Below are 288358 nucleotides of genomic sequence, written 5' to 3' on the forward strand. Positions count from 1 at the left end.
AAGCATCTGCACAGTGAAGGAAACGATCAACAAAACTAAAAGACAACCTACTGAATGGGAGAAGACATTTGCAAATGACATGTCTGATAAAGGTGTAGTATCCAAAATATATAAAGAACTGATACAACTCAACACCCAAAAAACAAATAATCCAATTAAAAACGGGCAGAAGACATGAACAGACATTTCTCCAAAGAAGACATTCAGATGGCCAACAGGTCAATATCACTCATTATCAGGGAAATGCAAATCAAAACTGTAATGAGATTTCACCTCACATCTATCTGTCAGAATGGCTAACACTAACAACACAAGAAACAACAGGTGTTGGCGAGGATGTGGAGAAAGGGGAACCCTCTTGCACTGTTGGTAAGAATGCAAACTATTGCAGCCTCTGCAGAATTTATTGCAGCATTACTTACTACAGCCAAATTATGGAAACAGCCCAAGTGTTCATCAATTAATGAATGGATAGAGATGTGGTATCCATATACACACACAGGTACACACACACACATTGGAATATTTTTCAGAAATATAAAAGAATGATCTGCCATTTGCAACAACAAGGATGGAGCTGGAGAGTAACTGAGTCATAAAAAGACAAATACCATGTGATTTCACTCATATGTGGAATTTAAGAAACAAATAAGCAAAGGAAAAAAAGAGAGAGAGACAAACCGAGAAACAGACTCCTAACTATAGACAACAAACTGATGGTTACCAAAGGGGATGTGGGTGGGGGGATGGGTGAAATAGGTAAGGATACACTAATGAGCGCTGAGTAACATACAGAATTGTCAAATCACTGTATTATACACCTGAAACTAACATAACACTGTATGTTAACTCTACTGGAATTAAAATTAAAAACTTCATTGAAAAAAGTTTTGATGCATAGGAGGGATTATCTACAATACAGCCAACTGAAGAAACGTTGGCTTCTCTGATAAGGGCTTCCTGCTTCTCTGAAATCACAGTAATGAAAACATGTAAACCACCAGAATGCTTCACACATTTAAAGCTTTTATTTTGAAAAATAAAATACAAAAGTCATTAAGTTGTAAATGTATACGGTAATTCCTCAACTTCTCAAAAACAATACAATGAATTATTTAAATAATTAAGATATTTAATATTATCCACATCAATACATTTAAACAGGAAGTGTTCTACAAAACATTAGAACATGTACAGACAACCTATTCCAAGATGAAACTGCCCAATTTTTGCTTATAGAATCCCATTTTAAAACCCTCCCCTTGAAACAAAAGTTTGGAATCTGGTAAGAAAAGACGAGGACCAGAGCAGTTTTAACAGAAAGCACACGTTCCCTCTGGACTTCGTATCCACAGGGTTGTGCACGTAATTAGGATCAAGAGCACTGTACTCAGGGAGCAGATCACTCAGGAAGGCCCAAATGTATACCGACTTCCCACCCTCTCAGTGGGGAGAGCCTGGCAAGTGAACAGGAGATGTGGGCCATGGTACATACGCTCCACTGATCTCAGCAGGGGACGGCCAGTCCTAGAAAATTCCCTTCTGTTGAAAAGGCAGCAGTCTCCCCTAGGGCAAACAAATAGAATCTGGTTATAGGTGTGGAGTCACGCTTTGTCTCCCCTGCACCATACTGCTTCCTTCCCAGTTGTGGTCCTGGTGTAAGCCAGGTAGACAGGGAGGAGGACAGATAACTACAAGAACAGCTGCCTCAGAAGGACGACCAAAGAGGCACACTCTCCCTCAGTCTGCGATGCTTTTAGATGCCTGCCAGTAGCTTGGGTACGTGAAACAAGCAGACGGCAGCCAAAGCAAGGGCTGCTCCTGCCCATTTCTAAGTGACTGCAACTGTCATCTGCAGTTGAAGCTACTGCGGGGGCACTGGTAGGGATGCATGTTCAGGGGTCCAACATGCTGACTCTTTGTTTTAAAAAAGTGGAGACCAACGTTCTTTAAAGGAAGATTTAGAGAACACAGTGACTGTCATATTCAAATGCCAAAAGGTTTCAAAAGACAAGAAGAAAGACTATCATTTGTCCTGAGATGCTTTGTCTTCCTCGCTTCTTCTGAGTCCTTCTCGCATTGTATATGGGCACCTACAGGCCACACTGAGCAATGCAAGGATGAAATGATGCTGTGGAGGCAACTCGAAGGCTGAAGTCAACAGACATTGTATTCTGTCTTGTAAAACAGCTGATCAATAAACGAATCCCTGTGTGTGTATTTCAGGGAGGGAATTTATAGATTTTTAAAGTATCTTGGATCAACAAAATTATCCAAGGCTTGATAACTGCAGTTATACAAGTCCATAGAGTATATGTCTAACATTTAGCATTTGCTCCTTAGCAAAAAGGCATTCATAAATCCTGAAACTCATTAATATTACTAGCTCGCTGCCATCCATGATTTTGACATGGCTTAGCAGTGTTCATGTGCTTTTTGTCTATTATCCACTAACACCTGGCAAGTCATAAAAATCTCTTATTCAAATTATTCAATCTCAATTATCTCATCAGTACAACAGGAATAATACCACCTACTTGCCAGAGTGGCTTGAAACCTGAAAGAACGTATCATATTATATAAATTATATAGTATATGTCATATAATATGTCATTTCTATATTACATACATAAAATGCTTGATACTTTATGCCTGGTATAGAGTATGCACTCAATCCACTGTTATTATATAAATAAAAATAAAACAACAAGTAAGACTGTAAGAAAAAAATCACATTTTTAAAGAAGTTTTTCACGTTCCAAATGAAAGCACCACAGGGTGGTGGAAGAAGCCTTGGCTTTCACCTTCACCTGCTCTCTCTCTAGGATCAGTTTCCTTATCTGCAAATAGGCGATTGGGGTTAATGGTCTCCAGATTCCTTTCATATTAAAAGAAAATATTATTTTTATCATCTTAAACTCCTTTTATTAAAAATAACGGCTAACACTATTTGAGCGCTTACTAGGTGCCAAGCTTTTTGTAGACATTGTTGTGGTTAATTCTTACTATTACTGTCTTATTTATTAATAATCTTATTTATTAGTCCTCATTTTACAGATGAGGAAGGTAAGACACAGAGAAGCAATTTGCTCAATGCCACAGAACCAAGATTCCAACCCAGGCCGACTGACTCCAGAGCTGTGCTCTCCACCCACCCCAGCCACACCTCCTCCTAAGAGAGCTTAAGCAGGGAAACCCAAAGACCCAGGAATGTCCCCCAACCCTCACCTCATATATGTAAGAGGTTCCTGGCTCTGCTACTCCACTTCCTCAGTCTGTCAAAGGAAGCAAAAGATGTTTTAAAGTCCTTGAAGTTGGTCAGCATGAAAAGTGACTGCTCCCATTGAAATATCAGGTGTAGTTTGTAGGCTCTGATCACAGATTTTCTAATGAACTCAGTCTGCAACTGTTGTATAATAAAGAATTTGACTGGCCTTTGTCCCTGGTTGCTGGTAGGGAGGCTAAATTCTTGGATTTTCCCAGGTAACAGGAATGTCTTTGTTAATTCAGGAGCTCCTTGGATCATACTTGAGTTATGCTAAGAGACGACATAACTCAGGATGGAAGATGGTCACAGAAAGACTAAACCTTTCACCAGAGAGCTGGGACTCTGAGCCAGCCCAACCCCTGGGTAGTGGACATTGACTGGGATTGAATTCAATCACATGACCAATGATTCAGTCAACCACATCTATGTAGTGAGATATCGATAAAAACTCTGGATGCTAAAGACCAGTGGAGCTTCCTGTCTGGTGAACACATGTACATGCTGTTGGGAAGGAGAAGTACCCAAACTCCACGGCGAATGGGCAGAGCTCTGTGTTTGAGACCCTCCCAGGCCTTGTCTTACATGTCTCTTCATTTGGCTGATCCTGATTTGTATCCTTTAAAATCAAACTATATTTGCAAACACAGTGCTTTGCAGAGTTCTGTGAGCCTTTTTAGCTGAATAGCAAACCTGAGGGTTCTGTGGGTTTCAGTTTTCTCATTTATGATTAGTTAAGTCAAAGTCTTTTACAGCCCTTTGTCTAAGTATGTGTGTGTGATGCATTAAACTAACCAGAATAAGGTGAGTGAAATGCTTGTAAGCCTTTTGTGCAGTTTTTTCTTTTTAAACTGATTTGTAGGTACCCTCCATATTCTACAGAGGAGTCCTTTGCTTCAATTATTTTATCCCACTTAAGGCATACTTTTTTGCTCTTTTTATGATGCTTTTTAATAATAAGTAAATATGATCAATTTTAATGGAGTCCAAGTTATCCATTTTAAAATTAATGATTAGTGTTTTCTATGATTTAAGATATCCTTCCCTCTTAAGGTCATGAAGATGTTCTCCTTTATTGTCTCCTAAAACTTTACTTTTTGCCTTTCACATTTAGGTCTACAATCTGTCTGGAAATGATTTTTGAGTATGCTGTGAAGCAGAGGCATCCCTTTTAGCCTCAAATTCCCTTTCTTGACTCCTTCAAACTTTTTATGCAAAACAGTCTTTGGATTTGACATTCTTTTAAGACTTGCCTCTTGGATTATTCTCTGGCTCTAAACGCCACAGCCTGCAAGTGAGTGATGGCCTATTCATGAATCCATCCAGGTTTCTGGGACATCATGCCCAGCCCAGGCTCAGGGCCCTGTGCTCCCTTGTCTGCAAAAGTTGGTCACAGTCTTTTGGGGAAATCAGAAGTTCCTTGAGAAAAATTTTTTTTTCCTCTGACTCCTGAGGACTTTTCCAACTTCTCCCCATAAACAGAAATTTAGTAAACATCTGTTGAATAAATAGAATGAATGCATGGGTAGATTAAAACTAAATAGATGCTAATAAGAACATGCCTTGAAAGTAGTTTGAAATTCTCAAGTAAAAGGTATCAACTATTCATGGCTGACTGTTATTAGACAAGGATTTCTTTCTTGTCTAAGACAGCTTTCTTAGAGAGCCCAGCCCATTCGCTCCAGGCTTGCTCTGGGCGACACGACTTCACACAGTCTGTGAGGTGGTATGTTTCCCTCATCAACCCATATCTGGAAAGATATTAGAAACTAAGTTCAGTGCTGAGTCTTCATTTCCTAATTCCAAGCTAATTACTGAGAGCAGAAGCCTGGAGGCAACACATATTATCACTAGGCTAGAAAGGGAAGTCTTCTGCTGGGCTCATGAGGGAGTTAACAATTTTTCCCCCACCACGATATAGGAAGGCAGATGATGTTCAGATGCAGGATACTCTGGGTTACTTCGGGTACATTGTGTCAGCTGCAACCATGCCTGTTTCTCTTCAACTCAAGACACGATACTGAAACCCAAGTAGGTGAGGGCATGACATTACAAGGATAACTCTGGATCTGTTTTACTAATCTTTTAAAAAGGAAAAGTTAGACTCTTCAAATTCTCACCATCCTTTCCCAACTTGGGGGCTTTGTAGTTGAGGGCTGATGGATGTCTATATAACAAATTCACAAATCTTCAATAAGACAAGTTAAAAGGCATGGATGTATATAAGAACAGAGTAGATTTTTATTTCAACTTAGATATCAGAAGGCTGGAGCAGATTCACCAAGGCAGGCTCCTTATATGTGGAATACTATATAGCTTGTAAGTGACCTCAAGCATTTGGATTTTAGTTATCGATAAAGCATTTCCCTAATTTTGGAAGACACTATCTGAAAGTAAGACTGTGTTAAAAAGTAAGACTGTTAAAACCAACAATTATCAGAGGCCAATCTTTCTATGACCAGCACAGCACTCTTTAAAAAGATCACTTCAGGGGCACCTGGGTGGCGCAGTCGGTTAAGCGTCCGACTTCAGCCAGGTCACGATCTCGCGGTCCGTGAGTTCAAGCCCCGCGTCAGGCTCTGGGCTGATGGCTCAGGGCCTGGAGCCTGTTTCCGATTCTGTGTCTCCCTCTCTCTCTGCCCCTGCCCCGTTCATGCTCTGTCTCTCTCTGTCCCAAAAATAAACGTTGAAAAAAAAATTTTTAATAAAAAAAAAAAATAAAAAGATCACTTCAACACAAGAGCTCATCTATCACATTAAGAAGAGGAAGCAGATACAGTACCTGAGGTTTTTCTTTAAGAAATTCAGGTAGCTGAAATTCTCCTTTATAGACCTGGAAAAACAAAGCCAAATGTGAGTTTAAGGAAACAGATACTGTCATCCTCACTTCAGGATGCTGGCAGCGCTTGATGGTGGATGAATTTACTGCTTCAGTCCTGGTCAGTTTTAGAATGGGAGGAAGCCTGTCAGTTCAAAAACAGCTAGCATTGAAGGACTAACTGAAATTCCCATTTACTCTGGCCCCACCTGTTCTACATTTTGCCTGAGTGCTGGCTGGGACAGGGAGGGTCAGAGTATCTGAACAAGAAAATAAGCACCCAACATTCCAAGCTCCAATCATTTTAGCTGAGAGAGAAAGCAAGCCCTGGGCCATCTCTCTCAAGCAACCAACACAGAATTCACACAACTTAAGAACAGGCTCCTCCTGATTTCCTTTTGAAATCCCCACCCTTACAAACTCTAGATTTATTCCAAATTTGCTTTTCTTAATGTACCCTATACCCTCATAATATTTTGAATATTAGATGATTCTGAAATCATACACACTTTTAACCTCAAAAATCTCAATTAAAAACTCTTATCAATATGTAAAATTACGTTTATGGAAATAATTTTTAAAAAAGACAATACCAGGGCTCCTGGGTGGCTCAGTCAATTAGGCGTCTAACTTCAGCTCAGGTCATGATCTCATGGTTCATGGGTTTGAGCCCCACACTGGGCTCTGTGCTGACAGCTCAGAGCCTGGAGCCTGCTTTGGATTCTGTGTCTCCCTCTCTCTCTGCCCCTCCCCCACGAGTACTCTGTCTCTGTCTCTCTCAAAAATAAACATTAAAGGGGTGCCTGGGTGGCTCCATCCGTTGAGTGTCCACCTTCGGCTCAGGTCATGACCTCACGGTTCATGGGTTCCAGCTCTGTGTAGGTTCTGTGCTGATGCTCAGAGCCTAGAGTCTGCTTTGGATTCTGTGTCTCCCTCTCTCTCTCTCTCTCTCTCTGCCCCTTCCCCACTTGTGCTCTTTGTCTCTCAAAAATAGACGTTAAAAAAAATTAAAAATAAATAAACATTAAAAAATAAAAATAAAAACAGTATCATTTATAACAACATCAAAAAACTCCCTAAATACCTAAGAATAAATCTAAAAAAAGATGTATAAGATCTTTACACAGAAAGCTATAAAACATTATTGAGAGAAATTAACAACCAAATAAATAGAAATAGCATTCTCAGGGACTGGAAGATTCAATATAATAAAGATGTTCATTCTCCTCAACAAAGGAATTCCGACTAAAATTCTAGCATACTATTTTGGGTGGAGGGGGCAGGGGTAATTTCAAACCGATTATAAAAGTTCTAAGGAAATGCATAGGGCCAAAAATAATCAAAGTAATCTTGAAAAGAACAAAGTAGGGGACTTATTCTAGTTATTAAGATGCTATATTATACAGCTATAAATAAGCCAATTATACAGCTAACATATACACATATACAGCTATAATTATTATATATATTTTATTATATATATATATATATATATATATAATTAAGTTAAAGGCAGGCTTTGGTACAAGTACAGACAAACATATTAATGGAACAGAATGAAGAACGCAGAAACAGTCCCCTGTATACAAATACTTGGTTTATGACAAAGTATATGACAATTGCATTGCAAGCAATGCAATTGGAATGAATAAATAAATAAATAAATAAATGTAGTATATAATGATACACTGAGTAGCAATTAAGAAAAATTAACTACTGCTATGAAAATAACATCAATGATTCCCAACACATAATGACAAGGGGGATAAAAGCCAGATGCCTAAAAATGATATACATATCTCCATTTAAAGTACAGTAAAACCTTGGTTTGTGAGCATAATTCATTCCGGAAACATGCTTGTAATCCAAAGCGCTTGTATATCAAAGCAAATTTCCCCATAAGAAATAATGGAAACTCATATGATTTGTTCTACAACCCCAAAATATTCATATAAAAATGATTACAATATGGTAATATAATACAAAATAATAAAGAAAATACAAAATATAAAGAAAAGTAAACAAATTAACCTGCACTTACCTTTGAAAACCTTCGTGGCTGGTGTGAGGGAGACAAGGGAGAGGGGGGTTATTGTGTAGGACGACTTTCACTATCACTAATGGAATCACTGCTGTCTCTTGGTTCAATGGAATCTTTTTCTGCACGGGGGCCATTGTATATGCTCGCATGGATGTTGACTACAGTACAGTACCAAGCTCTTGTCATGGACTGTATTTAATGTAACTGGAAAGGGTCTAGATCTGCAGGCAGCCTGACTTAGAATGAAGCCAAAGCATTCCCAAGCCTACTCTTGTCTGGAAAAGCAAAGGACTGTCCACAGGTGCTTTGAAGTGGCAAAAAATACACTAGTGCCAGTTGTGGGCACCTTCCAATGTTCTGAAACATCACTGATTTCTGCCAAACTCTGCAGCCTGAGACTGAGCATCTGAGCATGGGAGATGATCACCCACAATCCCACAGTGACGGTGAGAGAGAGAGAAGAACAACTGGCTCAGTTGTGATCACGTGATGTTTGCAAGACATCGCTTGTTTATCAAATTAAAATTTATTAGAAATGTTTGCTCATCTTGTGGAACACTTGCAGAACAAGTTACTCGCAATCCAAGGTTTTACTGTATTTTAAAGTTTGTAAAAAGGCAGAAACAATTTCATGATGTTAGGAATCAGGATACTGTTCACTCTGGGGAGGAGGGAGGGAGGGAGGGAGGGAGGGAGATGAAAGAGGCTTCCAGGGTGCTGGGAATTTTCTGTCTTGATATTATGAGTAGCAACTATGAAGCTACGTTCATTTTGTGATCATTTATAGAGTTATGATTTGTGCACTTTTCTCTGTGTATGTTATATTTCAAGAATAAAACTGAACAAATTAAGTCAGTAACTTATTGCTAAAAATCTACTGCTAACACACACACATGTACACAGTCTTTAAATATAAAGATGTTTGTTTCAACACTGCAATAGCAAAACAAAACAAAACAAAACAAAACAAAACAAAACAAAACAAAACCTGGGAGCTATTAGTGTCAATCAAAAGTAAAAAAGGTCTCCAGTAGCCAAAGTTAGGTAATTGCTGAACTTGACAAAGTATGGCAAGAAACTACAGATGGTTCTTAGGAAGAGAGTCCCTGAGTAGCCCCTCAGAACACAAAGAAATCTTCTAAATGGTGAATCCTAAAGCTCACAGACCTAAAGGATTTTTACTTGGTGAGGACTGATCCACTGCTAAAAGTAGCAGCATTCCTTCTGAAATTCAGAGAATCAATGTACTTTTTGCCTTTTCTCTGCAATGTCTAAAACCTGCTTCATTCTTTGGGGTTTCTGCTACAGTCCTAAGAAGCCTAAATTAAAACAGAGATATCAGAGGTGCTTGGGTGGCTCAGTCAGTTAAGTGTCTGACTCTTGATTTCAGCTTAGATCATGGTCTCACGGTTCCTGGGTTTGAGCCTCAAGTCAAGTTGGGCTCTCTGCTGGTGGTGAGGAATCTGCTTGGGATTCTCTCTCTCTCCCTCTGCCCCTCTCCTGCTCATGCACTCTCTGTCTTTTTCTCTTTCAAAAATAAACATTAAAAAAATTAAAACAGAAATATCAGACTTTTGGATAAGGTATTTCCTCAGAGATGCATCACAATGGAAGATACAGTGGGTGCCAGATAACAATACTGCGTCTACCAGGACTGTTTCAAAAGCTACCATCGCCTCTTTCATACCCTCAAATGGTCCCAGGTCACGGGATGGGTGGGCAGGGGCCGTCGGGCCTAGATGCTCCCTGAAGTATCTGCATGTAAGAATCCTGTTTGTTCTACCCTAACACCACAGTCCATAGATTGTTCCAGCTTCCTGCACCATGTCCCTCCCACCCCCATTTTAGTGAGATATAACTGACTATAACATTGTATTACTGTTCCAGATTTCTGATGTAGGAAGTGTTTAAGCCCCTGGAGCTGTGTGCAGCATGTTAATGCTGACTTCCACTGTGCATGCCTGCAAACACCCACTATATCTAGCACAGGGGCTCAAGCCAATAGGATGGGGTTTTTTCTTTGTTTGTTTGCTTTTGTTTTTGTTTTTTACCAGACTCCCAGGTGTCTTTCCTTCTTCCTCTATTCATGGAACTGTGTCCCACAAACTCCCTGGGGCATAAGCTACTCAGGCTTAGGGTCTGTGCCCTGGCTGCTTTACTGAACCAGAACAAGTCTGATTTGCCCCAGTCCCTCTTCCAGTTAGTGGGTTAGTTACCCAAGAAACTTTTGTTACATTCTTCATATCCTCTGACTCAGAAACTGACTCTCCTCTCTTTTAGCTAGCCTCCTCTGCTAGAATTCAAGCAGGAGGTTCACTGAAAGCCCAGGGGGTATATAGCTAGTCAGTGGCAGAGTGAGGCTCAGAGGGCCCTACCCAGCACTGTCTCATTATAACATGCTGTTTGTATTTTATTATCATTAGCAAATCTTATGGTTGAATATTCCCTTCCCTTTTCAGTTCACTGTAAAAACCAGCAAGGCATGACAGAAAACAGGAGTGGGAACATCAAGTATTATAAGTGTCTTCCAGGAACTGACAGTTCCAGAAAGGTAAGGCTTGCATGAAAGGAGAAAAAACACCCCAAATATATGATGTCACAAATGTAATAAAAAACCAAAAAGCGGTCAGGATAAGACATCAGATAAAAGGCTCAATCAAAAAGTTACGTGGGAAGATGCCTCCTTTGATTATCCTTCAGGGAACAAATGCTTCAAAAGACAGAAACTTTAGGGCTGACAAAAAGAACACTTTTACTGACAAAGTAATTCCATTTAGTGCAGAAATGAAGCACCACATTGCTTATAAAAACAGAAAAGTTAGGAATGGAATTTCCTTTGGTTAAATGAATGGTGTTTCTGGACATACTATTCTCTGGTACTAACAGAGTGAGGACTGCACTTGACAGCAATGAGCTAGGCACTCAGATCCAAACAATCCTACAAAACCCTCCCACCTCAAGCCCTGAAGGAATGATGAGACAAAAGTAGGCTCCTGATTGCAGGGTGCACTGGAAATAAAAATACTAAGAACAGCAGGTAAACATTATTGTCTCAGGTTAATGTTAAGTAAGTGCTTCATATGTATGATCTCACTGAATCCCACAATCTCTTGAGGGAGGTATTATTTACTCCCTTTTTACAGATGAAGCAATTAAGGCACAGAGAAATTAAGTATTTTGTCCAATGTAGTGAAATGAGAAGCTAATAGGTACCATGATTCACTTGCATTTTAAAAGGATCTTCCTAGGGCACCTGGGTGGCTCAGTTGGTTGAGCGGCTCTTGATTTCAGTTCAGGTCATAATCCCAGGGTCGTGGGATCAAGCCCAGAGTTGGGAGCTCCATGCTCAGAGTCTCTTTCTCCCTCTGCCCCTTTTGAAACCCTGCTTGCACGCTGTCTCTAAAATAAAAATAAAATGAAATAAAGTAAAAGGATCATCCTAATTGCTCTGTTTACATTGTCAAGGGCCAAGGATAGAAGTATGGAGGTTACAGTAGTAATCCAGACAGGAGAGGATGACAAGGAGGTGGTGAGAAGTGGTGGGTGTGTGGATTTTTATTTTTCTAATTATGTCTAATTACACAGACTCGATGTAGGGTGTGAGAGAGCAGAGCGGAGTCAAGGATAATTCCAAGGTTTTTGGCCTAAGTAACTACCAACGGGAAATATGGAGTTGCCATTAACACAGCTGAGAAATGTTCTGACTACAGAATATTTTCAGAGGGAAGATCAGTAGGTTCAGTTTTGGATATATTAAGCTTGACATGTCTATTAGACAATAAATGAAAATGTCAAGTCACCAATTGGATATATAGCCTGGAGTTCATAGAAGTCTGGGTTGGGATATATAAATTTGAGAATTATCAACTTACAGATGGCATTTAAAGCCTTGATACCTGATATGATAGCCTGGGGCTCAGGGTAGAGAAAGAACAGCAGAGGACTTAAGACTGAGATATGGGGGCATTCTAACATTCAGAGGTCAGGAAGAAGAAGAAGAACCAGCAAATAAGACTGTGAAGAAGCAACCAATGACACAGAAGGAAAACTTAAAAAGTGATGTCCTTAAAACCAAGTGAAGGAAACCTATCAAGGAGGAAGTAATCAATTGCATCAAAAGATGCTGGGAGTTCAGATGGTAATCGACTACTCGATACAGCAACATGAAAGTCACCATCAACTTCACAAGAACGAATAGAATGGTAGCTGTAAAATTCCGAATGAAGTGGATGTAAGACAGAGAACGGAGAGGAACCGGAAACGGAGTACAGAAAATTTCAGTTTTGATGTAAAGGGAACCAAAGAAAGGAATGGCAGTGGCAGGGCAACTGGAATCAAGAAGTATGTTGTGTATGTGTGTGTGTGTTAAGATAGAAGAACTAAGGGCATATTTGTTTGTTGATGGCAAAGATCCCACTAGAGAGCAAAATCTGATGATGTAGGATATATGAGGAGATGGACTTGGGTGCCAAAGGGGAGGAAATGCCTTCAGATAGGATCACGGATGTAAACTTCTGTTACGCAGACTTTCTACTATGAGAGATGAGGATATCAGACCAGTAATACTTCCTTTCCTCTAGTCTCTCAAAAATTACATAATAATTTTTGGTTAAAGTCACATTCTGTAAGTTTCCATTATTGTGACACTATAAATATCACCTATTTACATTTTCTTACACAAATGTGTTGTCTTAGAGTTAGTAATTACCTCATCTTTCTCTTAATTAGTAGACTCTATAATTTTTAGAGCAGCTTTAGCTTTATAGAAAAACTAGCAGAAAGTAAAGTCCCCATATATGTCCTCTCACATATGTCCCCCACAGCTCCCCCTATTAAAATCTTGCATTACTGTGGTACATGTTATAGTTAATGAACTAGGAATGACACCCTGTTATTAATTAAAGTCTTTAGTTTGCACTAGGATTCGGTCTTTGTGTTGTAGTTTCTATGGGTTTTGATGATTCCATAATGACACATATCCACTATTACAGTAGATACAGAATAGTTCCATTATCATACCCCCTGCCCCGCTCCACTTATTTACTCCTCCTACCTTCATGCAATCTTTCTACTGTCCCAGTTTTGCCTTTTTCAGAACATTATAGACTTGGAATCACATAGTATGTAGTCTTGTCACATTGACTTCATTTAGCAACATGCATTTAAGTTTCTTCCATGTCTTTTTGTGGCTTGATAACTCATTTATTTTAATCACTAAATAATGTTCCATTGTCTGGACATACAGTAGTTTATTTATCCATTCTCCTACTGAAGGCCATCTTGGTTGCTCACAAGTTTTGGCAATTATGAATAAAATTGTTAGAAACATTGTGTATAGGTTTTGTGTGAACAGAAGTTTTCAACTCATTTGGATACATACCAAGGAATGCAACAGCTGAGTGATACAGTAAGAATATGGTTAGTTTTATAAGAAACTGCCAAGCTGGGGGTGCCTGGGTGGCTCAGCTGGTTAAGCAGCCGACTCTTGATTTTGGCTCAGGTCATGATCTCACAGTTCGTGATACTGAGTCCAGCACTGGGCCCTGTGCTGACAGTGTGGAGCCTGCTTGAGATTCTCTCTCCTTCTCTCTGCCCCTCCCTTGCTCTCTCTCTCTCAAACTAAATAAACAAACATTTTAGGGGATGCCTAGGTGGTTCAGTCGGTTAAGGGTCTGACTCAATTTCGGCTCAGGACACGATCCTGAGGTTTGTGAGATGGAGCCCCGCATCTGGCTCTGTCTTGACAAGGTGGAGCCTGCTTGGAATTCTCCCTCTCCTCACTGCTTCCCCCAACTCTCTCTCAAAATAAATAAATAAATAAACATTAAAAAAAAAAAACTTGCCAAGCTATCTTCCAAGTGGCTGTACCATTTTGCACTCTTACCAGCAATGCATGAGAGTTCCTGTTGCTCTGCATTCTCATAATCTTAGGGTGTTGTCAGTGTTTTGGATTCTGGCCATTCTAGTAGGTGTATAGCGGTATCTTGTTTTAATTTGCATTTCCCTAAGGACATATGATGTTTTCATATGCTCAGTTGTCAGTGATATATTTTCTTTGTCAAATTGTCCATTCAGATCTTTTGCCCATTTTCTTTATTAAAAAAATTTTTTTTAACATTTATTCACCTTTAAGAAAGAGAGAGAGAGAGAGAGAGAGACAGAGCATGAATGGGGGAGGGGCAGAGAGAGAGACACACACACAGAACCCGAAGCAGGCTCTAGGCTCCGAGCTGTCAGCACAGAGTTCGGCTCAGGTTTTGAACCCACAAACCATGAGATCATGACCTGAGCCAAAGTCAGACATTTAACCGACTGAGCCACCCAGATACCCCTTTTGCCTATTTCTTAATTGAATTGTTTCTAAATTTTAAGAATTTGCTTATTTTGTATGTCAGTCCTTTATCAGATGTGTTTTGCAAAAATGTTCTTCCAATCTGTGGCTTTTCTTTTTCTTCTCTTAACAGTGTCTTTTACTTTGTCTGAAAGCTCCTCCAGCTGTCTTTTATTTGTGCTATCATGGTGTATCTTTTATTTATCCCTTTGCTTTTAATCTATCTGTGTCTTTATATCTACAATTTCTTGTTAAAAGAAAACTGGGGCGCCTGGGTGGCTCAGTCTGTTAAGCATCCAACTCTTGATTTTGGCTCAGGTCATGATCTCATGGTCATTGAGTTGGAGCCTCTGCATCAGACTCTGCACTCTCTCTCCCTCTCTCTCTGTCCCTCCTGTGTGCTCTCTCTCTCTCTCTCAAAAAGTAAATAAAATAAACTTAAAAAAGAAAACTAGTTTCTCTACTCAGAGTCCTTCTGATACCATTGTAGGGTTTTTCTTCACACCAAGAAATCCTAACTTTCAAGAGTTAGCACAGATCTCCACAGGTTAAAGATGCAAGTCCAGGCCTCCTGTGTAGTGTTTCCCACAATCCCCTCCTCAGGTTCAATAATTTGCTCAAATAATACCCAGAACTCAGAGAAACACTTCACTCATGATTACTGGTTTATTATAAAGGATACAAACAGCCAGATGAAGAGGAATGTAGGATGAGGTCTGGAAGGGTCTTGAGGGCAAAAAGTTCTGTCTCTGTGGAGTATGGGGTATACCACTCTTCCAGTCCATGGGTGTGTTCACTAACCTGGGAGCTCTCTAGACTCCTTTGTTTTCTTTTAGGGTTTAGGGTTTTAATGGAAGTTCCATTATTTAGGCACAACTGATTAAATCACTGGCCAGTGGTTGATCAACTCAGTCCCCAGCCCCTCTTTCCTCACTGCATCTAGAGAAGGTAGGGCTGGAAATTCCAAGCCTCTAAGCACACGGTTGGTTCCTCTGGCAACCAGCTCCCATCTTGAAGCTATCTAAGGGCCCATAAAGTAACTCAATAATCTAAACTCAGTTGTGCTTGGGGCGCCTGGGTGGCTGAGTTGGTTAAGTGTCCAACTTTGGCCCAGGTCATGATCTCACAGTTCGTGAGTTTGAGCCCTGCTTCGGGCTCTGTGCTGACAGCTTAGAGCCTGGTGCCTGCTTCAGATTTTGTGTCTCCCTCTCTCTCTCTGCCCCTGCCCCACTTGTGCTCTGTCTCTCTCTCAAAAAAAAAAAACATTTATGGGGCGCCTGGGTGGCGTGGTCGGTTAAGCGTCCGACTTCAGCCAGGTCACCATCTCACCGTCCGTGAGTTCGAGCCCCGCGTCGGGCTCTGGGCTGATGGCTCGGAGCCTGGAGCCTGTTTCCGATTCTGTGTCTCCCTCTCTCTCTGCCCCTCCCCCGTTCATGCTCTGTCTCTCTCTGTCCCAAAAATAAATAAACGTTGAAAAAAAAATTAAAAAAAAAAAAAAAACATTTAAAAAAAATTAAAAAAAATTCTTTAAACTCAGTTGTGCTTGAAAAGGGCTTACTATGAATAACAAAAGATGCTCCTTTCACCCTTATCACTCAGAAACGACAAGGGTTTTAAGAGCTCTGTTCTAGGAGCTGGGGACTGAATATATAGTTCTTATATCACAGTATCATACCTGCAGTAACTTATATGTAGATAACACACTTGTAGATACAATATAGTTGGGTTTTGTGTTTAATGCACTCTGGAAGTATCTGTCTCCTAATTTAGACCATCCATATATATATATATATATATATATATATATATATATATATTTTAAAGTAATCTCTACACCCAACATGGGGCTCGAACTTACAAACTTACAACCCTGAGATCAAGAGTCGCACACTCCACTGAGCCACCCAGGTGCCCCTAGCCCATTCACATTTAATGTGATTACTGACACAATTGGTTTAATACCTATGATATTTGCGACTATTTTCTTTTTGCTGCCCTTGGACTTTCTCGCTTCTACTCTTTTTTACCTTCTCTAGTTTTAATTCAGCATTTTATGTGATTCCATTTTCTCTCCTCTCTAAACATGTCAACTATACTTCTTTTTTAAATGTCTTCAGGGGCACTGGGGTGGCTCAGTTGCTTAAGTGTCTGACTTCAGCTCAGGTGATGATCTCGCGGTTTGTGAGTTCAAGCCCCACATCGGGCTCTGTGCTGACAGCTCAGACAGAGCCTGCAGCCTGCTTCAGATTCTGTGTCTCCCTCGCTCTCTGTCCCTCCCCCACTCACACTCTGTCTCTGTCTCTCAAAAATGAATAAATGTTAAAATAAAATGTCTTCAGTGGTTATCCTAGAGCTTGCAATATACATTTACAACTAATCTAAGTCTACTTTCAAATGACACTGTAATACCTCACAAGTAGTGTAAATAAATAAGATTACTTCCAGTTCCTCCCTCCCTATCCTTTGTACACTCCTGTCATTCATTTCACTTATCTAGAAGTTATAATCACTGACTATATTGTTGCTATTATTTTAAATAAAATGTTATCTGCTAGGTCAATTAATGAGAAAAATTAAAGATATTATTTTACCTCCATTTATTCCTTATCTAACGTTTCTTCTCTTCCTTTATGTACCTGAGTTTTTCTTTTTTAGAGAGAGAGAGAGAGAGAATGTGAGCGGGGGAGCTGGCAGAGGGAGAGAGAGAGGGAGAGAGGGAATCTCAAGCAGGCTCCATGCTCAGCACAGAACCCTATGTGGGGCTCGGTCCTGAGCTGGAATCAAGAGTCAGATGCCCTATCGATTGAGCCATGCAGGTGCCTCTAGATCTGAATTTCTGACCTGTATTATTTTCCTTCTCTCTGAAGAGCTTATCATCTCTCACAAAGCAGGCCATTGGTGACAAAGTCCCTCAATTTTGTCTGAGAAAGTATTACTCCTTCAGAGGATAATTTTGCTGGTTGCAGACCTGAGGTTGGTGGACTTTTTTCTTTCAATACTTAAAATTTTTTTAAAATGTTTTTATTTATTTTTGAGACAGAGAGAGACAGAGCATGAGCAGGGGAGGGGCAGAAACAGAGGGAGACACAGAATCGGAAGCAGGCTCCAGGCTCTGAGCTGTCAGCACAGAGCCCGACGCGGGGCTCGAACTCACAGACTGTGAGATCATGACCTGAGCTGAAGTCGGACACCCAACCGACTGAGCCACCCAGGCACCCTCAACACTTTAAATATTTCACTCCACTCTCTTCTTGCTTGTATGGCTTCTGTGGAGAAATCCAATATTATCCTTGTTACTCTACAGGTAAGGTGCTTTTGTCTTCTGGGTTCTTTCAAGATTTTGTTTTCGATTTCCCATAATTTGACTATGATAATGCCTATGTGTAGATTTTTTGGCCTTTATCCTGCTTGGTGTTTTCTGAGCTTTCTGGATCTATGGTTTGATGTCTGTTATTAATTTTGGAAAATTCACAGCCATCACTACTTTAAATGTTTCTTTTGTTGCTTTTCTTTCTTTGCCTCCTGGCATTCCTATTATACATATATTACGTCTTTTATAACTGCCCCACAGTTCTTCGATAGTCTGTTCTCTTTCATTCATTTTTCTCTTTAAATTTCAGTTTTGCAAGCTGATTCATTTTCATTACTGGGCTGTGTCCTGTCTACGATAAGTCATCAAAAGCATTCTTCATTTCTGTTACAGTGGCTTTGACTTCTAGCATTTCCTTTAGATTCTTACTTAGTTTCTATCTGTGCCTGCATCCAGGTATTCTTGCATGTTATCGACTTTTCCCATCAAAATCCTTAGCACGTTCATCATAGTTATTTTAAATTCCTCGTATGATAATTCCAAAATCTCTGGCATGTATGAATCCAGTTTGAATGCTTTCTATGGTCTCCTTCACTGTGTTTTTGACTTTTAGCACACGTTGTAACCTTTTGGTTAAAAGTGGACATGATGGGGGCGCCTGGGTGGCGCAGTCGGCTAAGCGTCCGATTTCAGCCAGGTCACGATCTCACGGTCCGTGAGTTCGAGCCCCGCGTCAGGCTCTGGGCTGGTGGCTCAGAGCCTGGAGCCTGTTTCCGATTCTGTGTCTCCTTCTCTCTCTGCCCCTCCCCTGTTCATGCTCTGTCTCTCTCTGTCCCAAAAATAAATAAACGTTGAAAAAAAAAAAATTAAAAAAAAAAAAGTGGACATGATGTACTGGGTAAAAGGGACTGTGGTAAATACGCCTTCAGTGTGAGGATTTACACTTACCTGGCTAGGAATCAGCCTATGTTTACTGTTTGTTGAAGGAGTACCTATCAGAGGCTAAAATTTCTTCAAGTGTCCTTGTTTTTGTACTTCTTGTTGTTTTGAGGTTTCCCTAGAGACTTCCTTTAAAAACAGACTCTGAGCATTGCAGCTCTTTTAGTAGTAATCCACTGTCATTATACAAGATATCGACTGGTGTGGTGGTAGCGTGTGTGTGTTTGCAGGGTGGAGGAGACTATTCTATAACCCCATAGTTTGCATCTAAGTATTTTAGTGAGTCTGTGTGCCTGGGCTGGAACCAGCACAAGGGCTTCTCAGCTTCCCCTCCCACCCCTTTAGGTAAGACAGAAAAACTAGAGGGGGTTGGAGCTGGGTATTTCCTTTCCCCTAAGTGGCTTAGACTTTGGTAAAATAGTTTACTTTGAGGGCAAGCCGTTGTTAGAGAGTATCCCCCAAGCGTATTTTAAGATGGTTACTTTTCCCTTCCCTCTGTCGGAGCGCCAGGGGATTTTTCTCTTATCTTTACCCTGTGGGGCTATGGAGGAAAAATTCACTAAGCCTCTGGCAATTCATCATTTACAGTTTATGTATTCCTAGCAGTACTGTCTTTAGTGGGAGACTTGTGCTCTTGGTAATCTATGATTCTTGGCATTTACGTCTCCCTCTTCCATTTTTTTCCCCCTTTCACAAGATATCCTTTCTGAAACACTTGGTTTACTTCCATCTGGACTACTAGTTCTCTAGGTCTCCTGCTCAGGTGCTATCTTGGAATTTTCCTTTGCTGTCATCTGGTATATTCTCCATACCTCTCTGGTTTTCATTCCCATTCCCTTGCCCAGGTCTTCCCTTTACTTGGTTAATCCTTCATCTTTGGTGGAGTATACCCCTCAGTATGCCTCCTGAAAAGGCATATATAAGAAGCAAATCTTTTGTGATATTGCATGTCTGAACATGTCTTTAAGATTTTATTTTTGAGTAATCTTTACACCCAGCGTGGGGATCTAACTCACAACCCCAAGATCCAGAGTCACAAGCTCCACTGACTGAGCCAGCCAGATGTCCCTGAAAATACCTTTATCTTAATACTTGATTGAAAGTTTATCTGGTTATATAATTACAGATAAATAATTTTCTCTTTGAAATTATGGCATTGCTTCACTCTCTTCTAGCTTCCCACGTTTGGGTTGACAAGGCTTATATTCTTTTTTCTTTTCTTTCTTTTCTTTTTTAACATTTATTCATTTTTGAGAGAGTGTGAGCAGAGGAGGGGCAGAAAGAGAGGGAGACACAGAATCTGAAGCAGGCTCCAGGCTCTGAGCTGTCAGCACAGAGCCCGACGTGGGGCTGGAACCCATGAACCATGAGTCATGACCTGAGCTGAAGCTGGACACTTAACCAACTGAGCCACCCAGGTGCCCCTCTTTTTTCTTTTCTTTAAAGTTTTTTAGTGTTTATTTTAGAGAGAGACACAGAGCATACATGGGGGAGGGGCAGAGAGAGAGAGCGAGACAGAATCCAAAGCAGGTTCCAGGCTGTCAGCACAGAGCCTGATGCAAGACTTCAACTCATAAACCACAAGTTCATGACCTGAGCTGAAGTCAGAGGCTTAACTGACGGAGCCACCCAGGCGCCCGCAAGGCTGATACCTTCTAATTCCTGGTCCTTTCTATGTGACCTTTGTTTTCACACTAGAAGCTTTAAGAATTTTCTTTTTATCCCTAGTGTTCTATAACTTTATGATAATGTGCCTGGATGAGGCTCATTTTCTTCACTCAGTGGTACTGGAGATGCATGTGCTTCTGTTCCTGGAAATGTCCTTTTATTACAACTTTAATAATTTCCTCCTCATCACTCTTTCTCTTTTGCTCCAATTAGTCAAATGTTGGACCACCTGAATAAAGCCTCTAATTTTTTTTTTCTCTCCAAGACATCTGTTGGTCCTTTTATTTTACTTCTAAGAGATTTTCTCAACTTTGTTTTTCTAATTCTTTTACTGATTTTAAATTTCAGCTCTCATATTTTTAGTTTCCAAAATTTTAAATTCTCTGTTCCTGTTGTTTTTTAAAAACCCCCATCTTGTTCTTGTTTCTTCATCTTATTTCTACAAGAACATTAATTATAGTCCATTTACATTTTCTTTTTCTCATTACATTGTTTTTATTTCCTCTGAGACCCCTTTTTCTCTTTCTTTTGGTCTCTCTCTTTCATGTTGGAGAAGTTCTGCAAACATCCAGTGCATCTTGGTTGTGAAGAACAAAAAGTTGATGGGAGGGGCGCCAGGGGTGGCTCAGTTGGTTGGGCGTCTGACTTCAGCTCAGGTCATGATCTCACAGTCTGTGAGTTCGAGCCCTGCATCAGGGTCTGTGCTGATGGCTCGGAGCCTGGAGCCTGCTTCGGATTCTGTGTCTCCCTCTCTCTCTGCCCCTCCCTCACTCATGTTCTGTCTCTCTGTCAAAAATAAATAAACACTAAAAAAAATTTAAAACAAAAAACAAAAAGTTGACTGGAGTTCTGTATATGAAGATGTGCTTCCTTAGCTGGCTTTTTTTTTGGTCAGGGTTCTCCATGTATGATGGTACACCCATAGTATGCACATTCTCTGAAGTCCACGTAAGTATCTTATGGCTGGAGGCTGCAAACTACTATTTATGGAATTGTTGAATAGAGGAGCACATCACTACTGGAAAAGAAATTTTTTTTTAATTTTTAAAGTTTATTTATTTATTTTGAGAGAGAGAGGCAGAAAGAGAATCCCAAGCAGGGAAACAGGAGGGTCAGGAAATTGGCCGAAGTACAAGCAATACACAATTCTTATTATTTGTCCTCAGGTCATTTTCAGCTTTCTTCTTTTTTTTTTTTTTTTTTTTTTTTAAATTTTTAACGTTTATTTATTTTTGAGACAGAGAGAGACAGAGCATGAACAGGGGAGGGTCAGAGAGAGGGAGACACAGAATCTGAAACAGGCTCCAGGCTCTGAGCTGTCAAGCACAGAGCCTGACGCGGGGCTCGAACTCACAGACTGTGAGATCATGACCTGAGCCGAAGTCGGACGCTTAACCGACTGAGCCACCCAGGTGCCCCACTTTCAGCTTTCTCATAAAATTAATTAGGAACTGAACATCTAAGCCCAATATGACTTCAGCTGTTACCACAGCCTCACCTATATATATATATATATATATATATATATATATATATATATAAAACAATTTACAATTAAGATGTAAGCAAAAGTCTGCAAGCAGCTAGCAGCAGTTAAGGCTTGCAGACTGCAGATTCAACCCTCCACAGGTCCCTTTTCCTTCACACACAGTTTTATTCAACCTAAGTTATTTGGTTTCAACCTATAGCGGTTAGATACAGCAAACAGGCAGGCAATGCTGGGAAGTGACAAATAAAAGAAGACAAATTATAAAAAGGCAGACAGGAGGATGCCTGGGTGGCTCAGTCGATTAAGTGTCCGACTTCAGCTCAGGTCATGATCTCATGGTGAGTTCAAGCCCAACATCAGGCTCTCTGCTCTCGGCACAGAACTGGCTTCAGATCCCTGTCTCCTGTTCTCTCTGCGTCTTCCCAACTCATGCGCACCTACTAGGTCTCTCAAAAATAAACATTAAGTAAATAAATAAAGGCAGACAGAAAGCCTTGAGTCCTTTAAGAAAGAGATCAACAATTCTATATTCTATGGAGAAGGCCAGCATTTTCTCTTTATAACACATACAATGATTTTTTATGAAATAAAATTTCATATTATCATCAGTAATTTCTTTAAGCAGGTAAGGAAGTATGTGATCAAAAAGAGAAGGACTTCTACACCAAACTGTTAATTAAGATTTGATCTGTAATGGGACAGCTCTATCTAGAAACTTGCCTTTCTAGAATGACTGGCTCTTCAAAGATTTCATTCAGATAGTCAAGTTTTTACAAGTTATAAGAGAAACTCTCTATGAAGCCAAATTCTGAATGTGGGTTGATCTTACGGAGAATATTAAGCTTTCTCTAAGTTGTTTTCACCCTGAAAGTGTTTGTGGCACATTCTGAGACACACATGCCTTGTTATCTGTGTTAAGCAACCTCTGAGGCTGAGCCCCTATGTTCCCTGCCTGGTATTCATGACCTGTGGAATCCCCTTCCTTTAAGTGTGAACTGGACCCAGTGACTTGCTTCTAACAACTAGAATATGGCAAAAATGATGGCATGTTATTTCTGAGATTAGGTCACAAAAAAGTCTGTTTCTTCTGTCTTGGGGAATCTCTTGCTCTCTGCTTCCTTGCTCTGAGGAAAGCCAGCTGCATGTCGTGAATAGGCTTACGCCAAAGTCTCTGTGCCAAAGAACAGATATCCCCAACCGATTTGGAGACCTGTGGTCTGCCAACAGTGACAGGAGTGAGTTTGGAAAGGGAACCTCTTCTCATTGAGCCTTGAGAGGACTGCCGCCCTGGCTGACAGTGTGACTACAACCTCCTGATGAGCCTAGACCAGAGGCATCTAGTTAAAATGAACCTGGATTCCTGATCCTCAGAAACTGTGAGAGAATATGTTTGCTGTCTTGAGTGCCTAACTAGCCTAAATTTTAAAGTGCCAGAGATAACTAACAGATTCTGGTGTCACGAGTGGGGTTCTATTATCACGAATACTTAAAATGTGGTAGCAGTTTTGTAACTGGGCAGTAGGAGGCAGCTATAAGGACTTTAAGGAGAGCAGTGATAAAAGCCTAAATTGCCATCAATTGAAATTGACAGGTTTTGGACTTTGAGGAGGCTCCCTGTGAGGTTTTAAGGAGGGTAGGAACATCTGATTAGAAACTGGAGGCAGGGGGATCTTTGTTATGTAGAAACAAAGTTCAGTAACCCTGTCACTTGCAGTTATACACAAAGTAGAAAATGAGCCAAATGAACTGGGTGGTCCGGTAAGGGGATTTCCAAGCAAAACACTGAAGGTGTCATGGAATTTCTTCTTGATGATTATAGTAAAATATAGCAAGAGGAGAGAGAAATTGAGGCAAGGATTGTTTAAAAAAAAAAAAAAATCCAGGAATTTATGGCTTTGAAACTGGGTGTGAAAATTCTTAGCATTGCCATCTTCAATGACAGCAGTGATGGCACTGTCACATTTCTCTCACTGATTATCACCTTCTCTGCTTTTACCTCTCTTGCCTCCCTCTTACAAGGACCCTTGTGATTACATTGAGCCCATCAGATAATACAGGATACATTTTTAATTCCTTAATTACATCTGCAAAGTCCCCTTTGCCAGGTAAGGTAACATAGTCACAGATTTCATGGATTAAGACATGGAAATCTTTAGGGGGCCATTCGTTATTCAGGCTACAAGTAAGCAATAGATAACTAATACTTAGAATTTCTACAGTTTATAAATGGGAACACAGAGGTGAACAAGGTGCTATAGAAAGACAGTTGTATAGGCCTTACACACAAACAAAAAACCCATACATGTGTCTTTAAATTTTAAAACAGTAGGTTATATAGTGGAATGCTCTTACTCTTAGAGGGGTATGCTGAAGCACAATATCTGTAACTTTCAAATAAGTCAACAGCAGCAGCAGCAGCAGCAGAAGAAGAAAATGCATGTATGTATAATGTACATGGAGAGAACAGATGAAGCAAATATGGCAAAATTTTAACTAATGAAGCTACATTAAAGGTATAAGAAAAAGTTGGGGAAAATCAGGGGCTCAAAACAATGTTCAACACAACAAATATATTAACCTTACAAAGCTCAGTGGATCATAAGAAATATACAGTCTCTGTATGGGGCTGAAACTGAGGATTCCACTGAGGGGTTGGCAACCCACTCTGTAAAAGCCAGCAAGTAAACATTTTAGGCTTTGTAGGCTATACAGTCACTTTCCTAACTACTCTATTCTGTTGCTGTAGTGCAGAAATAGATGTAGACAATATATAAATAAGCATAGTGAGTTCTAATAAAAGTTTATCTACAAAGGCAGATAGCGGGCCAGATTTGCCGTGCAGGCTGTAAAGTGCCAACCAATCTCTGCTTTAACTCAAAACCTTCTTTCAAATGTAAATTAAAAATATAAAAATTTTTTTAAAAAAGAAAAAAAAAACCTTCTTTCAAAATAAGAGAATTTAAACAATCTCCAAAAACATGTAATAATGACCATGTTACGTGCCAAGTAAGCACTGTAGTAGGCAGTGCACACTTTGTGTTGCTTCTGTTCATCATTTTCTTCTCAGTGTGTGTGTGTGTGTGTGTGTGTGTGTGTGAGAGTGTGAGTGCGTGCGTGTACGCACAAAGCAAGTTTAGTCTCACCATTTGAATTGTGAATTCAAATTTCACTATAAACTCAAATCTAACTTATTCCTCCTTCTTTCTAAAGTAAACCCACTGTAAACTCTATAATATAATCCATCCTTCCTTTTTTTCTTCTTTCTTTCCATCCTCCTTCTAAATCTACTCAAATGTGCAAAATTAATCACAATCCTTCCTTCATGACAAACTTTCATCATTGGTCTATGCTTTGCCTTCTATTATTTATTTCATAATGTAATTCATTGTTTTTAATAATGTAATAAGCATCCCTCTTGAGAAATTTCACATTCAGAGAAAACACAACTCCAGCCAGATATGATAATACAGGAAGGAATCTAGATTTTGAAATTTATATCTTTAATCCCACTGGGCTCTGGTGGCTCATTAGAAACTTATTATCTCTAAAACACAAATATAAAACAGTTGATAACATGTATGTTTATATATTCTCATTTGTCTTAAAATATTTTGGCAGTTTGGAAAATCTCAGACTGGATTCTTGGAGAGTTCAATAGTCTTGTGCTGCCTAGAAACAACTAGATAAATGTTATTAATATTTTCTATATCAAGAAAAAAATTAATCACCTCAAAGCATGATCTTCTACTCCAACAATGTTTTTAAGAAAAAGAAATGTTTCAGAGTGCCTGGATTGCTTAGTTGGTTAAGCATTTGACTCTTGATTTTGGCTCAGGTCATCATCCCACAGTTCATGAGATGGAGCCCTGCATCAGGTTCCGCACACACAGCCTGCTTGGGATTCTCTCTCCACCACCCCCTCCCCCCCCCCCCCCCCCCCCCCCCCGCCTCTCCCCATGCTGGCTCTCTCTCTCTCTCTCTCTCTCTCTTAAAATAGACACTAAAAAAAAGAACTGTTTCAGTCTATTGACTTAACTGAAGTTTGATAAGATGGATTGGAATGTGAATTGAACTGGGAAAGCGTAGTAACTGTAAAATAGGAACCCACTTCCATTATACAAAGCTGTATAAATACAGCAAAGTTAGCATTAAGGCTTTGATTTCCTGGGGGAAAATTTTTAGCTTGCAGATTGCTTAAGAAATTGTATCATTTCACTATAGGACACCTATCAGGCAAACATGCTAATCATTTCCATTCAAAGGTAATGGTACCAACCAAGTTTTCAGGGACACTGAATGATAATTGATGCATACAAGTACAGTCAACACTGTGCCTACATGGCACCCTAAATGCCCTACTTTTATGACAGTTATCACACTGAATTACAGCTAATTACAAATCCATCTTCACCATACTTCTTAGGAGAGGGACAGAGTCAATCATCCTTATATCCTGGATAGAGGTACAAATGGATAGTTGGATGAAAAAGTAATAAATAAATGAGATCCTTTCATAGTGGTCTCCATTTTTACAGATGAGGGACTTAGAATAGTTTCTGAGGCCAACTTACAGTTGAGATTGAACACAGAGAGGTAGAAAAAATAACTGTAATGGGACCTTCCTGATTTGAACCTGCTGAACCATCAAGGCTACGTATTATTACTTGATAGAAGACTGTCATTCATTGTGTCATGCTATTCAATCCTACTCTTCGAAATAAAAGAATTTAAGCATCTAACATTACAATTTGATAAAAACATTAGATAGCTTAATAACAAAAGTATTCTCTTTTGCTCAATTACATTTAAAAATGTTCATAAAGGAACACATTTGGTGACAGGTAGCAAAGGGAAAAAATGGTAGAAAATCTAAGAAATTCTCCCTGGCCCCAATATTAGCAATGCTTCGATAAGAGAAAGATGAGAGTACATCTTCCAAAACTTCTAATCACAATATTTTTTTCTTGCCTGGAAGACCATTCGAGAAAAAAATCAAATTACAGATATAAGAGCTTTGCCTCATTTTCCTTTTTTATTTTTTTATTATTTTTTAATGTTTATTTATTTTTGAAGGAGAGAGAGAGAGTGGGGGAGGGTTAGTGAGAGAGGGAGACACAGAATCGGAAGCAGGCTCCAGGCTTTGAGCTGTCCCGCAGAGCCCGATGCAGGGCTCGAACTCATGAACTGCAAGGTCTTGACCTGAGCTGAAGTCGGATGCTCAACTGACTGAGCCACCCAGGGGCCCGCCCCCCTTCTTTTTTTTTAAATGGTCATGATAAAAAAGGAAAGCTAAGCTAGGACAGTGATATTCTCTAGAGAGAAGAAGCGGCCCTATAAAGAAAATGGGAGATTAAGAATAAGGCAGTATGGCACACCTTCACTCTGTTAAGATGTTCAGTTAAACCAGATTTAAGAGTAAGATATCACTGTTGTGGCAGAAAGATAAGGTTCAAAGTTTCCTTAAAGCCAAAAGTAAAATCTGGTTTAATTAAATGGAGATCGAGAACTGCTGAGTTCAGTGAAAAGGAGTCTAAACCTTGTGTGTGTGCGTGCATGTGATGTGCACAATTTTCTCCCCTAAGTCTCCATTTAGAGGTATTTGTACTCTTTTTGGCTGCCGGATCTGAATCTCTTTTCTACATCTGGGAAATGCCTTACCTCATGAGACTTGTTGGGAGATAAATCTTCTCTATAGGTGAAGCTAACAGACACTTGCCTTTGCTTCATTATCTCTTTCAGCATAATTATTAATATTTTTTTAAGTAGGCTCTGCATCCAACGTGAGGCTTGAACTCACGACAAGAGCTGCATGTTCCATCAACTGAGCCAGCTAGGTACCCCATTCATAATAATCTTTAAAAGGGGATTACTTCATTAATTAAAAAATATTCATGGCTATATGCTGGTCAAATTTTCCTCTGGTGTGGATTCCTTTTTGATGTATTACTCATTATTGAAAGAGAGGAGTTGTTCATATGTCAAATATTTACAAGAGATTCACATTAGGGAAGGTCCAGGGCCTTATGACACAGGTTGTACTTGAGAATTGGGTTTTTTACCTTCATTTCTCAACAGCTAACCAAGATCCGCACTGTAGGGCTGCTTTCATTGCTGACTCTTTCCTTCAACCTACTTCACAACAGACAGTATTGTACGGAAATAGCTTATAGTCTGTGTTCAGTCTCCACCTTCCCTGCTTCATGACATTTCCTGTCAAGTCCCGACTAGGGAAGTACTGGCCCTTGGTTGTGTACTGTTCTTGTTACAGAAAAGGGACTGTTGGTTTTGCCCTCAGAGCTTCCAATTCTGTGGAAACACGTGTTCTTGCCGAAAGTGTCCACACCGAGTGTCCCCCTCACCTTTACTTGACCTTCACTGCATCTGTTGATCATCTTCAACGTCTTTTCCCAATGTGTCCCTCTCATTTCTATTTGCTCTCCCTTGCATTTGTTGCTCTTCCTCTGTGTCTTCTTAGTTGGGGCAGTGGATTCCTTCAAGTGTCAAACCAAGCACCTGTGTCTCCATTTCTTGTTATGGTTATTATTTTTAGATGATTCCAAGATGAGGAGAAAATGGCTATCTTTTCAGCCTTTAAAAGCTGAACTCTTTTCTTTGAGGAAGACATAGTGGTAGCTACTGCAGAGCTCTGAGTGCCTAGCTCTTGCCTCCCCGCTGTTTTCTCCCAGGAACCAGTTGGTCAGGAAGCTGTGTCATAGCCATGGCTTCTAAGGACATGGGAAGATACCCGTGGAAGCGGAGGTGGTGATTCACAGAATTAGAATCACTCTAACCAGCTGCCAATGGAAAATCTCTGGAGAACATATGAGCCAACTTGATCAGAGGTGCAAAGGAAAAGAACCTCAAAGTGAAAGGATCGGTTTGGAAGTCTTCCAAGACTCTGAGAATCACTACAAGAAAACCTCTTCCGGTGAAGGTACTAAGACTTGGGATTGTTTTCAGATGAGGATCCATAAGTGACTCACTGATCTGTACAGTCCTTCTGAGACTGTTAAATAGATTGATTCCATCAGTACTGAACGAGGAATCAAGGCCGAAACCATCAATGCACGTGCTTAATCAAGTCAACCTTTTTAATAAATTATTAGTTGTTAAAAAAACTCTGAAATACAGATATCTTTTTTCCCCAATTTTAAGTAGACTTTAATTAAAGTATAACCTATCAAGGGAAATGTGCAAATTATGGCTGAACAGCTCTTGACATTTTATAGAATGAACACAGATTGAGAAACAGAAAATGACTCAGCAGCTCCTCTTGTGCCACCTCTAGTCATAATGTGTCTCTCTCCCCCAGTAAGAGTAACTTTGAATTTTATGGAAATGAAATCATAGCCCAGCCCCTGATAAACTCTGTTACTTTCTATTTCTATGAATTTGCCTGTCCCATCCATCTCATAAGTAGAATCATATAATATTTGTTCTTTTTTTTCTTTTTTTTTTTTAACATTTATTTATTTTTGAGACAGGGAGAGACAGAGCATGAACAGGGGAGGGTCAGAGAGAGGGAGACACAGAATCTGAAACAGGCTCCAGGCTCTGAGCTGTCAGCACAGAGCCTGATGCAGGGCTTGAACTCACTGACCGCGAAATCATGACCTGAGCCAAAGTTGGCCGCTTAACCGACTGAGCCACCCAGGCGCCCCCATATAATATTTTTCTTTTGTGTCTGGCTGATTTTCCTTAGCATAATGGTTTCAATTTTTATCCAAGTTGTAGCAGGTATCAGAATTTCATTCATTTTTAAGGCTGAATAATATTCCATTGTATGTATACACCACCTATTTATCTATTCATCCATTAATGGACATATAGGTTGTTTCCACCTTTTGGCTACTGCGAATAATGCTGCTTTGAACATTGGTGTATAAATACCTGTTTTGAGTCGTTGCTTTCAATTCTTCTGGGTATATACGTAGAAGTGGAATTCTGGGTTATGTGGTAATTCTATGTTTAACTTTTTGAGGAACTTCAAAAGTGGCTGGATCATTTTACATTCCCATCAGCAATGCACCAGGTTTGTAATTTCTCCACATCCTTACTAACACCTGTAATTTCTTTTCCTTTTCCTTTTTGTAATAGCCATCCTAATGAAAGTGAAGGGGTTCCTTGTTGTGGTTTCGATTTGCATTTCCCTAATGACTAGTGATATTGAACAGTCTGTTATAATTATTTTTAATTTCTGCATATTATGATATTTTGGCACCATAAAAACAACAACAACAACAACAACAACAACAACAACAACAACAAGCAAAAAATCCGCCCCCCAAACAACTTTCTGTCTGGAAAGAGATTGCCCCTCCAGGACTAGCTAGTTCTTACAGACAGGAAAGGGCCGAGCCCGAAGCATGTCTCTGATATACAAACTAGTCAATCCAGGGCCATGTCTCCTCTATCTGGTCCTGGTGCCCCAAAAGACACTATTCCTCTGCCTTAATCTTCCTGGGGCAGGTGCCAGATAAGTGGGACCACCCCAAGGCCCAAATACCACTGAAGTAAGTTAAACTGGCTAATCCTAAACTGTTCACCCTGCCCTTTCTTGCCTTTCATTTACAAACCTCAATAAAGGCTCTGGCCTAACCCTCCCCCCCTCTAGTCTCCTAACCACCCTGGTAGCCTTTCCACAAGGCCCTGCATGGGATGCCATGCCTTCTCTCTCTAGGACCTGTAAGCACCTGTAATACACCTAGTTTTCCCCAGCCTCTCCTCAGGCTTCTCTTACGGACACACCTGATTGTCTCATAAAAGAATTCAAAGCAAGCATCTTTTCATATGCTTATTGGCCATTTGGGTTAATCTTCTTTGGAGAAATATCTATTAAGGCCTTTGTCCATTTTATGTTTAATTTTTTGAGGAAATCCCAGCCAGACTGTTTTCCAAAGTGACTGCACCATTTTACATTCCCACCAGCAGTGTATGAGGATACTAATATCTCCACATACTTGGAAACACATTATTAAATATTTTTTTTGTTTTATTGCGGTAAAATATATATATAATAACATTTCCCATTTTAATTCCAGTGTAGTTAACATACAGTGTTATATTAGTTTCAGGTGAACACTGTAAGTGATTCACCAGTTCCATACCATTTTAACCATTTTAAAGTATATAGTGTAATGGCATTAAGTGCATTCACACTGTTGTGCAACCATTACCACTATCCATTTCAAGAACTTTCCGTCCTTCCTCCAGCCCCTGATAACCACTGTTCTACTTTAGTCTCTATATTTGACTATCCTTGGTACCCCAAATAAATAGAATCATACAATATTTGTTCTTTTTGTCTGGCTATTTCACTTAGCATAATGTCTGTCTTCAAGGTGGTAGCATGTATCAAATTTTATTCCATTTTAAGGAATTTCATTCCACTGTATGTATATAGCACATTTTATCTGTCTGTTCATCTGCTGATGGACAATAAGTTGCTGTTCACACCTTTTGGCTCTTGTGCATAATGCTGCTATGAACACTGGCATACAGATATGAGTACCTGCTTTCATTTGTGTATATTCCCAGAAATAAAATTCCTGGATCACATGATAATTCCATGTTTAATATTTTGAAGAACTACCATACTGTTTCCCATATATTTTCATTACAGGTATCCTAGTGGATGTGAAGTAGTATCTAATTGTGCTTTTGATTTGCATCTCCCAAATGATTAATGATATCAAGCATCTTTTTTTAAAAATTTTTTTTTAACGTTTATTTATTTTTGAGACAGAGAGAGACAGAGCATGAACGGGGGAGGGTCAGAGAGAGGGAGACACAGAATCTGAAACAGGCTCCAGGCTCTGAGCTGTCAGCACAGAGCCCGATGCGGGGCTCGAACTCCCGGACCGTGAGATCATGACCTGAGCCGAAGTTGGCTGCTTAACCGACTGAGCCACCCAGGCGCCCCATCAAGCATCTTTTCATGTGCTTTTTAGCTACTTCTGTATCTTTTTAGGGAAATGTCCCCTCAAAATCTTTGCCCATTTTTATATATCTATTTTTTAAAATTATTTTTGAGAGAGAAAGAGATAGAGAGAGAGACAGGGAGCAGGGGCGGCGCAGAGAAGGAGACAGAGAATCTGAAGCAGGCTTGGCATGGTCAGCGCAAAGCCTAATGTGGGGCTTGAACCCACGAACTGCAAGATCATGACCTGAGCTGAAGATAGACCTTAACCAATTGAGCCACCCAGGCGCCCCTCTTTGCCCATTTTTAAACTGAGTGATGTGAATTCTTATTATTGAATCATAGAGTTCTTTATATATTCTAGATACTAGTATCTAGATACCATTCTGTGTGTTGTCTTTTCACTCTTTTGATGATATCATTTATAGCACAAAAGTTTATAATTTCAATGTAGTCCAATTTTCCTATTTTTTCTTTTGTTTTCCTTACGCTTTTGCTGTCGTATCTATAAAACTAGTGTCAAATCTAAGGCCATAAATATTTATTCCTATGTTTTCCTCTATGAGTTTTACAGGCTTAGCTCTTATATTTAGGTCTGTAACTCATTTTGAGTTCATTTCTGTGTTATGATATTAAAGAAGGGATCGGGGCGCCTGGGTGGCTCAGTCAGTTGAGCATCCAGCTTCATATCGGGTCATGATCTTATGGCCTGTGCATTCAAGCCTGGCGTCGGACTCTGTGCTGACAGCTCAGAGCCTGGAACCTGCTTTGGATTCTGTGTCTCCATTGCTCTCTGCCCCTCCCCTGTTCATGCTCTGTCTCTCTCTCTCTCAAAAACAATTAAACATTATAAAAATTAAATTAAAAAAAAGAGAATGGATCCAACTTCAATCTTTGTATGTTGGCATCCAGTTGTCCCAGCACCATTTGTTGAAAAGACCATTGAATTGTCCTGGCATTCTTTTTGAAAAACAATTAACCGTTAACCATAAATGGCAGGACCTACTTACGGACTCTCATGTCACCTTACACCTTTTTTTTTTTTTTTAATTTTTTTTTTCAACATTTATTTATTTTTGGGACAGAGAGAGACAGAGCATGAACGGGGGAGGGGCAGAGAGAGAGAGAGACACAGAATTGGAAACAGGCTCCAGACTCTGAGCCATCAGCCCAGAGCCCGACGCGGGGCTCGAACTCACGGACCGCGAGATCGTGACCTGGCTGAAGTCGGACGCTTAACCGACTGCGCCACCCAGGCGCCTCTACACCTTTTTAATAAGTTATCTTTCTGCTTAAATCAGCCTGAGTTGGTTCCTGTTGCTTGAAACTAAGACTATCATATCAGGAATGAGAAACTGTAATATAAAGTTAAGATCTCTGAGGATCATCAGAGAGTAGTAGGGACCCACAAGATCAAACAGGGAATTTGAGAATTCTTATAGTGATTTCAGTCCCTTTAGCTTAAACTATCAAATACCGTACCTTTGGGACACTGATCATGGGCCTATGGAGGCCATATACAATGTTAGGGAAAACTGTAAGTTAAAGTCCAGATGTTGGTATATGTTAACTAAATTTTTTAGCCTTCAGTAAATCCTATAATCAAGAAATTTTTGAAAGTAAATACAGCTCTGTTAAGAGCAAACTGAAACTGACTGAGGGTACACTAATTTGTGCATTTTTAGGATTGAAAAAGTCAAATTCTGATATCAAGCTAAAGTAAGTGTATGCAGAGACAGTGAGGTGGAAGACCTGATAGGAGATAAAACTGAGCAAAGGAAAAACAAAAGCCTAATGTAGGCCTTTCGAGGTACTGTTAAGAATTCTCCAATAAACAAAGAGAGAAGCCTGGGGACAAAGACTAAATTATGAGTTATGCCTTTTCAACCTGACGCTGTTACTTATTTTTTTTTTAATAATTGTTCACAGAATTCTTTGATTTTTAAAAACCATTGTGTATATGTTTTTATTATTTTTTAATGTTTATTTTTGAGGGCAGGGGAGGGGCAGAGAGACAGGGAGACAGAGAATCTGAAGCGGTTCCGGGTGAGAGTCACAGAACCATGAGATCAACACTTGGCCTGAAGTCAGATGTTTAACTGACTGAGTCATCCAGGTGCCCCCTGAAGCTATTTTTAAAAAACTGTCTCAGAGCCAAGGGGATGGACAGGAATTTCCATGACAAAGAGACTAGACCAGAACTGTCCACCTAGTGACTAGAAGCAGAGGCTGGAGGTTGACTCATCTAATCTCTCTGATTCACTGGCTCTACTCCACCCACATGTAATATACCTCAGACAAAATAGGTGTTCTCCTGCCTGAAAGCCTTTGCACAGACTACTTCCTCTACCTTGTATAGGCTTGCCCCCAGGTATCTGGATGGAAATTCCCTTACCACCTTGATGTCTTTGCTTAGACACATTTTTTTTAAAATTTTTTTTTCAACGTTTTTTATTTTATTTTTGGGACAGAGAGAGACAGAGCATGAACGGGGGAGGGGCAGAGAGAGAGGGAGACACAGAATCGGAAACAGGCTCCAGGCTCCGAGCCATCAGCCCAGAGCCTGAAGCGGGGCTTGAACTCACGGACCGCGAGATCGTGACCTGGCTGAAGTCGGACGCTTAACCGACTGCGCCACCCAGGCGCCCCTCATTTTTTTTTTTTTTAATAAGAGTTGCTCGGATTCCTCTGTGTGTTACTGTAACCTGTTTCCTCACCATTCAACTCTCTCAATCCCCCTAACCTTGCTCTATTTTCCCCAAAGAAGTTATCATCTAATAATATATAGTTTCCTTATTTGCTATAATCATTACTATTTTCTGGGGAAAAAAAGCAAAGATTTTTGTCAGTTTTGTTTCCCAATGTTCTCAAAAATTTCTATTGATTCAATGATTGAAATGTGCTACACTAGCTAAATTTCATATTTTGAGAAGAAAAAAATAGTGGGAGAATGAAATCATATGGTAAATGGTAGCATAGATATTATAGCATGTATATCAACCTTTTATTTCTATAAATGACAGACTTAAAAATGCTAATTCATATTTTTTGACTATCCACTAAAAGTTTAGTCCATTGCAAAGGAAGAATTTGGCATGCTATTATTAAACCATCCAAATTTACCAAAGATTGACCATAATAAACTGCTAAGTATAAGAAAAGCAAATGGTTTCTCATCAGAGGTAAATTCAATGTGTACTCTTTTATATCTATAGCCAATTAGAAAATATTACTGCTTACTGTATTGGGGAAGTTTAATGTCTTCCTCTCACTTACTTGTTCAACAAGTATTTCTTGGTTGTAAGAGATATTGACCTAGGTGCTCATCACACTGTGGTGAACAAGGTCCTTGTGCTCAAGGTATTTATATTAATGTTCCTTAAAAACATCATTTCAAAGAGAGTGGTAAGCATTTGTACTGCTCACCAATATATTCAGTCCTCCTTTCCTCTGTCACATGAGAGGACTGTACTTCCTGATCTGTTGAAGTTAGACAGGACCACCTGACATCAGGCATGGCTTTTACTAGCAAACATAAAGAGGAATTATGTGTGACATTTCTAAGAGGAAGCACTTAAGACTTTATGCACGGGGGCGCCTGGGTGGCTCAGTCGGTTAAGTGTCTGACTTAGGCTCAGGTCATGATCTCATGGTTCGTGGGTTCAAACCCCACATCAGGGTAGTGCTGACGGCTCAGAGCCTGGAGCCTGTTTCAAATTCTGTGTCTCCCTCTCTGCCCCTCCCCAACTTGTGCTCTGTCTGAAAAGTAAAGAAACATTAAAAAAAAAAAAAAAAAAAAAAAGACTATGTGCGATTCTCCACGCTCAGTCTCTCTCTTCCTCTGCCACATGTTGCTATAGAGGGGCCATGAGATCAAAGAAGTCTGAATGTTGAGACAACACATGGGACATGCCTGAGAGTAGCCTAGACTCCAGAAACACTTTAAAAGTGACAAACTTGGGGCACCTGGGTGGCTCAGTCGGTTGAGTGTCCAACTTTGGCTCAGGTCATGATCTCACAGTTTGTGGGTTCGAGCCCCGCATCAGGCTCTGCGCTGACAGCTCAGAGCCTGGAGCCTGCTTCAGATTCTGTGTCTCCTTCTCTCTCTGCCCCTCCCCCACTCACGCTTTGTCTCACTCTGTTTCTCAAAAATAAATAAATGTAAAAAAAAAAAAATTAAAAAAAAAGTGACAAATTTATTTTGGTTAAGTCTCCTGAAGTCTGGAAGGGAGATTATACAAACTTCTTTCCACTTTAATATCTACATCAGAAAAAATACTGACATCTGCCAGACATCCTTTTTAATCCAGAATAAACTAACACTTCGTGGTTGCTTGAAATTGACCAGAGGTTCTCAAACTGGTTTTGAGACCCTTTCAGGGATTTCATAAAGTGAACACCTAATTCTCTCTTTAGTGTTATAGTACAGCTCTCCAGAAGGTACCTGGAAAAGGTACCTGATATTGAAAACACTGAATACAAAGATATGAAAATCCATGTATCAAGTTAGATAGTGAAGAGATTTTGCAAAAATGTAAAATATTCTTCTAATTCTGTTACAGAAAGTAGTTATTTTTCATAAAATTAGGCTATGTTTATATATAATAGATTTCTTGTTATTTCTAAGTGAATTTAAAATATTTTAAAAATTTTCAGTTTTAGTTTCTAATAAAATACTGGGATATATACACAGATAATGTAAACAAAAGCTCTTTAGAGTCTGATAATTTTTAATAATTCCGGTCCTGGCATCAAAAATTTTGAGAATTATTGGACTAGACTGTGCTTCCATCAGTGAAAAGCTACTATTTTTAATCTTTATCATTCATCCCTTTCCTTCACTAGGAAATAATTACTTTCCAGATAATACCAGAGGCTTCATAATAAATATCAATATATGTCACCAAATTTCTGATCAAAAGTACTTTAAATTAGAATGTACACTTAAAAGACATTTTAAGAATTCTGAAATTTGTATCTCTTTGAACCTAATCTGGAAAAATTATTAAAGAAAGTAGAAAATGCTTTTAGGGAATACTAATCTCATGACAGTATTGAAGAGAAATTCTACAAAGTAATAATTGATTATGAGGTCACTGACCACTGGATTCTAGTTAATGGTAACTGTTTCCATACTGCAGCAACAATACTACACTGCTTTATAATTTAAGAGCTTAACTGAGATTATCTGTAATGGTTGCATAGTAATTAGGACATACAAACAGAAGATTTGGATTGTTCAAATAATTTAATTCAAATTGAATAACAATGAAGACATTTATTGATGCGCAAAGCCCTATGTTTGGCTTTACAGGTATCAATGATGATGTAAAGAAGTCATCTCTCAAACTAAATTACCAGGAAATCCATTCTAGTGTTGGCCAAATGCCAGTCAAAACAGAAAATAAACTTGATGTTTTTATGGCTAATCATTTATTTTCTAGCAACACAAAGTCTTGAAAATTAAGCTCAAGTATTTCTGTGTTTTCAAAAGAGCCTTTTACTGCTTCACTTAAAAAATTTTTTTTGATGACTCCAAAAGAAGTACAATACATATTTATATAAAACTTAACAGAATTCCAATTCTGATGGTTGTAGCATACCGTTCTATATATTTTTTTCTCCTGTCACCTGTTGCATTCTGGGAATGGTATATAACAGAGCCTAACACAAGAAAGCACTAACGAGGAAACAAGAGGGAGAGAGGATTGAAAGGAAAAGAAAAAAAATTTAAAACCAATAATAACAGTTATACTATAGGCTTGAAATATATGTTTTTAAATCTTGTTTACAGCCTCTTCTCATTCTAATCCATATGGCTATAGTGCATATATGAGCAAGTGACTGCCTTGCTGTATATCTGTCATACCCAGTCTGAAGGCCCAAGCATGGTACACAAGGCCATTCTAACTTCATTCAACCTTACCATCCAGCTTCCCCTCCTACAACTCCTTGTCAAATCTCATCACCAAACAACAATCTGCCATTCCCAACATAGCTTCATGTTCTCCTACCTTTTTTCTGGCTGTTCCCTCTGACTGAAATCCCTCTTTGGAGCCTTGTCTTGGCTGGTGAACCTCTATTTAACTCTTAAAACTCAGCTAAAATAACAGCACCACTGTGAAGTCCAAATTGAATTAAAATTCCTAATCTTCCAGAGTACTTAGTTACCCTTTTTATAGTATCAATCACTTTACTTTTGGAATTATTTTTTTCCATGCCTCTCTCCGCAGTGATACTACCTTAATAGGAAAGACTATATTTCATTTATTCTTAGCTCATCTCATATGGCACCTAGTAGGTTATACACTTCTGCTGAATGGAAAATTAGAGCAACAACACATGATTATCTCCATAGACTCAGAAAAAGTATTAGAAAAAAATTCAAGACTTTTCATGATAAAAACACTCAGTAAACTAGAAGTAGAAGTAACATGTATCATTACTTGTATCATTAACATGATAGAGGGTATTTATGAAAACCCAACACATCATATTTAATGGTGAAAGACGGAAAGATTCCCATTGAGATCAGGAATAACACAAGGATGCCTACTTTGTTTTTTTAATGTTTTATTTATTTTTGAGAGAGCATGAGCAGGGGAGGGGCAGAGAGGAAGGAGACAGAGAATCTGAAGCGGGCTCTGTACTGACAGCAGAGAGCCCAATATAGGGCTCGAACCCATAAACCGTGAGACCATGACCAGAGCCAAAGTTGGACGCTCAACCCACTGAGCCACCCAGATGCTCCAAGGATGCCTACTTTTGTGCTTTTATTCAATCTCTACGAGAAGGCTTAGCCAGAGCAATTACACAAGAAAAAGAAACAAAAGGCATCCGATTTGGAAAAGAAATATAACTGTTTCTATTTGCGGATAACATATTTCTACATGCAGAAAATCCAAAAGAATCCACATATACATAAAGTAGCTACTAGAACAAACAAATTCAGCAAGTTGCAGGGTAAAAGATCAAAATATGAAAATGAGTTGTGTTTAGATGCACCAGCAATGAATAATCAGAAAGGAAATTAAGAATCCATGTATAGTAGCATTAAAAAAAAAAAACCTACGTTAAAAAAATCTAAAAAAGAAATACCTAGGAATGAATTTAAAGGGAGTAGAAGATATGTATAGTAAAAACATCCAAACACTGATGAAAGAAATTAAAGAAGACATAATTACTTGAAAAAACATTTCATGTTCATAGATTAGAAGACTTAATATATTTTTTTAATATTTATTCTTGAGAGAGAGACAGAGTATGAGCAGGGGAGGGGCAGAGAGAGGACACACAGAATTCGAAGAAGGCTCCAGGCTCTGAGCTGTCAGCACAGAGCCAGATGCGGTGCTTGAACTCACGAGCTGTGAGATATGACCTGAGCTGAAGCTGGACGCTTAACCGACTGAGCCACCCAGAAACCCCAGAAGACTTGATATTCTTAAATGGCACTACACCCCAAAGTGACCTGCAAATTTAATGCAATCCCTATCAAAATCTCAATGGCTTTGTGTGTAGGGGTGTGTGTGTGTGTGTGTGTGTGTGTGTAAATGGAAGAGCCAATCATCATATTCATTTGGAATCCCAAAATATTGAATGCCTGAAAAGCCAAAATATTGAAAAAGAAAAACAAGGCTCAAGAATTGTTGGGGTCCCTGGATGGTTCATTTGGTTAAGTGCCGGACTCTATATCAGCTCAGGTCTTGATCTCAGGGTCATGAGTTCAAGCCCCACATTTAGCTCCATGCTGTGCATGGAGCCTAGTTAATAAAAATAAAATTAAAAAATTCTAGCCATCCTAGCGAATGTGAAGTGATACCTCATTGTGGTTTTGATTTGCATTTCTTTAATGACAAATGAATTTGAATATCTCTTCATGTACTTGTTTTCCACTTGTATATCTTTGGAGAACTGTCTATTCAAGTCCACTGCCCATTTTTTATTTTTTTTGTTGAGTTGTAAGAGTTCTTTATTCTGGATACCAAACCTTTATCAGAGGTACCATTGCAAATATTTTTCCCATTCCATAGGCTGTCTTTTCATTTTCTTGATAATGTTTTTTGATGGACAAAGGTTTTAATCTGTGTGTATCCAGTTTGTTTTTCATTTGTCACTCATGCTTTTGATGTCAAATCTAAGTAAGAATCCATTCCCATATCTGAAGTAATGAAGATTTACTCCTGTGTTTTATTATTTTTTTTTTAATGTTTATTTTTGAGACAGAGAGAGAGTGTGAGTGGGGGAGGAGCAGAGAGAGAGGGAGACACAGAATCCAAAGCAGGCTCCAGGCTCTGAGCCTGACATGGGGCTCGAACCCACAAACTGTGAGATCATGACCTGAGCCGAAGTCGGATGCTCAACGACTGAGCCACCCAGGTGCCCCTACTCCTGTGTTTTCTAATGATAGTTTTTAATTTTAATTTACATATATTGGTCTTTTATCCATTATTAGCTAATTTTCATATATGTAATGAAGCAGGATTCCAACTTCATGTTTTTTTACATACCCAGTTGGCCCAGCACCATTTGTTAGAGAGCTTGTTCTTTACCCCATTGAATGGTTTTGGTACACTCGTGAAAAATCAATTGGCTGTAGTTGGTGGGTTTATTTCTCAAGCCACAGTTTCATTCCATTGGTCCATATGTTTGTCCTTGTGCTAGTACCAGTGTTTTGATTTTTACAGCTTTGGAGTGAGTTTTGAAGTCTGTGTGAGTTCTTTATTTTTTTAAATTTGTTTTTTTTCAACGTTTATTTATTTTTGGGACAGAGAGAGACAGAGCATGAACGGGGGAGGGGCAGAGAGAGAGGGAGACACAGAATCGGAAACAGGCTCCAGGCTCTGAGCCATCAGCCCAGAGCCCGATGCGGGGCTCGAACTCACGGACCACGAGATCGTGACCTGGCTGAAGTCGGACGCTTAACCGACTGCGCCACCCAGGCGCCCCTCAACAATTTTTTTTTAACGTTTATTTGTTTTTGAGAGAAAGAGACAGCCACGAGCAGGGGAGGAGCAGAGAGAGAGAAAGACACAGAATCTGAAGCAGGCTCCAGACTCAGCTGTCAGCACAGAGCCCGACGCAGGGTTCGAACCAACAAACCATGAGAACATGACCTGAGCCAAAGCTGGATGCTTAACTGACTGAGCCACCCAGGAGCCCCTCAACAATTTTTTTAAAGGGAAATAACAAGCACCGATGAGGAGGAACTCTTGTGTGTTGCTGATGGGAATGTAGAATGCACAACCACTGTAGAGAAGAGTTTGACAGCTCCTCAAAAAGTTAAACATAAAATTCCCAAATTACCCAGGTATTCCATTTCTAGGTATATATCCAAGAGAAATGAAAATATATGTCTACACAGAAAACTGTACATTAATGTTCATAGCAGCATTGTTCAGAATAGCCAAAAGGTGTAAACAATCCACATGTCCATCACTGGACAAATGGATAAAGTGTGGTAGAAATGTACCCTGGGGCGGTGCCTGGGTGGCTCAGTTGGTTAAGTGTCTGATTCGATTTTGGCTCAGGTCATCATCTCACAGTTTGTGAGTTTGAGCCCCGAGTCAGGTTCCGCGCTGTCAGTGCAGAGCCTGCTTCGGATTCTCTGTCTCTCTGTCTCTCTGCCCCTCCCCTGCTCTCTCTAAAAAATAAATAAATAAACTTTAAAAAAATGTACCATGGAATATTATTAAGCTTTAAAAGGACACATGAACCGCAAAACATACTAACAGAGACAGAAAGCAGATTAGTGGTTCCCAATGAGATGAGAGAAGGAGGAATGAGGAATGATTACTTAAAGGTTATTTTGAGGCTATATAAAATACTAAACCAGAAAGAGTTGGTAACTATAACCCTGTGAATGAACTGAATGCCACTGAATTGTACACTTTAATAATGTTAACTGTGGTCTGAGTTTCACCTCAATATTTTAAGAGGTAATTAAGAGGTTATTACGGATTCCTTTTGCCAATAAATTTGCAATATTAGAAGAAATAGACAAGCTCTTGGAAAACACAACTTAAACAAACTGATGTAAAAAGAAATATATATTTAGGGGCACCTGGGTGGCTCAGTTGGTTGAGTAAGCGACTTTGGCTCAGGTCATGATTTCACAGTTTGTGAGTTTTTGAGCCCTGCACTGGGCTCACTGTTGTTAGCACAGAGCCTGCTTCGAATTCTCTGTGCCCTCTCTGCCCCTCTCCCGCTTGCACACATGCTCTCTCAAAAATAAACATTTTTTTTTTTAAAGAAGAAATCGACAAGCTCTTGGGAAAACTAAACAAACTGACATAGAAGAAATAGATATTTAGGGGCACCTGTGTGGCTCAGTTGGTTAAGCATCCAACTCTTGATCTCAGCTCAGGTTATGAGGTCACAGTTCATGAGACTGAGCCCCGCATTGGGCTCTGCACTCACACCATGGAGCCTGCTTGGAATTTTCTCTCTCCCTCTCTCTTTGCTCCTCCCTGGCTCTCATTCTCTCTCTCTCTCTCCCCTCTTCCCTCTCCTTCCCTCCCTCTCTTTCTCAAAATAAAATAAACTTTAAAAAAGGAGGAATAGCCTGTTATAGAAAAATGATACATAATTTGAAATCATCCCCGTTGTAGACTGCAAAAGTGGCCTTGGTTAGTTAGAAAAGGCTTGTGAGGTCCTAGATATTCTAGCTGGGCTGACTGATAGTGAAGATCTTCCCCTACATGAAGCCCATCCATAAAGAATGGGAGAGATGATTGTTTTTTCAAAATTACAAATGTCAACAAGACCATGAAGCATACAAAGAAACAAGGAAATAAGGCCCACAAAGGAACAAAATAACATGCCTAAAGAAACCTAGGTATTTACAAATCATACATCTGATAAAGATTTAATATACAGATCATATAATGAACTTCTAGAACTTGACAATAAAAAATCAAATAACTTTATTTAAAAATAGGCAAAGGACTTGGACATTTCTCCAAAGATGATATACACAGGACCAGAAAGCACATGGAAAGATTCTCAATATAACTACATATTGGAGATATACAAATCAAAACCACAATGAGCCATAACTTCACATTCATTAGTAATCCCATTATTATTACTAGAGAAAAACAACAAGCCAGAAAATAACAGGTGTGGGCAAGGATGTGGAGAAGTTAGAACCCTTGTATACTGTAATGTAATTATGAAATGGTATGACTCAGCTATGGAAAACAGTATGGCACTTCCTCAAAAAAATTAAAAAGAAGATTACCATATAATCCAGCAATCCTGCAGGGTCTCAAAGAGATATTTGCACCCATGTTCATAGCAGCATTATTCACAAGGTGGAAGCAACCCAAATGTCCATCAATGGATGAATGGATAAACAAAATGTCCTATGTAGATATAATGGAGTATCATCCAGTTTTTTTAACGTTTATTTTTACTTATTTAAAATAATTTTTTAATGTTTATTTATTTATTTATTTATTTTTAATTTTTTTTTTTCAACGTTTATTTATTTTTGGGACAGAGAGAGACAGAGCATGAACGGGGGAGGGGCAGAGAGAGAGGGAGACACAGAATCGGAAACAGGCCCCAGGCTCTGAGCCATCAGCCCAGAGCCCGACGCGGGGCTCGAACTCACGGACCGCGAGATTGTGACCTGGCTGAAGTCGGACGCTTAACCGACTGCGCCATCCAGGTGCCCCTGTTTATTTATTTTTGAAAGAGAGAGAGAGAGAGAGAGAGAGAGAGAGAGCAAGCAGGGGAGGTTCAGAGACAGAGGGAGACACAGAATCCAAAGCAGGCTCCAGGCTCTGAGCTGTCAGCATAGAGCCCGACATGGGGTTCAAACTCACAAACCATGAGATTATGGCCTGAGCTGAAGTTGGACGCTTAACCGACTGAGCCACCCAGGCGCCCCTATTTTTACTTATTTTTGAGACAGAGAAAGAAAGCATGAGTGTGAAAGGGGCAGAGAGAGGGAGCAGGAGATGGAGAATCCAAAGCAGACTCTGAGCTGTCAGCGTAGAGCCAGGTGTGGGGCTCGAACTCACGAATCATGAGATCATGACCTGAGCCAAAGTTGGATGCTTAACCAACCAACCATCCAGGCGCCCCTGCCCTTTTTTAAATGTGTCATCCAGTTTTTAAAAGAAAGTCCTGTTATGTGCTACAACATGGATAAATCTTGAGGACATTATGCTGAATGAAATATACTAGTCACGAAAAAGACACAACTGTATAACCTACTTATATTATGTACTTAAAGTATAGTCAAATCCAAAGATAGAAAGTGGCATGGTGGTTGCTAGGGGCTAGGGGCTAGGGGGCTACAAATGGGGAGTTGTTGTTTAACGGATAGAGTTTGTTCTGCAAGATGAAAAAATTCTGAGTATCTGTTTCTTAGCAATGTCAGTATACTTTAAAAAAAATTTTTTTTAAATGTTTGTTTGTTTTTGAAGGAGAGAGAAACAGAGTGTGAGTTGGGGAGGGGCAGAGTGAGAGGGAGACACAGAATCCGAAGCAGGCTCCAGGCTCTTGAGCTGTCAGCACAGAGCCTAACTTGGGGTTCGAACTCACAAACTGTGAGATCATGACCTGAGCCGCAGTCGGACGCTTAACCGATGGGGCCACCCAGGTGCCCTACGGATTTTAATTTTTGTTAATGTTTATTTATTTTTGAGACAGAGGGAGACAGAGCATGAGAGGGGGAGGGGCAGAGAGAGAGGGAGACACAGAATCTGAAGCAGGCTCCAGGCTCTGAGCTGTCAGCGCAGAGCCTGATGCGGGGCTCGAACCCACAAACTGTGAGATCATGACCTGAGCCGAAGTCGGACGCTCAACCGACTGAGCCACCCAGGCGCCCCAGCAATGTCAATATACTCAATACTACTGAACTGTACATTTAAAAATGTTTAAAATCATAAATTTTATGTTATGCATTTTTACCACAATAGAAAATGTCAATTCTAGGTAGGTTGTGACCTTAATTAGAAAGGTAAAGCATTAATGTTTTCAGATATAACACAGAGAATATCTTCATGGCCTTGGATTATGAAAAAGATTTATTCAATGATATAACAAAAACACTAAACTAATGGCAAAGACACCAGATTAGGGATTAAAATTGAGAACTTTCATTCTTTTTAAAAAAGTGTTTATTTATATATGTTGAGAGAAAGTGCAAGTTGGGGGGGGGGGGGACGGGGAGGCAGAGAGAGGGAGAGAGAGAGAGAATCCCACGCAGGCTCCAAGCTCAGTGAGGAGCATGGCATGGGGCTTGATTCCACCATGGCCAAGATCAGGACATGAGCTGATGTCAAGAGTCTGATGCTTAAACCGACTGAGCCACCCAGGTGCCCCAAGAACTTTTATTCTTTTTTTTTTTTTTTTTTTTTTTTTAAATTTTTTTTTTTTTTTTCAATGTTTATTTATTTTTGGGACAGAGAGAGACAGAGCATGAACGGGGGAGGGGCAGAGAGAGAGGGAGACACAGAATCGGAAACAGGCTCCAGGCTCTGAGCCATCAGCCCAGAGCCTGACGCGGGGCTCGAACTCACGGACCGCGAGATCGTGACCTGGCTGAAGTCGGACGCTTAACCGACTGCGCCACCCAGGCGCCCCCCAAGAACTTTTATTCTTGAAAAGACTTATGAGAGAGAAAAGGCAAGTCAGGTAAGTGAGAGAGGATTTGTGAAATACATATTAAACTGTACATAAAAATATGTACAGAATTCCTAAAGATCATTAAGGGAAAAGCAAATAATTCAGTAGGAAATCGGGTAAAAGACTTAAGTAGGCATTTTATAAAACAGTGCAGTTGCAAATACCATATGGAAAAGTGTTTACTCTCATTAGTTTTTAAGTACATATGAATCTTAACCATAATGAAACATCACTGTGCATCTACAAGAAAACACTAAAATTTTAAAAGATTGATTCTAACAAATACTGGCTGTGGGGAATAAGTTTAGGAATTCCCTGAGCCTGCACTGATGGGCTAACAACCTTTCTTTTGTTAATCAGCTCTGCTCTGGGCAGCATCACCCGCAGCACAGTGGTCTATAGCTCTATTTACCTGTTTACCTAATTTGGTCCTTCCTTCCTCTGAAAGCAGCTTTCTGCTATAGTACTAAATTGGGGGGTGCTTTCACCCTGAACACTCTGAATCTTGCTTACCTCATATACCTTTGTATTGGGTGCCTTTGCCCCCCCCTTTCTATTCTGGGGGACTTTCCCCCCCTTACTTTATTCTGGGGGGCCTTTGCCCCCCCCCCTCTATCTGGGGGCCTAATCGTGTTTACCCAAGCTTGGGTGTAAGCATCCTATGGCTCTGTAATTCTTTATGCCTTGTTAGCCCAACGGTGCAGGCTCAGGGAATTCCTAAGTTTATTCCCCACAACTGGCAATGTGCAGCAAGGGAAATTCTCATACATCCATTGGTGAGACAATAAACTGGTATAATCACTTTGGAAAACTCTTTGGCATTATCTCCTAAATTTAAACATACAAATACCCTTTGACCCATCACTTTTACTCTGTGAAGGAAAAGATTAACTCAGCAGGCCCAGGTTGCTCACATGGTGCATACTCCAATGAAAGGTCTGTTTTCAGGACTGGCTATTGGTTGGCTCTTGGGTCTGAGTTCTGAGTGTTCTGTCTATAATGTTTGTGCACAATTGGACCAGGATGTACCAGTATGAGCAGATACTTTATGTTAATAATTTATTTATGGTGAACACCTGCTTTTTCTCTGCGGGGTCTGGAGCATGAGAAACTGAAGCTAGTCATGTAGGCACTACATGCCTGTGACCAATCCCCAGTAAAAACCCTGGATACAAAAGCTCAAGTGAGCCCCCTGGTTGGCAACAATCGGTATGTGCTGTCACATATGTTGCTAGGTGAATGAAGCATATCCTATGTCACTCCATTAGAGGGGACATTTGAAGATAGCACCTGGTTTCCTCCGGAGTTCAATCCTAAGTGCCTTTTCCCCTTGCTGATTGTACTTTGTATCCTTTTTCTGTAACCAATTGTAACTGTGAGTATAAGAATTATGGATTACTGTGAGTAGTCTTGGCAACTCCTAACATAACTCTCAGGAATATTCTCAACAAAAATATATATTCATTTTTACCTAAAGAAATTCACAAGGATATTTTATATCAATATTAAAACATTCCTAAAACTACAAACAACCAAAATGTCCAAATAGTTATATAATCAAAGTATAACATCAAATAACAAAAATGAACCACTGTGAAATCCAACATGAATCCCATAAATATTACATGAAAGAAACCAGACAAAAATGAATACTGTCAGTGCTCTCAAGCAAAAGACTACCAGAAATATAGCTGTAGTTGAACATGCCGAGTTTATTACTCATTTCAAGCAAGGACAAACCCACATCATGGGGAAATGTGGGGTGTCTCAGTAAAAGAGCACTGGAAACCATACATGATTAAGGAGTTTGCTCTGGATTGGGTGCTGCCAATAAGAAGGGATGATTCTATGACTTTATCGTACCTAGAGGAAGGCAGACAAGAAGCAAGACTAAAGCGATTATTGGTAAGAAAGCAGTAGTCACTCATATTAGACAAGAGGTGGATATTTGATATTCTGTGGTTTGCAAAGTAACCGTAATTTTCTCCATGCTTAGACAAAAGTATCAAGGGGTCTTGTCTTTTCTCAGTTCATTATGGTTAAAAAGTAATACTGTCCAATGTTGGTATTTTGTGAGATCATTTATATCAAATAGGAGACCAGCATGTCCTAGTGGTGGGCACAAAGCCAGCTTTTAATAAACTGTTGCCTAGATGCTGTGTGTGATCAGTTCCTGTTTGCACAGACTGATTTTTCTTTCCTCAATATGTATTGTGATGATTCCATTTATATGAAACTTAAAGCAAGCAAAAGCAAATCCATTATAAATTCAGGACAGAAGTTATGGTTAGAAAGGAGGAGGGAATGATTTGGAGGGGCAGGAAGGAGGCTGTTGGGGGTACACTTACTGTCTCCTTGAAAAGGAAAAGAAGCATCTCTGGGTTAAAACATGATCCCATTTACAGTTGTACCAAGAACCACAAAATACCTAGGAATAAACCTAAGCAAAGATGTAAAAGATCTGTATGCTCAAAACTATAGAAAACTTACGAAGGAAATTGAAGAAGATACAAAGAAATGGAAAACATCCCATGCTCATGGATTGGAAGAATAAATATTGTTAAAATATCAATAGTACCCAAAGCAATCTACACATTCAATGCAATCCCAATCAAAATTGCACCAGCATTCTTCTCAAAGCTAGAACAAGCAATCCTAAATTTGTATGGAACCACAAAAGACTCCGAATTAGCCAAAGTAATAGTGAAGAAGAAGACCAAAGCAGGAGGCGTCACAATCCCAGACTTTAGCCTCTACTACAAAGCTGTAATCATCAAGACAGTATGGTATCGGCACAAAAACAGACACATAGACCAATGGTCCAGAATTGGACCCACAAATGTATGGCCAACTAATCTTTGACAAAGTAGGAAACAGTGACCAATGGAAAAAAGACAGTCTCTTTAGTAAATGGTGCTCGGAGAACTAGACAGCAACATGCAGAAGAATAGAACTAGACCACTTTCTTACACCATACACAAAAATAAACCCAAAATGGATGAAAGACCTAGATGTGAGATAGGAAACCATCAAAACCCTAGAGAAGAAGGCAGGCAACAACCTCTTTGACCTCACCCACAGCAATTTCTTGCTCAACACATCTCCAAAGGCAAGGGAATTAATAGCAAAAATGAGCTATTGGGACCTCATCAAGATAAAAAGCTTCTGCACTGCAAAGGAAACAACCAACAAAACTAAAAGGCAACCAACAGAATGTTAAAAGATATTTGCAAATGACATATCGGATAAAGGGCTAGTATCCAAAATCTGTAAAGAACTCAGCACCTGAAAAACAATCCAGTGAAGAGATGGGAAAAAGACATGAATAGACATTTTTCCAAAGAAGACATCCAGATGGCCAACAGACACATGAAAAGATGCTCAACGTCACTCCTCATCAGGGAAATACAAATCAAAACCACACTGAGATACCACCTCACACCAAAGTGGCTAAAATGAACAACTCAGGAAACTACAGATGCTGGCGAGGATGTGGAGAAACAGGAACCCTCCTGCACCGTTGGTGGGAATGCAAACTGGTACAGCCACTCTGGAAAACAGTGTGGAGGTTCCTCAAAAAATTAAAAATAGAACACTATGACCCAGCAATAGCACGACTAGGAATTTATCCAAAGGACAGAGGAGTGCTGATTCACAGGGGCACATGTACCCCAATGTTTACAGCAGTGCTTTCAACAATAGCCAAATTATGGAAAGAGCCTAAATGTCCATCAACTGATGAATGGATAAATAAGATGTGGTTTATATATACAATGGAATACTACTTGGCAATGAGAAAGAATGAAATCCTGCCATTTGCAGCAACGTGGATGGAACTGGAGAGTGTTATGGTGAGTAAAATAAGTCAGTCAGAGAAAGGCAGATATCATATGTTTTCACTCATATTGGATCTTGAGAAACTTAACAGAAGCCCATAGGGGAAGGGAAGGGGAAAAAAATAGTTACAAACAGAGAGGGAGGGAGGCAAACCGTAAGAGACTCTTAAATACACAGAACAAACTGAGGGCTGATGGGGGGAAAATGGGTGATAGGCATTGAGGAGGGCACTTGTTGGGATGAGCACTGGGTATTGTATGTAAGCGATGAACCATGGGAATCTATCCCAAAAACTAAGAGCACACTTTACACACTGTATGTTAGCCAGTTTGACAATAAACTATATTAAACAAACAAACAAACAAACAAACAAACAGCTAGCAGAAACAAACTGGCAATAGCCTGCACAACCTTCATTCAATTATGAAACATGATCAATAGATTTTTGCTACAAGATGAAGCCTTTGTACAGTCTCGTCTATCAATTTATTATTTATGAGAAAGTGTCATTTGTTAAAATGCAAAATATATTAGGTGAAAAATACATGAAGGTTCACATGAAGGCCACTGATGTTTATCCAAGAGTTCAAGTCCCCAAAATGAATGTTTGAACAAAGCAACATTGAACTTCTATCAAATTCAACTACTCTGATTCACAAAAACAAAAGAATATAGGAAAATTTGGGGATGGTATCTATGTCTCTAAGAAAGTGAACATAAATCGTTGATTAAAAAAAAGAAATCTAGGAATTTCTCAGTAGTGAAACACCCAAGATCACTCTGATGTTTTAAAAATTACCATAAGGGCACCTGGGTGGCTAAATTGATTAAGCATCCAACTCTTGATTTTGGCTCAGGTCATGATCTTATGGTTTGTGGGTTTGAGCCCTGCATCAGGTTCTGTGCTGACAGCACAGAGCCTGCTTAGAGTTCTCTGTCTCCTCCTCTCTCTGCGCCTCCCCTGTTTGCATGCTCTCTCTCAAAAATAAATAAATAAACACTTCTTTAAAATGTCATAAAATACACATATTCAAAAAATAAGCAAGGAACAAGAGAATATTTTAATATAGCAGGCAGGTTAAAAAGAGCCAAGAGAGAATTAGAAAATGAATCCAAAGAAATTACCCAGAACATAGCAGACAGACAAGACAGAAAACATGAAAGATGTGTTAAAATATTTAGAGGGCAGAATGAAACATTTTAATATTCAACTAACTGTGGAGTCCAATGACAAACTGGAGAAAATGGAAGAAACACAACTTTCAAGGAAAAATGGCTGAGAATTTTACAGAAGTATTGAAATATAGGAATTTGCCTAAAATAGGTACACAGAGCCAAATAAATAAAAGAAAAAAGCCACTGTTAGATATATTGTAGTAAAATAGTACAGTTGTGTGTATGTACATGTATCTCCCTATATATACATAGGGACACCCACCTGATAAAGATCTTAGATGCAAGTACTCAAGAAAAAGGCAAGTGGTAAACATGTACATAAACATAAATAAATATTGTCTACAGATAATAATGATTCTAACATGTGGGGTTAGAAAAAAGAACTGAAATAGTCAACAGTAACAGCAAAAGCATTAAAAGGGTGGTTATCTAAGGGTAAATGTTTATGTGAAGATTTAAAATATGAAACAGCTTTACATTTTATCAGGTAGAGCTTGGACAGTAATAATTTAAGACTAACAAAAGAATATATGTCTAACTTCTAAAACAGCAGGAGGGGAAGATGGAATTTTAAAAATCAAGCAAAAAAAGAGATAGCTAGAACACAAAAGAAGTGGGGAAAATAAGAAAATACTTGAAAATAGAGTTTAAAAAGTAAGGACAGGGGCTCCTGGGTGGCTCAGTTAGTTGAGCATCTGACTTTGGCTCAGGTCATGATCTCATGGTTTATGGGTTCAAGCCCCACGTTGGGCTTTGTGCTGCCAGTGTGGAGCCTGCTTTGGATTCTCTGTCTCCTTCTTTCTGTCCCTCCCCTGCTTGTGCTCTCTCTCTCTCAAAAAGAAATAAACATAAACATAAACATAAACATAATAATAATAATAAAGTAATCCTAATAAATGTAGAAAACTTGCTAGAAAAAGGATATTTGCCAGATTAAATACAATTCTAGCTACAGGCTAAGAAACCATTCAAACATAAAGACTTAGAAATGTTGAAATTTACAAAATAGAAAAAGACATACAAGGGAAATTACAACCAAAGTCAGGGTAGCTATATAAGTACTAAAAAAAAAAAAAAAAAAAGTCTTTTAAAGATAGGGTTGCCAAATTTAGTGAAAATAATCAAAACCGAGGACTATGTAAGTTAAATTTGTATTTCAGATAAATGATGAATAATTTTTAACATTACTTAGGACATACACTAAAATTTATTTGTTGTTTACCTGAAATAAAAATTTAATTGGGCATTCTGTATTTTATCTGGCAACTCTACTGTAAGACAAAAAGCATTTTTAGTGACAGAATCTTTAGATTATGATAAAGTGCTCAATTTGCCAGGAAATGGTAATGACTGTAAACTTGTAAGCTCCCAATAAAGTAGCCTCAAAATAAAGCAAACTTTGACAATTTCATGAAGAAATGGACAAACCTGGAGTGCCTGGGTGGCTCAGTTGGTTGAGCGTCTGACTTCAGCTCAGGTCATGATCTCACGGTTTGTGGGTTCGAGCCCCACACTGGGCTCTATGCTGACAGCTCAGAGCCTGGAGCCTGCTTCGGATTCTGTGTCTCTCTCTGTCCTTCCTCTCTTTCAGAAATGGACAAACCCGTCATGGTGGACAAAACCTCTATCTCGTCTCTCTGTGCTGTCAGTGGCTGCTTTCCTCAGGAGCTACGGCTCCCAAGGAAGAACCCAAGTGCAGTTCCTCCAGGTTTTCACCACAGTGGCAAGTGGCAAGGCCTCTCTGCAGGCCTACAGGTGGTAATGGCTTCTCTTTCTTTCTAGTTATTGGCCCTTTCTCATTCCTTGTTGACTCTTAACCATGGCCACATTTCAGTAAAGCAACCCTTCAATAAAATCTTGTTGGCTAAACTCTTTAAAGTGTGCCATCTGTTTCCTGTCACTATCATAACAAATACAAGTAGGTGCAGAATTACTGAGAGTGTAACAGGGTTGGAAAAATCAGCATCTTGTGATTATCATAATAAAGACTGCTGTGGGCAAAAATCATCAGTGGTTGCTAAATCTAAGTTGAAAAGTCTAATGAAAAGCAAGATATTCACACAGTCTTAAAGTGTAAAGTTGCTTTAATTGAAAGGGAGAAAATAAATGTAGAGTGGAAACACTGGAAAAAACACCTTCACAAACAGAAAAACTAACATCACCAAGGAGGAACAGACGAACATCATATGCCTCCAGATATGATTCCTTAAAAATGAAACAAAACCGTGTATCCAGTATCCTGCTGGGAATGTACAGTCTGATTTAACCATGAGAAAACATCAGACAAACCCACAGTTAGGAACACTGTATAAAATAACTTGCCTCAATTCTTCAAAAATGTCAATGTCATGAAAGACAGAACATATGAGGAAATGTTACAGATTAAAGGGACCTGAAACAACACGGAACTAAACACAATATGTTACCTTAGACCAAAGCCTATACTGGTAGGGGTGAAAAACTAGAAAATACATTACTGGGACAATTGACAACACTGAAATACAGACCATAAATCAGATAAAAGCATTATGTCAGTGTGAAGGTTTCTGAATTTGAGAACTGTACCAAAGTTATGTAAGAAAATATCCTCACTCTTAAGAAATATTAAAAGCAAAGGGGCATGGTGTATACAATATATCGTCAAGTTATAAATGAATAAATAACATAATACAATATAGTGTGTATATGTGTGTTATTGTAAAATGAGAAAACAGAAGTAAACCTAGTAAATATATTTTATACACATACAGAGAGCGAAAGAGAGGAGGAGGAGAAGTAGTAATAGTAGGGGGAGGTTGGTGAAGGACAGAATTATGGCCAAAAGATACAAAATGACTAAATCTGAGAAAGGATATACAGGAGTTCTCTGTATTGCTCTTGCAACTTTTCTCTCTGTTTCAAATTATTTCAAAGGAAAAAGTGCTATGGATATTGCTCCATTAACACTCTTTGCTACACTTGAAAATATGATGAAAGATATTGATTCTATTTCCAGGAAAATCAATTTGCATCGACATACATAAGTTTGCATATTATTTTAGGGAGTTCAAAGACACCATAGAGTATGTGCACGTTAAGAACCACTGCTCCATTATTTCTAACATCCAGTACTGCAAAAGAGAATTCTGCCATCAGCATAGTTTTTATTTTTTTGTAGGTAACCTATTATTTTCTGTCTCATTATATGTAGGTTCCCCCCACCCCAGGATATTTGAAATTTTAGAAATACCACCAAATATGGTACCGACATGTTTTTTTCATATGTTCTTTAGAAAATGGTAAGCCCTTTTATTCTTCAGGTCATTTTCAGCCTTAGAAACTTTCTTTACAATGACAAATTTGATTGATGCTTCTGTTCCATTTCTTCTGATTTTTCCTATTCACTGGTTAATTTTCAATTTTCTGTCTTTCATATGCGTACTTTTTTCTACCTATCATTTCCATCTCTGTCCTTTCAATGTTCATTCTAGAAGAGCACCCCAAGTGTGGTCTCTATGTCATTAATTTTACTTTTTTTTTTTTTTTTGTAGCATCAGTTCTGCCCTTTATCACATGCTCCTTATACTCCAGATATGTTGTTTACCTGGAGCTGTGACTTGAGAATGGATACAGAAAGACAGAGTGACTATAGAAAGAGGGGAGAGATACCAGGGTTAGGATGTTTTGCAGACCAGCTAACACCTCTAACTTCTTCATTTTCTAGTCAGGGCAGCCCTTTCAATCTGGAGTTAGAAATGGATAGTAAAGGTGAGTCCAATCCTTGGTCTACCTTCTTTGTGGCCATTGGTAAAGCTGGGATTAAGGAAGTGACATGAGGGGTGCTTGGGTGGCTTAGTCAGTTAAGTGTCCGACTTCAGCTCAGGTCATGATCTCACAGTTCATGAGTTCCAGCCCCGCATCAGGCTCTGCAATGACTGTGGGGAGCCTGCTGAGAACCCTCCATCTTCCTCTCTCTCTGCCCTCCGCTTCACACATGCTCTCTCAAAAATAAACATGAAAAAAAAACAACAACAACAAAAAAAGGAAGTGACATAAATGTGGTCCTCAATGTAATCAATGATAAAATTATTGGAAAATTTCCCCATTCTTTAGCATAAAGCTCTTTCATATCTTTGTTCCTCTTTATTAAAGTTTTAAGGAATTTTTATTTAAAATTTTTAAACATTTTTATTCATTTATTTTTGAGGGGTAGGGGCAGAGAGAGAGAATCCCAGGCAGGCTCCATGGCATCAGTGCAGAGCCCAATGTGGGGCAAAACTCTCGAACTGTAAGACAATCATCTGAGCTGAAACCGAGAGTTGGACACAATTGACTGAGCCACCGAGGTGCCCTTCTTTATGGAATTTTAAATGATTGGAGGGGTGCCTGGGTGGCTCAGTTGGTTGAGTGACTGACTCTTGATTTTGGCTCAGGTCATGATCTCACAGTTAGTGGGTCTGAGCCTTGTGTCAGGCTCTGTGCTGACAGAGCAGAGCCTGCTTGGGATTCTCTCTCTGCCCTTCCCCCACTCATGTGTGTGCTCGCGTGCTCTCTCTCTCTCAAAATAAATAAATAAATAAACTAAAAAAAAGGCCAGGAGGCACCTGGGTGGCTCAGTTGGTAAGCATCTGACTCTTGATTTCAGCTCGGGTCATGATTTCACAGTTCATGAGATCAAGCCCCATGAAGGGTTCTGTGCTCACAGCACAGAGCCTGCTTGGGATTCCCTCTCTCCACCCCTCCCCTGTGTGCTTTCTCTCTCTCTCTCAAAATAAATAAACATTTTAAAAAATGGTAATTGGAAAAAGCTGTTTCAGGCACTGGAAATCTGATACCAAGTTAGCCTAGAAGTGTCTTTTCCCATATTTTCCCCTGATGAGGAGCACAGGGTAAAAAAATGACTTCTAATTATTCTGGTTTATTATATTCCCATCATAGATGTGGATCGTCTAAGAGTTAGATATTATTGTTTAGTACAATCATTTCTGAATGTTTACAATATGTGTTAATTGACATAAAGAGAATTGGTTTCTTTCTATAAAATTCCAAGGGAAACTGTAAATAGCTACCCAACCAAACCTCTTGGCTGCAAATGTTCTCTTTCTCAAAAGGTGGTCTTACTAATGAAGGCAGAAAGAGAAAAATGAGAGGAACGATAGAACCTGCTTCTTTTGTTTAAGAGACTGGATTCCTCATAGGCCCTCAGATAGGGTCACACCTGAAAACAACTGCTGTTAAAGATGGTTTAAATGTATTAAATCAGAAATGACACAAGTAAGGAACACAAGGCTTGTACACACAACAAAGGGGCTCCTTTGACATTTGATCTAGGTAAGTAAAAAACAAAGAAGATGACTCATTTTATACAGCAAAAAAGCAAATATGGATGCATGAAACTCATTACCCCCAAGAGGATTTCTGGCAGAAAACAAATTATTGGTATACACTTATGAACGACTGTGCCAAAATGGTGACAGAGAATGAGACAAGATTTGACTTTGAATGATGAGTCACAAAGAGCACAGTCTTGCTGTGGCTACTCCCTTGGGGTAGTCTCAGATTTTAGACTGACCCAGTGGCCAAATTCCTGGGTTTCTAAGACCAGTTTTTATGCCTTTATTTTATTAAAAATTTTTAATGTTTATTATTTATTTTTGAGAGAGAGAGAACGTGCAAGCAGGGGAGGGGCAGAGAGGGACACACAGATGCAAAGCAGGCTCCAGGCTCCGAGCTGTCAGCACAGAGCCTGACAAGGGGCTCAAACTCACAAACCGTGAGACCATGACCTGAGGCAAAGTTGGATGCTTAACCGACTGAGCCACCCAGGTGCCCCCAGTTCTTATGCCTTTAAAACACAATGGAAAATTTTCTGTCCTCTTATCATGATCTTATTATTTCTACATCATGTCTTTTCTAAATACCTACATCTTCTTCCTGTATACAAACCCAATCTGCTTCTTCGGAAGCAACTAGGTGTTATGCCTAGAGCACTTATTTACTTATTACCTGTTTAATAATTGAAGCCTTAAAATGATACATCTAAATGCTGACTGAAGTATTCTGAGAGATGGTAAAATGTACAACTCTGAACTTCCTCATATATTCTTCATAAAATGCCCTAAGGAAACAATTCTGCCTATTTTCAAAGTCAAGGCAAAACTCCTGGGCAGGGAGGGAAGCCAAATTAAGGAACTGAACTTAATTCTACAGTTGTTGCTTTGAAGGTCTATGAAAATTTTAAGAGAGTAAGTATTCTTTTAACTAAAACAGCTAAAATTTGAGTACAAAAAATCAAGGAAATGAGGAATAGCTAAAGATTTATCATCCTCCAAATTCACCAAGAATAGTATTAGTTGGAATATTCCTACTATGGCCCAGAAGCCCAATTAAAGGAAAGGAGTCCAAGGGGGAATTTTTCCTGGATGTGAATTATACGATGTCTCACATAACTGTGGCAAAAGCAGAGTCAAAGATGATATTCACAGACAGCCAGAACCAGCACTTCAAATAATGCCAGACTCTCTTGGACTCACTCTGCTTGCCTCACTGGATGGGCTTTATTCCTGCTACACACTGAAGAATAGGAGTCCACTAGCATTAACTGCTAGTTACTGCTTAACGCTACAATAACAGAATAACCGGTTAAAAGTAGCTCAAACATATAAGAAGTCCAGAGGTGAAGTGAATGGTCAGTCCTGAGCTGTGCTCAGTAGCTCAGAAATCAAGGGTCTCAGGCCCTTTCCTTGTCTTCCTTTTATCATCTTCAGGGTATCAGTGATACCTTCTCTTACAACCTCAAGACGGCTGCAGCACAGCCATGCATAATGTTCTTCCATAGCAGTGTTCAAAAAGCAGGAGGGGAAGGATGAGCTCTTTCCACAGAATTCTTTATTTTTTTTCCAGAAAATTCAATGTCTCCCAGAAAACTCTAAAAGACATCTCCTTACATAGCTTTGCCTAAGTAAAAATTGGCCACATCCTTATCCCACCTCTAAGAAAGTCTGGAAAAATTAATATCAGGAATTTTTAGTTTATTTTTTAAGAGATAGTTCCTACTACAGGAAAAGATGGAACGGGCAAGCAAAAATGTCTAACACTTCTACTAACAGTTCCTATGCCTTATATCAAGTTCCTTCTTGCTTGCAACTGTGGGTTCTACACCCTGATATCTGCTTTTCCATTTGACTATTTGCTCTGCATTAGTACTGTCTATTCAGGTTTCCAACGCATATTCCATTTATACTTTGATCTGCTTTTCAGCTCTCTCTTCAGGTTTAGTAACAAGGTCTTTAAACTGTTTTCTGGCTTGACTCATGTGCCCTGAGGACTCTGTTCCTCCTACCTGCTCAGTGACTCATAGATGCTTCAAGTATAGATGATCATATCCTATCTCACCCCTACTTTAGATTCCTACTCAGTTTAATGAACAACTCCATCGAGCTTCTTCCTACCAAGGAATGCATTTGGTAAATAAGTTCAATGTTGGTCACCAAGTTTCAGGTCTCAGTGAGCACATAGGTGGAAGGATTCAAATGGCAGATGGAAATATGGAGCTCGGAGCTTAGGAAAGAAAACCACTAGGAGATACCAAATTTATGATCATCAGCAAATAGGCTGTAATCAAAGCCACATAAGGGGCGCCTGGGTGGCTCAGTCAGTTAAGTGTCCGACTTTGGCTCAGGTCATGATCTCACGGTTTGTGAGTTTAAGCTCGGCGTTGGGTTCTGTGCTAAGAGCTCGGAGCCTGGAGCCTGCTTCAGATTCTGTGTCTCCTTCTCTCTCTGCCCCTTCCCCGCTTGTACTATGTTTCTTTCTCTCTCTCAAAAATAAATAAACATTAAAAAAAAAAAAGCCACATGAGTGGATGAGTTTGATTAAGGAGGCCACAAAACAGAAGTCCTTAATCTGATGGGCTTCAGGGACATCTATGAATTCACTGAAATTGTGGGTAAAATTCTGTGTATCTATGTGTCGGTATTTCTAAGATAGGAATCCATACATTTCATCATGTTCTCAATTAGGTTTATAAATCTAAAAAGATAGAGGGCACTATTTACTTAAATGTGCCACAATTTTGGGATTAGAGACTATGATGGGAAAGAGTATGGAATATGTTAGTATTTAATTTCCAATTTACCCTCTGAGTCACAGCAACCACCAAGCACATGATTTTCTATTCAAAATTGGGCAATATGTCCCCAAAATATGCTGACTCAGAGACCAATGCTTCCAGACTACCCAGAACTGTATGAAAACCAGCACGTTTAGTCCTGGAGCTTTGGATTCTGTATTCCTGGTCAAAATGTGAATTTCTTCCCACTCCCATCCCATAAATAAAGGGAACAATCTCCTGAGCCATCTTCTTTTTCTGGAGCCATTCTCACATCACATCTGACAATCAAAGATCACTTTCTAAGCATTACTTTAGGAAACTTCATGATCATCAATGCTGCATATAATAGCATCTGAATTTTTGCAGGCAAAAAAGCTTTGAAAAAACATAGGATTTGGATTACAAGAAGGGCTACGAAACCCAACCCCACAAAACGGGAATGCCAGCTTGTATGCATTATCATGAAGTGCTCAAAAATGCAATTATAGTTCACACTTTATCTTTTTTTGGCTCAAAATTATTTGTCACTTTAGCAATAGAGATGGGGGAGGAAGGTTTTTATCCAGTGTGAATTCAGAAACCCTTTAAAAAGCCACAGATGTGTATGAAACAAATTCTCTAGTCACATGGATTCAAACCACAGCATTCTTCCCAACCTTTCAAGCAGACCAAGAATAATGTAGCCAGTCAACTTGCATGTAGGAAAACTATAGTGTCTATTGCTTGGAAAACCTCTAAATATCATTTGTACATATTTCTGGTTTATAAAAAACATTCTGATATCATACAAAAGAGAAAGCTATGAATTACCAATTGTCAAGAGATTACCAAGGACTATGATAATGGATGTTAGATTGATGTGTACTTCATCTCTAGCAGAATGTAAACTTTTTTAAAACTTCAGAGATGGTTCACAAAAGAATGTGGACATGTAGGTAATAACTGGAAAATGTTCAACTACATTAATCAATGAAGCCTATTAAAATCAGCAAAAATCAAAAATAAAATTACCTATATTATATGGATAGTCCAAAAGATTAAAAAGAAATTATCAACATATATCAAGCAACTTAAAAAATTTCAGATACTTGGACCTGGTTTAATTCTACTTTTTTTAGTCTACATTAGAAAAAGACACTAGGGGTGCCTGAGTGGCTCACTCGTTTGAGCGTCCGACCCTTGATTTCTGCTCAGGTCATGATCCCAGGGTTGTGGGATCAAGCCCTGCATCGGGCTGGGCTCCATGCTGAGCATAGAGCTTGCTTGGGATTCTCTCTCTTTCTGCCTCTAACCCTCTCCCTGACTTGCAGTTTCTTTGTCTCTCTAAAAAAATAAAAAACAAAACAAAAAGAGACGAAAATGTAATTTGTACCAAAAAATGTATTTTGTGCAAAGATGTTCACTATAATACAATTTGTCAAACAAAATTGTAAGCAGCAAAAGGAAAATGGTGAAATGAATTATAGGACATATACTAGGGAAATATATTTTATTTGTTCATTCATTTACTGACCTACTACTGTGCTTCAGAAAGGATTTGAGGTAGCTCATCTGGTAATATATTATGTAACCATGAAAAATTATGTTTAAAAAGCAACATGCTAACGAACATTAGGAGGAAAGGGCTGGATACAAAATCGTGTGTGTGTGTGTGTGTGTGTGTGTGCAAAAGTAAGATTATAAAACAATGCTATCTTACATTTTACAATAAGCAGGGAAGGAAGGGAAAACCATCGAAATAAGAATGGTATGTGTATGGTTGGTAACAGAGGCGAATTTTATTCTCTTATCTTTTTAATTTTATAAGTTGTATAAGTTTACATTTTTATAATAAAATGTAGATATGAAATCATAAAAAAGGATAAAGATTATGTAAAAAGATCTGCCTGTATACATGATGGTTTATAAGAAGACAGATAGCTCTTCCTATATAGCTACTACAAACTAAAAAAGGAAAATGAAAGTATATAATACTTAAGAGAAAAAAATCTGCATGGAAATTAACCTCATGAAATGTAAGTGTGCTTGTCAATTAAAGGTATCAAAAGGACAGAATAAAGAGATGATTTAAGATTGTAGAGAGAGAAGGACACTGACACAAGCAAGAGAATACTTGAGAAAAGCAAGGAATTTTCATCTTGAAATCAAACAGCCTATCAGTGAACTTACACTAACATAGCTGTGTTGTTTAAACTGCAGTCTCAGACAAGAATGCATGTAGAGTCAGAGGGTAGAATTGTGGTTGCCAGGGGCTGGAAGGAGAGGGAATGAGTAATGACCATGTAGTTTCAGTTTGGGAAGATGAACTTCCAGAACGTTTCTCATCTGGGTGGTGGCGGCAAGTACACAAGCAACGTGGGTATACTTAATACCGCCGAGCTATACACCTATAAATTGTCAAAATGGTAAATTTAACGTTATGTATATTTTACCACAATAAAAAAAAGAATACATCAAGGTCTGATTTGAAATAAATTACACTCGGAAATGTATATACTCAGATTAGCTGAGTTTTCAGCTTGTCTGAAACAATATTTTATAAAGATGTTAGCATAATTTATTAAGAGAAAAAGCTGTAATTACACTTTAATACAACTTTCAATCTCAAGGTTGCTTATTACACCTCTGTAATAATTCTTCTGATGTAGCCAGTGTTCAGTTTTCAAGTATCAAGAAATCATGCCTCATTTAAACAAAGGTTTAAAAGTAAAGTAAGCTATTAGGTTCAAAGGGAAAAAAAATCCTAGAAGTGAGGGCACTAATAATTCTGGTATTTCCAGAAAATTTGTGGTAATCAGCTATGAGAATAAATCTCCCCAACAATCAGCACCATTCCTAGAAACTGCACAAAAAAGATTAAAGAACTGTCCCCATACTTCCTGGGAAGAGCCACAGTTACCCTTAAAATGCAGGAAGAGTTCTCATGATAAAGCATTCTACAAATAGAATTTCTCAAACTTAAAATAAATTTCTGATCACAAAAAATAAGAAGCAAAATGATAAAAAAATGCTCAGGACCCAAATTCCATATTCAGTTTTCTCAATTCATTTTAAAAACTCTCACTTACCCTTCTAGTGTTTTCAAGAATTTTGGGATCAGGTTTTCCATAGTTAGGTGGATTGGCATATGGGTCATATCCAAGTTTGGCAAGCATGGGTGCAATCACTGCCATGTCTTGTAAAACATCTGGGGGTATCTTCCCAACCCATTTTGATAGCGCTCCTACATTGACTGGCTTGATGACTTGGTCTGTAGATCTCTCCACTCTGAAAACAATACAGTATGAATAAGTATTTATTTAGAATACCAAAAAATAATATTAAAAGACCAATGGAAATTCTTTTTGATAACTTTAACAATTGTAAGTGTCTCAGTTAGAAATCTATTGAGAAAGAAGACACTAATCGGGCTTGACACTATTTACCGGGCTTTTTTTTTTTTTTAATGTTCTAAGTTTGACAGTTATTATTGGCAACTTCATATTTCTAGAAACAGGAAAAACGGTCAGCTGAAAACATCTGTACAAATTACAACATCCAGAAAAAAATAAAGCTAAGATTTCGTAGGAAAACAGCCAATCAACTTACTTGAAAGGCATCAAAATTAAACAAACAAACAAATAAATAAATAAGATGGATAGATGAATGACTAGAGGGATAAACAGATGGACAAAGAGATATGTGATAAAGCAAATACAGCAATATATTAATTATAGTTAGTAGGTGTAATTCTTTCAATTCTTTGTATGTTTGAAATTTTTCATAATAAAATATTAGGAGGAAAATAGCCAGCATAATCCACTAAAAATGAAAAATATTCATTTGTTCTATTTTTCCTTTTTTCCTTTTTTTAAAGTTTATTTTGAGAGAGAGAGAAAGAGAGCCAAGCAAGCGCAAGGGAGGGGCAGAGAAAGAGGGAGAGAAGGAGAATCCCAAGCAGGCTCCTGTAGTTAGCACAGAGCCTGACGCAGGGCTCGAACTCAGGAAATCATGAGATCATGACCTGAGCTGAAATCAAGAGTCAGATGCTTAGGGGCGCCTGGGTGGTTCAGTCGATTAAGCGGCCTTTACTTCAGCTCAGGTCATGATCTCGCGGTCCATGAGGTCGAGCCCTGCGTCGGGCTCTGTGCTGACAGCTCGGAGCCTGGAGCCTGTTTCAGATTCTGTGTCTCCCTCTCTCTGACCCTCCCCCGTTCATGCTCTGTCTCTCTCTGTCTCAAAAATAAACGTTAAAAAAAAAAATTAAAAAAAAAGAGTCAGATGCTTAATTGACTGAGCCACCCAGGCGCACCCCTGTTCTATTTTTCTGTTGACTTCCTGAAGAACACTTTTTTATAAGGAAGGAAAAGAAGTGCTGTTTATGATTTTCAGTATTTCAGAAAAAAATGTGTTCTATCTCTTGACCTAGAGATTTACTTTGTGCTTGTAGTGGTTATACTTACATATTTGACTAAATAACTCATACTCTTAGGATAAAATAAATAAATATAAATAAAATAAATACAAAATAACACCTAGATTTAAACTGGATCTGAATTAGCAGATTTTGGCCAAATGACTGCAAAACAAAAGTGCTTAAGAGAGTTTTATAATAACTAAGTCATTCAAATTAGTATTCTCATAAAAGGTAAAAACCCCTTTTTAACAGGTACATGTTTAACATGTACATGACCTCTCACTGCAGAGGTCTGCATCTGATGATGAATCCTTCAAAGGGGCTCTACTCCTAAACAACAGACAAGAGAAAATAAAATGATTATTCCCTGGGATTCTGTGAGACCACTAGCTCCAGGTTCCCTTCCTGCTTCAATGATCACATTTCCTGCCCCTCTTAAAAATTTCTTCAGGACTCCACTTAACCCACTGCTCTTTCTACTCTATGCTTTTTCCCTGTATGGCTTGATATTTAATGATCTTTTCTTGACACCCTTGGGTTTTCCAGGCCAGGTCCAGTTTATAAATATTGCCCCAGCTTCAATATTAGGGGCACATCCTACTCACTCTCATAAATGTTCAAGTTTGTATGATAAATTCAAGTAATTTTAAGTAAATGATAAATATGGTCACCCTGCCCATATACCCCCCACACACCTCAAAACTAAGAGGGTCTAAAACTGGACCCATCATCTTCTGCTCAAGATCTGATCCCTTTTATGTACATCTTATATTGATAAATGGCACCACCACCTATCCATAAGGCAAAGCCAGAGATCTCAGATGGGGCAGGGAGAAAGAAAGCAAGATCACTCCCAAGTTATCCAGTTCTACAGTCTTTATCTTTGAGTAAGACATCTCTCCTTCATTCCTACTGCCACTACCTCAGTTCTTATCACCATCACATCTCACCCAGATGATTACAAAACCTCCCAATTTCCCTGCACTTAAACAGTTGGCTTCCTTGCCCAACTATCATTCCACCAAAACATAAGGAGGGTCTATGTCTTGTTAATCTATCATTGGCACCTAGCACATTAACATGTAATAGATGCTCAATTAATGTTTATTAAGTGAATGACTGAAAGCTTTTCATGGGGGGGGGGAACGCCCCGTAAATTTAGTTTAGACAGACATGCTCAAGAAAAGTCAAGGATCATTTTTATAAGGAGATCAACTGACACAAGATGAACTAACCAGAAAACATAACAAGTGCTAAACTGCATGATATTTTCTGTGGGGGCATTAGCAATGTTAGAGAATGGGAGTCATGTCTGCAGAAACAAACATCTCCAGAAAAATAAGGCTTATAGTAAACAAAGAATAACATTTTCTATTCATTCTATGTTAGGCTTTACATGTGATATCTAATTATAGATCCCTAAAACAACCTTAAGAGAAAGATATCAGTCCCCATTTTCAAATGTGTAAACTGAAATCCAGATAAGTGATTTATCCAGGGTCATACAGCCTGGAAAAAGTGGAGTTAGAATTTGAAGCTCTGGTTCCAAAGCTCCAATTTTTCCCAGTTTCTCTTATTGATCTTCTTAATTTTTATATTCTATGTTTCCCTGAAAACTTTACTCTTTTGTTCCTTACTGCATAGTGTGAGCAAGTTGGTTTGCCACAATGGTAAAAATACACAAATATACTATAAATATATTAGGAATATATACAACGCTTTGCTGGTAATGTTTAACAACCTGATCTCCAGGGAGGGGAAAAGCCATGATTTGTTGCATTTACTGAGGTCCATTGCATAAATACCATACCTTCCATGGCTGATTTCAAACTACCAACGTGCCTCACCAACTGCAGAGTCGAGAAGAGATGTGCAAACCGGGCTCTTGACAGCCAGGGCAAGTCAGCTCTAGCAGACCACTGGGTATCTACAGGGCCATAATCTCCTATCTCAAATTCTGAGATCTAAAAAAATCTAAAAAGTAAACAGTTTCTTGCCTTCATCTGGCAGCAAAACATGACCTGAACTGATAGGAATCTATTTATAGTCATTATTCTAGTTGGCATAAACAACCAAACTCTTTGATGAAGAAATATTAATGTGTATGATTACACAGTGCTGACACAGAATAAGCAGAGGGTATTTTATAATATTATGTACATTATATGACTTTTCTGAGGTCCAAATATTTCTGAGTTCTGAAACATGTGTGTGTTAAGCTCTGGAGTCACACATAGGGTCTTGTATGTCATGACTGGGAAATTGACTTTATCTTGAAAATGATGGGAATGAAAGAAAAGTTTTAATCATGGGACTGACATGATTAGGTTACTGCTAGAAGCATTCAATGCTGATAATTATGGGTAAGGCAGATTGAGGGATGGGGTAATCAAGGTCAGAAAAATTAGTAAAGATGTTTAACTATATATTGGAAAACTTGAGAAATTATTAATTCAGTAGAGCAAGTGATAGAAGTAGAAGGAAAACTCGACAGATTAAAAAAAACACTGATAAGACTTAGTGGCCAATTAGATATGGGGAAGAGGGGATGGAGTCTAGGTGAATTCAGATTAGATGTGAAGGGCAGAGTAGACAGTGTTATCACTCATTACAGTAGGTAGTATGGAGGAAAAGCATTACAATGCTGTTGCTTTGTTTTGTTTTAGGAGTACAGAACCCAGAAAAAGAGGTAAATTGATGGTAATCAGAAAGTTATCAAAAGCCTAAAAAAACACTAGCGTTCACTAAGAGACTGGAATGTAGTATATGCTCAATAAACGATAGCTATTATTGTTTTTTCATCCAGATTATAGCACTGTTCATAAGAAACATGAAAGCCATTGTTTGTCATTATGATCAAAGTAATAATTTAAAGTACAACCATCCCTTGTCTGAAAGTGATAGAGAACTCTAAAATGAAAGAATCTGGAAAGGTTTTTGTTATGTAACCACTGAGTCCAAAGATCCACTAGCAGCACATGCAGTTATTATGGACTGCTAAAGGGAAGAACTTGGGAAGGCCTACTGCCTATCAGTCAGGTGTTTCTCTAGTGTTTCAGTAGTAATGACATTTTTAATTTATTGATCGTTAAAATTCAAATTAAACATTTTCTGAATACCCACTATGTGTCAGGTCAAGTGGTGGATACCAAGGATGCAAAAATGACTGACTAGATCATGGCCCTCCTCTCAAGAAGCTCAGAGTCCAATAAGAGAGAAAAACAAATACGTATGATTAATATACGGCATAATAAATGTAATGACAAAAGCTAAAAACTATGTAAGTGATTCCAGATAACACAACTAAGCCGTTCTTCTCCTAGGGTGGGACATGAATCAGGGCAAACTGCCAAGCTGCTAAGGCAAGGGTTAGCAATGTATGGGCCACAGGCCAAATTCAGTCCCACTGCCTGTTTTTGTCTAGCCTTCAAGCTAAGAATGGTTTTTACATATTTAAGTGTTTTTTAAAAACTCAAAAGAATATTTCTTAACACATGAAAATCATATGAAATTTCAATGTCATAGTTTTATTGGAATACAGCCATGCCCATTTGTTACACATTATGGCTGCTCTTCAATGGCAGGGTTGAGTAGTTGAGGTAAAGACCATCTTGTTCCCCAAACCTAACATATTTAGTATTTAGCTCTTCATAGAAAAAAAACTGTCAATTGTAATCTGAGACTGCATTTTAAGAGCACGTAGGGTCTGTGTGAGGGAGTCTCGGGTGCTGTCCTTCATCACAGAAGGACCCCATCAACTTTTACACACAGGAGAGACCTGGTACACTTCGAAAGTGGAGAGCCAAGAATGTATTGAAGCTGCTCGGGTGGGGAAGGTGAGAGGAAGAAAAGAAATAAAAAATAGTGTTTACTTTGCACTTACCAGGTTCAAAAGAGTATTTGTTGAGCTACAGTATAAAAAAAAATAAAATAATAGAATGAAATAGAAAATAAAATAAAAAACAAGAGGGTGGGTATGGTCCCAATCCTCCAGGAGGTCACTGCCTCATGAGCCACACAAACTTTCTACAATTAAACTTTTAGAGTTGCTTCTTAGTTCCAAATCAGCTCTTCAGGCTCACCCTTCCTCTCTTCCCAGGGGCTCTAGCTGTTTCGTTTGCCTTTTTCTATGAGGCAGCAAGGTGCAGTGGGAGAACGCTGACCTGGAAGTTGGGACTGTGTGATCTAGCTTTGTGATCTAAGAAAACTGATCCTCAGAGACTGAGGATAATAGCCACTAATACTCAGTTTTAAAATACATTCTTCAAAAGCAGAGATTGGCAAACTGTGGCCCAAATTTGCTCTGCTGCCTATTTTGTAAATAAAGTTCTACTGGAACACAGCCACATCCACAAGTTTCTGTACAGTCTATGGCTGTTTTTGCTCTACGTCAGAGCTGAATATTACAACAGAAACTGTATGGCCTGTCAAGTCAAAAATACTTGGTCCTTTACAGAAAAAGTTTGTTGATCTCTGTTCAAAAGGATACAGTTATTAGAGAGAAATGAGCTTCGTTCAGAAAGCCTGATTTTCTTTCCTAGAGAACAACAACCTGCAGGCTGCATGCAGTTCATCAAATTCCCTTCACTCCTTCAGTCTTTCTAGAAATTAACCACCACTTACGCCTAATTGTACTAGGATATAAATTAGTTACCATACCACTAGTCTCACTGGGACCTTAACACATAGTGCCTGCTAGACTGGGATTTCTCAACACCCACAGCCTGGGAACAGCGCTGCAAGGCCAGATATCTATGAATCAGCAGATTCTCCCCCAGTCCTAGGCATCAAGGCTCACTTCCCTCTGCAGTGTTCATAGTAGGAGGCACCTGCCCTCGGGGACAACGCCAAAATCTTGAAATGACTGAGGTGAATATAATCTTCCAAAACACTCATTTTAAAAGCATGGATCTTTCTTGAACCAGGCAGGCTGCCAAACCACAGGTATGAATTATGATACACAGCAACTACTACAGGAAACCAAATTCTCTGGACTAAAGGAAGCATCAGGGCTAGAATGGACAGGCAAAAACGAATGGGTAAGAGTATATAATCCATATGGTTAGACTTATTAGACTAAAACAAAAGATGAAATACCATTAAAAGTCATGTTTTCAAAGACCATTTCACTCTTAGCAAATGCTTAGGTTATGTCTTGTGAAAGTGGATTTAGGGGACCTGGGTGGCTCAGTCAATTAATAGATGACTCTTGATCTCGGCTCAGGTCATGATCCACGGTCTCACAGTGGATCCAGAGTCCCATGTTGGGCTCTGCGCTGACAGTGCAGAGCCTGCTTGGGATTCTCTCTCTCCCTCTCTCCCCTTCTCCTGTTTTCTCTCTCAAAATAAATAAACCTTAAAAAACTGTGTACACAACAGAAATGCAATTTTGTGATGTGTTATATATTCTCACAGAATCATATCAAAATGCTCACAATGACCGTGATGTGATTGTGATTTTTATATTCTTATCTAACTTTTCTGTATTCTCCAATTTTCTATAATAAGCAATGTCTTTCTTTTTCAGTCCATGGAATAGTGGGATTGCAAAGATCCATGCAGAAGTCTAATAACTATCTCAAGCTCAACACAGGTCAAACTTAACTCTTGATTTTATCCCCAAATACTATACCCATGGCCCTCCCAATTGTATCTGAAAACCACTCCATTCTTCTGGCTGTGCAGAATAAAATAAAACTGGAACTATCTTGGGGCACCTGGGTGGTTCAGTCGGTTGAGCGTCCGACTTCAGCTTAGGTCATGATCTCGCAGTTCGTGAGTTTGAGCCCCGCGTCGGGCTCTGTGCTGACAGCTCAGAGCCTGGAGCCTGCTTTGGATTCTGTGTCCCCCTCTCTCTCTGCCCCACCTCTGTCTCTCTCTGTCTTTCAAAAATGAAAAAAACACAGAAAAAAAATTTAATAAAAAAAACCTGGAACTGTCTTTTGACTACCCTCTTTCTCTCAAACTCCACATTTAATCCATCTGAAAATCTTATCAATTTATACTTCAAAAATGTATCCAAATATGGTCATTTCTCATCAACTCCACAGCTACTCCCCTGGTCCAAGCCAACATTATCTCTTGCCTGGATTTCTACAATATTCTAATAGCTACCCTGCTTCTTCCTTCACATCCTGTGGTCTATCTACATTACATATACCAGAGAGAGTTAGATTGTGTCACTCCTCTGTTCAAAATCCTGCAGTGCCTCCCCAGGTATTCTAAGTCCAAGACCTGAAAATGAGAGGGAATCTGAGAAACCACAAGAATAGGTTTTTAAAACTTGTCAAATCATCCACGAAAACCAAGAAACCAGATAGCAAAGCCAAAAAAACCATGAAAAACATTTAAAATAAAATTAGGTGACAAAGTTGCCCTACAGACCCCAAAATACAAGTGGTTGGAAACAATAACATAACGGTAATACCTACATGAAATGAGTGGGAGGAAGGAGAAGGTAGCAACAGGGCATCAAAAAGACATTTACAAGACTGACCCTTGAAGAACATGGCATTTAGGGTTGCTGATGTCCACGCACTTGAAAATCCTTGTATAATTCTTTACTTTTGTTAAGTAATTTCTATGCCCAATGTGGAACTTGAACTCATGATTCCTGAGATAAAGAGTTACATGCTCTACCAACTAAGCCAGCCAGGCATCCCTCTTGTATAACTTTGGCGTTCCCCAAAACTGAATTACTAATAGTGTGTTGACAGGAAGAGTTACTGATAACACAAAAAGTCAATTAACACATATTTTGTACATTATATGTAGTTTATACTGTAAAGTGGTACAATAAGGTAGGCTAGAGAAAACAATGTTATTTAAAAAAATTTTTTTAATGTTTATTTATTTTTGACAGGAAGAGACAGAGTGTGAACAGTGGAGGGGCAGAGAAAGAGAGAGGGAGATGCAGAATCAGAAGCTGGCTCCAGGCCCCAAGCTGTCAGCACAGAGCCGGATGCCAGGCTTGAACTCATAAACTGCGAGATCACGACCTGAGCTGAAGTCAGATGCTTAACCGACTGAACCTTCCAGGCACCCCTAGAAAACAATGTTATTTTAATAATCACAAGGAAGAAAAAATGCACTATTTATGATACTGTAAGTTTATTCATCTATGAATTGTCTATTAATACCTACATCAATATCATTGTACATGATATAAAACACTGTAGATATTATACATATTTCTAACATTAGCCATCAAAAAATGAAAATATGTACAGTCTCTAAGTCTGTGGGCATAATTTTTGGTAAAACTTAACTTTTTTTTAATGTTTATTCATTTTTGAAAGACAGAGAGAGACAGAGCACAAGCAGGGGTGGGGCAGAGAGAGAGGGGGGACACAGAATCTGAAGAAGGCTCCAGGCTCCGAGCTGTCAGCACAGAGCCTGACGTGGGGCTCGAACTCACGAATCATGAGATCATGACCTGAGCCGAAGTCGGATGCTCAACCGACTGAGCCACTCAGGCACCCCAAAACTTAACTTTTTATAATAGATTTGTATATATTTTATGATAGTAAATGATAAAAGACTAGTACCTATATATCTTATGCACATGACATACCTTACTTTTTTTTTTTTTTCAATATCTCCAGGCCACATGGTTTGTCTGAGAATTTTTTCAAGTTGTCACAAATCTCCCAAAATTTTCCCAATATATCATTGAAGAAGTCCATATATTAGTGGATCTGCACATTTCAAACCCATGTTACTCAAAGATCAAATGTACTTTGAAAATTACACCAGATCTATTTTAGAATATAGTTGAAACTGGGAGGGGTGTCACCCAAATCTAAAGATGAGTACAAAGGTTAAGTTCTGAAAGGAGTCAGAGAAGGCTGGGAAACATGAACTCTTGAAACCAACCAGCCAAGGAGCCATAGCTCCTTTCCAGGACAGGGCACCGCACTAAACAGAAAGTTCTAAGAGTAGAGTCAGAATAGGGTCAGAGACAAAGGAATGAGAAGACTGAGAATATGATTGAGAATAGGGCAGAGAGCCAGGAAATATCAAAAAGTAAACCACCACATTATTTAAAATCTTCCAAAGAAAACAGAAAGAGATCTGTGAAATATATAAACATATCTTGAACTATTACTCCTTGAAAATTTCAAGAAAACTATTTTCATGTACAAATGGACAAAAAAAGTTAAGATCAAATCTCATACAAAGTTCTTATAAGAAAAAACAGAATGTGGGGTGCCTGGGTGGCCCAGTCGGTTGAACGTCCGACTTCAGCTCAGGTCATGATCTCGTGGTCTGTCCATGAGTTCGAGCCCCGCGTCGGGCTTTGGGCTGATGGCTCAGAGCCTGGAGCCTGCTTCCGATTCTGTGTCTCCCTCTCTTTCTGCCCCTCCCCCATTCATGCTCTGTCTCTCTCTGTCTCAAAAATAAATAAACGTTAAAAAAAAAATTAAAAAAAAAAAGAAAAAACAGAATGAGAATAACATCCCTATGGATATGAAAAACAACCAAAAAAACCAGCTCAAAAACATACTAGAATTATAACTTACCGTTTCATTTTTTTAATTTTTTATTTTTGAGAGAGAGAGCACAAGTGGGGAAGGAGCAGAGAGAGGGAGAGAGAGGATCCAAAGTGGGCTATGTGCTGACAGCAGAGAGACTGATATGAGGGCTCAAACTCACAAACTGTGAGATCATGACCTGAGCAGAAGTTGAATGCTCAATTACTGAGACACCCAGGTGCTCCTATAACTTAGTATTTTAAAACAAGCTAAAAGACATTAAGACAATGATACAAGACATGGAATAACAACATAAATCATAATTATACTAATTCAGAAATGAAGTGCTAGAACTCAGGAAAAAATCAGAAATGAAAAAAATCATTTCATAAATGAAGACTAAGCTTGAAGGAAGGCAAGAGTTATTAACTCAATATAACAGATACCCTTAAAAGAAGTTAAAAGTGAAATAGAATAATGCCTTAAAAGAGTTCAATGTTTTCCATTGTAAAATAATTTCATATCCTGGGAGCACCTGGGTGGCTCAGTTGGTTGGGTGTCTAACTTTGGCTCAGGTCATGATCTCACGGTTCGTGAGTCCAGGCCCTGTGTCAGGCTTGGTGCTAGACAGCTCAGAGCCTGGAGCCTGCTTCGGATTCTGTATCTCCCTCGTCCATCTGCCTCTCCCCTGTTTGTGTGTGCTCGCTCTCGCTCTCTCTCTTGAAAATAAACATTAAAAAAAATTAAAAAATAAATAAAATGATTTTATATCCTGGGACCTTACTGAATTTATTTATCAGTTCTAGTAGTTTTTTGGTGGAGTCTTTCAGGTTTCCTACATATAATATCATGTCATCTGCAAATAGGGAAAGATTAACTCCTTTTAACCAATTTGGATGCCTTTTCTTTTTGTTGTCTGACTGCTGAGGCTAGGACTTCCAGTACTATGTTAAATAACAGCAGTGAGAGTGGACATTCCTGTCTTGGTCCTGACCACAGAGGAAAAGCTCTCAGTTTTTCCCCATTGAGTATAATGTTAGCTATGGGTTTTTCATATATGGCCTTTATTTGTTGTGGTATGTTCCCTCTAAAATCTACTTTGTTGAGGTTTTTTTTTTTTATGATGACTGTATAGTGTTCTTTGTCAAATGCTTTTTCTGTGTCCATTGAAAGGATATGGTTCTTATTCTTTATTAAGTGGTGTATCACACTGATTGATTTGTGATTACTGAGCCACCCTTGCAGTCTAAGAGTAATCCCACTTGATCTTGGCAAATGATTTTTTTAATGTATTGTTGGATTCTGTTTGCTAATATTGTATTGAGATTTTTTGCAATTATGTTCATCAGAGACATTGGCCTATAGTTCTCTTTTTAAGTGGTATCTGTATCTGGCTTTGGTATCAGAATAATGCTGGCCTCAGAGAATGAATTCAGAAGTTTTCCTTCCTTTTCTATTTTTTGAAATAGTTCAAGAAGAATAGGTATGAGCTTTTCTTTAAATGTTTGGCAGAGGGGTGCCTGGCTGGCTCAGTCAGAAGAGCCTGTGACTCTTGATCTTGGAGTTGTGAGTTTGAGCCCCACATTGGGTGTAGAGATTATTAAAAATAATAAATAAACTTAAAAAAATTTTTAAAATAAGTGTTTAGTAGAATTTGCCTGTGAAGCCATCTGGTCCTGGATTTTTGTTTGTTAGGAGTTTTTTGATTACTTAATTTCTTTACTGGTTATCAGTCTATTCAAGTTTTCTATTTTTTCCTGTTTCAGTTTTGGTAGTTTATATATTTCTAGGAATTTATCCATTTATCCATTTCTTCCAGGTTGTCCAATTTGTTGGCATATAGTTTTCATAATGCTGTCTTATGATTTTTTATTTAAAAATTTTTTTAACGTTTTTATTCATTTTTGAGAAAGACAGAGCACTAGTGGGGGAGGGGCAGAGAGAGCGGGAGACACACAGAGCTGTCAGCACAGAGCCAGATGTGGGGTTCAAACCCACGAACCGTGAGATCATGACCTGAGCTGAAGTAGGATGCTTAACCGACTGAACCACCCAGGCACCCCATGATTGTTTTTATTTCTATTATTTTTCTACTATTTTTTAGTTTCTATATCATTTATTTCTACTCTAATCTTTATTTCCCTCCTTCTGCTGGTTTTAGGTTTTGGTTGTTTATTTGAGATTTTTCTTGCTTGTTGAAGAAGGCCTGTATTATTATAAATTTCCCTCATAGAGGCCCTTGCTGCATACCAGAGTTTTTGGACCATTGTGTTTTCATTTTCACTTGTTTCCATGTACTTCTTAATTTCTTCTTAGATTTCCTAGTTGATCCATTCATTGTTCAGTAGCATGTTATTTAACTTTCACGTATTTGTGGTCTTTCCAGATTTTTTCTCGTGGTTGACTTCTAGTTTCATAGTGTTGTGGTCAGAAATTATGCATGGTATGATTTTGATCTTCTTTAATTTGTTGAGGTTTTGTAAGCTAATATGTGATCCATTCTGGAGAATGCTGCATGTGCACTTGAAAAGAATGTGTATTCTGCTGTTTTAGGATAAAATGTTCTGAACATATCCATTAGATCCATCTGCTCCTGTGTGTCATTCAGAGCCATTGCTTCATTGTTTCGTAGTTAGGTGTCATTGTTTCGTATTTAGATGTCATCGATGTAAGTGGGGTGTTACTATTACTGTATTATTATCAATTAGTTTATGTTTGTTGTTAACTATTTTATGTATTTGGGTGCTCCTATGTTCGTTCAGTGCATAAATATTTATAACTGCTATATCGTCTCACTGGATTGTCCTCTTTTTTATTATATAGTGTCCTTTGTTGTCTCTTGTTACAATCGTTTTAAAGTCTACTTTGTCTGATATAGTATTGCTACTCTGGCTTTCTTTTGACATCCATTTGCATGCTAGATGTTTCTCCATCCATTCACTTTCAATCTGCAGGTGTCTTAGTATAAAATTGGTCTCTTACAGCCAGGATATAGATGGGTCTTGTTTTTTGATCCATTCTGTTACCCTGTGTCTTTTGATTGAAGTGTTTAGTTCATTTACATTCAAAGCAATTATTGATATATATGTATTTATTGCCCTTTTATTACTTGTTTCGTGGTTGTTTCTGGAGATTGTCTCTGATCCTTTCATGTCTTTCATTCTTTCATGTTTGCCGATTTTCTTTAGTGATATATTTGGATTCATTTCTCTTTATTCTTTGCATATTTGTTAGTGGTTTTTGATATATGGTTACCATTTGGTTTGTATACAGCCTCTTCTGTATATAGCAGTCTATATTAAGATGGAGGTCATTTAAGTTTGAACCTATTCTTTTCTCCTCCCTCCCCATATTTTAGGTATATGTTATTATATTTTATACCTTTTTTTATGAATTCCTTATTTTCTACAGAAATATTCATTTTTACTGCTTTTGTGTTTCCTACCTCTGTACTGCTGCTTTTAGCCTCTCCTTTCCACTCAAAGAGTTCCTTTTAATATTTTTTGCAAAGCTGGTACTTAGTGGTCATGAACTCCTTCAGCTTTTGTCTGGGAAACTCTTTATCTCCCCTTCTATTGTGTATGATAGCATTGCTGGATAGAGTATTCTTGGGTGCAGATTTTTTCCATTTCACACTTTGAATATATCATGCCATTCCCTCTGGCTTACAAAGTTTCTACTGAAAATTCTCCTGCTAGCCTTATGGGTTTTCCCTTGTAAGTTAATGACTTCTATTGTCTTGCTGCTTTAAAGATTTTTTTTTTTTTTTTTAGCACTATATTTTGTGAATTTAATTACATTTTGTTTTGGTGTGGGTCTTTTCTAACAGAATTTTCCCTGAGCCCAGGGCCGAGGTTAGCAAGCTTGGAGTGGGCAAGTACTCAGGAAAACTCTTGGGCATGGCACACTGCTAGTAGGTGAGATACAAGTGCCTCTTACTGGTGGCTCTGTGTTTATCCTGGGGGGCAAGGGAGGAAAATGGTGCCTGCCAGCTCCCTCATTTTCAGTAAAGTCCCCCAACATGTTCTGAAATCAGTATGAACAGATCTGTCTCCTGTTTGCCCCCCTGCTCCCCCACATTGTGTAAACTGCCTTTTTTATGTTCCCTCTCCGTCCAGGCTGCTGTCTTTTTAAGGGCAGCAACTGAGCTATTGCTCACCCTCCTGGCTCAATCTGTGCTGATTCAGCAGACTTTTAAAACTCCAGGCTCCAAGTACCACTGGTTTTATAAACACATGGAATTCAGCCCCTCTGGTTTTTAAAGCCAAATATTTTAGGGATTTGTCTTCCCATGTGAGCTCCCTGGTGCAAGGGCCCATTTCTCTGCCCTCTCCATGCACACAGCTCCCACCCTCTTGCGGGCAGCCTCCCTCTGCCTTTCTGACCTTCCTAACCTTTCAGCTGCAGCTTCTTCTCTATGTTTAGCTGTGGAGTTTGTTTTGCCAGTCTTCAGATCACTCCAGTTTGTTACGCTGGATGTGGAGGGTATCTAGTTGAAAATGTGGGACAGAGTGAGCTTGGGGGTCCTTTTACCCTGCCATCTTCCCAAGCTCCTCCAAAGAAAGCATTCTTTACATTTTTTTCCCCAAGTATATGTTGACAGAGTACATGATCTAACCAAGAATAAATATTTGCTTTAAAACGGCCAACGTCAAGATGTAATCCAGTGGGACTTCAAAAGAAAAAATCCACTGAGCACCTAGGCAAAATAAGCATGTGACTTATAGTAGAAAAATAAAGTAATAAAGAATAAGAATCAAAATTAGATTATCAGACTTTACAACATCAAAACTTTTTGCCAGCAATTAAACATGCACATGGAAGAAAACTGAGCCAAGAACTTTAGAAAAACTGACTTTCATGTACAAATGACATAGAACAGCTGTTATCAAAGTTAATCAGAGAATATTGTTTCTATGGACACTTTCTGAAAAAGCTACTAGAGTGCAAGTCAACAAACTTTTTCTGTAAAAGACTAGATAGCAACTATCTGAGGCTATCAAGGCACAGTCTCTGTTGCACATCCTCCTCTTTAATTTTTACAACTCTTTAAAATTTTGTAAAAACATTCCTACCTCACAAGCCACACAAAAACAGGTGGTAAGCCATTGTTTCCAACCCCTGTACTAGAAAATGAGTTTCAGACAACCAAAATAGTTAGGGGGCACTGACAAAGGACTGGGATAGCCTCACCAGACAAAAGTAGTAAAATAACATTTTCTGCTAAAAGAAACTAGGGCATATTAAAGAAATGACTCATTCCTGATCTGAGCTGAGCCTATAATATCTTCTCATACCAATAGCTAGGAAATTATGAGACACTCCCATGGTCATGGCAAAAGTCTGCAGGAGCCAATCTGAAGAAGCTTCTAGTGGGCCAGAGATGGGACAATTTGAACTTTAACAAAAATAATAATTTGCAACAGATTGAAATCTCAAGTTAGTCTCTTGGAAAGATATGAAAAGGAATCGACTCATTATCTTGAAAACTACCAAATAAATGTTAAGAATCAAGTATTTATCATGACTTTTCCCTATGTGGACCATAAACCCAGGTAACCAAATAGTAGATGGAGGGATGTATCTCTTTATAAACACTTTTCAAATAATATATAGAAAAGAAATCAGAATTAGATTATCAAAATTTTGCAAGGTCAAACAAACTGATGAATCTAGGCACTGAGGATTAATGGCTGCTAAAATCACAAAAGGTAAGACAACTATGCATAACAGCCTTGCCAAATCAAATCTTGAGTATGATTAAGCCTCTGGATTCAGCCACCAATTTGTATGAAACACAGAATTAAAAAGAATATGTTGGATAATCAGCAGTCCAATTGCAAAAGTTTTGCAATCAGTAAAATTCAGATTATACATAATTTTACTAGCAAATAACCTGGGCTCTTCAAAAAATAGCGTATGGTAATGATAGAAATTGAGCATTGGAAATCTATAGATTAAAAGGAATTTAAATACACGCCAGATTATTTTTGATGGGTAAAACTATAGTATATAGGGATGTGTATTTGGATGATAAAACTATAAAGAAACATCAGGAAGTGGTTTCTAAAAGTATCAGATTAGTGCATAGTTTTGGGAAAAGTATGAGATTTGAGATTAGGATACCTAGAAAGGCTTCTAGATTGGCATAGTTCAATTTCTTGACATGGATGGTAGTTATAAGGGTGTTTGCCTTATTAAAATTCATTAAACTGATTTTTATTTTATTTATTTAATTAATTTAGAGTGTGCACATGACAGCAGGAGAGAGGAGAGAGATAATCTCAAGCAGGCTCCACGCCCAGCACAGGGCCCAATGTGGGGGCCTGATCTCACAACCATGAGATTATGACCTGAGTGGAAATCAAGAATTGGACGCTTAACTGACTGAGACACCCAGGTGCCCCAAAACTATTTTTTTTAAATGTTTATTTTTGAGAGACAGAGTGCGAGCGGGGGGGGGGGGGGGGGGGGGGGGGGCAGAGGGAGACAGAATCTGAAGCAGGCTCCAGGCTATGAGCTGTCAGCACAGAGCCTGATGTGGGGCTCAAACCCACAAATTGTGAGCTCATGAACTGAGCTGAAGTCAGATGCTTAACCGACTGAGCCACCCAGGCGTCCCCCCAAAACTAATATTTAAATAGTCCTTACAGTAGTAAGTAAGTAGTAAGAGTAGTAACCTAATCTGACTTCTACACTCTCCTACGTCCACTCTGTTTCAGCCCCACTGACTTTATTGTGATTGCTTACCTAGGCTAGGTATGCTCCTCACTGGTGTTTTTATAGTGGCTGTTTGCTCTGCCTGGAATATTCTTTCCCCAGATATCCATTTGGCTAACTCCTTCACCTCTAAGATATCCGTAAATCTCACCTTCATGAGGAATACTCTGATCACTCTATGTAATATTATAACCTGCCCCTCAAAACCCCTTGGTCCATGGGACAACTGCTGGTTCAGTCAGTAGAACATGTGACTCTTGATCTTGGGGTTCCAAGTCTGAGCACCCACAATGGGGGTAGAGATTACTTAAAAACTTTTTTTAGGGGCGCCTGGGTGGCGCAGTCGGTTAAGCGTCCGACTTCAGCCAGGTCACGATCTCGCGGTCCGTGAGTTCGAGCCCCGCGTCAGGCTCTGGGCTGATGGTTCGGAGCCTGGAGCCTGCTTCCGATTCTGTGTCTCCCTCTCTCTCTGCCCCTCCCCCGTTCATGCTCTGTCTCTCTCTGTCCCAAAAATAAATAAATGTTGAAAAAAAAAAAAAATTAAAAAAAAAACAAAAAACTTTTTTTAATTTAAAAAGTCCCCTCATTATTGATCCCCTTTATCTCCTCTGATTTTTCTTTTTCCACAGCATTTATAAATGCTACTATCCTAATACATGATTTTCCTATTTAGTACAGTTTTTGTTTTTTTCTCCTTCCACTAGATTGTAGGCTCCATGAGGGCAGCAATTTTTTTGTATTTTGTTCACTTGCTCTTGCTCTCTCATAGGTCTCTGCTAGAAGTATCACCTTACCAATGAGGACCTCCCTACTATTCCTATATCCCAGCTCTTGGCAACAACCTATTTTCTGCTTTATATTTCTCTAAAGTACTCATTCATCTGACAAACTAGACATTTAACTTGCTTATGTTTTAATGGATTGACTCTCAAATACTAATGTAAGTTTCACGAATAAAGGGCTTATTTTTATTTGTTTTGTATGTTTTGTTAACTGCTATAACCCTAATGCAATGGGTACTCAATGGGTACTCAACATGTTAAGTGAACAAATAGTCTTTATTATGTTTCAGTAGTTTTTTCTTATTCCTTAACAGTTTGTATTATGAATGACAATTGAATTTTACCAAGAGCCTTCCAGCATTAAATAATATGATCATTTGGATTTAATTTATTGACGTAATGAATGATGTTAACAGATTTTTCTGATATGAACCATTCATTTTTGAAATAAAATTAATCATAAAAACTTATCAATCTTTAATACACTGCTGAATTCTGCTTACTAATATTTTACTTATGACTTTATGATTTATGATTGTAGCATCAATATGGGAAGAAAACTCTGAGGTTTTCTTTTCTATAATTTCTACTGGGTTCTGACATTAAATCATAGTTTCATAAAGTGAACAGGGGAGTTTTCCATCTTTTTCTATGACCTAAACTAGTTCAAATAGCATTGGACTCATCTGTGCTCTAAAAGTTAGAAACAATTCAATTTTGAATCATCTGTGCCTTTTATTTATTTAAAATAAATTTGGGGGGGGGGCGCCTGGGTGGCTCAGTCGTTTAAGTGTCCAACTTCGGCTCAGGTCATGAACTTACAGTTCCTGAGTTCAAGACCTACATCAGGCTCTGTGCTGACTGCTCAGAGCCTGGAGCCTGCTTCAGATTCTGTGTCTCCCTCTCTCTCTGTTCCACCCCCGCTGGAGCTCTGTCTCTCTCTCTCTCTCTCAAAAATAAAGATTAAAATTTTAAAAAAATAATAAATTAAAAAAAATTTAAAAATAAGAAAAAAATTTTTAATGTTTGTGAGAGAGAGAGACAGAGACAGAGCATGAGTGGGGGAGGGGCAGAGAGAGAGAGGGAGACACAGAATCTCAAGCAGGTTCCAGGCTCTGAGCTGTCAATACTGAGCCCAACACGGGGCTCAAACTCATGAACTATGAGATCATGACCTGAGCCAAAGTCAGATCCTTAACCGACTGAGCCACCAGGCACCCCACATCTATGCCTTTTAAAATGTTTTCCTTAATCACCTTTTCAATCTCTCAGAGACTAATCAACCTATTTAAGTTCTCCATCTATCCTGAAAAATCAGCTATTATCTCTGGGCTTTCAATTTACTACAAAGATACTCTTTCATAGCATTCACATATAATTCTTTTAATTTCTTTTTTTTTTATGTTTTATTTATTTTTGAGAGCAAGAGAGACAGGGAACGAGCGGGGGAGGGGCAGAGAGAGGGAGACACAATCTAAAGCAGGCTCCAGGCTCTGAGCTATCAGCACAGAGCCTGATGTGGGGCTCGAACCCACAGACTGTGATATCATGACCTGAGCTGAAGTCAGACGCTCAACCGACTGAGCCACCCTTCTTTTAATTTCTTTCACATCTGTATTATGTCTCCTTTTTCATTCTTTAGGTGATGTACGTTTACTCCCTTATATACCTTCATTGATATTGCAAAGGGTTTACCTTTTTATTGACCATTTCAAATAATCAATTTTCATTTTTGTTTCTCCTTTCTACTATTTTTCTCTGTTTTATTAATTTCAGCTTTTCCCTGCATTGACTTTAGGATCCAGTAGTCAATCCTTATCCACCAGGGATAAGTTCCAAGACCCTCAGTGGATGCCTGAAAACACTGACAGTACTGAACCGTGTGTGTGTGAACACACACACACTATGTTTTCTACCTATGATAAAGTTTAATTTATAAATTAGGCACAATAAGAGATTAACAATAACTGAAAATAAAATAGAATAATTGTTACAATGTATATATATGTTATGTGAACGTGGTCTCTCTCTCAAAATATTAGATTGTACTGTATTCACCCTTCTTGCAATGATGTGAAGATGATAAAAAGCCTAGTGGCAATGAGAAAAAATGAAATATGGCCTTTTGTAGCAACGTGGATGGAACTGGAGAGTGTGATGCTAAGTGAAATAAGCCATACAGAGAAAGACAGATACCATATGGTTTCACTCTTATGTGGATCCTGAGAAACTTAACAGGAACCCATGGGGGAGGGGAAGGGGAAAAAAAAAAAAAAAAAGAGGTTAGAATGGGAGAGAGCCAAAGCATAAGAGACTGTTAAAAACTGAGAACAAACTGAGGGTTGATGGGGGGTGGGAGGGAGGAGAGGGTGGGTGATGGGTATTGAGGAGGGCACCTTTTGGGATGAGCACTGGGTGTTGTATGGAAACCAATTTGTCAATAAATTTCATAAAAAAAAAAAAAGATGATAAAAAGCCTATGTGATGAGAAAGTGAGGTGAATGATACAGCATTGTGACCAGCATCAGGCTACAATTGACCTTCTGATGACATGCCAAAAGGATTATCTGCTTCTAGGCTGTGGTTGACCAGCAAAACCGTAGGCAAGGGTGGGGGCTACTGCACTGCTTTGCGTATGATACCACTTGTCCTAAATTCCCATATGATTTGGGTCTAATTCTAACCCTATTCTTTACCGCTTATCAAGACAAACCAACTGATTTATAGGCAAGAAGATCTTATTATTTAAGAACAAAGGAGGGTCTCATTAGAAAGGGTAATGGGGCTTAAATAGCATTCAACTGGAGGTTCCATGGGTTGAAAACTAAACTATGGTTAAAGAAGAAAAGTAACTACCTAATATAGGCTTACTGCAACATGTATAATGTGTGTTAGGAATAATGCATTCCTACCCCACCCCTCACCCTCAATATATGTTCCATAAGGGCAGGATTTGTGTCTCATTTGCTGCTGTATCTCAAGTGCTTACAATGTGCTAAGGAACATAGCAGAAGGTCAATAAATATTCGTTGAATAAATGAATAAACTGGACAAATCTGTTTCTGATTTTTCAGATGAAATCAGCATTTCTAGGTTTAGAATAATAATTAACACAAGGTCAAGAAAAAAAAAAATAGATTCTCTCTCCTCCCTTGATTACCCTTCCTCTCCTCTATGTCTGGTTATGTCTCAGTCCTTAAGTTCTTTAGGTCCTAGAACATTCTGGGATGAAAGCAGCTCTGTTGTGGTTTTGTCTCTGATTGTTTTATTTTCCCTATGCAGCAACATCTTGGTGTTTGGCCAGACTTGCATTCTTTGCAAGGAACAGATTTCGTTTCTTTTTTACAGCCTACAAGTAGTTGTGAAAACACTGACACTGTATTTCTCAAAAGTTCACTTATTTGTTCATTCTACTGTGGTCCTCCAGCATGAAATAACAGAACCAAGCTAGTTAAATGTTGGTAATAATTGCCCTTAGCCCATTCTGGATTTCAAGAATAGCATATATGACCAAATATTTAAACACTGCCTAAAATCAAATAGGGTAATCATCAGATTCATTATTAAACCTAAAGTTATATTTTCACCTCAAAGGTAAATTACTTTAACATGTTATACTTTAATTAAGGCCCCCCCCCCAAAAAAAAGACTTTTAGTACTTATAAATAATGAAACTGTGGTTGAATTTCTTTCCAGTGATTTAATTACATAGTTTTATTTATCCCTGATTTGAACAACACGGACAGAGTAAAGACACATATTTCAAGATCTTAAACTATCTCACATAACATAAAGTACAAACAGAACTTCAAGAATAGCAACTTTTTTCAGCATTTAATTAAAATTTTTATGTATATACTCATGGAACCAACATCCAGAACAAGACAGGGAACATTCTCAGCCTCTAAACTGGCTCTTTTGTGCGACACGCCAGTCAGTACCCATAAGATAAATGGTATTCTACTTATTATATAGATCAGTTTTACCTGATTTTTGAACTTTATACAAATGGAAACTTAAATTATATATTCTTTTGTGTCTAGCTTTTTATGCAAAGCCTATTTGTGAGATTCAACATTTGTGTATCAGCAGTTTGCCCTTAGCCCTTTTTCTTGCAGAGTAGTCTGTAGCTCACTGCATGAAGATACCACATTATCTGTTCTCCTGTTGATAAGCATTTGGTTTTGCTTCCAGCTGTTGGAATAGATTTGATAGGTCAGAAGGTAGGCAGGCATTGTGACAGGGAAAGAGAGAATAAAATAGGCAGAGAGGGAAAGGTTAGGACCTACAGTCCCTGGGTGGAGAAAAACACATATTTTAAAACACTGCTGGGAGCATCTGACCCAGGAGCAAACTCCCTCAGGCCTAAAGTTCCTCTTAAAAATGTAACAGACACCACCTACTCCCCTTCAGGTTCCCCTTAGGAATTTGACAAGCAAAATACCTAACTAAAATAAGTAAATCATAAAACTTACGTTATATGTGAGATGGTAGGACCATAGTCTGACTCCTCACATAATGGAATCAAGTCAATCAGGAGTGGACAAGCCAGCACCTAAAATTATCAAGCCAATAAGGGTAGAACCTGAGAAGGAACGAGGGGCAAGGAACGGGGCCGAGAAAACCCCATAAAACAAAGTCCCTTGCCTACAGTTGCGGGCATTCACTTTCGAATGCCCCTTTTGTATAAAGAGAGCTTTCATATTATTCTTACTTTCTGATCTTATACTCTAATAAAGTTTTGCCTGCTGATTTTAGTTGTGTTGACCTCTTCATTCTTCAAAGCAGGAGACAACAAACTCTGGTAAAAAATCCTGCAACAGCATATTTGCTATAACAAATAGTTTTCCCAAGTGGCTATACTAGTTTACACTCCCACCAACATTAAGAATTCCAGTTGTTTCATATCCTTGCCAACACTATGTATTGTCCAACCATTTAATACTAACCATTGTGGTGCATATGTAGGGGTATCTCACTATGGTTTTAATTTGCATTTCCTATTGACTAATAATGGTAAGCCCACTCTTTTATTTACTTACTTTTTATGCAGAATTAGAATGGTGAAAAGATCTCACTTCATTAACCTATTCAAAAATTATATGCTGGATGAAGGAAAACAGCAGGACTCCTGAAAAGTGGAGAGAAGTGATGCAAGTGATCTTTGAAAGACTTCCTTTTTCTAAGGACCATCTTGGCCAGCGCTGAGTCAACCTATGGGACTTTACCCATGTTCTTTAATTTTTATATAGATTCAAGTCCAGTGTTCTTTCATTTCATCCTGAAGCATTTGTTGTAGGCAGATCAACTGCTGACAAATTCTCTTGCTTTTTACATGCAAAGATTGTCTCATTTCTTCTTCATTTCTGAAGGGCAGTTTTGGCAGACAAAGAATTCTTAGTTGAGTTCTGCCTTTCAGCACTGTGAATATGTATCTCACGCATTCTGGAATCCATGGTTTCTTCTTTTTTTTTTTTTCTAAATGTTTATTTTTGAGAGAGAGAGAGAGAGAGAGAGAGAGAGAGCAAGTAGGGGAGGGGTGGGGGGGGGGGGGGGGGGGGGGAGGGGGGACAGAGCATCTTCAGCAGGCTCTGCACTGATAACAGAGAGCCCAATGCATGAGATCATGACCTGAGCCAAAGTCAGATGCTTAACTGACTGAGCCACCCAGGGAACCATGGTTGCTAATGAAAAGGAAGTTTTTACTCTTATTAAGAATCCCTTGTAGGCCATGGATCCTTTTTCTTGCTGGTTTAAAGATTCTCTTTGTCTTCTGAAGTTTGATGATGATGTGTCTATGTGTGGATCTCTTTGGTTTTATCCTACTTGGGAGTTCGATGAACTTCCTGGATGAGTAGTTACATGTTTTTATTTTTTTCTGCTCATTTGGTATCTCTTCTCTTTGTAGGATTCCCATTATGTGTATGTTAATACATTTGATGGTATCCACAGGTTCTGTGTGTGTGTGTGTGTGTGTGTGTGTGTGTATACAGACATACATTTTTTTTTTCTGTTTCTCTGATTGGATAGTAGCAATTAATGTATCTATAAGTTTGCTAGTTTCTTCTTCTAGTTCAAATCTCTTGGGCCTAATGAGTGAATTTTTCATCTTATTTATTGTCAACTCCAGAATTCCCATCTGGTTTATTATAGTTCCATCTCTTTATTCTTATCCTCTATTTGGTGAAGACACTGTTCTCATACTTTAACTTTTCTAAAAAAATTTTTTTTTAATGTTTATTTGTTTTTAAGAGAGAGAGAGTGCAAGTGGGGTAGGAACAGAGAGAGAGGGAGACACAGAACGTGAAGCATGCCCCAGGCTCTGAGCTGTCAGTATAGAGCCTGATGCAGGACTCAAACTTACCTGAGATCATGTGAGATCATGACCTGAGCCAAAGCTGGATGCTTAACCAACTGAGCCACCCAGTCACCCAGGAATCTATGGTTTCTAAAGAAAAGGAAGCTGTTACTCTTATTAAGACTCCCTTTCAGGCCAACTGACAGAGCCACTCAGGTGCCTCCATTCATAGTTCTTGATAGGTGAGAACTTATTGCTATTTTTTGCTGTTCTGCTATTGTTTTGTTCCCCTCTTCATCTCTTCCTGTCTTCTTTTGTTATTTGATGGTTTTATGTAATGGTTTCCTTTGAGTTTTTTTCTACCTTCTAAGTATCTATGATAGGTTTTTGTTTTTTCTTGTGGTTACAAGAATTCCATAAAATTACCTTGTAGCTATTATTTTCTGTTTTAGGTTGACAACAACTTAAGTTCAGTCATATACAAAAACTCTACACTCCCCTTCACACATACTTTTTTTTTTTATAGTCAGAGTTTGCATCTTTAAAAAAATATTTTAAAATGCTTATTTAATTTTGAGAGGTGGTGGGGGGGGGCGAGGGAGGGGGAGAGAGAGAGGGGGACAGAGGATCCAAAGCAGACTCTGTGCTGACAACAGACAGCCCAAGGCAGGGCTTGAACTCATGAACCATAAGATCATAACCTGAGATGAAGTTGGACGCTTAACCAACTGAGCCACCCAGGTGCCCCAGAGTTTGCATCTTTTAATAATGTGTATCAATTAACAAGCTTTTGTGACTAGACATTATTCTACTTGTTCTTAATGTTTTCATCTTTTAACTTTTATATTATGATTAAAAGTAATTTATATACCACCATTACAGTATTACATTGATGCTGTACTTGACTATATATTTACCTTTACCCATGAGATTTATGCTTTCATATGGCTGTCTAGTTTGTTTTAATTTCAATTGAAAGAACTCCCTTAAGCATTTCTTGTAAGGTAGGTCTAATGGTGATGAACTCTCTCAGTTTTTGTCTGGGAAAAACTTAATCTCTCTTTCATTTTAAAAGGTTAGTTTTGCCTGACACTGGATTCCTGGTTGGCAGTTTTTTCTTTCAGAATTTTGAATATATCATCCCACCCTTTTCTGGCATGGTAAGTTTCTGCTGAGAAATCCACTGATATTCTTATGGGGGTGCCTTGTAAGTGATGAACCACTTTTCTTCTGATGCTTTCAAAGTTCTCTTTACCCTTTAATCTTTTTTGCTTTTACTTTTTAATTGAAATATAATTGACATATAACATTGTATAAGTTTAAGGTATACAATGTCCCTAATTTTTGATTATTTTATTATAATATGCCTCAGTGTAGTTTTCTTTGGGTTGACCCTGATGGGACACTTCTGAGCTTCATGAATCTGGATTATCAATTTCCCTCGCATGATTTGGGAAATTTTCAGCTGTTATTTCTTCAAATAAGCTTTCTGTCCCTTTCTCTCTTCCTTCTCCTTCTGGGACCCCCATAACGCATATACATTTTATTTTAGTATGATGGTGTCCCATGAATCCCTTGGCTTCCTCATTCTTTATTCTCCCTTCTCTGGGTAATTTCAAATATGTCTTTGAGTTTACTTATTTTTTCTTCTGCTTAATTGAGTCTGATGTTAAAGACCTCTATTATATTATTTCACACATTATATTCTTCAGGTACGGAATTTGACTCTTCCTTTTAGTGATTGCTATTTCTGTTGAACTTCTTGTTTTGTTCATGTACTGCTACCCTGATTTTGTTGAATTGTCTATCTATATTCTCTTGTAGCTCATCAGTTTCTTAAAAACAATTATTTTTAATTCTTTGGCAATTCATAGATCTCCATTTATTTGGAGCCAGTGACTAAAGGGTTATTGTGTTTTCTGGTAGTTTCATGTTCACTGTTGCATGACTGTCTCTGCATCTGAAGAAGCAGTCACCCCTTCCAAACTTCATGACCTAGCTAGGGAATGATGTCCTTTATGAGGAGATGTGAGGTCATCAGTTGGGTGAGGTGTACAGCAGCTCCAAGACCAGATGTGGTGGCATGCCAGTTCTGGGGCAAATGAGGGCACCTGGTCCCACAGTTGCATGTGTGCAGCTATGGCAAGCACCTAGTTGCATGGATGCACTTGAGCAACTATGGTGGACTCATAATCCTTTGGCCATATGGATGGGTGTTCAGTGGTACCAGTGTGTGCTGGAAGCTATGCTCAGGTTTGCCATCATGGGGGGCACTGGAGGTAGGAAGTGAGAGGGGCAGCTCTAACTCATGGATGGAAGGGGAAGTACTTGGCAGCTCCACTTCCAGGGGATGTAGCACTTCTGGTATGAGGAAGCTCTAGCTGCTGGGGTCTGCATCAGCAAAGAACACAGGAGTCCTCCGTAGCAGTAACTAGAGCTGCTGAGGTCCCTCACTCTCCCTCTTTCCCAATGAGGGGAATTCAAGGCCAAGGGAATTCCTTGTAACACCCTGCTGACCTGAAGGATGGGACAATGCAGGCAGAATGCTTTTTATCCCATTTATGCAGTCATCTCCAGTGTCTGCACTCCTCTGGTTCACTGCAGCCCCCTAACTGTAGCCCAGCATTTCCCCAGGATTATCCTTGTCTGTGATAGTTGACTTTATCATTATTTTTGTGTGGGAGTGAGGGTTAGAATCTCCTAGTCTGCCATCTTGGTGACATTACACTGCCTCATACTTTCCTTTAGTTCATTAGACATGGTTTAATTCCTTAAGGAACTATTTAAAATAGCTGATGTAAAGTTTTTGTCTACAAGTGCAATATCCAGGCTTCTTCTGAGCAGTTTCTATTGATGATTTTCCCCTTGTTTATTTGCATGCCTCATAATTTTTTGTTGAACACTGAACATATTGAGTATTATACTGTAACAATTCTGCAGATCAGATTCTCTCTCTCCCAGAGTTTCTCATCACTGATGCTTATTACGGTAATTGTTTGCTTAGAGACTCTTCAAAACCAATTTTGTAAAGGTATAGTCTATATCCTTTGCTGTGTATAGTCACTGATCTCTGTTCTGTTAGCTTGGACAGTTTTCTTTAAACCCATAGAACCCAAAAATCTCCCATTCATTGCAGAGGTACTCTGTGGGTTTGGGGGTATACCTTAAACACTCACTCAGTTCACAACTCTGTCTTAGCCTTCACTCCCTAGTTCCACAGACCTCCAAGATGAGCCAGAGGTGTGAGCTCAGGGCCCTCTCAGGTCTTCTCTAGGCACACACACAGTCCTGCCCAAGTGCATGGCTTTCTATATACCCAAGGACACGTTGGTGTTTTCAAAGCCCCAAGGACACCTAAATCAAGGTTTTTTTGTGTGTACTGTTTGCCCCACCTGTTTTCCATTGCCTCAGGCAGCAGTAATAAAATCATTTGCTTGTAAATGTTTTTGATAAATGCTGCTCTTCCTGCTCCCAGTAGCTTTAACACTTAGCCAGTTGTGAGTCAGGAAAATAAAGACAAGAGTTTTGAGTCAGTCTTCCAGGTAGCCTCCAACCAAGGCAAAACAAATAATTACAATTCTTTGAGAACCAGGTCTGTTCTCTCAAGCACTGCGACCTAACACAGGCTCAGCTGATCTGAACAATGAGGAATGAGACTAGAGTATACTGAAATGCCACAAGCTCACTCTTCTTACTGAATTTCAGCTATTTTGCATGAATCAGTATTCCCCAAATTGTTGCAAACCTTTGGTTAATTACCAGAGTTCTGAAAAGTTGATTCTAACAGTTTTTGTCAGTTTTTCTCTTGCGTTTTTTCCCTAAGTTTATTTATTTATTTTGAGAGAGACAGAGACAGCACGCACAAGTGGAGGAGGGGCAGAGAGACAGAGACAGAATCTTAAGCAGGCTCCACATTGTCAGTGCAGAGCCTGACGCAGGACTCAAACACAGGGCTTGAACTCACAACCCATGAGATCGTGACCTGAGCTAAAACCAAGAGGTGTATGATGCTTAACTGACTAAGCCGCCCAGGCACCCCTTTTCTGTTGCTTTTTTTTTTTTTTTCAAAGTTTATTTATTTTTGGGACAGAGAGAGACAGAGCATGAACGGGGGAGGGGCAGAGAGAGAGGGAGGCACAGAATCGGAAACAGGCTCCAGGCTCTGGGCCATCAGCCCAGAGCCCGACGCGGGCTCGAACTCGCAGACCGCGAGATCGTGACCTGGCTGAAGTCGGACGCTTAACCGACTGCGCCACCCAGGCGCCCCTTCTGTTGCTTTTAACGAAAGAGCTAAATTTCAGATTTCTTGGGGTGCCTGGGTAGCTCAGTCGGTTAAGCATCTGACGTGGCTCAGGTCATGATCTCATGATTCATGAGTTAAAGCCCCACGTTGGGCTCTGTACTGACAGCTGGAGCCTAGAGCCTGCTTTGGATTCTGGGTCTCCCTCTCTCTCTGCCCCTCCCCTACTAATGCACTCTCTCTCTCTCAAAAATAAACATTAAAAAAAAATAGCAATTATCAGGGAATACTATGAAAAATTATATGCCAACAAACTAGACAACCTGGAAGAAATGGACAAATTTCTAAGCACTCACAGACTTCCAAAACTCAAACAGGAAGAAATAGAAAACTTGAACCAACCCATAACCAGCGAAGAAATTGAATCAGTTATCAAAAATCTCCCAACAAATAAGAGTCCAGGACAAGATGGCTTCCCTGGGGAATCCTACCAGACATTTAAAGCAGAGATAATACCTATCCTTCTCAAGCTGTTCCAAAAAATAGAAAGGGAAGGAAAACTTCCAGACTCATTCTATGAAGCCAGCACTACTTTGATTCCCAAACCAGACAGAGCCCCAGCAAAAAAAAAAAAAAAAAAAAAAAAGAGAACTACAGGCCAATATCCCTGATGAATATGGATGCAAAATTCTCAACAAGATACTAGCAAATCAAATTCAACAGCATATAAAAAGAATTATTCACCATGATCAAGTGGGATTTGTTCCTGGGCTGCAGGGCTGGTTCAACATTCACAAATCAATCAATGTGATACTTCACATTAATAAAAGAAAAGAAAAGAACCATATGATCCTGTCAATCGATGCAGGAAAAGCATTTGACAAAATTTAGCATCCTTTCTTAATAAAAACCCTCAAGAAAGTCGGGATAGAAGGAACATACTTAAACATCATAAAAGCCATTTATGAAAAGCCCACAGCTAATATCATCCTCAATGAGGAAAAACTGAGAGCTTTCCTCCTGAGATCAGAACACGACAGGGATGTCCACTCTCACGGCTGTTGTTTAACATAGTGTTGGAAGTTCTAGCATCTGCAATCAGACAACAAAAGGAAATCAAAGGCATCAAAATTGGCAAAGATGAAGTCAAGCTTTCACTTTTTGTAGATGACATGATAGTCTACATGGAAAACCCGATAGATGCCACCAAAAGTCTTCTAGAACTGATAAATGAATTCAGCAAAGTCGCAGGATACAAAATTAATGTACAGAAATCAGTTGCATTCTTATACACTAATAATGAAGCAACAGAAAGACAAATAAAGAAACTAATCCCATTCACAACTGCACCAACAATCATAAAATACATAGGAATAAACCTAACCAAGGATGTAAAAGATCTGTATGCTGAAAACTACAGAAAGCTTATAAAGGAAATTGAAGATACAAAGAAATGGAAAAACATCCCGTGCTCATGGATTCGAAAAATAAATATTGTTAAAATGTCAATACTACCCGAAGCAATCTACACATTCAATGCAATCCCAATCAAAATTGCACCAGCATTCTTCTCGAAACTAGAACAAGCAAGCCTAAAATTTGTATGCACAAAAGACCCCGAATAGCCAAAGTAATATTGAAGAAGACCAAAGCGGGAGGCATCACAATCCCAGACTTTAGCCTCTACTACAAAGCTGTAATCATCAAGACAGCATGGTATTGGCACAAAAACAGACACATAGACCAATGGAATAGAATAGAGACTCCAGAATTGGACCCACAAAAGTATGGCCAACTAATCTTTGACAAAGCAGGAAAGAATATCCAATGGAAAAAAGACAGTCTCTTTAACAAACAGTGCTGGGAGAACTGGACAGCAAGATGCAGAAGAATGAAACTAGACCACTTTCTTACACCATTCACAAAAATAAACTCAAAATGGATAAAAGACCTGAATGTGAGACAGGAAACCATCAAAACCCTGGAGGAGAAAGCAGGGAAAAACCTCTCTGACCTCAGCCACAGCAATTTCTTACTTGACACATCTCCAAAGGCAAGGGAATTAAAAGCAAAAATGAACTTGGGACCTCATCAAGATAAAAAGCTTCTGCACTGCAAAGGAAACAATCAACAAAACTAAAAGGCAACCCACAGAATGGGAAAAGATATTTGCAAATGACTTATCAGACAAAGGGCTAGTATCCAAGGTCTATAAAGAACTCACCAAACTCCACACCCAAAAAACAAATAATCCAGTGAAGAAATGGGCAGAACACATGAATAGACACTTCTCTAAAGAAGACATCTGGATGGCCAACAGGCTCCTCATCAGGGAAATACAAATCAAAACTACACCGAGATATCACCTCAGGCTAAAGTGGCTAAAATGAACAAATCAGGAGACTATAGATGCTGGAGAGGATGTGGAGAAACAGGAACCCTCTTGCACTGTTAGTGGGAATGCAAACTGGAGCAGCCGCTCTGGAAAACAGTGTGGAGGTTCCTCAAAAAATTAAATATAGATCTACCCTATGACCCAGCAATAGCACTGCTAGGAATTTACCCAAGGGATACAGGAGTGCTGAGGCATAGGGGCACTTGTACCCCAATGTTTACAGCAGCACTTTCAACAGTAGCCAAATGATGGAAAGATCCTAAATGTCCATCAACTGATGAATGGATAAAGAAATTGTGGTTTATATACACAATGGAGTACTACGTGGCAATGAGAAAGAATGAAATATGGCCCTTTGTAGCAACGTGGATGGAACTGGAGAGTGTTATGCTAAGTGAAATAAGTCATACAGAGAAAGACAGATATCATATGTTTTCATTCTTATGTGGATCCTGAGAAATTTAACAGAAGACCATGGGGGAGGGGAAGGGGAAAAAAAAGAGAGGGAGACTCTTAAAAACTGAGAATAAACTGAGGGTTGATGAGGGGGTGGGAGGGAGGGGAGGGTGGGTAATGGGCATTGACGAGGGCACCTGTTGGGATGAGCACTGAGTGTTGTATGGAAACCAATTTGACAATAAATTTCATATTAAAAAAATAATAAACATCAAAAATATTAAATTTCAGATTTCTTGACTCTGCCATTTTTGCTGACATCATCTCAAAATAACAAAACTTTTAAAGCCACTTTAAAATGCATCACCCCCAGTTTCCCAATAACTCAAATATTTGTTTAGAGTTTATATTGTTGTGTGGCTATCAGGATAACCAAGACAAAATGTTTCCACTCAAGTAATATGATTTCAGTAATTTCCACATGAAATTATTAATAATTATGACACTGGAGCAGAGTCCAGAAAGCTGCAATTTTAATAAGTATTTCAGGTAGTTCTGATACTGGTTGTTTGGCTTGGACAAAAATTGCCTTGGGTTTTCTTGGCTTCTGAAACCTAAGACCGTATATTGACAAACATAAGCATATGTAAACATAAATGTATTACAAAGACCTAGCCTAAAACTGGGCAGTTGGGACAGGAGAGAGTACTGTAGAAAACAATATACTAACTGCAAGAGAGGAAGAAGGGGGCATGAACTTTTGCATCTGTTCACAAGTATTCTTGATCCTAGTTTTGTCAATACTAGAAAAACGCCTTGAAAAGGTTCAGATGTTATTGCCTCAGAGAAACCTTCCTTGTTCTCTATCTAAATTGGCAACCCCACCTCTACCCCAGAATTTTAATTCATTTAATAACATAATGGTTTTTTAAAATACTTCCCAACCTGTGTTTCCTTGTCAGGAAGCTGGTTACTCTTTCCCTGTATCACACCTGCCATTATGCCTTAAAGAAACTGGCAGAGGTAGGGCATCTGGGTGGCTCAGTCAGTTTAAGCATCTGGCTCTTGATTTCAGCTCAGGTCATGATCTCAGGATCATGAAATTGAGCCCCACATGGGGCTAGGTGTAGAGCCTGCTTGATATTCGTATCTCCCCCCCTCCTCCCGCCCCTCCCCTGCTTGTACGTGCACACTCTCAAAAAACAAAATGAAATAAGAGTCGGACACTCAACCAACTAAGCCACCCAGGTGCCCCAGGGAACGGAGGGTTCTTAGCAGAATTTTACTAACTGCAAAAATACTATGAGAAAGGGGTTTGCCTTAGGGAAGGCAAAGAGATTCTATAGCTGAGGGCTGTAGGTCTTACTGTCCAAATAGGATAGCCAGACCTCTCACAGTTAATATGAGTCAAGATGGGGGCCAGTGCAGCAGGGAGAACCACCAAACCATGGTGGAGCTAGAAAGAGAGATCATGACTTAACTGGCTGTAGAATGCAGCAGCACATATCAGCAGGACAAGCGGCAATCAGGTGGACAGGGATACCAATATCTCAGAGATCAATAAGGACTCAGAGCATAACAAGACTACACACAGTCACCTATTCTTTGTCAACATATGTAATCTAAGAAAGGTTAGGTGGTTCTCTCCCTGCATTTATACTACTAGTAATACATGGAGTAGTGGTAGTGGTATGAATAACAATAGCTAATGTACTTTTATAGCACTTATTATATGCCAAGCATTGTCCTAAGATTTCTACATATGTTAATTCACTAAAATCTCACAACAACCATTTGAGGTAAGCACCAAAATTATCACCATTTCACAGATGAAGAAACTGAAGCATAAAGAGGTATGGCTCAAAGCCCCACAGTTAGTAAGTGGTAAAGCCAGGATATGAACCCAATTTGACAACATTATGTATTAGGGGAAAATAGATGTATCAAATGTGGTTTTTTAATGTATGAAAATGACAAACACTTAATTCAGAATGAGTCCCACAGAGATTTTTCTAGTTAAAAAAAAAAAAAATCAAGGTGTTATATGCCTCTGGAACCAGGACAACATAAAAAAGTAGGAAAAGGAGAAAACAGATAGTTATCAGTTGCCTCCAATTTAAAGGTGGCCACTGATCTATCAAATGATTGTTACAGGACAAAACTGATACACTGGGAAATACAGCAAGTTAGCACATGAATTTATAAATATTTCATGAACTCAGAGATACAGTGGTGACTACAGGTGATCAGTCTAAGCAATATAAAAGACTTGAGATTAAAATAAAGAGCTCTTCTCTTTTAAAGGATCATACTAAAATACCTATAAGTAAAATGCTTTAAAATAATCCAGTGGGAAACACTATTTGAAACAATTAAAAAAAACTCCACACAACACATGACAAAACAGCTCAAATGTTGGACATCAGGAATTAAAGAGCAATGATCCCTGAGAGATGGGGAACAAATAAGGTAAGCCTTCTGATTGCCCCAGATCTTCCCTTCAGAGGTTTACAGGCTGTGGTACAAGGGGAACCCAAGTGGAGCTTGGTGGATTCCCCAAATTGAGGAAATGGGAGTTTCAAGTCAGAGAAAATCTGTGTGGTTAGTCTGAAGGGCAGAGAATCAAAGAGGAGAAAGGTGCACAGAGAGAATTTGGAGATCTGCGAAGGAGAAAGAATTATCTGAAATAATAACAAGGAACTGCATCTAGGACTCACACAGGGCTGGGAATAGTACCTGGTCCCACCACATGAAATGGAAAAACTCCTATTTCATCAGATATTGGTAGAGTACTCAGGAAGGTCTTTGACTCAAGACTGGGGAATAATTACCCCTAGACGAAGTACTTCTTCAGACTTAACTAACAAATCAGAAAATTAAAATACAAAGATCAAACTGCTCAAATAATTTAATAGCATCCCAGAATAAACCTAAAGAATATTTATAGAAAAACAAAAATACCCAGCACCCAACAAAGTAAAATCCATATCTGGCATCAAGTCAAATATTATCAGGCATGCAAAGAAGCAGGAAAATACAACACATAAGAAAAATAATCAACCCAAACTGGCAGAGATACTAGAATAGTAACAGATAAACACATTAAAAGCTATGCAATATGCTCATGGAATAGTTATACAAGTATACAAGACATGTGTGACACTGTGATTTATAAGAAATACAGGTTTGGTCTTCACCACCCATTTTGTGAAAGAGCTCCTAAAACTCTTAGACTTTCTTAAGTAACCAGAGGAATACCAGTGTCTTTCCTTCTGTTAATGAAATGAATTTTTGAAAGCCCCTAGGTTTTCAAAGGATGGGGGCTCGTCGCCAGGGGAACCAAACGTGTGATCTAAGGGTTGGAACTTTCAATTCCACACCTCAATCTCCTAGAAGGGGAGAGAGGCTGGTGACTGATAGCCAATAATTTAATCAATCGCACCTATGTCATGAAGCCTCCATAACAGCCCAAAAGGACAGGTTCAGAGAGCTTCCAAGTTGGTGAATGCATCCATATACCTGCAGGGTGGATACCTCAAACTCCACAGGAAGAGAAGCTCTTGTGTTCAAGACCCTTCTAGACCTCACCCTATAATAAATATGTATCTCTTCATCTGGGTGGTCATTTGTATCCTTTAATAACCTTTGTAATAAAGAATAAGTAAACTGGTTTCCTGAGTTCTGTGAGCGGCTCTAGCAAATTAATAGATCCAATGAGGGGAACGTGGGAACCTCCAATTTGTAGCCAGGAGCACAGGTGACAATGTAGACTTATGACTGGCACCTGAGGAGGAAGCAGTCTTGTGGGTCCAGTGATATGACACTTCCCAGAGAGACAGTGCCAGAATTGAGTGAAATTTGTGGGATACTTCATCAGTGTCCTTTGAGAACTGGAAAACTGCTTGGAGGTGTGGCAAAAACACACATAGTGGAACACAGAAGATATAAAAGGCCCAAATCAAATTGTGAATTATGAAAATTCTGAGTTGAAAAATTAACAAGATAGTTATGGCAGATCACATATTTCTTTTTTTTTTCAACGTTTATTTATTTTTGTTTTTTTTTTTTTAATTTTTTTTAACGTTTATTTATTTTTGAGACAGAGAGAGACAGAGCATGAACGGGGGAGGGTCAGAGAGAGGGAGACACAGAATCTGAAACAGGCTCCAGGCTCCGAGCTGTCAGCACAGAGCCCGACGCGGGGCTCGAACTCACGGACCATGAGATCATGACCTGAGCCGAAGTCGGCCGCCCAACCGACTGAGCCACCCAGGCGTCCCACGTTTATTTATTTTTGAAGAGAGAGAGAGCAAGGGAGAGGCAGAGACAGAGGGGGACAGAGGATCCAAAGCAGGATCTGCACTGAGAGCACAGAACCCAATGCCTGTGAGATCATGACCAGAGCTGAAGTCAGACGCTTAGCTGACTGAGCCACCCAGGCGCCCCAGATTACCCAGATTTCAAACGATAAGATTAGCGAACTTAAAAGACAAAGCGATTAAACCATCCAGAATGAAACAGAGGAAAAAAAATTTTTTTAAATAAAAAGAGCGCTTCTAGTTCCTGGCCAAACATGAAAGAAGCTTGGAAGTCCAAGTCCCCCTTCCATCCAAGTAAAAAGCTGAACAAACTCTTCTTAGATCAAGTCACAAGGCAAACTGCTACCCCCAAACTGGAAACACAGACAGGCAGATACCAAGAAGCATGACTTACCAGAGCACAGACTTATAGGCAGAAACCTCTGGGGAAAGCAGTACTGGGGCAGAAAAACCTGAACCATAACAAACTGCTAGAGGCTCAGAGTAGGCAAACTTATGACTTAAAGATTCCAGGGGGCACCCCCACACTTTTGCGAGTTTTTACCATCTGGAGTACTTCCAGGTTCTCACTGTAAAAATCAGAGAAAAATCCCCTCCTGCTTCTGTCAGGGACAGGAGAAATATGCCAGAGCCTTTGGTTCTTAATGGGGCCTGCCCTCAAAAGAAACTAATTTACCAGAGCCTAACTGACCTGAGGAGAGGCAAATACTCAATTCCAGTCCTCTCCAGCCATCCTGTCCAACCTAAGAGACAGAGCATAAGGGGGGCAGAGGGGGGATGAAACTAAAAGGTACTGTGAAGTTCACAGCTACAGGGCACCAGCTCATGAAAAGACTGAGACCTACTCCTAGGACTACAGAATGCCCCCCTCCCCCGATACCATAGCACCACATCACTAAAGAACTACTCACCAGAGTTCCCATCACCCAGCACATCATGCATGGCTTTCAACAAAAAATTATAAGGCATACTAAAAGGCAAAAACCAATTTGAAGAAACTGAACAAGCATCAGAACCAGATTTGGATATGGCAGGAATGGTGGAATTATCAGACCAGGGATTAATATGTTAAGGGTTCTGATGGGAAAAGTAGACAACATGTAAGAACAGGAAGATACTATAAAGCACACAGATATAAATTCTAAGAAAGAAAAAACGCTAGAGATCAAAAACACTGTAACAGAAGTGGACAATGTCTTTGATGGGCTCTTTAGCAGTGAACACAGCTGAGAAAAGAATCTCTGAGCTTGAGGATATGTCAATAGAAACTTCCAAAACTGAATAGAAATGAGAGAAAAAAAAAAAAAGACTGTAAAGATAAAACAGAATATCCAAGAAACGTGGAAAGTGTAACATGTGTGTAATGGGAATACAAGGAGAAGAAAGCCAAAAAAGAATAGAAAAAATATTTGAAACATTAATAACTGAGAATTTCCCCAAATTAATCTCAGATACTATGATGGTTAATTTTATGTGTCAACTTGATTCGGCCATAGGATGCCCAGACATTAAGTCCATTACTCCGGGTATGTCTGTGACAGTGTTTTTGAATGAGGTTAACATTTGAATCAATAGAGTAAAGCAAAGTGCCCTCCCTAATGTGAGTGGCTCTCATCCAACTAATTGAAGATCTGAATAGAACAAAAAGGCTGAGTAAGAGTGAACTTCTGACCTCAGACTGGAACTTACACCATGAGCTCTTCTGGTTCACAAGCCTTCAGACTCAGACTGGAAATACATCAGTTGCTCTCCTGGGTCTCCAGCTTGCCAACTGCAGATTTTGGAACTTCTCAGCCTCCAAAATTACATGAGTCAATTCCTCAGAATAAATCTCTTTACATATATAAATAGAAATATACATATCACCATCCTATTGGTTCTGTTTCTCTGGAAAACCCTGATTAATATATATACCATGGATCCAGGAAGATCAATGGCCATCTGGCAGAATCAATGCAAAAAGGGGGGGAAAAAACGAAAATGAAAAAGAAAAGAAAGACATAGGCATACGATATTCAGATTGCAGAAAACCAAAGATAACGAAAAAAATCTTTGAAGAAGCCAGAGGAAACAACATCTTGCCTACAGAGAAGCAAAGATAAGAAATACCTCCAACTTCTCTTCAGAAACCATGCAGGCAAACAGAGTGGAGTGAAATATTTAAAGTGCTGAGAGAGAAAAAAAAAATCACAAACTTGTAATTCTGTATCCTGTGAAGTTATTCTTTAAAAGTGAAGGGGAAATTAAAGACTTTCACAAACAAACAAACATTAAGGGAATTCGTTGCCAGAAGACCTACCTTGCAAGAAATGTTAAAAGAGCTCTTTAGAATGGGGCAGAAACTTGGATCTCCATAAAGAAAGGAAAAGGATTAGAGAAGTAATAAGTGAAAGTAAATTCAAAACTTTCATTTTTTATTCTTAAATGATCTAACAGATAAGAATTTGTTCAAAATAATAATAGCATCAATGTATTTGAGTATGTGGCTTCTGTATAAGTGAAGTGAATGAAAGCAATGATACAAAGGACAGAGAAAAGACAAATATTTTGTTATAATAAGGCACTTGCACTACCAATGAAGTGGTGTAGTGTTACTTGAATGTGGATTTGGATTAGTTGTAAATGTATATTGCAGACAAAAGGGCAACCACACACACAAAATTTTTTTAAGTATAACTCAAATGCTAAGAAAGGAGAAAAAACTAAATCATATAAGATGCTCAATCTAAACCACAAATGGCAGAAAGAGTGAAAAACAAAAATAGGAACAAAGGACAAAGGCAATTAATAGAAAACAGTAACATTTAGGGGTGCCTGGGTGGCTCCGTCAGTTAAGTGTCGACCTCTTGGTCTCAGCTCAGGTCATGATCTCAATGGTTCATGCATTTGAGCCCCTGTGTTGTCAGCACAGACCCGCTTCAGATCCTCTGTCCCCTCTCTCTCTGCCCCACTCCCGTGCTCTCTCAAAAATAAACATTAAAAAAAAAAAAAAAGAAGGCTGTAACATTTGTAGTAGACATTAATCCAACTATATCAGAAATCAATTTGAAAAAAAGAAAAGAAATCAGTTTGAACATCAATGGTCTAAATGCACTAATTAAAAGAAAATTATTGTAAAAACAATTACTATAAGAATGGATCAAAAAACAAGATCCAACTATATATATTGGCTCCAAGAAATCCACTTTAAATATGAAGACACATACAGATAAAAAGTAATCAGATGGAAAAAGATATAACATATTAACACCAATCAAAGGCAGAGTAGCTATATTAATGATAAAGGGATCAAGTATACAAGAAGACCTAACAATCCTTAATGTGTAAGCACCTAACAACCAAGAGTCAAAGGTGTGAGGCAACAAAGGATAGAAGTGCAAACAGGTAAGTCCACTATTATAGTTGGAGACTTTAACACACCTCTATCAGAAATGAGCAGATCCTCCAGACAGAAAATCAGCAAGGATATAGCTGAAATCAAAAACATCATCAATCAACTGATATACCTGACATTTATAAATTACTTCTCTCAACAACAGCAGAACACACATGTATCTTAAGCTCACATGGAACATACACCAAGATAGATCACATTTAGGCCATAAAAACAGATTTAAAAGAATAGAGGTCATATAGTATATTCTTATAGACTACAATGGAATTAAGCCAGAAATCAATAATAGAAAGATAGCTGGAAAACTCAAAATACTTGGAGATTAAACAACACACTTCTAAATAATATGTTTTTAAATATTTTTATATTTTTATATATTTCAAATAATAATTTTTAAATATTTTAAACTAAATGAAAATGAATAATACAACTTATCCAAATACGTGCAATGCAGTGAAAACAATGCTTACAAGGAAGTTTATGGCATCGAATACACATTTCAGAAAAGAAGCATCAAAGCAATTACGGCAGAATTTAATGAAATTAAAAACAAGAAATCAGTACAGAAAATCAACCAAATCAACCAAATCTTTCTTTGAAAAGAAGCTATCCAGTGCTAAAAAGAAATGAGCTGTCAAGCCATGAAAAGACATGGAGGGGGGTGCCCGGGTGGCTCAGTTGGTTATGTGTCCGACTCTTGATTTGAGAGGTCATTATCTCATGATTCATGGCTTTGAGCCCTGCATTGGGCTCTGTGCTGGCAGTGCAGAGCCTGCTTGGGATTCTCTCTCTCTCCCTCAATCTCTGTCCCTGTCCCACTTGCTCTCACTTGCTCTCTCTCTCTCAAAATAAACATTAAATAAAAAATTAAAACAAAAAGATATGGAAGAACTTTAAATGCATATTACTAAGTGAAAGCAGCCAATCTGAAAAGGCTATGTACTGTATAATTCCAACTATATGGCATTCTGGAAAAGGCAAAACTATGGAGACAGTAAAAAGCTTAGTGGTGGCCAAGAGCTGAGGGAAGAGAGGGATAAAAAAGTGAAGCACAGAGGATTTTTAGGGCAGTGAAACTATTCTGTGTAATACTGTAATGGTGGATACTTGACAGTATACATTTGTCAAAATCTATAGAATGAACAATGAGAAGGAATCCTACTGTAAAGTATGGACTGTGGATGATAATGATGTATGAATATTGGCTCATTCACCATAACAAATGTACCAGTTTGGTCCGGGATTTTGATAGTGGCAGAAGCTGTGCGTACATGGGGGCCAAGAATATCAAGAAACTCCCCGTACTTTTCTGCTCAATTTTACTGTGAACCCAAAACTGCTCTAAAAAACAAAGTCTAGAGGCACCTGGATGGCTCAGTCAGTTGAACAGCTGACTCCTGGTTTTGGCTTGGGTCATGATCTCATGGTTTATGGGTTTGAGCCCTGTGTCTGATTCTGCACTGACAGAACAGAGCCTGCTTGGAATTCTCTCTCTCCCCCTCTCTGCCCCTCCCTCATTCCTGCTCTATCTTTCTCTCTCTCAAAAATAAATAAATAAATAAACATTAAAAACAATAATAATAAAGTCAGGGCACCTGGGTGGCTCAGTCAGTTAAGAGAACAACTTGGGCTCAGGTCATGATCTCGTGGTTTGTGGGTTCAGGCTCCACATCAGGCTCTGTGCTGACAGCCCAGAGCCTAGAGGCTGCTTTGGATTCTGTGTCTCCCTCTCTCTCTGTCCCTCCCAGGCTGTGCTCTCTAAAAGTAAATGGATAAACATCAAAAATAATAATAATAGTAATTTAAAAATCTACTTTTAAATTTTATAAGAGCATCAGTGAGCTCTGGAAGAATTTCAGATATATATATATATATATATATATATATATATATATATATATATTTTTTTTTTTTTTTTTAAGAGAGAGAGAGGGCACAAGTGAGCAAGGGGCAGAAAGAAGAAGAATCCCAGGAGGGGAGGAGGGGAGGGGAGGGGAGGAGAGGGGAGAAGGGGGGAGAGAGAGAGAGAGAGAGAGAGAGAGAGAGAGAGGAGCAGGGCTCATCCAAAGTGGGACCTGTGTTCACCCAAAGCTGGGCTCATGCTCACCTGAAGTGCCTGAAGTGGGGCTTAAGCTCACCTGATGTGGGACTTGAACTCATGAACTGTGAGATCATGACCTGAGCCAAAGTCAGATGCTTAACAACTGAGCCACCCAGGTACCCAATTTTATATATTTCTAATTGGAGTCTCCAAAGGAGAGGAGAGAAGAAAGACAAAAATATATATTTTTGGAGAAGTAATGTCCAAGTTTTCCCACACTTTATAGAAACTATAAAACCCACAGACCTAAAAATCTCAACAAACTCCAAGAAGAAATTACCAATTTCAGGAATGAGAGGTTCTACAGATCACTACAGATTTCAGAGATATGAAAATGTCAATAAGAGAATATTATGAGCAGTTTTATGTCTACAGATTCAACAACTTAAAGAAATGGACAAACTCCTTCAAAGACACAAAGCTCACTCAAGAAGAAGTAATTTAGATGTTCATCTTTTAAAAAATTGAATTGTAGTTAAAAACCTCCAATATTTTTAAATTAAATGTTAAAGGAACATTTATCAGGCCAGATAAATCAAAAGAGAAATCCTCACCTACTCACAAAACATAGTAGTAAAAACACAAAACCCAAAAGATAAAGAGATCATAATATGGTCAGGAAATGGCATACAACAACAACAAAAAAGGGGCTGCACTCCCTATCAAAACAACACCAGAATTCTTCATAGAGCTAGAACAAACAATCCTACAATTTGTATGGAACCAGAAAAGATCCCAAATAGCTGAAGCAATCCTGAAAATCAAAGCTGGAGGCATCATAATTCTGGACTTCAAGATGTATTACAAAGCTGTAATCATCAAGACAGCATAGTACTGACACAAAAACGGACACATAGATCAATGGAACAGAAATAGAGAACCCAGAAATGGACCCACAAACATATGCCCAACTAATCTTTGACAAAGCAGGAAAGAATATCCAATGAAAAAAAGACAGTTTCTAGCTGGGAAAACTGGACAGTGACATGCAGAAGAATGAAACTGAACCACTTTCTTACACCATACATAAAAATAAATTCACAATGGATGAAAGACCTAGACATGAGACAGGAAGCCATCAAAATCCTAGAAGAGAAAGCAGGCAAAAGACTCTTTGACCTCAGCCGCAGCAAGTTCTTACTTGACATGTCTCCAGGGGCAAGGGAAACAAAAGAAAAAATGAACTACTAGGATCTCATCAAGATAAAAAGCTTTTGTACAGTGAAGGAAACAATCAGCAAAACTAAAAGGTAACTGATGGGAGAAGATATTTGCAAATGAAATATCAGATAAAGGGTTAGTATCCAAAATTTATAAAGAACTTATCAAACTCAACATCCAAAAAACAAATAATCCAGTGAAGAAATGGGCAAAAGACATGAATAGACACTTTTCCAAAGAAGATATCCAGATGTCTAACAGACACATGAAAAAATGCTCAACATCACTCAGCATCAGGAAAATATAAATAAAAACCATGATGAGATACCACCTCACGCCTGTCAGAATGGCTAAAATTAACAACTCAGGCAATGACAGATGCTGGCAAGGATGCAGAGAAAGAGGAACCCTCTTGCACTGTTGGTGGGAATGCAAACTGGTGCAGTTACTCTGGAAAACAGTATGGAGGTTCCTAAAAAATTAAAATAGAACTACCCTATGACCCAGCAATTGCACTACTAGGTATTTATCCAAAGGATATAGGTGTGCTGTTTAGAAGGGCACATGCACCGCAATGTTTATAGCAGTGCTACCGACAACAGGCAAAGTATGGAAAGAGCCCAAATGTCCATCAATGGATGAATGGATAAAGATGATGTGGTACACGTACACAATGGAATATTATTCAGTGATCAAAAAGAATGAAATCTTGCCATTTGCAACAACGTGGATGGAACTAGAGTGTATTATGCTAAGCAAAATTAGTCAGAGAAAGACAAATATATGACTCCACTCATATGTGGAATTTAACATACAAAACAGATGAACATAAAGGAAGGGAAGCAAAAATAATATCAAAACAGGGAGGGAGACAAACCATAAGAGACTCTTAAATACAGAGAGCAAACTGAGGGTTGCTGGAGGGTTTGGGGTGGGGGGATGGGCTAAATGGGCAAGGGGCATTAAGGAGGACACTTGGTGGGATGAGCACTGGGTGTTAAATGTAAGTGATGAATCACTAAATTCTATTCCTGCAATCATTATCACACTATATGTTAACTAGCTTGGATGTAAATTTAAAAAAATTGCTGACAATTAGATGATTTCTCAAGAGAAACAACTGCAACTGGAAGGACAGTGGAATAATTTTTTTTTTATGTTTTATTTATTCTTAGAGAGACAGAGCACGAGCAAGGGAGGGGCAGAGTGAGGGAGGGACACAGAATCAGAAGCAGGCTCCAAGCTCTGAGCTGTCAGCACAGAGCCCGACGCAGGGCTCGAACTCACAAGCCATGAGATCATGACCTGAGCCCAAGTCGGATGCTTTACCAACTGAGCCACCCAGGTGCCTCAAGGACAGTGGAATAATATCTCCAAAGCACTAAGAAAATTACCGGCAATTTACACTGAACAGAATAAAAACTCTTCCAAAAATTAGACTTTTTTTTCAAATGAAACTTAGAAACAATAAATCCTTAGACTAAAATAAAAATCCTTAAGTCCATATTATCTATGCATAAATGTGAATAGCAAAAACTAAACAAAACCCCATCTTTCATGCAAGAAAGAATTAAGAAAAGGGATTAATGGGGTCTAAAGACTATATGCAACACCCTTGTTATTTTTGACAGTTTTATCTCACCTCTTTGCCCTAAAGGTAGCAGCAGGTCATGCAGAAATGCATAATGAGAGGGCAGGTAGGTAAAGCTCTGAGAGAAACCCATACTTCTGGCCAGAATAACAAGACAAGTAGCTTGTGGGATCCAGGGAGTGTTGGGGGAAGGGGGGGTGGAGGGAGGATCCAGGGAAGAGAAGAGCCAGAGAAAGTTTCCCATAACTGTACATACGAATCAGTACAAATCCCAAATCACACCTATGAGAGAATGAAGGACGCAAAGGCTTTGACAATTACACTATGGAATAAACTGCTACCAAATCTCTAAAGTCATAATTGGTTTGTGGATGCAAAAGACCCAAAGTAGCACAACAAAGTCTTAAAATCAAACTGATACTGGAAACACTGTTCACAAAAAGTCAGACAAACTGGTTAGAACCTAGCCAGCTTGATTGCCTACCAAAAAACAAAAACAAAAAAATCATTTTCTAGAGAATTCTAACAGCAATCTGAGACTGAAAACATAACTCCAAATATTACTGAAATACAGAGAACCAAGAAAAATCCAATATTGAGGGAAAAGATAATCAAAAGATGCACAGAATAGGAGGAGACACTCTCCAAATAATTTGTAAGGCTAGTACAACTACATAATAAAGCCAGATATAGATTGTCTGAAAATTAAAATTATAGGTCATTACCACTCATGAAATAGATATAAAAATGTAAACCAATAAAGATGATAAAAGAGTAAATCCCAAGAGTCTCATTACAGGGAGAAAAAATACTTTTTTTTCTTTCTTCTTTCTTTTCTTTTTATTTGCATGAAGTATTTGCATGAAGATACTAGCTGAAACTATTACAGTAATAATTTCACAACGTATATAAATCAAATGATCATGCTGTACACTTTAAAATTATATATAGTGATTTATGTCAATTATTTCTCAATAAAACTGGGGAAAAATCAGCATAAAATACACATGGAAACATTTTTTAAGAATCCTAAAACAGGGGCACCTGGGCGGCTCAGTTGATTAAGCATCTGACTTCAGCTCAGGTCATGATCTCACAGTTTGTGAGTTTGAGCCCTGCCTCGGGTGAGCTCGTGTTCCGCTTCAGGTGAGCCCCACTTCTCTTTCTCCCTCTCTCTGCCCCTCCTGGGCTTCTCTCTCTCTCTCTCCTTCTCTCTGCCCCTTGCTCACTTGTGCCCTCTTTCTCTCAGGGAAAAAAAAAAAGAATACTAAAACAAAAATTACATATCAAATCCAGCACTAATTATCAGTTGATAAATCATGACCAATTTGGGAGGTGTTTTTTTCCCCCCCCAGAAATTCAAGGTTAAATCAACATTAGAAATCTATTAATGTAACTTACTGCCATTAGTAGCTTAAAGGAGAAAAAAGTCACATGAGTACTCTGATTACATAAAATGGAACCTCTGTGGCAGGCTGCTTCCAATAACTCAGTCACAAAAAGAATCCTTTGAACATATTAAGGCCGTGTCTCACAGGCCCTCCCAAATGAACAATAAGGTCTCTAAGAAGTGTAAGCACATTATCCCTTAGCCATGTCAGCAGGAGCCCAAAGCAAAGAAGTGTTTATTCCAAAGAAATCTGTAGGTATAACTATTATCCAATAAAATGAACCCCAATGAGATTTATAGAGAACCATAAAGTTTTTGAGAAAAGTTTGTCAGCACAAATACTGCCAACTTGGACTGAAAGACAAATCGTACAAAAGGAAAAGAAGCAGTGGATTTCCAAAGTTCTTCTGGCAGGAAGTAGACTAATAATGGGGTGCTTGAGTGGCTTGGTCGGTTAAGCTTCTGACTTCGACTCAGGTCATGATCTCACGGCTTGTGAGTTTGAGCTGACGTCGGGCTCTGTGCTGACAGCTCAGAGCCTGCAGCCTGCTTCTGATTCCGTGTCTCACTCTTTTTCTGTCCCTTCCTGCTTGTGCTCTATCTCAAAGTTAAATAAACATTTTTTTTTAAGTAAAAAAAAAAAAAAAAAAAGGAAGTAGACTAATAAAACCACATAGTTATAAAACATGTGCTATCTTTCATGACAAAGGAAGGCTCACTCAAGAGCCCAGAGGGGGCAAACAGACATGGAGAAGAATTCCTAGAATTGTTTCTACTTGATGGAGACCTTATCAAAGAATGTCTTACATTTTTACAGACGGATTTCAGAATTCATATGGACAAGTAAAACCTCTTTCTTCTTCCTATTTCCCCCCATTTTCAACTGGAATGTCTACGATCCTATGCTTGTTCCACCACAGCACACTGCAAGGAGGCATAACTGCATCTTTAGTGTCACAGATCTTCAGATTGAGAGCAACTGTACTCAAGGACCCATATTTAACAAATTATACCCAGGAACCTCATATACAACTAGACTTGATTTAGACAGCAAGATGTTGGACTTTGAGCTTATAATGCGATGAAACTTTTGGTGCCTGGGAAGGTGGAGGTGTATTTTGCATATGCAAGGGAAATAAGACATTGGCAGCTAGAGGGCAGACTGATGAGCTAGCTACTGAGATTCCCACCTCCTGGTATTCCTTTAATCCTCCCCTTGCTTATGGCTGGAACTAGGGACCTGCTTCTGATACTTAAGGCAAAAGTAATAGGATGTCACTTCTGAGATTAGGTTAATAAAAGATATGACTTCCCTCTTGCTCACTCTCCCTGGCTCTTCTCATTTGGCTGGCCTGAAGAAATCAGCCACCATGTTGTAACTGTACAGCTTTACGGCAAGGAAGTGAGTGGCTCCATCCAAAACCTATGGAGGAATTAATTTTGCCATAAACCACATGAGCTGGAAAATAGTTCCTTACCACACAGAATAATTCCATAACTATAGCCTTCACTGCAAAAATAATTTAAAAACTTGAATGTAGAATAATTCCTTGATTGCAACCTTGTGAGAGATTCTAAGCCAGAAGACTCAGCTAAACCATGCCTATGTTCCAGACCCATAGAAACTATGATATAACAAATATTTACTGTTTTATTAATTTTTAAAAATATTTATTTATTTTTGAGTGAGAGACAGCACTGGCGGGGAAGGGACAGAGAGAGGGAAACACAGAATCTGAAGCAGGGCTTCAGCACAGAGCCCGATGCAGGGCTTCAACTCACGAACTGTGAGATCATGACCTGAGCTGAAGTCAGGATGCTTAACTGACTGAGCCACCCAGAGGCCTCAATATTTGCTGTTGAAATCACTACATTTTGAGGAGCTTCCAGGGTGCTAACCATATCTACCTGCTGGAAGGTGGAGCACCCCAGTTTCATGGGGCCAGAAATCCCTGTCCTTGAGACCCTTCGGGACCCCGCTGCCCTATATACTACTTCTTCTGCCCTATGTACTACTACTTTCTATTCTTTACAAGAATGGCTCTAAATTTTCTTTTGTAAATGCAACATTTCAAATGAGAAATAAAGCAAGACTCAAAGTGATTTTTCTAGGTTCAAAACGTCTTGTTAAGTGGCACAGCTGGGATTCAAACCCAGGACTATCTAAGAAACCAAAATCTTAACCATTTTACTCATTGACTATGTCTTCACAGGAACTAGTAACATAACATAAAGTACTTTATTATATTAGGGGGAAAAAGTTAAGGCAGATTACATTCAGGATGTGTTTTTGTATATGTCTGATTTAAAACTGTTGATTTTAGCACAGTAGGGAGTGTGTCAGTCTTACATAAAAGATGGAATGATATGCTAACTTGGATTTGCTTTAAAACAATTCAGAGGTGGGGAAACAAAGAGTGTTGATAAGTGTTGGTGATCATGAGGGTTCTGTACACCATTCGACTTTTGTATTTGAAATTTTTCACAATAAAAAAAATTATTTTAAGGTTTCTCAACCTTGGCATTACTGACATTTTCAAATTGATAAATTCTTTGTTGTGGGGGTTTTCCTGTGCACTGTGGGATATTTAGTGGCATCCCAAGCTCTGGCCATTAGATACCAATAGTGCCACCACCCAACTACTGTAACAACCAAAAACATTTCAGACACTGCCAAACATCCCCCAGGGGAGCAAATTGGCCTAAGTCAACAACCACTGCTTTAAAACAGGTTGCTTGTCAAAAATGAACTACTGGGAACTTATGAAGATAAAAAGCTTCTGCAAAGCAAAGGAAACAACAAAACTAAAAGGCAACGGAATGGGAAAAGATATTTGCAAATGACTTATCAGACAAAGGGCTAGTATCCAAAATCTATGAAGAGCTCACCAAACTCCACACCTGAAAAACAAATAACCCAGTGAAGAAATGGGCAGAAAACATGAATAGACACTTCTCTAAAGTAGACATCCGGATGGCCAATAGGCACATGAAAAGATGCTCAACGTCGCTCCTCATCAGGGAAATACAAATCAAAACCACACTCAGATACCACCTCATGCCAGTCAGAGTGGCCAAAATGAACAAATCAGGAGACTACAGATGCTGGAGAGGATGTGGAGAAATGGGAACCCTCTTGCACTGTTGGTGGGAATGCAAATTGGTGCAGCTGCTCTGGAAAACAGTGTGGAGGTTCCTCAAAAAATTAAATATAGATCTACCCTATGACCCAGCAATAGCACTGCTAGGAATTTACCCAAGGGATACAGGAGTGCTGAGGCATAGGAGCACTTGTACCCCAATGTTTATAGCAGCACTCTCAACAATAGCCAAATGATGGAAAGATCCTAAATGTCCATCAACTGATGAATGGATAAAGAAATTGTGGTTTATATACACAATGGAGTACTACGTGGCAATGAGAAAGAATGAAATATGGCCCTTTGTAGCAACATGGATGGAACCGGAGAGTGTTATGCTAAGTGAAATAAGCCATACAGAGAAAGACAGATACCATATGTTTTCACTCTTACGTGGATCCTGAGAAACTTAACAGAAACCCATGGGGGAGGGGAAGGAAAAAAAAAAAGAGGTTAGAGTGGAAGAGAGCCAAAGCATAAGAGACTCTTAAAAACTGAGAACAAACTGAGGGTTGATGGGGGGCGGGGGGGGGGGGGTGGGGGAGGGAGGGGAGGGTGGGTAATGGGTATTGAGGAGGGCACCTTTTGGGATGAGCACTGGGTGTTGTATAGAAACCAATTTGACAATAAATTTCATATATTGAAAAAATAAAAATAAAAATAAAACAGGTTGCTTGTTACTATAGGAAGTCCTAGCATAGGCACATAAAACACATAAGACATTAGGAAAACTGCAGGATGTAAATATATAAAAGCCATTTGAATTTCTATACAAATGCAACTAACAGAAATTTAAAAACACATTTACATTAACAAGAAAAAAGGCACTTAATCATAAATTAATCAAAAGAAATACAAGACTTTTATGAAGAACATTATAACATACCATCAAAAGATGCCAAAGACCTAAATAAATGGAGAATCATGCTGTGTCATGGATAGGAAGGCTTAATTAATATAATGATGGCTATGGGTCTATCTACAGATTCAGTGTAAATTTAGGTATGATTAATATGGAGGAAAAAGGGCTAAAAATAGTCAAGACCTTCTGAGAGAACAAGAATGAAGCAGGGGGCTTGCCCTAAGACATTTTTGAGAAACGATAATTAAAACAGAGTAAAATTGAAGAGATCTCACTAACAGAATAATACATACATGTAAACACAATATTAAACTAGCTTGGTACTACACATCACTAGAAGAACAACAACTTTCTAGAAAACTGGTCATCTGTATGGAAATAAATTAAAAATGGATCTGTATCTTACACACACAAAAGAAATCCCATGTTGAATAATAAATTTCAGGCTAATTAATGTGAAAGAAAAAAATTGTTCAGTTTTAGAAAAATATGGTAGACTATTTCTATGACCTTACAGTGAGGAAGAATTTCACTGCAAAACACAGAAAGGTTCAAACCATGAAGGAACAGATTGATAAATGCAACAACTTTAAAATCTACATTCATCAAAAGAGATTATAAACAAAGTCAAAAGACAAGCTACTGGGACAAGGAGTTTGCAACATATATATCAGGTAAAGCCTATCACAAAGAAAACAATGAAACTTACCCTTCTGAAAATGGGCAAGGATCATAAACAGGCATTTCACAAAACAGAACCACAAATGGCCACTGAAAATATAAGGTGCTCTTGCAGGGATGCAAGTGTGGTTCAATATCCACAAATCAATCAACATGATATGTCACATCAATACGAGAAAGAATAAAAACCATACAATCATTTCAACAGATGCAGAAAAAGCATTTGACAAAGTACAACATACATTCATGATAAAAAAAAATTCAACAAATTGGGTTTAGAGGGAACATAACTCAACATAATAAAGGCCACATGTGAAAAAATTAAAGCTAACATCATACTCAGTGGTGCAAAACTGAGAGCTTTTCCCCTAAAATCAGGAACAAGACAAGGATGTCCACTCTCACCACTTTTAGTCAACACAGTACTGGAAGTCCTAGCTGCAGCAATCAGACAAGAAAAAGAAATAGAAGGTATACAAATTTGTAAGAAAGAAAAAGAACTTTCACTATTTGCACATGACATGATACCATATCTAGAAAACCCTAAAGACTTTACCAAAAACTATTAGAACTGATAAATGAATTCAGTAAGGTCTCAGGATTCAAAACCAATATACAGAAATCCATTGTATTTCTATGCACTAATAATGAAGTAGTGGGAAGAAAAATGAAGAAAACAATCCCATTCACTCCAAATAATAAAATACCTAGGAATAAACTTAACCAAGGAGGTGAAAGACCTGTACTCTGAAAACTATAAAACACTGATGAAAAAACTGAAGGTGACACAAAGAAATGGAAAGACATTCCATGCTTATGGATTAGAAGAACAGATATTGTTAAAATGTCTACACTACCCAAAGCAGTCTGTAGATTTAATGCAATCCCTATCAAAACACCAACAGCATTTTTCACAGAACTAGAACAAACAATTCTAAATTTGTATGGAATCACAAAGGACCCCAAATAGCCAAAGCAATCTTGAGAAAGAACAAAGCTAGAGGCACCACAATTCTAGACTTCAGGTTGTATTACAAAGCTGTTGTAATTAAAACAGTATGGTACTGGCGGGGCGCCTGGGTGGTGCAGTCGGTTGGGCATCCGACTTCAGCTCAGATCATGATCTCACGGTTCATGAGTTCGGGCCCCACGTCGGGCTCTGTGCTGACAGCTCAGAGCCTGGAGCCTGCTTCGGATTCTGTGTCTCCCTCTCTCTCTGCCCCTCTCCCATTCACACACACTCTCTCTCTCTCTCTCAAAAATAAAGATTAAAAAAAATTAAAAAAAAAAACAGTATGGTACTGGCACTGAAAGAGACACATACATCAATGGAACAGAATAGAACCCAGAATAAACCCACAATTATATGGTCAAATAATCTTCAACAAAGCAGGAAAGAATATGCAATGGGAGAAAGACATCTCTTCAACAAATGGTGCTGTGAAAACTGGACAGCTACATGTAAAAGAATGAAATTGGACCACTTTCTCACACCATACACAAAAGTAAACTCAAAATGGATTAAAGACCTAAATGTGAGACCTGAAACCATAAAAATCCTAGAAAAGAGCACAGGCAATAATTTCTCTGACATTGGCCAAAGTAACATATTTCTAGATATGTCTCAAGGCAAGAAAACAAAAACAAACTATTGGGAGTACTTCAAAATAAAAAGCTTCTGCACAGTGAAGGAAACAATCAACAAAACTAACAGGCAACCTACAGAATGGGAGAAGATATTAGCAAATGACATATCTGATAAAGGGTTAGTATTCAAAATATATAAAGAATTTATACAACTCAATACCCAAAAACCAAATAATCCAATTAATAACTTGGGCAGAAGATTTGTACAGACATTTCTCCAAAGACATACAGATGGCCAACAGACACATGAAAAGATGCTCAATATCACTCATCATCAGGGAAATGTAGATCAAAACCACAATGAGATATCACCTCACACCTGTCAAAATGGCTAAAATCAAAAACACAAGAAACAACAACTGTTGTTGATGTGGAGAATGCAAACTGATGCAACCACTGTGGAAAAGCATATGGAGGTTCATGAAAAAATTGAAAATAGACTTACCATATGACCCAGGAGTTCCACTACTGGGTATTTACCCAAAGAATACAAAAACAATAATTCAAAAAGATATATGCACCCCTATGTTTATTGCAGCATTATTTATAATAGCCAAATTATGGGTGCAGCCCAAGTGTCCATCAATAGATGAATGGATAAAAAAGAGGTAGAATATATATACAATAGAAGATTATTACTGAGCCATAAAAAAGAATATCTTGCCATCTGCAACAGCATGGATGGATCTAGAGGCTATAATGCTAAGTGAAGTCATTCAGTCAGAGAAAGACAAGCACCATATGATTCTACTCATATGTGGAATTTAAGAAACAAAACAAGCAAAGGAAAAAAGGGAAAAACCAAAACACAGACTCTTTTTTTTTTCAATTTGAGAGGGAGCGAGAGAGCAAGCAGGCTAGATGGTCAGAGAAGGGGAGAGAGAGAGAGAGAGAGAGAGAGAGAGAGAGAGAGAATATGAATCTAAGGAGGCTCCATGCTCAGGGATCATGGGATCACGATCCAAGCCAAAATCAAGAGTTAGACACTCAACTGACTGAGCCATCCAGGTACCCCATAAAACAGACTCTTAACTGTACAGGACAAACTGATGGTTGCCAGAGGGAAGTTGGGTGGGGGGTGGGGGAGATAGGTGAAGTAGGTGAAAGGGATTAAGAGTACACTTATGATGAGCACTGGATGAAGTATGGAATTATTGAATCACTATATTGTATACCCAATCTAATACAACACTGTATATTAACTCTACTGGAATTAAAATTAAACACACACACACACACATATATGGTACTCAAATTCCCTTAATCAGAGAATTAGCAATTAAAATCACAGTAAGGTACCATTTACTTTTACCCAATCAGAAAATTAAAAAACCAGGCTGCCCTACGTAATTAAATAAGATGGTTGTAAAATGCATTGTATTTCTGTGCACCAAAAGATTCTAATTTTACTACCTAAATATTTGGTGCAGATGTACATGTAAGTTTAAAACTACATACATGTATGTAAATGAAAGATAAACATAAAATATTAACTTAAAAAAAAAAAAGCCAGACTTATAGATACAGATCCTTGGGAATTTTTATACTATGACAGTGGCAGTGTAAACCACTGCAAACTCCTTAGAAAAAAATCTGGCATTACTGTGTGAAGTTGAACATCATATCCTCCATGATTCTACCAACTCTATTCCTAAGTGTTTATTTTTTGAGAAGCTCTTGAAAGGACACACCTTAAAAAATGTATATAGCTCCAAACCAAAAACAACCCAAATGTTCATCAATAGCATAAATGTTTAAGTAAGCTATATCACAGAATAGTATTGTGGCAATAAAACCAAACTGATGATAGCTATACATCTAAAAATAAATCTCAAGATAATGTTAAGAAAAAGAAGACAGGGAGGACTGGAAGGAAGGAAAGAAGGAAAGACACATGCAAGAAAGAAGAAAACAGACTATGATCCCATTTATGTAAAGTTCATAAACAGGCAAACTAAACAAACAAAAACAGGAAAAATATGACAAGGAAAGATCAGACATCTACAAGTAGTTTCAAATACTGCTATTGTAATGCTAAAACTCCCCACCTGCCATGTCAGTTTCCCCACTAGGATTGTTCAAATCAGGTGCCCAATTTGCTCTGTTAGACAAACATTTCATGAGTTAAGACTATCTCTACCCTAAACAAGGCTACAGGAGAATGTGTGATAACATTAACAAAAGTCCATGAAGCACTTGACTGTGCTAGTTTCCCAGTTGTTTTTTTTCTGAGAGGATAAGTTATTATTAGATTATTATATTTATGTAATATACAATATTATAAAAATAATATTCTAATAATAAGGACCATTTACGCCAGGTTCTATGCTAGGGGCTTGATAGTAATTTTATTTTATTAAAATTTTTTTAATGTTTATTTACTTTTGAGATGGAGAAGACAGAGTGCAAGTGGGGGAGGGGCAGAGAGAGGAGACAGAATCTGAAGCAGGCTCTGAGTTGTCAGCAGAGAACCTGATGCGAAGCCTGAACCCATGAATCGTGAGATCATGACCTGAGCCCAAGTAGACTGAGACATCCAGGCGTCCCTGGGCTAAATGTTAATAGTCATTCTAATTTAATTCTCACAATGACCCTATGAAGTGGGTATTATTACCATCCCTATTGGATATTATTACCATCTCTATTTCTAGGATAAGGAAAGGGGGAGGATGAGGTAACTAAGAACTGGAAAAATCAAGAAACTCATCCAGGGTTTATTATTACAACTAATAAAGGATTGAGCTGGAATTTAAATCTCTGTTCAACTGACTCAAAAGCCTGTGATTAGCCACTTTGACACTCATTATTTTATTTACTACTCAAAAGCCCTGTAAACTAAATATAACATAGAGATTAAGAGTACCATTCCTGAAGACAGAAAGACTTGGTCTATGCCCTAGCTTACCTGTTTTCAACTGTGAGTGAGGAAAAGCTCCTCAACCTCTCTGAGAGACATAGTCCTTTATTTATAAAATGGTTTTGAAAGTACCTATGGGTAAGTATGAAAGGATAAATATGAAACATCAGTGAAGTAATGCATGTAAAGAGCTTAACAAAGTGCCTAGCACACAACAGATATTCAGTAAATTTTGGATGATATCATCATTATCATCATCATCTTCTCCATTTTATAGTTTAAAAAACAGAGACACAGAGAAGAACAGTAGTGTATCGGATGTTATAAAGCCAGTTAGTATCAGTGAAAGGTTTTAAACACGAATCTAATCAGCTTCAAAGTCTGAACTCTTCCATTCGCCAAGGCATTTCCTGAAGACACAGGAAGTTCACTGGACAGAGGGAGATCTCAGAGAGACCCTTAGGAAAGACAGATCTGAGCTGAATGCTGCAATGCAACTTGCGTTGCTCAGATGAAGAAGTGTGAGGAAGGCACTACAGGCAGAAGGAACAATACAATGAGCAGTATGGTATATTTGAGTAGATACAATTATTTCAATGTAGTGGGGGCCCAGAGGGTAAGGGGTAAAAAAGTCATAGTCTGCATATGAAGCCAACATAAGACATAGAACGATTTTGAGGCAGTGGTTCTCAAAGTGAAATCTCCAGACCAGGACATCAGCATTACCTAAGAACCTGTTACAAACGCAAATTCTTGGACTTATCACAGATCTGAATCAGAAACTCTGGGTCTTTTCAAAGGTCCTTTAAGTGATTCTAATATATGGCTGACATTTGATGATTTTGAGCAATGATGGCATGTAATGATGTTTTCAAAAATAATGAAATTATCCCTCATCAGTCAGGTAATTTGAAAGAGGCAGAGGACCATGCTGTTCTGAATTCAGAAAAGGTAGAAGACAATAATATCTGAATAGGCACTAGTTGTAATACCTACAATATGCCTTATTTTTCTTTGACAACAGTCAATTTCATAGGTTACTCTATTCACAGACCAAATTTGCCCTATGCTTCATTTTTCTTTCTTTCTTCCTTTTTCCTTCCTTCCTTCCTTCCTTCCTTCCTTCCTTCCTTCCTTCCTTTCTCTCTCTCTATCTGTCTCTGTCTCTCTCTCTTTCTTTTGAGACAGAGACAGTACAAGCAGGGTAGGGGTAGAGAAAGAGGGAGAATCTCAAGCAGACTCTGAGCTGTCGGTGCAGAAACCATGTGGGGCTCAAACTCACAAAACTGTGAGATCATGACCAGAACCGAAATCAGGAGTCAGACGCTAAAACGACTGAGCCGCCCAGGCACCCCTAACCTATGCTTCATCTGAAAATACATTCCCAAACAGGCATACATTTAAAAACATTTTTTTTTAATTTTATGATAGAGGGATCCTCTATGTTTTATACCCTAAAAAGTTGTTAACAAGAAAAACAAAGCCCCAAAATGGTATCAAACCAAGACTTTAATCTATTGCAGTTTCAACCTGTCAGGAATGTAACCTTTAACCAGTCAACACAGAATTTCTGGGCCAATTCTAGGAATGTGCTGAAAGACCCTTTCCACTACCCTTAAGAAGGCAACCTTGCCTAAACAATGCATTCCTTGTTAATAAATGCCTTTCTTCTTTTTTTAATGCCCTCTCTCTGCCTTTAAAAACCTCCCTCTGGTGTAGCTCAGTGGAGCTCTCCTCTACTTGCTAAATGGGATGCTGCCTGATTCATGAATCACTTTTAAAAGCCAGTAATATCTTCAAATTTACTCAGTTGAATCTTGGTTTTTTTTTTTTTAATTTTTTTTTCAACATTTATTTATTTTTGGGACAGAGAGAGACAGAGCATGAACGGGGGAGGGGCAGAGAGAGAGGGAGACACAGAATCGCAAACAGGCTCCAGGCTCCGAGCCATCAGCTCAGAGCCTGATGCAGGGCTCGAACTCACGGACCGCGAGATCGTGACCTGGCTGAAGTTGGACGCTTAACCGACTGCGCCACCCAGGCGCCCCTGAATCTTGTTTTTTAACATATTTGATGGCAGCAGTGGGATCCAAAGCAAACTTCCAATGGCATTCAGTAACAACAAAACACACTGGCACGGTACCCTGTGAACTCTTTTGAGCTCACGGTCTTTCTTGCCATTTCTGAGGGCCACTGGTAAGTCCTTCATGGTTGGAATTCTACTCTTTTTGCATTCAAACTACCGATCTAATTGGCTTTCCAGTCCACGGTTAACTGGTCAGCCTAGACTGACATGGGGCTCTAACAGAGCACCAGTCCTTAGCCCTTGTCCATAGCCCAGTCCACAATTCCACGCTGGAATCCCTTCCCCAGTTCCAGTCTGAAATCCCCATTTACTAGAATCTGCTGGTTTAGTCTACTGGTTTAGTACTCGTGGTACACAAGATCTTCTCTTGGCCAGCCCACAGTAATATCCTCTGGTTACCACTATGTGTTAAGTTGCACATTTGTTTGTCTGGTTTTATGTAAACAAAGACTTAGCTAATGAAATCCTTAAATTCTAGAGTCAAGTGTACCACCTCTGGCACACTTGCTTATTTTATGTCCAAAAACTATGGTGCTAGGTGCACTGAATATATACAGAAATGGCAAAATTTTAGTCAAACAACCTAGAATTACAGTGGTCATGATGGGGAATGTTCCAACTAGATAAGATCATCTAAGAAGTGCACGTGAAGGGTGCTTGGGTGGCTCAGTCGGTTGAGCATCTGACTCTTGGTTTCAGCTCAAGTCATGATCTCGTGGTTCATGAATTCGAGGCCCACATTGTCAGGCCCTGTGCTGACAGTGAAAAGCCTGCTAGGGGATTCTCTTTCTGCCCTTTCCCCACTCATGTTCTCCCTCCCTCTCCCTCTCTCTCAAAATAAATAAACTTTAAAAAAAAGTGCACTTGAAAGGGTTCCCAAATTAAGCAGAATGGGACACCTATTTTAATGGGCAAGCAGAGGCCTCCAAAGGTTCCAAAATTCCAAAGTAGTTTCATTGAAAAATTCATTGCAAAAGCCTAGAGAAAGATTAATGTAAAAGGGACCTAAAACAAGCCTATAACTCCCATTGCTCCTCTTATTCCTCCTTTGAGTAGTCTATCCACTAATCCTGTCTGAATTGTTTTCCACTCTGAAAAGACTACATAACCATAAACAAAAGTCTTCCAAATTAATGGCCTTACAGACAACTCCACCTTCAAAGGAGGGCCCCCATTTAGACCCCCTCCCAGAGTCAATGAAACTGAGGAATTTTCCGGTAAACTGCTATATTATTTCTTTAAACAGACAAGAGGAAACTCTGGTAGATACCAGAGTCTGCAGAGGGTATCCTAGAAAAACTGACAGAAACCAGGGAAGGGTGAAAATTCTTATCAGAATCAGTTCTTCTGAATCTGTCAGTAATGCCCAGTTGTAAGAGGGAAATAGAGTTTCATATTATCCCTTACTTTCCAAATCCAAACCCATTGTTGATTGATCTTTCTCTCTCAGGGATAGCTACTGTCTTCTTGCTTACTCAACTGGGCTTGGCTTTATACCTGCCCTGGACATATAAGTTGTTGGTTCTTTCTTTTGGCTATCTTTGGCAGTGACTCTGGATTTGGGGAAGGTAACATCCTTTACCCTCTTTGGGGCCCATCTTACACCCAAGAGGGGTTATTTAATACTGACAGAAATATTTAAAATTAAAAACTCTGAACCCAAAGGGAAAGAAACAAATTAAGGGTAATGTAGTTGGATAGGTGGATCAATCTATGATGTCATTTAAGTTACAACCCAAGTCTTTGAGGAACTGAAAGCAAATGTCCAAATCTTACAAAGCTTACAAAACAAAAGTCAGCCCCAGAGGCAACTCAAAATTAATCTATTTCTTTACCAATCCCCAAATTTTCCTTATTTATCTCAAAAGGCTTATAAGTTTTTGGCCTTAGGAAAGCAAAGTCCATCTTGGAGAAACTTAATATTCTTTGGTCTCTTGGGGTTATAAACACAGCCCACAATCATATGACTCTCAAGGAAGGAAAAAAAGGGGAAAAGGTCTTTTTAAAATACAAACTGGTGGGATGTCTGGGTGACTCAGTTGGTTAAGCGTCAACTGCAGCTTAAATTATGACTGCAGCTCAGGTCATAATCCATGAGTTTGAGCCCCACATCTAGCTCTAAGCTGTCACGAGCCCATCATTGGGCTCTGTGCTGATAGCTCAGAGCCTGGAGAGCCTGCTTTGGATTCTGTGTCTCCCTCTCTCTCTGCTCCTCCCCTGCTTATGTTCTGTCTCTCTCTGTCTCTGTCTCAAAAATAAACATTTAAAAACAATAATAATAAAATAAAACACAAACTGCTTTAAAAAAATTAAATAAAATAGAATACAAACTGCTAAAAGGGCTCCTAAGCTCTAGTAGTCTCCTTAAGATAAATTTAGGGACAAATATAAATTTAAAAAATCTTCTCCACAAATATTAGTAATTATAAGGTCTTTGCATTTGTCTGTTTGTAAATATGTTATAAATGTGAGATATTGTGCTGTCTCTGGATAGTATTGCTAAAATTAATTTGTGAAGGGCTCTAATTAGTTGGTTTGAAGGCAAGTGCTTATAAGGATTGAGCATTCTAAAGCTCTCAAAAAAAACCAGAAACTAACCCAAATGTTTTTCAAGTTCACGTAATCTGAAAAAAAATACTCTCTATATAAACAAGTTTCAGGTTGATAGTTTAATTAAAACAGACATGTTTAGAGTTATCAACACTAAATATAAAACTTTTATTCTACCTAAGCTTATTAGCCACATAAATTCATATTAGCCATATAAATTCATATTATCTTTTACAAGATCTACCAACAAAAAAATAATAGCTTGGGATAATGGCTGTCTTTGTCAAATGTTTAATGAAGTTTTTTTCGTGGGTAATCTAAACATATTTATTAAAAACAAGTAAATATATGTAAGCAAGACAAAAGCTTATAAATGAATTTTTCAGCAACATTTATGTCTACTTAAATAGTTTTCCCAAATCTTTTTGGTAACCTTAAAACCTTAAGGTTTGCTAAATTAGGCTGAATGATAAACTCTTTACATATCTAGATCATTTCCAAATACATAAAATACTACAACATTAATTACTGAACACAGGCTTAACTACTTTGGGCTTCTTATTAGAGAAACTAAAAGATATTTGGATGTGTTAGTGCTGCACTGGAAAAGTGAAAAAGGCCTATGCTTCTAGAAATTATAAAATATATTCATAAATCTGCAAATCTGAAGAGTGCTTGTATTAACAGTTTACAATTGTTTACTTATTAGCTTTCACTAGAAATTAAGGTTTCTAAGAATTAAGAATTCTAATAAATGTAATTAAGACTACTGGAGAGGCGCCTGGGTGGCTCAGTCGGTTAAGCATCCGACTTTGGCTCAGGTCATGATCTCACAATTCGTGAGTTTGAGCCCCGCATCAGGCTCTGTGCTGAGAGCTCACAGTTTACAGTCTGATGATTAGGTACTTTGGAAACATCAGAGCAAAACCGCTCTTGAGCCCCACTGGAAAGAACCTTACCAGTGCTCCTGGCCACTGACACTGCTCTGCAAAACTAGAAGGTATTAAGCCTTGAGTATACACCACACAGCTACAGGCTCCACATGACAGCTAGTCCTGTACAGACACTGGAGACCTCCAAATCAAATCACAAGGAAGAGAAGTAGCTGACACAAAGGTAGACTGCTTCCACCCAAGATGATGGATCAAGACTTCCTACTTTAACAGAACATGAAACCCTTTGTTTTTCCTTTCCTTTACTCTGCTACTGGCCTGGAAAGATAATCCCCTCATTTTCATCTCTCAGACCACTGCTAAGGGCGTTAACCTCTGGAAGTTAGAACGACCTTTTATTTCAGCCAGAAGAAAATCTAACTGTAGCCCCAACTTTTCACAAGCAAAGTAAGACTTATTGGTCGACTCCCCTGATTTCACATTGTGAGTTGAAAGGTGGCTTTCATGATTCAGAATTCACTACTTTTGGCAGGTCCCTACTTCCTTGGTTAGGGATAAACGTAAATGAGGCTATGATAAGGAACTTCTCCTTAATTCTTAAAATTGTTGTGGAATCTGCTACTAAAGCAATAGCTCCCCAACAAAGGTATCTTTAGACTCTGGCCAAAGTTGTTCTTGATAAAGAATAGCCCTTGATTATCTTTTAGATGAGCAAGTAGTGATAAAGCAAAAATGTTATGACCTGTGAATGCCACACAAAGGATCAACAAAAGCTGCTAAGAACTACAGAGTAGTAGCTGAGAGTGGTGCTAATGCCTTAAATTTTGATCATATCTCTCAGTTAAGATGAGAGTCTGATCAAAAGGGGCAGAATAATTGTTAAAAGGAAAACCACAGGCGCAAAATGGGGCCACTTAGGTTAAAGCCCAAGTCAGGAAACCAAGACTTAATAACTAACCTAACTGCAGTTTCAACCTGCCAGGAATGTAACATTTATCCAGTCAACAGAATTTCCTGGTCAATACTAGGAATTTATTGACAGACCCCTTCCACTCCTCTTAGGAAGGCAACCTTGCCTAAACAATGCATTCCTTGCAAATAAATTCCTTTTTATTTTATGCCCTCTCTCTGCCTTAAAAAACCTTCCTCTTGTGTAGCTCAGTGGAGCTCCCCTCTCCTTGCTAGATGGGATGCTGCCTGATTGAAGAATCATTTAATAAAGCCAATTAGATCTTCAAATTTACTCAGTTGAATTTTCTTTTTGAATAAAGTCAAACTTATACTTATTGAGTGTTCTTAGAAACGATTATAATACCCAAATTTTTATCATTTCTATACATTCTGGAAAACATTATAATCAATTTTTTCTTTTAAAAACAAAATAGAAATTTTATAATTCCACGAGTTTCATTTCAGTTTTGTTAAATACAAGCAGAATTAAATGTTGCTTCAAACAAACCCACTCCACTTCTAGGTACTTTAGAAACCAAGGTTCCTCATGAGATTTTAAATGAGTGTCCCACTAATAAGAGAAGTTTGCAATCAACTGGTCTACAGGATAAAATTCAAGATCTTTAGCATAAAATATAAGGCCCTCCACAGCTTGATCCTTACCAACTCTCTCAAGCCTTGTTTCCCACTACGTCTTACCTGAAAATGAACTTTCTAGCAACACCAAAGTGCCTATAGTCCTCATAAATACCACAGTTTGAGATGTTTCTCATCTTTTTTTTTTTAACTGCTTTAATATTTATTTATTTTTGAGGGACAGAGAGAGAGGGAGACACAGAATTTTAAGCAGGCTCCAGGCTCTGAGCTGTCAGCACCGAGCCCAATGTGGGGCTCAAACCTATGAACTGTGAGATCATGACCTGAGACAAAGTCAGATGCTCAACTGACTGAGCCACTCAGGCGACCCTAGATGTTTCTTTGAGAATTTGTCCATATTGTAACTTCCAAGTGACTACTGCCTTGTTTTATTTTACTATATTTTAAAAATTATATTAGGTTATATTATATTAGGCTATTAAACATTCTGGGTCCAGGTGAGATTGTGTGTACATGACTTTCACTGTATGGTGGAAGGGCAGGGTCTATAGGTCCGGTGTAACAGGGACCAGTTGTTCTCTAAGTCTTTTTGTGCCTGCCGCTAGGCCCCTAGGTTGGGCCAGGAGTCATGCCACAAGAAACCTTCCAACCCATCTCTTCTTTTTGGACACTGTAGGGCTAGAATTAGACACAGGCTGCTTCTAGGAGTAATATCTCTTGATGGCTCATTTGGCTAAGGAAGAGAAAGACACTGGACAGTCAAGGAACAACTACAGCGCTCTAGCCATGGCTCACCCAAGGAGCACCTTATCCTGTAAGTTAAAACTGAATGCTCTTTCCTTTATTTGTTGAGCTACTTATCCTTTAGGTCAATGATTCTCAACAGGAGGGGAGATGGGGAGCGTTTTGCCTCCACAGGGGGCATTTGGCAATGTCTGGAAACATTTCTGATTGTCACAAAGTGGGGAGGGGTTTTGCTACTGGCATCTATTGAGTAGAGACTAGGGATGCTGCTCCATCCCACAATGTACAGGACAACCCCCACAATGTACAGGACAACCCCCCACAACAAAGAATTATCTGACCCAAAATGTGAATAGTGCCAAGGTCAAGAAACATGACTTTATTTCTCGGTTTGATACCACAATCTCCAGGAAGGCCTTCCTGAACACCACACATTACCTCTTCTTAGTTTCCCATAATACTTAACATTGTACTGTTATGAATCTGTATCTGCTATTCGATCATGTGTACCTTTAAGACAGAGACCTTAACACTGTATCTGGCACGTAGTTGGTACTCAGTGAATTGCAGACTGTTATCTGCCTATCCCAATATCCAGTCTATTCCCCTTGGTAAAAGAAACACCAACTCTTGGTTAGAATAAAGACTACATTCCCTAGCCTTTTATATGTGGCCATAAGACTCAGTTATGGCCAGCAGAATGCAAGGAGAGGGGCTACCTGGAATGTAAGGGAATGAAGGAAATTCATGGGAAATGCCCTTAAAAAAATATTAAATTCACCTTCTTATTTGCCCAGTCTATCCCCTGTTCTGCTACTTAAGGACACAGATGATATGATTGGGACTCCAACTTGAACCACGGGGCTGAAAGAGCCAAAAGCTGGAAGCAGCCTAAATGCCAGATGACTACAGAGCTTCCAAACCAGCCTTGGTCTGCCTTCTTTTATGTAACAGCCACTATTTTGTTTAAAACCATGGTTATTTTAGATCTCTATTTTTCGAAAAGACACTTAATCTAAATTAATAAATGATCTAATACCCAATTTCTGCTTTTTGCCATCAAATGCCATAGTCTTCAAGAAAAGTATGCACTGTGCTTTATTAACGTTCTTGCTGTTTCTTCACATTCTTCACTAAAATTTTCTGAAATACAATTTTTCCTCTGCTCTTTTTTTTTTTTAATTTTTTTTTCAACGTTTATTTATTTTTGGGACAGAGAGAGACAGAGCATGAATGGGGGAGGGGCAGAGAGAGAGGGAGACACAGAATCAGAAACAGGCTCCAGGCTCTGAGCCATCAGCCCAGAGCCTGACGCGGGGCTCGAACTCCCGGACCGCGAGATCGTGACCTGGCTGAAGTCAGACGCTTAACCGACTGCGCCACCCAGGTGCCCCTCCTCTGCTCTTTTTCTTTTGCAATCTGCTTTGCTGTCATCTGCATTCATTGTTTATGCAGTTACCCTTCTCAGCTACTTATCTCTTCCATTTGTAATAGAAGAACAGCGATTTCCACAACTACAAAAATATTGCTGTTAGCTAACATTCAATTCACAACCAGATTTATAAAGCTAGGTTTACTGCCTTCACAAAGGATAAGTAATCCAAAGTAATTAAAAAAATAATATTTATAAAATTATTCTACGATATTTTAATCTGAGCTACTAGAGTTGTAATCCTGATTTGCATGCTATTAATTTTACATGCTATAGAAGTGATCATCATTTGCATGAACATAGCCTGTCTTTCTCTTAACTTGCTCATAATATTCTTCCCATCCTTCAATTTCAGAAAATTCTCAGGTGGACATTTTGTTATCCTTCCCTGTTAATCCTATATTATAAAAAATTTTAATTTCTAAACTAAATTCCATTTTGAACACTAAGAAGAAATTTAATATTCAAAATTTAATAACTATTCTACTTAGGAGTATCTCCATTTCCAAAAAAACAGTCTTCATTGCTCTCACCTATTTATTTGATCGTTTTAAAAAAAAAACCACAAGCCCAAAATGGTGTCGCTGCATTGAGGAAGGCTCCAAAGTCAGTAAACCAAGACTTAATACCTCGCTTCCCTCCCCACTCCCCCACCTGCCAAGCGGTGTGGAGGCAGAGGCCCGAGGGCACTCAAGATTCAGCTGCAATATCCAATATCCAGTCTATTCCCCTTGGTAAAAGAAACACCAACTCTTTGTTGGGCACATGGTCACTTAGAATAAAGACACATTCCCTAGCCTTTTATATGTGGCCATAAGACTAAGTTATGGCCAGCAGAATGCAAGGGTTACAGAGGGGGTCATTGCTGCTGGAGGTGTAATGGATGTTTATACTTCCTTACAAGAGTCATTGAAGATGGCCCTAATTCATGATGACCTAGCACATTAAGCTGACAGGCACCAAGCCCATCTTTGTGTGCTTGCATCCAACTGTGATAAGACTATGTATGTTAAGTTTGGTGGAGGCCCTCTTGTTCAACATCAAATCAACCTAATTAAGGTCGATGACAACAGAGAGGCAAAGAACAAATTAAACTGGTTCTTATAACTAAAAAAACAAAACAAAACAAAACAGAATTAATACCTAATCTAACTCCAGTTTCACACCCCCTGAAATGTAACCTTTAACCAGTCAAAATGGGAATTTCCTGGTCAGAACTTATAAATTTAATGATAGACCCCCTTCCATTCCCCTTAGGAGGGCAACCTTGTCTATAACAATGGATTCTTTGCTAATAATTTCCTTTTTTCCACTTGCTTTCTACCTTTAAAAACCTTTCCTTTTCTGTAGCCCTTTGGAGTTCCCCTCTACTTGCTAGATGGGATTCTGCCTGATTCATGAACTGACCAATAACGCTAATTAAATCTTTAAGATTTACTCCGTTGAGGGGCGCCTGGGTGGCGCACTCGGTTAAGCGTCCGACTTCAGCCAGGTCACGATCTTGTGGTCCGGGAGTTCGAGCCCCGCGTCGGGCTCTGGGCTGATGGCTCAGAGCCTGGAGCCTGCTTCCGATTCTGTGTCTCCCTCTCTCTCTGCCCCTCCCCCGTTCATGCTCTGTCTCTGTCCCAAAAATAAATAAACGTTGAAAAAAAAAAAAAAAGATTTACTCCGTTGAATTTTTGTTATTTAATACTTTGTTCTGGATCTGACTTCTAGTTTTCTCTCTGCTTTACTTACTAGAAGCTTCAGAGACTGTCAATTATTGTATTCCTATTTGTTCTCTTCTACTTACCGCTGCTTTTTTTCCTTCTAACCTATTTGTGCTTAATAGTTACATATCTTTTTTTCTGCCCTAAAAGCAGATAACTTGTCTCTGAATTATAGCTGTGATTCTTTGGTTCTAGTTTAAGGGTTACCATTATATTTTGTTTTGTTTTGTTTTCTGACTTTGCTCTTTTGACCTAATAAACTTGTTTACTGATCCTAGGATACTGTTTTATTTTAGTCACCTTTAAGTATACGATGGTGCATTGTTTTGTTATTGTTATTAATGATTTTTATTTGTTCCAGGCAATTTTACGGTATAATGAGTTCAAAAGCAGGAACAATGCTGTACACTCTAGTAACTTCCTGAATGTTCCCAGATGGAAATTACTGAAATTCCACAAAAATTCCACAATTCATGAGAAGTTAATGTAAATAGCCTCAAACTTTATTTCCATTTCCTACTCAAAATATTGGAGGAGCAGGCATCAGCAGTAGATACCATTCACTAATCAGCAAAATCCTACTCCATATTCAATCTCTTGGAAAATTCTATTAGAATTTGCATAAGGTATTTCCCTTAAAATGTATACCCCTCTACTTTGCTGTACAAACATTTCTTGAAAGGCAAAAAGACATTTAGAAGTGTCTCATTTTTTTTTTCTATTCTCTATAAGTTTGGAAGAAATAAAAGCAATCAGTGAATTCTCTATCATATTTTGGAGCCATCATATTCAAGACTATAGCTCAATTTAATATGAAATTGAAGAGTATGGGTGAATAATTTATTAAAATAGAACACAGTATTCAAAACATCAAAGTTAACAACATCAATCACTGGAGAAACTAGTTCTACTACTGAACTTGAAATGACTATCTAAAAACACAATAAATAGTATACCTAAAATTCTATGCTTGTAACCTTAATGCAGAACTAAACTTATCAGCCAGTCAAAGAATCTGTTTTCATCCCTTCCCGACTCATTACTTGGCTTTTATTTTCAGTTAAAAAGAAAAAAAAGAAAGGAAAAAAAAGCCCATCCTATATTCAGCAGTCTCTAATGAAGACTCCCTTCACCATCCCAGAATGAAAGAATGCTTTCTTCCACCAAATTCTTTCATAGAGGAACTCTTAAATATACTAGCAGATGATTACCCTATGCTCCTACTGTAACTGGAAAGGACAGACAGGCAAGAGGTACCACTCTAACTGAAAACAACTGGAAATTCCTAAGCAAAGCAAAGGAAAGCTTAACTTTCATAGTTAATAAAATAAGGCAGGTAGAACTGTGAAGGCTTTCTTTATCACTGTCTTCAACAATTTCTACATATGATCCTGAACCATCTGGTGATATCTTCAAGCCTTCAAAACTGCGTAAATATTTTCCATATTTTAGTACTAAATAATACAAAAATAAATATTAAAATACTGACTTTAAACAATTTCCCCCAGAATAAAACGTTTATAGGAAAGCAAAGCACACAGGATGACTGACTCTGGGCTATGAATTCCTTATGGTCACAACTCTCAAGTAATATGAGATATTTACAACTTGGTACTTATTAATGGAATAATTCTGTATGTTTCTGCCTCATCTCCCAATTAGCTCTTTTTGAGAACAGAGACTCAGCCTTAAAAGCAGTACAGCCTAGATTGGACCTGCCTCAAACAAAACAGCTTTGTTTTTATCTGTTTTACATTGGAACTCTGGGAAGATTTGTTTCAAAAAGGAATTCAAATGTTGTTATTTTGTTTTGCTTTTAAGTTTAAAAAATACTTGTAGCCCTGCTAGAATTAAAAGGACTGAGAATACAAGTTGTTAGCAAAGATGCAAAGCAACTATAATACATAAGTGTATACTATAGCCATACATTGCTGGTGCAGACACTGTCAAAAACAATTAAGCATCTGTTAAAGACATATAAATATAGAGATACAGAGATATTTTATGATCCAGTGACTTTACTCATTTTTCTTTACCCAAGAAAAATCAATGCTTATGTCCACCAATAGTAATGTACAGGAATGGTGTTAGCAACTTTATCCATAATAGCCCCAAACTGGAAACACCAAATGTTCACCAAAGGAACAATGGGTAAATTGTGTTATATCTATACACTGGAATATTACATAGCAATGAAAAAAATCAATCCATACAATGGTATAGGTATATCTAATGTTAAATGAAAGAAACCAGGCAAAAAATAATATATAGGCATGCTTGCATTTATAGGAAGTTCAAAAACAAGCAAGGCTATTTCTGAACTTCATATACAATGTCCTAGCACCTCTGATGACAGAGGATGAAACAGTGGTTACTTTTGGGTTGAGGAGGATGTTAACTGAGGAGCATGAAGGAGCCTAGTGGGTACTGGGAATTTTCTGTATTTTTATACAGATGGTGATTATACAAGTGTATACAGATACAAATATTCATCAAATTGTACACCGAATATCTGTGCATTTAATATGTAAGTATTCCTTAATTTAAAAAAACTCATATAATAGCAAGAAATTTGGAATAAGCATTGGAAATTCTAGTCATGGTTCTGCCACGTATGATTCTTGAAAAAGCACAGAACCTCACTGGGCCTCCATTCTGTATGCTAAATGTTAATTAAGTAAGGTCTCTTCCCCTTCTAAAATCCATTTGTTTGTAATTTCTATGAATTTCCTTGGTATTCATGTTTGCCTTAAACATAGTAATTATATATGTAAAATGATCTTGTCCTGATTTCCACCAAAATTTACCTTGAGCATATCTCCTTAATCCCTCCTTGGAGAGACTAGGGATGGCAAGGGTGCAGGGGTTTGGTGTTATTTTGTATTACTAGAAGGAGCCAGCAACAGAATCTCTGGGCCAACATACAAGCACACAAAGTGAAATGCTAACCTATGAATACAAGTGATTAGAAATTAGTTATGGTATGTTATATGAAAAGAACAATAAACTGTGATGACATTAGCTATGGCTATAATTCTCTTTGAATCAATAAACAGAACCCAGAGCCAGTAGAGTGATAATACCTAATAATTTATCATCATACCTGTAAGTTAGGTGCAGAAATGCAGCTGCTCCTTTCAAATTATCTACATCAGGAATCAATACTCACTGTACAAGTTCTATACATTGAAAAAAGAAATCAAGAAGATATTCCCTGGTAGGAAAAAGCAGGTACAGAAGGGAAGTACACTGTTTTTTGTTTTTTGGGGTTTTTTTGACAGCAGGTACATATTACTTTTATGAATGGAAAAAGATAAGAAATAAAATAAAACTTAGTTACACCCAACTTCTTCCTCATAAAAATATGCTATGTGAATTTAACAGTAGTTTCCATTTTTATATCCATATTCTAGGTATATAAGTCATCAAATCAGGTTGTCGGATCAAGTCAGGGCACCCCAGTCACTATTTCATAAGAAAGAAAGAAAAATGCAATAGTTCTAGAAGTATTTGAATCTAAGGAACTTCCTGTATGGATTATGGATTGAGCTTCCAAATTTTGGAGTTCTCTGCCCTTTAAAAAAATCAAGATCCATCAGATGACAAAAGAAGCACTATGTGTTATAAAATGCCATGGAAAATGGCACTACCCATTGAGACCAAAGCACAGATTCTAATCCTGGCCTTCCCATCTCGATTTGAGTAAATCATTTTTACTTTCTGACTAAGTCTTCCTACCTGTAAAATGAAGGGACTGGGTTAGATCATTTTGGTCTTTATATTTCTCTATCACTAAAAATTCCAAAATGCTTAGAATTCACCACTTGCTCACCAACATTAGATGCTTCTCCTCATATTAACCTTAATCTACACAAAAGTCGACTATTGTTATTAATAAAACTACCTAGAAATTAGAAATCAGGAGTCGCTAAAATTGAATGATGGACATTAAAGAAAAATACCTTTCACTGCTATAAATTGGGCTGGCTTCTATCAAATAAATAAGAACCACAATTCATAAAAATACAAATGAATTAAATAAATGAAAGGGCCTATAATGAATTTTTAAAACAACTCATTGAAAGGGACACCTGGGTGGCTCAGTAGGTTAGGTGTCCCACTTAAGCTCAGGTCATGATCTCGGAGTTTGTGAGTTTGAGCCCCATGTAAGGTTCTGTGATGACAGCTCAGAGCCTGGAGCCTGCTTCAGATCCTGTGTCTTCCTCTCTCTCTCTCTCTCTCTGCCCCTCCCCCACTCACACTCTGTCTCTCTCTCACTCTTTCTCTCTCTAAGAATAAACATTAAACAAATCTTTTAAAAAACTCACTGATGAAGTTATATCTGTTCCAGAAACACATTCTGTAGTTTACACACACACACACACACACACACACACACACACACCTTTACTACCTGAACACAGGGTCAAAAAAAACAAAAAACAACTTCTACTCACTTTGACAGAGATACTCCCCCAGCTTTCCCAATCATCTCTTCATGATGTAATACTGAGTAGTTCCATGGAATATGAAGGAACTTTAAGAGCGTTCTCATCCACCGTTCAGGATGTAAGACAAGTTGTTCATAGTGAACTAACATGCATTTTTTATAGCCAACTTCCATACATTGATTATACATGGTCTCTATGGCACGATTCCACTTGGTCAAACAGTCTCTATAGCTATTCAGGTCAAACCCAGCTATAGTAACTTTCCGAGAAATCATTGAATGTACTGATGCCCGGCCATCTCGGACCATGAGGAGAAATTTGGCATTAGGGAATAACCTAGCAAGGTAAGTTAAGGATTTCAGGGCAAAAGGATCTTTATTACATAAATAAGGGGCTGGTTCCCCATGCTTAACAATAATTTCTAGTAAGAAGGCTTGCATGGCAGAATCCAGCACTTCATCAGTAACACCAGCCTCATCCAAGCGTATTTTCTCTTTACTTGACCGTGACCACATCTGCTTCAAGGCCAGGATTCGGGGAATGACTCTGGTTTCCTCTCCACAGCGAATATCGGGGTGTGCATCTAGCATGGCCCTCATGAGTGTGGTTCCACTCCGAGGCACACCTCCAATAAATATCAAAGGCATATCTTTGTGATAGGCAAAGGTTTTATTCACTTTGATGTCCAGGCCAGTTCTCACAGTGGTCTTTGTGCTCTCCAATTTGAGGGGCTGGCTACGTTCTTCTATTCGGTGATGACATTCCATGGCGTGTTGGCCCAAGTAAAACACAGTCACAGAACTAATAACCAGACATGCCAATAGTAAGTTCTGCTTCAGTTTTCCAACCATCTTGATGTAGTTATCTTGTTATTAAATAGATATTCTGCTCAAAATAATTTTCAGAAAATGTTCAGGCCATGGAGATTCTACTTCAGAAAGATGATCAACATCTAGTGAGAAAAGGAAAAAGCTATTTTATCATCACATTAAAACTGTTCACAAATTAGTCATCAGTGATCACCATTACATTCTGGCTAGAAAGAAGCTAAAGCTGTCTTACATACTATGATATTCTTAGAACACAAGTATACACAAGTGCAAGCAAAAATAAATCGTTTCTAATCAGAAACAGCATTTCTTAATGTGACAATTCTGAAGCTTTGTACCTTCCACAGAATGGAAAAATAAATAAAACTATTTCTATCAGTGGGTTATGCAAATATTTAATATGACCAAGTATGTTTGAGGTCTAACCCAAGGCTCATCTCTAGTATTCAGATTTGCTTCATCCCCAAGAAGTCATTATCTCCACATTCTACCCTAAAGAGAAATTACAGAAGAAATATACAACTTCCAAATCTTTAACACAGATTTAGTTTATCCATTCCACAAATTATTTATTTAGATACTACAGGCCAGATACTTGGGTGTGGCTGAGGATAAGCTTTGAAAACAGCAGTGCACTGACCCTTGCTCTCAGGAAATAAAGTCTCATGGACAGATAGATATGCAAACAATGACAACAAAATGCAATCAGTGCCTTAGTAGATATAAACAACAAGAGTATAATGAAAAGGAGCACATAAGTCCACCAGATGAATCTATAAAAGCCTTATAGAAAATAAGAGGGAGAGGTACTCTAAGCAGTAGGAACTTGTGTGCAAAAGCACAATGGCATGACAGAACAGAGCATGTTTAGGCAAAAAGTAGTTCAGGAGAACTGGTGTGTACTGTGAAAAGACAATTACGTGTGTGTTTGTGATCTAGCCTTCAGAAGAACAGAGAAGGTTTAGATACACAGAGTATTCTAAGCTGAAGATACACTATGACCAAGGTGTGGATGTGTAGAAGCAAGGGCATGTATGTAAAACATATATACTATGTAAAATATATATACTATGTATATGTAAAATATACATATTATGGAAATACTAGTTTAGCTGGAGCAAGGATATATACTACAAAGCAGACAGCAATCACACTACACCTAGACTAAAAAAATGTGCCCTGAATCCTCAGAGGGCAAGTGTGATGGTTAATTTTATATGTCAACTAAGCCATTATGGTGCCCAGTGTTTGGTCAAACACCAAACACTAGTTTGGTCTAGATGTTGCTGTGAAGGTTTTTGTTAGATATGATTAACAATGAAATCAACAGACTCTGATTAAAGCAGATTACCCTTCATAATATGAGTGGGTCTCATCCAACAACTGAAATCCTTAGAAGAGACAGGTTTTCTGAAGAAAAAGGTATTCTCTTCAAGACAGTAACACAGAAACTGTACCTGAATTTCCAGCTTGCTGCCCTGCAGAATTTGGACTCAAAGCTAACATCAAGTCTTACCAGCCAGACTGCTCTGTGGATTTTAGAAATGCCAGCACCTCAATAACATGAGCTAATTCCTTAAAAATTCTCCCTTCCTTATATGTCTCCTAATAGTAAGTACACCTGGGGAAAGGACTAGCTATGCTAAAAAAAGAATACCTCCTGAGAGGCAGCACGTCTAGCTATGGACTAGTGAGAAGGTAGGCAATTCTCCCCCAAAACTAAGCAAGATGAAGCTGACAGAAACCCCATCAGTCCTCTGGAAATCAACAAATGAATACAACAACCTAAGCAGCATCTATGTTTGAAAAACTGCTAAATGTTGAGGAAGAACAATGAAAGTCTATGACATTCTTGCCTAAGACTATTCCCACCCCACCATCCACTCACTTAGCAGGACAGAGGTTCTGCAGAGCAGGGCGAGGCAGGGAAACTATGAAGACTATGGCTTTGCTCCCAGGATCAAAGGGAGTCACTCATTTTGGAGTGGTGAATAACACACACTCTCAGCTGTGCTGTCAGTGTAAGTGATGTTCCAGGTGGCAGGTGAGCAAGAAGGATGAACAGCTCCAGTAGTCTCAGTTTGTAATCATGATTGGCAAACTCAACGCCAGCTCACAGGTGCATGGAGGCAGAGGAGACACAAAAGGAATTGTCAGTCCTTAAACACCAGTGCAGACTTGAAAATGGCCTCAACTTTGAATGTGCTCCTCTACCCAAATGCAGATCCACTGGCAGATGATATCAGAGCACAACCACTGTCCAATGAACTGTGCTGACAGGAAGGCAACCCCTAGAAAGCCATGCTTAAAAATGCAAATAATTTTACGTGTGTGTGTGTGTGTGTGTGTGTGTGTGTGTATCTGAGCAACTACATCAGCATACATTTATATGAAATGTCCATAAAAGGCAAATTGATAGAGACAGAAAGCAGGAGGTGGAAGCAGGAATTTAATGACAAATAGGCATGAGAGGACTTTCTGCAGTAATGGAAATGTTCTAAGACTGGACTGTTGTGAGACTTGCACAACCTTATAAAATCTACTAAAAATCATTGAATTACACTCTTACAATGGATAAGTCTTAGGGTACATAAGTTATACCTCAACATAGCTGGGCTTTTTGTTTTTTGGGTTTTAAAGGAATACTTTCGTAGAAAAATATTTTGATAGTCTCAGTAGGATACACCAAGATCTGGTTTTTGTTTACTCATGTATTCATTCCTTTAGTCACATATTTGAACATATATTACTGTACCAGGCACAGTACTTCATTATAAAGCTGCAACAAAGAACCACAAAGTGAGAACAGGTTGAGATTAAAAGATCAGCTTAATACGAAAAGACTGCAAAAAAAAAAAAAAAAAAAAAAAAAAAAAGCATTAATTAAGAACACTGGTAGTGGGGTGCCTAGGTGGCTCAGTAGGTTAAGTATCTGACTCTTGATCTCAGCTTAGCTCTTGATCTCAAGGTCGTGAGTTCAAGCCCTGCATTGGGCTCCATGCTCAGCATGGAGCCTACTTTAAAAAAAAGAAAAAAAAAAAAAAAAAAGGAACATTGGTGGCAACATAGCATTGAAATATCTATGCAAAAAACAGAATCCGTGATATAGAAGACACACTTAAGATGTTTTACCAATATTCAGTTTAAAAGGGGGCACGTAGGAAGAAAACAATGGAGAAAAAAGAAAGTAACACAGAAAATGGAATGAAAAAGAAAAACAACATTTTAAAAATGATATTTAGGTAGAGATCTGAACAGTGAGTAGGAATTAGGTAAAGTGAAAACAAGAGCATTCTAAGCAAAAGCAAATGGATATACAAAAGCCTTGCAATGGAAAGGCATTTTAAAGCTTTTAAGGAGCTAGGTAAAGCAGTGAGCAAGAAAAACAGGTCAATGATGAAACTGGAAAGATGGGTAGGGGTCAGATTGTAAATCTGGTGGATCAGTTTAGGGATATGAAATTTTATGATAGATGCAATCAGATGTGACTGATTTAAAGATTTTTAAGCAGGGAGTTACTTAATCCTATTCAGATTTATACACTCTCACTCTAGCCAAAACCATCTTGAAAAAGAATAATGCTAGAATATGCACAATTCCCAACCTCAAAACTTAACTACAAAACTACAATAATGAAGACAATGTAGTGCTGGCATAAAAACAAGCATACAGATGAATGGAACAGAATCACAAATCCAGTAATACACCTTTACATTTATGGTCAATTGATTTTTCTTTTCTTTCTTTTTATTTAATTACGTTTTTTTATTTTTATTCCAGTACAGTTAACAAAAGGTGTTATATGAGCGTTAGGAGTGCAATATAGTGATTCAACACTTCTACACATTACTCAGTGCTCATCATGATAAGTACACTCTTTAATCCCCTTCATCTATTTCACCTTATCCCCTACCCACAGCTCCTCCGGTAACCATCAGTTTGTTCTCTACAGTGAAGAATCTGTTTCTTGGGGCGCCTGGGTGTTTCAGTCGGTAAAGTGTCCGACTTCAGCTCAGGTCATGATCTCACAGTTCATGAGTTCGAGCCCCACGTCAGGCTCTGTGCTGACAGCTTGAAGCCTGGAGCCTGCTTCGAATTCTGTGTCTCCCTCTCTCTCTGCCCCTTCCCCACTCTCTCTCTCTAAGAAAAAATAAAAAACATTAAAAATTTTTTAAAAAAAGAACACATTTCTTGGTTTCTCTGTTTTTTCCTTTGTTTTTTGTTTCTTAAATTCTACATATGGGTGAAATCATACAGTATTTGTCTTTCTCTGACTATTTCACTTAGCATTATACTTTCTAGCTCCATCCACGTTGTCGCAAATGTCAAGATTTCATTATTTTTTATGGCTGAATAATTTTCCATTGTATGTGTATGTGTGCGGTGTGTGTGTGTATATATATATATATATATATATATATACGTGTATGTGTGCATATGTGTGTGTATCTCCTGCTTCTTTATCCATTCATTTATCTATGAACACTGTGCTGCCTCCATATCTTGTCTAGAGGAAATAATGCTGCTATAAACATGGGGTGAATGTATTCCTTTGAATTAGTGTTTTTGTAGTTTGGGGTTAGATACCCAGTAGTGCAATTACTAGGTTGTAGGGTAGTTCTATGTTTAACTTTTTGAGGAAACTCCATACTGTTTTCTAGAGTGGCTGTACCAGTTTGCATTCCCACCAATAGTGCACAAGTGTTCCTTTTGGTCCACATGCTCATCAACACTTATTTTTTCTTGTGTTATTTTTTTAATTTTAGCCATTCTGACAGGTGTGAGGTAATATCTCATTATAGTTTTGATTTGCAATTCTCTGATGACGCATGATGTTGAGCATCCTTTGATGTGAGGAAAGAGCAACCTTTTCAACAAATGGTGCTGGGAAAACTGGATATCCATATGTGAAAGAATGAAGTTGAACACCTGTTCACAAAAATTTACTCAAAATGAGCCGGAGACCTAAATGTAAGAGCTAAAACTATAAAACTCTGAGAAGAAAACAGGTGTAAATCTTTGTGGCCATAGTTTCCTAGATACAAGATCAAAAGTATAAGAGACATATTAAAAACAGATAAAATAGACTTCATCACAACTAAAAACATTTGTGCTTCAAAGAACACCATTCTGAAGGTGAAAGACAAATCAAAAAATGAGAGAAAATATATACAAATCACGTATCTAATAAAGGACTTCTATCCAGAATATATAAAGAACTGTTACAATTCAACGATAAAGATAAATAACAGAACTCATCATCAAGGAAATACAAATTAAAACCACAATGAATACCACCTCACACCAGTCAGAATGACTAAAATTAACAACTCAGGCAACAACAGATGTTGGCGAGGATGCGGAGAAAGACGATCTCTTTTGCACTGCTGATGGGAATGCAAACTGGTGCAGCCACTCTGGAAAACAGTGTGGAGGTTCCTCAAAAAATTAAAAATAGGCCTACCCTATGACCCAGCAATTGCACTACTAGGTACATATCCAAGGGATACAGGTGTGCTCTTTTGAAACATGCACCCCAATGTTTATAGCAGTGCTATCGACAAGAGCCAAAGTAGGGGAAGAGTCCAAATGTCCATCGACAGATGAATGGATAAAGAAGATGTGCACACACAGACACACACACAATGGAGTATTACTCGGCAATCAAAAAGAATGAAATCTTGCTATTTGCAACAACGTGGGTAGAACTAGAGGGTATTATGCTAAGCAAAATAAGTCAGAAAAAGACAAATATCATATGACTTCATTCGTGTGGAATTTAAGATACAAAACAGATGAACATAAGGGAAGGGAAGCAAAAATAATGTAAAAACATGGAGGGAGACAAAACATTAGAGACTCTTAAATATACAGAATAAACTGAGGGTTGCTGGAGGGGCTGTGTAAAGGGGGGATGGGCTAAAATAGGTAAGGGGCATTAAGGAAGAAACTTGCTGGGATGAGCACTGGGTATTATACATAGGGGATGAATCACTGGAATCTACTCCTGAAATCATTATTGCACTATATGCTAACTTGGATGTAAATTTAAAATTAAATTTTTTTTGAAAAAGATAAATAACCCAATAAAAAGTGGGCAAAAAATCTGTATAGACATTTTTCCAAAGAAGATATATAAATGGTCAATGTGCACTTGAGAAGATGTTCAATATCATCTCTTTAGGAAAGTGTAAATCAAAACCACAATGGGATAGCATTTAATACCCATTAGATGGCTACAATCAAAAACAGATCACAAGTGTTGATAAAAATGTGGAAAATTGGAATACTCATATACTGCTGGTGGGTGGGACTGTAAAATGGTGTAGCCACTTTAGAAAAGTTTGGCAGGTCCTCAAAAGGGCAAATGTGGAACTAGCTAGCATATGATCCAGCAATTCCGCCCAAGAGAACTAAAAACGTATTCACAGAAAAACTTGTACACAGATGTTCACAGCATCATTATTCATAGCTAAAAAGTAGCAACCCCAATGTCTACCAACTGATAAATGGATAAACAAAATATGGTATATCCATGCAATGGAGTATTATCCAGCCATAAAGGTGTGAAGTACTGATATAGAATTCAATGTAGACAAAGCATAAAAACATTATTCTAATTGATTAAAGCAACTCATAAAAGATCATATATGATTCTATTTATATGAAATGTCCAAAACAGGCAAATCTGTAGACAGAAAAATTAGTAGTTGCCTGGGGCTGAGGGGAGAGGGAAGATGAAAGTGACTACTATGTAGTTTCTTTTTGGGGTGATGAAAATGTTCTAAACCTAGACTGTGGAGAATTTTTTGGTTATGTGGATTATATCTCAAATAATATTGTGGTTTTTTAAAAAAAAAAAAAACCATACACTTAATAGACTGGCTAAAAAAAAAAAAAAAAACACTTGGCAATATCGAGTGCTAATAAAGATGAGGAGCAACTGAACATCTACATTTCTGCGAATACACAATGATACATCTGAAAAGGTGTTCTGTAAATTCTAATAATGTAAACATACTTACCCTACAACCCAATAATTGTACTACTGAGATTTATCCTACAGAAGTGAAATCTATGTTCACATAAAACCTGCATGTGAATGTCTATAGTAGCCCTGTTCACAATCACCAAAAACTGAAAACTAACCCAATGTCCTTCAGTGTGTAAATCTAGATAAACCATGGTACATCCATTGCTGGGATACTACTCAGCAACAAAAAGGAACAAACTCTTGATACACACAACTTGGGTGAATCCCAAAGGTATTATGCATGCTGAATGAAAGAAGCCAATCTCAAAAAATATTCCTATTTATAAAATAGTCTCAAAAAGGCAAAACTATAGATCACTGGATGCCAGAAAACTGTTAACTTTAAAGGGATATAGAGTTTTCTGAGATGACAGAACTATTCTGTCTCCTGACTGCTGTAGTTGTTACATGAATAAATATATGTATTAAAATTCACAGAACCGGGGCGCCTGGGTGGCGCAGTCAGTTAAGCGTCCGACTTCAGCCAGGTCACAATCTCGCGGTCCGTGAGTTCGAGCCCTGCGTCGGGCTCTGGGCTGATGGCTCAGAACCTGGAGCCCGTTTCCGATTCTGTGTCTCCCTCTCTCTCTGCCCCTCCCCCATTCATGCTCTGTCTCTCTCTGTCCCATAAATAAATAAACGTTGGAAAAAAAAAAATTCAGAGAACTATGCATCAAAAGAAAAAATCTATTTTACTGTACAATAATCTTTAAAACAAAAACAAACAAACAACAACAACAACAACAAAAACTGGGGTGTCTGGGTGGCTCAGTCAGTTAAGCCTCTGACTTCAGCTAAGGTCATGAACTTGCAGTTTATGAGTTCAAGCCCCACACTGGGCTATGTGCTGACAGCTCGGAGCCTGGAGCCTGCTTCAGATTCTGTCTCCCTTTCTTTCTGCCCCTCCATAGTTCACACTCTGTGTCTCTCTCTCAAAAATAAATAACATTAAAAATTTTAGGGGTGCCTGGGTGGCGCAGTCGGTTAAGCGTCCGACTTCAGCCAGGTCACGATCTCGCGGTCCGGGAGTTCGAGCCCCGCGTCGGGCTCTGGGCTGATGGCTCGGAGCCTGGAGCCTGCTTCCGATTCTGTGTCTCCCTCTCTCTCTGCCCCTCCCCCGTTCATGCTCTGTCTCACTCTGTCCCAAAAATAAATAAATGTTGAAAAAAAAAATTAAAAAAAAAAAAAAAAGAAAAAAAAATTTTAAAACAAAAAAAAATTTTAAGAGAAATTTGAGAAGAAAAATGGGGGACGGGGAAGAAAGATAAACACCAAAGAAAGATCGAACACCAAAAACAGGAGAATTTTTTATTCTAAATCTTCTAGTTAATGTTTCTGATCAAGAATTATTTACTGGTGATAAATTCAGTGGTAATAGGAATACATTAAATAAATAGTGGGTTTTACTGAGAAGAGCAAAGAAATGATCTTAGGAAAATTGTTTCATGTTTTCCATTTTATGAACACCGAGATGAAATAAAAATTCATTTAAATCTGAACATAGCAAACAAAACTTAGTGAAGCAAAGAGAAGTGCTCTTAGGGATGCAATTAACTCTAATAACGGTTGGTTTCACTTTAGATAATTATATAGGAATGATTCCTCTAGCACATTCCATTTGTTTGTGCAGTGGTAGGTGTGTAATGCATGTTTAATGAGAGAAGAGCAGTAATCGCTAAGAAATCACTCTAAAATGGCAAAGCTTTTCGGTAAAATTTAGTACTACGTGCATTTTAAATTACATTTAACTTAACCTCTGATACATGTCAGAATTCAATATGTAACAAATGAGTCAACTTCTTTCAAAAATAACTTGTGCAACAATTTAAAATTCAGTTGTATAGGGGCGCCTGGGTGGCGCAGTCGGTTAAGCGTCCGACTTCAGCCAGGTCACGATCTCGCGGTCCGGGAGTTCGAGCCCCGCGTCGGGCTCTGGGCTGATGGCTCAGAGCCTGGAGCCTGTTTCCGATTCTGTGTCTCCCTCTCTCTCTGCCCCTCCCCTGTTCATGCTCTGTCTCTCTCTGTCCCAAAAATAAATAAACGTTGAAAAAAAAAATTAAAAAAAAAAATAAAATTCAGTTGTATAAAAACAAGATAACTACCTCTCTGAAATCTTCTCTAAGCACATATCAGATACAAAATATTCACCAACCAAAAGCTAACATGACGGAGCTCCAAGTTGCTATAGCAGCAACCAATGGGAAGTAAAACTTCCCATTAAAATACCCCAAATTCTCAGTAAAATATCTAACAAGACAAAACCCATAAATATGTTAACATGTTTCCATGTCCAGAAACATACTTGTAAGTCACTTTAATGGCTGCCTAATAACTTTACTGAAAGGATCTAGAACTAAACCAATGTGGGTTTGCTCTCTGGTAAGTTATAGGTAGAGACCAGGTAGAGAGTTATCACACAAAGGAAACTATTTGCAGCAAATAAAGAGATCAGGGAGCATAACTTCCAAAGTAATGAATCCCTGAGCAGGGGTGAGTGGGTTCCTTTTTTTTTGTTTTTAATTTTTTTTAAGTTTATTTATTCTGAGAGAGAGACAGTGTGCCTGCACAAGAGCAGGGAGAGGGAGAGAGAGAATCCCAAGCTGACTCCACACTGTCAGTGCAGAGTCCAATGTGGGGCTCAAACCCATGAACTGTGAGATCATGACCAAAACCAATAGTTGGACGTTTAACGGAGTGAGCCACCCAGGCGCCCCAGTGAGTTCCTTTTATTTAGGGATAGGATGAATATTCAGAAAAGGAAGCTCTGTCATCAAATGTAAAGGCAGGCATAAGACTGCATAGGGGTACTTAGAAAACAGTTCTATACATGCATCCTATGTTACATTTAATGAACCTCATACTCCTCCGAGGATGGAGATTTTAACATAATGAAGCAGAGGGAATTGTCAGAGGAGGGGCTTTGGATATGCTCTGAGAGCCTGTATAAACTAGATGGGGTTTTGGGCTCCTTATCTCAGGAAAAAAAACGCAGGACTTTGCTTACTTACGAAACAGCACTGTAAGTTTTTACTACTGATTTATTGTCTCTGAAATGGTTAGGCTATCTCCTGGCCTAGTAGAGACTGTTAGTTTTTGCATTCCATTTGTTCCTTTAAATCTTTAACTACTGAGGTTTTTGTATTTCTTTGTAATTCTAACCTTCAAGAAAGTTCTGAGAAAGTTCTCCAAGAAAGTCCAGGAAAGTGTGCTTGGGCAAGTAGGGCACAGACCTTGGGGGTGAGGGGTGGGGAAGATGGCTAGGGGCTTAAAATGACCTCTCTTATGTCACAAACGTTATGTTTTTTTTTCTGGGGACCCCGAACTCTTTCTGCTTACAGAGCTACCAACAATTATTTGGCCAGTTCTCTATAGTTATCTGTGATAATATTCTTGTATAAACAAACTTCTTGGGGCGTCTGGGTGGCTCAGTTGGTTGGGCGGCCGACTTCGGCTCAGGTCATGATCTCGTGGTCCGTGAGTTCAAGCCCCGCACTGGGCTCTGTGCTGACAGCTCAGAGCCTGGAGCCTGTTTCAGATTCTGTGTCTCCCTCTCTCTGACCGTCCTCCGTTCATGCTCTGTCTCAAAAATATATAAACGTTAAAAAAAATTAAACAAACTTCTTTGCACATGTGATTATTTTCTTAGACTAACTTTTTAAAAAGAAGAATTGCTAGGTCAAAGTGTGTGGAATAGGAGTGTGGGATATGCTTGATTTTAAAATATTTAGTTAATATTTGATTAATTTCCTCATATCCTACACCCAAATCAGAAAAAAACTATATTGGCTCTATCTTCAAAATACAGTCACAATCTGACCACTTCTCAACATTTCACTAGCACCACCAGCATTTCTTACCAGAAATACAGAAAGGTATCCTTACCTCTACTCCTGCCCCCTACAGACTATTCAAAACTCAACAGCGAGAGGGATCTTTTTCAAATTTAGTTAGAATACATCATTCCTCTGCTCACAGCCTACTACTGTTTTCCAAAATAGTCTTGAAAAGGCTTAAGACATCCAACACTAAATCTGTGTTAAATTTCTTTTTCTACTGATTTTGTCAAGAAATCTCTATTGGCATCAAAAATAGCATTGACAGAGGTCAGGCCAATATATTATCACAAATTAATAGTTTTGTTGTTCAAAGTAATTGAGAAGGCACCTCTTAACATTAGAACTTCCATAAGGACGAAAATGAAGGCAACTCCTTTACTAAGGGATAATTTGGGGGAAAGCAAAGTCTTACCATATATCCAAGTATACTTGACAATTGTGTCAACATAATTTGGGGTGATTCTTTCCACCTTTCATTTTTATTGTACTTTAAACTACATTTGAGGGGGAAAAGTATGTTCTTAAATTTTTTTTTTCAATGTTTATTTATTTTGGGGACAGAGAAAGACACAGCATGAACGGGGGAGGGGCAGAGAGAGAGGGAGACACAGAATCGGAAACAGGCTCCAGGCTCTGAGCCATCAGCCCAGAGCACGACGCGGGGCTCGAACTCACAGACCGTGAGATCGTGACCTGGCTGAAGTCGGACGCTTAACCGACTGCGCCACCCAGGCGCCCCTGAGGGGGAAAAGTATGTTCTATATCCCCTTCAAGATGTTTGAAATCAAGTAAGATGGTGGTCAAAGCCCTTGTAAGGGATACTAAAAACGTAAAGAAAGGGATCTGGGCTTTCCCGGAAATATTTCCCGGAAATAGTCATATTCCTCACTAAGCTTATGAAACCTACTTTTCCCTCTGTGCATGTTTCTTAATTTGGAGAATCACAGAATCATACAACAACAGTGCTAAGAGGGGCCCTTAGATCATTTAGTCCAATGCTCTCATTTTATAGATACACAAAAGGAAGCCCTAATAGCACATTTTCCTCATCACTTCTCTAAATCTTACCTACTCAAAGGTTGCGTCTAATTTTTTTCATGTATATTTTACTTGCTCCAAAACATTTTAAGCTCTGAAATTCAGAGATATGTTTTGTACCCTATCACAGCATGCTTAATAGAGCATGAAGTCACATCATATAATGAGCCTCCAAAAAGTATCAGTAAACCAATCAAACTGAGAGGTACATTTCTCTAGAAGAGAGATGTGGAAATGAGGTCTCTACTCACATCTTGGTACTAATTCTCCTCATTCTTTTTTTAAAAAGTAGCCCATGGGGTGCCTGGGTGGCTCAGTCAATTAAGCATCCGACTTCCACTCAGGTCATGATCTCATGGTTTATAGGTTTGAGCCCTGCATCGGGCTCTGTGCTGAGAGCTCAGAACCTGGAGTCTACTTCTGATTCTGTGTCTCCCTCTCTCTCTGTTCTTTCCACACTTGTGCTCTGTCTCTCTCTCTGTCTCTCTCTCTCTCAAAAATAAACATTAAAAAAAATTTTTAATTGACCCTATCTACAGAAACCTTATGAAAGAAACTGAAGAAGACACCAAAAAACAGAAAAATATTCTGTGTTCATGGATAGAAAGAACAAATATTGTTAAAACATCAATACTACCCAAAGCAATCTACATATTCAATGCAATCCCTATCAAAATAATGCCAGAATTCTTCACAGAATTAGAACAAAGAATCCTACAATTTGTATGGAACCAGAAAAGATCCCAAATAGCCAAAGCAATCCTGAAAAAGAAAACCAAAGCTAGAGGCATCACAGTTCAGGACTTCAAGATGTATCACAAAGCTGTAATCATCAAGACAGCATGGTACACAAAAACAGACACGTAGATCAATGGAACAGAACAGAGAGCCCAGAAATGGACCCACAAACTTATGCCCAACTACTCTTTGACAAAGCAGGAAAGAATAACCAATGAAAAAAAGACAGTTTCCAGCTGGGAAAACTGGACAGTGACATGCAGAAGAATGAAACTAGACCACTTTCTTGCATCATACATAAAAATAAACTCACAATGGATGAAAGACCTAAACATGAGACAGGAAGCCATCAAAATCCTAGAGGAGAAAGCAGGCAAAAGACTCTTTGACCTCAGCCACAGCAAGTTCTTACTTGACATGTCTCCAGAGGCAAGGGAAACAAAAAATGAACTACTGGGACCTCATCAAGGTAAGCTTCTGCACAGTGAAGGAAACAATCAGCAAAACTAAAGGTAACCGACAGAATGGGAGAAGATATCTGCAAATCACATATCAGATAAAGGGTTAGTATACAAAATCTATAAAGAACTTATCAAACTCGACACCCAAAAAAACAAATAATCCAGTGAAGAAATGGGCAAAAGACATGAATAGACACTTTTCCAAAGAAGACATCCAGATGGCTAAGAGACACATGAAAAAAATGCTCCACATCACTCATCATCAGGGAAATACAAATCAAAACCATAATGAGATACCACCTTACACCTGTCAGAATAACTAACATTAACAACTCAGGCAATGACAGATGTTGATGAGGTTGCAGAAGAAAGGGGAATCCTTTTACACTGCTGGTGGGAATGCAAACTGGTGTGGCCACTCTGGAAAACCGTGTGGAGGTTCCTCAAAAAATTAAAAATATGGGGCGCCTGGGTGGCGCAGTCGGTTGGGCGTCCGACTTCAGCCAGGTCACGATCTCACGGTCCGGGAGTTCGAGCCCCGCGTCGGGCTCTGGGCTGATGGCTTGGAGCCTGGAGCCTGTTTCCGATTCTATGTCTCCCTCTCTCTCTGCCCCTCCCCCATTCATGCTCTGTCTCTCTCTGTCCCAAAAAAAAAAAAAAAAAAAAAAAGTTGAAAAAAAAATTAAAAAAAAAAAAATTAAAAATATAACTACACTATGACCCAGCAATTGCACTACTAGGTATCCAAAGGATACAGGTGTGCTGTTTCGAAGGGGTACATGCACCACAATGTTTATAGCAGCACTATCAACAACAAAGTATGGAAAGAGCCCAAATGGAATAATGAAAGAGGAATGGAAAAAGAAGATGTGGTACATATATACAATGGAATATTACTTGGCAATCAAAAAGAATGAAATCTTGCCATTTGCAACAACATGGATGGAACTAGAGGGTATTATGCTAAGCAAAATTACTCAGAGAAAGACAAGTATCACATGACTTCACTCTTATGTGGAATTTAAGATACAAAACAGATAAACTTAAGAGAAGGGAAGCAAAAAACATAAAAACAGGGAGGGGGACAAAACATACCAGACTCTTAAATACAGAGAACACACTGAGGGTTGCTGGAGAGGTTGGGGGTAGGGGGACAAGCTAAATGGGCAAGGGTCATTAAGGAGGACACTTGTTGGGATGAGCACTGTGTGTTCTATGTAGGGGATGAATCACTGGATTCTACTCCTGAAATTATTATTGCACTATATGCTAACTAACTTGGATATAAATTAAAGAAAAAAAAAAAACGTAGCCCTATAATTTAAATAGAAAGTAGAGCAAAAGCTGGTCTGACCATTACTCTCATATAGTCAATCACTGTGCACACACACACACACACACACACCAGCCTTTGTCCATTACCTTAAACTCTATTTTGCTGTATTTTCAAATAAGTAGTATCAATATTTTCTCAACTAGGACATTTACAGAGCTGAGGCTGAGCTGGAAGGGAACACTAAAAAGTTTCATCTTGTTTTCATCTCCAGGGGAAAGAAAAAGCATTAAACACTGCAACAAACATATCTGAAAAATCACTATTAATAGGACTGCTCTTTCTCAGCAAGCCAAATGAAAGAATCCCAGAAATAATGCTCTAGAGAAGAAAAGAGTGTGACACTATTCTTCCCTACTCAGATCTCTGCAAATTTTATAGAGATTTCTAATCAAAACAGTTTTCAGTCAACAGAAATAGGTATAGAGGTCAGTAATCAGGCTGTGCCAAAACTCAGTGCACACACACAGTGCCCAGGCACATGCACTCATTAGTACATTCATCACACTCTGCTTTAAAATTTTTTTTTCAACGTTTTTTTATTTATTTTTGGGACAGAGAGAGACAGAGCATGAACGGGGAAGGGGCAGAGAGAGAGGGAGACACAGAATCGGAAACAGGCTCCAGGCTCTGAGCCATCAGCCCAGAGCCCGACGCGGGGCTTGAACCCACGGACCGCGAGATCGTGACCTGGCTGAAGTCGGACGCTTAACCGACTGCGCCACCCAGGCGCCCCTGTCACACCCTGCTTTAATAATCAGGAAGGTGGCCACATACTAGGTCCAAAGAGATGATGAGCAAATGTCCAAATTAAAGTAACATTCCCTTAAAACCTTTTTTACATTGTTACTTATTAGCTCCTTTCTTCCTATGCCTATTCATGATATCAACCAATGTAGCAAATAGCAACAGCCAATTCTACTCTGCCTGCTGTCTAGAGTCCGTTCTATAGTGGGTTTCTCCATTCTCTTAAGATTTTTAGCAAAAGGAAACATAATTTTATCATGTGTTCAAACTTGCCAATTAATATGTGTCCAGGGGTTAATTTGAATTACAGCTTTGCCATTCAGCAGAAACTTCTAATAAACAAACCGTTGTTGTAAGACCAATTCTTATGTCAGCTCATGGCATGCCAAATGGGAACACCTTTTTCTAGCTACCCATTGGGGTCTGCCACAAGAACCACTGACAATAAGTAGCAAACAGCAAAAAAAAATACAGTACATGCAGCTGACGATCTTTTACTGGGACCCATCTTCCTAAAGAAGATGTGTATTGGAATTTTGTTTTCAATAAATCCCATAGTCAAGAAGGAAAAGAGCTGGTCAAACACTAAGAACTGGACCAAATGCCTATGACAATAGACATAAGAGCAAAAGTTAAACTCACATATAACATTTTCAATGGTTCAAATTAAATAAAATGTCTAGGAATTGCTTCAAAAATATCTGAATGTAGATGTGTGAGTAAGGAGAAGAATTATATATGAAATCAGGTGGCTGTGAGTTAATAACCTGAAGCTGAGTGATGGGTACTTGAGGATTCAATATAATTTTCTACTTTTGGATATGATTGAAAATTTTCATAACAAATGGTTAAATGAAGTAAAACAAAATAGAAAGTTTAAGTTGCCAAATTCCAACTTTCTCAGATCTGCATATCAGAGGGTCATTGTAAACTAACCATTCTTCTTCCAGATTCTTCACTCATGTTTCTCATCTATTTAAACTACCCTGGAGGGGCGCCTGGGTGGCGCAGTCGGTTAAGCGTCCGACTTCAGCCAGGTCACGATCTCGCGGTCCGTGAGTTCGAGCCCCGCGTCAGGCTCTGGGCTGATGGCTCGGAGCCTGGAGCCTGTTTCCGATTCTGTGTCTCCCTCTCTCTCTGCCCCTCCCCCGTTCATGCTCTGTCTCTCTCTGTCCCAAAAATAAATAAACGTTGAAAAAAAAAAAAAAAATTTAAACTACCCTGGAGAGGGAACACATACACAAAAAGCAAATTTGCTCAAATTACATACTCTAATTCAGTTACACAATTTTTCTACTAATCTCCTAACTTTTAGAATTAAAAAGAGAAAAGATGATAGCATTGAATTAATGTAAACAATTTTTTTTAAGCCTAGTGTTTTAGAAGACCTGGGCTCTAGTCTGAAATCCACTTTTTTATAAACCTATGGGGGAGGGGAAGGAAAAATAAAAAAAAAAAGAGGTTAGAGTGGGAGAGAGCCAAAGCATAAGAGACTGTTAAAAACTAAGAACAAACTGAGGGTTGATGGGGGGTGGGAGGGAGGGGAGGGTGGGTGATGGGTATTGAGGAGGGCACCTTTTGGGATGAGCACTGGGTGTTGTATGGAAACCAATTTGTCAATGAATTTCATATTAAAAAAAAAAAAAACCTATATAACTAGTTAAATCACTGAGCACCAGTTTCTTCATCCCTTAAATGGGGATGATGATAATCAAACTCTTTTCACACCAGTATAAGTTATAAAAAGAAGACTAGAGAAAAAATGCAAAAATATAGAAGAATACCTGCAAGTTGTCTTTTTTTTCACAGTGCTGCTGGAAGTGGAGTCAAGTGGATAATGCATATAACAGGGCTTTTAAAGAACAGGAGCTTGAAACAAAATGAACCCAAGGAAGTTCACACCAAGGCACATAATAATTAAAATGGCAAAAATTAAAAGAGAGAATATTAAAAGAAACAACAGAAAAGTAAACAGTTACATACAAAGGAAACCCCATAAGGCAATCAACTGCTTTTTTAGCAGGAACTTTGCAGGCCAGAAGGGAGTGACATGATATATTCTAAATGCTGAAAAGAAAAAACCTACAACCAAGAATACTCTACCTGGCAAGGTTATAATGTAGAATTGAAAGAGAGATAACGAGAGAAAAACGAAAGTTAAAGAAGTTCATCACCACAAAACCAGCCTTACAAGAAATATTAAAGGGAATGCTTTGAATGGAAAGAAAAGGTCATAATCAGAATTAAGAAAACTAAGAAAAGAAAAATTTCACAGGTAAATACAGACATAATAAGAGGAGTAGATTGATCACTTATTAAATCAGTATGGAGGCTGAACCACAAAAGTAGCAAAATCAATCATATCTACAAAAATTAGTAAAAGATGTAAAGATGTAAAATATACCATATACGTGAAAAACGGAGGGAGTAGTAAGTTTAGTGCTTTAACAATGGTTATCTGAAAACTACTTTAGCTTTGAAAAGATAAAATATTAGTAAAGATGTAAATACATGCCATATACATGAAACATGGAGGAAGTAGTAAATTTAGTGTTTTCAGAATGGTCAAACTTAAGCTACAATTAATGTGATATAGATTACTATACACATAAGACGTTATATATGCACCCAATGGCAGCCACAAATCCAAAACCTATGACTGATACACACAAAAAAAGAGAAAGAAATCCAAGTATAACGCTAAAGACAGCCATCAAACTACAAGGGAAGACAGTAAGAATAGACAGGAACAGAGAAAACTACAAGATCTATCTATATGCTGCCTACAAGAGACTCACTTCAGACCTAAAGACACATACAGACTAAAAGTGAAGAGATGGAAAAAGATGTTCCATGCAAATGGAAGTGGGCGGGAAAAAAAGCTGGGATAGATATATAAGACAAATGAGACTGTAAAAGAAACACTGTAGCAAGAGACAAAGAAGGACATTGCATAATGATGAAGGGATCAATCCAACAAGAGTATATAGCAATTTTAAGTATCCATGCATCCCACACTGAAGCACCTAAATAAGAAAGCAAATATTGGGGCCCTGGGTGGCTCAGTCAATTAAGTGTCCGACTATTGGTTTCAGCTCAGGTCATCATCTCATGGTTTGTGAGTTCAAGCCCCATATCAGGCTCTGTGCTGACAGTGTGGAACCTGCTTGGGATTCTCTCTCTCCCTCTATCTCTGCCCCCCCCCCCACTTCCCCCCAAAAATAAATAAACCTGAAATTTTTTTTCAAAAAGTTATTTCTTAAAAAAAAAAAAAAAAAGGAAAACAAATATTAACAGACCTAAAGGGAGACCCTGAGAGTAACACAAGACTAGTAGGGGACTTTAACACTCCACTTACATCAATGGATCATACAGGCAAAAAAATCAATTAAAACAACAACAACAACAAAACCCAGTGGCTTTGAATGATATATTAGCCCAGATAGACTTAACAGATATATACAGGACATTCCATCCAAAGACAGCAGGACACACGCATTCTTTTCAAGTGCATATGGAACATTCTCCAGGATAGATCACATTAGGCCTCAAAACAAGTCTCAATAAATGTTAAAAAACTAAAACAAAATCAAATACTTTTCCAACCACAATGGTATGAAACTAGAAATCAATCACAGGAAAAACTAGAAAAATACAACCACAGGGAGGGTAAACAACATGCTACCAAATGGCCAGTAGGTCAGTGAAAAAATCAGAGGAAATAAAAATTACATGGAGATAAATAAAAATGGAAACACAATGGTCCAAAACTTTGGAACACAGCAAAAGCAGTTCTAAGAGGGAAATTTACAGCAATACAGGCCTACCTCAAGAAACAAGAAAATTCTCAAATAATCTAAACTTACACCTAAAGAATTAGGAAAAAAAGAACAAAGCCCAAAGTTAATATAAGGAATGAGATAATAAACACCAGAAATAAATGAAATCAAGACAAAAAAAAAAAATAGAAAAGATCAATGAAACAAAAAGCTAGTTCTTTGAAAAAATAAACAAAATTGATAAACCTTTTAGCCAGACTCATCAAGTAAAAAAAGAGAAAACCCATACACATAAAATCAGAAATGAAAGAGAAGAAATAACAACAAACACCACAAAAATACAAAGGATTATAAGAAGTTACTACGAAAAACTATATGTCAACCAAACAAACAACCTAGGACAAATGGATAAATTCCTAGAAACATACAATCTTCCAAAACTGAGTGATGAAGAAGTAGAAAATTTGAACTGAATCAGTGATCAAAAACTCTCACCAAATGATGGCTTCACAGATGAAATCTACCAAATGATTAAAGAAGACTTAACACCTATTCTTCTCAAACTATTCCAAAAATAGTAGAGAAAGGAAAAGATCCCATATACATTTTATAAGGCCAGCATTACCCTGATCCAAAACCAGACAAAGACACTACGAAAAGAGAAAACTACATGCCAATATCTCTAGTGAACACAGATGTAAAGATCGTCAACAATATATTAGCAAACTGAATTCAACAACACAGTAAAAGAATCGTTGATCACAATCAAGTGGGATGTAAAACGGTTCAATATTCACAAAATTTTAAATGTGATATATTACATTAACAAGAGGAAGGATAAAAACCGCATGAGCATCTCAACAGATTCAGAAAAAGCATTTGAAAAAATACAACATCCATTAATGATGAAAACTCCCGACAAAGTGGATCTAGAGGAACATACCACAACATAATAAAAGCCAAATGTGAAAAACCCAAAGCTAACATCATACTCAATGGTGAAAAACTGAGCGTTTTCCCCTAAGATCAGGAATAAGTCAAAGATTTCTACTCTCATCATGTTTATTCAACATAGTACTGGAAGTCTTAGCCATAGCCATCAGACAAATACAAGAAATAAAAGGCATTAAAATTGGTGAAAAAGAAGTAAAACTGTCACCATTTGCAGATGACATGTTACTATATATAGAAAACCCCAACAACTCCCTCAAAAAACTATTAGAATAAATGAATTCAGTAAAGTTGTAGAATACAAAATACACAGAAACTGTAGCATTTCTCCACACTAACAACAATTAGTAGGAAGAGAAAATAATCACATTTATAATTACATCAAAAAGAATAAATTTAACCAAGGAAGTGAAAGACCTATACTCTAAAAACTATAAGACAATGGGGCGCCTGGGTGGCTCAGTCGGTTGAGCAGCCGACTTTGGCTCAGGTCATGATCTCGCGGTCCGTGGGTTCGAGCCCCGTGTCGGGCTCTGTGCTGACAGCTCAGAGCCTGGAGCCTGTTTCGGATTCTGTGTCTCCCTCTCTCTGACCCTCCCCCATTCATGCTCTGTCTCTCTCTGTCTCAAAAATAAATAAACGTTAAAAAAAAAATTAAAAAAAAAACTCTAAGACATTGATGAAAGAAACTGAAGACAACAGATGTAAAGATACAGCCATGCTCATGGACTGGAAGAACTAATACTGTTCAAATGTCCATTCTACCTAAAGCAACCTACAGATTTAATGCAATCCTTATCAAAATACTAATAGTATTTTTCACAAAACTAGAACAATCTTAAAATTTGTATGGAACCACAAAAGACCCCAAAGAGCTAAAGCAGCCTTGAAGAGAGGAACAAAGCTGGAGGTATCACAAATCTCAGATTTCAAGATATACTATAAGGCTATGCTAATAAGAACAGTATGGTACAGGCACAAAAACAGACACACAGATCAATGGAACAGGATAGAGAGCCCAAAAGTAAAACCATGCTTACATGGTCAATTAAACTATGACAAAGGAGGCAAGAATACAGTAGGGGGAAAAGACAGTGCCTTCAATAAATGGTGATGGGAAAACTGGACAGCTACCTGCAAAAGAATGAAACTGAATCACTTTCTTACACCATACACAAAAATAAACTCAAAATAGATTAAAGACCTAAATGTGAGACCTGAAACCATAAAACTTCTAAAAGAAAAACAGGCATTTATCCTGTGGACATCAGCCTTAGCAACAACATATTCATGGATATGTTTCTGTAGGTAAGAGAAACAAAAGCAAAAATAAACTATTGGAATTACACCAAAATAAAAAGCTTTTACACATCAAAGGAAACCATCAACAAAATAAAAGGGTAATGCACTGAATGGAAGTAGATATTTTCAAATGATATATCTAATAAGGGATTAATACCCAAAATATAAAAGGAACATATACAATGCAACACCAAAAAGAACAAACTATCACAAAATGGGCAGGGGACCTGAGTAGACATTTTTCCAAAGAAGATATACAGATGGCCACCAAACACATAAAAGATGCTCAACATCACTAATCATCAGAGAAATGCAAATTAAAACCACAACGGGATATTACTTCACATCAATAAGAATGGCTATTCCAAAAAGACAAGAAACAAGTGTTAGTGAGGATGTGGAGAAAAGGGAACCCTCATGCCCTATTACTGGGAATGTAAATAGGTGCAACCACTGTGGAAAACAGAATGGAGGTTCCTCAAAAAAATTAAAAGTAGGATACCATATAAATCCAGTAATTCCACTACTGGGCATTTATCCAAAGAAAAGGAAAACATTAATTCAAAAAGATATATGCACCCCTATGTTTATTGTAGCATTATTTATAAGAGACAAAATATGAAAGCCACCTAAGAGTCCATCAACAGATGAATGGAAAAGATATATATACCACGTGTGTGCATATATATGTGTGTATGTATGTATATATATGTGTGTGCACATACATGTTTGAATATATTTTTTAACTTTAAAAAAAGTTTATGCATTTTAAAAATTTTTTTTAACTTTTTATTCAGTTTTTGAGAGAAAGAGACAGAGTATGAATGGGGGAGGGGCAGAGAGAAAGGGAGACACAGAATCCGAAGCCGGCTCCAGGCCCCAAGCTGTCAGCTCAGAACCCGACGCGGGGCTCAAACTCATGAACGGTGAGATCATGACCTGAGCTGAAGTCAGACACTTAACCGACCGAGCCACCCAGGCGCCCGAAAATGTTTATGCATTTTAAGAAATAAAGAGAGAGAAAGAGAGAGAGAGAGAGAGAGAGACAGTCTGTGTGTGTGTGTGAGCAGGGAAGGGACAGAGAGAGAGAGAAGGGGAGACAGAGAATCCTAAGCAGGCTTCATACTGTCAGCGCAGAGCCTGATGCGGAGCTCAAACTCACAAACAGTAAGATCATGACCTGAGCCAAAATCAAGAGTCTGACACTTAAAACCGACTGAGCCACCCCTGTATGTATGTGTGTGTATGTATGTATGTATGTATGTATGTATGTATGTATGTGTTAGGGGTGTGCGTGTGTGTGTGTGTGTGTGTGTGATGGAATAGTCCTAAAATAGAATCAGATCTTGCCATCTACAACAACGTGGATGGACCTAAAGGGTATTATGCTAAGTGAAATAAGTCAGAAGATAAATACCATAAAATTTCACTTATACATGGAATGTAAAAAAATAATTGAACAAAAAACAAAAACAGGATCATAAATACAGAGAACAAACTGGTGGTTGCCAGAGAGGAGGGGGTTGGGAGATAGGCAAAATAGGTGAAAGAAATTAAGAGGCAGAAACTTCCAGTTATAAAATAAATAAGTCACAGAGATAAAAAGTACAGCATACAGAATACAGTCAATAATATTGTAATAACATTGTATGGGAATGGATGGTGATTGTAAGCATTATCATTGTAAATATTGAGTAATTCATAGAACTGTCAAATCACTATGTTGTGATAAAAACAGAGAGGGGCGCCTGGGTGGCTCAGTTGGTTAAGCGCCGACTTCGGCTCAGGTCATGATCTCACACTCCGTGAGTTCGAGCCCTGCATCGGGCTCTGTGCTGACAGCTCAGAGCCTGGAGCCTGTTTCAGATTCTGTGTCTCCCTCTCTCTGACCCTCCCCCATTCATGCTCTGTCTCTCTCTGTCTCAAAAATAAATGTTAAAAAAAAAATTAAAAAAAAAAAGTTTAAAAAAAATAAATAAAATAAAAACAGAGAGAGAAAGAAACAAATCAAGAAACAGACTCTTAATTATAGAGAACAAACTGATGGTTAGCAAGGGGGACATGGCTGGGGGATGGGTTAAATGGGTGATGGGGAGTAAGGAATTCATTTGTCCTGATGAGGATCGAGTGATATATAGATTGTTCAATCATTACACTGTACACCTGAAACTAATATAACACTGTGTGTTAACTAACTGGAATAAAAACTTTTAAAAAAATTACTATGTTGTACATCTGAAACTAATATAACATTGTATGTCAACTATACTTCAATAATTAAAAAGGGGGGGGGGCACCAGGGTGGTTCAGTACGTTATGCAATTGACTCTTGATTTTGGCTCAGGTAATGATCTCATGGTTCATGAGATCGAGCCCCGTGTGAGGTTCCACGGTCACAGCGAAGAGCGTGCTTGGGATTCTCTCTCCCTCTTTCTGCCCCTCCCCCACTTGATTCATCTCTCTCTCTCTCTCTCTCTCTCTCTCTCTCAAAATAAATAAAAATAAAACATTTAAAAAAACAAAAGCAAAAAAAGATCACAGGCCTGTGGCACCCTTCATACACTGGCTCCTCCTCATCTTCCAACTTCACTTCCCAGCTCTCCTCCCATGCAGCCTGCCCCATTCAGGACCACTCTCACTCCACACAAAACACCTCCATACCTGCCCTCTACTCATCCTGCTGCCTCCTAGGTTATGCCCTATTCTCCCTTTTATACACACCTCCTCAGTGTTCTTTTCCTATCTCCCTCGCCCCCAAAATAGATTGTTCCAACTTCTGTAACCTCAGGCACTTGGGAACAACATGTTGGTTTGCACACTCATGCACTGTATTGTGGTTAGTTTACCCTCAGTAGATTACAAGCTCCTTTAAAGTACAAATTAAAATACATCATCATGCAGTGAGTGCATAAATATCAGATAAAATATAAAGCAAAGAAAATACAGATGAATAATAAACACCTAGTGAAATCTTCTCAAATCTCCATAACATACCTTTAGAGTCATCTGAAACAAAGCAAATGTTCAACAAATGTCAAAAATGAAGCAAGGAGATACAAATAAACACAAAGTAATCTGGAAGTCATAAAAAATTTTGCAATTTCAATCATTATCCCAACAGGACTTTTTAAACTGAATCTACAAAATTTATAGCACGTAGAAAAAATAGTTTTTCCAAGAGTTTGGGAAAGAACACACACAAATATTAAAGTATTAACAAAACTATTATAACTGTTATGGTATTAAGATTCATTGGTGGAACAAAATTGAAAGCCCAGGGAAAAATAGCCTCAACTATGTACACAAATTTGATATATTTCAAAAGCAAACATCACAGAACACTGACAATTGTTTAATTTATGTGCTGGGTTCCCTCATCCACATTCCCACACTCACCCTCCTTCATCTACAGCTATCCTCTACTTACATTCTGATGCCTCTCAACTCTATTTTCAACCAAGGCCTGCATCCCAAATCTCAACCTGATCATTCAAAGGCCAAGGCACAACTCAACTCTATCTAGATGTTCCATTGGCAGTCAAATTTAAGAAGACCAAATGGAACACATCTTCCCTAGTAAATTTCTCCCCCTCTTCTATTTCTTCTACTGGTAAATGAGCCGCTGCCTCCTAGATGCCCAAGATAAGTATCTGGGAGCCTTTACGTAGTTTCTCCCTTAATTTCTCCATGGTAACTTGTGAAGTCCTGTCAATTTTTCTCGCTTCGTGTCTCTTGAATCTATTCTCCCTCTCTCTTCTTCCCCTCCTGACATGGCTTTAATCCTCACCCTCATATTTTCTCACTTGCGTAACTCCATGGCCTAATAACTGATACTCTCTGACCTTCAGTCAGTTCATTCAATATCCTGTTTCAGAAGTAATCTAAGATGCAAATATACTTATGACACTCCCCTGCTTAAAACCTTTCAAGCCCTTTACTTCTCTCAGAACAAAATCCTCACCATAACATATAAAATCCTTCCAGATCCAGTGCTTACCTGCTCCTAGCCTCTTCTTTCATCACTCCCCGGCTCCAACACCCCCTACACACACACACTCACCCAGTTCTGCTTGCATCTCTTAACTAGGCTTATCAAAAAGAAAAGAGAATGAACCCAAATAAATAAAACCACAGTAAGGAAGGAGAAATAACAACCAACATCACATAAATACAAGCAATTATAAGAGAATATTATGAAAAACTATATGCCAATAAATTGGACAAACTGGAAGAAATGGGTAAATTCCTAGAAATATATAAACTACCAAAACTACCACAGGAAGAAATAGAAAAGTTGAGCAGACTGATAACCTGCAAAGAAATTGAATCAGTAATCAAAAAAATTCCCAAGAAACAGAAGTCCAGGGCAGCTTCACAGTGGAATTATACCAAACATTTAAAGAAAAATTCATACCTATTCTTCTCAAACTATTAAAAAAAAGAAAAAGAAAGAAAGGAAAACTTCCAAACTCATTCTATGAGGGCAGCATTGCCCTGATACCAAAACCAGAGAAAGACTCCACTAAAGAGAACTACAAGCCAATATCCCTGATAAACATGGATGCAAAATTTTAATAAAATACTAGCAAACTGGGGTGCCTGGGTGGCTCAGTTGGTTGAGCGTCAGACTTCGGCTCAGGTCATGATCTCACAGCTCGTGAGTTCGAGCCCCATGTCAGGCTCTGTGCTGACAGCTTGGAGCCTGCAGCCTGCTTCAGATTCTGTGCCTCCTCTCTCTCTGCCCCAACCCACTCACATTCTGTCTCTGTTTCTCTCAAAAATAAATAAACATAAAAATAATTTTTTTAATTAAAAATAAATAAATAAAATACTAGCAAACCAAATCCAGTAATGCATTTCAAAATAATTCACCACAATCAAGTAGGATTTACTCCTGGGTTGCAACACCAGTTCAATACTCACAAATTGATCAACGTGACACATCGCATTAATAAAAAAAGGATAAGAACCATATGATCATTTCAATAGATGCAGAAAAAAACATCTGACAAAGTACAATATCCATTCATGATAAAAACCCTCAACAAAGTAGGTTTAGAAGGAACATCCCTCAACATAACAAAGGGCATATATATAAAAACCACTGATAATATCACCCTCAATGGAGACCATAGAGCTTTTTATTTTTGTTGTACTGGCACATAAATAGACACATAGATCATTGGAACAGAATTGAAAACCCAAAAATGAATGCACAGCTATATGGTCAATTAATCTTCAACAAAGCAGGAAAGAATATCCAATAGGGAAAAAGACAGTTTCTTCAACAAACAGAGTTAGGAAAACTGGACAGCAACACGCAAAAGATTGAAACTGGACCACTTTCTTATACCAAACACAAAAATAAAATCAAAATAGATGAAAGACCTAAATGTAAGACTTGAAACCATAAAATCCTAGAGGAGAACATAGGCAGGAATCTCTTGGATATCAGCTGTAGCAACTTGTTTCTAGAGAGATCTGCTGAGGCAAGGGAAACAAAAGCAAAAATAAACTATTGGGACTTCATCAAAATAAAAAGCTTCTGCAAAGTGAAGAAAATAGTCAACAAAACTAAAAGGCAACCTAAGGAACCAGAGAAGATATCTGCAAATGATATATCCAATAATAGGTTAGTATCCAAAGTATATAAAGAATTTATAAAGCTTATAAAGCTCAATTTATTTTGGATACTTTATATCCAAAGTATATAAAGAATTTATAAACCCAAAAAATGAATAATTCAATTCAAAAATCAGGAGACATGAATAGTCATTTTTACAAAGAAGACATACAGATGGCCAGCAGACACATGAAAAGATGCTCAACATCACTCATCATCTGGGAAAATCAAATCAAAACTATACCTGGGCGCCTGGGTGGCTCAGTCAGTTAATCATCTGACTTCGGCTCAGGTCATGATCTCACGGTTCATGAGTTCAAGTACTGCATCGGGTGAGCTCCTCCCCACCTTCAGGAACTCTCTCAAATGAAACAACACAAAACAAAAAACTACACTTCACACCTTTCAGCTAACAACAGGTGTTTGTGACAATGTGGAGAAAGGGGAACCCTCTTGTACTATTGGTGGAAATGCAAACTTGCGTAGCCACTCTGGGAAACAGTATGGAGGTTCCTCAAAAAGATAAAAAACAAAACAAAAACAGAGCTACCCTACAATCCAGTAATCACAATACAAGGCAGTTACCCAAACAATACAAAAATACTAATTCAAAGGAATACACGCACCCTGATGTTTACAGCAGCATTATCTACAATAACCAAATTATGGAAACAGTTCAAGTGACCATCGACTGATGAATGGATAAAGATGTGGTATATCTATACAATGGAGTATTACTCAGCCATAAAAAAGAATGAAATCTTGCCATTTGCAATGACATGGATGGACCTAGACAGTATTATGCTAAGTGAAGTAAGTTAGTCAGAGAAAGCAAGAACCATATGATTTCACTCCTGTGTGGAATTTAAGAAACAAAACAAACAAGCAAAGGAAAAAAGAGATAGAGAGGCAGACAAACCAAGAAAGAGACTCTTAACTATAGAGAGCAAACTGATGGTTACCAAAGGGGAAGTGGATGGGGGAATGGGTTAAGTAAGTGATGGGGATGGGCACCTGGGTGGCTCAGTTGGTTGAGCATCTGACCTTGGCTCAGGCATGATCTCACAGTTTGTGAGTTCAAGCCCCACATCGTGCTCACTGCTGTCAATGCAGAGCCTGCTTCAGATCCTCTGTCCCCCTCTCTCTCTGTCCTGCCCCCACTCATGCTTTCTCCCAAAAAATAAAAATAAATAGGTGACGGGAATTACAGGGTGCACTTGTGATGAGCAATGGGTGTTGTATGGAAGTGGTGAGTCACTATATCATACACCTGAAACGAACACTACGTTGTATGTTAACTAACTGGAATTTGAATAAAAACTTTTTAAAAAAAATCTTTCAAACATATGTTTCCTAAAAGATATACTTTAGTTTCAATGACCAAATGGGCTGAAAGCAAAAGGAGGCAAAAGATATACCATGCACCATAACCAAAAGTCTCTGGAGTAGCTAAACTAACATCACATGTGATGCACTTTAAGATAAAATTTGTGGGGCGCCTGGGTGGTGCAGTCGGTTAAGTGTCCGACTTCAGCCAGGTCACGATCTCGCGGTCCGTGAGTTCGAGCCCCGCGTCAGGCTCTGGGCTGATGGCTCAGAGCCTGGAGCCTGTTTACGATTCTGTGTCTCCCTCTCTCTCTGCCCCTCCCCCGTTCATGCTCTGTCTCTCTCTGTCCCAAAAATAAATAAACGTTGAAAAAAAAAATTAAAAAAAAAATTTGTTACTAGCAACAACAGGCACTTTATAAGACCTGATATCCATAAAGAAGTTACAATTATAAATACATATACACCTAAAAATAGAATTTCCAAACACAAGAGGCAAAAATTGACAGCACTGAAGGGAGAAACAGACAATTCAACAATAATATTTGGAGAATTCATTACGCTATTTTTGATAATGGATAAAACAATCAGACGAAAGATCAAGTAAAGAGATTTGCCAAGTAGACTCAGCAAACACCTACAAGACTGCAGGCTGCAACAGTAAGCAACAATACATACATAAATACATATGTATGTATGTATTTACACACACACACATATCATTTTCATGTGCACATTCTCTAGGATAGGCCATGAAACAAATCATAAAAATCATACAAAGGATAAAAATCATACAAAGTATATTCTCCAACCACAATAGATTTAGAAAATACCATGAAAAAATATTTGAGAAATTTGCAAATATGTGAAAATTAGACAACACTCTCCTAAATAACCAATGAGCCAAAGAAGAAATACCAAAGTAAGTTAGGAAATACTGAGATAAAAAACACAAAACTTATGGGATGTAGCAAAAGCACCAAGAGCTATGCGATAAGCAAAATTATAGCTGTAAATACCTATATTAAAAATAAATCTCAAATCAATATGTTGCACACCCTAAACTTACACAATATGTCAATTATATGTAAATTTAAAAAATAAAATCTTAAAAGTTTAAAACTTTAAAAGTTAAAAGGATCTCAAATCAACAACCTGTTAACCTTAAGAAACCAGAAAATGAAGGGTAACTTAAATCCAAAGCCAGTAGACAGAAGGAATTAATTAGACTACAGTGAAACAAATACAATAGAGAACAAAGAATAAAGAAAATCAACAGAATAAAAAGTTGGTTCTTTGAAAAGATCAACAGAATCATTTAGTTAGATTTAGCAAGAACAAAAAAGAAGACTCAAATTACTAAAATCAGTAATTACTACCAACCTTACATAAATAAAAAATATTCTAAAGAATTATACAGAATACTATAAACAATTGTAATCTAACAAATTAGGTAACTACATGAAGTAGACAAATTCCTTGAAGACACAAAGTACTAAAATCAATTCACAAAGAAATTCTCTGAATCAAGCTGTAACAAGTAAAAAGATTTGAATTAGTAATCAAAGCTTTCCACAAAGAAAAGTCTAAGATCAAATGACTTCACTAGTGGATACTACCAAACCTTAAGAATGAACACCAATCCTTAAAACTCTTCCAAAATATAGAAGAAATGCAAACACTTCCCAATTTATTCTATGAGGCCAGTTTTCTTGATTCCAAAACTAAAGACACTACAAGAAAACTACAAAGATATATTTATCTATATACATGCAAAAACTGAGCCAAATGCCAACAAACCAAATCCAGAAACATATATAAAGGATCACAAACCATGACCAAAGGTGGATTGTCCCAGTCATGTAAGATTGTTTCAACATATGAAAATCAAGTAATGTCATACACCATATTAATAAAATAAATGACAAAAACCACGCAATCATCTCAATAGGCACTGAAAAAGCACTTGACAAAATCCAACACTCTTTCATGCTAAACACAAGGAATAAGTCAGAAATAGAAGAGAACATCATCAACATGAAAAAGGACATCTAAGAACCCACAGCTAACTTCACACTTCATGATTACCCCCTAAGATCAGCAACAAGACTGGATGTCTGCTGTACAGCAGGTTCTAGCCAAGGCGATTAGGCAAGAAAAATAAATTTAAAAGCATCCAGATTAGAAGGAAGAAGTAAGACTATCTCTCATCAGAGATGACATATCATGTATATATAAAATCCTAATAACTCATTTGGGGTGCCTGGGTGACTCAGTTGGTTAAGCGTCCAACTCTTGATTTCAGCTCAGATCATGATCTTGTGCTTTGTGGGTTCAAGCCCTACATCGGGCTCTTTGCTGGCAGCATGGAGCCTGCTTGGGATTCTGTCTCCCTCTCTTTCTGCCCCTCCCCCCTCACGCATGCACATGCTGTCTCTCTCTCTCTCTCTCTCTCTTTTTCTCTCTCCCTCATAAATATTTTTTAAAAAATCCTAATAACTCATTAAGAAAACTATCAGAACTGTTAAATGAGTTCAGGATGGTTGCAAGATACAGGACTAATGTACAGAACTCAACTGTATTTCTTTGGGCAGGAGTGGGGCAGAGAGAGAGAGAGAGAGAGAGAGAGAGAGAGAGAGAGAATCTTAAGCAGGCTTCACATCCAGCATGGAGCCCATGACCCTGAGATCATGACCTGAGCCAAAATTAAGAGTCAGATGGTCAACTGACTCAACCACTCAGGCACCCCTCAACTATATTTCTATGTGTTAACAATAACAATACAAAAATGGAATTAAGAAAACAATTCCATTTGCAATAGCATCAGAAGAATAAAATATTAAGTAACAAATTTTACCAAAAAATGCAAGACTTGAACATGGAAAACTAGAAGAGATTATATATGTTATTGAAAGAAATTTAAGATCTAAATAAATGAAAACACATTTCATGTTCTTGGACTGGAAGGCTAATACTGTTAAGATAGCAATATTCCTCGGGGCGCCTGGGTGGCGCAGTCGGTTAAGCGTCCGACTTCAGCCAGGTCACGATCTCGCGGTCCGGGAGTTCGAGCCCCGTGTCAGGCTCTGGGCTGATGGTTCAGAGCCTGGAGCCTGTTTCCGATTCTGTGTCTCCCTCTCTCTCTGCCCCTCCCCCGTTCATGCTCTGTCTCTCTCTGTCCCAAAAATAAATAAACGTTGAAAAAAAAAATTAAAAAAAAAAAAAAGATAGCAATATTCCTCAAATTGATCTACAGGTTCCATGCAATCCCTACCAAATTCCAACTGGGTAAGAGTGCCAAGACAATTAAAAGTGGGAAAGAATAGGTTTTTTTCAACCCATGGTACTGAGATAACTGAATATCTATAAGCAAAAAGATGAAGTTAGACCCGTATCTCACACCATATACAAAATTCACAAAAATAGAACAAACACCTAAATGTAAGAGCTAAAACTATAACACTCTTGGAAGAAAACATAAGATTAAATTTTCATGACCTTGAATCAGGCAATGGTTTCTTAAATATGAAACCTAAAGGGTGCGCCTGGGTGGCTCAGTAGGTGGAGCATGCAACTCTTGATCTTGGGGTCATAAGGCCCACATTGGGCATGGAGCCTAACAACAAAACAAAACAAAACAAAAACCACAAGCAACAAAAAGAAAAATGGCCCACATTGGGCATGGAGCCTAACAACAAAACAAAACAAAACAAAAACCACAAGCAACAAAAAGAAAAATGATAAATTGAACTTCATCCAAATTAAACACCTTTGTGCTTCGAAGGGTACCATCAAGAAAGTTAAATGACACCCAAAGAATGGGATATTTGTATTTGCAAATCATATAACTGGTAAGTATCTAGAATTATAAAGAAATCCCACAACAATAAAAAGACTACTTAATTTTAAAATAGGCAAAGGAATAGAGATTTCTCTAAATATATACAAATAGCCAGAAAGCACATGAAAAGATGCTCATCATCATTACCCATCACGGAAATGCAACTGGAGCCCCAAAGTATTACTTCACCCATTAGGATGGCTATAATCAAAGAGTCAGGGAACAAGTGTTAAGGAGGACTTTGAGAAATTGGAACATTCATACATTGCTGGCAGAAATATGAAATGGGGCAGCCACTTTGGAAAACAGTCTGGCAATTGCTCAAAATGTTACACTTAGAGTTCTAGAGTTACCATATGACCCAGCAATTCATGTCCATACAAAAACTTATACAAAAATATTCATAGCAGCATTACTCAAAAGAGCCAAAAGTGGAAACAATCTAAACACCTATTAACTGATTAATGAATAAAAAATGGTCTGTCCATAAAATGGAATATTATTCAGCAATAAAAAGAAACAAAATACCGGTACATTCTACAACATGGAAGAACACTGTAAACCTTAAGCTAAGTGAACCAGTAACAAAAGAGTACATATTATATTTTTACATTTACATGAAATGTCTAGAATAGGCAAATCTACAGAGCCAGAAAATAGATCAGTAGTTTCTTAGAGACGGAGGGGATAATAAATGGGACAGTTGGGGGTGACAAGTAAGGAGTGCACGGTTTCTCTGTGGGGTAATGAAAATGTTCTAAAATTGATTGTAGTAATGAATGCACAACTCTGTAAATATACTAAAAAATCTTATAACTTAAATGGGCAAATGTATGGTATGTGATTTATAACTCAAGTTGTTACCAAAAAAAAAGTAGGCTAAGACCTACGCACTAAACCTCTTAGGGTGACTGCTTACTAAAACAGAAAATTTTAATAGGATCCAGAGTCTCCAACAAAACATCAAAAATGTCCAGGATACAATAAAAAGTCAATCATCATACCACGAACCAGGAAAACACAGCTTGAATAAATAAAAGACAATTAACAAACACTAATACCACACATGAATCAGATGTTAGAATTACCTGACAAGGATCTTGGGGCGCCTGGGTGGCTCAGTCGGTTAGGCGTCCGACTTCGGCTCAGGTCACGATCTCGCGGTCCGTGAGTTCGAGCCCCGCGTCAGGCTCTGTGCTGACAGCTCAGAGCCTGGAGCCTGCTTCAGATGCTGTGTCTCCCTCTCTCTCTGCCCCTCCCCCGTTCATGCTCTATCTCTCTCTGTCTCAAAAATAAATAAACATTAAAAAAATTAAAAAAAAAAAAAAAAGAATTACCTGACAAGGATCTTAATTTTTTTTAACTTTTTTTTAAGTTTATTTATTTTGAGAGAGAGAGAAAAAGAAAGCAAGAGCACAAGTGGGGGAGGGCCAGAGAGAAAAATCCCAAGCAGGCTCTGTTCTGTCAACACAGAGCCTAACTCAGGGCTCCAACTCATGATGTGAGATCTTGACCTAAGCCAGAATGAAGAGTCAGAGGCTTAACTGACTGAGCCACCCAGGCGCCCCACCTGACAAGAATTTTAAAGCAGCCATCATGTTTTAATGAGCATTGAGCTATACAACTGAAACAAACAACAAAATAAAAAATCTTAGCAAAAAAATAGAAGATACAGAAAAGAACCAAATGGAAATTACAGAACTGAAAAATAACATAACCAACACAAAAAGTCACTAGATGGGCTCAATCGCAGAATGAATACAACAGAGGCAAAAATGAGTCAAGCTGAAACTGGAAGTAGCACAATAAAAGTGAAAAGATCTAAACAATAGAGAAAAAAATAATGCCTCCCGCACTGTAGGACAATCACAAAAGTTCTAAGATTTGTATTCTCACAAAGAAAGAAAAGAGAAAGAGAACAGTGCTAATAAATTATTCTAAAAATGGCTGAAACACCCAAAATTTGGCAAAACTCATGAACTTAACAGTTCAAAAACCTAAAAGAACTGCAAATAGGATAAACTCAAACAAATTCATGCCAAGATATATCATACTTACACTTATGAAAACTAAAGACAAAGAAAAAAACCTTTAAAGCAACCAGGGAGAAAGGATACGTCACCTGTAGGGAAACACGAATTCCAATGATAGAGGGTTTCTCATCTGAAATCATGGAGGTGTCAAGGAAGTGGCACAATATTTTCAAGTGCTAAAAGTAAAGAACTGTCCATCACAAATTCTACAAACAGAAATAGCAAGAAAATCTTAAGAAAACTAAAGAACAAAAGAAGACAACTCTATTGTTTAAATCTTAATTCTAACTTATTACAAAGTATACAAGTACCATTATATGAGCAATTACAAGTTTTTCTTATAATAGTAATTAAATATTTGGGAATTACCTATTTCTCCCTCACCATCACCAATGCCAATGAGATTCATATATGTAGATGGCTTCCCTGTTTCCTTAATTCTCTTAAAAAGAAATAGTTCTGCCACTGTTCAAGATCTTTTATCAATTTAACAGTTCTGTTCTACTTGAAAAATCCAAAGCTTATGAGCCTAAAATCAGAGCTATTTGTTTAAAAAAGATGGAAGATACATTATGTCTCAACCATCCATAAAGTCTATTTTAAATAGTATCTCCTAAAGAGGAAGTCCTGAATGAACCTCTATAATCATGTAACAGCTTAACCATCTTAAAAGCCAAATCCTAAGAGCAAATAATATTTATCTTAATCCACTCTAATTTATAAAGAGTGTGTGTGTGTGGTTTTTTTTAAACAAGAATGACTATGCAAGTATGACTAGTGACCTGTTAAGCAGCCAAGAAAGAAACAGATGGTCATCTTGCAAAACTGTAAATTCAAGATCTGTTTCACATTATTTACCAACTGATTCACTGAACTAATTTTTATCAAGTTTTTAAAATATACTAAGTACTGTACAAGGCAGTGACAAAAAAATAAATAAGGTACTACCATACTGTGATATAAGAATCACATAACAGAATATATATTAGGTCTTCATCCCTGGCTCCTGGCACAAAGCTCCTAAAACCTTCGGAATTTCTTGATGGGGTTGGAGGAGCATCTTTTGTTATTCATCATAAGCCCCTTTCAACCATATCTTGGGGGATGGGGGCTGGTTGCCAGAAGAACCAACCCCTGACCTCAGAATGGGGGAAAGGGGCTACAGATAGAGTTTATCCCCATCGACCAATGATTATGCCTACATAATGAAGCCTCCATAAACTCTAACTGAAGGGATTCAGAGACCTTCTGGATTGGTGAACACATGGATATGCCCGGATGGTGCCCCCAGAGAAGGCATGGAAGTTCATGGAGGTCCCATACCCCTTCCCACAAGAGATGCCTTAGGTATCTCTTCCATTTGCTGTTCCTGAGTTACATCCTTTCTAATGAGCAGGTAATGGTTAAGTAAAGAGCTTCCCAGAGTTCTGTGAGCCATTATAGCAAATAACTGACCTGGGTTGTGAGAAGCCCCAGTTTACAGCCAGTTAGACCGAAGTACAGGTCATGACCTGGGACTTGCAACTGGCATGGGGGGGGGGGGGGGGGAGGGGGGGAGGAGGACAGGCAGAGGCTAAAGTCTTAATGTGTGGGATCTGCACTAACTCTAGGTAGGTGGTGCCATAATTGGGTTAAATTATAGAACACCAGTTGGTGTTTGGAGGGTCGGAGAATTGTAAAGGGAAAGCCCACATATTTAGTGTCAGAAGTGTTGTGAGTAGTGTAGAAGAGACATAGCTTACCTTCAGGCGTGATCCTAGACCTCAAGGAACTCCTAGTCATGAGAAAAATGGGCCCACGAGAAATAATTTAAATAAAATGATATGTACTATAATAGGTATGTCTACCAAGTGCCAGGAAAGTAAGCAACTAATCACGCCAACAAAGTGACATTTATGCTGATTTTTAAATACTATAGTATTACAATTAAATACTATAGTTCCTCAGGGTTCTATCAGTTCCTCTTAAGCTCTCACCCTAGTTCTCCACCCTAGCTGCACATTACAGTCACATGGGAAACATGTTTTTTTTTTTTAATTAAAAAAAATTTTTTTAAGTTTATTTATTTTGAGCAGGGGGGGGGGGGCACCTGGGTGGCTCAGTTGGTTAAGCGTCTGGCTTCGGCTCAGGTCATGATCTCGCGGTTCATGGGGTCGAACCCTGCATCGGGCTCTGTGCTGACAGCTCAGAGTCTGGAGCCTGCTTCGGATTCTGTGTCTCCCCTTCTCTCTTCCCCTCCCTTGCTCATGCTCTGTCTTACTCTATCTCTCAAGAATAAATAAACTTAAAAAAAAAATTTTTTTTTTTTTTGAGAGAGAGAGCAGGGGAGAGGCAGAGAGGGAGAATCCCAAGCAGGCTGTGCACCATCAACACGGAGCCTGACATGGAGCTCAGAACCACGAAATCATGACCCGAGCTGAAACCAAGAGTCCAGCATTTAACCAACTGAGCCACCCAGGTACCCCAGGAAGCCTTTTTTAAATGACAATCTCTGGTCCCAGAGCAAATCGACTGAATCAGAATCTCTGTGGAAGCCTTCATCCCCTCATCCTTACCCTTTAAAAGCTATCCAGGTGGTTTCATAAAGTAGTGCCTGGGTTAAAAATGACCAACTCCATTTGAGAAAAACATAACCCAGGCTTCAACCAATCTTCTGGCAATGAGGAAAGAAAAAGATTTCAAGTAGAAACAATATGAGCTATAACAGAGCTACTGTGAGGAGAGAAGAGGATTCTAAGGTTTCTAGGATGAAGGCCTAAAACAGAACAAGAAATGTTTATATGTGCTTGAGGGGGCTATGTGAGTAAAGGGAAGGGAAAGGAAAAGATAACCAAGTTTGGAGCATTCACTATCCAAGTTTAGCTTTCCAATAGACAAATGAAAATAAAGAACACTTGAAATTCAAGAAAAATGGGGACCAAATACACATCTTTGAAAAACATAAATACAGCACTATTTGAAGCCATGAAAGGAGGTATAATCAATCACACAAGGAAATTAGAGAAAAGAACATAAACCGAAACTCTAGTGAATATCATGTTAATCGGAGAAAATGAAAAAGAGGGAAGCGTCAAGGGAAGGTTTTTGTTTTTGTTTTGGAAGGTGGAAATCTGAGCATGTACGCAGGCTGAGGGAAAAAATGACAATGCAGAGATCGAAGATGTTAGTTTTAGAAAGGAGGACCCTTCTTTGATAAAAGGAAAGGAGATCAGAAATCAGATAGGCATAGGCACACAGAAAAATGATAGAATTTTAGTAGTCAGGGCTGAAGTTCACCAATTTCTTCTGTGAATTTTCTGCTTATTGCAAAATAAGCAATGAAAAACATCCAGTAGGACACCGAGAGGAGAATGGTAAAAATCTACAAACAGCCATTTAGGTTTTAGTACATAAGATTAACCTAGGGGAAAGTCAAAGCATCTCCAGCCAGTGAGAGTAAACTCAGAATCCAGAAGTTTAGAACAGCATCAGCAGCTCACTTACATGATTTTCTCCAGTCTGCTCTGGAGATCCTAGGAGCAGAAAAAACCAACTGTTTGATTCATCCTGACTTGGAGACCATCAGAGCAAATGCAGCAAGAATGGCTTGAAGCCAGTAACATTGCTTTTATACTTTTAAAAAGTTACATTTTTATTTCACTCTTAAAAAGAAAGAAAGAAAGAAAGAAAGAAAAAAGACAAGGCTGTAGCTACTTCCTTGGGTTGCCAGAAAGAGAGTTTGGGAAAGTGAGGGATAATTACTTTCACTCCTACAGCACTTGTCAGAACTTTCGCTCCTAAGCATTTTTGATCCCTTCAAGAGCTGATTCCCAAAATTCTAAACCCGATTCCTCTAAGCTCTTAAAGGATGAAAATTCATTGCAGGATTGGACTATCCAACCGAGAGAGAAACAAGTGAAATACTTCTTACATACAACGCTGTATTCTGGCTAGTAGGTAAACACTGCTGATTGAAGGTGGGAGCTGATAAGGGAGTGATTATATTTGAGGCTCCCTAAGAATCATTTACAAAGCCAATTAATATAAAACAATACTTAACACAAAGATTGCAGAATTCAGGGTGTTTTTTTTTCCTGAATATATACAGTGAGTAAATAATTGACAATTTAATCTCTTTCTCACACTCGGAGTTCACTAATTTGTCCTGCCATCTACCGCACCACTCTTCAAGGAGTGGGAAGAATCCCTCCCGATGCTGAACCTCTTGCTACGACCATCTGGAGAGTACAGAGACCTGAAGGAGGAAGAGACTAACACGCGTGAGCATCCGCTATGTGGCAGGCCTACTGTGTGCCAGGCTCTGGGCAAGACACTTTACATGTCATGCATGCAGGTCATTGAAAGACGAATTATGATGTTCAAACTACGGATCTGGCGTTCAGGAGGGCATTAGGGTGTCTGACGGTTTAAGTGTAAAGGAAAAGAAGTGTTAGTGACCGTGGCTGATGAAAGTGAGGGGAAAAAGAGGCGAGTTGGGAAAGGAAGGCATCTGAGAGCAAAAGGGCAAAACCCAGGGACATGGGGGGGATGGGGGGCGCCTGGAAGGTACGGAGGACATGGCAATACGGGGCAGGCATGAGGGTGAGTCTGTGGAAGCGAAGCCGGGGTACAAGTGAAGGCAAAAGTCTGATCTGATCCCGGCGGGATGGGCGGCGGGCGAGGGGTGGGGTGGGGCGGTGGGTCTCATCCCGGGAAGGCGCCCCAAAGGACTGCAGGGGCTGGGAAACGGTGCCAGCGCTACGAAAGGGGAGGAGACGGAGAGGGGAGGGGGCGGCGGGGGGATGACCACGGCGGGGACGAGGCGGACGACGGCGAAGCGGAGACCGGGAAACGCAGGCGCTGGGGGAAGGGGAGCGGGTGTGGGTGCAGGAGCCGGCAGGCCAGGGCGAGGGGCGCCGCGCTCGGGGGGCGGGGCTGGACAACTGCCCGCAGGGAGATGGGGAGACGTGCGGGCAGGAGGTGACGCGGGGCCAAGGGATGTCAGGACCGAGCCGCCCGGGGCCCGGAGCCATGTGGGCGGCGGCGGGAAGGCAGCGGGGCCGGGGAGGCGCTCCCAGCCGGGCCACAGCGAGCGCGGCGTTCCCCTTACCTGGGTTGAGTGAGGAGCCGCCGCGCCGCCTCGCCAGCATCCTGCGCTCAGCCGCTTCTCCCACTGCCCTAGGTGGGGGCCATTCCACCCGCCCCGGGAGCCCGCCTTCACCGCCAGGCGCCAGCTGCTGCCAGCCCGGCCCGGCCCCGCGGAGCAGCGCCGACGCGACCCGCGCCCGCAGCCGCCTCAGCAGCGACTCCCGCCGTGGCTGCCTCAGCCCCTGCCGCCAGCCTCTCGGGTGGGCCTGGGATCACAAGTGTGCCACGATTGGTTGCCGCACGCCCGGCCCGGGAGATGTGTCGGCTTCTGTGATTGGTGGGTTTCCCTAGCTGCCGCCCGCGGGAGGTGGTACTGGGAATAGCGCCGGGTCTTGCAGGCGTTGAAGGGCGGGATGGGTCTGACGTCGCGGCCGGACGGGCGCCTCTGCGTCCCTGCGTGTGCTCGCTCCGCAAGAGGGCTCCGAGCAGCCACCTGCCCGGACGGGTTGTTGCCCTAGCAACGGCGCACTTGACCTGGCTGGAGGGGAGCTGCGCAGGGGGTGCGCACCACGCCGCCTTAACCCCCACGTGGGCAGCCTTCATCGGTGAAACGCTGCCGCCGGACAAGAAAAGGAGCTTTTCCAAGAAATCCTCTTTTTGCATGTCCACTGCTTCAGGTACCACCCCTCTGGCCGCTGCTGGCGGAGGAGCTTTCATCTCATAGGAGATATAACTCAAGAACAGATATCAAATTCACACAGTATTGCATTCCACACAAAAAGTGTGAGTGACTGGAGATTCTGTCCCAACCATAGGAATGGGGAACTGATACTTGAGAGAAAGAAGTGAAAGCTGGGATTGGAGAAGAGGCAAAGGGAAGAGAAACGTTGTGGAGAGGGCTGACATTTCCCACCTGAAAATTAAGAGTTCATGTCTATGTCAGTTAGGAACTGACATATCCATACCAGATTCTGTCAAAGCAATTCTATAACTTCTATAAACTGTGGAACAAGATTCAAAATGAAGTAAGCATTGCCAAAGGGTCACTGTCTATAGAGTCTAGAGCACATTGAGTAAATTTTTTGCCTAGTGCAATTCTGGGAATACCTCAGACGTTTTACTTTCGTCCATTGAACTTTGGACTTTTGTCAATTGCACCTTGTCAGTGTCAACTCCACTGTCTCCTCCCATTCATCCTTCCACTTTGGACTGAAAGAGAGAATGTTAACACCTGGTAGCTAAAAAGTAAATCATGCATTAGATTTTAAGTTTAAGGTCTGCTAGCAACAATCATAATATTAAAAAAAAAAAGTTATGTAACCTTGTGGCTTTTGCTTTTATAAGCCTGATCTGCTTCCTTGAAATTCAGAGCACACCTTCAACTTCAGTGGACTCCATGTCTCCCTGAAATAAATGCTTTGATTGCTTTATATCCTCTTCTTGAAGGACAGAACATAGATTGCAAAAAGCATGGGCTCAGGAATCTAACATCTTTGTTCAAAATTCCTGTCTACCATATTGGAATGTTTTGTTACCTGCAGAATGAGATCTGTAGAATATGTATCAGAGAGTTGCAGGTGTGTTCATGTGAGGCCACACAAAAACTTGTACATGAATGCTCATAGCAACATTATTCATAATAGCTGATAAAGTGACAAGAACCCAAATGTCCATCAACTGATTAATAAACAAAATTTAGTATATCCATACAATGAAATATTATCCAGCCATAAAAAAGAGTGAAGTACTAGGGTGCCTGAGTAGCTCAGTCGGTTAAGCCTCTGACTTTTGATTTTGGTTCAGGTCATGATCTCACCGTTCATGAGTTCGAGCCCCGCATCAGGCTCTGCGCTGACGTTGCAGAGCTTGCTTGGGATTCTGTCTCCCTCTCTCTCTGCCTCTCCCCCACTTGCTCTCTTCTCTATCTCTCTCTCTCAAAAAAAAAAAAAAGAGAGAGAAAAAAAAAGAAAAAGAAAGGAATGAAGTTCTGATTTGTGCTACAATGTGGATGAATCTTGAAAATATTATGCTCAGTGAAAGAAAATATTCACAAAGACCCCATAACATATGAGTCCATTTATAGAAAAATGTCCAAAATAGGTAAATCCAAAGCGACAGCAAGTAGATTAGTAAATGTCTTGGGCTGAGGAGGCTGAGGAAAATGGGAAGTGACTGCTAATGGATATGGGGTTCCTTTGGGGGCAATTGATGAAAATGTCCTAAAATTGATTGTGTGATGGTTACACAGTGTTGTGCATATTCTAAGAACCATTGAATTGTGTACTTTATTTTTTTAAATATATATTTTTTAACGTTTATTTATTTTTGAGACAGAGAGAGACAGAGCATGAACGGGGCAGGGGCAGAGAGAGAGGGAGAGACAGAATTGGAAGCAGGCTCCAGGCTCCGAGCCATCAGCCCAGAGCCCGATGCGGGGCTCAAACTCATGGACCGCGAGATCATGACCTGAGTCGAAGTCGGACGCCTAACCGACTGAGCCACCCAGGCGCCCCGAATTGTGTACTTTAAATAGGGGATGAATTATATCTCAGTAAAGCTGTTACTTTTATTAAAGATTTTATTTTTAAGTAATCTGTATACCCAACATGGGGCTCAAACCCACAACCCCAAGATCAAGAGTCACATGCTCTATAAACTGAACCAGCCGGGCACTCCAAAGCTGTTATATTTTTAAAAAACAAAATGAGAGATGCCTGAGTGGCTCAGTTGGTTAAGCAGCTGACTTTGGCTCAGGTCATAATCTCATGGTTTGTGAGTTCAAGCCCCTCATCAAGCTTCCTGCTGTCAGCGTGGAGCCCACTTCAGATCCTCTGTCTGCTCCCCCCACCCCACTCTGCCCTTCCCTCACTTGCTCTCTCTCTCAAAAATAAACATTTAAAAATAAATAAATAAAATGAGATAACAAACCTCTGAAAGCTCCTGGCTCTGGTGCCTCTCTAACAAGGGCTCAGCATATCTAAGTTTGTTTTCTCTTTATTCAGTTAGCAAAATCTTTTTTTTAAGTTTATTTATTTTGACAGAGAGAGAAAGAGAGAGAGAGAATCCCAAGCAGACTCCATGAAGACAGCACAGAGCCCAACGAGGGGCTCCATGTCACAAACTGTGAGATCACGACCTGAGCCAAGATCAAGAGCTGGACATTTAACCAACTGAGCCACCCAGGTGTCCCAAGTTAGTAAAATCTTGTAAGCAACTTGATCTGAGGAAATTTAAACAAATACCCACCATGACAATTTTCTTTGGAACATTTGTTTGTTTATTTATTTATTTTGAGAGAGAGCATGCACAGAGGGGACGGGCAGAGAGAGGGAGAGAGAGAATACCAAGCAGGCTTGCTGCTGTTAGCACAGAGCCGGACATGGGGCTCGAACTCATGAACCATGAGATCATGACCTAAGCTGAAACCAAAAGTCAGATGCTTAACCAACTGAGCCACCCAGGTGCCCCTGGAACATTTAAATCTAATGAAGAACATGCTCAGATTTGTCCCTAGCTGCTTTGGAGCAGAAGAAATGGACCACTAGGATTACAAAGCTTAGCCAAAGAAAATGAGCAAGATTAGCAGGCCGAGAGCAAGAGGAGAGGGAAGGAAGGAGATAGCACTCCTCAAAGTGATTATAGATAGACCCAAGAGCTGCCCCCAAATCCAATCTTTCAACAAATTAAGGGCTATGTCCCCCATTCCACTTCCTGCATTCTAGACCCCTTTAAGAAAAGTGTTTACCATGGCCTGGAGCCGCTGCCAGTCCCTCTCCACAAAACAGAATTGCAACTGAGGTGACCCTTCATACGGCCCCCAAATACTTCACCCAACTACAAGACCTGAAGAAAAACTGAGGAGCGCCTGGGTGGCTCAGTCAGTTAAGCGTCCAACTCTTGATTTCAGCTCAGGTCATGATCTTACGGTTTGTGGGATAGAGCCCTGTGTTGGACTCCACACTGACAGCACAGAGCCTGCTTGGGATTCTCTCTCTCTCTCTTCCTCTCTGCTCTCTGTCTCTCTCTGTTTCTCTCTCTCTCTCAAAATAAATAAATAAACTTAAAAAAAAAAAAAGAAAAAGAAAAAGAAAACTGAGTAGCCAGGTGAGGGATGGTGCTTGTATCTTACCTATTAAACTGTGAGAACAAATTCTAGACGGGACTTTGGTAAGAACGGGACACAAATCCCTTCAGTGAAATCTGGCAGGGAGGTTGACCTTCCTTCCTGTCACGTGATGGGATGTCTCCCTGAACAAGACAGCTTTAGGTGACCCAAGAGCCACACTGTAGAAAGTAGCCAGAAGCAAGGAGCTGCTTGAAGTGAAACGAAGCTCAGAGCCCTTTGGAAACAAGTTTTCCTGCTTTCTAAATCTACCTCCAATCCGTGTAGTATATCTTAAGAAAAAAGACTCCAGGGATACCTGGATGACTCCGTCAAGCGTCTGACTCTTGATTTCAGCTCAGGTCACGATCTCACAATTTGTAAGATCAAGCCAGTACGGAGCCCTCTTGGGATTCTCTCTCTCTCTCTCTCTCTGCCCCTCCCCAGCTCACACTCTCTCTCCCTCTCTGTCCAAATAAATAAACTTTAAAAAGAGAAAAGCTTCAAAATATACTCTTAAGTGAAAAGAACAAAGTTAAGAACAGTGTATATAATATGCCCATTTGCAATTTTTAAAAGTACACATGCATGCCTATGGTTTTCAGAAATAACCTCTGGAAGGGCACACAGTAAACTGTAGCAGTGGCTCTTTCTGGCTGGAAACCTGAGGGACCTGGGGACAGGAGCGAGAAAGAGATTTATTTTACACTGTATCTATATACTTTGGCACTTTTTGAAATTTTGCGTCATGTGCTTGGATTACCTATTTAAAATAAATAAAGTCAGAATTTTAAAACCCCTCTTCTGCAAAACTCACCACCGAAGCCTATATGAACATCTGGTTCCCATGACATGTATATTGCTTTGTGTAATTTTTTAAGCCGCGTACTCGGTACGCATATTCTGAACAAGCTGTATCTATCTTCCCTCCCCAGCTTTACCTCCTTCAGGTGATCTCTCCTCAGATAAGCTCACCTGAGGGCATGCACAGCATCACCCCGACCAATCCACAGGCAATTCAAAGGACTCAGAGTTTGTTTCTTCCAAACAGCCTAGGCAGCCCCACAGGCCCAAGGAAAGAGAGGAGGTGGGCACCTCCAGTGACAGCCTGGAAGCCAGTGACAGCCTGGAAGCCACTGCCCTGTAAGGCCAGCCTTGCACAGCTTCCGCCTCGGGGATTCATCTCCTGGGAAGGCCTGGCCCAGGGTGAGGACTCCTTAACACAGTAATCTCACCTCCTGCAAGGAAAGTCCGTGCACCACACCTAGCAAAGTTCAGGCAGCATAGCCCTCCACCACGTCTACCTGGGAGGATTGTTGGCTTTGGTTTGGTTTTTGATGCAGCAGATCTCCCTTCATGGCATTGCCATTCTGGAATCTGGCATGGGGAGAGGATGGTGCCGAGGTGAGAGGTGGAAGAAGGGAGGTAGAGGCCCTCAGAAATGGAAAATAGGAGAAGAGAAGCATGCCAGGTCCCACTTTATTATCCTCTCTCTGAGTCCAAGGGAGCTGGAAATGAGGGTCAGGAGCAAGAGGTTTGGAAACAGAGAATGGAGACGACACACTACCTTTGCAGTTCAAGGTGAAGGACCCTGGGTCTTTCAGAGGCACGCGTATGGCTGTGGGAGAAAGGGTGGGGAGTAGAGAGCTGGGGACAAAAGGAGGTCTCAAGGATAAGGACAGAAATGGTAATGACAGGAGATGGCTGGGTCTGCCCAGCCCTCTGTCCTGTCCCCAGCACAGGGCCTCACATGCGCTGAGTGAATGGATGAGTGAATGAATAGATACAGAAATAGCAAAAGCTGCAGCTATCAACAAAGGCCACCAAGGCAAAGCAGAGGGGGACACGGGGAAGAGAACAGGAGGGCACTCAGGGTCCTCCCTGGGAGGGCAGAGAGATTCAGAGTGTGGGCTCCAGAGGCAAAAATCCTTGAAAGGGAAGTGAGAGTTAAATTAAACTTTCACCCAACCTAAAGTGACCCCAAAGTCCTGGCTGACCTGGGACAAAATGAAACACTTACCTGCAAATAGCATCAAAGGGCTAATGTGCTGCAGGAGACACCTCACAATTCTCTCGAAGCTTGGGAGATAGAGGGATTTGAGACAAAAAAGAAAATGGTGATACGAGTTAAAGAAAGGGAAAAGAAAAGAGCATGCCTGCTCTCTTTCCCCACCCCTAGCTCTAGGAAAACTGGCCAGGTCAGGCCCCTCAGCCACATCATCATTTTTAAAATGAGAATCCAGCACAGCCTATGAGCAGACATTTTCCAAATGGCTACAGAATTCCTGCACCTTCCAAAAATACCTCTTCATGGAATTCCTGCCAGGGAGCGAGGGCCACATGCCCAGGCTGGAACCAACCAACTGGGCTTCCTGAGCCCAGGAGCTACTACCGGCGTGCTCTGCAAACCCTAGATACAGGAAATGCCCACTGTTCCATGGGTAAACCCAGCCAGACAGCTGCTGGTGCTGAGCCGAAGACAGGAGCAAAGCATCTTCTAGCCCCACTTATGACAAAAGAGATTATGGGACTTCCAGGAGTGACTTTCAAGCCTCGCTGTGCCTATAAACCACCTGTGCAGCTTTGTAAGCTAGACACCAAGCCTCTCATCAGTTATATTGAGCAGAAGCTCTGGGGGAAGGGTCTCCTCACCCCGGGGGGCAGACAGGGACTGGAGTAGCGACTGGGAGGTGGCATCAGGGGGACTTGAGAGAGGCGAGTCACTGATACTCTGTTTCCTGACCTAGAAATTAACCCAGTTTGTTCACTTTGTGAAAATCTATCAAACTATACTCACACGTGCACTTTTCTGTATGTTACGCTTCATTTTTTTACAAGCTGCCAGATAAATTCTACTGGCCTACCTGGTGTGAGAACCCATGAGTCAGAGGTCCAGGTTGAGGGCCTTAGGTTACGCTAGGGATGCTGAGTGCTTTGGGGTATGGGTTGCAGTAGCTACAGGGGTCTGCCTCTACTCTTAGGCAAGTCTCTGACTTTCAGGGGAGAGAGGCTCCAGGGAACAGAGGGGCCTCAGGTGGGAGGTGCACCAGGGAATAGGCCTGTGCCCACGGATGCTGACTACTGACACCAGTGCAGACCAGGAGCATCTGCCAAGCCTAGTGACTTGTCCTGCACCTGGCTTGGGCAGGCCTCCGTGACCTAATTCAAGAGGGCCATTTTCTCCTGTGGCTTTGGTTTTCCTTCCCCAGTTAAATAGGCTGCAGAGACTTCCAGCTTCTTGCCACCTGCCTAGGTCTCTTTCCCAGGGCAATCAGCTTCTTGGAAGGATATGCTACTCCCTGCAGGATCTGGGGGATTCCAGCCCATATTTACTAATGTCTTCCACCAGGCAGTGTTCTAGCTGCTGAGGGCACAGCAATGAACAAGTCAGACCCCGCTGCCCTTATTGGCTTCAAGTTTAATGTAGAGCCTGGCATTCAATTACATGTGAAGGAGATCAGAAAACGCCACCTCAGAATCTGCCACTGTGGCTTAAGGAGTATTTTGAGGTGAAGGCAATCAAGAAGCAGAAAACTTGAGTTCTTTGTCCTCTTCCTTTCTGCTGGAAACAGGGTGTAAATTTCCCTTTTGCAAAGGAAATTATCATTTGTAAAGATGCTCCCCCATCCTACCAGGAAGAGGAGAACGATGTGGAGTTAACTCATCACCTCCTCATCTCTTGAATCTGAATAGTAAACCTTACTCTATCACCCTCATTTTCCATTAGTTTCTCCTGTATATTTAACCTATCAGACTTCGCTGCCCCTAGAAGCCCAAATCCTCCCCTTTTCCCCTATGAAGTTAAGAATATAAACCTATGGGGTGCCTGGATGGCCCATACTTAACTGGATACAGTTAAGTATCCAACTTTTGGTTTCAGCTCAGGTCATGATCTCACAGTTGGTGGGTTCGAGCCCCACATCAGGCTCTGTGCTGACAGTGTGGTTCTTCTCTCCTCTCTTTCTGCCCCTCCCTCACTCATATTCTCTCTCTCTCTCTCTCTCTCTCTCTCAAAATAAATAAACTTAAAAAAAAAACAGAATATAAACCTTTAACTATTTAAGAAGACAACTACTTCCTTTGTTGGCTCCTGTGTGCCTGGGCAATAATGAACCTTTTCTCCTGTTGTCAGTTTAATCCTCAGGCCCCAGCCTCTGAACCTAAGAGGGTAGATGACTGTGTTGCCTTTCCCATTGCTACTTAACAGAAGCACTCAAGACTTGCTCACCACCAGTATGCTCAGGTCTCCACTTCTGTTCATTTGCTCATACACATTCTTCTACCTGCATTGACCTCAACCCAGCTCTGCCAGTGAAAATTCAGCCAACCTTCAAACATTGCAAACACCAATTCCATTCGGAAGTGTCTCATCTCTGTGACCTTTGTGACTGTGTCCTACATTATACTTTTCTTAAGAAACCCTTCCCATTCATGGAGAATCATCTATCATGCTACTGGAAGGCATAAGAAAGCTGGAGTAGCCATATGTCAGAAAAACTACATTTTAAACTAAAGGCTGTAACAAGAGATGAAGGGCATATCATAAGTACAGGGTCTATCCATCAAGAAGAGGTAATAATCATAAATGTTTATGCCCTCAGTTTGGAAGTACCCTAATATATAATCAATTAATCATAAACATAAACAATCTTATTGGTAAGAATATGGTTATTGCAGGTGACTTAACACTCAATTTACAGCAATGGACAGATTATCTAGGTAGAAAATCAATAAAGAAATAAGGGCCTTGAATGATACACAGGACCAGATGGACTTGACAGATATATTCAGAACTTTTTACCCAAAAGCAGCAGAATACACTTTCTTCTCAAGTGTACATGGAACATTCTCCAAGATAGATCACATACTGGGTCACAAAACATCCCTCAATAAATATAAAAGAATTGAGATCATACAATGCATATTTTCAGATCACAATGCTATGAAATTTGAAATCAACCACAAGAAAAAGTTTGGAAAACACCCAAATGCATGGAGGTTAAAGAACATCCTACTAAAGAATGAATTGGTCAACCAGGCAATTAAAGAAGAAATTAAAAAATATATAGAAGCAAATGAAAATGAAAACATGACAGTCCAAACCCTGTGGGATGCAGCAAAGGCAGTCCTAAGAGAAAAATACATTGCAATCCAGGACTATCTCAAGAAACAAGAAAAACCCCAAATACAAAATCTAACAGCACACCTAAAGAAACTAGAAGTAGAATGGCCAAGGCCAGCAGAAGAAGAGAAATAATAAAGATTAGAAGAAATAAACAATATAGAATTAAAAAAAAAACAAACAGAACAGATCAATGAATCTAAGAGCTGTTTAAAAAAAACAAAAAAAACAAAATTGATAACCCCCTAGCCAGACTTCTCAAAAAGAAAAGAGAGAGGACCCAAATAGATAAAATCATGAATGAAAAAGGACAGATCACAACCAACACCACAGAAACGCAAACAGTTATCAGAGAATACTATGAAAAATTATATGCCAACAAACTAGATAACCTGGAAGAAATGGAAAAATTCTTAGACACCCACACACTACCAAAAATCAAACAGGAATACATAGAAAATTTGAACAGACCCATAACAAACAAACAAAAAAATGAATCAGTTATCAAAAATCTCCCAATAAATAAGAGTCCTGGGCCAGATGGCTTCCCAGGGGAATTCTACCAGACATTTAAAGCAGAGTTAATACATATCCTTCTCAAGCTGTTCCAGAAAATAGAAATGGAAGGAAAGCTTCTGGACTTCTTCTATGGAGCCAGCATTACCTTGATTCCCAAACCAGACAGAAACCCCACAAAAAAGGAGAATCACAGGCCAATATCCCTGATGAATATGGATGCAAAAATTCTCAACAAGATCCTAGCAAATTGAATTCAACAGTATATTAAAAGAATAACTCACCATGATCAAGTGGGATTCATTCCTGGGTTGCAGTGCTGGTTAAATATTCACAAGTCAATCAATGTGATACATTGCATTAATAAAAGAACGGATAAGAACCATATGACCCTGTCAATAGATACGGAAAAAGCTTTTGACAGCATTCTTTCTTAATAAAAACCCTCAAGAAAGTCAGGATAGAAGGAACATATTTTAACATCATAAAAGCCATTTATGAAAAGCCCACAGCTAATATCATCCTTAATGGGGAAAAACTGAGAACTTTCCCTCTGAGATCAAGAACACAACAGGGATGTCCACTCTCACCACTGTCGTTTAACATAGTGTTGGAAGTCCTAGCCTCAGTAATCAAACAACAAAATGAAATAAAAGCATCCAAATTGTCAAAGAAGAAGTCAAACTTTCATTTTTCACAGTTGACACGATACTCTACATGGAAAACCCAAAAGACTCCACCAAAAAGCTGCTAGAACTGATACATGAATTCAGCTAAATCTCAGAGTACAAAATCAACGTACAGAAATTGGTTGAATTTCTTTTTTTTTTTTACTTTTTTTTTTTAACGTTTATTTATTTTTGAGACAGAGAGAGACAGAGCATGAACGGGGGAGGGTCAGAGAGAGAGGGAGACACAGAATCTGAAACAGGCTCCAGGCTCTGAGCAGTCAGCACAGAGCCCGACGTGGGGCTTGAACTCACGGACCGCGAGATCGTGACCTGAGCTGAGGTTGGACGCTTAACCGACTGAGCCACCCAGGCGCCCCAATTGGTTGCATTTCTATACACCAATAATGAAGCAACAGAAAGAGAAATCAAGAAATCAATCCCATTTACAATTGCACCAAGAACCATAAAATACCTAGGAATAAACCTAACCAAAGATGTAAAAGATTTGTATGTTGAAAACTACAGAAAACTTATGAAGGAAATTGAAGATACAGAGAAATGGAAAAACATTCCGTGCTCATGGATTGGAAGAATAAATATTGTTAAAATGTCAATACTACCCAAAGCAATCTACACATTCAATACAATCCCAATCAAAATTGCATCAGCATTCTCCTTAAAGCTAAAATGAACAATCCTAAAATTTGGAAAGAGCCTAAATGTCCATCAATTGAAGAATGGATAAAGAAGATGTGGTTAATCCCAGACTTTAGCCTCTACTACAAAGCTGTAATCATCAAGACAGCATGGTATTGGCACAAAAACAGACACATAGACCAATGGAATAGAATAGAAACCCCAGAACTAGACCCACAAACGTATGGCCAACTCATCTTTGACAAAGCAGGAAAGAACATCCAATGGAAAAAAGACAGTCTCTTTAACAAATGGTGCTGGGAGAACTGGACAGCAACATGCAGAAGGTTGAAACTAGACCACTTTCTCACACCATTCACAAAAAAAACCTCAAAATGGATAAAGGACCTGAATGTGAGACAGGAAACCATCAAAACCCTGGAGGAGAAAGCAGGAAAAGACCTCTCTGACCTCAGCCGTAGCAATCTCTTACTCGACACATCCCCAAAGGCAAGGGAATTAAAAGCAAACATGAATTACTGGGACCTTATGAAGATTAAAAGCTTCTGCACAGCAAAGGAAACAACCAACAAAACTAAAAGGCAACCAACAGAATAGGAAAAGATATTTGCAAATGACATATCGGACAAAGGGCTGGTATCCAAAATCTATAAAGAGCTCACCAAACTCCACACCCGAAAAACAAATAACCCAGTGAAGAAATGGGCAGAAAACATTAATAGACACTTCTCTAAAGAAGACATCCAGATGGCCAACAGGCACATGAAAAGATGCTCAACGTTGCTCCTCATCAGGGAAATACAAATCAAAACCACACTCAGATATCACCTCCTGCCAGTCAGAGTGGCCAAAATGAACAAATCAGGAGACTACAGATGCTGGAGAGGATGTGGAGAAACGGGAACCCTCTTGCACTGTTGGTGGGAATGCAAACTGGTGCAGCCACTCTGGAAAACAGTGTGGAGGTTCCTCAGAAAATTAAAAATAGACCTACCCTATTACCCAGCAATAGCACTGCTAGGAATTTACCCAAGGGATACAGGAGTGCTGATGCATAGGGGCACTTGTACCCCAATGTTTATAGCAGCACTCTCAACAATAGCCAAATGATGGAAAGAGCCTAAATGTCCATCCACTGATGAATGGATAAAGAAATTGTGGTTTATATACACAATGGAGTACTACATGGCAATGAGAAAGAACGAAATCTAGCCCTTTGTAGCAACATGGATGGAACTGGAGAATGTGATGCTAAGTGAAATAAGCCATACAGAGAAAGACAGATACCATATGTTTTCACTCTTATGTGGATCCTGAGAAACTTAACAGAAACCCATGGGGGAGGGGAAGGAAAAAAAAGAAGAGGTTAGAGTGCGAGAGAGCCAAAGCATAAGAGACTGTTAAAAACTGAGGGGTGATGGGGGGTGGGAGGGAGGGTAGAGTGGGTGATGGGTATTGAGGAGGGCACCTTTTGGGATGAGCACTGGGTGTTGTATGGAAACCAATTTGACAATAAATTTCATATATTGGGGGGGAAAAAAGAAGATGTGGTTTATATATACAATGGAATACTACTTGGCAATGACAAAGAATGAAATCCTGCCATTTGCAGCAACCTGGATGGGACTGGAAGGTATTATGGTGAGTGAAATAAGTCAGAGGAAGACAAATAACCTACATTTTCACTCATATGTGGAACTTGAGAAACTTAACAGAATACCATGGGGATGGGAAGGGGAAAAAATAGTTTCAGACAGAAAGGGAGGAAAAGCATAAGAGACTCTTAAATACAGAGAACAAACTGAGGGTTGATGGGAGGGTTGGGGAAGGGAGGAAATGGGTGATGGGCATTGAGAAGGGCACTTGTTGGAATGAGCACTGGGTGTTGTATGTAAACGAAGAATCATGGGAATCTACCCCCAAAACCAAGAGCACACTGTGTACACTGTATGTTAGCCAAGCTGACAATAAATTATATTTACAAAAAAAAAAAAGAAATTCTTCCTATTCTTTTTTGCATTTTTATTCTCTGTGTATTTGTCTGGTTCTCCTCCCTCACCCTTAGCAGACAGGAAGCCACTTGGATGAGGGTGCATATTCCCCACAGCACCCAACGCTCTCCTGGGCCCATAAGAGGCCTTGGAATGTTTGTTGAGATGGATTAAATTGAATGATGGGACGGTGTTTCCCTTAAGAATCATCACCTCACTTTGTTCTGTAATTTACAGACAAAAAGTCCTCTTGTGTTTTTTTTTTTAAATTTTAAACATAAAAAAGGGCTAAAAAGAGTACAATTAACTGCAGTATATATATATATATATATATATATATATATATCCTTTACCAAGTGTCCAACCGGTGATTCTCCAATTGTTAACATTTGGTACTTTTGTTGGATATCTATCTGTATGTAATTATCATTGTTGTTATTGAACCATTTGATAACAAATTACAGACACTGTGTCTTATGTTCCTTTATACTTCATAGGTGTCACCTAAAAACAAGGACATTCTCTTATTCGCTGATCCAGTGAAGGAAATTTATCTAATGTATGTAATATACAGTCCATATTCAAAGTTCTAAATTGTCCCAATAATGTCCTTTATGAAAGAGGATTTCAACAACCTCCATTTTGACCTCAGTCTCTACTTTCTAATTGATTAGGTTTTTCTTTCCAGTTTATCTCTGAACTCAGGCAAAAGAGCTTGCAGGCAAAGCATCCCCTGATGGGAACCGAAAATACCTGCTAGAGCTGTAAAGACCGGACTGAGCCAGCAAGACCCTGCCTGTGACTGAGCCCAAGACAATGAGCGACCTGATCTTCACTGCCCACCTGCAGGTACCCACCGACCTTTGTCCCATATTTTCCTTGTTTAAACCTGGAGGTATTTTTGGCAGTTTGGAGACAGTGTTTGAGATGCTAGTGAACTGTCTTTGGGTGGTAGCCTCACTGAAATAAATCCCTTTCTTGTTTCACGGCCACTTGTGTCTCTGCCTTTGTCAGCGGCACGTGGCTGAAGCCGGTCTGTTTGGGACCCCAGAGCCAAGCTCTTGCACCCCTGTGCCCCGGCTACATTTACAGCTATTTTTTTTCCTTCAAATCTGCGTGTTGCCTTTAGTTATGTCACTTTTGTCTCTTTCCTCACCCTTTCTCTGTCTTCTGAGGCATACTAGTTATTTGTAAACCTTCAAGTTGAGTTTGTCTGCTGTTTGGGGGTCAGGAACACCCCAAAGGGAAGTGCCATCATAGCAAGAGGCACACAAGGTCAGTGTTAACTTCTGGTTAAGTTAGGTTTCTCCACTGTGAAGTTAACATTTTTCCCTTTGTAAGTTACAAGTAATCTGTTGAAACTACTTAGTATTTCAGGGACTGTGGAAATATCCCGTTCCCTGTCTCATGGTGATTCCTGCCTGGCCCTGCTGTTTTTGCCAGTCATTCAAGGAAAGTGGAGCTGGCCGACGCCCAGGGGCTGAGCCTCTAGCCAGATTGGACAGAGAAGGAAAAGCAACCAGAACAGGAAACTAAGCAGAAGGCAGTGAAGGCATTCTGAATGCCACGCTGGGACCTGAGCTGCAGCTCACTGAAGTATGACTGGCAGGCACCCCCCTCACCCTTCAGTGCGCTTCAGGCCCCTTAGGGCTGCCACAGTGGGGCTGGCCCTTCATAGGATCACGCTCTGGAAAGGGACCAGTTTGCAGGAAGCAGAAAAACCATCCTTTCCTTCCTTATTCCCTAGTGGTCCCTGGTAATTTCCAGGGGGAAGTGCCTCAGACATATTATTTCTGGAAATTTTCCAGGGGCCCAGTGAATCTGAAGGGTTCTGGATCTCTGGGCCCTGTCTGGCCCTCCTAGCCAGGCTCCCCCATACACCCTCTGCCTGTTTGCTCCACTCCTTGCAAATATTTGCTGTGCTGTTGTACACAACCCTGTGCTGGCAGTCAGGGTGGAACGTGGGTGTGCATACCCACAGGACACACATGGCCCCAGACAAATTGGCCATAAGCTCTTGTATGCCCAACAGAAGGTGTGTTCGCTTCCTGCGGCTGCCATAACAAATCACCACAAACCAAGTGGCTTAACACAGCAGGAATTTATTTTCACACAGTTCTGGAGGTCAGAGGTCTGAAATCAAGGTGTCAGTAGGACGTGCTCCTTCGGCAGGTCCTCTAGGGGGACACCTTCCTTAGCCCGTACAGCCTCTGGTAGCTGCAGGCATTCCGTGGCTTCCTTCACTGTATCTTGCAATTTCTGCCACTGCGGTCACATTGCCCCTCTCCTTTCACAGACAACTTGTCATTGGCTTTCAGGCAGGATCCTGCAGATACTGGATAATCCAGGCTGATCTCATAGTGAGATCCTTAACTCGATTACTCTGCAAAGACCCTTTTTCCAAGTAAGGTCACATTCACAGGTTCTGGGGGTTTGCACGTATCTTTCGGGGCAGGAGGCACCATTCAACCCACTACAGATGGATCCATGTACTTTCTTCTTCCATTCTACACAAATGGCAATTTTCCAAATGCTCTCTGAACGAATTCTAAACTCATGGCTGGAAGTCATTAAAATAGTCTCTAATGGCTCTTTTGGGGCTACCCAAATATTTTTCTTCAACACAACAAATACACACACATGCACACACACTCACACACACAAACACCTAGACAGAGATTTACACATTGTACAAACATGCTTTACAGAAATGTGTATGTATTCGGCACTCATTCATTTGTCACATATTGATTGAGTGCCCGCTACGTGCCAGGCCCTGTGGAGCAGAGGAAACACAACAGTGAACAAGGCGGCAAGCCCACTTCTGGTTTACGCTCCGGTAAAATATTTACATGCACACAATGAGAAAAATAAAAATGCAGAATACTCCAGGCTTGTACAGGCCCAGTGCTCCCAGAAGAACTAAATTCAAAAATTCTAGGCCATAGGCAGCAAGGGAGTGTGAAGGCATTGATGTAAATAACCAAAGTACCAGCAAAGTGGTTTTTAAAACAACAAATCATTGGGGCGCCTGGGTGACTTCGTTGGTTAAGTATCTGACTTTGGCTCAGGTCATGATCTTACAGTCTGTGAGTCTGAGCCCTGTGGCAGGCTCTGTGCTGACAGCTCAGAGCCCGAGCCTGCTTTGGATTCTGTGTCTCCCTCTGTCTCTGCCCCTCCCCCACTCATTCTCTCTCTCTCTCTCTCTCTCTCTCTCTCTCTCAAAATAAACATTAAAAAAATTTTAAACAGCAGATCATTGATTAAGTGAAACATTTGTGAGCAGGGTGAATCCCATTTCTGAAAGAACAAATATTGTTCTGGAGGGACATGCAGTTCTGGGGTGTGAGTTAGAGGAGTCTGAACAAATGGGCCCACCTGGGCCTTAAAACAGCCAGAGAAGGCCAGAATACACGCCCATGCCAGTTTTCTGAGAACAAAAAACACTAGGCTGGATGGGGAAAGAGAGATTGCCCACAGGAGGCAAGTGCAGGAAGCAGAGGGTCAGAAGTTGGCAATAATGTACAGACAAAGGTGAGACTAATGAATATAATATCATGGCATTGAAAAAGCAGACCTAGGCCAGCCACCTAGTGACTATGTCCCTGGCATGGCCACAGAAAGAGGTTCCCACTCAAACCTCAGACCACGCCTCCTCCCCTTGAGTAACTTATGTTTTCTAAGAAAGCAAGCTACCGATTGATGCATTCTTCTGAAGTCTGAGGTGGGAGGAAGGGGAGCGTGAGAGGCGTGGAAAGTGTGAGTAGAAGAGGGAGGGCTTCTCTCAGGTAGGGGCCAGAGGCAGGAGCCCTCAACCCTGTCCAGGCTTAGAATGACCTGGGAGCATTTTACCCCTCCCCGAACCAATTAATCAGAGTCTCTGGGGATGGTGTTTGGTGCTAGGTATTTATATAGCACAGCAAGGCTGACAGCCAATGGTTAATAAGTGACCAGTGAGAAACGTTCTGTATACACTGAGGCCAAACATGTTAGAGATCCTCGGACACAGTGGTTCTTAAACTTCAGGTGCATCAGAATCTCCTGAAAGACTCGTTCAAACAGATTGTTGAGCCCCACCCCCAGAGTTTCTGATTCAGTGGGTCTGTAACCACCAGACCCAACATTTGCATTTTTAATAAGATCCAGGTGACGATGATAATTACTGATCTGGGACCACACCTTGGCAGCCATTGTTCTATCCTTCCCCAGCCAATCGGCTGAGGCCATGATCCCTATAAGACCTTTGTGCTTTTGAAACCCGCTCTCTCTCTCTGGTATCTCACCGCTGCGTCGGTGCAGGTAGGGGATTGAGCTCGAGCTAGCTCGAATAAAGGCTCTTTGCTTTTGCATCGGACTCGGCTCCCTGGTGGTCTTTGGGGATCACGAATTCTGGGCATAACAGCATTACCTACTGAAACTGGCATTCACACAAGTGTGACGGGTATGTGATGCGGCAACTCAGCTAGGCTTAACTACAGAGCCCAGAATTCTCTTTCTAGTGTGATCCTAGTTAGTGTAGGCTACAAGCAATATTCTTGCCTGGCAGTCTGAGGGTGGAAGGAAGGCAGCAGCCATTTGGTAGCCTACACACAGTTTCTTCTCGTTATTCACACAATTCTTATCTATTCCCTCTGGATCTTCCTTCCCTCTGTCTGTGAACAAGCTTCCACCTGTGTATGTGGAATTCCAGCCTGCTCATGACCTTCCCTTCCTGACTGCCTGCCCGGCTGCGAACTTTGGACTTACTTTGCCAGCCCCCACAACTGCAGAAGTCAATCCCTTAAGATATAAAACATATTTAAAAAGAGAAAAAAAAATGTATCTATAGGCTGAACTCTTTTTTTATAAAGTGTTAGGAATTAAAAAACCTTTTTAAGTTTTTATTTTTGAGAGGGAGAGAGAGATTGTGTGCATGTGTGCGTGAGTAGGGGAAGGGCAGAGAGAGAGGGAGAGAGAGTATCCCAAGCAGGCTCCATGCTGTCAGGGCAGAGCCCTCCTCAGGGCTTGATCTGACAAACCATGAGATCATGACCTGAACTGAAATCAAGAGTCAGATCCTTAACTGACTGAGCCACCCAGATGCCCCTCAAATATTTTTTAAAAAGTTAAACTACATGTTGAAATAAATTTCAAATACAAAAGTTTATAATCATATCATAAAACGTCAAAGTATTATCACAAATTATATATTATAAATCTATAAATTATTAACAAATTCATTTAATGAAAATTAAGTATCCTTTAGGGGCACCTGGGTGGCTCAGTCAGTTAAGCATCTGATTCTTGATTTCTGCTCAGGTCACCATCTCATGGCCCGTGAGTTCGAGCCCTGTGTTGGGCTCTGTGCTGACAGCTCAGGGCCTGGAGCCTGCTTCAGATTCTGTGTCTCCCTTTCTTTCTCTGCCCCTCCCCCACTCACACTCTGTCTCTCTCTCAAAAATAAATAAACATTAAAAACATTTTTAAAAAGAAAAGAAATGGAAAGACATTCATGGTTCATGGATTTGAAGAACAAATATTGTTAAAATGTCTACTACCCAAAGCAATCTACACATTTAATGGAATTCCTATCAATATGCCAACAGTATTTTTCACAGAACTAGAACAAACAATCCTAAAATTTGTATGGATCACAAAAGACCTTGAGCAGCAGCCAAAACAATCTTAAAAAAAGAAAAGCAAAGTTGGAGGCATCACAATTCCGAACTTCAACTTATACTACAAAGCTGTAGTGATCAAAAGAGTATGGTACTGGAACAAAAATAAGACACATGGATCAATAGAACAGAGTACAAAATCCAGACATAAACCCACAATTTTATGGTCAATTAATCTTTGACAAAGCAGCAAATAATATGCAATGGGAAAAAGAATGTCTCTTCAACAAATGGTGTTGGGAAAACTGGACAGCAACATGCAAAACAATGAAATTGCACCACTTTATTATACCGTACACAAAAAATAAACTCAATATGGATCAAAGATCAAAATGTGAGACCTGAAACCATAAACATCCTAGAAAACAGCACAGGCAGTAATTTCTCTGACATTGGCCGCAGCAACATTTCTCTAGATAGGTCTCCTGAGGCAAGGGAAACAAAAGCAAGAATAAACCATTGGGACTACATCAAAATTAAAACCTTCTGCATGGTGAAGGAAACAATCAACAAAACGAAAAGGCAACTTACAGAATGGGAGAAGATATTTGCAAGTGACATATTCAATGAAGAGTTAGCATCCAAAATATATGAAGAACTTATACAACCCAATGCTCCAAAACCAAATGATCCAATTTAAAGTTTTTTTTTTTAGTGTTTATTTATTTTTCAGACAGAGAGAAACAGAGCATGAATGGGGGGAGGGTCAGAGAGAGGGAGACACAGGATCTGAAACAGGCTCCAGGCTCTGAGCGGTCAGCACAGAGCCCGACACGGGGCTCAAACTCGCGACCACAAGATCATGACCTGAGCCGAAGTCGGATGCCCAACCGACTGAGCCACCCAGGCACCCCCCAAATGATCCAATTTAAAAACGGGCAGACATTTCTCCAAAGACATACAGATGGTCAACAGACACATGAAAAGATGTTCAACATCACTCCATAATCAGGGAAATGCAGATCAGAACTACAATGAGCTATCACCTCACATGTGTTAGAATGGCTAAAATCAACAACACAAAAACAACAGGTGTTAGTAAGGATGTGGAGAAAGGGGGAACCCTCTTGCACTGTTGGTGGGAATGTAAACTAGTGCAGCCATTCTGGAAAACAGTGCAGAGTTTCTCAAAAAGTTAAAAATAGAACTACTCTATGTTCCAGCAATCACATTACTGGGTATTCACCCAAAGAATACAAGAACACTAATTCAAAGGTATACATGGACCTCAATGTTTATAGCAGCATTATTTACAATAGCCAACATATGGAAGCAGCCCAAGTGTCCATTGATTGATGAATAAAGAAGATGTGGTATATATATACAATGGAATATTATTCAGCCAGAAAACATAATGAAATCTTGCCATTTGCAACAACACGGATGGAGACAGAGAGTATTATGCTAAGGGAAATAAGTCAGTCAGAAAAAAGACAAATACCATATGATTTCACTCATATAGAAACAGAATAAGCAAAGGGAAAAACAGAGGAAGGCAAACCAAAAGACCGACTCTTGGCCATAGAGAACAAACTGATGGTCACCAAAGGAGAGGTAGGTGAGGAATGGGTGAAATAAGTGATGTGGATGAAGAAGTGCAGTTGTTATGATAAGCACTGGGTGATTAACAGAAAAACTTAAAAATAAATAAGGGGCACCTGGGTGGCTCAGTCAGTTAAGTGTCTGACTCGATTTTGGCTCGGGTCAAGATCTCAGGATTTGTGGCTGGACTAACAGTGCAGAGCTTGCTTAGGATTCTCTCTCTCCCTCTCTCTCTCTGTCCCTCCCCTGCTCATTTGCTCTCTCTCTCTCTCTTGCTCAAAATAAATAAATAAACTTTAAATTAACAGATAAGTAAATAAATAAATACAAAAAAAATAGAGTGTCTGGAGTTATAACTTCTGTGCAATTATTTCCAGATGCTGAAAAACTCCTTACCCTTCACTAGTTGGGAGAAGATGAGGAGTTAGACACAAATATTTTTCTGTTGTTAAAAAAACACAAAATTCGGGACGCCAGGGTGGCTCAGTCGGTTAAGCATTCAACTTCAGCTCAGGTCATGATCTCATGGCTCGTATGTTCTAGCCCCACATCAGGCTCTGCACTGACAGTGTGAAGCCTGCTTGGGATTCTCTCTCTTTCCCTCTCTCTCTGCCCCTCCCCCACTCATGCTTTTTCTCTCTCAAAAATAAATAAATAAACTTAAAAAAATTCACCTAAGTAAATTGCAAATATCTTATTGGCTTTATTCAATGATTCATGAATCGGCCAGCAGACAAAAGGCAGAAGAGAACAGGAACAAGGAAGTTATACTAGCAAAAAGCAGATTGGTTGTGGCAATCCTTTAGGGGATGGCAGGAGACTATGAAGCAGGTTGCCTCACTAACTGATTTGACCAGGTAATTTCTCACTAACTGATTTAATATTCCATTTCTGGAAGAACCAAAACTGTAATTAAGTTGTCTTGGTTTGTGGGGATTAAAATAATCGATTCCATTTGGGGCATGTTGTTTTGTTTTCAACAATTCCCCCCTTTGATCAGACTCAGTCTGAGAGCAGTGATAAAAATGTAAGGCATTAGCGCTGTTCCCAGCTACCACTCTGAAGCTGCTTATTCTCTGTGTGGTATTCATTCGTCACAGCATTTGGTTCACATTCTTTAAGTTGGTCATTCCCTTTGTTCCTTTTCTGATGTTCTAGTCTTAGGGAGGTCATTTGCTTGGTGGTTACCAGCTGTGAACATGTATTTAAAGTTTCTGAGAGGGGCGCCTGGGTGGCTCATTCGGTTAAGCGTCCGACTTCGGCTCAGGTCATGATCTCACAGTTCGTGAGTTCGAGCCCCGCGTCGGGCTCTGTGCTGACAGCTCAGAGCCTGGAGCCTGCTTCACATTCTGTGTCTCCCTCTCTCTCTGCCCCTTCCCTGCTCATGCTGTGTCTCTCTCTGTCTCAAAAATAAATAAACATTAAAAACAATAAAAAAATAAAGTGTCTGAGAGAATGCAGTATGCTCAGGAGATAATTGTGATTATTATAAACAGACTAACTCCCAATATCTGAAGTGCACTTCAGAGCCATGGTCCCCAAGACTCAAATCAATCAAAATCAGAGAAATAAAAAAAAAGACATTGAAGTGTCACTTTTGTAAGCTAAGTGGATTATTCAATGATTTTATGTAGCTTCCAGTGACATAAAAAAGCGTTCGTCCAGGCACAGCAACTGGTGTCGGCCATAGCTCAGACATCTTGCTCAGCTAAAAGATAATCAAAGGCTATCCTTTGGCCAGAGAATCTAAGGAATGTTGTTGGGCACCTACTGCTTCAGTAGCAGATTCTGCAACATCTTCAAGAGAGAGGTTCTTGACCATAGTGTCATCTGTAGTTACTCCTAACCAGGAGAAGAAAGATCTGCCAAAGGAAAAGACTTTGAATCATTGAATGTCTCTTGATAATTCCTGTTTGGGTCTGTCGTCAGGACTAGAAAGGTGACAGCCATAGAGGCCAGTAAAACTTGAGGATCTGTAGGGGCGCCTGGGTGGTGCAGTCGGTTAAGCGTCCGACTTCAGCCAGGTCATGATCTCGCGGTCCGTGAGTTCGAGCCCCGCGTCGGGCTCTGGGCTGATGGCTCAGAGCCTGGAGCCTGTTTCCGATACTGTGTCTCCCTCTCTCTCTGCCCCTCCCCCGTTCATGCTCTGTCTCTCTCTGTCCCAAAAATAAATAAACGTTGAAAAAAAAATTTAAAAAAACTTGAGGATCTGTAGACCACACAAGAAGTTATTTTGGTTATTCTTGCCTTGTGTACCTTTCTGTGTAAGAGCCTGGATGCAAGATTCCCAGGTTTGGGCTTTTGAACCAGAAACAGGGAAATAGAAACCCAGGGTTAGGGAGCCTAATATGATGGAGAGGAAGCTGAGTTTGTTGTAGAGAAATTGAGGCATCGGAAATGAGGAAGAAGTTTGTGACAGGCAAAAACCACAGAATCTTCAGAACCATGGCAAATCCAATGGACGTTTGGAAGTTGGATTATCTCCCTTTGCAATGTCTGAAATATGTAAACAATGGTATTTCCCTTCCAGGCCAGAGCAAGGCAAAAAGTGAACAAAAGAATCATAAGGTACTTCATGATGTAAGAATTGGGAAAAAGGATGGTTAGGGGCACCTGGGTGGCTCAGTTGGCTGAGCATCTGACTCTTGATTTCGGCCCAGGTCATGATCTCACAGTTTGTGGGTTTAAGCCCTGAGTTGGGCTCTATGTTGACAGTGTGGAGCCTGCTTGGGATTCTCTCTCTCTCCCACTCTCTCTCTGCCCCTCCCCGACTCACATGCATGCCACTCTCTCTCTCTCAAAATAAATAAATAAACTTAAAAAAAAAGAAAAAAGATAATTAGGTAGGGAAAGAAAAATGGAAAGAAATGGTCTTGATCTGATGTCTTGGAAAGAAGCAGTCTACCTCAATGTCAGCTACTTCTCTTCCGAGGCAATTTGATTTTGAGGTCTCCAGCGTTTGCACAGGACCAGATGTAAGGTGGAGCCTTCTTCAGTTGTGAAATATGCACCCAAGGTTCAACACCTTATAATTTGGCATCAGTGTTGGTAGTAAATACTTGGTACAGTCCTTTCCATGAGGCTCACTTTTACAAAAGTGTCAGGATAAAACAATAATTGTCTGTAAATGATAAAAGACTTTAAAATACCCATTGCTAAAGATCTGATGAGAGTTCACTACTGACCAGAAAATTTGTTATTTCTGTGACACAACATCTTGAGATAATTAGAATTATTACTAATAACATTATACCAGGACATATCAGATTCCTAGGAATTTCAAACAATTTCCAGAACACTTATATTAACAGAAGCATTGCTTTTTGCTTAATAATACTTACCAAGTAATTTATTTTTTTTAATGTTCATTTATTTTTGAGAGAGAGAGTGCAAGCAGGGGAGGGGCAGAGAGAGAGGAGGACAGAGGATCCAAAGAGGGCTGTGTGCTGACAGCAATGAAAATCAGATGTTCACCCAACTGAGCCAACCAGGCGCCCCCCCCCCATGTAATTTAATATATCAAATAATCCTAATTAGTTTAGTATCTCTTTTTTTTATAAAGAGAGAAAACAAATCTTTTTTTTGAATGTTTATTTATTTTGTGAGAGAGGGAGAGAGAGTATGAGCATGGAAGGGGCAGAGAGAAGGAGAAAGAAAGAATCCCAAGCGGGCTCCATCCAGTATAGAACCCAATGTGGGGCTTGATCTCACCTGAGCCAATATCAGGAGTCGGACGCTTAACTGACTCACTCACCCAGATGCTCTGAGAACAAACCTTTTGAGATGTTCCTGGGACCCACTGAAAAATCCCAGTTAGTTGGAGGTTGAAAAAAGACTTTATTTAGAATTAGATTTTGGGAAGTTATTTTAAAATATTAAAAGGTTTTGGGCACTTGACTAAAAAGGATCACAGAGCATTATGAAATAATATTTAATTATCCATTTAATCAAAGTGATAATAAAAAATGTCAAAGGCAAATACAGAAGGTTACATAGTTCTGAACAAAACTTAGCCCTTTTAATATTGAGAAATTTAGGTTTTCTTGAATAATCAAAGACATGTTGATAAAGATAACATGAAACACAGGAAATTATTATTATTACTATTATTATTATTTATTTTAGGGAGAGAGAGCACAAGCAGGGTATAAGGGCAGAGGGAGAGAGAAAGGGAGACTCTTAAGCAGGCTCCACACTCAGCATAGCCCCACAAGGGGCTCAATCCCATGACCCTGGGGTCGTACCTGAGCCGAAATCAAGAATTGGATGCTAAACCAACTGAGCCACCAAGGCACCCTGAGATTACTTCGGTAAAACCCAAATTTTTTTCTTTCTAGGCAGATTACTTAAAAGATAAAAAACAAAAACAAAAAAACAAGCAAAAAACCCCAACACCTTTGTTTAAATTTCTTATTGAGAGCAGACCAATATGCTAAGAAAAAGTTTGTCTTTTTAACAGAGAGAACCCAAATTCTAATTTTGTATCAGTGTACTTTTGATATTAAAATTAATTAAAATTTTAAAAATTTAATTAAATCCATTTCAATATTAGCCAGTTTGACCACACATAAAATTCCTTCCCCAAGATCTCTTTTCCACAAATCTTCTACAACTTTCTATGTCCATTTAGTTTGCCCTTTGTTCTCTTTCCCATTCTGAAACCATCAGCTTTACTTTAAGACAAAATTACTTTCTTTTCCTTCAACAAAAATACATCTCTATTCTTCATACTTTACTTACTGAAAATACACTTCTATTTTCCTTCTATACAGAGATGTTTCCCTTATTATTTCTATTACTTTTAATTAACATATCAGAATTTTTAACCCCTAAAAACCTTAATTTATAGTGAAAATTAGGAAGAAAACAATTGTCCATTACCGGCAAATTTATAAATATATTTCATAATTTCTAGGAGTATATTCTTGTTCCTAGTAAATTTTCCAGTATGGCACGAGCATGTTTACTAATAGACCCAAATATATTTAGTTTCTCTGTGAAAGGAAGCCAAAAGTGTGCTTGGGTGTCTCAGTCGGTTGAGTGTCCAACTTCGACTCAGGTCATGATCTTGCAGTCCATGAGTTCGAGCCCTGCATCAGGCTCTGTGCTGACAGCTCAGGGCCTGGAGCCTGTTTTGGATTCTGTGTCTCCCTCTCTCTCTGACCCTCCCCCGTTCATGCTCTGTCTCTCTCTGTCTCAAAAATAAATAAACGTTTAAACATTTTTTTTTTAAAAAAGAAGCCAAAAGTAAGTAAACCTATGTCCAGTAATTAATGTTTTATTATTTTATCTTATTTGACAGTGTTCTAGATATTCAATGATCCATCATTTAACTTAACTCAGCAAAACTCTAAAGTTTCAAGTTACCAAAAAGATTTGGGGAAACTATGTTAGTAGACATACCATAAAACATAACAGTTGCTGAAAAATTCACTTAATAACTCTTATCTCATTTATGTCTATCTAAATCACTTGCTCCTGCAATCATGCTTAGACAATACATGAAAACTTCATGAGACACTAGACAAAAGTTAGCCATTTTTCTTGCTGATAAATTCTGTAACAGAGATAACATGAGTTTGTCTTTTAGTAAACCTAGATAAAAGTGTTATACTTAATGCTGATAATTCAAAGGACACATCTATTTTAATTAAACCAACAAACTTTAACCAGTTTTTATTTACTAAAGACTTATCCTAGATCACATGAACCTGACAACCACTGAGGTTGTTTTTATATTTCTGAGAATATACTTAATTTATATGGTGCTTGATTGTTTTCTTTTTTTAATGTGTTACTTATTTTTGAGAGAGAGTGAGCATGAGTGGGAAAGGGGCAGAGAGAGAGGGAGACATAGGATCCAAAACAGGCTCTATGCTGACAGCAGTGAGCCCGATGTGGGGCTCAAACTCACGAACCATGAGATCATGACCTGAGCTGAAGTCAGACACTCAACCAACTGAACCACCCAGGTGCCCCAGTGCTTGTTTGTTTTTAAGCCAATTAAATAGAGCTCTTTGCAAATTACTTTTTAGCAACACCATAAGAGGTAGAAAAATATCACACATCTATAATAATGCATACATAGACAGACATAAACATACAGACATCACAGAGATCTTAAAGCTTTTGTTTTAAAATTTTCATACATAAAATGGGTACGGTAATGCAAAAATTGCTAGTTTATAAAAGAACAGTTGAACTCAAATTATATTTCTGCAACAGGTGTTGGCAAAGATGTGGAGAAAGGGGAACCCTCTTGCACTGTTGATGGGAATGCAAACTTGTGCAGCCACTCTGGACAACAGTATGGAGTTTCCTCAAAAAGATAAAAATAGAACTACCCTACAATCCAGCAGTCGCACTATAGGTATTTACCCAAAAAATACAAAAATACTAATTCAAAGGGATACATGCACCCCAATGTTTATAGCAGCATTATCTACAAGAACCAAATTATGGAAACAGCCCAAGTGTCCATCGACTGGTAGACAGATAAAGAAGATGTGGTGTATACATACAATGGAATATTAGTCAAAAGAGAATGAAATCTTGCCATTTGCAATGACATGGATTGAGCTACAGAGTATTTTCTTTCTAACTTTTTTTAAAAGTCTTATCTTGAGTGAGTAGGAAGTGGCTCATTCACTACAGACTAGACCTTCCACTACAGGCCAGTATCTTGACTATTCTTGGCTTTTTGCACTTTCATGTAAATTTAGAATCAGCTAGTCAAGATCTATTAAGAAACATGTTGAGTTTTAATAAGAATTATGTCTAATCTATAAATCAACTTGAGGAGCATTAACCTTTATAATATTGAGTTTTCTAATCCATGAACATGATATGTTTCTTAAGACTCACACATGGATAGGGGCGCCTGGGTGGCTCAGTCAGTTGAGCGTCCGACTTCGGCTCAGGTCATGATCTCACAGTTCGTGAGTTCAAGCCCTGCATCGGGCTCTGTGCTGACAGCTCAGAGCCTGGAGCCTGCTTCACAGTCTGTGTCTCCCTCTCTCTCTGCCCCTTCCCAGCTTATGCTCTGTTTCTCTCTGTCTCTCAAAGGTGAATAAACATTAAAAAAAATTTTTTTAATTAAAAAAAAAGACTCACACATGGATTAATGACTGCAAAAGAAGATATCAAAAAGGTGGGACTGTTGGTTCAGTGGACATATATAGGAATGACTGGCTGGCACTATCTACCTTCTAGTTGCTGCACTTGCCCCTTCCTTTCTGCTTTCAGGCTGCCCAATTATTATGCGATCTGTCCCCTGCCCATAGCTGATTGGTTCAAGGTAAGGCACCTGCCCCAAACTGATCTAATGAAAGAATTCTCATGGATTTTTGGACCAGAGAATGAAAAAGAGTTGAAATACATTTTCTTTTGTGTCTGAAGTTGTAAAAACATAAATTTTAGGTGCTCTCTGTAACCACGTTTCAGACCATGTAGACTGGAGGATTGGAAGCAGATGCATTGTTGAGAAAAAAGGGTGAAACTTAGAGATGCACAGAGAGAAGACAGAGAAGCTGGTGGTATTTGAGTCTCTGACTCCATATAGCTCTTGAGGCCCAATTGCATTCATGCTTATGGGTTCCAAGAGACCCATGATCCAAGAGAAAATGCATAGGTCCCAAGAGTCCACTGTCCCTTATAATAAATCCATCTTGAGACTTAAACTAGTTTGAGTTGGGTTTCTACCACTTGCAACCAAGAATCCAATTAATGGAGTTGAGTAGACTTAAAAGAGGTATTCTCAAATAGATTTCAGGTAAGCCAGACAGGCTCACAGTTTGGATTGCACTTCATTCCCTCAGATGCCCTTAGACAGAGTCTTCTCTAACACAGGTCTTCTCTAACACATGCCTCTGCTTGGGATAGATAATCAGAAGTGGTATCCCTTATCCTCTTTTTTTATGCAGGATTTATCTAATGTAAGCACTTGTCTTATTTTTATGTTTGGATGCCAAGCTTTGGTTAGAATTTAATGACCATGTTTGTCATTAAGATTACCCATATGATCATTTTAGGGCTGTTACAGGTCTAACTGGCAAATGGTACCACCAAGATGTTAAGATTTTCCCAAAATAAGATGCTGGCACTGGATGGGACTTCAAGAGAAATACTAAATATTTGCACCACTTTTGCCTCTCTTGACAACGACCTTATACACCATGAGGCAGAGGGTAAGATTCTGAATTTCGAGGAAACAGAAGGGAAGAATTTTGGATAATGTGATGTGGGGAAAGGATGTGTCCTATATATACAGATGGTTCTCAACCTTGCCTAAGTCCAATCCTGAACAGTCTACACTGTCATACATTGAATGCACGGTATACAGACAGACCCAACACACTTTTCAAAGGCCAAATTTGAACTTTTATATGCCAGCCAACTCAGGATGATTTCAGGCTAACTCATGAGGGTGTTGTGTAGCTGCCGACAGTCCCTCTTTAGCATCATCAATTGTCATCATTATCAGTATAGCAGTTGATGTCGTTATTTAAATGTTTAATTGAATAGGTATTGATTGGTGTTAAAAAGCAAAGGTCTCAGGGGCGCCTGGGTGGCGCAGTCGGTTAAGCGTCCGACTTCAGCCAGGTCACGATCTCGCGGTCTGCGAGTTCGAGCCCCGCGTCAGGCTCTGGGCTGATGGCTCAGAGCCTGGAGCCTGTTTCCGATTCTGTGTCTCCCTCTCTCTCTGCCCCTCCCCCGTTCATGCTCTGTCTCTCTCTGTCCCAAAAATAAACGTTGAAAAAAAAAAATTAAAAAAAAAAAAAAAAAAAAGCAAAGGTCTCGGGGGCGCCTGGGTGGCGCAGTCGGTTAAGCGTCCGACTTCAGCCAGGTCACGATCTCGCGGTCCGTGAGTTCGAGCCCCGCGTCGGGCTCTGGGCTGATGGCTCAGAGCCTGGAGCCTGTTTCCGATTCTGTGTCTCCCTCTCTCTCTGCCCCTCCCCCGTTCATGCTCTGTCTCTCTCTGTCCCAAAAATAAATAAACGTTGAAAAAAAAAATTAAAAAAAAAAAAAAGCAAAGGTCTCATAAACAATGCAGTTGTGACAAAAGTGGGAATGATTAGGTGGAACAAAATTGGTGAAGCCTTAGCTTCAAGTCAGATGTCCGCCATACTGAAACTAGTTAATTTTGTGTTTATTTGTGAAGGAAAAAAAATCAGTTTGTGTAGGATAACAGAAGACCTTGTAGACATTGGGAAAATTCTTGCCTCCGGACAGGGCCTGAAATGTTCTGTGGCCTGCTTCCATGGGCCTGAGAAGCATAATGAAGCCAGTCAAGTTTCCCAAGATTCTCCAAGGCAGCCTGTTCTTGGCATTTCCTACGTTACCGTAACAACTCCAAGGAAGTTCTGACCACTAAACTTTAACAGGATTGTAAAAGTTTTAGTGCATTCTAAACTTTCTAATTCAAGGTTATATAACTTTGTAATAGAAATATTTCTACAACTATCTATCTATATCTAGATGATGATATCTATATCTGGATACAGGTTGTTAGATGATAGATACGTAGATAGATAGATGATAGATAGATAGATAGATAGATAGATGCTAGATACATAGATAGGTGCTCTATGGGATTTATAGAACACTCTAGTCAGTGGTGTCTGTGTCTGTTCTCCAGGAGAAAAAAGATCCAGACCTCAAGAACCGAGGACAGGAACTCTAGAATTTCTGAACTGATGAGTTAAAATAGCTTAGGAATGTGCTGTCTGTTGGGGACTAGCCACAAGAGGACACATTTTAATCATTAGTGCTGATGCAGGCCAGATTGCTTTCCAAGAAACCCTGCCCTGTCACTTTTTCCAGCCATTCTTGTCTGAGGACAGAGGAAGTTAAGCAAGCCTGGGTATTCTTGGAAGGAAAGCTATGCCTGAGCTGGATGGCCAAAGTTTCAGCAGGGGTGTGTGCAGTGCAAGCTGTGATGACAGAAAGTGCAGTTCCCTGGATCTTGAGGCAAGAGAGGGGATTTCAGCAACTGAGCACTTCCAGAGACCACACTCCTCTGGGTTTGGAGACCACAGAAAAAAAATCCACTTCCAGAATCCAAATATGACCCCATTTCCCCTGTGTTTCTGAAATATGGCCAGGGCACACTTCTTATCCAATGACTTTATCTCAAGAAATTTTACAGTTTGAAAAATTGATTTGGTATGATGCAACTATGGACCCAGTACTATTAGATTAGAGGATCTTAACTGGGGACACATCACCTGGAGAGACGTTTCAAAATTCATAGACCCTGAATCCCCATGCTGAACCCATCAAATCAGAAAATCTGGGGCCTGAACTCGTATAGTTTGAGAAAGGTCATGGAGATTCTCATGCAAGGACCAAGTTAAGGGCCAGTGCAAAAAAAGAAAAAAAAAACAAAACACGGTGCCAATAAGTCTAGGCCGTGGCCTTGATATTTTTTCTTTTTATGTTAAAAATGTTTATTTCACCTGAGTCACCAAAATACATTAGAGGCTACAATGCGTGTAGACCAGGCTTCTCACGTTAACGAACGTACAAATTATATCTTGTTAAAGTGCAGATTCTCGTTCGTCAGGTCTAGAGTGGGGCCTGACAATTTGCCTTTCGAACAAGTTCCCAGATGATGCCTATGGTGCTGGTCCATACTGTGAGTAGCAAGGGCCTAGGTCAGTGGTTCTTAATCTGGGGCAATTTTGTCACTACCCACCCTAGGGGACATTTGGCAGTGAGAAATGTCTACAGATGTTTTTGGTTGTCAGCTGGGGAAAGGGATGGTGTTAACCATCTAACCGGTAGAGGCCAGTTGTACTGCTACACGTCCTACAGTGCACAGGAAAGCCCCCACGACAAAGACTGGCCAGCCCAAAACGTCTGTGGCTCTAAGGCTGAAAAATGCTAGACTAGACCAAATGCAAAACATATAAGGTTTCTGAAAAGTAGTTATTTTCGTCTTAATTCTTTGCTTCAATGTTGGGAATTAAGAGAATTTTTTTTTTTTTTTGAAGAGAATTTTATAGAAGGAGATGTGCATTTTCCCTGTACCCAGTGATTGAGGAAAGGAGTTCCTCAGAGAATTCCCTAAAGTACCCAAGCATCAAAGAGCTGGCTTTAAATATTTAACAAATCTGAAGCCAGCCCACAGCAGTAGCATTCAAACAAGAATGTTCCTGTTACCCTCTCCTGTCTGTTTCACCCAAGTGTTCACAAGTTAGCCACCCACAACACGTTCCCCAATTTCCCACCTGTATTCCTGTGTTCCAGATCGCAATCTTCACCCTGAGAATCTTCTTACCTCCTCTTCCTTCCCATTAGGTTTTAATGTTTATTTATTCTTGGCGGAGGGGTGGGGTGGGGGTGCAAAGTGGGGGAGGAGTAGTGAGAGAGGAAGACACAGAATCGAAAGCAGGCTCCAATCTCCGAGCTGTCAGCATAGAGCCTGATGCGGGGTCCGAACTCCTAAGTTGTGAGGTCATGACCTAAGCCGAAGTCAGATGCTTAACCAACTGAGCCGCCCAGGTGCCCTCCTTCCCATTAGGTTTTAAGGCCTCATTGAAACACTCCTCCCTTGACCATCCTCACCTGGAGTGATCGGGCCCTTTTCTGGTTTCCCTTGATTTGCTGTCACAGACCATATGTATGCCCCTATCATCATAGCTCTTCTTTTTAACAGCTTTACTGAGATAAAATTCATACAGCATACAATTCACCCATACCACTCAGTGGTTTTTTCGTATATTCGGGGGAGATGTGCAACCATCACTGCAATGTTGTGATTTATAAGAAATATAAATTTGGTCATTCAGATGACCAAATATTTTTCTCAAATATATTTGGTCTTTATCCACAGTTCCTGGCTCACAGCTCCCAAAACCCTTGGAATTTCCTAAGTGCTGAAAGTCATAAATGTGTCTTTTGTTATGTTAATGAACATAACATTTTTAGACCCCACCCAAGGGTAGGGGCTGTTTGCCAGAAGGACCAACCATGTGGTTAGAGGGGTAGAAGTTTCAGTCCCCCGCTGTGTGTCTCTTCATCTGGCTGTTGATTTGTATCCTTTATCACCCTTTAATAAACTGGTAAATTAAGTGTTTGCCTGAGTTGTGTGAGCTGCTCTAGCAAATTAATTAACTTGAGGAGATTGTTAGAACCTTCAACTCGTAGTGGGTTAGAAGCACATGTAACAGCCTGGGGCTTGCAACTAGCATCTGAAATGGGGGCTGGGGGGCAATTGTACAGGATTGAGCCCTTAACCTGTTGGAATCTAATCTCCAGGTAGTGTTTGTCACCAGAGACATCCTGTTGGTGTCCTGTTGGTGTCCAAAGTGTTTCCCCCACACACGTTGGAATTGGGTCTGGGAACACTAAAAGAATCATCATACCAATTTTAGAACATTTTCATCACTTAGAAAAGAAACACTGTACCCTTTACTTCTCACTCCTCATCCCCATCTCTTCCTAGTCATAAACACTAATCTATTCCATAGATTTCTCTATTAGAGACATTTCAAATGAATGGAATAATATAATATGTGGTCTTTTGTGACTAGCTTCTCTCAGCACAAAGTTTTCAAGGTTCACCAACATGGTAACATGAATTAGTGCTTTAGTCCTTTTTATAACCAAATAATATTTCATTGTATGAATATGCTACATTTTTTAAATTTTTTTATTTAAAAAATTTTTTTTAATGTTTTATTTATTTTTTTGAGAGACAGAGAGACAGAGCATGAGCAGGGGAGGGGCAGAGAGAGAGGGAGACACAGAATCTGAAGCAGGCTCCAGGCTCCGAGCTGTCAGCAGAGAGCCCGACGTGGGGCTCGAACTCACAAACCAAAAGATCATGACCTGATCTAAAGTTGGAAGCTTAACCAATTGAGCCACCCAGGCGACCCTGAATATGCTACATTTTGTTTAGCCACTTGTCAGCTGACAGACATTGGGTTGTTTCCACCTTTTAGCTATTGTGAATAATGCTGCTACGAACATTTGTGTACAAGTTTTTGTGGGGATATACGTTTTCATCTCTCTTGGGTGTGTACCTAGGAGTGGAATTGCTGGGTCACGTGGTGACTCAATGTTTAGGTATTTCAGGACCTGCCAGACTTTTCTAAGTGACTGTACCAGCTGCAACATCAGGAGATCCTGCTGCCCTTTCTCCCACCCCATCCTGCTGCACACCAAAGGAGTCTCCCATGAGCACAGCTCTTCTCCTGCATCAGAGCATGCATTGGAATAGACCATCCAAAGTGTGGGGTGAAGCAAAGGCCCCGACACATAGAGACTTAGAGCAGAAGTCTTGTCAAGTGGACACTAAAGAAAATAACTGGACTGGATGCTATTTGTGGCCCTATGAAGATCTAACAACCCAGGAGGGAGGGTGGAAGGGAAGAGAGAGAGAGAGAGAGAGAGAGAGAGAGAGACCACTCAGATTTTATTGCATGTCCCAGCTTCACTCTTCAGGAAAATTCAGTCCCTGGAAAGCAACCAGCCTTCCAGCTGTAAATCAGTTTTAGGAGTTCTTTCTTCCTTTCCTCCCTCAATTCTTCCCCCTATGCTCTTTCTCTCTTTCTTCTTTCCTTCTCTATTTTCCTTTCTTTATTTCAACTTAATTCTTTCCCATGATAAAAAAAATACATATTTTTACACTTTAGAACATGCCACAAAATATTAAAATGTAAAGAAAAATGCCACTCAGAAAGGGTCACTGTTAACATTTTGATAGTTCCTTTTGGCTTTATTAATATGCAGTTTTTATTTTTTTTATTAAAAATTTTTTTAAATGTTTTTATTTATTTTCGAGAGCCAGAGAGAGCATGAGTGGGGGAGGGGCAAAGAGAGAGGGAGACACAGAATCCAAAGTAGGCTCCAGGCTCTGAGCTGTTAGCACAGAGCCCAATGCAGGGCTCAAACCCATGTGAGATCATGACCTGAGCCGAAGCTGGGTGCTTAACAGACTGAGCCACGCAGGTGCCCCAATACACAGTTTTTAAAAATCATAGATGACCAAGGATCACAAAATACCTAGGAAAAAACCTAACCAAAGATGTAAAAGATCTGTATGCTGAAAACTACAGAAAGCTTATGAAGGAAATTGAAGAAGATACAAAGAAATGGAAAAACATTCCATGCTCATGGATTGGAAGAATAAATATTGTTAAAATATCAATACTACCCAAAGCTATCTACACATTCAATGCAATCCCAATCAAAATTGCACCAGCATTCTCCTCAAAGCTAGAACAAGCAATCCTAAAATCTGTATGGAACCACAAAAGACCCCGAATAGCCAAAGTAATATTGAAGAAGAAGACCAAAGCAGGAGGCATCACAATCCCAGACTTTAGCCTCTACTACAAAGCTTTAATCACCAAGACAGTATGGTATTGGCACAAAAACAGACACATAGACCAATGGAATAGAATAGAGACTCCAGAATTGGACCCACAAAAGTATGGCCAACTAATCTTTGACGAAGCAGTAAAGACTATCCAATGGACAAAAGACAGTCTCTTTAACAAATGGTGCTGGGAGAACTGGACAGCAACATGCAGAAGAATGAAGCTAGACCACTTTCTTACACCATTCACAAAATAAACTCAAAATGGATAAAGGACCTGAATGTGAGACAGGAAACCATCAAAACCCTGGAGGAGAAAGCAGGGAAAAACCTCTCTGACCTCAGCCTCAGCAATTTCTTGACACATCAACAAAGGAAAGGGAATTAAAAGCAAAAATGAACTATTGGGACCTCATCATGATAAAATCTGCACTGCAAAGGAAAGAATCGACAAAACTAAAAGGCAACCAACGGAATGAGAAAAGATATTTGCAAATGACATATCGGACAAAGGGCTAGTATCCAAAATCTATAAAGAGCTCACCAAACTCCACACCCGAAAAACAAATAACCCAGTGAAGAAATGGGCAGAACATATGAATAGACACTTCTCTAAAGAAGACATCCAGATGGCCAACAGGCACATGAAAAGATGCTCAACGTCGCTCCTCATCAGGGAAATACAAATCAAAACCACACTCAGATACCACCTCACACCGGTCAGGGTGGCTAAAATGAACAAATCAGGAGACTATAGATGCTGGAGAGGATGTGGAGAAACGGGAACCCTCTTGCACTGTTGGTGGGAATGCAAACTGGTGCAGCCACTCTGGAAAACAGTGTGGAGGTTCCTCAAAAAATTAAAAATAGATCTACCCTATGACCCAGCAATAGCACTGCTAGGAATTTACCCAAGGGATACAGGAGTGCTGATGCATAGGGACACTTGTACCCCGATGTTTATAGCAGCACTTTCAACAATAGCCAAATTATGGGAAGAGCCTAAATGTCCATCAACTGATGAATGGATAAAGAAATTGTGGTTTGTATACACAATGGAATACTACTTGGCAAGGAGAAAGAATGAAATATGGCCTTTTGTAGCAATGTGGATGGAACCGGAGAGTGTTATGCTAACTGAAATAAGTCATACAGAGAAAGACAGATACCATATGTTTTCTTTCTTATGTGGATCCTGAGAAACTTAACAGAAGACCATGGAGGAGGGGAAGGAGAAAAAAAGAGAGGGAGGGAGCCAAACCATAAGAGACTCTTAAAAACTGAGAATAAACTGAGGGTTGTTGGGGGGTGAGAGGGAGGGGAAAGTGGGTGATGGGCATTGAGGAGGGCACCTGTTGGGATGAGCACTGGGTGTTGTATGGAAACCAATTTGACAATAAATTTCGTATTTAAAAAAATAATAGATGAGACCATACTTGTAGTAGAATCTTGCAGTAAAGACCTCCAGCTTGCTTACCTCCTCCCCACCACCCCACCATGGTGACTCTGCGCTTGGTTGTCCTGACTTGCTTTGGCCAACGGGACATTAGCAAACGTGAGGCAATCAGAGGCGTGAAAAGTGCTTACACATTGACACTTGTTCTTTTGCTGCTCTTTGGGCCCATGAAAGTGCTGTGAGAAGAAGGCTGGGCTAGCTTTTTGGAGGATGAGAGATCACGTGGAATAGAGATGAACGGTCCCACATGAGTCCCATTTAGACCAATCAGCCTGCCAGCCGCCAAATGTGAGAATGAGCCATCCCAGACTATCCAGACCCAGCTGCAAAATACCCAGACACACAAAACAAGGGAAATAAATACTTAAGTGACTTATGTGACTAAATTTGGAGTGGTTTGTTATGTGGCAAAAGCTGACTGGTATACTAATTTATATAAAATCCTGTGACCTATTTTTTTGCACTTGATATTTCCACACAAGCACTTTGTCATATAATTACAAGTCTTCATGAACATATGTTTTAATGGTCACATAATAGTCCCTTAAGGGACATATCTAGTTGATAAAATTGTGGCCCTGTTGTTTGACATTTAGGTTGTTGTAATTTTGGCATTCATAATGCTCGTGGGATTGATATTCTTATGCGTAAAGAATTTTCCTATATGTTAAATTATTTTCTGAGAATGGGTCGTCTGAAGTAGAATTACAAAGTCAAGGTGAAAGATCTTTTACTTTCTTTACCTCCTTACTGTGGAAATTTAAACAAATGAAACACCAAAGAGTATAATGCATCCCATGGACATGAAGATTTTGCCATTCTTCTTTTATGTATCTATTCCTCATCCCAAGGTTTTTTTCCCTGAAGTATTTTAATCTCTCCTTTAACATGAACATTTTTAGTATGTATTTCTAACTGATAAGGATTTTTTAAAAACATGAGCACGGGGCGCCTAAGTGGTTCAGTCAGTTGGCTGGCCGACTTTGGCTCAGGACATGATCTTGCAGTCTGTGAGTTCGAGCCCCGCATCGGGCTCCGTGCTGACAGCTTGGAGCCCGGAGCCTGCTTCAAATTCTGTGTCTCCCTCTCTCTCTGCCCCTTCTCCGTTAGCACTCTGTCTCTCTCTGCCTTTCAAAAATGAATAAACGTTAAAAAAAATTCTTAAAAAAAATTAAAATTAAAAAACATAAACACAATTTTATCATAATTAACACATGAACAATAATACATTAATATCATCCAACAATCAGTCTATGTTAATCTCCCCTGATTGTCTGAAATTATATTGATTTATTCAAATCAATATCCAAAGAAGGTCTTGGTTGATATATGTCTTAACTTTTCACTCTTGTAAATTCCCCATAAACTGGATTTGGTTGACCACACCCTTCTGATGACATTTAACACATTTCTCTAGCCTCCATATTTTCTGTTATTCTAGAGACATTTGATTAAGCTAAAAGAATTTTTTTTGCATGAATACTTCATTGGGAATGATATGCTGCCTATTACATCACATCAAAAGCTCAACATCTGGTTGTCCCTTTGTATGATCTTAAAATTGATCAGTGGGTCCAGAAGCTGTCAGTCTGCTTATTTCACCAAATGTTTTCAACAGCCACTGATAATCACTGCCTAAATTTATTACTTCATTAGGTATTGTAAATAGTGATTTTCTAATCCTATAATTCCTTTTGCTGAAATTCTGTGAAAAGAAGAAATTTCTTTCATCAGCAATTTGGGTATCCCAAAATAGAGTTGATAAGGAAAGGCAGGATAAATGCTTAATTCTTTTCTTCCTTTACCAAATTGCAGAATTAATTGGTATCCTAGAAGTTCAAAAGATAATGTTTTGCTTTTGTGTTTTAGTAGTAGGAATGCTTAGATTATTATATTCTTGATGTGTTTCAATCCATTGCAGTCATCGTTCTTTTGAATACCAAATATTCTTTTGAATGCCCTGTTTTTCTCCAAATAGGGTTATTACATATAAGCCATGTGTGAAAATATCCATCTATTCTTTATTTCATTAAGACTGGATATTCTTGGGGCACCTGGGTGGCTCAGTTGGTTGAACAACCGACTTCGGCTCAGGTCATGATCTCACGGTTTATGAGTTTGAGCCCCGCGTGGGGCTCTGTGCTGACAGCTCAGAGCCTGGAGCCTGCTTCGGATTCTGTGTCTCCCTCTCTCTGCCCCTCCCCAACTCATGCTCTGTCTCTCTCTGTCTCAGAAATAAACATTAAAAACAATTTTTTTTTAAAGACTGGATATTCTTTTTTTTTTTTTAATTTTTTTTTCAACGTTTATTTATTTTTGGGACAGAGAGAGACAGAGCATGAACGGGGGAGGGGCAGAGAGAGAGGGAGACACAGAATTGGAAGCAGGCTCCAGGCTCCGAGCCATCAGCCCAGAGCCCGATGCGGGGCTCGAACTCACGGACCGCAAGATCATGACCTGGCTGAAGTCGGATGCTTAACCGACTGCGCCACCCAGGCGCCCCTGGATGTTCTTATTAAGGGAGAAAGAGATAACAAATACATATATATATATATATATATATATATATATATATTACATGTGAATCAATTGTTGTCATGGAGAATGTAAATGGACATCAATATTGTTTTAAATGGCCCCTGAGTGATTTTAAAGTACAGCCAGCGTTGGGAATCACTAGACCAGTGATTCTCAACCTGTGTTTACAAATCCCCTGGGCATATTGTTAAGAGGCAAATCAGATTTGGCAGGACTGGGGTGGAGCTAAGATTATATATTATATATTATATATGTGTGTTATAAATATATATTTGTATATATTATATATAATTTGCTATCAATATTTTAATGTTTATTTATTTTGAGATAGAGAAAGGTGTGGGGAGGGGTAAAGTGAGAGGGAGAGAGAGAATCCCAAGCAACAATGCAGGGCTTGAACTCACAAACTGTGGTATCATGACCTCAGCCGAAATTAAGAGTCAGAAGCTTAACCAACTGAGCCACCTAGGTGCCCCTTCTATCAATAGATTTTTAAAAAAATACCTTTGTGCTGGTTTGTCTTTTTTTTTTCATTCCCAGTGAGGTTGAAAATTTTCTGTATGTCATTAGCCATTTGTATTTGGCTCTTGGTGAACTGTCTAGATATATCCTATTGGTAAATGAGTTAAAAGTTCTTAGCAGTTAAAAAAATTAATCTATGTGAATTTTATATATTAAAGATATTAACATGTTGCCTGTTGTATTTATTGCACATTATTTTCACAGTTAATTGTTTCCCTTCAATTTTAAGTATATAAGTTCTCTGTTTTATAAAGGTAAAACTATTTATCTTTTTATTTGTGAGTTATTCCAATATTATTAAATTTAGAAAGTTATTTTCCACCATGAAATTTGACAAATATTTTACTCTATTTTATTATAGTATTTTAATGGGTTAAAAAAATCAGTTTAGGGGTTACTGGGTGGCTTAGTCAGTTAAGCGTCCAACTCTTGATTTCAGCTCACGTCATGATGTCACGGTTCATGAGTTCAAGCTCCATGTCAGGCTCTGTGCTGACAGGTCAGACCTGGAGCCTGCTTCAGGTTCTGTGTCCCCCTCTCTCTCTCTGTCCCTCCCCCACTCACACTCTGTCTCTCTGTCTCTCTCTCTCAAAAATAAATAAACGTTAAAAAATTTTTTTAATTTAAGAAAAAATCAATTTAACTCAAAACTATCAGTTAATTTTGATATAAAGTGTGAGGATCTGGATCTAAGTCTTTTCTTGATTTATCTATCCATTCTGATTCTAATATCACACACTATTACAGTTTTACAATGTATTTTTCCATATAAGAGGGGAAGTCTTTATTACTATTCTTATTCTTCATAGATTTCTCAGACTTACTGCATTTATTCTTTCAAATAACTGTATTGGACATTTGTCATGTTTTGGAGGGCCTTCTTGAGCATTTTTTGCCTTATGAATCTTTCCTATTCCCCTCCCCCAAGGGAGAAGCCAGGAAACATGATTTCCCAGCCTCCCTTGCAGCTAGGGAATGGCCATGTGACCTAGGTTCCAGCAATCTAACATACTCGTGTGAAACTTTGGTGCAGAAATATGAACATGAGAAAGCGGGCTCTTTGTGGAATCCATTTGCTGGTGAGGGTGACAGCAGACATCCAGTTTGGGGGGCTGGCAATAACTTGCAGTAGAGTTCCAGGCACACGTGTAGCATTGGTGCTGGTGGCAGCTGTGGGTGCGGTTGGTTTGCATCACTGGCATGAGCGCAGATGGGCTCAGTGCCTGGCAGTGGGAAGACTGGTTCCCTCATTAGGTCAGTTCTGCAATGTGGTCTGGCACTGTTCCTGGGAGCTCAGCTCCAAGCTCCTAAATGGTTCTGAGAGTTGCCCAATGCCCACTAATGCATGCCTTTTCTGAGCTAGAGTGTGTTCTGTTGTTTGTAACTGAGAGTCTTGACTAACAAGTAGGCAAAACTAAATTGGGGAAGGAAGGTATCCTATCCATAATTGTAGCTGTTGTCTAGAGGCTAGACTGAGCCTTGGTATGTAAAGTGTGGTCCATGCGGACCGGCAACACCTGGGAACCCGTTAGAAATGCTTAGTCTCAGTCCACCCCAGTCCTGCCGCAGTTGATTTGCCTTTTAACCAGATGCCCAGGGGATTTGTAAACACAGATTGAGAAGCACTGGTCTAGCGATTCCCAATGCTGGCTGTACTTTAAAATCACTTGGAGACCATTCTCCATGACAACAGTTGATTCAGGAAAGAATCATCGACAGAGCCTAAAACCACAGAGCAAAGGTTGTTAGGGAATTGGTTATTCGTACAGGTCGAAGAATTTCCCCACAGATCACTGGCTAATTACAAAGGGTAAAAAATGACCTTTACAGCAGAGAAATCTGGCAGACTCCGCATAAACAAGTGACAAAATTTAACATCACAAATAGTTGGGCCAAGTAACATCATGGGCCTCCTGATAAGAGCACATTATCATCTATGTAGAATTTCTGCCAAAAATGAAAATGATTAACCTGAATCAAATACCGAGTGACAAACAGTCAAGTCCAGAGAGATGACCTGAACAGCTGTCCTGGCTGGACTCTTCATAAATGACAGTTTCATGAGAGCCGAAAAAGACTGGGAACTGGTCTAGATCAAAAGCAACTGACAAGACATGAAAACTAAATGCACTGTATAGTCTTTAATTAAATCCTGAATTGAGGGTGGAAAGGCTAGAAAGGACACTTTCAGGCCAATTTGGGGGGATTTTGAATAGTAGTTACTAGAATTGTGTTAATGTTAAATGCTTTGGGTGTGATAATTATGATGTGGTTTGTGGCGAAGAGTAAACTTGTTCTTAGGACACACATGCTGAAATATAGACAAAGGGTCATGAGATCTATACATTGTTTTAAGTGGTCTAGAAAAAAAATTCATAGATGAAAGAGAAATAAAAACAAAAGCTGCAAAATGCCAAATGTTAGTATTTGGTGGACCTAGACCAGGGGCCGGCACATTTTTTTCATTTAGAGCCAGATAGTTAAGTACATTAGGCATTACAGGCTCTGTCGCAATACTCAATTCTGCTGTTTTAGTGTGAAAACTGCCATGAACAAAATAGGTCTGGTGTGTTTCAATAAAACTTTATTTGTGGACAATTATGTACTAATTTTATCTCAAAGTTAGAAAACAGTCATTTCAAAAATTTGCTTCTCTGAATAGATATGAACCAAAATGTTATCAAAGACGACTTCGTGAAGGAGCAGGGAGTTGGTGGAGAACTCTGTTTTACTGTCTATACTTCCGTATGGTTTAAATGTTCAAACGAGTGCTTTGGATTTTTGTTTGTTTTTCCATTAAGTTGCTTTTTTTTTTTAAGTTTATTTATTTTGAGAGAGACGGAGAGAGCACAAGTGGGGGAGAGGCAGGGACAGCAGGAGAGAGAAGCCCAAGCAGGCTCTGCACTGTCAGCACAGAGCCCAACATGGGGCTCAAACTCACAAATCCATGAGATCATGACCTGAGCCCAAACCAGGAGCCGGTCGCTTAACCGATTGAGCCACCCAGATGCCCCTCATTAAGTTTCTTCTTAGATTAGTCGGCTTTACTGTAGTAACAAACAACTGCAAATCTAAGTGGTTTATAACAAATACCAGTTTCTCATGTTATGTGAGGGCTGAGAATAGGCTGCACTTTGGCTCCATGTATTTACTTACTCTGGCACCCAGGCTGGAGGAACAGACCTATCTGGAACGTACTGTTCTTCTAGCAGAGGGCAGAATCACCAGAGACCAAGCCAAGCCATGCAACTGCATTTAGAGCTCCTGCTCGGACATGATATGAGACGTGCCTGCTCGCATGTCAAAGGCCAAAGGCAGTCCCACAGCCAAGCCTCTCAACGGAAGGCTTAAGAGGTGGGGTATGTATCATTACCTCACAGGGAAGGGGATGAGTACTTGTGAAACAATGATATACTTGACTACATTTCTGTTGAATTAAGGAAGTCTCCTTTGAGGAAATATTTTCTTTTTTTGTTCTCATATAATTTTTTTCCTGCTGACCCATTTTCTCCCCCCTGTTTTCCTTTCGCTATGGAAGGATAGCTTCAGCAGTGCTTTTCAAACTGTGGATGGTAACCCATTAGTGAGTCATGAAATTAATTTAGTGGAGGCACAACTAGTATTTTTGCTTAAAAAAGAGAATACAGTAGAAAATCAGGAGAACACTGCACATAATAAAGTTAAGGATTGTTTAATGAAACCTTTATTTCAGTCACATATATTTGTCCATATACTGATATAAGCTATATTTTTTGCTATTTCAGTTAAAAAAAATTAAAAACTTTTTAAATAGATTTTTTAATGATTGATTGATCGATTGATTTTGACAGAGGGAGCATAAGGAGGGGAGGGGCAGAGAGGAGACAGGATCTGACAGCAGAGAGCCTGATGTGGGGCTTGAGTTCATGAACTTCGAGATCATGACATGAGCTTAAGTGGGATGCTCAACCGGCTGAGCCACCCACGCGTCCCTCAGTTAAAAAAATTTAAAGCCTTGGGGCACCTGGGTTGCTCGGTCGGTTGGGCGTCCCACTTCAGCTCAGGTCATGGTCTCACAGTCTGTGAGTTTGAGCCCTGCGTCGGGCTCTGTGCTGACAGCTCAGAGCCTGGAGCCTTCCTTGGATTCTGTGTCTCCCTCTGTCTCTGCCCCTAACCCACTCGCATTCTGTCTCTGTCTCTCTCAAAAATGAATAAACATTAAAAAGAATTAAAAAAAATTATAAAGCCTTGACCTAAAGGACAGGCTAGGTGGAGGGACTGATTGATCACTCCCAATTCCCATCTGAACTCAAGGATGCTGGTACCAAGGATGAAGAGAAGCTGGTTGTAGAATCTGATCCAAGACACCACTGAACGCCAAGAGACTGTGATGGATACAGCAGATTGACTGCCTCAGCCTCTTTCCTGTGTCCCATTCTCCTTCTATGCTGCAGAGACTAGAAATCCTAAAATGACATTTCCCAGGCTCCTTCGCAGCTGGGTTCCAGGTGGGTTTTAGCTTCCACTCATGAGCTGCTGTGATAGATTTAAAACCTGCACACATTCGTTGCTGCTGCACCCACTGAAAGGTAGAATCTAATCCCCCTCCCCAAGAATCCTATCTGGCCTGGGAGACTTGTGTGGCCAAAAGAATGCAGCAGAGATGATGTTCTCAAACTCTAAGTCCATTTCCTAGGAAGCCTCACAGGGTCCACCTGGGCCTCTGGGAATGGAGGAGCCAATTTCTCTGTCAGAAGTCCAACTGTCCTCAACAGCCATGCTGTGAAAAACCCGAGCATCTGGAGGTCCCGGAGGATGAGACCAGCATGTGGAGGTGCTCAGTATGGGACTGAACAAGATATCTTGGAGGTAAATCCTCCAGCCCCAGCTGCCCCAGCACGGATCAGAGATGGGCCACCCAACCAAGCCCTCTCCTGAACTCACAAAATCATGATACAAACAAAACGATTTTTGAAGCCACCAAGTTTCGACGTACTGTGTTACATAACAATAGATTAACAGAAGAGATGCCTTTTCTCAAGACTTCTGTTTGGAACTGAGTCAAGCAGGGAGACAGACAGTGGCACGCAAGGCTCCCGAGGGATAGGAGGTTGCTTCTTGTTTGGATGTCTTGAAGAAGATGTGTGGCATGCAGGGTACTTTCTTTTTTAGGCCTCTACCCTTAGCAGCACCCAAGCTCCAGGACAGGACACGTGGGAACCAAGAGCTACCATGCTGAGAGAATCCAGAGGCTAACACTAAGGACCACAGGAAAGCCAAGAAGAACACGGGGTATGGAGCCATAAATGAAGCCAGATAGAGTGATAAACTCAGCTAACATTTGTTGGGCACTCACTGTGTGCCAAGAATGTATTAGCATTCTATGAACATGATTTTATTTGATTCCCCCCCAACTGTCCCAGGAGGTAGCTACTACTATTCATTCACATTTCATAGGTGAAGAAATCAAGGCACAAAGAAGCTAAGTAATTTCAAGGTTCTGCAACCAGTAAATGGCAGAGTATGGATTTATCTGACCAAGAGCTTGTGCTCCTACTAGCCACTCACACTGGAATGGCTTCTAGGAGCAAGGGCCAAGTCACTCCAAGGAGGTTGAAACCATGATGAACATTAAAGGGCATGTGAGGTGGGTGTATGTTCTTGCACAAAACTGCAGATGGGATTCGCCCCACAGAACAGTCCTTTACTCAAGATAACTTAAGAGGGTGCCCCTACCCTCATTCTCTAAAACGCTGTTTATAGCCTCCATCATTGCTTCCACACTGTGGAACCAAAGACGTTCCTGTTGGGTCTAAGGCTCTTCTCCATTCCTGATAACCACAGGCTGAGTTAGCCTTAGCATTGCTCAGAACCCCAAACAGCTCAGACCTCTTGGTTCAGGTATGATCCAGGTAGGGGCTGGTGAGGAAAATTGCCGGAAGGAGGGCTGGGAATTTTAAGATGGCCCCTATAACCTTCACTCCTTGGTGTAACTCCCATGACTATGTTATGCTATATGGCAAAAGGGACATTATCCAAGTGGGCCTAATCTGATCACACGAGCCCACTTAAACGCACAGTTTCTTTGGCAGCAGCAGAAGTAGTGACAAAGATCCCCTTGTTAAAAATTTTTTTTATTTTATATATAGAGAGAGCATGTATAAGTGGGGGAGAGGGGCAGAGGGAGAGAGAATCTCAAGCAAGCGCCATGCTCAGTGCAGAGCCTGATGCTGGGTCTGATCCCACAACCCTGGGATCATGACCTGAGCCAAAATCAAGAGTCGGACATTCAACCAACTGAGCCACCAAGGTGCCTCAAAGATTCCCTTTTTGACCAAACTCTGGCCAAGCTCCTCTGAACCGTCTCCTTCACTGACCTTTAAGTCGATAAAAAATGGAAAGGAAGTAAATTAAAACTAAAAGACCTATCTCAGCATTAGCCTACACAGACTTCAACAGACACTAACATACTTTCTACCAGCTCAAGGCCACATCCCTAGGATAACCCTAGCCCTTCTTAAAATGTCTGCCTGAGAAAGCTCAGAGTTGAGTTCAGTTCACATTGGACTTTTTTCCCTATTGCAATAGCTGTTACTGATTAAAATCTGTCCTTACTGCTTTAACTAATTTCCGGCTTTGCTTGCCTTTGACAGAAGTCAAATTCCAAGCAAGAACGATTCAACACACTGTTGCTGGTTTAAAGTTGGAGGGGTCATGTGGCAAGGAAAGGGGGAGGCTGGTAGAAGCTGAATGCCCACAACAAAATGGGAACTGAATTCTGCCACTGAATTTTCCTGGAAGCGGATTCTTTCCAGAGCCTCCAGATAAGATCACAGTCAATATCTTTGGTTTATGCCTTGTTATATTTTGAGCATAGAGCCCAGACGTGCTCACCCAGACTTCTGATTTACAGAACGATGAGCTAATGAATAGGTGTTGTTTTAAGCTGCTAAGTGTGTGGTAACTTGTTACACAGCCATAGAAAAGGAATATACCTTTTGTTTGACCCAACAATCCCACTTCTAAGAATTTATACTGAGGATATACTGTCAATAATACAAATACATAGGTTTTTCATTGCAATATTAGTATTAACTGGAAACTACCTAAATGTCCAAGCAGAGGAGATTGGGTGAATAAACTCTGGCATATACAAGAGCTCATGGAGTCAGAGAATGAGGAAGACTCTTGTGGACTGAGATACAATGATTTCCAGGCGATAAACAAAGAGATTTAATTGCAGAAAAGCATATTATGAAGGGAAAACCTTTGTTTTCCTTTATACTACACAATACTCTGAATACTTATGTACTCCATATATGGGGTAGCTTGTCCCACATTAAGCAATTCTGTGGCACTGCCTGGGTGGCCTTTAACTCAATGTTTACATTATCTGCCTGGAGAGAGCATCAGACTGCCCCCCCCCTTAGTCCCACAAGACTGCCCCACTTCTGACATCAGTCACAAATCCAGGTTTTTACCTGTGCATTTGATAGGCTATACATTGGAGTTTCCCATAAACTCCTCTTCAGATTTCATTTATTCACTAGAGTAGCTCACAGAACTCAGAGAAAGATTTATTTATGTTTATCAGTTTATTTTAAAGGATACAGATGAATAGCCAGATGAAGAGGTATGTAGGTTGGGGCCTAGAAGGGTCCTGAGAGCAAGAGCTTGTATCCCCATAGAACTGGGAGGTGATACCCTTCTGGCATGTGGCTGTATTCACCAGCCAGAAAGCTTATTGAATCTTCTTGTTCAAGAGTCAGTGGATGAGGCTGAAAGCTCCAACCCTCTAATCACTTGGTCTTTCTGGTGACCAGCCCCATCCTAAAGCTATCTAGGGGGCCCACACTGTCACCTCATTAGCCTAAAGTCAGGTGTGCCCAAAAAGGGGCTCCTTAGGAGTAACTAAAGACACTGCCATCACTCAGGAAATTGTAAGGATTTCAGGAGCTCTGTGCCAGGAACCAGGAACAAAGACCAAATATATTTCTTATACTACACATATGTACTATGTTTTGCATGAGAAAGAAGGGGAAAGAAGAAAATATACATATATCTGCTTATTATTACAAAATAAAACACAAGAAGGACAAACAAGAAAACAATGCAGTTGGTTACCTACAGGGGTGGAGGGGAATAGATGGAAACGATATTTCTCTGAGCATATCTTTTTATACAGCTTTGACTTTTGAAAGCATGCTAATATCCCGCATATTCAAAAACAAAATTAAGTCGATAAAAAATGGAAAGGAAATAAATTAAAACTAAAAGCAAACTAAAACAAGTAAACTAATATTTCAAAAAAGTACCATAATCACACTGAACAGGAGAAAATGAACGAATTTGAAGTAATTTAACACAGTATGTAACTATATTCCTTCAGTTGGGGACAGGGAGTATGGTGGAGGGGAAGAATTGCAAACAAGTCCTGAACTGTGTTTACTAGGTCTGCTGTTTGTAATGGTGTGGGAAAAGCAATTCAGAAACCATTATAGATGTTATAAACTATTTCAAAACATTTTTAAAAAATATTTGTTTACTTTTGGATTTTTTAAACTAAAGTTTATTGTCAAATTGGTTTCCATACAACACCCAGTGCTCATCCCAAGTGCCCTCCTCAATGCCCATCATTCACTTTCCCCTCTCCCCCACCCCCCATCAACCCTCAGTTTGTCCTCAACATTTAAGAGTCCCTTATGGTTTGCCTCCCTCCCTCTTTGTAACTCTTCTTTTTCCCCTTCTCCTCCCCCATGGTCTTCTGTTAAGTTTCTCAAGATCCACATATGAATGAAAACATATGGTATCTGTCTTTCTCTGACTGACTTATTTCACTTGGCATAATACCCTCCGGTTCCAACCACATTGCTGCAAATGGCCAGATTTCATTCTTTCTCATTACCAGGTGGTATTCCATTGTATATATAAACCACATCTTCTTTGTCCATTTGTCAGTTGCTGGACATTTAGGCTCTTTCCATTATTTGGCTATTGTTGAAAGTGCTGCTATTGAGAGAGAGCGAGGGAGAGAGAAAGAGAGGCAAAGAGAAAGGGAGACAGAGAATCCCAAGCAGACTCCGCACTGTCAGCGCAGAGCCTGATATGGGGCTCGAACTCACGAATCGTGAGATCATGACCTCAGCTGAAACTAAGAGTCAGGTGTTTGACTAACTGAGCCATCCAGGAGCCCCAATATAATAAACTATTTTAGATGTAACATAGGACTGAGCAAATGGGAGCCAGGATTCTCACGAAAGGAGAAGGGATATACAAATAAAGAATGGGGAAGGTAAGAAATAACCTTGTTGAGGGTATATTAGTGTAAATTCATGATTTCTAAGATCTGTATATGCATGTTTGTGTCACACATCTATGACTGTGTAAACATGCGTACATATGTACATACAGGTATACCTGCGTATATTTCCTGACTCTGTCCATTGAGAGAGCCAAGAAGAAAGGACACTCCAGGAGCACTGAGGGCACCAAATTCTCTGACCTTGATCTCTGAGACCTTCACCACTAAACGAATCAGGGTCCTCAGAGAACTAGCTGAGTTCCAGGCTGGCATAAAGAATGCTTGGAATCCCTTGTTATACCAGCAAGTAAGGACATGCTTTTTTAAAGAGTGGGTTTATGTCACATGGACCTACGAGACAGCTTGAAGGGGTTCTCACTGGCAAGTCTGCGACAATTTGAACACCAAAAGAACTAAGAATTAAATTATAAATCCCTAAAAAAAAAAAAAAAAAGAGTCCACAAATACATAAATCGAGAGAAGGAAGCTCTTTTGTTTACTGGAAAATGCTGAGGGCAGAATGGAAAATGTGGAAGGAATGTGGGATCACTGTTTTGCAACCATCATGGTAAAGCTGGATTAGGCAAGAATCATCAGTGGATGCTAAATCTAGGGGGGATCTTCGATAAAGAAGGCAATATTTGCATGACGTTCCCACACTGCTTATTAGTTGCAAGGGAGAAAAAAACAGCAATAATTATATAGTGAATTACTTAGGGGTAAAGGGCCTTGATATATTTAACTCACTTTAAGACGGCTCAGTGAAAAGTATTTTTATATTGTGCTGCTTTTATTTTTCTGGATGGTTAAAAAACAAAAAAACAAAAACCCTGCATGGAAAGTCTCTTAGAGCAAAGGTCTTGTAGAATGCAGTTTTCGTCCAAAAAGAGGGTTGGGGCCTGAGTGATCATAGCAGATGAGTAGCTGGGCTAGGTGACTGCAGCTAATAGGACACAGAGGCTGAGCCCCTGAAAACTGAGGCGGGTATGGGCCTGAGAGGCCTGTAGGAGAGGTGAATGTTCACCACAAAATCTGATCCAACAGGCTACCCATGACTAATGTATGCTCCTGGGCTTATGCATCCCCAGACTAGGCCAATCTACTAGGCTTAGGCCACTGTCAGCCCTGAGAACAAGCCTCTATCACTGGAGATTTCTAGACATAGGTTCAAGATCTCCCATACCAGCCTCATGTGATCCTTACCTTCTAGAGCTGTTTTAGGCTTCAACCCTGATAGCCTCCTCTCCTGTGACCTCGGCTATATCTGGTGAGTTCTCCCTCCTCCCAGCATTCAGACCATGGCTTTCCTCCAGATTTTCTGGCTCAGCATGTCTTGCCCTGGCCCTGACTCCTCGATCACCCTATGACTCAGGGCTCTGGCTCTCCAGGACCCCACCCTGCCTATGTTCTGGTTCTCCCAGCTAAGGTCCCACAAGAGCCCAAAGAATGGGGATGTTTAACCCGGAACCTGCCAGGTTACTGCCCCCCCACCCCCGCCGCCCCATCATGTCAAAGGACAACTTGGGGCTTCTGGTTCTCTCAACCCAGCTACTGAGCCTGCCATACCACAGGACCCTGCAGATATGTAGTGACCCAGTGGATGGAATTGGCACCTGTTGAACACACCCAGCATGTCACAGTCCTTGGCCCTGAAGCATGCCTGCCCTACACTCTCTCTAGGTTAGGCAGTGTTTGGGAAACACAAGAAAGAAGCATCAGAAACAGCCTTGCTCAACAGACTTGATGCTTGGAGTTCCCTACTATTTTCAGCTAACACTTGCTTCCCCAGCTCTAGCACGTGAACTCTAGCTCCTGGAGTCTCCTCCCATTTCCGCTTACTAGCTGTGTGTCCTTGGCCACTGTTTCACCTCTTCAGCTTCAATGACATCTGCCACATAAGGATAATGTACATGAAGCAGCCAGTGCAGTATCTGGGGCATGGTTGGTGGCTCAAAAATAGCAGTCATTGATTCAAGAAAGAATCAACAGATGATGATGGAAAGTTTGATGAGGAAGAGGATCTTCATATAATCTTAAAGTAGCTCTGCATAATTTACTAATTAATTTAAAAAGGGAAAATAATCAAAGCACACTATCAAAAGTGTGAAAAGACAACCCACAGATGGGAGTAATATATCTTATATCTGATAAGAGGTCAATATCCAGAGTCTATGAAGAACTCCTTCAACAATAAACACAATTCAAAGGACTTGCGTAGACATTTCTCCAGAGAAGATTTACAAATGCTCCATAAGCACATGAAAAGATATTCACCATCAATCATTAGGGAAATACAAATCAAAACCACAATGAGATACTACCTCAACCCCATTAGGATGGTTATGATTAAACCAAAAACAAAATGGAAAAAAAGAAATGTTGGCAGGGGTGTGGAAAAATTGGAACCAATGTACATTGCTGGTGAGGATATAAAATGGTGCAGCTGCTATGGAAAAATGGAAAAGCCACCGTGACAGTTCTTCATAAAGTTGAAAATACAATTACCATATCATCTAACAATTCCACTCGTAGATGTATATCAAAAGAATTGAAAGTAGGGACTCAAATAGATACTTGTACACCAATATTCATACCAGCGTTGTTCATAATAGCCAAAAGATGAAAACAATCCAAGTGCCCATCAACAGATGAATGGATAAAGAAAAGGTGGTATATACATACAATGGAATATTGTTTAGCTACAAAAAGGAATGAAATTCAGATAATGGTACAAAATGGATGATTTTGAAACATTATGTTTGGTGGAATAAGACAGACACTGAAGACATTGGTACAGATAATGGCACAAAATGGATGATTTTGAAACATTATGTTTGGTGGAATAAGACAGACACTGAAATGGTGTATGAGTCCACTTACCTGAAGTCCTAAAATAGACAAATTCATAGGGACAGAAAGTAGAATAAAGTTTACCAGGAACTAGGGGAAGGGGGATTATCTCAGTTTGAGATAATAAAAAAGTTCTGGAAATACACAGTGGTGATGGCTGCATGATATTGTGAATATACTTAATGTCACTGAATTGTTAACCTTAAAAAATGTTTAAAATGATAGATTTTATGTTATATATATTTTACCACAGTTTAAAAAATGTGAGCAAGGGGTGCTAAGGTCTGAGACCACTTCCTGGTGAACTCTCAAAACTGACTGGCAGGGTCTTGCTTCTAGGACAGGGCCTGACTTTGAGAAGACACTGCTGGGAGTCCAATCAAAATTGAGCAGAACAGAGACAATAGAGACAAAGAAAGAAAAGCTCTAAATCAGGGGCTAGGTAATAGCATTTTTGGTTTATTGGCTTGAGAGTTCATGTGGCAACTCCTCAGCTTTGCTGATTTGGCCTGAGAGCAGCTATAAACAATATGTAAAAAAATTGGGCAGGACTGGGTTTCAGTAAAACTTTATAAAAACAGGTGGCCTTTGCCAGTCCTTGATCTGGGAGGGAAACAGAGTTGGCAAGCCATCATATTTTTTAATATTATATAAAAACAAAAGAGGGAGCTCTGTGAAGTTAGAAAAACCATACTGAACCACACAACTCCTTCTAAAACCTCCAGAAAACTGATCTCACATAAAATAAACAGCAGAAAAGGTAAAGATAAAATCTCATACAAAGTCATTACTAAAAAAAGAAAAAGAGCAGAATAACATTTTGCCCACAAAACAGCTCAAATTGGAACCTACTATTTTATTTTTTAAGTAAACTCTATGCCCAATGTGAGGCTCACACTCATGACCCTGAGATCAAAGTTCCATGCTCTACCAACTGAGCCAGCCAGGTGCCCCTGTAACCTGCTATTTTATAAAACCAGCTTAAAACAAAACAAAAAAAATTTTTTTTAAGTAGGCCCCATGCCCAGCATGGAGCCCAACGTGGGGCATGAACTCACGACCCTGAGAAGATCTGAGCTGAGATCAAAAGTCGGATGTTTAACTGACAGAGACACCCAGGTACCTGCTATCTAAAATTATTAAGAAAATGATACAACACAAGAAAGAACTACAATAAAACAAATTAGAAAATCCTAGAAATGAGTAAAGAATTGAAAACAAAGGGGGGAAATGAAAAGTAAATTAGAAGAAACACGAGCAAATAAACAATAAAAAATGTCTTAAGAGAAATAGAAGGGAGAAAAACATTTTCTTAATTTTCTTATGTTAAAAATTTTTTTTTCTTCTTTCTTTTTTTATTTTAGAGAGAGATAGAGCGTGCACAAGCGGGGAAGGATTGGATTGAGAGAAAGAGAATTTTAAGCAGGCTCCATGCTCAACACAGATCCCAATGCAGGTCTCAATCCCATGACGCTGGGATCATGCCCTGAACCGAAGTCAAGAGTCGGATGCTCAACCACCTGAGCCACCCAGGTGCCCCCACCCCCCAATTTTTTTTCTAAGATTTTATTTTTAAGTAATCTCTATACCCAACATGGGGCTCAAACTCACAATCCCGAGATCAAGAGTTGTGTGCTCCACTGACAGAGCCAGACAGATGCCCTGGGAGGAAAATCATTTTTAATTGTAAAGAAGTCTGGTAGAAAAGAACAAAATGGTTTGAGTGAAAATGACAAATATGTAGGACAGGCAAAGAAGAGCCAATACAGAACATAGACGTCTCCTGGCGCCTGGGTGGCTCAGTCGGTTAAGCGTCCAACTTCTGCTCAGGTCATGACCTCGCGGTTTGTGTGCGGTTCATGAGTTCGAGCCCCGCATCCAGCTCTGTGCTGACAGCTCAGAGCCGGGAGTCTGCTTCAGATTCTGTCTCTCCATCTCTTGGCCCCTCCCCTGCTCATGCTCTGTGTCTCTCTGTCTCTCAATAATAAATAAAGGTTTAAAAAAATTAAAAAAAAAAAAAGAACATAGAAGTCTCTGAAGTAGCGAAATGAACCAAGTAAATAAGATAAATATAAAAATCATGAAAAATATAAAAAATCAAGATACGTATCTATAATTAAATTTTTTTTATGTTTTTTTTTGAGAGAGAGAGGCAGACAGAGCATGAGCAGGAGAGGGACAGAGAGAGAGAGAGAGACACACACAGAATCCAAAGCAGGCTCCACATTCCGAGCTGTTAGCAGAGCCCCACGTGGGGCTCCAACCCACAAACCATGAGTTCATGACCTGAGCCAAAGTGGGATGCTTAACCGACTGAGCCACCCAGGCATCCCTATAATTTCTTAAAAATGTCTATTCATTTATTTTTAGAGAGAGAGAGAGAGAGGGAGTAGGGGAGGGGTAGAGAGAGAGAGAGGGAGAGAGAGAATCCCAAGCAGGCTCTGCACTCAGTGCAGAGCTCAGTGCAGGACTCGATCTCACAAATCATGAGATCGTGACCTGAGCCAACATCAAGAGTTGGATGCTTAATCAACTGAGCCACCCAGGTGCCCCTGTATGTATCTTGATATAAAATATGCATAAATCAAGACATTATGCAAAATACAAAATTTAAGAAAATGTTCCTGAATTGATATTTGAAACTACACACACACACACACCATGTACCTAAGAATTCTTGACCCAAACCCAGTGTCGAGACATACTAACAAATTCACCAGGCTTTCAGGGTACCTGGGTGGCTCAGTGTGGAGCCTGCTTGGAATTCTCTCTCTCTCCCTTGTTCTCTGCCCCTCCCCTACTTGTTCTCTCTCTCTCCAAATAAATTAACTAAAAAAATAAATTCACTAGACTTTCAGGAGAAAAACATCCTTTGGCATCTGGGCAAAAAAAAAAAAAGTGGCTTATATGAGAAACAAAATGTGGACATTGCTAGACTTTTTAAGAGCAATACTTGATAAGAATAGGAGAAAATAAAATGATTAAGATATTCAAGGAAAAGATAATGTGACCCAAGGACTTTATATCTAGCAAAACTGACTTTTATAAATTTTTTTAATGTTTATTTATTTTTGAGGGAGAGAGAGAGAGAGAGAGAGAGTCAGAGTGTGAGTAGGGGAGGGCCAGAGAGAAAGGGAGACACAGAATCTGGAGCAGGTTCCAGGCTCAGAGCTGGCAGCACAGAGCCCAACTCGGGGCTCGAACTCAAGAGCCGTGAGATCATGACCTGAGCCAAAGTCGGAAGCTTAACCGGCTGAGCCACCCAGACACCCCAGAAAAACTCACTTTTAAATGTAAAGAGCATGTACTATTATCAACATTCGAGATATTGTTTCCATGAACTCTTACTGAAGAATCTGCTAAAGAACAGTCTCAGATAACCAAAATGAGAGGTATGAACATAGCATAACCAAAACTAGAGCGATGTCAACATAAGGTATGGTGAGGAGCCTTATAGATATGTATAGTCAGCTGTGGAACTAAGACTAAATAAAGGTTAAAAGAAGTAACGGTTATACTTCTGGTCATGTGTGTATAGAATGATTATAATGCAGGGTAAAAGGGAAGGCATATACAAAAAATATATTTAAGTATTTTCAGTCATCACATCGGTAGTGGTAGTATTACTTTTGTTATTCTGAGATTGTTATATATTTAAGGTGCATAAAGTAAATAAATTATTCTAATTCTATCCTATAGAAGAGTTTAAGTAAAAACCCTGAATCTCAAGTGGAAGTAGCATCAGGACGAACTCAGAAGTTATCTTTTAAGATGTACATACATACGTATCATCCTCGCATAAATATATTCGTATATGTATATATTTTGTGTATTTTACCTCCCTTTTACAACACAACTTGTATCTAAATTCCTAGCTTTGTTGACCGAAAAGGCCTAGAAGCGAGGTAGACACAATGACCATCAGTGGCACTGCATAGATGATCTTGAAATACCATTTTGCCCTAGAAGAAACCAGGGCTTTTGGAAGAAACAAAGGATTCAAGGGTAGGAAAGGTGCAAGATGAGCCTGGAACTCTTCGCATAGTAGATCACAAGGCAGCTCTCAGAGAAACTCAGGAGCCAACTTTGAAGAGGCCCCCGTGGACCAGAGGACTATTTGAGCCGCACTAAGGATAATGATTGTGTAGATTGAAACCCATCAATAATGGGTTAAGCCCCTGGGTTAGTAATGGTGCTTAAAACAAACAAAACTAACTGGTCACCTTTGGAGGATATTTAGGAGCCAAGTCATTATTTTGAAAATAGGTAAATAAAAGGAAAGATTCAAACATGTATCTTGCTTTCCTTACCCTAGTGTAGGGTAAACAAAAATCTAAAAAAAAAAAAATGTTTTTTTAAACTGCTGGTGCTTAAGGAAGAGAATGTTCCCCTTCCTTCTTCCCCTTCTTCCTTCTTTTCAGCATTTCGTTTTTAGAAAACCTGAAATTATAAATGCTTTCTCTGTCTCTCTGAGATATATGTAACTCTTTAAAAAAGTTAAACAGACCTCATACCAGGAATGCCTTTCTTGGAGGCCATCTCCTTGAAATGTGAACTTGTCTCTTTGGAATTTTAAGCCTAGGTGCTTGGCTCCATAATGTAACATCCTGCTTGTCATAAAGAGACAAGTTTTATTTTTCCTGTTGATGAAGACAATTAACATGTATGTAATGGATTTTATTTGCCTGGCTGTATACAAGCAGATTTATTTTTCTTTGCAGTCTCCTTGATGGATTGCTATTATGTGCACTGCAGTCTGGTTAAATGCTTATTCAATAATGAAACCATTTCCTCTCTTGCCTATATTTTGTAGAAGGAAATTTCTGTGTTGGCAGGAGATCTGATTTGTAATTATATTTCCCCCAAATGGGTAACCAATAGAAGATGAGGAAAAATATCTCGTTATAAAAATATTCCATTTCATAAAGAAAGAAAAAGTGATAGAATTAGAATACCACCATCGTGCAACCCCCAGCAAATTAATCGATCCAGGCACTGAGCATCAACAGCTGCTAATATCACAGACAATGCAGAGACTATAACACCCCTTGCTGAAAGAACACGATACCACTTCGAGTCTTGCCAAAGGGATCAACCCTGAATCTGACCAAGTCTCTGGACCCAGTTGCTAAATGGTTGGAAAAACATAAGACAGAGGCACAAGTTCAACTGCACCATGAGTATGCCACCAGCAAAATCCAGGACTCTGTAGGTCAAACAAACTGGGATGTTGGCCATGAGATTGTAAGAAAAAGAAAGGCATGGTGAGAGATCCTGAAGATGAAGAGGCATACAAGGTAGGTTTAAAAAAAACAACAAAAGTGCAAGAGAAAACTATTGTGGTGGGGGATGCACACTTGGGTAACAAAACTGTAAAGAAAGCCAGTGAAGTGGCTGCCGTAAAGTTCAGGATTGTGGACACTTCATGCAGGACGAAGGCAATTGTATTTGGGACAGGGTGAAAGGAGGGTTTCTGAGTGACTGGCAGAGTTTTATTTCTTGACCTGAGTGTTAGTTATAAGGGTGTTCTTGTTAGAATTAATTAAGCTATTAATCATAATTATAAGTTCTCTTTATAATGTATCCCCTTATAATTCACATGACTTATATGGTTTTTTTTTTTAGTAGCTGTAGCTGTGTTTTATCTTACAATAGAGAGAAGTTATGATTATTTAAACCAACTCCTCTAATCATTGTCTTCTCAGAAAATTCTGCATGGAATTAAAACAGAAGTGACTTGCTAGTGAACTGGACGGAGGCGGGAATCAAGGGTGACTTCTCAATTTATATAACAGGGCAAGGCAAGAATTGTGAAACCATCACAAAGCCATGCATGGCTTATAACTAATAACCAACAAATGTGTCCAGTTTATAGCGAGGAGAGAATACTTCAGCATAAGATGATCAGGAAGGGCTTTCTGGAGAAGGGAGGATATGAGCCAAATTTTGAGTTAGAATTTGGATTCTTGAAGAAAGCATGTAGTACAAGCAGATGGCACCACGTACACAAACCATAGAGACGGGAAGACACAAACATCTCTTCAAGGAATGTTCTTTCCTTTACTGCCCAACTTATCTCATCCTTCAAGTCCAAACATTACTTTCTCCAAGAACCTTCCCTGATTCTCCCAGACTGGGTCAGGTCCTCTATTTCCTTTTTTTGTTTTTCCAATTTTTACCATAGCTATAATTAAATGGTGAGTTGTGAAATTGGTCATTTAGCATCTCTCCCCCTAGAATATAAAACTTCCGGGGCGCCTGGGTGGCGCAGTCGGTTAAGCGTCCGACTTTAGCCAGGTCACGATCTCGCGGTCCGTGAGTTCGAGCCCCGTGTCAGGCTCTGGGCTGATGGCTCAGAGCCTGGAGCCTGCTTCCGATTCTGTGTCTTCCTCTCTCTCTCTGCCCCTCCCCTGTTCATGCTGTCTCTCTCTGTCTTAAAAATAAAATAAAATAAAATAAAATAAAATAAAATAAAATAAAATAAATAAATAAAATAAATAAATAAAATAAAATAAAAAAAAAACAAAAAAACCCAAAAAACTTCCTTTAGACAGACTCTGGATGTCAGAGTCATGTTATACTTCACTACTCAGCTCTAAGCCTTGCATGGTAGACACTCAAAAGCTTGTTGAGTAAATAAATGAGTGAAGCCATTCAGCTGGAATGAAGAGTTGTGCAGGGAACTAATAAAGTTGGAAATTTTATCAAGAGACAGATTGTGGAATGACCTAGAATGCTAGGGTTAAATGCTTAGATTTTTATCCTTTTTGTTAAAAAAGAATTAACACCAAATTTATTGTCTCACAGTTCTGGAGGCTAGAAGTCCCAAATCAATTACATTCACCAATTTACAGATGTCAAGGGGGTTGGTTTCTTCTAAGAGCTCTCTGCTTGGCAGTCCATGGCTATCTTCCACATGTGTCTCTTCACATGATCTTTTCTGTACTTGTATCTCTGCGTTCAAATTTCCCTCTTATAAAGGTTTCAGCATATTGGATTAGCACCCACCCTAATGACTCCATTTTAACTTGATTACCTATGTAAAGAACCCTATGTCCAAAATAAGGTCACATTCTGAGGTACTATGTTAGAATGCCAAAATATCTTTTTTGTAGGGAACACAATTCAACCCATAATACATGGCTAACTTCCACTCAACATTTGAGATAGTTCAAAGGTTTTATTTATTCTACATAAATTTCTGTGATACTCCCTCTTTCCTGGAGCAATCTCCATGTTACATGCCACTCCCAATGTGTTTCCATAGTATGTTTTCCTTTCTCTTGGTATTTATTAAGCAGTATTACAAGAGCCAGCATATTATCTCTCAGTGGACTATGAGTGCCTTTAAAAACAGAGATACTCTAAATTATTTTTGTATTTCATATGCCTAGAACCATTTTTGGAATGAACGATACTACAATCTATATTTTTCTAAATCTTAATTTCCCTTGGTCACAGTAGCAAAATAAAATATCTTTAATGTTTTTCAAAGACATGCATGCATTGCATATTAATATACAGTTTTACTTTTTAATATTATTTAGGCAAACAGTACACCTGATATTCTAAAAACAAACAAAATATTGAGCTTTATACTCCTAAGTAATAAGATTTCAATCTTAATTCAAGGATATATTCTCTTAAGTGGTTTTCAACATATAACTACAGTAATATGACCCTATTCTGGAGGAAATCTGAAGCATGATTGGTCTGATTGTATTGGAAAGGGTGCCTATTACAATCCTACTCTTTTGTCTGATCTTGAGATCCAGGAATTGGCTTCTAAAGTTCTTAGTAATTTAAGGGTTGAATAGAATACAGTGTAAAAATCACTAATCTATAGGACAGAAAATGAAGACTCTGAATACATATTGCTTTCTAAAAATCCTTGTTTCCTCTATTAACCAAAGAATCATAATCTCTGACTTTTGGTCTATGTATTTTTGTATTCAATGTTTAACTTTCTACTATCATGATCTACTTATGCGTGTATATAGTTCAGAATTTTAGCTGCTATAACTTAAACCAGTGCAATAGTTTCCATTAAACTACTGAACCATTCAACACATTCTTGGCACTGTGAGAGGAATACATCTTTTCTCTTGGTTCCAGGAGGCTCAGGGCCAAAGTGGTGCTCAGTTTTAACTACACCAATGTTTCTTAAATTTTTTTTTTTCAACGTTTATTTATTTTTGGGACAGAGAGAGACAGAGCATGAACGGGGGAGGGGCAGAGAGAGAGGGAGACACAGAATCGGAAACAGGCTCCAGGCTCTGAGCCATCAGCCCAGAGCCCGATGCGGGGCTCGAACTCACAGACCGCGAGATCGTGACCTGGCTGAAGTCGGACGCTTAACCTACTGCGCCACCCAGGCGCCCCTACACCAATGTTTCTTGTTAACATATCTGTTTCTTCTGTCTTCCATACCCTGGTTTTCTTAAAAAAAATGTTTTTACTGGGGTAAAATACACATAACATAAATTTACCATTTTCACTATTTTTAAGCGTACAGGTCAGTGGCATTAAGTACATTCACCACCATCATCTCCAGAACTTTTTCATCTTCCCCAAATAAATTCCGTACCCATGAAATAGTTAACTCCCCATTTCCCTCTCTGCCCAGCCCCTGGCCCCTACCACTCTACTTTTTACCTCTACAAATTTGGCTGTTCAGGTATCTCGTATAAGTGGAATGATGTAACAGTTGTCCTTTTGTGTCTGGCTTATTTCACTTAGTATAACGTCTTTTTTAAGGATTTTATTTTTTTGAGTTTATTTTTATTTAGAGAGAGAGATAGAGAATGACTGGCAGAGGGGCAGAGAGAGAGGGAGGAAAACCCAAGCAGGCTCTGAGCTGTCAGCACAGAGCCTGATGCGGCTCAACACCACCAACCGCGAGATCATGACCTGAGCTGAAGTCAGACGCTTAACCGACTGAGCCACCCAGGCGCCCCGACCAATTGGTTTTTAAATACTGTGTTATTTAATTTCTACATAATTGAGAATTTTTCAGTTCTCCTTCTGTTGATTTCTAATTTCATTCCATTGTAATAGGACAACATACTTTATATAATTTCAGTAGTTTTAAAAATGTATTAAGACTTGTCTTGTGGCCTATCTAACCTATGGTGTTTACTAGAGAATGCTCCATGTGTACTTGAAAAAATTATGTATCCTGCTCCTGTTGGGTAGTGTCTACATGTCTGCTATGTTCAACTGGCTTATAGTATTGTTCAGGTCCTTTATTTCCTTATTGATTCTGTCTGGGTTTCTATCATTATTGAAAGTGGTACTGATGGGAATGCAAGCTGGTGCAGCCACTCTGGAAAACAGTATGGAGGTTCCTCAAAAAACTAAAAATAGAACTACCCTACGACACAGCAACTGCACTACTAGGCATTTATCCAGAGGATACAGGTGTGCTGTTTCAAAGGGACACATTCACCCCCATGTTTATAGCAGCACTATCGACAATAGCCAAAGTATGGAAAGAGCCCACATGTCCATCGATGGATGAATGGATAAAGAAGATGTGGTGTGTATATATATATAATATATAATATATTATATATATATTATATATATGTGTGTGTGTATATATATATATATATATATATATATAATGGAGTATTACTCGGAAATCGAAAAGAATGAAATCTTGCCATTTGCAACTACGTGGATGGAACTGGAGGGTGTTATGCTAAGTGAAATTAGTCAGTCAGAGAAAGACAAAAATCATATGACTTCACTCACATGAGGACTTTAAGAGACAAAACAGATGGGGACGCCTGGGTGGCTCAGTCAGTTAAGCATCCGACTTCAGCTCAGGTCATGATCTTGCATTCCGTGGGTTCCAGCCCCATGTCGGGCTGTGTGCTGACAGCTCAGAGCCTGGAGCCTGCTTCAGATTCTGTGTCTCCCTCTCTCTCTGCCCCTCCCCCCACTCACACCCTGTCTCTCTCTCTCAAAAATGAATACATACTAAAAAAAAATTTTTTTTAAAGAGACAAAACAGATGAACATAAGGGAAGGGAAATAAAAATAATATAAAAACAGGGAGGGGGACAGAACAGAAGAGACTCATAAATATGGAGAACAAACAGGGTTACTGGAGGGGTTGTGGGAGGGGGGATGGGCTAAATGGGGAAGGGGCACTAAGGAATCTACTCCTGAAATCATCGTTGCACTATGTGCTAACTAATTTGGATGTAAATTTTAAAAAGAAAAAAGAAAAAAAGAAAAAGAAAGTGGCACTGAAATCACCATTACTCTAGAGCTATCTATTTCTCTCTTCAATTCTGTCAGTTTTGCTTCAAATATTTTGATGTTTTGTTATTAAGTACATTCATGTTTTTAATTGTCATATCTTCTTGCTGTATTGAATCTTTTATTAATATATCTTTGTCTCTTATAATCTTTTAAAAATTTAAAGTTATTTTGTCTTATATCAGTATGTTCACTACTGCTCTTGTTTGGTTACTATTTGCATGAAATATCTTTTCCTATCCTTTCATTTTTACTCTATTTGTGTCCTTAGATCTAAAGGGAGTCACTTGGAAACAGCGCTGAACAATTGAATCATGCTTTAAAAATCTATTCTGTCAAATTGTGCCTTTAAGTCAAGGAGTTTAATCTGTTTACATTTAAAGTAATTGCTGATAACTGCTGGTGGGAATGCAAACTGTGCAGCCACTCTGGAAAACAGTATGGAGGTTCCTCAAAAAATTAAAAATAGAACCATCCCACGACCCAGCCATTGCACTACTAGGTATTTATCCAAGGGATACGGGTGTGCTGTTTAGAAGGGGTACATTCACCCCTATGTTTATAGCAGCACTATCGACAATAGCCGAAGTATGGAAAGAGCCTAAATGTCCATCGACAGATGAATGGATAAAGAAGATGTGGTATATATATATAATGCAGTATTACTCGGTGATCAAAAAGAATGAAATCTTGCCATTTGCAACTACATGGATAGAACCAGAGGGTATCATGCTAAGCGAAATTGGTCAGAGAAAGACAAATATCATATGATGTCACTCATATGAGGAATCTAAGATACTAAACAAATGAACATAAGGGACGGGGAGCAAAAATAATATAAAAACAGGGAGGGGAACAAAATATAAGAGACTCTTAAATATAGAGAACAGAGTTTGCTGGAGGGGTTGTGGTGGAGGGGCTACATGGGTAAGAGGCATTAAGGAATATACTCCTGAAATCATTGTTGCACTATATGCTAACTTGGATGTAAATTAAACAGTAAATTAATTAATTAATTAATTAATAAAAAAATAAAGTAATTGCTGATAGGGAAGAACTTACTTTTGCCCTTTTGTTGTTTGTTTCTGTATGTCTAATAGCTTTTTTTGTCCCTCGTTTCTTTAATTGCCACCTTCCTTTTTGTTTAGTTGACTTTTACTGTTTTAAAAAAAATTTTTTTTAATGTTTATTTATTTTTGGGAGACCAAGAGACAGAGTAGGGGAGGGGCAGAGAGAGAGACAGACACAGAATCTGAACCACAGAGCCAGTCAGCACAGAGCCCGACATGGGGCTCAAACCCGCGAAGCCTGGGATCATGACCTGGGCTGAAGTCGGACGCTCAACCGGCTGAGCCACCCAGGCGCCCCAATTTTTATTGTTTTTGTGACATATTTTAATTCCTTTCTCATTTCCTTTTGTGTAGTTTTGAAATATTTTACTTGTGGTTATCGTGGGGATTATACATAACATCCTAATGTTATAAGAATCTATTTTCATTGATACAAATTTAAATCACAAACCACTGCTTTGGATCCTGTGTCTCCCTTTCTCTCTGTGCCCCTCCCCTGCTCTTGCTCTGTCTCTGTCTCTCAAAAATAAATAAATGTTAAAAATTTTAAAAGAAAAAGGTGGGTGGGGGGGCACCTGGATGGCTCAGTTGGTTAAGCATCAGACTTCAGCTCAGCTCAGTTTGTGAGTTCAAGCCCCGATTTGGGCTGACAGCTTAGAGCCTGGTACCTGCTTTGGATCCTGTGTCTCCCTTTCTTCCTGTGCTCCTTCCCCATTCATGCTCTCTCTCTCTCTCTCTCTCTCTCAAAAATGAACAAACATTTAAAACATTTTTTTTAATCACAAACAAAAACACTTTTACCACTCTACCTCTACCCCTCTCCACATTGTTACTGATGTCACAAATTACATCTTTATATAATGCGCACCTTTTAACATAGGCTTATGATTTTTTATGCTTTTCTCTTTTAAATCCTATAAAAGAATAAAAAACAAAATTACAAACCAAAATTACAATACTGGTTTTTATATTTGCCCTTGTATTTACCTTTGCTGGAGAGCTTTATATCTTCATATGATGTTGAATTACTACCCAGAGTCCTCTCATTTCAACCTAAAGTTCTTTCCTGAGAATTTCTTGTAGGTCAGATCTAGTGGTAATAAACTCCTTCAGCTTTTGTCTATCTAGGAAAGTCTTAATTTCTCCCTCATTAAAAATATTTTTCTAATGTTTATTTATTTTGAGAGAACATGAGAGGGGGAGGAGCAGAGAGAGGGGGAGAGAATCCCCAGCAGGCTCTGCACCATCAGTACAGAGCATGATGCGGGGCTTGAACCCATGAAACATGAACTCGTGACCTTTGTTGAAACCAAGAGTTGGTCACTCAACTGACTGAGCCACCCAGGCACCTCCCAAAATATTTTTAAATTGTGATAAAAATATAAAATTTGCTATCTTCACCACTTTAAGTGTACAGCTCATTAGTGTTAATATATTCACATTATTGTGCAACCTATTTCCAGAACTCTTTTCATCTTGCAAAACTGCAACTGTAAGCTCATTATACAACAGTAACCCATCATTTCCTCCCCTCAGTCCGTGACAACTACCGTTCTACTTTTGTGTTTATGAGTTTGGCTCTATTCTAGGTATCTCATATAAGTAGAACCATGCGGTATTTTTTTTTGTGACTGGTTTATTTCACTTAGCATAATAGCCTCAAGATTCACCCATGTTGTACCCTGTGTTAGATTTTTCTTCCTTTTTAAAGCTGACTAGTATTTCATTGAGTGTGTATACCACGTTTTGTTTACCCATTAATCTGCCAGTGGACACTTGGTTTGCTTCCTTGATTAGGGAATTGTGAATAATGCTGCTATGAACATGGGTGTACAAATATGTCTTTGAGAGCTTGCTTTCCATTCTTTGAGTATATACCCAGAGGTGGAAAATTGCTGGATCATATGGTAATACTGTTTAATTTTCTGAGGATGTGTCTTGCTGTTTTTGGACTGCTAAGCCATTTTACATTCCCATCAACAGGGCACGAGGGTTCCAATTTCTCCACACTTGTTATTTTCTGTTTGGTTTGATAGAAGCCATCCTAATGGGTGTGAGGTGGGTCTCTCTTGTTTTGATGGACAATTTTGCCAGGTATAGAATTCACACTGGGGTTTTTTTCTCTCACCACTTTAAAGACATTGTCCCATTCCCTTCTGGCCTCGAAGGTTTCTGCTAAGAGAGTGGCTGATAATATTGTTGAGGGTCTCTGTAGGTGACAAGCCACCTTTCTCTTGCTGGTTTCCATTCCATTTTCTGTCTTCCTATGGTTTGATTTTAATGTGTCTTGCTGTGGGTCTTTTGAGGTTTCTACTTGGGAATTTAAATTTTTGCTCTTTAGATTGCCTTTCTTCAAATTTGGGTAATTTTTGGCTGTTATTTCTTCATATAATCTCTTTCTCTTTGTCTCTTCTTGTCGTGCTCTTATATGTTGATATTTGTCCTTTTGAAGACATTCCCTAAGTCCCTCAAGGTGTTTGTTTCTTCATTCTTTTTCTTTTTGCTCCTCAGACAAGGTAATTTCAACTGTGCTACTTTCAAGTTTGCTGATTCTTCTGTCTGCTCAAATCTGTTGTTGACCCTTACAATGAAATTTCCTATTATTGTTTTTCAGCTCCAAAATTTGTTTGGATCCTTTTTATAATTTCTCTTTGTTACTGTTCTCATTTTATTGATTTACTGTTTTCCTAACTTCCTTTAGTTTTTTTGTTCATTTTAACCGCTTGAGCATATTTCAGTTATTTTAAAGCCTTTATCTAATAATTCTGATGCCTGCATTTCTTCAGGGAGGATTCCTGCCACTTCATTTTCTTCTTCTGAATAGGCGCAGGTTACCCTGCTTCTTGTGTTTACTTTCTTTGGTAGAAAATTGGGCAGGTGAAAAACAGCCACTTCTCCCAGTCTTTGCAGACTGGGTCTGTGTCAGTGTATTCTTTTACTAATTAGTAGGATATGTTCTGAGCTTCGGGATCAAAGGAGAAAACTAAGTCTTCAGGTGTTTTAGCCCGCATCTCACCTGGGTTTGTGTACCTGTTTACAGTTCCTCCCTATACATGCTGCTTTTATGTCTTCATTTCCCAGTTTCACTCCAATTTCTCCTTGGGGCCTCAGATTATCGATCGTGTGTCTCCACCCTCAATGTCTTGCCCCAGATGTCTGTGAATCATAGTCTTTCTATAGATGTTATGAGCAGTTCCTGCCACTTTCTGCCACGTTTCCTTTGCAGAACTCCAATTATGGGGAAAAGAAACTAGTCCTTTAGGCAGCCCCCAGACAAGTTAGAACATTGCAAGTAAGATTTATTCTGTTCCCTTCAGTTTAAGGTGTGTGTGGGGGGGGGGGGGGGGGTTGGAAATGGGCTGCTGCCACCGCCAGACTAAGATTGCCCAGAGGTGGAGGGACAAGGGTAAGCAAAACTTTCATGAATTTTCTTACCATTTTGAATGTAGCTTTTTCTTGACCTGACATTCACTTGGTTACTGTAGATGTGCTCCCATAAGCTCATGTTAGCTGGCTTTTGGTTGTTTTCATGGTCTCTGTGGGAGAACGAGAGCTTCCTAGCCCTCCATTTTGTTGATGTCACTACAGAATTTTTATTCTCAGTGCTATAGAAAGACTTCCAATTTTTGAGCTGATGATATGATGTAAAGAAAAAGTACTTTAGGATATTAAGCACAGGCAGGGTACACAATAGATCAGAGAGGAAACAGGTTAGTATCTTGTAGGCAATATGCAGCTTGAGGCTTGACTATGTGGCCAAAATATACAGCACTGATCCTGGCACATACTGTGTGCTCAACAAAACTTTGTTGAACTAGATACCCAAAATTATAGTTGTAAGGGTTAAATTGTAGTGTAGGGCTAATGCTTAGCTTGAAAAATAACAGCTTTGTGTTGACACTGAAGGTTAAGAGATAACAGCCTTGCTTTGCTCTGGTAAACTACACCTCATACCCTTGTAAATTAGGCTTCACCAATTAAGGAAACAAAAGTTCAAAGAAAAGAGCATCAGAGGCAGGGTCAAGGAGATCCACTGGTTGCAACTGAGAGGCAGAAAGTCTAAAGTAAACACCTCATTAGGCAACTGTTTCTAACTCATCTGGAACCTGTTTCTTTGTTCTGTTCCCAGGTGATGATAAAACGATGTGATCGGTTATAAAAACTCTGTACCCCGGCTGTTCGGGGCCGCACTCTTATCAAGAGTGTTGGTCCCGATCGGTCGGCCTTGCCTCTCATTGTAATAAACTTTGTTGTGACTGTCACTGGTGCCCGTAGCATTCTGTTTCAGGAGTCGTGTGGATGCAACAGAGTAGTTGTGACAAAGCACAGAATCCTTAAGGCAACCTCCTTGCATGCGGTAGATAAGGCAGTCAAAAGTAAACACACTCCATGACATTTCTGTATCATGCTAGTAGGTAGAATCTCAACCAGGATTGGGCATGGCAGCCCTTGTAGCATTTATAGAAAAATCCCAGATGTCTTGCAGAAAAATAAGCCACACTGAAGACCTCATGACTCCAGAACCATCTAAACAAGGGATCAGCAAATAATAGCCTGTTGCCTGGTTTTGCAGTTTTACTGGAACACAGTCACAGTCCTCTATTTATAAATTATCCATAGCTGCTTTCATGTTGTAATATCAGAACTAAATAGCTGTGACACTAATCCTATGACCTACAAAGCCTAAAATATTATCTGCTCCTTTACAAAACAGTTTGCAGACCCCTCTTCTAAACAATACAGTGAAGTCTAAAGGGGCTAGAGGCTGCTGTAAATTATCATATTTAATAAGGGCCCAACATGACAAATAACTAAGTAGTCCATAGGACCTGACTGATGAAACTTAGTAATCACTTTCTTTTCAGGGACAGAATACTTGGAGGGAAATAGGTTTCAACAAATGGTACTAGGACAAATGGATATTCACATGCAAAAAGGTGAAGTTGGACCCCTTCTTCACACCATATATAAAAATTAACTCAAAATGGATGAAGACCTAAATGTATAAAATTTTTAGAAGTTACAGAGTAAATACAATCTTGATTTAGGCAATGGATTCTTAGATACGATATACCCAAGTCAGAGGGAACCAAAGAAAAAAGATACATCGGGCTTCATCAAAATTAAAACCTAATGTGCTTCAAAGGACACCATCAAGAAAGTGAAAATAACACCAAAAAAATGACAGAAAATAATTATATATTATATATCTGAAAGGGTTTAGTATCCAAAATATATAAAGAAATTTTGCAACTCAACAATAAAGACAACTCAATTAAAAAAGGGTTAAGTTCTCTGAAGGACTGACACTACATGACTTCAGGACTTAATACAAAGCAACAATCAATAATCAGGACAGAGTGATATTGGTGAAAGAGTACACAAATAAATCAATGGAACAGAACAGAATAGAGGCCAGAAATAACCATACAAAGAGAGTCAACTGATCTTTGACAAAGGATCGAAAGCAATTGGATGGAGAAAAGGACAGTCTTTTCAACAAATGGTGTTGGAGCAACTGGATATTCACATGCCAAAAAAATAAAAGTTGACACAGACCTCACATCTTTTGCAAACATTCACTCAAAACGAATCAGACCTAAATGGGAAATACAAAGCTATAAACCTCCAAAACATAACATAGGAGAAAATCTAGGTGACTTCATGATGACAACCTAGGCTTCATAACTTTTTAGTTACAACAGCAAAACCATGATCCATGAAAGAAAAGGACAGGTTGGACTTCATTAAAATTAAAAACTTTTGTTCTGTAAAAGGCTGTTAAGAGAATAAAAAGACAAGTCATGGACTGGGAGAAAATATTTGCAAAATATTTATCTGATAAAGGTCTAGTATACAAAATACATTTTATTTATTTATTTAAAAAAATTTTTTTTCAATGTTTATTTATTTTGAAGGAGAGAGAGACAGAGTGTGAGTGAGGGAGGGGCAGAGAGAGAGACACAGAATCTGAAGCAGGCCCCAGGCTCCAAGCTGTCAGCACAGAGCCCAACATGGGGCTCGAACTCACAAACCGCGAGATCATGACCTGAGCTGAAGTCGGATGCTCAACCGAGCCACCCAGGCACCCCTACAAAATCTATTTTAAAAACCACTTAAATTTCAACAAAAAGAGAACGACCTAATTTAAAAATGGGCAAGAGATCATCTGGGTTGGCTCAGTCGGTTAAGCTTCTGACTTTGACTCACATCATCATCTCACAGCTCATGGGTTCGAGCTCCACATCAGGCTCTGTGCTGACAGCTCAGAGCCTGAAGCCTGCTTCAGATTGTCTCCCTCTCTCTTTCTGCCTCTACCCTACTTGTGCCCTCTCTCAAAAATGAATAAACATTGAAAAAAAAAAGTGGGCAAGAGATCTGGACATCTCCTCAAAAAAGATATACAGACGACAAATAAACTTATAAAAATATGAATGTTATATGCCTTTCGGGAACTGCAATTTAAAACAATGTGATACCACTACGGATTAGAATGGCCAAAATTTAAAACACAGATACCACCAAATTCTGGTGAGGACATGAACAAAAAGAACGCTCATTCACTGCTGCAAAATGGTACAGTCACTTTGTAAGACAGTAAGGCAGTTTCTCACAAAACTAAACATACTCTTACCCTATGATCCAGCTATTATGTTCCTTGGTATTTACGAAAATGAGCTGAAAACTTCTGCCACACAAATGTGGGCACAAATGTTTATAGCAGCTTTTTCGGATAATTACCAAAACCCAGAAGAAATTAAGATGACTTTTAAGTTTATTTATTGAGAGAAAGCAAGTGTGGGTGGGGGAGGGGTAGAGGGAGACAGAGAGAATCCCAAGCAGGCTCTGCGCTGTCAGCACAGAGCCCAACACAGGGCTCCATCCCATGAACCGCGAGGCCACAACCTATGCCGAAATCAACAGACAGACACTTACCGCCTGAGGCACCCAGGCACCCCAGGTTGACCTTCAGTAGGTGAAACAGTAAACAAACTGGTACATCTAGACAATGGAATAGTATTCAATAATAAAAAGAAATGAGCTATCATGCTATGAAATGACATGGAGTAACCCTAAACACCTACTGCTAAGTGAAAAATCCAATCTGTAAAGGCCACATCCTCTATGGTTCCAACTATATGACATTCTGAAAAAGGCAAAACTATGGGGACGGTAAAAATACCAGTGATTGTAAGGGATTTGGGGAAAGGGAGGAAATGAACAGTGGAGCACAAGGTGTTTTCAGAAAATATTCTGATAATAGCATAATAGATTTTTGTACTTGTCAAAACCCAGTCTATGCGTGCACTCCTGCACTCTCTACTGTACAACACAAAGAATGAACCCTAATGTAAACTAGGGACTTTATGTAGTAAAAGTAGATCAACACTGGCTCATCAATTTAGTGAACATACCATACTAATGCAGATGTTAATAGGGGAAGCTGTTGGGGGGGGCAAGGAGGGCAAGGGGCTATATGGGAATTCTTTGTACTTTCTGCTCAATTTCACTGTGAATCTAAAACTCCTTGAAAAAATAATGTTTTTTCTTAAGTGCAAAGGCTTTCAATAGGCATTTCTTCAAAGAATATATAAATATCCACAAGTAAGGACATGAAAAGATACTCAACTTTAATAGCCATTAGGGAATTACAGATCGAAACCACACTGAGACAGCACTTCACAACCACTAGGATGGTTATAATCAATACGAGGGACAAAAACAAGACAGAGATTGGATTCCATCATGCACCGCTGGTAGAAACATGGTATGGTGCAGGTGCTATGGAAAACAGTGTGGCAATTCATCAAACAGTTAAACGGAGTTATCATATGACCTAACAATTCCACTTTTAGGTATATGCAAGAGAGAGGGGAACGTAGGTCAACAAAAATTTGTTCACAACAGCATATTCATAACAGCCAGAGTAGAAACAACCCAAATATCCACCAACTGATGAATGGATAAAAAATGGTGTATCCATTCAACAAACCATTATTCCACCATAAAAAGGAATGGCACAACATAGCTGAACCTTGAAAATATGCTAAATGAAAGAAGTCAGATTTAATTTATATGGAATGACCAGAATAGGCAAATATATAGTAGAAAGATTAGTGGTTGTCAGGGGGCTATGGGGAAATGTGAATGAAAAGTGACTGCTAGTGGGTATGGGGCTTCTTTTGGAAAAGATTCTGGAATTAGGCAGGAGTGATAGTTGTACAACCTTGTGATATACTCAAAACCCCTGAATTTAAAAACATATACAAAAGGATATCTAGGCAGTTTTACTTCCTTTTATCCCCTTTATTCATTGTATAATTAAATAAGGTTGATAATTTTTTTCAGAGTATGTGATGTGCTTTACAATTTACTGATCCATTTACACAAATGATCCATTTGTGGAAATGATCCATTTACACAAATGGGTGTTAAATTTAGTTTCAGGGGAGAAAATAATTTAGCAAAGAATATCTGGAGCATTAATTTACTCACCTCTCACTAGGCTATAACCTCTTGAGAAATGGTATAGTCACACAATGATTACTTAGGGAAATGGTACCCATTACTTTAGGAATAAATGGGAAGTCCTCAGAGGGGACAGTGCATCATACTGCAACATTTAAGCAAAAGGGGGCAAGAGAAGTATTTGGGTAAACCTGTAACTGGGAGTCAATTTTTCAAAAGCTCAGAAGTATCTTGATAGATAACTAAAACATCTTCCTGGGTCAAAAACTAGGGTTTTCCCCTCAAAAACAAATAAAACTAAGAGCCTAGGAAAGTCTGGAATAACAAAGGAAGACAGATTGAACTAAAAATCATGTGCCTGTTCCAGTTGCCCTCAGAGCTGCCTCTCCTTGGGTGACTGGACTGGGTGTCAGCCTCTGTTTGGGACATAATTCAACTGTCAAGTACACATTCAGAAATTTTCACAGAGGCCAATAAACAATAAACAAATGGACATACTTTTTTTTAAGAATAAAACTGTCACATGGTCAAAAACTAAAACCACACAGAAAGATATAAAATGGAAAGTAAAATTCCCAGACTCCCCAGCTCTCCTTCCTAGATGTGATCCTGGTTAAGTTTTGCACGTAAATTATCTTTTTGTGTGTGTGTGTGGGGGTGGGGGGCCGGGGGCGGACAGATGCCTTTTATTGGTCTAACCAGCATAACTAATAGGTTTGGGCAGAGCTCCCCTATCTGTCCTGGCTCCCATCTTGCCTCTCCTGGGAGTTCGTGACTCACCCACAGGGGAGAAGAGTATCCTGGGCAAGGGTGGCAGGCAAAGCCAGGATCGGAAAGGGGATCAGGGTGAAGTAGAAAGCATAGGGCCACCAGATCATTCAAATAAGAAGTCCATCAGGGCAGAAGAGAGGATGTTTCCCCACACGGGCCCCTCTGCCCTGGCGAGGAATGGAAGGGGGCAGAAAGCTTCCACTAGAGGTTTCCTACTGTGCCCTTCGTGCCATCAGCATCTCCCAGATGTTGTCCTCACCTTCCTTCACACTCCGCTCCAGGTAGGATTTTTTCTGTCCCAATTCTTTAATTTTTTCTTCTGCTATTTTCTGTTTCTCTAGCAGTTGATTGTGAATTACCTCCCTGGACTGAAGAATAAACATTCTTCCTACACCTTCATACATGTTAGTCTCCTCTATCAAAGTCATAATCTCTGTACCTGTAAGATGTGCATGCTTTTTCATTCTGTCTAGCTGTTCAATCTGTATGTCTGCAAGCCTCACCTGCTGAGTGTCAATAACTTTGGCTTGAAGCTCTGTGAAGGCCTTCTTCAATTCCAGATCCACAGGAGCCACCATTTTGGTCCACTCCGTAAATTATCTTAATTCTTAAATGTTGTTAATGTGACAGGAATATTATACAGAATACGTTTCCTATAAAGGTTAAGCCTTCCAGAGCCTGCCTGGCTTTATCAAAAACTGAGGTTAAATTCAGGCCCCAAATACAGAAATGTAAAATTTTCCTGCAATCTAAAATAGAATTTAGACCTAAATAGATTTTTTTTAACAAAAAAATCACACATTTTAGCTTTCAAGTCAGATTTCACTTTCTATCCATGGCAAAACAAACTCTTAAGAGATTTATAAAAATACCAAAAATTGGTGGTCACTTGGAAACAATTTATTATTAATTAGGTTAATCCATTAAAAAAAATACATCAAACACACTCACAGTTAAAATGAAACAGTGGCATGGGTACCCATGTGATGCCTTGACAAGAAAAATCAACAATTCCTGGTGAAATTCCCAATACAGACAAGAGACTTCAATATAAATGCCCTGTGAATTCCAGTTTTGCCTGTAAACACATCTCAGGTGATGAAAGACATGAGTGCAACTGGCAAGGGTGGTAGGGAGGTTGAAACAACCTGGAAATTGCAAGGGGGTGGGAAGTCATCCAGTTAACAGCAGCACTGAAAATATGTAATCTCACAACAAAATAAGTACCAATTTGGAACATTAACGTCTGTGGGCATTTTCTTCCCCAAGTCAGGAGCAGAGCGAATGTGGAAAATTAATTTTCAGCAACATTCCTAGGATTAGGGCAACCACACATCTGGAGCTACTGAACTCTCCAAAGCCTCAGTATCAATAAGTTCTTCACATGGTAATTATCTTAATATTTTAAATTAAAAAACTGATACACCCTTGCAACAGCTAACAAATTCAAATTCTTAGGAACCAACCTCCGGTTTCTCCATATTTTTTTATCCATGAAGAGCTATATAACTGACCCCTTTCAAAAGATGCAGACAATTTGCCCATCATGCAAATGAAGTTCACCCAGACTTGACACAAAGGTGTCTACTCAGGACTCCTGTCTCAGGGCAGGAAACCGAAGGTCATTAGAAAGGCGGCCAATGCTGTTCTTCTGCTGAGCTGTCATTCAGTCTGGAGTGCTGTTTTTCAACTGGAATGGGCCGGTCAGTACACTAACATTTAAGACTGAATAGTGTGAGCTGGTAAACACCACCCCTGCCAGGAAAGGAAACAAGCCTTCAGACCCGATCAAGGGTTGGCCAGGCTGTTCTCTTATCTCCAATGTTCTCGAGGAAAAGATTCCTCTGAGGTAAGCCAAATTCAGTGGCTCATTTTAACCTAAAGCAACTATCTGCTGCTCTGGGAGTTTCTAGTCATCTAACGGGATTCTCTTAACTCTGCTCTCATCCCAACAGTGCTCAGAGCCCCTGCTTGGGAAGCTCCTAGGGAAGCAGATGAAACTAATTAGGACACAGCCCATCAAAGGCAACACAAGTACTTTACCAGCTGTGTATGGGGGCCTTCCCACAACTGTGGCAAAGGCCACAGAAGAAATATTTTGACCACAGAGGGTTCCACAGTCATTGTCCTCTTTGGCTCTGTCCTCCTCTCTTTAGCTCTCTGCCCTGACAACCTCAGCCTGTCTTCACCATGTTTCATCTCCCAGAGGCACAAGTACTTCTTTTTAGCTTATTTTTGTGATTTATCCAACTAACCATGAAATCAGGCCTGCTGGGATAGAGGGTACAACCAAATGAACAATCCTCTGAATGTCTGGGAAATGGCTGCTGGGCCTTTCAGCTTCATGAGGTGGTTGGGCCAGCTGTGCTCCTCTATGCTGGGTCCTCTTCATCCATTGTCACGTCATCCGTATTTTTCTTCTGTTCAGCCTCTGGCCCCGCAGGCAGAATGCTTGTGACGGTGTGGAGGAGGGCTTCGATCTGCTCCTCCGTGAGCCGTTCTTCACTCTCTTCTACTATCTGCAGAAGAAAAGAAAACCTCCAGGGGTTATTTATGGAGGAGCTGCACAGGCGGGGTCCACTCCTGCCCTCCTCCACCCATGCTGTTCCCAGTCTGCTGACCTCTGGCACACACAGCTCTAGGCCTGGCTCCTGAGCCCCCCTCAGGTCTCCAGGTCCTCTCCACCCTGGCTCCAACAGAGGGGAGAAGCCAGATCCAATTCCCATTTGATGGCTCAAAATGGGTCAATGTAAAAAGTAAGTTGCAGGTTAGCATTTTTCTTCAAAGAAACAGAAAACCCTAACAGTTCTCTACCCATCTACATGCACACATGAACATGTTGTATGTGCAAAGAAAACACACCCCTGGGGAGTGAAATGGCACTTTATATACTTTTGTATTTCACAATAAGCACAGCTGTGACTTATGAATTGTATCAACAACTCATTTGATGATTGCCCACTGTGTGCCAAATGGTTTATCTATTTTTTCTCATCCCCACTCCCACCACCACTAACAGCTCTTTAGGGAGCTCATGTGCCTGGTGCTGCACATAGCACTTCAGATCTGTTATTTCTTTCAGCCTTCACAACAATATGGCAAAGGGCAGAATGAGAGCCCCACGCTGGGCCTCCCCAACACGAACACCTACAATCAATCAAGCACACACCACGTGGTCCTGGTCATCTCCTGGAATGTGGAACAACAGTCTGATGAGTGACGGCTGGGAAACAATCCCCCGCTGCTCCACTAAAGGTCCACTTAAAGCCCAGTTTGACGTGTCCCAGAAACCTACACACAGATGGTCCACAATTCTGAGCCAGTTTTATTAGCCTCCCCTCTAGTTCTCAATATATTAATGAATGATATTAATGAATACAAACATAGTCAACAGTGTTTTTAACAGCAATACATAGGCAGTCTTAACCATGTTCACATAGTGGCACTGTCAATCACAAACAGCTAAAGGTGTCCAGGGTTCTGTTCTGTGGCATTTCGCCACAGCAATCTCTGAAATTTGGCAACTAAGACCAAGAGGAATTCAAGAAAGAAATCCTAGCAGATTTAAGTAAAGCAAGATGACCGGCAGGGCTTACAATCCTGAAAAGGATTTCGGTCTGACTGCCGGACTTTATTGACAACAGTACAGAAGCTAATAAACCCAGGTGATGTGTCCAAGATCATACTACAAACTCCTGGAAAAACATCGTTGTTTCTATAATGCTTCTATAACTAGAGAATAGTCCTGGGTGTTCTAGGGTGGAGAAGATCCTGAGTGAACCAATGGGGCTACTTCCCATCATGCTGTGAAATAAAATGACCATTTCCTAAAGATTAAAAGGCTCTGTAAAATGTAACCTCTACTGAACAAGAAACAATCCCCAGAATCCCATTTTTTAAACCAGACATGCAAAATTAGGATATGAAAGGAAATAATCTAACATAGACTGTCTCCAAAATATGAAGGAGGAAGAAATGGGATGTATCGGATTTGATTATTCAATTCTAAGAAAAGATGATCTCCAGCTGAGAGAAGAATGTCTCCAAATTTATAAATTAGTGTAGGTGGTTAATTATGAACTGCTTCCTGCCTCAGGGGAATGGGAAAGAGGATTTAGACTAGTCTCAGAACAGGGACAGCCTCCCACCAGTATTTGTACAGGGCCTTTCCCAGAATCACTGCCACCAGAGCTTCTCAAACATGTGGTCCATAAAGTCAGGACAATTTACAGATGAGTAAGTAGAGGCTTAGCATTATAAACAAAACCTGATCTGGGTCTCACAGTAAATAACGCAAGGTCTTTTGACTTTGAATTCCACCTCTTTCTGGAACACCATGCCCTCCAGTAGGAGGTTTCTATCATTTCCTCTCTCAGAGATGCAAACTAGAATACACTGGTTTGAGTTTAGTTTTGGTTATATGACCTCTGAGAGGCCTTCATCTTTAGAAAACCAAAGAGAGAAGACTTGAACAAGGCACCTTCTTATGTCCCTGTCTCTGGATTTGGCAGATACAACAATGATCGGGTGTCTACTAGGCGTGTTCATGACAACAGGGCTAATGAGCTTTCAAATTTTGCCAAGTTTGCCAAGAGTAGAAGCTTTCATCAGCACACAAACCCTCAGGGTCAGGAACTTTCCTTTTCAAACCAAGATTCCTAGTCACAGGAAGAAAACCTAAACTTCATTAAGCAAAATGAAATACATATACACAAAAAAGAAACTTGCAGACACCAAAAATTTACTAAGCCTTCTTGGATCACTAAGGTAAAATGCTATTAACTGTATTACTCCTCACCTTTTCTTCCCAACACAGAAGAAACTGAGCCCAAATAAAGAAATACAAAGCACGATCTCAATATTCTCAAACACTCAAGGTTTCAAATCGTTCGGAATATAAAGGCAAAAGAAATGTCAAAAACCAAAGTATTTGCAGATGGGTCAGCAATAAATTTTTATCACAGACAAAGACCATATCAATTCCCTAGGGGCTGTCAAACTGGGCTGCTATACTCCAAAAATGGTTGTTTCTCATTCTAAGCTGCCAAGTCTAACTTCCTACTTTCCCCAAAACAACTAAAATCTAGTAACTACAGATACTTCTAGCTCTTTGACCCAGAAAAGTTCACTTAACCTCTGTAAATTTCAACTATTCTCTAATGTGAAATGAAAGTAACACCAACAGTAAGGACTAAAAGAGAATATATATTTCAGTGTTTCATAAGCCATAAAATTTTATATATTCCAAAACATTTTATAATCCCTACCTTGTAACAGACTTATATGATAGTGTTGTTCAGGATAGTGGCCTATGAGGTCACGGGGTTCGCTGTCCTGTCTTCAGTCTAGAGAGCTCACAAACTGCCCTGAATAAATGTACACACCAGGGCATGGCAGAAATCACAGAAGCTGGTGGCTTCCTCATTTCCTCCCAGACAGCAGGTCTGTGGATCTGAGGATCACAACAAACCATGGCTGAGGTATAACTAAAAGAAGCCTCAGCCTCCAAAACTGAATACTAACAAATGGTGGATGCTGACATTACTTCCGGATGCAGGGAGAATAAATGGCTGTAAAGTTAATGCAGAGAAATTCTCAAGTCCTTTGCACTTTCCACTCGGTGTGAAGACCTCATTTCTTATCCTCCTCTTGTGAGAAGAGATACTGCTACAAGCCGTGGTAAATGTTTTTGTACCCTTTGTGGCCAAATTCCAGGCTGGGGAAAATCTGGTTACAAAATGGTCCAACCGCTGGGAAATATACATAGTTTTTATCAAGACCTACTACCTATCTGTGAAAAGAAGAGAATAAACATTTGAGTGGACGCCACACACATCTTTCTTCTCACCCTGTAAAAAGCATATGGCTTGGAGGAAAAAGTAAGCCTTCTGAATCAGACCCAATTAGCCACTCGTTAGCCAAGACTATGGTGAGGGTGTTAAAGGTGACCTACACAAAGCCCGGGCATATAGCAGGCACTCTCAATAACAGCTAATCGTCCCAAGTAATGATAGAGCTTTCTACTGGCTCTGAGATGAGGTCACGCTAACCCTCCTCATCTTCTCTCTCCATCTGTCATTAAGCCATGAATAACATATGTTGCTGATTAAAGTTGGAGGAGACACGACATGTGATCTTTAACCCAGAGGGACACGGATTAGTTTCTTGCTGATTTGTTTGTTCTTTTCTAAGCTGAATCTCCAACATAGTCGAAAGCACCAGAATAAGGGTACAAAAAAAAAGAGAAAAGATCTCTTTTTAGCCTAAAGGCCAGTTCCCCCAGAAAGTCACCCTTTATGGAAGGAATTTTTCTAATTCAATTTTGGGTGCATTTTCAAGGACAGAAACAACACTGGGAAGTCAATAAAAGTTTTAGTCCAAAATTAAATAACCCATGACCCTTTAAAAATAAGGTTCTTTTAAAGCAATCTAAACATCATAGGTATTTCTGGCTACTTTCTTCCACACTTTTCTGAAGCAAATTTGACAAAGTTAAGTATTTCTAAAACTGACTCTGCAAACTCCTTTGTTCCTATTTGTTAATTCTCCAGTTTTTTTTGTTTTTTTTTTACTGGCAGTTAAATGGCCTAATAGTTGTAGCTTACCGATCCTCTCTGCCCTCTACAGGAGAGGGAAACTGCCCCCGCACACCAATTAATACAGCAACCACGCGGTTTGTCTCACTGGGCCTCATTTTCACATTCTCCTTATACCACATGTGGCTTCTACTCTTGCTGCCTTGCATAATTCTAGAGCTTGATACTGTGACTGCTGTGCAGACAGTGCAAGTGATGAGGCTCCAATGAATGAGCTTATGCAAGGAAACAAGATGATCAAGTGTGTGGTTTTAACAGTGATGCAGAGGTGCCCCTGGGTGGCTCAGTCGGTTAAGCAGCCGACTTCAGCTCAGGTCATGATCTCGCGGTCCGTGAGTTCGAGCCCTGCGTCGGGCTCTGTGCTGACGGCTCAGAGCCTGGAGCCTGTTTCAGATTCTGTGTCTCCCTCTCTCTGACCCTCCCCTGTTCATGCTCTGTCTCTCCCTGTCTCAAAAAAAAAAAAAAAAAAAAAAGTTAAAAAAAAAAAGTGATGTAGAAGGTGGGTTGGAGGGGGCAGGCTGAGGCAGGGAAGATGAGAGAACAACTCCAAGAGCCACACTGAGAAACGACAGAAATTAACACAGTGCCGGAGGGAGAGAAGAGAGAATAAGACAGGAACAATGGAACCTGGGGACAAAGTGCATACGGAATCAAAGGGAGAGAATGTCTTCTAGGCTTCTGGCTTGGGAGACTGGGCCAGGAGGCAGAGAGAGAAAGAGAGCATGTGGGGAAGGTACACATGTGCTCCGTGAACCAAGAACAGAAACAGGAAGAGTGGGATCGAAGGGTGGGAGTCGGGGAAGAGAAATTCTGCCAGAGTCATGGTGAGTCTATTGTTTTTATGCAACATCTGGTTGGCAATAACTCCTACAGGAAAGCAGTGGTCAGAATGGGGTAGGACATCAAGGGAGACAAAGAGCTGCCAAGTCACAGGCCCAAACCCGAAGGAAAGAATTAAATTTCGTCCAGTCTTCTACTTTCACTAAGTCCATACTAAGTAGGATCCAACTGGTGAGGTCTCCTTTCACTTATAAAATAGGGTATTTGGGCAGTCTTTTCAAGAAATGGCAGTTCCAGTCTTGTCCGTTCTCAGCCTTTATCACCCTTCCTCCCTCTCAGACCCAGAAACCAATCCTCTCACGTTCAAGCCTCCTTCACTCACCAGCTGGATCTCAACAGCAGTCATAGGCCTGTGGTTCAGCAGCTGAAGCTTTTCAGCTCTGTCAAAAGAAAAGTACAAAGCATTTAAAACTCTTATTCCCCTCAAAATCTTGAGTCTTGACCAAGCTGTTTAGAGAACACTGTGTCAGATAATAAATGGGAGAACCACCTGGAACTTGGCCCTCCGTTTCTTCAACTGTAAAATGAGAGAATGGGAATAGGAGAGCCTATGTTGGAGACTTTTGGGAGGATACAAATGTGTATTAGAAACCTAAAGATCACAGAGGTGTGGACTGAAAGAAATGTAACAAATAGCAGAGGTGCAGTTTTAATAAATTTTATCTGGAAAATGTGAAGAAAATAATGTTTTCTTAATCCAGATAACAGAAAGTAAAGAAAGATTAATAAAATAACCTTGGTTGGTCGGTATCACTTAGAAATGCCCGAGAATTCCTTTTTGAGATTAATATTAAATGTCAGACTTGACTTGTTACCTTAGAAACAAAAAACGGCTAGGAGGGAACAGGGTTTAATGCACAGTAGTATAAGGTACAGTCCTCTGACCACAAGGAGTTTACAATTCAGTTGGGGAAAGAAGACAAATACAAGCCAATTTTAACAAAAACTGTAAGTAACAGTTGATGGTAATAATTATCTCCTGTTACAAGGCAACAGCTGGCTCATTGGTAAACAGGTGGTTGAAATGTGTGGACTCTCAAAGGTGATAGGACTTAAAAGAAAAAAGAACAGCTTCAATTACTACCCCTCTGTGGTGACAATTTCTAAATTTCCCTCTCAATCTGACCCAGGAGCTCCAGATTCATCTTTCAATTCAACTCCGTAAATATTTATTGAGCTTAAAGACATTGTGAAATAAACAGATGAATAAGCCACATGCCCACAGCCACATTTGGGGAAGCAGCACATTACCCCACCTCCCTAAGCCTCGGTCTCACCATCTGTAAAACAGGAATGACAATAGAACTTAATATCTCGCCAGGGGGTTAGGAGGGATGAACATCTTTCTGTTTATAGTGCCAGCAGCTACCATTTACTGCTTACTTCCCATATGGCAAGCACATTGAACCCTCAGACTTAATAGAGGCTGAGATGGTAAATAACTTGCCCAAGGTTACACAGCTAGTGAATGGCAGAGCTGGGACTCTGCCATCAAAGCTCGTGTTCTTAACCATCTGCTTCTAGTATTCAGTATTCAAAATGATGACTGTCACACAGCAATTTCCCCACAAATGGCAGTCATCATTAAGGCACTTGTAGTTAAGTTCTACTCCTCATAATCCCTCAACATTTATTCTAGACTCGAAGATGACTTCACATGGGAGAAAACCCTTATCCTGGGCCCTGAAAGGTTTTCTAGGCAAATGATGAGAAGAAATGGCCAGGCAGGGCAGGAACGGCATAAGTAAATGGCCAGAAGAACAAAAATTATGGAGTTTTAGGAAATGGTGGTTTGAGAGGCTGTGGGACACGAGGCTGAGTCATCCAGGACAAGACGACATGGGGATTCAACTACCAACAGGCTGCATATGACTCTCTGGACACTGGGAAGAACCAAGGAGAGAAGTGATACGCTCGCAGGTGAGAATAAGAGGCCATAAACTTGGGTAGCGGCAGCAAGGCTGGCAATGAGAGGCTGGGCTTGTGAGATGCTCTGGTCACCCCGAGGTATAGTCAACAGGATCTGACAACTGCCTTAGCTGGGTGAGAGCAGGGTGAAGGAAAGAGAAGAGTCAGGGTTCATTGTCATGTTCTTAGCCTGTTTGGCAAAAATATATTACTTGAAATCTGAATTGAGTTTGTGTGATTTTGGAAGAACAAAGAGATCTTGGTCCAGCTGTTTGTCTAGTTTTAGTTCTTAGTGTGATCTAGAACTAAAGAAAAAGACCAGAGCTGGACATATTAGCAAGGAGTTAGGCAAAACCATGGGAGTGGGTATCACAGGCAGAGATCAACTAACTACAGAGTAAGTGAAGACCCAGGACAGAGCACCATAAAGCATCTCTGTTCAACGGTCAGGGCAAGAAGGTGGGGAAGGAGGTGGAGGAGGGGGACGAGGGGAGGGAGGAGCACAGACAAAGAAAACCTAGGAGAGTGGTGTTAGGGAAAAGTTCCAGGAAGAGGGTATTAGCAACAATGTCACATGCTGAAGACGGGAAAGTAGGCTGACTGTATACAAGCCACTGGATTTGCCAAAAAAAGAGGGCACTGGTGGCCCGTGCAAGGAGTTTGGTGGAATGATGATCGTGATGACAACTGGATTATGGGGGCTGAGGAGTAACTGTGGAGAAGATAAACTTTTGTTTAATGTGGTGTCATCACTTTATTAAAATCTTCAAAAACGGTCTTTATCTTACGTTTTTAATATAAAAAAATCCACAAGGAAAGCACACCACACTGAGAATTTCCATAATAATAATGGATACAGTCAAACATCACATGTACAGAACACAAAATTTAGATGAACTGAAATTGTAAGCTAAAATAAAACCCAATCTCAGAAAACAAAATACAAAATATTAACAATTCAAACATTCTTTTTTTTTTTTAATGTTTATTTTTGAGAGACAGAGAGAGACAGCATGAGTGGGGGAGGGGCAGAGAGGGAGGGGGGACATAGAACATGAAGCAGGCTCCAGGCTCTGAGTTGTCAGCACAGAGCCCGACGCGGGGCTCTAACTCACAGACCACAAGATCATGACCTGAGCCGAAGTCGGATGCTCTACCGACTGAGCCACCCAGGCGCCCCACAATTCAAACATTCTTAATCCTAATGAGATTTCACCAGAATCAAGTCACTTGGAAGTGAGGCATTTACGATAATGACCCCGTTAATGCAGCTTAGGAATTTTTGGGAGCCCTAAGTGGCAGCATCAGGCAATCTAACAACAAATGGGAACCAAATTTTGATCTGAAAACTCCCCTATATTTGACTTGAAAGCTGTTAGGCTTTTGAAAGGCATCCTCTCCACTGCCCCTCAGATTTTAAATGAACTACAGTTCGTATTGATATTCTTTGTTCAAACGAACCTGAGCTCTTCTGGCACCAAAGCAAATTTAGATTTGGTCTGTGTCTGATGAAACAACAAATGAGGAGGGTCCAAGAGGCAGATGCAAAAGTAAAAGCAATGGAGTCTGTGCTTGGGGCACAGAGGGTTTTTCAGAGGATCCTTGTGAAAGACCAGTTAAAAGATGGCAAGTGACATGTGTGAGAGAGAAGGAAGTTAGCCCGACTGGCTTTCTGTTCTACAACACTGATTCAATGGAGATGGGCAGGAGGGAATGGAAGACTAGGTTTGAAGGTGGGATGTGGAGCAAAGGATGGAAAGGCAAAGTCAGACAACTAACAGGTTTCGTTTATTTATTTATTTATTTTTTTTTTCCAACGTTTATTTATTTTTGGGACAGAGAGAGACAGAGCACGAACGGGGGAGGGGCAGAGAGAGAGGGAGACACAGAATCGGAAACAGGCTCCAGGCTCTGAGCCATCGGCCCAGAGCCTGACGCGGGGCTCGAACTCACGGACCGCGAGATCGTGACCTGGTTGAAGTCGGATGCTTAACCGACTGCGCCACCCAGGCGCCCCACACGTTTCGTTTATAACATGTAGTATAAATCAAAGACTTAAAGGAGACGAAAGACCAATCAGAGTAATTTGGCAACTTTAATTCTCAGGAAGATGAAAGTTCCCTGCAAACCTAATTTGGTATATCATTACTAAAAGCAAAGACCAGCATGATACCATATAACTCCAGAGGAATGTAAGGAAGATCCTTAGGGCTGCTCTACCCATGTTTTTTTATGAATGGCTACCTCCTCTACATCAAAATGCTTCACGGAGGTACCGCTACCATTAAGTGCTCTCTGACTGAATCTGAAAAGTGCCCAAAAGTTTGAGCACCAGAAAGACACCCAACATGTGTCTAAAGTGAAACATGAGGTTCATATGATCTGTGCTGTCTTTCCTGGCATAGCAGTGGACTGGTTCCTCACCAGATGCTGGAGCCACCATTTATGCCACCATGAAGAAGTCTGAGCAGCACTGGGAAGGCATCCTGGGGGTGGAGGAGGAATGTTGCCAGCAGCAGCCCCAGCTCGGAATCTGGTACCTGCAAAATATGCTCCTTCCACCGGCACTGTTGAATCAGGCAGACAGATGGGAGCAAGCGGATAATAAGCCACAGGGGCTGTGGAACCTAAAGGGCCAAAAGCCACAGTGTGGTCAGGAAAAGCAGCTGATGGAGTGGGGACTGCAGCAGCTCCTGGATGCACAAAGCTCAAACAACACAGCTCCGAGTAGTCAGATGAAGCATCACTACAGGTGTAGCCTGAGGAGAACGCAAGGTCTGAGGCCGCGTTCGATTCCCACGAGGCTGCACAGATTAGCTGGCTGTTAAAGACTGACCTCTGCTGTTCACAACAGCCACGGGTCTGGTTCTGCTCCACATCACAGACCAAAATAACCTCTTGACAGGTGGAAGTAAAAAAGCAGTTACAGCCTGAGAAGGGTAGGTTCTGGGGGGCCCCAGAACATGTTTGCCAGCTAAGGAGATAAGCATAAGGAGAGACCAAAATTATAGGAGTGAAAGGGAAAAACAAAGTTGAAAGTCTCAGCAAAGGGGCTCACGTTCCACTGACACCGCAGCAATGTGGAAAAGAAAAAGCAAATTTGAGGGGATCTGAAGGGAAAGGAGTTCATTTTGGATAATTTTCTCAGTGAAGCAGAAGTGGGGTTAAACAAACCAAGCGAGTTCTCTGCTCCTACATCCAAAGAGCTGAACACTGCAGGAGCAAAACCACAGAACCACACTCACTACAGGTTCCAGTGTGAAGGGATGGGGGTTACAAACATCCCCCTCACATCATCACCAAGCCAGTTTTTATTGTCTCTACTTTCTCCCCTTCACTTTTCAACTCATGGCACTTTAGCTCCTGTCCCAACTGATCACCAAAACTGTTCTTGCTAAAGGGCCTGATGACCTCCATATTGACAACTCTAGGGGATGCTTCTCCGACCTTGTCTCTGCCATATCTAACATGGTTGATCACTCCCTCCTTAAAATTATCTACCCCTGCAGCTTCCACGACACCATTCTTTTCTGATTCTCATGTCTGACTATTCCTTCTTCATCTCTTTCTAGGTTTTTTCTTCTGTAACATTTCCATGGTGCCATTTTTCACCTGACCGCTTACTGAGTTCCTCATCCAAACCTCATAATCGTGTCCCCTAATATAGACTTTAGCCAATAAGTCCGTGTTCTCACGTTATGTGATCTGAGCTCCAGATCTCTGTAACCAAATGCCACCTAGACGTCTCCACCTAAAATACGTCAGACACATTTCAAGCTCCGCACATCCCAAAGTGGTCTGTCCTTCCCAACAAACCAGCTCCATTCTCTGTACTTTTCACTTCGGTAAAGAACCAAACACCCAGTCCAGAAACCTGAGGGTCATCCCTACTATGCCTTATATTGCATTCATCTTTGTATCCCCCAAAACAGAGACAAAGCTGCCATGAGATCGATGTATGTAGAGGATAATTAAAGAAAGAGCCAAGGCAGGTCTGACTTTCAGAAGAAGTGAAACTGTTGATCACTGGGAAGACCTGGGGCAGGATTTCATGCTTTGAAAGCAGACAAGCTAACTCCAGAAACTAGGGAAACCTGACAACCCATCCATCTACTCTGAGCTTTGCTGGCCAGAAGTACATTTCCCAAATACATTGCCAAACACCAAGAGTAATCTGTGTACAGAAGAGTTCCTTTTAGGGACTCAAAGTTATTTACAAACCTACCTAAGCTGAGTCTCAATGGCAAGTTCTTCTATTCCTGGCGGACATAGCTGTACATCTTAGGGAGAGGATCTCAGGATGAGACCTGGGGCTGCAAGCCAGGCGCTTCGGGGAGCCTCGGTCAGTTAAGCGTCCACCTTTGGCTCAGGTCATGATCTCGTGGTCCATGAGTTCGAGTCCCACGTCGGGCTCTGTGCTGACAGCTCAGAGCCTAGAGCCTGCTTCAGATTCTGTGTCTTCTTCTCTCTGCCCCTCCCCCACTCTCTCTCTCTCTTTCAAAAATAAACATTAAAGAAAATTAAAAAAAAAAATTTAAAAAAGAACTAAATGCCTCAAGCAAAAATTAAATTATTAAGGAACCAAATGCTTTGGGTGAGGTAACCATGCTATAGAAAACAACATAGGACTTGGGACACCTCGGTGGTTCAGTCGGTTAAGCGTCCAACTTTGGCTCAAGGCATGATCTCGCAGTTCATGGGTTTGAGCCCTGCATCAGGCTCTGTGCTGACAGCTCAGTGCCCGGAGACTGCTTCGGATTCTGTGTCTCCCTGTCTCTCTTGCCCTCCCCACTCGCACTGTTTCTCTCTCTCAAAAATAAACACTAAAAAATAAAAAAAAAAAGAAAAAAGAAAATAACATAGGACTTGGTTTTAAAGTGACTTCAAGTTGAGTCTCACTACTATCATTTTGCTGAATAAAGCTATGAAGTAAAATAAAACATGGTTCCTTCTATGTCCCCAAGGACTCTAGTAGTGGAGGTATTTAAATTAATAAAGCTCAGTTTTAGACCATGAGAACTTGATAATTCAAGGCTATTCTCTTGAATCTCCTCTCCCTGAGAGAATAGTAGAGAAAAACTCTACTAGTAGAGAACATGCAGATGTAAGGATTAAAAAGCACTTAAGCAGTTTCTGTTACAAATGTGATTCTTGTTTTACACCACCCTGGCTAGCATAAGATAGTCCAGGTCTCCACGGCATATGGCAAGCAACCCTCTGAGTCCTAAGTACTGAGGTCAATGAAAGCCAAAGGGCTGCAATGGTTGGTTACTGTCTCCAGGAGTCAAGCCCCAGCTACAGAGAAAGAAGCCTACCAGCCCCCTCTACTGGTTGTTTGTAGAACAACACTGCCTGCAGCTTTTGCTTCTTGCAGTCATTGATAACCTATGCAAAAACCCTGGCACATGATCTGTCCCAGTAATAAACCATTTAATGAAAGCCAATCACAAATGGAAAAAAGACACTTCTCTGAATATTACAATCTGTTTTAAATTTACATAGATTATGTCCAATCATGAATCAGCTTGCAAGACAATTCCCATTTGTGCATTTCTTTCTTTTCTTTTTTTTAAAGATTAAACTCTATGCCCAACTCTTGCATTCATGACCCCGAGATCAAAAGGCACATGCTCTACTGAGCCAGCCAGGCACCTCATTTATGGGTATCTCAAATGGTAGCCAGGTACATTTTTGTAGCAGAAAAGATGTAGGGATGGGAAAACAACACACCAGACTAGATAAACAGCTAAGAAGAGATCTTAAAAATCAATAAACAGGACTTGTGTTATAGACAAGATAGAGTGAGACCACTAAAGCCAATCTTTCTGCTGATCATAACAAAAAATGAAAAAGAAAAAGAAAAAAAAAAAACAGGACAGACTACAAAAGGAATAACCTAAGAACTCTGAAAAGTATATAGAAGTAGGTGGGCCAGGTAGAGAAACAAAACTTGAAGGGCTAGTTGGTGTGGCGGGTGGATGTGAGTTTCTTCCGCTTTGTTTTCTCTTTTCTCTCACAGCCTTGATCCTCAGAACTATGGCAGTAGCTCCACAAGCAGCTGAAACTCCCTCCAAGAGAAATTCCATCTTTCCAGCCATAAGACTGGAAAAAGGGGCCCCTGCAACCTAGTAATCTGAAATTCACAACACAAGGGCAACTCCTCAGGGAGGCCTGGCAGCGAAGGTAGCCAGGAGGAGAGTCCCAATGGTCCAGAGTGCCAATATCTCCCCCTCCTTCCTCTTTATTTCTTCCTGCTTTGCCCCAAAAGTAACACCAGTAACAACTGTATGTGGGCAGCTAAAACTTTGAGAGAAATCCAGTACTGTGGTCAGAGAACCAAAAGAGGAGGCTCAAGTAGGTCAGAGAGTATGGTGGCAATGCCAGAGAAGTGACCTAGAGAAGGGGATTCTCCTAAGTTTGAACATTCACCAGCACAAACCCTAGGTTCAGCCTCAGCTCTTCACTGAGGAGTGAACAAGTTAAACCACCACTTGTCTCATTTGCAAAAAAGATCTAAAGCAGCAGATCAAAGGTTTTAAAAACTAAACTGACACTGAAATCCTCACCCATGAAGGCAAGAGACTTGAGGTGTGAACCTAACTGGGTTGATGGACTGCTAAAAGAAACAACAACAAAAAAGCAACATTACCCAGAGGCTTTTAACAGGACCCAGAGTGTAAACAATATGATATTCAAAAAGTCCAGGATATAATAGAAAATTACCTCAATGAGAAGAAAATACAACTCATTCTCGAGGGAAAAGATAATCAACAGATACCAAACCTATAATAACCCATACACTGGAATTATCAAAGACTTTAAAGTAACTATTATAATAATATTCTTAAAATAAATGGAATATCAGAAGTCCTCAGGAGACAAAAATTATAAATAATAAGCAAACGGAAATTTTAGAACTAAAAAACATAATGCATGAAATAAAAAATTTGCTGGCTGGGCTTAGTAACAAAATGGAGATGACACAAGAGTCTGTGAACTTAGATCAGTATGAAGTATCTTGTTTGAACAACAAAGAGGGGGAGGGAAAGGAAAAAAAGAAACTGAACAGAGAGGATTCAGGGAAAATGGCAGAGCGGGAAGAACCAGGAATCTGCTTCTCCACCAGCTAGACAAAAACGGTCTACAGACAATTAGATCTAAATGTAAAATGCAAAACTATAAACAGTCCTAGAAGATAACGCAGCAAAAAACCTAGATGATCTTGAATTTGGTGATGACTTTTCAGCTAAAACACCAAAGGCATGATCCATGAAAGAAATAATTAATAAACTGGACTTCATTAAAATTAAATAAAAACATTCGCTCTGTGAAACACAACATCAGAAAAATGAGAAAACAAACCACAGACTAGGAGAAAATATTTACAAAAGACAGGATAAAGTACTGATGTCCAAAACATACAACAAATTCTTAAAACTTAACAATAAGAAAACCCAATTGAAAAATGGCTAAGACCTGAACAAATACCTCATTAAAAAGATTCAGAGATGGCAAAGAAGCATGCAAAAAGATGCTCCACATTATGTCATTAAGGAAATCCAAGTTAAAATGAGACATTACACATCTAATTAGAATGGCCAAAATCCAGAACACTAACATCACCAGAACACTAACATAACACTAACAATCAAATGCTGGTGAGGACTGGAGCCAAGAGAAACACGTTCATTGATGGTGAGGATGAAGATACAGCCATTTTGGAAGACAGTCTTGGTTAGCCATAGTCTTACCATCAATCCACTGCACTCCTTGGTTATTTACCCAAAGGAGCTGAAAACTTGCATCGGCAAAAAACTCTGCACACAAATGTTTATACCAGGATTTTTGGATAACTGCCCAAACTTGGAAGCAACCAAGATGTTTTTTAGTGGGTAATGGATACACAAACTGTGGTACATTCAGACAATGGAATATTATTCACTGCTATAGAGAAATGAGCTTTGAAACCATAAAAAGACATGAAGGAAGTTTAAAATGCATGTTACTAAGTGAAAGAAGACAACCTGAAAAAAACTATATACTGTATGATTCCAACTACATGACACTCTGAAAGCAAAACTACGGAGACAGTAAAAAGAACAGTGGTTACCAGGGGTTATGTGTGGGGAGGGAGGGATTAATAGGTGGAGCACAGGGGATTTCTAGGTCAATGAAAACACTCTATATGACACTGCAACAGTGGATACAAGTCATTATACATTTGTCCAAACACACAGAATGTGTAACTCTTAGAGTGAACCCCAATGTAAACTATGGACTTTAGGTGATATTGATGTGTCAATGGAGGAGGTTCATCGATTGTAACATATTTACCAATCTGATGGGGGATGTTGATAATGGGAGGGAGGCTATGCACCTGTTGAGGAAGGGGTATATGGGAAATCTCTGTATCTCCCCTTAATTTTGCTGTTAACCTAAAAGTGATGTAAAAATATAAAGCCTCAATTAAAAAAAAAAAGAAAGAAAAAAAGAAAAAGAACAGAGATGATTCTAAGAAGGTACCAGGAATCTGTCTCCCCATCTAGACAACACCTGTACTGGTAGGATCTGTCTGATGTAACTATTTTGGAATTCTGGAGCCCTGTTAAAGCTTACAACTTCCAGGCTGAGGCTTGGAAAGTAAACTTAATTTTGGTCGATTTCAGACCTTGGCACAGTGCCAGCTACCCATCCTCCAATTCTACTGGAATGGCTGCATCTGCGTTCCTGCAGCAGCTTGCATACAGCTTCCTGAAGCCAGAGAGGGCTGATTTCTCATCAGAAACTTTGAAGGCCAGAAGGCAGTGGTCCAAAATATTCCAAGTGCTAAAACAAAAAGAACTCTCGAGTAAGAATCCTATATCCAGAAAAACTATCCTTCAAAACTGAAGAAACAATTAAGACATTTCCTGTGAAACAAATGCTAAGTAAACCAGACTTGCCCTGGAAGAATCACTCAACAATGTTGTGCAGTATGAAGTGAAAGGCTACACAGTAAATCAAAGCTGCATTAACAATGAAAGAACCTCATAAAGGTAAACACATGGACAATTATAAAAGCTAGTATTATGGTAACAGCAGTTTGTAACTCCACTTTTTGCTTTCTACAAAATTCAAGATGATTTAAAATACTTATGAGTTTATGTTTGGGGCATATAATGTACAAAGATGTGATTCTGTTATATCAGCAACTGAAAAGGATGGGGAAGGAGCAGAATTTTTGTATGTTATTGAAGTTAAACTAGTATAAACTCAAATGAAAGTGTTATAATTTTAGGATGTTAAACCAGTGGCTGAGGCAGGAGGTTGGGGGAATCAGGAGTTACTGTCTAATGGGTATAGCATTTCAGTTTTGCAAGATGAAAAGAGTTATGAAGATTGATGGTGGTGATGGCTACACAATATTATGAATGTATTTAATACACCAAACTGCACATCTAAAAATGGTTGAAATGGTAAATTTTATGTTATGTGTATTTTACCACAACAAAAAATTGGGCGGGAGGCGGGGAGGTGGAGGGGGGAAGTGATCTATTTTCCCCATGCCATTTCCCAGACTGTATCATTGAGTATAAGTACCATCATAAAATATGAAGGAAATAGAGAATGATATACCATGCAAATATTAATTTAAAAGTACACATTAAACTAAGTTTAACTAATGAAATTAAAATAGTACATCAAACTATATTATTGTACCACCTAAAATCATCTCACTCACCATGGCATTACCTGTATCACACTTGGAAGACACTGGTTTCATAATTTCTAAAGGTGTTTGGCACCAAATTCTCAGACTCTTTCACCTCTCAATAAGAATCCAGTCAATGGACTCATTTCGGTTAAAATGGCTGCTCTGATGGGAAAGACATTTCTGGGAATCCAGCAAACCAGATTCTCAGTTCTGAGGTTTCAAAGACAAGGCCTGATGACACAAGAGTTGAAATGCTGCCAGAAGCACCCTCAGCCACTAAAGGATGGTTGGAGAGAATATAGGTGGCATAAGAGGAGATCCAAATCGGAGGATGGCCTTTCCACTTTTCCCCCAGGAAAAGTTCAATGTATCAAGCTTCAGAATCATTCAGCAAAGGACTTGTAAAGGACACTGAATTTTGTCTATGGCTGTGAGATGAAGTCAATTAAAAGGAGGTATTATAAAATGGCACTGCCCAACATGCTGTGGTAGGGTCCCCTCCCTAAGGAAAGAAAAAAAAAACCTCAAGGCAAGCTGGCTATATGCGTATGTGACAACATCCCTCATGACCTTGTACCATCAGACCACTTAATCAGACTGCATGTTTGTCTGTTACCATATATGGGAGACAAAGAAGTAAAAAATATATTAAAACAACCACACCACATGCCGTTTAGGGCTCAGTTATTCGGGTATGAACCCAACTGGGTGGTGCCGACAGGAATAAAGTTAGTTCCTGGAAAGAAAAGCCTCGGTGTCACAACTCTCTGTGCAAGAATCCTTCTCCATTACTTGGGGGCTCACGCCCGGGATTTGGAGACACGTGTTTCCACCTCCTTTGCCATTGGAGATACGAACATCAGAGCATGGGCGAGGCAGCCTTCCCTGGCACCTTGCTCTACTCTTTGCCATAGGATTGGCCAAGGCTGCTCCAGCCAGCTAAAAATGTGGTGAGAGTTTTCTGTTAGCACTCACCTTCCTTTTGTGGATAGGATACTTCGTTGGTACCAACATGGGGAAACAATGGCCATAAGAGACTAGAAAATTTAGATCCCCACCAATCTTATAGTAAAACAAAACACCCCAGTCCTACTACCAGGGTTTGGCTCCTCAAAAGCTCAATTATTGGGAAAAACTGTCTTGCCTGGTGGGGAAAAAGTTCATTGTCATCTCTGTTAAAAACTTAACATGCCTATGCCAAAGATTTTATAACTCAACTGGCCAGAAAACCCCATGGTGGGGGACTCCAGATCACCTTAAGACAGATCCCCACCCCTTGTCTAACTTCTCTCATCTCTGAGAGACCTGGGACAGTGTCAACGCAGCCATCAAATGGCAAACTCCAGGTGGACTACACTAGATATGTGAAAGGACAGCCTATATAGTACTTCCCTCAGGCTGGTCATGGTCATGTGTGCTGGAAACTATTCATCCATCTTTCTTCCTGCTCTCACTTGCCAGAGAAAAACATTTGGAAGTCCAAGTGTATGGGGACAGCGAGACTCCAAAAAAAGCAGCATGCCTTACAAATTGGCAATTAAAAAGACGATAAATGGCCTCCTGAGCGTATAATCCAGTATTGTGGTCATGCCACCCGGGCAGAGGATGGGTCCTTGGGCTACCACACTCCCATTTACATGCTAAACTGCATAATTAGACTACAAGCAGTTATAAAAATTATAACCAATAAAACTGCCAGAGCTCTTAACTTACGAGACAAGTAGCAAGCCAAAATACACAATGCCCTATCTATCATAATCTCTTGGCCTTAGATTACCTGCTTGCTTCTGACGGAAAAGTTTGTAAAAAGTTTAACCTACGCAACTGCTGCCTACAGAGAAATAAGGAAAACGAAAGTCATAAAAGAGATCACAAATCAAATCAAAAGAATTGTTCATGTCCCCATCCAGACCTGAAATGGTTAAAACCCCAGGGAGTTATGTGGAAAATGTTTTTCAACTTTTGGGGGATTCAAAACTCTCATAAAAATTATCCTCCTAATTCTGGGAGGTTGCTTAATCCTACCTTGCTTATTAGCTCCCCTGGTAGTACGTTCTTTCTCCAGCCTCACTAAGGCCATGATTAAAAAAAAAAGATAGCCACTCATGTAATGATGTTATAAAAATATAAGCCTCTAAACCAAGATGATGCTCTTTGACCCAAAACAGCATCAAAAGGGGGAATGTGGTAGGGTCCCTCCCTAAGGAAAGGAAAAAAACCTCAAGGCAACCTGGCTATACGTGTACGTGACACCATCCCCTACGACCTTGTAACATCAGACCACTTAATCAGACTGCATGTTTGTGTGTTACCATATATGGGAGACAAAGAAGTAAAAAATATATAAAAAAAACTACGCCACGTGGGGCTCAGTTCTTCGGGTACGAACCCAACTGAGCAGTGCTGGCAGGAATAAAGTTGCTTCCTGGAAAGAAAAGCCTTGGTGTCACGACTCTCTGTGAGAGAATCCTGCTATAATGTCAGCCACCGCCTACACACGGCTACTCATACCTACATTTAATTAAAATTAAATGACTCTACAAATGCAGTTCCTCCTTTGCACAAGCCACATTTCCAATGAGCAACAGCTACAAGTGGCTAAAAGCTACTGTATAGGACAGACCAGAGGTATATTTCTATCACTGCAGAAGGTTCCCCTGAATGGGGCTGCTCTGTGGTCTTTACTCATCAACAGTCATGGATTAGAAGAAAATACAGTCACGTGACAAGGTGCAGTGGAGTTGAAACTGCAAGTGACAATCAAAGTAGATCTAGAGGAAAAGCAATACATCATTTTCTTTCTCCCCAGTCCTGATCCCCTATTTGCATTTTGTTGTCCAGAGCTTTTTGTGTCAACAGGGTTGGACATACTCCACTTAAAGAGCTAAGAGTGACAAGCATATAAATTATTTGGAAAATAGTAAAAAGTTTGTGGGGCACCTGGGTGGCTCAGTCGATTGAACATCCAAATTCAGCTCAGGTCATGATCTCACCATTCGTGAGTTCAAGCCCTGCATTGGGCTCTGTGCTGACAGTGGAGAGCCTGGAGCCTGCTTCGGATTCTGCGTCTCCCTTTCTCTCTGCTCCTCCCCCACTCACACTCTGTCTCTCTCAAAAATAAATAAACATTAAAAAAAAAAAAAAAAAAAAAAAAGAACAGAGCCTTGGGAACCCATAGAACCATTATTAAAGTTCTAACAGTTGTCTTTGGAGTTCCAGAAAGAAAAGAGAAAGAGACTGGGGTAGAAAAAAATATTTCAAAATAATGGTTCAAAGCCTTACAAATTTGGTAAGAAACAAAAATTTATATAATCAAGAAGCTCAGCAAAGATAAACTTAAAAAAAAAATCAAAATCAGATTTTTGAAGACCAGAGAAAAGAAAAAATACTAAAAGCAGCTATAGGAAAGTAACACATTACACATTGCGTGACCACAGATTACTCATCAGAAATCGTAATAGTTAGACTGAAATAACATCTTTAAAGTGCTAAAAGACCAATTAACCTATGACACTATCCTTCAGGAATGAAAGAAAATAACATTCTCAATTGAAAGAAAACTAAGAAAATTCGTAGCAGCAGATTTGTTCTAAAAGAAATGTTAATGGAAGTTCTTCAAGCTGAAGTAAATGATGAGAAATAAACATGGAACTTCAGAAATGAATGAAGAATGGGGTGCCTGGGTGGCTCAGTAGGTTAGGTGTCCGACTTGGGCTCAGGTCATGATCTCACGGTTTGTGAGTTCAAGCCTGTGTCAGGCTCTGTGTTGACAGCTCAGCACAGAGCCCGCTTTCAGATTCTCTGTCCCGTTCTCTCTCTGCTCCTCCCCTGTCATGTGCTCTCTCTCTCAAAAACAGACATTAAAAAAAAAAAAAAAAAAAGAAGAAATGAATAAAGAGCAAAATAAATAGTAAAATTCTGGGTAAACATAAAAGACTATTTTATCCTCCTAAATTCTTTAAAATATGTAAAAGTATATAAAGCAAATGTTGAAACACAGCTAAATACTAATTTCAATGATGTAGATATAATAAATACAACATAAAAGGGAGAAGTTAAGAGTCTTACATATAGTTTACTGACAGTGATAAAATACTAACTTTATCCTGACTGTAAACGAATAGGTATATAGATTGCTATCCCTACAGCAAAATATATGAAAAGATATAGCCAAAAAGCAAAAAGACACATTTTTAAAGACTAAGGAACAAGAACCATATGAACACCTCAACAGACACAGAAAAAGCAACTGACAAAATTCAATATCCAGTCATGATAAAAATCTCATCAAACTGAACTTCCTACACCTGGTAAAGAGCATCCATGAAAAACCTAAGCTAACATACTTACTGGTAAATAACTGAAAGCCTTCCCATAACATCAGGAACAAGGTAGGGATGTCTGCTCTTATCACTCCTGTCCAACATCATACATCAACATCATGGTCCTAGCCAGAGCATGAGACAGGAAAAAGAAATAAAGGCAAAAAGATTTGAAAAAAATAAAAGTCTGTATCCACAAATACCATGATTGTCTACATAGAACAATCACAAGGAACGTGCTAAAAAATAAAAAAGCCCCTGGTATTAGTAAATGGATTTAGCAAGGTTGTACAGCATAAGATCAATACAGACAAATGAGGTGTATTTCTCTACATTAGCAATGAACATCTAGAAATCAGTGTTATTTAAAATAGCACCAAAAATTATTAAATACATAGGTATAATCTAATAAACTGTGCAGAACCTGTATGCTGAACCACAAAAACAGCGATGAAAGAAATTAAACTCCTAAATAAATGGAGAGATACACTGTTTTCATGGATTGGAAGACTCAATATTCATATCAATTCTCCCTCAAAACTGATATATACATGTAATACAATCCCAATCAGAATCTCAGCAGGATCTGTTCTAGATATCAATAAGATGATTTGAAAATTTATATAAAAAGGCAAAGGAACCAGAAAAGCCAAAACAATTTTGAAAAGAACGAAGTTGAAGAACTTATACTATTTGAATTCAACACTTACTACAAAGCTTCAGTGATTAAGACAGAGTGTGACACTGGCAAAAGAATAGACACATAGATCAATGGAACAGATTACAGAATGAAGTGACAGAATCAACAGATGACTTACAAAACTGCAAAGGCAATTCAACAAAGAAAGGGTGGTCTTTTCAACAAATGTTATTGAAACACTGAAATTTGCAGGCGCAGGCGCAGGCGCACGCGCGCACACACACACACACACTGAATCTCAACCCTTATCTCACAACATACCCTCAAAATCAACTCAAATGGATCATTTCTAGAAGAAAACACAAGAGAAAAATCTTTGTAACCCTGGATATGGCAGTTTTTACACAAAACATTAAAGGCAGGATGCATAAGAGAAGAAAGAATAAATTTGACTCCATCAAAACCTTGTGTTCTGAGATAGTGTTAAGAGAATGAAAAGACAGGGGCGCCTGGGTGGCGCAGTCGGTTAAGCGTCCGACTTCAGCCAGGTCACGATCTCGCGGTCCGTGAGTTCGAGCCCCGTGTCGGGCTCTGGGCTGATGGCTCAGAACCTGGAGCTTGTTTCCGATTCTGTGTCTCCCTCTCTCTCTGCCCCTCCCCCGTTCATGCTCTGTCTCTCTCTGTCTCAAAAATAAATAAATGTAGGGGCGCCTGGGTGGCGCAGTCGGTTGAGCGTCCGACTTCAGCCAGGTCACGATCTCGCAGTCTGCGAGTTCGAGCCCCGCGTCAGGCTCTGGGCTGATGGCTCAGAGCCTGGAGCCTGTTTCCGATTCTGTGTCTCCCTCTCTCTCTGCCCCTCCCCCGTTCATGCTCTGTCTCTCTCTGTCCCAAAAATAAATAAACTTTGAAAATAAATAAATAAATAAATGTTAAAAAAATTAAAAAAAAATTTTTTTTTTTAACGTTTTTATTTATTTTTGGGACAGAGAGAGACAGAGCATGAACGGGGTAGGGGCACAGAGAGAGGGAGACACAGAATCGGAAACAGGCTCCAGGCTCCAAGCCATCAGCCCAGAGCCCGACGCGGGGCTCGAACTCACAGACCGCGAGATCGTGACCTGGCTGAAGTCGGACGCTCAACCGACTGCGCCACCCAGGCGCCCCCAAAAAAATTTTTTTTAAAAAGAGAATGAAAAGACAAACCACAAATTGGACAGAATATCTGCAAATTACATACTGAACAAAAGACTTATATCCAGAATATACAAAGAACTGTCAAAATTATGTAATAAAAACAAAATAATGGGCAAAATATTTAAATAGACATTTCATCCAAGATATGTGAAATAAAAGAAAACACTCATTCATTACCAAGAAAATGTAATTAAACCACAATGAGATACCCCTTCAAACCAATATAAACAGCTAAACTAAAAATTACTAAAAATACCAAGTACTCGTGGAACTCTCTTACATTGGCTAGAGAGCATGCAGAATAGTGCAGTCACTTTAGAAAAGAGTTTGGCAGTTTCTTAGAGTTAAACTTATTCTCACACAAAAACACAGATGGTGTGTTTACAGTAGCTGCATAATTGCCAAAAACTGGAAACATCTCAAATGTCTTTCAATTGATTAGTGAATAAACAAACTGCAGTATAACCATACACTGTAATACTACTTAGCAATAAAACGGAATAAATGCACAACAATGTGGATAAAGCACAAATGCAGTATGCAAATGTAAGAAGACACACTCAAAAGGCTATATACTGTATTATTTCATTTACATGATTTCTGGAAAGGGCAAACTCATAGGAAAAAAAAACAGATCAGCTACCAAGCACTGGGCACAGGGAAAGGCATTAATTACAAAAGACATAATGAGATAATTTCTGGGGGTGATGAAACTGATCTGCCATACACATGAATTGCTTATATATTAATGACAAGATAAATCATTTGAAAATAAATATTTATAGGAATCCAGTGTTACTCTAAAATTTCTGGGAGTGAAAAATTTTCTTGACCGGCTATTGGAAGAGTAGCTATGTTATTTTTCCCCAGAAGAAAAAGTTCCTTCTCAACACCCAAACAAGGACAACCACAGGGCTCACTGGGTCTACTATCTTTATACACACACTTAACTAGCTTTCTCAGAAAAACAACATGAAACTTTGGGTAAGCTGTACCACTCACTCTGTGACTGATCTGGGGCACATATGTAACTTATCTCAACCTCAGCCCACTAATCTGTAAAACACTGAGTTGGCTGTCAGGATTAAGTGAGGCAGTTTATATAAAATAGCCAAAGCCTTACTTTTCCTACACTTAGACTTTGTCTTCTCACCTTCCCTTTCCCTCATATTCTATAGAAACATTTCCATTGGAAGTTAGTCTATTCTCAGAGCTAAACTCCAATTTCTGAACCATCTGGTTATGAATACTTCTTTTTTTTTTTTTAAGTTTATTTTGAGAGAGACACAAAGAGAGCATAAGGAGCAGGGAAGGGGCAGAGAGAAGGGGAGAGAATCCCAAGCAGGCTCCGCACTATCAGCACAAAGCCCAAGGTGGGGCTTGAACTCATAAACCATGAGATCATGACCCAAGCCGAAACCAAGAGTTGGCCGCTCAACTGACTTAGCTACCCAGGCCCCCTGATTTTGTGTATTTCTTAAAATAATTTTCAGCTACCAAAAAAGGCCAGGCACCCCTGGCTACTTCAAATACCACAAATATTAACCATAATATTTGTGTACCAACGGCAGGCAATAAAGCCACAACACCAGTGAGGATTCAGCTTCTGCTCTTTTCATTGTAAACACAACCTGCTTCAAATCTGTTTTATCAATATTAAAGGTTGTAATGGCCAAAAAGCATTTAGACTAAAGGAATAATTTCAACTGACTACATCGTTAGGTGCTCTCACAAAGTCTACTTTCTTGCATTTTGGCCTCCCCACTAAGAGTTTGGAGAAAAAAATGAGAACTCAAAGAGGTGACAGACTGATTTACTTAGATCAGTCGGAATGAAGTGATTTCATCGTAACAGGTAGAATAACAACAGCACTTTATCATTCAGGAACCAAAAGCAAAGACAGCCAAAAAGGACAAAGTTAAACTAGAAAGCTGAAATAACGAACTCAAATATCCCCATCTGCTGTAGAGTCTATACAGTAACAGCAGTCCATTGGGCTGCTTTGAAAATTACAATTAAATGAGTGTTAAATGCATGAACATTAAATGGACTCAATAAATGGAATGTAAGGTAGAGACGTGAAACTTTCCTGGTTCATCCGATATAATTCATACTGGCTTTTAATAAGGAAGATCTTCTCTGATCCTTCCCCCCCCCCCCCAAACATTACAAGCTTCTAAGCTTAAAGCTTATAATACATCAAAGAACAAGAATGACTTTGGGTAACAAGTAAATAATATTCCCTCAAAAATACATACATATGGTCCTAGACACAACTTACCAAGACTCGATGAAGAAATAAAAAATCTCAACAGACCTATAAGTAGTAGGGAGATTTAATGAATAATCTAAAACCTCAAATAAAGAAAGGTCCAGGACAAGATGGTTTCACAGGTGAATTCTAGCAAACATTTAACCAAGAATTACCACCAAATCTTCTCAGGGGCACCTGGCTGCCTCAGTTGGTACAGCATGCAACCCTTGATCTCAGGGTCGTGAGTTCAAGCCCCTCATTGGGCGTGGAACATACTTAAAATAAATAAAGAATACAGTGTGTCAAATATTAAAAAAATAAACAACAAAAAAAACTCCACCAAATCTTCTAACTCCTCTAAAATATTAAAGCAGACAGAACACTTCCTATTTTATAAGGCCAAGACTGCCCTGATACTAAAGCCAGATAAAGACACCACAAGAAAACTATAGACCAGTATCTCTTAAGTTAGTGCAAAATCCTCAACAGTATATTAACCCAACCAGCATATTAAGGAATTACACACAATGACCAAGTGGGATTAATTCATGGAATGCAAGAACTGCTCAACACGTGAAAATCCATCAGTGTAATGTATCACCCTAAAAACTGAAGGAAAAAAAACGACCTAATCAGCTGAGTTGTTGCAGAAAAAGCATGTGGCACAATTCAATACCCTTGCATGATAAAAATATTCAGCAAACTTGGAATAGAAGGAAATTACGTCAACATAACAAAGACCACATACAAAAAACCCACAGGTAACATCTATTCAATGGTGCAAGGGTTTGAAAGCTTTTTCTCTTAAGATTAGGAAGATGACAAGGATGACTGCTTTCACACTTTTTTTTTTAAGTTTATTTATTTTGAAAGAGAGAGAGAGAAAGACAGAGGGTGGGAGGGAGGGAGGGAGAGGGAGAGGGAGAATATCCCAAGCAGGCTTCAGGCAATCAGTGCAGAGCCTGACATAGGGCTTAATCTCACGAACCATGAGATCACGACTTGAACCGAAAGAGAGTCAGACGCTTAACCAACTGAGCCACCCAGGCGTCCCTGATTTCACCACTTCTGTTCAACATAGTACTGGAAGTCCTAGCCAGAGGAATTAAACAAGAAAAAGACACAAAAGCATGCAAACTGAAAAAGAAGTGAAATTATCTCTGTTCACAGACAACAACACTATGATATAGGTGGAAAAGCCTAAAGATGCAACAAAAAACTGTTAGAACTGATAAACAATTTCAGCAAAGTTACAGGATACAAAAATCAACACATGAAAACCAGTTGTGTTTCTATATACTGATAATGAACAATCTGAAAAAGAAATTAAGAAACAACTCCATTTACAACAGCACTGAAAAAAATTAAAGAATTAGGGATAAACTTAACCAAGGAGGTAAAAGATTTGTATACTGAAGACTATAAAATATTGCTGAAAGATTTAAAGAAGACATAAACAGAAAGAAATCCCATGTTTGTGGACTGCAAAACTTTACACTGTTAAGATGTCAAGGGGCGCCTGGGTGGCGCAGTCGGTTAAGCGTCCGACTTCAGCCAGGTCACGATCTCGCGGTCCGTGAGTTCGAGCCCCGCGTCAGGCTCTGGGCTGATGGCTCAGAGCCTGGAGCCTGTTTCCGATTCTGTGTCTCCCTCTCACTCTGCCCCTCCCCCGTTCATGCTCTGTCTCTCTCTGTCCCAAAAATAAATAAACGTTGAAAAAAAAAATTAAAAAAAAAAATGTCAATACTATCCAAAAACAACCTACAGATTCAACATAAGCCCTATCAAAATCCCAATAACATTTTTTGCAGAAATAGAAAAAGCCATATGGAAATCCCAAGGGACCCTAAACAATCCAAATAATCTTGAAAAAGAATACAAACAGAAAATGGAACAGTGATTGTCAGGGGCTGGGGTGAGGAAGAAATGGGAGTTATTTAATTGGTAGAGAGTTCCAGTTTTATAAGATTAAAAACTCCTGGATACTGGTTGCACAACATGTGAATATATTTAACACTAATGAACTACACACTTAAAAGTGGTTAGGATGATAAATTTTACCACAAGTGAAAAAACAAAGTATATACACACAAACACACATTTGAAAGATGACTGCCTTCAGAGTTCACCTGGAGAGGCAAGAGAAGTCACTTAGTTTATTGACAGTGTAGCCCCCGTGTGTCTGAAATAACACCAATGTTTCCCTCAAAAGAAAATTATTAATTATCCTGAATGAATGACAACGGCTTTTGGGATTTATCAGCTCTGGTATTAATTCTAAAAGACTAGGGCTAGTATTCTTCTCATATAAACTAATCTTAATCCAATTTTTAATGATGTTTATAATTCCTATTTAAAAAAAGAAAGAAAGAAAGTAACCAGGAAAAGTAATCAAGCCCCTGGAAGACAATATTGTCAACCTATTTTTGCCCCAAGTAAACACAAATGACAAATGACTTAACTGATCAACTTTATAAAGAGCACTGTAATTTGTGAACTTCATTTCTAACCAATTTGGCCTGAGTGCTAGAAAGGGGTTATGGGGCAGCTCATAGAACTGGGATTCAAAAAACAACAAAAAACAAAGAAAGATTTTTTACATTACATTCTGTTTCTGGCTCTAGAAAGACACTTGTGTCTAAGTCTTAGCTGTCTGGTCTATGATACCATGATCCTACTGTAAAAGAGCACTGTGTGTTAATTATGATTCAAAACCCAACTAAATAGAAATACACCAATGCTAAGGATGGTTTTTGTAAGCTATCATTTTCATTGTGTCACACTTTTCCTAGTTAAAATAATTTTTACTTACTTGGTCAACTTGTGGCTTTTCATTGCTGTGAGAAACTCTCTGACAATCTCAGGACTCTGGTGCCTGCATGGTGTTTTTGATATATATTTTAATGTCTACGAAAAAAATTTTAAAAAGAAAATGCATAAGGCAAAATCTGAATGAGAAAAAGGGAAGACAATGGTTATAATTTAGTATTGTAAAATTTTGTTTAAAAAATCTTCTATAGGGGTGCCTTGGGTGGCTCAGTCGGTTAAGTGTCCAACTTCAGCTCAGGTCATGATCTCATAGTTTGTGAGTTCAAGCCCCACGTCAGTCTCTGTGTTGACAACTCAAAGACAAAGAAAGAAGAAAGAAAGAAAGAAAGAAAGAAAGAAAGAAAGAAAGAAAGAAAGAAAGAAAGAAAGAAAGAAAGAAAAGAAAGAAGGAAAGAAGGAAGGAAAGAAAGAAGGAAAGAAGGAAAGAAAGAAAGAAAGAAAGAAGGAAGGAAGGAAGGAAGGAAGGAAGGAAGGAAAGAAAGAAAGAAAGAAAGAAAGAAAGAAAGAAAGAAAGAAAGAAAAAGAATTGAGCTTTGCCCAAAGAGACGGTCTGTCCTTTGCCTTCAGCTTCTGAGAGGCAATGTTATACTTAATAGGAGTATCTTTCTCTGGAGGTCTTATGTCATAATGAATAGTCTTAACAATGTGACTTAGGGTGGAGGCTTTGGGTCATGCAGAATCAGTGCACCTGGAGGCTGAGATGAACTACAACGGGCAACCAATCATTCAATCATGCCTATATAACAGAACTCAAATAAAAATTTGGGAAGCTGAAGTTTAGCTGAGCTTCCCTGGTTGACAATATTTTGTATGTATTATCACACATTGATTTCAAGAGAAACATTTTCTGACTCCACCCACATTAGAGGACAAACATTTTCTGACTCCACCCACATAAGAGGAGGATAGAAGCTCTGTGTTGGCATTTCTCCTAGAATCTGCCTCATATGCTTCTTCCTTTGGTCAATTTTAATCTGTATCCTTTTCATGTAATGAACCATAACTGTGAATGTAATAGCTTTCAGTGAGTTCTGAGTACTTCCAGTAAATTACTGAACCCAAGGGTGGTCTTAGGGATCCCTGACTCGCAAATGGTGTTAGAATTGAGGACAGTCTTTTTTTTTCACTATTCCCTCTAACTCTGTCATTGGCTAACCTCACCATTGGCCAAATTTCCTCCACTTGCATGAACAGAATAAAAACTGGGTTAGAGTAAAACTACTCAAATCAGTAAGAGTCAGTCATGATTTGGTGGCCAGTCATCCCTGGAATAAACCAACCCCTCAATGCTAGTTTCGGTAGCCCCTCGACAAGCCTAGGCTTACTTCATAGGTGATAGTATTCAAGTTCTGTTGCCCAGAATTGTGTTTGTTCTTTCCACTTTCTTTCCGTTGCTCTTTCAGATCAGTCAGTAACTGGAACACCTGGGAAGTGATAAAAGATTTTATGAGTAAATATGAGAAATGTATCTATTTCATGAGCAATGATTTTTTTTAAGTTTATTTTATTTATTTATTTATTTTGAGAGAGAGCGAGCAAGCAAGCAGGGGAGGGGCATACAGAGGATCCCAAGAAGGCTCCACACTGTCAGAGCAGAGCCCAATTCAGGGCTCAAACTCACGAAACATGAGATCACAATCCAAACCAAAACCAACAAGAGTCGGAAGTTTAACGGACTGAGCCACCCAGGCACCCCTTAAGGTCAATGATTCTGAAGGATAAACAGAATAGTACGTCTTTTCTTTCAAACCCTCCCCTTAACTCTTCATTAGAGCAAATATGAGTCTGAGAAGCATCTGACATTTAAAAAATGCTTTTATCTAAGTCAAGTAATCCAAATTCATTAGTTTACTGAAATATTTCAAATGTTTCCTTATTAATATACACCATATCACTAATTTCCTCTGATCTCAAAAATATATTAATATTTGAAAGTAAACTTTCCTAAAATATGATATCTCAATAGATGTAGACAACGAATTTTCTAAAATTCAACATCCAGGGCACCTGGGTTGCTCAGTTGGTTGAGCATCTGACCTCAACTCATGTCATGATCTTTGGTTTTTGAGTTCAAGCCCCACATTGGGCCCACCGCTATTAGCACAGAGCTCACTTGTGGATCCTCTATTGCCCTCTCACTCTGCCTCTCCCCCACTCACACTCTCAAAAATAAAAATGAAACATTAAAAAAAATTATTTTAACATCGATTTATGATAAAAACTCTCAAAAAAGTGGGTAGAGAGGGAACATACCCAGTGTGTAAAGGCCATATGTGACAAGCCCTAAGTTAACATCATACTGAACAGTGAAAAGCTGAAAGCTTTTCCTATAAGATCAGGAAGAAGTCAAAGATGCCACTCTTGCCCCTTTTATTTTTTTAAATGTTTATTTTTGAGAGAGAGAGAGACAGACAGACAGACAGATCATAAGAGGGTGAGGGGCAGGGAGAGGGAGACACAGAATCCAAAGCAGGCTCTAGGCTCCAAACTGTCAGCATAGAGCCTGATGTGGGGCCTGAACTCACAAACCGCAAGATCATGACCTGAACCAAAGTCGGATGCTCAACTGACTGAGCCACCCAGGTGCCCCACTCTTGCTCCTTTTATTCAACACAGTATTGGAAGTCCTTGCTAGAGCAATTAGGCAAGAAAATAAATAAAAGGCAGCCAAATTGGAAAGAAAGTGGTAAAACTGTCACTATTTGCAGATGACAGGATACTATATATAGAAAACCCTAAAGACTCTACCAAAAAACTGAACTAAAAATAAATTCAGTAAAGTTACAGCATACAAAATCAATATATAGAAATCTATTGCATGTATACATGATAATAATGAACTACCAGAAAGAAGCAATCTGTAGCAATCTACAGATTCAGTGCAATCTCTATCAAAATTCCAATGGCATTTTTCACAGAAATAGAACAATCCTAAACTTTCATGGAACCACAGAAGACCCTGAATAGTCAAAGCAATCTTGAGAAAGAAGAGCTAAGCTGGAGGCATCATGCTTCCTGATTTCAAATTATATTACAAAGCCACGGAAATCAAAACAGTATTGTTACTGGCATAAAAAAAGACATATAAATCAATGGAATAGAACAGTGTGTCCAGAAGTAAACTCACACGTATGTGGTTACTTAATTTTTTTTAAGTTTATTTATTTTCAGAGAGAGCGCAAAAGGGAGAAGCAGAGAGAGAGGGAGAAAGTGAAAATTCCAAGCAGGCTCTTCATTGTCAGCTCAGAGCCTGACAAGGGGCTTGAACTCACCAATCACAAGATCATGACCTGAGCTGAAAACAAGAGCAAGACACTCAACTGACTGAGCCACCCAGGCATCCCTGTGGTTAATTTTTGACAAAGAAGCCAAGAATATATAATGGGGAAAAGACAGCCTCTTCAATAAATGGTGCTGGGATGGGGAGCCTGGGTGGTTCAGTGGGTTAAGAGTCAGACTCTTGGAGTTCGAGCCCCAAATTGGGCTCTGTGCTGACATCATGGAGTCTGCTTGGGATCCTGTCTCCCTCTCTCTCTGCCCCTCTCCCACTTGTTCTCTATCTCTCAAAATAAATAAAAATAAACTTAAAAAAAAAAGATATTGCCTTAAGGATTAAATGGTATCCATTCATATTTTAAAAATAAAAAAAAAAAGGTACTGGAAAAACTGGTCAAAAGGAAGAGAATGAAAGTGGACCACTACCACATAACCACACAGAAAAATTAACTCAAAATGGATTGAAGAATTGAATGTAAGACCTGAAGCCATAAAGCTCCTACAAAAAACAAAGGAGGTAAGCTCCTTGAAATCAGTCTTGGTGATGATTTTTTTTTTTAACACCAAAAGCAAAGGCAACAAAAGCAAAAATAAAAAAGTAGGACTATATCAAACTAAAAGACACAGCAAAGGAAACCATCAGCAAAATGAACAGACAACTTACTAGATGAGAAAATATCTGCAAATCACTTATCTGATAAAAAGTTAATATCCAAAATATATAAAGAACTTATACCCAAAAACCAATCTGATTAAAAAATGGGGAGGGGACCAGAATAGACAATTTTCAAAAGAAGATACATGGATGGCCAACAGACACATAAAAAAGATGCAAAATCACTAGTTATCAGGGAAATGCAAATCAAAAAAATCAAATGAACTATCACTTAACACCTGTTAAAATGGCTAATACCAAAGAGACAAGAAAGAGTAAGTGTTGGCAAGAATGTGAAGAAAAGGAAACCCGTGTGCACTGTTGGTAGGAATGTAATTTCGTTCAGTCACTATAGAAAACAGTACGGAGGTTCCTCAAAAAGTTCCTCAAATAGGGGCGCCTGGGTGGCTCAGTTGGTTGAGCATCCAACTCTTGATACCGGCTCAGGTCATGATCTTGGTTTGTGAAACTGAGCCCCGCAACAGACTCCATGCTAACAGTGCAGAGACTGCTTGGGATTCTCTTTCTCCTTCTGCCCTTCCCCTTCCCCCTCTTTCTCAAAATAAATAAATAAACCTAAAAAAAATTTTTTTGCACTAAGTTTTTAAAAAAAACAGGATTCTGCTTCAATAAAATGAAAATCTACTAGATTTATACCTGAAAAAGAAAAATTATGAGGCAAGAGTTAAATACAAATTTTACCAAAAAAAAAAAAAAAATGCTATAGAACGTTGGAAGTAAACTCTCCCGACAAGGGAAAAACGTGTGTTAGCGCTGAGGAGCATGGGGGGGGGGGCGGCGGGGGGAGATATAGCTTTCCTGTTTTAGAGATTACGCCAGAGAACTGAGGGAAGTATAGGCTCATAGAGCATACTACATACAATGCAACCTGTCATTATTTTTTCAGCAATAGTGTCATGAGCTCCAATTAATGCAACGTTTCCTCAATGGATAAAACACCCAAATACCCAGCAGAATCCAAACTGGACAAGGAAGTTCCTAAAAGCCGATGGCTTGACTCACAACCATCTCCTTCCTATTATTAGTAGCAACAACTTAAGGAAGGAGTATGGCCAACTGTGTTAATTCCACTATCTTCTATATCACACAATGGAAACTCCAATCTCCTAGAGTTTTCATGAATTGATATTCTAGAAAATGAAAACTTGACCGTGAATGTATGAATCGTTCTTTCTACACCCAGAGTTAACCTATCAGATGTACCAAACAAGACACAGGCAAAATAGAAGGTAGGCAAAAATAAATAATGTTATTATCTTCCCTCTCACCAACTTTTTTCCTTTTTTCCTCCCTTTCTTCAGCAACCCAACCCTCAAGTCCCCAGATTTCAAATCTTTTAGTTCCTACTAAATTATTCATAATGGTGCATCAACTAAGCACTCATCTTCAGTATGGTGTTAATACTTATGAGACTATTATGGGGATCAAAATAATAACATAAAAGCATTTTATAGGCAAAAAGTGGTAATTAGGAAAAGGCATTAAGTATTTCAATGGAAAACTTTCACAGACAGAAAACAGTTCCGAATAGATGCTTCCATCCCATAAAGGCATATAAAATGAAAATCTAAAATCTTTGGGATTTGGGGAAGGTTGCCTACTATAAAGTCTTCCCAGCTTCCCTGAATTACTATGTACAATTTACCAAGCTTATAATTCCAAGGTCCACCAGATGGTGCCATCTGTCCTATTTTAAAGTGGAAAATCCAAATGAATTCAGTCATTTTTAATTAAAACTAATTCAATAATCTTCAGAAGCAGAGGACAAACTACCAAAGAGGAAACTACAATAGTTTATTTCAAAGCTATTTACCTCATAATTACTGAGCAGAGCAGAATTGGCATCCTTCCTGGAAAATAAAGTAAATTGTTGTCAGTCTGGGCACACATTCCTTTGTGGAAATTAAATATCTGTAAAATACCTGTGTCAAGATTCAGTAGTCCACTTCAGGAATTTAGGGACTATAAACCTAAAATTGAGAATGTCCTAAGTCCTACTGGTTTAGCTGGCAATGAACAATTTCAGAGCAAACTTCCCTCTTTACAGCCACAGTATATCACATATCCATTACTAAGTAGGTGACCAAAACACAATGCTTACCCTTAGTCTACATAGGCAGAAGTTAAGTCAGTCATCTGGGAGAGAAGTTAATTGCGGGAAGAACATGGGGCAAAACCAGAGGGTTGGAAAGGGGTGTCAATGAACAGTGAGGGTGCTAGAATTAACTGGAGAAACAGTGCTGTCTCATCCCACAGCCACGTCCTTTCCCCAGTACCATCTAACTCCCACCAGTTATCAACATCTTGGGCAGGCAAGTCCTCCTGCTGAATCCCCAGAAATGGAATCATTAACACTAACATCGCTGCTGGGAATCCCAGCAATGTCAGGAATCCTGCTAGATATCCACAAAGGTGTTCATCTTCTGTATCAATTCAACAAGTAGAGTTCATGTGTCAAGTAGTGGTCAAAAGCGTGGTACCCCTGTGATCAAGGCAAAATGTCATCTTTCATGTATGAGTGAGCACAGCAATGTGACTTGTATTCAATTAAAATCAAGCCATTCTACAATACCACATCAGAAGTATTTACTGTTTTTAACAGTCCAGAGGCAGTATAGTGTGATAATTAAGAACACAGTTATGAAACCTGAAAAATCTGGGTTCACATTCTAGCTTTGACACTTATAAGGTATGGGAGTTTTAGGGAGTTTATTAACTCTCCTAAGCTTCCCCATTTAAAATAAAAAATGGGGCTAAACTAGTACCTAGAAGTACAGCCTCGATTCTAAACCCAGCTCCACCGAACATTAGAGCTCTGTGAATTTAGGCAAGTTACTTAACCTCTTTGTGCTTAAATTTCCTCACCCATAAAATGACAATTATAGTACTAACCACATGAGATTATTTACAGGATTAAACTGAAATATGTAAAGTACTAGAACACAGTAAGTACTCAAAATGCCATCTATTACCACTGCCTGTGTTACAACCATAACTTCTTCCTACCTCACAGGGCTATTAGGAGGATGAAATGAGACAACAAATTTTTGAAGTGTAGCCTCATTCCTGGTATTAAGATCCTCCTTAGTGGAAGGTTATTAGTTTTTAAAGATACTACTTCACTGAATTCTCATTAAAAACCCTGTGATGTAGGAATTATTAGGACTCCTTCTTTATAAATGATGAAATTGAGGGGCTCCTGGGTGGCTCAGTCGGTTAAGCGGCTGACTTCGGCTCAGGTCATGACCTTGCGGTCTGTGAGTTCAAGCCCCGCGTCGGGCTCTGTGCTGACAGCTCAGAGCCTGGAGCCTGTTTCAGATTCTGTGTCTCCCTCTCTCTGACCCTCCCCCGTTCATGCTCTGTCTCTCTCTGTCTCAAAAATAAAAAAAAAAACATTAAAAAAAATTAAAAGAAAAAAAAGAAAAATGAGACTGGACAAATACAAATCGGTAATGCAGAATCCTAAAAATTCAGGAGGACGTCTGGACTTGACATAATGTATAATAAAGACTACAGTTTGTTATTAAACCAGGAGCAGAGCTGTGTAATGAAAATGCTCACATAAAATTTCAAAAACGTGGGCCAAAGAGGTGGGTGATTTCCCTAGTCAATCAATAACGGAAAACGAGCAGGTGGCTACCATAAGGGTCTGACCTGGGACTTTGGTCAGCAGTACAGTGACGTCAGCTCTAATCAAGTCAACATGTGAACCTTACCAAATGCTACTGGTCATTCAACAAATAGCTGAGATTTCACAAAAAGTGTTGCTTTGCCCAAATAACCACAATTGCACTCAGGTCACAAAGAATATCATACTGAAAAGTAATCTAACATAGGAAGGATATGCAGAATCAGTGTATATGATATGCTTTACTTAAAACTGAAAATGACAGGGGCACCTGGGTGGCTCAGTCGGTTAAGCGGCTGACTTCGGCTCGGGTCATGATCTCGCAGTCCGTGAGTTCGAGCCCCGCGTCGGGCTCTGTGCTGACAGCTCAGAGCCTGGAGCCTGTTTCAGATTCTGTGTCTCCCTCTCTCTGACCCTCTCCCGTTCATGCTCTGTCTCTGTCTCAAAAATAAATAAACGTTAAAAACAAAACAAAACAAAACTGAAAATGACAAGTGAAACCACATGTCATCTTTGCTTACTCAATCAAGAAGTCAGCCCACTAGGCTTTTTCCTATCTTTGCTTGAAATTGAGTTAAAACTCCCTGTTTGTCTTAAAATACACTGTAACTAAGAGATCCCTTGCTGGAACAGACTGGAAAATAATACAAATGTTATTTTTCCCCAAGGCTAAGGGGTCAGGTGTCACTGTTACAACTTCACTTCCAAATCATGGCCTCTCCTCTGTCATGGAGAATATCCCATGCCTTGGGAAATTTGTCCTTGGCTATTCCAAGTTATTGCCCCACTGCCTGAGCCGATATTGTTAACGCAAGAAGCCAAAGAACATCATTTGTCTTTACTAAAACCAATATACAAAGGAGACACACTCTCTTGTACATGTGTTTTAATGAACCTGTGTTTGGGGGCCAGGAGAACAATGGATGTTTAAACAAGTACCACATCTTAGAGATTCTGGTTGGCAGAAGCTGACTTATTAATTTATTCTTATATTAGGAAGATAAATAATTTTTTTTACCCAGTAAATACTAATAAAGTAAATGCCAATATGTGCTGGGCTTTCCTTTATTCAATTAAAATGTCAATGGGCATAATAATATCTACCTTTTATAAAACGGACTATGTTCATTTCAATTCCTGAATGAAATGTATATATTGATAAATGTTTTAAAAACAGCTTTTATCCTACTATAACCATCACTAAGTGGCAGGTTGCTGGGACCAGGGTATGGCAAGACTGGACAGACATCAACTAAAACAAATGATCTAATTTAATAGCACCAATGATGATGTGATGCACTGAGAAAGACACATCCCTTACAGCAACTCTGTCAAAGAATTTTTAATTTGAATCCAGTCATGAGGATATAACCAGACAAATCCAAGTTAAGGAACATACTTTAAAACAAATGGTTCAGACTCTTCAAATATCAATGTCATTTGTAACAATGTCAGTGTCACAAAAACAAGTTAGGAAACTTCTTAAAGGAGATTAAAGAACTATGACAACTACAAGTTGTATGACAATTAAAAATGTATGATTCTTGAAAGGATCTTGAATCGGTGGTTAAAAAAAATCCAGCTAAAATGACATTGTTGGGACAACTGGAGAAATTTTAATATAGGCTGTAGTTTAATGATACTGGTACATCAGTGCTAAATTCCCTGGGTGTGACAATGGTATTGCAGTTAAATAGAATACATTTTTATGACTGGATAAAATGACACGATATCTCCAACTTTGAAATGATTCAGTAAAAAGTGTGTGTGTGTGGAGAGAGAGAGAGAGAGAGATTAGGCAAATATATCAAAATGTTAACATTTAACGGTGACTCTAGATAGAGGGTATAAAGGTATTTATGGTGTTCTTTTTGCAACTGTTCTATGGGTTTGGAATTTTTCAAACTAAAAAGTTGAGAAAAATGGAAATGTAAAACTAAAGAATTCTATAATGTTAAAAAAGACAGTAGTATAACTTATAACTAAGGACATAAAATGCATTTTCCTCCAATGTTTTTTAGGGTGACTATAATCTGTCAATTATATATTTACAAGCCATTGTTTCTACTGAGCAGGAATTGTCTGCTCTCTATATAACTTACACTTCAGTATTATGTAATACATTCACAAGCATTCAGACTTCTAGAAACTCCCCACCTACACAAAACTTAATATTCTCCTAAAGGACTTAAACTAGTACTGATTTTATTTACACAGATGTTTAAAGCAAATATTCCAAGTGAATTTTAAAGAGTGTTTGAATCTATATTTACATGTAGGAGTTACTTAATCTCCTTAAGTAATGAATTAGTTGACTGAAGTTGACTTGCTATTTGAAATGTAATGTGCAATTTTGCTTAACTTGCTGAGTCATTTAAGGGATGCAAACAACTACTTTGGAAAATCGAATTCTGAATAAACAGAACAAAATGATCTATTGGCAGACCTTTCTTTAGAAACACACATACACATACAAACAGCACCTTTTAACTGCCACACAGTTAATTTACGCATGCAATGATGAACAGAACTGCTCAAATTCTCCTATGTTCAACCTTTGATTCAAGTCACGTTCTGAAAAACTAAAGTACAAGAAAACTGGGCAGCCTTCAAAGTCAATGAACTGTTTAATCTGTAGCATTCTCTCGGGAGCTAGCAAAAAAATATCCTCTTTCCAGTCCTGTTACAGGACCTGTTCAGCTAACTTCTCTAAATCTCACTATTTCCAGCTGTAAAATGAAGGAATTCTGACATGATCTCAAAAGGATTATAGAGAAGATAGTCCATTTTCCCTATGTATATTAAATTCAAGAATAAAAGAGTGAACACAAAGCTTTCCAGGTATATAAACAATCCCAAGGCATTAGACAAAGTTACCCAAATAGCAAATACTTTATATATACCAATAGTTAATTTTCCTATGAATATTTTGTAACCTTTTACCCAAGGAAAATGTATCCAAATGAGGGTGAACAAGTTTTTATTTTTTAAATTCTAGCACTCAATCAAATAAAGCATAAATATTCATCACCTTAAAAAAAAAAACTTATAGTGTATGTCTACATGTATTATTCACTCAGTAAGTATTTACTCAGCAACTGATGGAAAAAAAGTAGTAAAAACTCAGAGAAGTTTTCCTTTCATGCCTCCTCCCTCCAGGTCCTAGGAATGCCTGAAAGAGGTACAATGTTTGTCCTCGTAGAGACTCAGGCTTCTGCTAAAGATGCTAAGGACCACACCTGCCAGAGATCATACCTCATATTGGTGGCCAGGCAGGAACTAAAGTTAGGCCTCCAGACCTTTCCATTTCAGGGGTCCTTCCACTCTCTGGAAACCTCACTTTCCCATAAATCACTCACTGCAAAATTCTTGACTAGTGTTAATAAGTCAATGAGTCCTTGGGAGAAATGGATAGGTTGCTTTAGGAGAAAAAACTCTTGATTCAAACCATTTCACTTAGGAAAATCAGAAAATCTAAATCAGAAAATGCTCAGCAATTAGGAAACTAGCTAACTCAATTATATGAATTTTTAATTAAATTATCAAATTAATGAAGTACTGTTATATTATTTAATTCAACAACTATCTGCTGAATGCCTAATGCATGCGTCCCTGCCTTCATGGACCGTTCTCAGGAGGGAGACAAGGCACTAAACAGGTAAACATTCATCTACTGTTACCACTTGTAATTATTCAAAAGAAAAGTAAACTATGGTGCTTGTAAGAGACAAAAGGACCTATTTTAGATTGGCTAAAGAGGAAAAGCAACATTCAACTTGAACTATCAAAAAGATAAAGAGGGAGCAGGACAAAGAGAAAAGTATACAAGGCAGAGGGAACAGTAAAGCAAAGGTCCTGAGGTAGTAAAGGGCTTGAAAGATTACAGAAACTACCTGCCAGTGGAAAGTGTGTGTGTTTAGGGGTGGGGACAGTAGCACAAGAGAGGGTTGGTGAATAGGTGAGGTTATACAGGGTCATATAGGTCCTAGTAAGGAATGTGGATTTCCTCTCAGTACAACAGAAAGTGAACAGTTTTAATAGGGGATGTGTTGATCCAATTAATATTTTAAGATTACTCTGTCTGCTGACTGGAAAACAGAAGAGGGGGGGACAAGAGTGGAAGCCAAAGGCTACTAATCTAGACCAGAGATGACAGACTACATTTAGCTATGGAGATGGTGAAAAGTAACTGTATACAAAATATACTGAAGGTGGAGATGACAGGTCTCACTGATGGACTAGATTTAGGGGTGAGGAAGGAGGGCTTGATTTCTGGACTAAGCAATTGGATGGATGATGAGAGAAAGGGTTAGAAATACACTTTTGGGAGTCACCAGCATATAAACGGGTAAAATGACCAAGGGGAGGGTGTGAAGAGAAAGAGGTCCTGGGACTGAGCCGTAAGATACCGCAACATTTAAGCCAAGCAAGGGAGGAAGGATAAACCAGGAAAGGAGACTGAGAAGCAGTCCTTGATGTAGCAGAAAATGCAGACAGCATGTTGCAAGGCCCAAGTTTCTAGAGTTTTTCGTTTTGTTTTGTTTTTCAAGTACAATTGACAGTTTCTGTATCAACTGCTGCTAAGAGATCAAGAAGATTGAGGACAGAAAATCAACCTTTGAATTTGACAAGATGGAGGGCTCAGATAATCATCACAAAACCATTTCTATAGATTGGTGTGGATAAAAGCCCAACAGACTGAGAATGAGGGAATAAAAACACTTCTAAGAATGAGGGTGTAAAAACACTTCTAAGCAGTTTTGTTCTGAGGGGAAGCAGAAATGGAGCAATAAGTGGGCAGGAATATGGGGACAAGGAATTTTTAAAGATGGATAAATTAAAGCGGGACTGTTTAATGACAGTGAATACTCTAGTAAAGAGGGGGAAATTGGAAATAGATTGGGCTACAGTAATATATCTGAATGTTTTTCAAGATGTAGGTTAAGCCCCATTAATGAACTGCAAAATCAATTTAGTGGGTCAGCTTTCTTTTTTAATTTTTTTAAATGTTGTTATGTATTTTTGACAGAGAGAGAGAGAGACAGAGACAGAGCATGAGCAGGGGAGGGGTAGAGAGAGAGGGAGACACAGAATCTGACGCAGGCTCCAGGCTCTGAGCTGTCAGCACAGAGCCTGACGCGGGGCTCAAACTCACAGACTGTGAGATCATGACCTGAGCTGAAGTCAGATACCCAACCGACTGAGCCACCCAGGTGCCCCATCATTCTTTTTTAATAAGAAACAATATAACAGTGTACTGAATACAGTAAAAGTATTATTTCACGAAGCTTTCATTTGTTACATATATATAATTGTGGTTACTAAAAATCTGAAAAATAGTAGTATACATGACCATTAAACATGAAGCAAAACAACACAAAGGAAAATGTGAGTATTAAATAATCAATGCCAAAGAGAACACGATATGGGTATGCCTACAAGTTAATGTGAACCATGGAAAAACCCACATGCAGAGCAGCAGCAAAAAACTTCATCTGCACGCAGCACAACAAGCAAACATCATACACACGAAGAAGTTTCTGAGGTCCCAGTCCTAGCTCCAGTACTTCCTTCTTCCCAGAAAACCCGCCCCTTCCCTTGCAAGGCCAAACTCGGAGAGGCCTTCTTCCCAGTTAGGGCTCTCCAAGGTAAGCCCCAAACTCTAATCCAGCACTTCTCCATCTCTCCTGCAGGTACCCCCAGGGCGGACTCAGGGCTTCACACCTTCTAAGTCCCCGCCGGAACACCGGGCTGAGCTCCCCACTGGGAACCAGGTCACGCTAGGATATGAACGATGGAGGAAGCAGGCACACTGATAGACCGTCAGGCCAAGCCACGCTGGGCCCCGCGTCCCAAGCACAGGGTGGGAGTAGGGTCGAAGGTTCCGAGAGGCAGAGCGAGGGTCCCTTTCCTCCCCGCCTCCCGCCCCAAGCCTTCCCCAACCACCCCCCCCCCCCCACGCTCGTACAAGCCCGCGCCCTCGGCTCCCCTCGACCCAGCCGTCCCCAGCTGTGGACACTTGCGCGAGCCCGGGAACGCGCCCTGGATGACTTACACTTCCATGTCGACCCCGAGTTGTCGCCTCCGCCCGCCAGCACACACGCAGCCTCACGCTACGCCGCCACCGCTTCCGTCCTCCTCACAGCGCACCGGGTAGCCGGCTCCGCGCGCCGCGGGGCACGTCGGGATCGCCGCGCTGCATGCCGGGAACCTGGCGGACCGGGCCGGAGACCTCAATGCAGCCAGACTTCTGTGCACTTCATGTTGCGGGGCTTGAAACTGTTGAGGGACGCCTGGTGGAAGCGCAAGGCGGCTTTGTGCTGCTGGAAATGTTCTGTTTCATGATCCTGATGTTGGGTGTGGCGCCGTGTGTTCTGTTTCTGAAAATTCAGTGAGTTGTCCACTTTTGTGTATGTTGTAATTGAATAAAACGTCTTAAAAAGTGAAAAACCCTCAGCCTCCCTTCTCGTTATCACTCTTCTTGAGAGCTATTTGGCGCGCGCACGCACACACACACACACACACACACACACACAACTGTAAGGGTGCCTGGGTGGCTCAGTCCCTAAGCGTGGATTTTGGCTCTGGTGATGGTCTCACAGTTCCTGAGTTCGAGCTCTCTTTAGGCTCTCTGCTGCCAGCGCAGAGCCTGCTTGGATCCTCTGACCCCCTCTCCCTCTGCCCCTCCCCTACTAGCGCTCACTCGCACTCTCTCAAAAATAAAAAAATAAACATTTTTTAAAAAGCTGTAAGGGTAAGACTCTGACCTTCCAGCCTTTCTAGAAATTTATCTAAAGGGACTTATCAGATGCTTGAAGAAAGGTGGTTTTGTAGTGATATTTTTTTCAGGGAGATAGCCTGAATATCCATCAATGAGGAATTGATACATCATGTTTCAGCCACCCAGTATTATATATACGACCATGAGAAATCATGTAGCATATTTGTTACGCTAGAGGAAATGCTTAAGATAGGGTTTTTAATTAAAAGATAGAAAATGATGTGGTGTTACTCTAATAATCTAAAGAAAAATGCACAGGGAAAAAATACCTAAGGGCACATGAGGTAGAGCCACCTAATGTACTATATTTTATGTCTTAAAAAAAAACAGACATAGAAGGTTCATTATCTTCTAAACTTTGGATATGTCTGAAATAGTTCTTAAAGACTGGAAGGAAATAGCCAAAATATTAACAATAGCAAGTGTCTTTAAATGATATGTCAATTGCAGGGTGGCTGGGTGGCTGTCAGTTAAGTGTCCAACTCTTGATTTCAGCTCAGGTCGTGATCACATGGTCTGTGGGATCAAGCCCCACGTTCAGCATTCAGCTCTGTGCTAACAGTGCAGAGCCTGCTTGGGATTCTCTCTCTGCTCCTCCCCTGCTTGCTCTCTCTCTGTCTCAAAAATAAATAAGCATAAAAAAAAAAGATATGTATGGGGCGCCTGGGTGGCTCTCAGTCGGTTAAGTGTCTGACTTTGGCACAGGTCATGATCTTGCTGTTTGTGAGTTCCAGCCCTGCATCAGCTGTGCTGACAGCTCAGAGCCTGGAGTCTGTTTCAGATTCTGTGTCTCCCTCTCTCTCTGCCCATCCCCTGTTCATGCTCTGTCTCTATCTCTCAAACATTAAAAAAAAATTTTTTTAATGAGATGTCAATTGCTAATTTTTTCTGCTTTTTTTATAGTTGTATCAGTTATCATTTGCTAAATTCATTCTCTTTGCAAGGCACTTACTAAGCACTTTGTTATTCCATTACATTAACAGTTAATGGTGCAAGCTTTGCAGTCAGATGGCCTGTGATTCTGTTTGCCTCCATCACTTTCTTAGAGGCTGTTGGACCTTGGGAGATTACTTAACCTCTCCTAACCCCAGTTCCCTCTTATGTAAATCATAGGTCTGTTTGGTAATCTTTATAAAGTACCTGACACATAGTAAGTGCTCAGCAAATATTAATTACTGTGACAATACAACTAT

At 39.5% G+C, this 288358-nt stretch overlaps 3 protein-coding genes across 7 annotated transcripts; all 3 read right to left on the reverse strand.

Moving 5' to 3' along the window:
- Positions 1–1006: 1006 nt before the first annotated feature.
- Positions 1007–176909, reverse strand: TPST1 (tyrosylprotein sulfotransferase 1). 3 transcript variants are annotated; one of them, XM_043559890.1, is made up of 7 exons: positions 170741–170959; positions 165741–165857; positions 130787–131732; positions 61592–61790; positions 6048–6098; positions 3229–3275; positions 1007–1566 (listed from the first exon to the last, which is right to left on the reverse strand). In XM_043559890.1, exons 3-6 carry the CDS (start codon positions 131629–131631, stop codon positions 3258–3260), a joined length of 1113 nt encoding a protein of 370 aa, XP_043415825.1. In that variant the 5' UTR covers positions 131632–131732; positions 165741–165857; positions 170741–170959; the 3' UTR covers positions 1007–1566; positions 3229–3257. The 3 variants fall into 3 exon arrangements, with proteins under 3 accessions (XP_043415825.1, XP_043415826.1, XP_043415824.1); XM_043559891.1 differs by lacking the exons at positions 165741–165857; positions 170741–170959 and adding an exon at positions 176841–176909; XM_043559889.1 differs by lacking the exon at positions 165741–165857 and having other exon boundaries at positions 170741–171003.
- A 65722-nt stretch (positions 176910–242631) lies between these two features.
- On the reverse strand, positions 242632–243187 carry LOC122471383 (prefoldin subunit 1). The gene has a single exon (XM_043559896.1). It carries the CDS (start codon positions 243103–243105, stop codon positions 242740–242742), a length of 366 nt encoding a protein of 121 aa, XP_043415831.1. The 5' UTR covers positions 243106–243187; the 3' UTR covers positions 242632–242739.
- Positions 243188–243405: 218 nt separating this feature from the next.
- LOC122471382 (CGRP receptor component) lies at positions 243406–286827 on the reverse strand. Of its 3 annotated transcripts, XM_043559892.1 has the most exons (6): positions 286440–286827; positions 278570–278606; positions 274130–274228; positions 272788–272882; positions 250286–250343; positions 243406–245046 (listed from the first exon to the last, which is right to left on the reverse strand). In XM_043559892.1, exons 1-6 carry the CDS (start codon positions 286445–286447, stop codon positions 244900–244902), a joined length of 444 nt encoding a protein of 147 aa, XP_043415827.1. In that variant the 5' UTR covers positions 286448–286827; the 3' UTR covers positions 243406–244899. The 3 variants fall into 3 exon arrangements, with proteins under 3 accessions (XP_043415827.1, XP_043415829.1, XP_043415830.1); XM_043559894.1 differs by lacking the exon at positions 278570–278606 and having other exon boundaries at positions 286440–286818; XM_043559895.1 differs by lacking the exons at positions 272788–272882; positions 278570–278606 and having other exon boundaries at positions 286440–286823.
- Between the last annotated feature and the right edge of the window lie 1531 nt (positions 286828–288358).

This window comes from Prionailurus bengalensis, chromosome E3, assembly GCF_016509475.1.
Source record: "Prionailurus bengalensis isolate Pbe53 chromosome E3, Fcat_Pben_1.1_paternal_pri, whole genome shotgun sequence".
Lineage (NCBI taxonomy): Eukaryota > Metazoa > Chordata > Mammalia > Carnivora > Felidae > Prionailurus > Prionailurus bengalensis.

What these genes read in the sequence shown, in the direction of transcription:
- LOC122471382 (XM_043559892.1), bottom strand. An exon ending in TGAATACTATCACCTATGAA is followed by an intron (nt 272,883 to 274,129) that starts GTAAGCCTAGGC and finishes TTTTTTTCGTAG; the next exon opens with ACATTAAAATATATATCAAA. An exon ending in AAAAGCCACAAGTTGACCAA is followed by an intron (nt 250,344 to 272,787) that starts GTAAGTAAAAAT and finishes TTCTTTTGACAG; the next exon opens with AGCTGAAAAGCTTCAGCTGC.
- TPST1 (XM_043559891.1), bottom strand. Translation starts at nt 131,631, where the DNA reads ATGGTTGGAAAACTGAAGCAGAACTTACTATTGGCATGTCTGGTTATT. An exon ending in GGGGGAGTATCTCTGTCAAA is followed by an intron (nt 61,791 to 130,786) that starts GTGAGTAGAAGT and finishes TATTGTTTTCAG; the next exon opens with AGTGGAGAGATCTACAGACC. An exon ending in TTCTTGAAAACACTAGAAGG is followed by an intron (nt 6,099 to 61,591) that starts GTAAGTGAGAGT and finishes TTGTTTTTCCAG; the next exon opens with GTCTATAAAGGAGAATTTCA.
- LOC122471383 (XM_043559896.1), bottom strand. Translation starts at nt 243,105, where the DNA reads ATGGTGGCTCCTGTGGATCTGGAATTGAAGAAGGCCTTCACAGAGCTT.